General features: G+C 36.9%; 40 protein-coding genes, 3 long non-coding RNA genes and 2 other non-coding genes across 61 annotated transcripts; 29 read left to right on the top strand and 16 right to left on the bottom strand.

The window, feature by feature from the left end:
• Positions 3372–4647, top strand: LOC109947615. Its single transcript, XM_020558185.1, has 2 exons — positions 3372–4063; positions 4106–4647. Exons 1-2 carry the CDS (start codon positions 3649–3651, stop codon positions 4195–4197), a joined length of 507 nt encoding a protein of 168 aa, XP_020413774.1. The 5' UTR covers positions 3372–3648; the 3' UTR covers positions 4198–4647.
• On the top strand, positions 5930–13087 carry LOC18785382. Its single transcript, XM_020556509.1, has 10 exons — positions 5930–6945; positions 7074–7172; positions 7351–7553; positions 7870–8054; positions 8277–8385; positions 8537–8850; positions 9203–9628; positions 10534–10615; positions 10732–12363; positions 12736–13087. Exons 1-10 carry the CDS (start codon positions 6878–6880, stop codon positions 12894–12896), a joined length of 3279 nt encoding a protein of 1092 aa, XP_020412098.1. The 5' UTR covers positions 5930–6877; the 3' UTR covers positions 12897–13087.
• LOC18786838 lies at positions 14814–16792 on the top strand. 3 transcript variants are annotated; one of them, XM_020558273.1, is made up of 3 exons: positions 14814–16041; positions 16126–16318; positions 16556–16792. In XM_020558273.1, the coding sequence occupies exons 1-3, from the start codon at positions 14889–14891 to the stop codon at positions 16614–16616; spliced, it is 1407 nt and encodes a 468-aa protein (XP_020413862.1). In that variant the 5' UTR covers positions 14814–14888; the 3' UTR covers positions 16617–16792. The 3 variants fall into 3 exon arrangements, with proteins under 3 accessions (XP_020413862.1, XP_020413861.1, XP_007217949.1); XM_020558272.1 differs by having other exon boundaries at positions 14816–16318; XM_007217887.2 differs by having other exon boundaries at positions 14818–16318; positions 16561–16792.
• Positions 17265–18006, top strand: LOC109947634. The gene is made up of 2 exons (XR_002270409.1): positions 17265–17610; positions 17728–18006. It is a non-coding gene; the product is annotated as an uncharacterized LOC109947634 (long non-coding RNA).
• LOC18784574 (protein REVEILLE 3) lies at positions 18755–23398 on the bottom strand. Of its 2 annotated transcripts, none has more exons than XM_007218180.2 (9): positions 22931–23398; positions 21881–21938; positions 21410–21533; positions 21153–21320; positions 20911–21039; positions 20524–20633; positions 20297–20356; positions 19378–19494; positions 18755–19259 (listed from the first exon to the last, which is right to left on the bottom strand). In XM_007218180.2, the coding sequence occupies exons 1-8, from the start codon at positions 23212–23214 to the stop codon at positions 19387–19389; spliced, it is 1041 nt and encodes a 346-aa protein (XP_007218242.1). In that variant the 5' UTR covers positions 23215–23398; the 3' UTR covers positions 18755–19259; positions 19378–19386. The 2 variants fall into 2 exon arrangements, with proteins under 2 accessions (XP_007218242.1, XP_007218243.1); XM_007218181.2 differs by having other exon boundaries at positions 21153–21326.
• Positions 25449–30348, bottom strand: LOC18784848 (C-terminal binding protein AN). Its single transcript, XM_020556813.1, has 7 exons — positions 29421–30348; positions 28489–28657; positions 28264–28394; positions 26765–27559; positions 26580–26627; positions 26307–26420; positions 25449–25867 (listed from the first exon to the last, which is right to left on the bottom strand). Exons 1-7 carry the CDS (start codon positions 30081–30083, stop codon positions 25796–25798), a joined length of 1992 nt encoding a protein of 663 aa, XP_020412402.1. The 5' UTR covers positions 30084–30348; the 3' UTR covers positions 25449–25795.
• Positions 38074–41296, bottom strand: LOC18786751 (uncharacterized protein At1g01500). The gene is made up of 2 exons (XM_007218636.2): positions 39996–41296; positions 38074–38936 (listed from the first exon to the last, which is right to left on the bottom strand). Exons 1-2 carry the CDS (start codon positions 40722–40724, stop codon positions 38706–38708), a joined length of 960 nt encoding a protein of 319 aa, XP_007218698.1. The 5' UTR covers positions 40725–41296; the 3' UTR covers positions 38074–38705.
• LOC109947184 lies at positions 42564–44291 on the bottom strand. The gene is made up of 2 exons (XR_002270135.1): positions 43326–44291; positions 42564–43055 (listed from the first exon to the last, which is right to left on the bottom strand). It is a non-coding gene; the product is annotated as an uncharacterized LOC109947184 (long non-coding RNA).
• On the top strand, positions 53951–56246 carry LOC109947183 (heavy metal-associated isoprenylated plant protein 39). The gene is made up of 3 exons (XM_020556814.1): positions 53951–54324; positions 54663–54738; positions 55386–56246. Exons 1-3 carry the CDS (start codon positions 54319–54321, stop codon positions 55799–55801), a joined length of 498 nt encoding a protein of 165 aa, XP_020412403.1. The 5' UTR covers positions 53951–54318; the 3' UTR covers positions 55802–56246.
• Positions 63926–67167, bottom strand: LOC18787058 (1-aminocyclopropane-1-carboxylate synthase 1). The gene is made up of 4 exons (XM_007218994.2): positions 66699–67167; positions 66467–66598; positions 66210–66370; positions 63926–65386 (listed from the first exon to the last, which is right to left on the bottom strand). Exons 1-4 carry the CDS (start codon positions 66870–66872, stop codon positions 64375–64377), a joined length of 1479 nt encoding a protein of 492 aa, XP_007219056.1. The 5' UTR covers positions 66873–67167; the 3' UTR covers positions 63926–64374.
• On the bottom strand, positions 77181–82809 carry LOC18785605. 6 transcript variants are annotated; one of them, XR_002270024.1, is made up of 11 exons: positions 82473–82809; positions 82112–82370; positions 81589–81690; positions 81403–81485; positions 81120–81236; positions 80829–80931; positions 80639–80753; positions 80094–80306; positions 79797–79973; positions 79119–79193; positions 77181–77529 (listed from the first exon to the last, which is right to left on the bottom strand). XR_002270024.1 is itself a non-coding variant. In XM_020556284.1 (10 exons), the coding sequence occupies exons 1-9, from the start codon at positions 82589–82591 to the stop codon at positions 79849–79851; spliced, it is 1236 nt and encodes a 411-aa protein (XP_020411873.1). In that variant the 5' UTR covers positions 82592–82809; the 3' UTR covers positions 78544–79193; positions 79819–79848. The 6 variants fall into 6 exon arrangements, 1 of the variants encoding a protein (XP_020411873.1); XR_002270025.1 differs by lacking the exon at positions 77181–77529 and adding an exon at positions 77538–78283 and having other exon boundaries at positions 79819–79973; XR_002270023.1 differs by lacking the exon at positions 77181–77529 and adding an exon at positions 77538–78283.
• Positions 83298–87131, bottom strand: LOC18785721. Its single transcript, XM_007220497.2, has 10 exons — positions 86825–87131; positions 86429–86699; positions 85768–85869; positions 85592–85674; positions 85266–85382; positions 84976–85078; positions 84230–84893; positions 83935–84122; positions 83712–83842; positions 83298–83526 (listed from the first exon to the last, which is right to left on the bottom strand). Exons 1-9 carry the CDS (start codon positions 86947–86949, stop codon positions 83726–83728), a joined length of 1770 nt encoding a protein of 589 aa, XP_007220559.1. The 5' UTR covers positions 86950–87131; the 3' UTR covers positions 83298–83526; positions 83712–83725.
• LOC18787099 (exocyst complex component SEC10b) lies at positions 89365–98986 on the top strand. 2 transcript variants are annotated; one of them, XM_020557488.1, is made up of 25 exons: positions 89365–89593; positions 90588–90683; positions 90797–91054; positions 91143–91217; positions 91733–91834; positions 91974–92024; positions 92101–92206; positions 92861–92980; positions 93224–93315; positions 93487–93655; positions 93732–93808; positions 94174–94272; positions 94388–94478; positions 94999–95084; positions 95173–95346; positions 95956–96009; positions 96126–96230; positions 96383–96475; positions 96580–96726; positions 96968–97065; positions 97186–97270; positions 97769–97827; positions 97923–98021; positions 98109–98192; positions 98498–98986. In XM_020557488.1, the coding sequence occupies exons 2-25, from the start codon at positions 90588–90590 to the stop codon at positions 98574–98576; spliced, it is 2499 nt and encodes an 832-aa protein (XP_020413077.1). In that variant the 5' UTR covers positions 89365–89593; the 3' UTR covers positions 98577–98986. The 2 variants fall into 2 exon arrangements, with proteins under 2 accessions (XP_020413077.1, XP_007218915.1); XM_007218853.2 differs by having other exon boundaries at positions 89417–89593; positions 96126–96254.
• LOC18785470 (WRKY transcription factor 22) lies at positions 103391–105373 on the top strand. Its single transcript, XM_007218136.2, has 3 exons — positions 103391–104221; positions 104348–104458; positions 104600–105373. Exons 1-3 carry the CDS (start codon positions 103731–103733, stop codon positions 105069–105071), a joined length of 1074 nt encoding a protein of 357 aa, XP_007218198.1. The 5' UTR covers positions 103391–103730; the 3' UTR covers positions 105072–105373.
• LOC18784808 (pentatricopeptide repeat-containing protein At3g61520, mitochondrial) lies at positions 107021–109989 on the bottom strand. The gene has a single exon (XM_020557772.1). It carries the CDS (start codon positions 109766–109768, stop codon positions 107444–107446), a length of 2325 nt encoding a protein of 774 aa, XP_020413361.1. The 5' UTR covers positions 109769–109989; the 3' UTR covers positions 107021–107443.
• On the bottom strand, positions 110100–112875 carry LOC18786748 (3-methyl-2-oxobutanoate hydroxymethyltransferase 1, mitochondrial). The gene is made up of 5 exons (XM_007218170.2): positions 112300–112875; positions 111662–111868; positions 111405–111551; positions 110793–110846; positions 110100–110701 (listed from the first exon to the last, which is right to left on the bottom strand). The coding sequence occupies exons 1-5, from the start codon at positions 112708–112710 to the stop codon at positions 110468–110470; spliced, it is 1053 nt and encodes a 350-aa protein (XP_007218232.1). The 5' UTR covers positions 112711–112875; the 3' UTR covers positions 110100–110467.
• Positions 116248–120556, top strand: LOC18784838 (proline iminopeptidase). The gene is made up of 10 exons (XM_007218954.2): positions 116248–116704; positions 117599–117735; positions 117827–118000; positions 118310–118546; positions 118644–118744; positions 118833–118905; positions 119000–119068; positions 119185–119292; positions 119727–119852; positions 120027–120556. Exons 1-10 carry the CDS (start codon positions 116374–116376, stop codon positions 120219–120221), a joined length of 1551 nt encoding a protein of 516 aa, XP_007219016.1. The 5' UTR covers positions 116248–116373; the 3' UTR covers positions 120222–120556.
• On the top strand, positions 121051–123392 carry LOC18785566 (probable WRKY transcription factor 56). The gene is made up of 2 exons (XM_007219053.2): positions 121051–121916; positions 122967–123392. Exons 1-2 carry the CDS (start codon positions 121429–121431, stop codon positions 123142–123144), a joined length of 666 nt encoding a protein of 221 aa, XP_007219115.1. The 5' UTR covers positions 121051–121428; the 3' UTR covers positions 123145–123392.
• LOC18785664 (hevamine-A) lies at positions 123741–124640 on the bottom strand. Its single transcript, XM_007219524.1, has one exon. The coding sequence runs from the start codon at positions 124638–124640 to the stop codon at positions 123741–123743; it is 900 nt and encodes a 299-aa protein (XP_007219586.1).
• On the top strand, positions 126270–127514 carry LOC18786135 (desiccation protectant protein Lea14 homolog). Its single transcript, XM_007218441.2, has 2 exons — positions 126270–126626; positions 126971–127514. The coding sequence occupies exons 1-2, from the start codon at positions 126421–126423 to the stop codon at positions 127281–127283; spliced, it is 519 nt and encodes a 172-aa protein (XP_007218503.1). The 5' UTR covers positions 126270–126420; the 3' UTR covers positions 127284–127514.
• Positions 129846–131007, top strand: LOC18785083 (desiccation protectant protein Lea14 homolog). Its single transcript, XM_007218502.2, has 2 exons — positions 129846–130193; positions 130510–131007. The coding sequence occupies exons 1-2, from the start codon at positions 129988–129990 to the stop codon at positions 130748–130750; spliced, it is 447 nt and encodes a 148-aa protein (XP_007218564.1). The 5' UTR covers positions 129846–129987; the 3' UTR covers positions 130751–131007.
• LOC18785139 (desiccation protectant protein Lea14 homolog) lies at positions 133084–134335 on the top strand. The gene is made up of 2 exons (XM_007218504.2): positions 133084–133391; positions 133826–134335. Exons 1-2 carry the CDS (start codon positions 133186–133188, stop codon positions 134064–134066), a joined length of 447 nt encoding a protein of 148 aa, XP_007218566.1. The 5' UTR covers positions 133084–133185; the 3' UTR covers positions 134067–134335.
• LOC109947173 (desiccation protectant protein Lea14 homolog) lies at positions 134428–135764 on the top strand. The gene is made up of 2 exons (XM_020556742.1): positions 134428–135059; positions 135329–135764. The coding sequence occupies exons 1-2, from the start codon at positions 134650–134652 to the stop codon at positions 135597–135599; spliced, it is 681 nt and encodes a 226-aa protein (XP_020412331.1). The 5' UTR covers positions 134428–134649; the 3' UTR covers positions 135600–135764.
• Positions 136177–136249, top strand: TRNAA-AGC. The gene has a single exon. It is a non-coding gene; the product is annotated as a tRNA-Ala (tRNA).
• On the top strand, positions 136902–137549 carry LOC18785141. The gene has a single exon (XM_007219199.2). The coding sequence runs from the start codon at positions 136902–136904 to the stop codon at positions 137547–137549; it is 648 nt and encodes a 215-aa protein (XP_007219261.2).
• Positions 139644–140875, top strand: LOC18785810. Its single transcript, XM_020556743.1, has one exon. The coding sequence runs from the start codon at positions 139965–139967 to the stop codon at positions 140643–140645; it is 681 nt and encodes a 226-aa protein (XP_020412332.1). The 5' UTR covers positions 139644–139964; the 3' UTR covers positions 140646–140875.
• Positions 142737–143928, top strand: LOC109947174 (RING-H2 finger protein ATL67). Its single transcript, XM_020556744.1, has one exon. The coding sequence runs from the start codon at positions 143076–143078 to the stop codon at positions 143652–143654; it is 579 nt and encodes a 192-aa protein (XP_020412333.1). The 5' UTR covers positions 142737–143075; the 3' UTR covers positions 143655–143928.
• On the top strand, positions 144472–146225 carry LOC18786139. Its single transcript, XM_007220871.2, has one exon. It carries the CDS (start codon positions 144693–144695, stop codon positions 146124–146126), a length of 1434 nt encoding a protein of 477 aa, XP_007220933.1. The 5' UTR covers positions 144472–144692; the 3' UTR covers positions 146127–146225.
• Positions 147886–150186, top strand: LOC18787472 (reticulon-like protein B6). The gene is made up of 5 exons (XM_020557708.1): positions 147886–148294; positions 148843–149023; positions 149144–149285; positions 149506–149575; positions 149665–150186. Exons 1-5 carry the CDS (start codon positions 148078–148080, stop codon positions 149826–149828), a joined length of 774 nt encoding a protein of 257 aa, XP_020413297.1. The 5' UTR covers positions 147886–148077; the 3' UTR covers positions 149829–150186.
• On the bottom strand, positions 151136–159169 carry LOC18784867 (golgin candidate 4). The gene is made up of 15 exons (XM_007220189.2): positions 158645–159169; positions 157480–157578; positions 157177–157305; positions 156505–156660; positions 156036–156162; positions 155876–155940; positions 155352–155519; positions 155152–155262; positions 154748–154894; positions 153468–153764; positions 153282–153347; positions 152766–152968; positions 152455–152509; positions 152066–152248; positions 151136–151743 (listed from the first exon to the last, which is right to left on the bottom strand). The coding sequence occupies exons 1-15, from the start codon at positions 158864–158866 to the stop codon at positions 151411–151413; spliced, it is 2361 nt and encodes a 786-aa protein (XP_007220251.1). The 5' UTR covers positions 158867–159169; the 3' UTR covers positions 151136–151410.
• On the bottom strand, positions 161387–164025 carry LOC18786799 (U11/U12 small nuclear ribonucleoprotein 59 kDa protein). The gene is made up of 8 exons (XM_007218033.2): positions 163772–164025; positions 163347–163674; positions 163159–163242; positions 163003–163068; positions 162814–162886; positions 162166–162554; positions 161983–162023; positions 161387–161628 (listed from the first exon to the last, which is right to left on the bottom strand). Exons 1-8 carry the CDS (start codon positions 163924–163926, stop codon positions 161550–161552), a joined length of 1215 nt encoding a protein of 404 aa, XP_007218095.1. The 5' UTR covers positions 163927–164025; the 3' UTR covers positions 161387–161549.
• Positions 164109–164192, top strand: TRNAL-CAA. Its single transcript has one exon. It is a non-coding gene; the product is annotated as a tRNA-Leu (tRNA).
• Positions 165120–167486, bottom strand: LOC18784711 (delta(8)-fatty-acid desaturase 1). 2 transcript variants are annotated; one of them, XM_007217940.2, is made up of 2 exons: positions 167058–167486; positions 165120–166742 (listed from the first exon to the last, which is right to left on the bottom strand). In XM_007217940.2, the coding sequence occupies exon 2, from the start codon at positions 166728–166730 to the stop codon at positions 165387–165389; it is 1344 nt and encodes a 447-aa protein (XP_007218002.1). In that variant the 5' UTR covers positions 166731–166742; positions 167058–167486; the 3' UTR covers positions 165120–165386. The 2 variants fall into 2 exon arrangements, with proteins under 2 accessions (XP_007218002.1, XP_020412391.1); XM_020556802.1 differs by lacking the exon at positions 167058–167486 and adding an exon at positions 166953–167051.
• On the top strand, positions 169781–170826 carry LOC18784625 (hevamine-A). The gene has a single exon (XM_007219467.2). The coding sequence runs from the start codon at positions 169822–169824 to the stop codon at positions 170716–170718; it is 897 nt and encodes a 298-aa protein (XP_007219529.1). The 5' UTR covers positions 169781–169821; the 3' UTR covers positions 170719–170826.
• Positions 172352–174427, bottom strand: LOC18786078 (delta(8)-fatty-acid desaturase 1). Its single transcript, XM_007219715.2, has one exon. It carries the CDS (start codon positions 174067–174069, stop codon positions 172726–172728), a length of 1344 nt encoding a protein of 447 aa, XP_007219777.1. The 5' UTR covers positions 174070–174427; the 3' UTR covers positions 172352–172725.
• Positions 178423–180618, bottom strand: LOC18786326. The gene is made up of 2 exons (XM_007220942.2): positions 180083–180618; positions 178423–179220 (listed from the first exon to the last, which is right to left on the bottom strand). Exons 1-2 carry the CDS (start codon positions 180427–180429, stop codon positions 178818–178820), a joined length of 750 nt encoding a protein of 249 aa, XP_007221004.1. The 5' UTR covers positions 180430–180618; the 3' UTR covers positions 178423–178817.
• LOC18787540 (protein ABIL1) lies at positions 183689–187063 on the top strand. The gene is made up of 9 exons (XM_007218663.2): positions 183689–184203; positions 184963–185045; positions 185253–185403; positions 185491–185590; positions 185672–185764; positions 185896–185983; positions 186117–186169; positions 186282–186388; positions 186477–187063. Exons 1-9 carry the CDS (start codon positions 184111–184113, stop codon positions 186633–186635), a joined length of 927 nt encoding a protein of 308 aa, XP_007218725.1. The 5' UTR covers positions 183689–184110; the 3' UTR covers positions 186636–187063.
• LOC18785287 (UDP-D-xylose:L-fucose alpha-1,3-D-xylosyltransferase MGP4) lies at positions 187409–190364 on the top strand. Its single transcript, XM_007220344.2, has 4 exons — positions 187409–188307; positions 188885–189046; positions 189305–189520; positions 189669–190364. Exons 1-4 carry the CDS (start codon positions 187828–187830, stop codon positions 189876–189878), a joined length of 1068 nt encoding a protein of 355 aa, XP_007220406.1. The 5' UTR covers positions 187409–187827; the 3' UTR covers positions 189879–190364.
• Positions 191690–200148, top strand: LOC18786949. 3 transcript variants are annotated; one of them, XM_007220223.2, is made up of 14 exons: positions 191691–192416; positions 192622–192708; positions 192994–193103; positions 193630–193680; positions 194540–194711; positions 195046–195363; positions 195482–195685; positions 196428–196913; positions 197040–197249; positions 197508–197696; positions 198647–198810; positions 198971–199123; positions 199226–199304; positions 199394–200148. In XM_007220223.2, exons 1-14 carry the CDS (start codon positions 191979–191981, stop codon positions 199835–199837), a joined length of 3105 nt encoding a protein of 1034 aa, XP_007220285.1. In that variant the 5' UTR covers positions 191691–191978; the 3' UTR covers positions 199838–200148. The 3 variants fall into 3 exon arrangements, with proteins under 3 accessions (XP_020413105.1, XP_007220285.1, XP_020413106.1); XM_020557517.1 differs by having other exon boundaries at positions 192342–192416; positions 192632–192708; XM_020557516.1 differs by lacking the exon at positions 193630–193680 and having other exon boundaries at positions 191690–192416.
• LOC109947525 lies at positions 238140–239952 on the top strand. Its single transcript, XM_020557932.1, has 2 exons — positions 238140–239288; positions 239401–239952. Exons 1-2 carry the CDS (start codon positions 238398–238400, stop codon positions 239635–239637), a joined length of 1128 nt encoding a protein of 375 aa, XP_020413521.1. The 5' UTR covers positions 238140–238397; the 3' UTR covers positions 239638–239952.
• LOC109947540 lies at positions 244367–246049 on the top strand. Of its 3 annotated transcripts, XM_020557975.1 has the most exons (3): positions 244367–244831; positions 244904–245074; positions 245471–246049. In XM_020557975.1, the coding sequence occupies exons 1-3, from the start codon at positions 244481–244483 to the stop codon at positions 245543–245545; spliced, it is 597 nt and encodes a 198-aa protein (XP_020413564.1). In that variant the 5' UTR covers positions 244367–244480; the 3' UTR covers positions 245546–246049. The 3 variants fall into 3 exon arrangements, with proteins under 3 accessions (XP_020413564.1, XP_020413563.1, XP_020413565.1); XM_020557974.1 differs by having other exon boundaries at positions 244367–245074; XM_020557976.1 differs by having other exon boundaries at positions 244367–245030.
• On the bottom strand, positions 246011–247467 carry LOC109947541. The gene is made up of 3 exons (XR_002270310.1): positions 247359–247467; positions 247192–247276; positions 246011–246078 (listed from the first exon to the last, which is right to left on the bottom strand). It is a non-coding gene; the product is annotated as an uncharacterized LOC109947541 (long non-coding RNA).
• On the top strand, positions 256520–258007 carry LOC109947065. Its single transcript, XM_020556455.1, has 2 exons — positions 256520–257511; positions 257584–258007. The coding sequence occupies exons 1-2, from the start codon at positions 256630–256632 to the stop codon at positions 257815–257817; spliced, it is 1116 nt and encodes a 371-aa protein (XP_020412044.1). The 5' UTR covers positions 256520–256629; the 3' UTR covers positions 257818–258007.
• On the top strand, positions 258815–260259 carry LOC109947573. Of its 2 annotated transcripts, none has more exons than XM_020558040.1 (2): positions 258815–259418; positions 259874–260259. In XM_020558040.1, exons 1-2 carry the CDS (start codon positions 258863–258865, stop codon positions 259876–259878), a joined length of 561 nt encoding a protein of 186 aa, XP_020413629.1. In that variant the 5' UTR covers positions 258815–258862; the 3' UTR covers positions 259879–260259. The 2 variants fall into 2 exon arrangements, with proteins under 2 accessions (XP_020413629.1, XP_020413630.1); XM_020558041.1 differs by lacking the exon at positions 259874–260259 and having other exon boundaries at positions 258815–259216; positions 259289–259572.
• LOC109947571 lies at positions 268923–270515 on the top strand. 2 transcript variants are annotated; one of them, XM_020558037.1, is made up of 2 exons: positions 268923–269891; positions 270018–270515. In XM_020558037.1, exons 1-2 carry the CDS (start codon positions 268983–268985, stop codon positions 270231–270233), a joined length of 1125 nt encoding a protein of 374 aa, XP_020413626.1. In that variant the 5' UTR covers positions 268923–268982; the 3' UTR covers positions 270234–270515. The 2 variants fall into 2 exon arrangements, with proteins under 2 accessions (XP_020413626.1, XP_020413625.1); XM_020558036.1 differs by having other exon boundaries at positions 268924–269891; positions 269979–270515.

Below are 272015 nucleotides of genomic sequence, written 5' to 3' on the forward strand. Positions count from 1 at the left end.
GTGGGAGCAGACAATAAGCTCTCATATCTCCTAGTCTAGAAGGACTTCCGGAAATTAGAGCATAAGATCACCTTCACAGTTTCCTGATGTAGCGGAAACGTGATCAGGGATAGTCTCGCTTCCTGAATGGATGATCAGAGATAGTCTTGCTTCTCGGGCATATTAAGTGCTCACTGATAAGAAAAACAAGTAGATATCGCATCACTAGGTATGGAGAAAACTGGATGTCTTCTGCAAAGAAAATTTCGTTAGTAACACATTTATACACAAATACAATGAATAGGTAGAACCGGTGAATTTCAAATTAACCATAAGAAAATTGCGAGATTCTCGGGGTACTTTTGAAAAAGTAGCTCCGTGAAATCCGTAAAGCAAGATCGGCTTTTGATGAAAATAAAACTTTGAAAACGCCGAAAGTGCCGACAAACATTTAATGGAGGCCACGTGAAGTTTTGGAATCTGGGAAAGAAAAAGATAATATGGGGATCCGAAAAGATATTGGGATTCTGAAAAGACTGTAGCCATATTTCCTCCTATAGATATTGCCTTTGCAAAACTTGATTGGAGCAACTGCGTTTCATCTTAACTTCCTTCATTTTCTGAAACTTTAATTTTCTTAAGGCTTTCTTTGAAACCTTCTTAAAAATGGCTTCCTCTTCTTCCTGCCCAAATTATTTCAATTTAAATGATACTCCCACAACAACCAGTGACGCCCAAGTTTGGCGTCCATCCTTTGTATCCAAAAATCGTCATCTCACAGTTAATGATTCTGTGATGATGAATGATGCTACTGCTGTCATAGTAGCTAGGAATTGCATTACTCCAATGGATGAAATGTTGTTGACAGGGAGATCAGAGGAAGAGGCTATTGATGACTCAATGGCTTTTAGCATTCAGAGTGCTGTTTCTGTTTCTAACATGGCTGATCGTTTGCGTGCCAGAGCAAACGAGGTTGAGAATTTAACAACTGAAAATTCGTCTCTCCAAAGAATGCTTCATGAGTCTCAACAGGAGGTTGAGAAACTTAAAGGAGAGAATAATGCCTTGTTGAAACTGGTGAGTTCGTATTCTGTTGATACACTGAGAAGGCTAGACATGCTGCAGGTCTCCAATGAAAGAATTTTGGGAGACCATGAGAGGCTCATGACTAAGCTTAAGAGGCGTCGTCCTCTTCCTTCAGAGGCTTCCGGAACATAATGTATTTTTATAGATTTTACAGGGCCTGCACCTTCATTGCAGGAAAAAATCTATCTGTTGTATGTTCCTGTTATAATAATTGCGCATATTCTTAAACTTGCACCTGTGGTTTTTACGTCTTTTCAAAATGACGGTTTGGAACCTTGTGCCTTATAGGTTCAAATAACCACATCGACTCTCCCAAATTTCATATTTCAACGTATGGAACTTTTGGCCTGGGCTAAACACAAACTCAGAATTTATTTGCCCTTTTCAAATGGACATGAAATATGAATTGAGTAAAAGCCATGATAATATCACAATATAGTAGTGAAGAGCATTAACTACTATATACCCACAATCTCAAATTCGGGATTTCTCATATATTTGAATCCATGTGCTTCCGGCCCAGATATATCAAAATATGTGGGGAGCCTTAATTCATCATTTGAGATTTATATTGATATTATCCATTTCACGGTGTATTCTTAACAACCGGAATTCACAAAATATATTTCTTCCTTGAGGTGTCGATTATAACAGAATCGAACTTTATTAAATTCATCATTCTCTTATGTCAAAGAAATATGCGGCGTACCACAATTTGCAATAATACCTCAAGGGTTGTCCATTTAATTGTTGGAACTTCAGGTTCTCAACACTGTTAAATTTTGAACCTCAAGCCAAAATTACATATTTTCATGGTATGGACACTTTTATAATTTTCTGTACATATTTCTGGACTTCAAGCCCTTACATAATTGTCCATATTTTGAGGGACTTCTGGCATCTCATTTAATTGCTCATCCATGAGTTTAAGGAACTGCAGGTTCCCTTTTTGAATATAGTGACGGTTTACCCAAAATGGTTAATATTTATGTATACATCAATATTCATGTATACGGCACTATTCATGTGTACAGTACATTTGCCAGTACAGTTATCATCCATGTGTACGGCATTATGAACCAATACGGTACTGTTACATCATTAAGGAACCCCAGGTCCTTATTTACATGTCAAGGATCAAGGACCTTCAAGTCCAATCACATGTTTACAAATATAGTGCCGGAGAGAGTGCCAGCTCTCATATTAACATCATCATCAAGGATCTTCAAGTCCTGATGTAATTGTATGATGAGGATCAAGGAACTTCTGGTCCTGATCTGCATACTGTAAAAACTCATCATACAACACATTTAATCCATAAAATAAATTACTGGTAAATAAATTACTGGTATGGACGATAAACCCGCACCATACTTTAAATAAAAGGAAATATAAAGTATGAGGGTTAATTCCACATCATACTTTTAATAAAAGTAAATGTGCAGTAAAGTAAATTCATAAGGTATGAGGGTTAATTCCTCATCATACTTTAAGTAAAAGTAAATGATAAAATAAATTACTTGCTATATGGACGTTAATTCCGCACCATATATTAAATAAAATTAAATGTGCGGTAAAGTAAATTCATAAAGTATGAGGGTTAATTCCACATCATATTTTAAGTAAAAGTAAATTTACGATAAAGTAAACATGTTTGTATGGGCACTAATTCTGCTTCATACATTTAAATAAAAGTAAAGGCGTGGACGATAAACCCGCACCACCCTTTTAAATAAATAATGTTGTATGGGTAATAAACCTACACCATACAGTAAATAAAATAAATGTGTTGTAAAGTAAATTCATAAAGTATGAGGGTCAATTCCACATCATACTTTAAGTAAAAATAAATTTGCGATAAAGTAAAGGCAATTATTTGTGGGTTCATATCAACACCACAATCAAATAATATAATATTATATTAAATTATTTTATAAAGTGGAAGTCATAATTACCCCGACCGAAGTGCACGTTAAGATTCCAAAGGCAAGAGACCAAGTGGGTGGCTTTTATTTATTTATTTATTTTTTAATTGTTTATCCGACCCCAGCCAATTGTTGTTTACACTTACCATTTTGGAAAGCAAACCCACGGCCCACTTGCAATTCTTTATCATGTTTTGTGGGTGCTGCTGGGAATCTCATCATTTCGGTGGGTGCTCTGAACTTTTCTCTCTATGTCCACTGTCTCTGAGAGCATCTAATACATTCTCAATGACAAAAATTGGTTTTCTGGGATGCACTCATATTGCCAAACCCACGCATCCCTCAAAGTCACATGTACTCTGAGTCAGGGTATGTGTCGGGGAAGAAGCTTGAGACCAGGGTCATCGGACCCGGGCTGGCTCTAGATCTGCCGCTGAAAAGGGACTCAGCAACAAGCTCAACAACATCAATGGCGGCGAGATCGGAACGAAGAGCAGAGATGCCGAGATTGAGGCAGCGAGTGAGGAGTTGTTTGGCCTGTCCCTAACGCTCCAGAGCAACAAATTTTTTTTTCACAGCTGCCTTTCGAAGACCATCGTCTACTTCCTGAACTTCCAACTATCGCCACCACCACCAGCAGCTCAAAACGCAGCGTTTCATGGAAGCTCCAACTCCGCCTTCGCCTACAGAGCTCGACGCGGCGGAGAGGATTATTCTTCTGTGGGACTCGACGGCCTCTGAAGAAGCCAGGGAACGAATGATATTCGAAGGCCACCGCGACGAAGTCGATCGCTACTTGCAGGCCGTTGATGAAATCCAACGCTCCATGTCCTCCGCCTCCCTCGTCTCCGTCGACGACCAGACCAAGCTTAACTCTGCCATCCAGATCGCCATGGCGAGGCTCGAGGACGAGTTCCGCAACATCCTCCTCAACCACACCTCTCCCATCGAGCCTGACTCGCTCACCTGTCGCAGGGTCTGGGCAGCGCCTCCACGTTCTGCTTCACGAAGAGACGGCCGCGACCATCCCCGATGGAGAAGGCGGAGCCCACCAAGGCATCCATTCAACAGAGGTTGCTGTTCGTTTGTTCGAGAAGTGCAGGCGTGAAGAAGAGGTTGCAGAGGTTGGTCATGCTCAACACCACAACCGCCATGGCTTGCTCGGCATGTTCGAGGTCTCGAGGCTTGCTGCTCCAGAAACGGGTAGTCGCTGGTTTTTCTCTTTTTTTTTTTTTTTTTTTTTAGGAGATGAGAAAAACCAGAAGGATGGCTATTATTGTCGAGCACCATCAGCATCATCACAATCTATTGGAACCATATAAATTGGTAGAATCAGCACCAATCTACCAAAATCCTACAGGTGTTTGAATAAATGCGTGAGAGAGCTAGACTGGTACAGAAAAATTGGGTTTTCCTCGTAGGTCTCCATCTGGAACCAGAGAGACAAACTCGGTGAGTGAGGTGGCCAAGTAGTTGCAGGGTTGTGGGTGTGATTAGCAAAACAACAAGGGGGAAGAAGATGGAGATAAATTTGCTAAGAACACCCATTTGGTGTTTGTTTTCTGATTATGGAGTTGAGATTCCTGATAACAGAAGGTTGTGCCTCTGAGACACAAAACAAAGAAGAGACAGAGAGAAGAAACCAGAAGCAGAGAGAAAAATCAGAGAATTCAGCTGGTATTTTTAAAAACGAATTCGTGCTGATAACGTGTTATAAATCTATCTGAATTTGGAGAGGAAATTGAGAGAGAGAATGAAGAGAATGTTTTGTTCTCTTATTGAATGTTTCTGTCTATCTTTACAAGTAGGAAGGGGAAGTATTTATAGGCATATTTGGGGGGCATTTTGGGAACTCCACTATTACAACAGAAAAAAACTATTTAGTCAAATAGAGTACATAGATCATACATATTTTTTTAATTATATTTTAAAATGTGTTGTAGTCTTTACACACACACACAAAACATAACTATTTAATCAAATAGACATAACCAGCTAGGGGCCGCCCCTTGTCGGGCTTTTGGTTTAAAAGGGATTGAAATGAGCCCATCCATTGGGCCTGGCTTAAGTGGGCTTTTTGGGCAGGGCCACTCACGAGCCACCTATTGCCTTCTTCTTTTTTCTTCCTTATATTGCCTTGCCTTATTTCCATTCAAAACATTTAAGTAAATGTTTTGTCTATTTACTTGAATTTACTTTTATGTTACTCCATTTACTTAAGTTTATAATGTAAATAAGGAAGTACCATCCATTTGGATTCAATTAAAAATACCATAAAATCAAATTCACAACAAATCAAAATATGAAAATCTAGTTTTAGTATAAGATACATTTTATACCAATATTGATACCTCAATAAGTTAATGTATAATTTACACTAAAATCTCATAAAATTGTGTTTGCTTATTTAAGATGTAAGGAATACAAACTGACAAAAATATCATTAAAAACATTAGTATTTCAAAAGTCTATTTTTCATATTTTATCAAAAATCTGTATATCATACTTGAAAAACGTTTTTTTTTTCTCTAAATTTAACAAAATCCAGTTAAGTCCATTTTAAAATACTGGATTCGTTCATGATCACCTAATTGTTATGACACAAGTTGAATAATTTTCAATTCGATTGATTTAAGATCTATAAAACTATCACAACACATTGCATTGCATTGCGGGATGAAAAAGAAAGGAAAAAATGCAAAAGGAAAATGCGAGGGAAGGTAGAGGTAGAGCTAGCTAGACCAGACTATATCAACATAAAGAGGTGAAAGCAATATATCCATGTATCAATCTAAAATTCAGTATATTAAAAAACAAAAAGAGAGAGAGAGAGAGAGAGAGAGAGAGAGAGAGCGTGCGGTCACGAGTAAAAGAAGCGCGTCACATGTGTTTCATAATATTTAAAAATATTATTATTTTATTTCTCAGCGATGTGAAGGTGAAGGAGGTCTTTTCCGCAACAGGAGACCCTTTGCTTTGCCTCTCTCTCTCTCTCTCTCTCTCTAAACAACTCTCTCGCGCTCTGAATCTCCCACTAATACTCTCTCTCTCTCTCTCTCTCTCTCTCATCTCGATCGAAAGGAGAACAAGGCAGAAATCAAACCCTAATTTTTCAGTGAATCTGTCTCTCTCGCTCTCTCTCTCTGTCCCTTTCTTTTCATTTGGATCCCGGTAGTTCCTCCATAATAATACCTTAGGTTTGTAAGATCTTAAAAAAATATATTTTGAAGGCAAAGAAACCCTAGGCTTGTTGCTCATCTGATGCTTATACCAACCAAAATTTGAGGATTTTTTTGATAAAAATTTCTTGAATCTACGCAAGGTTCGAGTTTGGATTTGCAGAATAGGTTGATCATACTAGTATGTGTATATATTTGTGCTTCGGTGTTTTGAATTGGACAAAGATTGATTAGGGAGAGTTTTGGTAATTTTTGGAATATTGGATGTATTGGATATTGTTCTAGATTGAGCTGGATCAGAGAATGGATTTGCTCTATTTTAGGGTCTAGTGGCAGTGGCGTAGACTTTTTTTGGGCTGATTTGTATTGCTCGGGAGTTGAGAAATTGGATTTGGGATTTGGTAATGGGTGATGCCTGAGCTGGGCTTACTAATTTTTTTGCACTGAATTGTATAACTTTGTGTATCAAATTGACTTTCTGGGTTAGAATTGGTGTAGCAATTAGGCAATTAGTGGATGTATTAAATTGAAGCTTCCTCTGGAGGTAGGAAACCCTTGCGTTGATTTGGATGTTGATATGGTTTTTGGGCTTTGCCTTTTGAGCTTGGAGTCGTGACTGTTGATTGAAGAGTGGTTGTTTTTACGGTTGGGAGGACACTCTGATTAGCTTGTAGTTGGGATATACTGTTTGCATCGACTATTTGCAGAATGAGCTTAGAGAATGAAGACACACAGTCACCAGATCAGCCTACTGAAACGGATAACGAAATTCAAAAGTAATAAATTTGTCTTTGGCACTTCTGGTTTTACTAATTGATGTAGTTCTTCTTGTATATCTATTCATGAATTTTTCATTCCTTTGTCATTGGTGAACTATAACAATATTGTTCCTCTTATGGTCCAGGAAGTCGAAATTGTCATATACGAGAGAATTCCTACTGTCGTTTTGTGAATTAGATATCTGCAAGAAGTTGCCAAGTGGGTTCGACCAGTCCATTATAAGGTGATATGCCTCTTTTGATTGGTTCGGTTGTTAACTTGTATTTCTTAAGTTATTTTTGTATTATAGATGCCTGGTTATGCTGTTTGGTTGGTTACTAATACTGCTTTACTCGTATATCATATTAAGCCTTGTTCATTATGTATGACCGTAGTTTAAGTTATTTTCCTTTTTAAATCAGTGAGTTCGAGGATGCTTTCAAAGATCGGCAAAGGATATCTAGTGGTTTGTCATCACATAGTTTCAGGCGAAATGAGTATGGTTCGTCCCCACCCACGAGAGGGGATGTAGCTGGTTATTCGCGGGCAATCCCTGGAAGGTGGGAAAGTCGTTCAACCGGACGGAGTGATAAAGATAGTGACTCGCAATCTGATAGGGATTCAGGTAAAGTTTTAGATTACTCGTATTGGTATTTGATATAGGAATTTTGACATCCAGTTGTGGATTGATATGGATTTCTCTTCTCTGTAGAACTGCAGATGTATTTAAAATATGTTCATTTCCTGTCTTGAAACAATCAAGAAATTTATTTCTGATTGAAATATGTTTTGTCTTCATTCTGTGTCATGCTCATTTCAGTGGCAATATCATCATTTATTCCACCACTGTAGAGCTGATATCAGGCTAGACTATTTCTCTAGAAAAATCAATTCTGAACTGTTGTATTTCTGCCCTGCTGAATTACTGTATCGATATACAGATTCTGGAAGGCATTATGGGAAGCGGTCTTGGCAGGTTCCTGAGCATGATGGACTACTCGGAAGTGGTTCCTTTCCAAGACCTGCTGGGTTTACTGCAGGGATATCAGCACCAAAAGTTCGACCTAATGATACGTACCAGCTAAATAGAACCAACGAGCCATATCACCCTCCCCGCCCGTACAAGGTAAGCCTTTTACTTATTTGTGGCTCGAACATGTTTTTGTAAACAATTTTCAGAAGCATAATGCCTGCAGTAGTGGATTTAAGTATCCACCACTTTTAAAATGCTGCTGCATGGTTTTGTCTATGTTTTTCTTTTTGATAAGATAGTTTTTCTCTTTAAGAACAGTATAATGCGAATTAAAAGCCTCCTAGTTATTCTTTACTAACTTACTATAATTTGTAGGCAGCACCTCACTCACGGAGGGAGATGACTGACTCATTGAATGATGAAACATTTGGTTCGTCTGAGGTTACAAGTGAGGATAGAGCAGAAGAGGAAAGAAAGAGAAGAGGTATTTGCTCTTGTCATTGAGGTTGCTTGGTAGAAGTAGTGATTTTTACTTTTCTTCTGTTCTTGTTAGTCTTTCATATGTCTCTAGTATGGGTCAGTAGGTTTTTTATGTCAGTTAATGCAAGTTTGAAATTTGATGAATTTCCTCTCAGCTTCGTTTGAATTGATGAGAAAAGAACAGCAGAAAGCATTTCAAGAAAAGCAGAAGCTGAAGCCAGAGAAGAACAAAGGTGATTTTGACTTTGCCACACTGTTGGATGATTCCAAAGATGAGAAGAGACTTTTGCATAGAAGCAGTGAAATAGAGGAGCCTCTTATACCACCAGCTTCAAATAATGATGCTGAAAAGTCTACTTTTCTCTTGCAAACTCCTGCACCCAGACCTCTTGTACCCCCAGGTTTTGCAAGCACAGTCTTGGAAAGAAATCTTGGAGCAAAGTCCTTGAGCCATCCCCATGAAGTGGAGGTAACCATTGTGCATAACATTATTGGAGGTGGTAATTTCAAGGATTACATAGGTCATGTTATCTATTGAATTAAAATTATGACAATCTTGCTAGAAGGGCCAAGAGATATTAGGTTGAGGAATGCCGAAGCATTTTGTTGTCACTTGCATGTGATGTTGGGCTAATAGTTGAAAATTTGTCTGTTTTTTTTTTTATTTAGATTAATTTTGCTGATCAGTGCATCATGTAGTTTATAGTGCTGATAAATTACCATTTAGTAATGCCAACCCAAGATTGAATCTTCCTAATATTTGCATGTTCCTTCAGTTGGGTTCTGTTATGAATAGAATATCTGTTGCTTCCTTGTGATAGGTTGGGAGTTCTGAACTTGATGAAAATATTTTGCATGCCAAAAGTAAACTTGTTTTAAATGGGACTTCTGATAAACAAGTGGAGAAACAATCAGCTGAACAAATGGTGTTGGGCAAGCAGCAACATGGAAGTGCAAGTACTCATGTCTCGGTTGATAGCATGAGTGAGAAGAATCCAAATTTGTCACCACCCCAAGGTGCCTATAATAAGATCATTGGCATTGATAGTCAAATATACGATACATCGAATACATCGCAAGCTTTAGAAGCCTCCAAAAATAGTGAAGTGATTGATCTCAATGCTGAAAAGCTGGCCGGGAATAAGATTGTTGGTGAATCCAATGAAGGTCATTCTACATCAATACTGGAAAAGCTCTTTAGCAGTGCTGGAGCATTAAATGGTGTTGGTTCCTCTAAGATAAGTGAGGTAATTGTGGTGTCCAATGGTGTTTCTTTTTGTATTTATAGATTTTCTATAAATACTTGCAAAGATTACTACTCAGGACGAGTTTCAAGTTCACAAAGGTCTTGATTTGTTCTTATTTTTTAGGACCATAAAGTCATACCATGATGTGATCCCCCTGAACCCAATATCTATCTTGCATCTGTGCGAGCATTTAACATGCTATTACTGTACTGAGACCTGCTATTGATAAGGTCCATCAGAATTATGTTTAGCAAAGAAGTTTTCCATTTAGGCGTTCTTAGGGTCCAATTTAGGTCCAGGTGAGTTTTTTTGTTTTTTAGTTGCAAGCATCCATCTGCATGTTCTCTTTCACATCACTTTTCCTTGGTTAAGAGCATCCACAATGGGCTCCTTAAACCACCTCCTCAACTAAAATTTAGGGAGGAATTTAAAAAACCCACCTCCAACCATGCTCTCTATCCAGCTCCTAAAATAGGAGACCTCTAGGAGCTCCTAAATATGAGGAGAGAGAAAGTACTCCTAGTGATTCCCTATAATTAAATGCTTCTATATTTAATATTATTTTAAGCATTTATGCCAACTATTTTTAATTATTGCTTTTGTGTCTACATTTTATGACTCTTTAAACTAGAGAGTATGGTTGGAGTTGAAATTTTATAGAGAGCTCCTAAAATAGCTTTCTAGTGTTTTTAGCTAAATTTTAACTAAAAAATAGAGAGCATGATTGTGGATGCTCTAAGTGGAAGGGCCCTCACATCACTTTTAACTGTGCAATTCATGGCTTTACATCCATCTGATGCTTATTGGCATATGTGTCAGTGTGTGTGTTTTTTTCCTCATTTAAATGAAAACAAAATCGTTAGCTTGAATCACGAGTCTCATCTATATCTTTTGTGCTTCTTTAGCATCATGATAGTAAAGCAGATGAGACATGGAGCCCTGACACTGTCCAGTCTTCCAAGTTTGCTCATTGGTTTCGCGAAGAAGGTCTGCTTCCATTGATCTTTTGGACTTTAAAGTTCAAAATGCTTTCCAACATCAATTGTTTATACTTGGAATGGGAGATGTACATTTGAGCTCTAATTAGTTCAATCTTACTGCAGAAAAGAAATCTGGTGATGATCTCTCATCTGGAAGGCGAAATGACTTACTTTCATTGATCGTTGGTGGTGAAAAAGGTGGACCCCACATTTCTGATGGGGTACATGATCACAGTCTTCCTACTTTTTCTTCCCAAAACTCTGAACCGGCAGACAGGCTTTTGACATCAGATTTAGTATCTCCAACAGTTGGTAACACCAAGGAACCATTTAAAAAAAATAAACCAGAGGCAGTTTCGGCAGTCCTTACTTGTGAAGACCTTGAACAATCGATTCTGTCTGAAATTAGTGAAAGTGGTCCAAACTTGCAGCCCCCTGTTCAAAGGTGGGCTTTACCTGGTAAAAAACCCGAGCAGCTGAAAGCTAATGTCGATAATCATGCATCCCAGCACCTACTTTCACTGTTGCAGAAGGGAACAGGCTTGAAAGATATGGAACCATCCCCTAATCAAGAAACAACATTTTTTGAAAAATTACATGACATTGAAGGAACAACTATTGGCAGTGCAGTTCACAGTTCAAAAGAGGACAATGCTGAAAATGCTTCTGATTCAGGGAAGAGTCTTACTCTTGAAACACTCTTTGGAACTGCTTTTATGAAAGAGTTACAATCAGTTGGAGCTCCGGTTTCTGTTAAAAGGGGCCCAATTGGGTCTGCAAGGGTAGATGTTGTGGAGCCTCAGGGGTTACCTTTTCCCGTGATAGATAACAGTCTTCTTCCATCTGCAACTGAAATTGGACCGAACACAACTAGCCATAGTAGTAATGACTCGACAGCACATAGAAGGAAGCAAACAAAATCAGATAAGATTGAAGAGCGGTTGCTAGGCTTTGACAATCCTCAAATTGAACTAGGTTCATCACAGGTTGGAACGGACTTGGGGTCTAAGATTGGTGTCTTTGATGGGCCTGCTGATTTTCGACTTCCTGAAGAGGATAGCTTGATTACAGTCAGTGAACCATTGAACATCCAAAATTTTATGTCTTCTGGGAATCTAGTGAAAAACAAATTGTTCTCCTCCCCAAACACACAAGTTGACATTGCTGAAAAATTGGCAGCTATGAATTCGGCCTTTAAAGATGAAAGGAGTATCATGGTAAGCCAAGAAGGTCCGCCTTTTCTTCGTGGTCCTTATGATATGAGAGAGCCTGATCTCCCATATCAGAACCTTCATGTTCAGCCATCTTCTCAACAGCTCCATCATCCTCAGTTGAATCATGGGGGGTCCTTGTTCCATCAATTAGATTCTCATCCGGCTAATATCAATTCTCAGATGAATTTTATGGCGCCAGAGGGCATTATCCGAAGTGATCCTCCACCAAACCATCAATTTCATGCAAATATGGTTCGTCCACCTTTTCATCATGCAAACGCTGGGCAATCTGGGTTTGATGCTCATGCCCATCACCCTATGTTGCAACAGATGCACCTACCAGGCAACTTTCCTCCACCTCACCTGCTACAAGGATTATCCAATGCTCAACCCCTGCCTCCTCATCCCAACCGGGGTGCACCTCTTCCTGCTCATCCAAGCAGTCAGGTGAATAGTTTTATGCAAGAAATGAACCCAATGCCAGGTTTTCCTTATGGTCCCCGGCAGCCCAACTTTGGTGGTCATGGAATGCCGTCGCCCGGTAAAGCACTTCTCTTTGCATCTGTTGTTAGTACTTCTGGTTGATTTTATTGCGTCTGCATGATACTCTGAATTTTTATGCGAATGCATCCATTAAGTGGTTTGTGACAGATATTGTGCACATTTACTTGTATTTCTCCTCTCAAAGGCCAAAGTTTCTGACAATATATTTCTTGCCCTTTCATATTCAGCCTTCTTAAACCTCCAAAAATTGCATAAGTAAATTTTCTTGTTTTCTTCTATATAGTTCAACATCGATTGAAATCTTCTTTCCTTTGCTGGAATTTCAGTTTTATGCTTTATAAACATTGAACAGGCTATACTATATTTTGGAAATTGCATGTGGTATATACTGACGTTCTTTAAAATTCAGCTCCTGATGTTGCTGGTGGAAGCAACCATCCAGAGGTACTCCAAAGGCTCATGGAGATGGACTTAAGGTCAAATTCGAAACAGATTCGCCCATTTGCTGCTGGTGGACATACCCAAGGGATGTACGGACATGAACTTGATATGGGTTTCGGGTATAGGTAGTTGACTCAGATGTTTGAACTTGTGCATATCTCAATGTATTGAGAGTCTCGTGGCCAGATGTGCAATTCAAAGGACGGGCGATGTGTTTAATATTGCTTATTTCAAATGGGATCTTGAGGCTAGTGTAATTAATGGATTTTTCTTGCAATTAGTATTTCACCTGGCAATTAATTTGATTGCACGTATACTTACTTGAATGAGGAAAGTCATGAATCGTGAAGTGTGAGGATATGGGATCAACTACTTCCCTAATCAATCTAAACTCATTTCTCATATTGATAGCAAAACTTTCTCCATTTTCTTAATGACGTGTGTCACTTTACTTACACTTAAAACAATGTCATTAATACTTGAGACAAATTAGCTTTTGTTTTCCTAATTTACCCTTATTAAATGTATTGACTTTTATATTTCTTTCAATTTATCCATTTTTTTAAAAACTTTCTTGTCATCTTGGTAAAAATTAAATAAGAAAAAAAACCGTCAGTTTTAAAATAAATAAAAAAATTCAAAATTACAATCAATTCAATTGTCGTAGGATTAGTCTTTTAACAAAAAAAAATTTATTTTAAAAAAATCAGCAAGAAATAACCTAAAAATTAGTTCCAGGGGGCAGAAATAGATGAGATGGTAAAAACAATTCTTGGAACACCTACATCATTCCAATGAATTCAACATCAACATACATCCAAGACAAGGCATGTTCATACATATTTGTTTCCACGTGAATTTGAATTTTTCACCACACCCGTGGTTCTTCATCAATATATGAATTTTTTAACAAGGTAGTAAGAAAATTGTAAAAAAATTAAAGGATAAATTGGAGAAAACATGAAAGTTAATATATTTAATAAGGGTAAGTTTTTTGTGTTTAGAAGGAGAATTCATTCATAAAATCAGTACAAAGAGTGACATGATACAGTGACCTTGTTAAAACCTTCCTAGGACAACCTCATGGGACAAATTCTAGAGGAGGAAAAAATACCAAACACGTCATGGACTAACATGAGAGTCCAATTCAGGTCACTTTGGACTATTACAATAAAAGAACAAGTCAAAAACAAAACCTAACGCAAAGACTTCCGACGAGAACCTCAACTAGAGACCAATACAGTAGACCCACATGAGAGGACCATAAAAACCCTAAATAGTAAACCTATAGGAGAGGACCGCAGAACATCCCAATTGTCAAAAGAAGCCTTCTATGAGAAAAATCATAGTCCTTTGACACCCACACAAACTCTAAGTCATATCATAGCAGAAATCAGGAAAGAACACAGAGAACGAACATAGAAACAACAGTAAAAAGATCCATGAGAAGTACTCTACTTCAACTCAGAGCCTGACAAAGAAAACCTCCTATGACTAAGCATAGTTCTTCGATCGGCGCAGAGTAAAAAAGAGCACCACATCCCAACAACTACCACCAGTGTTGCTGCTGCCGTTGCCGTTAAAACAGAGACAAAACATCAGCCACAAGGAGAGACAATCCAACGTCACTACTGTCGCCGCCACCAAGACAAAGACAATACTAGTCACCTGGAACACTGTAAAAACAACCAAACAAAACAAACAGACAAACAAACCTAGATCCAAACATATCTAGACTATCTGGAGAGAGGAAGAGGAGGAGAAGAGGGGATAAGAGGAAAGAAAAATATGGGAGAAACAGAAGAGGAGATGAGGAGAGGAAGGGGAAGATGGGCGGATGGGAGGAGGGGTAGTGGCCACCTCCCCCCCTTAGCTTCCTCGCGGTTGGCTGTCAGCAAGGAGAAAAGAAATCAGAGTGTGGCTAGGGTTTCTCAGTATCCAGTACGGTTTTAATAAGGGTAAGTTCGAAAAATAAAAGTTAGATTGTCTCAATTATTAATGACATTGTTTTAAGTATAAAAAAAAATGACACATGTCAATGAAAAAAGGGAAAATCTTCTAAAGAGAAGGTTGCTAGCATTCGCTTGGGTGGATATCCGTTATCATAGCAGCAAGTGGTGTATGGAGGCAGGCGGCGGCGACATGGAAGATTTGACGGGACCATTAAGGTGGAATGATGAGAGGTCCTTATATATATGTTCCATGGTTTTGAAGGTTGAGACTGTTTCTTACGTTATTAATTCCATCAGATTGAGCGATTTGTTTTCCTCATCATGCTCCTGCCGCTTTGATCCTGATCTTCCTACTAATCCTAATCCTACTGCTATTGGTGATCCCGACCTTCCTACTAATCCTACTGCTATTGGTGGTGATGGTGATAGAACCAAATGCCTGTGGTGCTCCAAATGCCCGTGGTGCTCCAAATCCCTCAAAGCCCCCGACGAGGAGAAGGAGGATTGTAGTGAATTAAACCATCCGGATAATACGACAACCAGAACAGAATGCGCGGCTTGCTCTAAGGGCAATAGTGAATTACGCTATCGGGCTTCTCTCACCGGCGAGTATCTTCCCTTCTATATGGGTTGCGGTGTCTTTGGATCTCAAATTGTTTTCGGCGGAGGTGCGAAATCCCGCCTCTCAACCGTGGCCGAGCGCAGCGATAGGCGATTCGGACCAGATGCGAGTAGAGCTATATATGGATTTGAGACTCGGGATCCGAATCCCACGATCAAACTGAGGGGCCGAGAGCGTATGTTTGGGAAATTGCTTGGAGAAGTCCCTAAACCCCTGCTGATGGAGGTTTCGGGGAAACTCTATGCTCTCTCCGGTGAGACAATCTTATGTAAGAAAAAGCCTCCATATTTTCAGGTTTTCAACCCCAACTCTAAGAAATGGTCTCCCCTTCCCGCACCTTCAATTCTCGAGCCTGGTGGAAGCTATGGAGACTTCTCTTGTGCAATTGTGGATAGTTTTATCCTTCTGTCGACTCGGACCAGTATGGTATATGGCTTTGACACTAGTGAAGAGGAACATCCAAAATGGATAGAAGTTGGGACTCCTAGTTTTTTCTCCGATCGTCCTCTTCCTTTTAAAGGAAAAGCTTTGCTCCTGATGGATGACAATGAGTCTTTCATGTTCAGTTATAAGAAGAGGAAACAGCGTGGATATGCCATTGTTGTCTACTCTGTTGCTCCTGATCATGTGTCTGTTATTAAAAAATTGCCACTGGAGCAAGTTCTAGCGGAAGCGGATAAGTTGCCTGCTGATTTTCGTCGTACATATTCAACATATGACCACTGCTTTGTTCATATAGAAGGTCTGAAAGTCTGCCTAATTATGAGCTTATATATTTCTCCAGGCAACAGCGCACCTAGAAGGTCTGAGAAGTTGCGCATTATGTCGTTAACCTTTGAAATCTCACCACCGACCACAAAGGGAAGGGACGTCAAACATATTCATACTCGCTTCTTTGACTGCGATACCAGACTGTCTCACACATCTCACCCATGTGAAAACACTCGGCATGCAAATGTGCTTGGTGCTTTTGTTCTGTAAGTTGTTTTACGCCTAATTACTTCTCTTCATTATATATGCTTTTTTTTACAAGGTGAATAAATGAACACTACCACATCCACGTATCTGTTTTGTATGTTTTTGTTACATATGCAATGCTGGCTGGTATCCTGCCATTTCAAATGGCAGGTGTGGATTTATGATTACTTATTTTAATCTTACTGTTGTTCATTACGGAGGGTTTGCTCAAATTTTGTTATTTATGTATTTTTTGGGACAGGTAAATTGTCGAGTGAAGAATCATGCTATGAGGAGAAGACCATGCAAGCTAGTTAGTGTTGTCTTAGCTTATTTAAGAATAGATATTTGTGGTCTGGTTGACTCTGCTTTTGTAATGGCATGAAAACATAACTTATTTTGATCTGCTTTTTTATTGTAATCAAAACTCAAGAATGGGCTGTATCGTCCTACTTTTGCAATCTATTTGTTCGAGTATTGGTCTCTTTTGTTCATTCAAGTTTCTTCATTTGTTATGGTTAAACGGCTCAACTCTCCTCACATGGTCAAAGTTATAGTCTCAAGTTTCAGCTAAGCACAACTCTAGTCTGCTATACCCTGTTATCTTTCATGTTTGACCAAAAATAAAATATACCGTTGTGTTTCATGAAGTGCACTACGTCTGCACGTTTTGGACCTCCCCCTAAACCCTTCCAGAACAACAAATATGGAGGGTTGCCGGCCACATTTTCAGTCCAAGCTGTTAAAGCTTGTTGGAAATTTGAGCTGGCAAAACTTTACCATCAGGATCAAGAACTTTCGCATTAAGACGACGACAATCCCAGTCATCCTTGAATAATTTATTGCCTATTTTTGCCCCGAAAGATTTCAGTAAGCTCGAACACTCATCATGGCCACCGATGCACTTTTTTATCATTCTTCAGCTGATATTCAATCAAAAAAGATAAACAAGAAATAAATAAAAAGCTTAGAATTAGGATTATTTTTTTGTAGAAACCTTTTCAGTCTCATTCTCTATGGCCTGGCCACCACTGCAATATCAAATCATCCCCAAGGGCCTGCAAGGTATATGCTCTTGAGAATGATGTATATAGCTCTCTGCGGCAGACACATGCCTCAGAATAAATGTTTTTCTAGGTGTTTAATACAGAGTGTCAATGGGGAGCTTTCACTTCTTGATTTGGTTGATGAACGTTAGAGGGAGCTTACTGATTCTATTGAATTATTTTTGGGTTACATGTAGTCAATCAGAGAAGAAAACAAATCTTATTGAGGAAGTTGCATGTTAGATTATGGCCACCGAGGAATGCAGGTAATAAACTGCTATTACGGCTTTGATATCGTACTGTGTTTAGCTTATCATTTGTGAGGTCTATTCAAATTGATTTGTACTGTGAAATTTATTCTGGTTGGGAGTTTCTTTTTTCAGGTGTGGTATCCATCTCGGGGGGTTGACCCTTTTAAGCAGGAGGGTTTCTTGCAAGGACGTTTGTATTCAAGAAACAGTGTTCTCTGTGTTGTGGATTGTTGGCAGATAGTTATACTATCTATATGGAATTGATGCATAGTAAGTTTTCCCTTATTAGGAGGATTAGTTAGAATTTTCCTCAGTATAATTATGAATCTTGCACACTTGTGTTATGATGGGAGTGCAGTTTAAATGTGACAACCGATCAGTTCAACTGTATTTGCCTGTGTGTTGTTAAAAGAGTAGTAATATTTGGAATTTGCTGCTCTGTTATTGTTGGGTGATTTGAGAATTTTCTGGTCGCCGGAATTTTCTCAAGCCACTCACGCGCTGCCAGCGCGTGAGCTCTGTTTGGGTGACCCATTTGGTCCTAAAATGATCTCCATGTCGTTCCGAGCACGAGGGTATACTCAAATTTGAATTTAATTATCGTTTGAGAGTCGATTGAATTATGCATATTATGCGGGTGTATTCAATAAGATCTCAGAGGATTTTGAAAGACTTTTATTAAGCGACAGATTTCATGGATTTCTATAAACTCCTGTAGATTCCACATGGACTCTGGGAGAATCCTGTAGACTCCTACAGCCTGTAGACTCCTACAGTCTGGATTTGTAGATTTTTTATTACAAAGTACAAACTTTGATGAATTTTTTCAACGTATGAGGTGTTATGATTGTGGTGGTGGTGGTGGAAGGGGAAAGGCGTTTCGGTGGGTTGGATGGGTGGGTGCACCATGGAAATATTTGAAATCCACCGAAACATCACGGGGGTAAGGCTAGATTTTTCAATACAGCTAGATTTTGTAGGGAGTCATTAGAAGATTAAATACACTCAGATTTTTATACTCTTTTAAAATCTTGATTGAATACCGAATTTTTAAAGTCGTTTAAAATCCCTTCCAAATTGAATACACCCGTAGCACAATTTACAACCTGCCATGCACATTTGAAAGTGAACGTTGATCTGGTCAGAAAGCAAGATGATATAAACAAATTGCATACGCAAGAGATATTTATGCTCCATTTATTGAAGTGTTATAACCTCTAAACAAAATTTGATTTAAGCGCAGAAAGCTCAACGAGGTACACCCAAAATGCAAGAACTTTTGGTTAAGGAACCATTTTGCATGGTGTAAGAGGCACAGGAACCATACAGGTAGCAGATTTCTCTTATTGTTACCATTTTGAGCTCCTACTTTTATTCCACATTATGTAAAAACAAAAAACAAATATTACAACCATATACCCGAAACCCTATACAAGACAGCCTCCGGGACAAACATTGAAGTTGACTGTATCATCCCACATTCCTTGATGACAAGGTTCAAAGTATGGTATGCACACAAAACTGGGGTTGGTCCTTCGACAAGCTACATAGTAACAGATATATTCTCGAAAACTCGTCACTGCGCATTCTACATATATACAAAGCCTCTCCGCACTATAACTGTTAGTGAACTTGGTCGCTCAGCACTCCTGCCCTCGAATCCACTGTTAAGAGTTCAACAATGGGTAGATATTAGTTGCAAATATAGAGGAGTTGAAAAGTTCTATTTGCCTTCTCTATCTTTTCAGAAATAAAAACAAAAAGAGAGGAAATTCCATTTACCTTCATTTCCTAAGCAGATAGGATGGCATTCTCTGATTTACCAATGCAAGAAAAGTTGCAATTGCTATCAGATATAGCTTTCTCAGAGTCGGCATCATATGATGAAAGTAGTTTTCTCTGTGTAGACAAGGAGAGCCGTTAATATGCAAATCACAATATAAATTTAGTAAAATCTAATATGTTTGCTAGGAAAGACACTAAATCTAAAGTGAAGAGTGAAAAGCATTGACATGACTTGTTCCATAAGGCTCAAAGACAAGCAAAGCATAGAAAAGTTTGTCCCAAGCTAGAAATTAAAGCACTTTTTCAGATGAATCAATCTTCTTATGCAACAAAATGGATGTAACAGTCTCGTATAATCATTTTACAAATTCAACCAAGTAGATGATTGACTTGTGTGGTAACCAGCTTGCCAACTGTAAGTAGGGAATAATAGGCAATAGCTGAATTGTGAACAAAAGCATCATGTTTAATCTTTATAGTTGGATCAGCAATCAATAAATAAATTTCACATTTCAACTAGGAGACTTCTGTGTGATGCTAGATGCACAAAATATGGGCAGAAATTCTTCAACAACTACTTTGTTCTCATCAGAGACATGCATTCCTCGTACTCTGAAGCTCCATGATGAAATAATACCAATAAACTATTACCATGTACAGTCAGCACGAACCTAACCTATCTGTGAGCTAAATAGAATTTACCAGGTTATCTTAATGAAGTAGACTATTAGGTGTAATAGTGCAATATTGAAAGTTCAGTTTAGTAGCTACCAAACACAAAGGAAAATGTTATCATGAGATGCAAGGATTATGCTCCACTCACTCATGCCAAAGTTTTAAAACCATAGAAGACAAACAATTAGAATGTTGCGTCTGTCAAGAAAGAAATGCTTTAGCCGAGAAAGAGAATACTTACATGATCCTCAAATTCAGGACTTGTCAAATTAAGGGAGAGGTTCCGCATCAGCAAAAGTACCTGGGAAGGATCCAAATAACACTTGAGTAAATCAGCACCTTCCTTAGCAGTTAGAGCAAGACCAAACAACTGTTCTAAAACTAGAGTCTAAATGCGAACTCTTTCAATGACATGAATGGCCAAATAAATAAATAAAATTGGTTACAAAGATTTTAAAATCAACTTACGGTTTCCAAATTTATGGGGTCTAATTCTTTCAATCTCTCCAAATGACTAGTCGCATTGGGGTCAAACACACTGCCGATAAATTTGTACACCTGAGCAAAATCTGGCAAAACTGCACATACAGGAACTAAATTTAATACCAACATAATTGAAACAAATGTCATGGACAGCTGATGAACATTGCAATACCAGAGAAGAATCTACATCTGATTATGAGTTTCAAGCAAGCAACACCTTACTGTATGAAACTGGTTAAGGATAGAATGTAGATGTCAAAGGCTACACTCCAATATCACCTCCTTAAGCAGTTGATATAATTTTAACAAGAATAAAACTTCTTAATTCAAACATAACAAAGACATATTTAAAAAAAGAAAAAGAATTTAAACCTCTATGTGGCTGGCCAGGATCTGCTTGATCAACTTTCTCACTCATTTGCCAAGTTGTTGGGTTGCTTTCATTACTACTACTGTAGCAAGAGTTATGTGCAACAGTTGGACCTGCTAACCTTCCATCATCTAATAAATAACACGAAAAAAAATACATCATATTTTAACAAAATAGAGGAACAACTTATTATGGTTAAATTTCTCAAGAATAAGTCACAAAGACAGGCAGGAAAAGCTGAAACCTTTAGTTATTTGCGACACATTGACTGGAGGCACAGAATTATAACTCCACGAAGATAAAGTTGCACTGGTAACTGGAGTTCCAAGCGCAAATGAAGAATCTGGCTGGTAAACGTATCCATTGAGCAAAGCAGATGAAGATTGAAACTGCCCAGCAACTTGAGATACAACTGCAGCTACAAGAAATTAACTTATGAACGAGAATTCTTTTAAAACCATAAGAAAAATTTCCAATAAAACAATGGTTGACTATGTTTACCACTTTTTGGAGCCTTTTGTGGGTATGGATGAGTCGCTTTCCTCTTAGGCCGAGGTGGAGGTACATGTTCACTTGTCCCTTTCTTCTGAACCTTTAAAAAGTACTTCTGTGCATGACTACGTATCTGACAGGAATATCACTTACCTTTAATACAGTGAAGACATGTATATCATATATGAATTGAAATGGAGCCAAAAGAAATTTGATAAGACCAAGTCACCAAGCAGATACAGGGCCTACTAAAGGTAAGCGATATACATAATCACTTATAGATGCTACAACCATGAAATTTTAAGAGGCATTCTTCCAGAACCCTACAAAATGTTTTGATATTCTTCCAGTATTCATATGACTCTTCCCTATACACCCGAGAAAGACAATGAAAAAAAAAAAAGGTATTATATTTCTCCTACGTTTTTGTTTATTTTCTATCTGCAAATAGATGATAAGTTTGACTGCAAAAGTAGTCACCTGGATAACCGTTTTTGAGCCAACAAATGCTTCAATCTTCTTCCAGTCACGATCAAATCTAAGTTGAGCCAAGTAAACAAAAATAAGAATGAAACATAAACAAGGACGAATTTTTTTAAAAGAAAATATAAACAAGGAGGAATGACTTGCATGAAAATAATTAAACATACATTCAAGTTTTCTACTCTATCTTTTTATTTTTTTGGGCGACCTACTGAGGCAAGTCCTGCTATTCAACAAATCTAAATATATAAGGAATAAAAAAAAAAATTACGACTTGAGAAAACAGTAAACTCCACTTAGACGAGCTTAGTACTATTTTTGGTTTCTTTTCCCCCACCACTTTTGTATCTCAATTTTCTTGGATACCAAACTATGTAAAGCACCTAGTACTACCTAAAAATTGGTATCGATAATGAAATTCCAAAATCAAAGAAATGTTCAAGATTTGAAACTTGTATAAAATAAATTCATCACTTAAATGAACCTAATCCGATCAGTTGGATCAACTAAACCGATATATTAATTTCAAATACGGCCTAAGGTACAAAAGAACATTCACAATATACAAGGTCTTATTTCTCTTATACTTGAAAGCTGCTACCCCAATAGTCCAAAACCCAAAAAACTCACCCTTGGGACAAACTTTTAACTCCAACTTAGCCAAATTAATATATTTGGCGTAAATTGACTAGTAAAACCCACCAAATTATCTATAATTATAAGTACCAAATATCCAAAAACCGAATGACCCGCAATAAACTCCAATTCTCTACTTGGTTAGTAAGAAAGGCAAGGAAAAATAAATAATCCATTACCCCAAAAAAAAAAAACAAAAAAAAAAAAAAACCATTCCAAACCAATCGTTCAGTCATTGAAATTGAAAACAAAGCTTTTCCATTTAATTCTTATATTTTGTAAAAAAACCAAGCTTTTTCATCTATTTTCCATACCCTGTCCCCAATTTTCTTGAGCAACAAAACAGAGCCCAAATTCGCAAACATAAACCCAAAAAAACAACAGTAATAACATAAAATTGAGCTGGCTTACAGCTGAAGAGCTTCGAGAAACTTGTCGTGCTCTTGCTCGGTCCAGCTCTCCCTGGACTTGGTAATCGTATACGGTTTCCGGATCTTCTTGCTTTGATCCTCTGCCAGCAACGACGTGGCGTTGGTGGGCGTGGACGACGCAGTACAAGCCGTCGTACTGGTCGCGGCCGAAGCTGTAGTAGCAGTTGCTGTCGGCGGTGGCATAGAATTGAGACCCGGAAGGCCCATATTCATGGGATCGAACAAGTAAAAACCTTGAGCTGGGTTTGGGTTCACAGACACCATAAGCTACAAGAAGCTGCCTATGATCTCAGAGCTTCAACCTTCAAAGCTGTTAACTTTGTAAACAAACCACACAAAGTGAAAGCGTTTTCTCTGTTTTCTGAAATGTGGGTTTTTTGTTGCTTGACAATTTGGTTTGTGTTGGTGTTTTTGTTTTGGTAGGAAAATGTGGTGTAGAAATGAAACCGCCTTTGGCAGTTCCACCTATTTAAGTATTTATTTATAAATTATAGGAAAGAAAGTCATTTTTAGTCTTTATAGTTTGATAATTTCTCCATTTTGGTCGACGTAATTTTAATTTTGACTATTTAAAAATACAATTTAATTTCAATCTAATCCTAAACAAGTAACAGACTCATTCTTATTTCATCGTGAAATTTAACAGGAATTTGAACGTGTCCTTCAATTACAATAGATATCAAATTACAAGAGTTAAATTGTCATAATTAAAATCTTAAAAATCAAAGTGGAAAATTCAATAAACTATAGAAACCAAAAATAAAATTTTGCCTTAGGTGACAAAATTTAATTACCATATCAAAATTATCAGTATATTTGTTAACTTAGATATATTTTTACATATATTCTATTTTAGCTGTAATATGAATACATTTTTGTTAATTTAGGTAGGGACACTAAAAACATTACGTACGTCTTGGGTATGACCGCACACGTGGCGACATTTCGATGTGGTATCAGACTGTGTGCTGGGCAATGGGCATACGGGAAGGGGCATGTGGCAAGTGCAACGCCGTATAATATTAAATTCCACAAGTTTTTAGCTACGTGGGATAATCCAATTGGTTAGAGTGTAAGGGCATGCCCAAAGTTCCTTCATTTTTTTCTCTGGTCAGTGACGTGAGCAGAAGTCTCTCTCCCCCAAAGTGGCCCAACACTGTCCAACTTTGTCATTGTTCTTCATGGTTGTCAAGTATGAGGAAAAGTCTTGTCTTGATCTTCTTTCTTTTCTTTTTTTTCATTATTTTGTTTAAGTTTTGGCATACAATTCCATTTGAAAATGGATAGATCTCTAACTTCACAGAAAGGTCTCCTTTTGCAACCCATACCAAAACTCTAACCCCCAATTTAGGAGCATACCCTTATTTTGAGACAAGAGAATGACAACACATCGGATGCCAAATTTTAGGTATGTTTTAAGGGACTTTGAGATTGGAAGCTCTACCATGTATGACATTTAATTCCAACTACGTTTCGACCGTCAGATTTATAAATGTTGATGATCTAATAATCGTAAAAGTATCATACGTCATATTTGATCTTTTCTAATTTAATTATCAAAAAGTGATTATATGTCATATTTAGTACCATAAAGCTTGTCAATTCAAAATAATTTTTATACACATTGAGATATTGAAATACCATAGCAGCGAGATTGAATACTGCATAAATTGTGGTTGGATCTATCTTAAACTCGGGAACAATTCAGCGGCTAAAACGTGAATTGAACAGTATAAAGACAATTAAAAATTTAAAACGGCTAAGAAATGACATCAAGTGTATCTGTAATCTATAATAATATTATTATAATATTCTACCAACAAAATCTGAAAGGTGCAGGGAAGGATCTAGAGTTTCTAGAGTTTGTCGACAGCAGCGCTGTTACGCTCCTTTTGGTAAACAGAGTCAAAGAAGACGTACTAAACAAGCAAAACCTAATTAGTTAATTTAATATGAGTTAATTAAAAGTGAATCATGTAATCACGTCTTAATTGGAATTATCAGTGTCCCAAGCAATCTACAGGATTAATTAAAAGGAAAAGCTAGGTGGTCATTGTTGGCCATGCATTATAACAATTTGCAAGGGAAATTCAATTTAATTATGAGGCTCATTATTTACTTCTTTGGTGGTCCTCGGACAATGGAGTTGCCAAAAGCGTTGTACAGCATTCCAAGGTCCCGCCCCAAAAAGAATTTCCATACAAAGGTATTTCAAACCAATCACTGCACTATCACGTGACAAAATTAAAATATATAACAATACGTGATTAAATTGAGATACCCGTAAAATGCCATTCCATCAGAACACCTGGTACATACAATGGGATCACAATCGTAAACGAAACCCTACACTTGCAAGGTTGGGGACTTGATCTCGTCCGTAAACGGTACACATCTCCACTCTTCAATATGAGTTTTGTTCAAGTCTTGAACATATTCAAAGAAATTCTAACAGGAAGGTAGAAATGATTTGTGCACATCCCATATCTGCAAATTGGTGCACTTAAGCATATTTAGGTCATAAAATAACACTAAACTGAAACTGAAACTTCCTTGAGGAATGAGTTATACAACCGCCATCCCTTGGAGGAAACCAAAGGATATTATACCTTGTACATTATAAAATACATGCATGTCATATCCGGAGGCTCAAAACCCACGACACAAATCTCCCTACTAGCTGATAATATTATAACAGAAAAACCGAAAATGGAAGTGGAGGGAACCAAAAATAATAACAAAAAAGAACTTTACAACTTTCAGGATGTTTAAAAATGATACAAACCTCAGAAGAGGGAAAAAAAGTCAGAATAATGTTCGGCTTCTTATACTCTCATGTTCGAGTCTAATCAAGCCAGCGTGTAACCCCATCTTCCCCTATGGTGGCCAGAATCTCGATGCTTACTTCCAAAACAGCCTACATTTTTTTTGCATCAATGAAGAATTCTAAAGGTGAGAGGAAGGAAATTGCCAACAATAATAACTATTTTATGAACTTCACATGAAATGAATATATGCACTAAAATTAACCGAGGCAATTGATAACAGTAAAATGTTCAATCGAGGCATTCGAAGCAATTCATCAGAAAATCATTCTTCATTGAATGATAAGCTCAATTTAGCAAGCCAAACAAAGCCCTCACAATTTAGCACATCTAGGATGGGATACAATTATAGCATAGAGTCAGAAATGAGAGGCAAATTCTTACAGTATCAAATCTAATCACCTATGGCTACAAAAATACCATGAGCAAATTTTTTCTTCTTTTGTGGGGGAACATGTTTGGTCAAGCTTAAGGAGACAACTTTATCATGAAAGCATATATAATATAACTACATAAAGTAAAGGACCTTACCAACGGATTTCTACAGTTAACCAGCCTACATTCCTCCAGAGAACCTTCCAACATCCAACTCTCCCAGACATCAAAACTGTGACTGGCAAATACAAATTCCATTCTTCTATTTATCTGCAATGTTAAAATGGCACCTGATTTTAATCCCAAACAGAAGCTGTGGCATTTTAGGATCAATTTGTAATCTCTTTCAAAGTTAAGGACTTCCTGGAATGACAGTTGATAAAAGCAATGTTAGGGAGTTCGAATGCAACCACAGTAAACTAACATTACCTGCAGTAACTTTCCACCAGCAGCAAAAGATCGCAAACCAATTGTGTCCTACAATAAGAAATCAATGCTCTCATATCAGCTAATGAGATCGCAATTAAAAAATTCAGTCACACTAGCCACCATAGATTGCATAATAGGCGACAATTTAGGTCCAAAAGAAAATAAATAAGTTCTTGCATACTAACCTTGCTTCTTGAAACAATGAGGAACTGAGCTGCTGGATCTCTTTTCGATACATTTGACATAGTATCTAGGAACCAACCACCACCTTTAACTCTTTGCCTTGCAACATGGAGAGCAGGACGATCTCTTGCATACAAAGATACAACATACCCATCCTTCAACAGCTCACCAGGCTTTCCACTGAGCCTCCGGCTAGATTTTAGAAGCTGGTCGGAAGGAGATTCTTGCATTGATTCTATGGGAGTTTTCCTACTTCTTAAGTCTTCTGGGGAGGCAAACCGAGAGCTGGAGCTTAATGCTTGATCAGTGCCACTCATAGCCGTGTCTTCTTCCCGCTGCGAGGTACTTTCTTTTTCTTGTGAAGGGTCATCGGATTTTTGCCTGGATTTTTGATGTGCGTGCCTCTTTTTGGCTTTCTTACCTGCTCTGCCTCGTCTTCCATCAGATCGAGTGGCAGTACTTTGAGACAAACCTGAACCTTGGTGCTGGCTAGGAGACTCCTTGGATTGATTAGCTTCTTTCTTCTGAGAGCTTTCTGGACTTGCATGAATGACTTCAGTTGGTTGCTCAACAACGGATAGCTGCAAGCTACTTTCTCTGTCCAGTTTATCTGACCCTTCATTTTCATCACCTATTTCACTTTCATCCTCTTCATCCGATACAGCATTTTTTGGAACAATCCCATCAAAGAAGAATGACTGCAATATGGAGATAGCTTTCTCCCTTATTTCCAACCATACTTCTTCACTATAATCTGCACTGTGTGGAAGTATCAAAACATTGGGCATCTCCTTTACCTGAAGTAAACCCATGACAAGATATCTTAGCATCACCCTGATATATCAAATTTTGATGTTCCAGGAGTGCATCACTCATATATGGGTAGCCATAATATACAACGAGGAAGAAAGAAGAAAAATACTATCAGAATATACGATCATCCAGAAGCAAGTAAAATTTCCATCCCTTTCCCCCTTTCACAGAGGGCACATGTCAACCAAACACCATGTGGTTTCATAGCAAGGGCTACAAAGCCATGTGTCAGTTCAAAGGCAGTTTTGGCTAACAATGCAAATGCAATTTTTCTACTATGATAAGCACAATCCACATCCAATAATTCAGAAACCAAGCACCCAAGACTGATAGGAGATGAGAAACAATTTTTTTTTCCCTACAATTAGGCAAGGTGGCAATCAATGAGAAGATATAGTACAAGGCTAGAACAAAAACATCCACAGACATACACATACTTTGCATGTCAGCATGGACAGTTTGCAACAAAATTTGATCTACAGATTAGAGCTCCAAGGCTATTTGATGAGAAAGTCTGGACCTTTTAACAAGACAAGAAAGCAGGAGACCACTCTGGAAATGGAACAAAAAAGGAACTAAACTAAATGGATAAATGAAAAGCATGCTGAAGCAATCAAGTACAAGTATTTGCTCAGAAATTGACACAGCCTATGTTAGCAAGTCCACAACCCATAACCAGTTAGCATACCCATGCTTCCATCCATTGTGGGCCTTCAGCACCATCCAAAGCACACCCAGCTAAGGTTCCATCAATCAAAAGCTGTTTCACAAAACAATCATCCAATAGCTGACTGCTCCCCGTGTTTACAAGAAATGCTCCTGCACAAGAAAACTACATATCATTCCACGCTAATATAAAATATAAGGGACCAAAAAGTTCCTTAAACACAGACCAAAATGAGGATAAATGTACCAGGCTTTACGTGCTGTAAACATTCAGCATTGAGAATCTGAACTGTTTCATTTGTCAGAGAACAGTGAAGTGAAACAAGGTCACTTGCAGCCAGTAAATCATTAAGAGTATCCATTCTTCGGGCAGCAGAAGGAAAGCTTATGGAAGACCTGCTCACTTTTCCGTTCACCTGAGATATCATGTTTCAGGCAAAAAGTTTAAAGAAAAAATAATAAATTCAACCTTAAGAATCAAATGTGAGACGCAAAAGGTAGTTTGAAACTAGAAAATACACAATGTCAATCTCATTCAATTACCACCAATGAAAGTGGAAAAACAAGTTTATTTTCACATAAAGTTTCATAAAGTTCACAGGTCACTTCAATTTTGACGAATATATAGTGAAAAATATTTAAAGATACTACAAAAAATTACTTTTCAGAATTCATATGAATTTGAGGCTAGTAGCAAGTACCACACAACAGCCAAAATACCCAATAAGTAAATAAGTAAAAGTACACAATTTCATAAGTTTCCACAAGTAATGCATTCTACTTTGATAAGACCTACCCAAATCCGTCCCAAAATAAATATTAAAGAAGCGCACTTTAAGCTTGAAACATCACAATGAATATATCTAAACTTTTTTTTCCCATCTGAATACATTTTAAGCTCAGAACATAGATTAGGACAGCACAAACATAAATTCCACCACATTTCCATCATACTATGCTTCAGTAAGCATAAGAAGAACATTGTCTCTCGACAAAATTAATATGAACTATGAAAGCACATTCAAATGTTACATATTTCACATTTTAGATACTCCGTGTTAAACCACTCAACCTTATTCGATTCACAAACTTCAAAATGAAGCACATTTTGTGCTACTAAACATCAACTGCAACAGCCAATTATGAAAGACAGAGAGGTAGATATGATCGAAATGGTACCTCTACATCTTGAACATCGAAATAGAGCACACTCATTTTGAAAGCCAAGCTCCTAGTAGCCAGAGACCTCGCCGACGCAGATCTACCGATAATCCCCAAAACCAAACCACGACACCTTCTCATCCCACGGCACAGCGGCTGGATCGAACCAAGCCACCCTGAAGCCGAGAGTGCGTGGCGGGAGAGCATGTGCGTACGGCGCAGCAAGCCGAGGAAGAGCGCCATGACCGTGTCGGCGATCTCCTCGGCGCGCGATGTATCTACGTGGACGAGCCGGAGACCGAGGTCGGCGGCCAAGGCCGAATCGACGGCGCGGTCGGCTGAGCCGAGGCAGAGGATGAGCTGGTAGGGCCGGAGGCGGCGCTGGGCGGCGCGTGGGAGGTAGGCAAGGGACTGTAGGAGCACGGCGGATGCCGACTCGATCCTTCCGTCGGCAAGACGACTGAGCGGCACGTGCTCGACGGCGGCGACGCCGGACAAGGAGTCTTGCTCCATGGCGAAGTCATCGATGCAGTTGAGAGTGACGACCAGGGGGAGCGATGAGGGTGAGGTCGTAGGGCTGCTACGGTGGGGCATTGTCGCAGGGGATCTGAGACCGGTGCTGGCGCTCATCGTTTGGGTTGGTGGTGGCGGGTTAGGGTTTATGATTGTAAGTTTGGGCATTTCTGGTGGTGGTTAAGATTGGGGAGAGCTTCCATTGCTTTGCTGGAGAGAGTTGAGAGCTTCAATTCAAGTGTCCAGTGCTGAGATCCAGTGCCCCCTAGTCGTCTTCGGCTTTGCCGCTCTGTTTACTCATCACATACCCTTGTCATTTTACATAATTCTGCCCATATCCCCACCTTTTTTTTTGCTCTTGTTTTTTGGGGGTGTTTATTCTGCTTCTAAAGCATCTAGTATCTCTACGTACCACGGGCCAGCAGCACTTTAAGGGGTCGTTTGGCACGGCGGATTGTCATGGATTGGACTAAATTCTGGGACTGTCTTGGATTAGTTCGGATTGGCCTAAGCTGGATTAAGTACTGACCTACGTTTGGTGCTGCGTCGGACTAAGAAGCTGGATTGTAAAAATAGTGAAGACCTATGTTTGGTGGTATGTCGGACTAAAAAATAATTTTTTTAATATTTAAAAATAATTTTTTAAATAATTAAATGTAAGTTCTTTTTTGTTATTAGAATTCACATGTACATTTCTTTTCCTCCAAACCAAAGACTTTTTGTTTGTTATTAAAGTTATAAGCATTGTTTGTGCAAAATTGAGTATTGTTTGTTATTTCTTTTCCTCCAAACCAAAGACCTTTTTTTTGTTATTAAAATTGAATATTGTTTGTTATTAAGGTTAGTGTTGTCTTATGAGTATTGTTGTTATTTTAAATTTTAAATTTTAAATTTTATTTGTTTGTGCAAAATTAAGGTTGTTATGAACAATATCATGTAGTATTGCCCATTGCATATTAAAAACCATATATAAATTTAAATACATCCATACATCAAATATATATCCAACACTTCCATAAATCACAAATTTTCCAACCCCACATATGATCCATACTTGTGTTTAAGCAACATACTAGCAACAAAGTACATTTAAAATGAAGGGAGAATGCTTATTTTTTTTTAAAAAAAAAAAGCCACTCTAATATATGACTTGCTCATTCCTCTCGAACTTTGTCCAATTGCGTTTTGGTGTAGGTGTCATTCCGTTTCATAAGTCTCACATACTGAAATAAACATGAAAAGAGCATATAAAATGGAAACATAAATAACAGGAATATGAACATAAGATTAAAAAGTATAAGGTACTAAATTTGCATAAGATATCACTTCAAATCGCCTCATATACAGATTTGCAAAATCATATTGGTGAGCAGTTTATACTCAAGATAAAATTGAGATTTCATCGTATAACTCAACCAACACAAGAATTTTCCAAAATCCATATATGAAAAATCATATTCTTGAGCAGTTCATTAAAAAAAATCAGATTTCATATTATAACACAACCATCCAGACACTAATTGCCCAATAATCTTTTCAGTCATACTCAAAATCACTTGTAGATTAGAGATTAATAATTCAGTTTAATATTATAACACAATTTGCATAACCATACCTTCAATCTCTCAACTGACAAGCAAGTTCTCAACAAGGTATTGCAATAATATCCGCATTCCATAATCAGATTACAAACAAGAAAGGAATACAACTCCAAAAACAAAATTATTATAGGGTCAATGAGGTAAATTTTCAACCCTAAGAATAACAAAACAAAATCTTTGAATCTAAACAGAACAATGTTAGTAACAGAACAAGATTCTTAGCCCATGTGTAATCAAACAATAGTGATAGCGACCACTCACCATCCACAATATGCCTATGATGATATCCTTACAGTAGGTGTGCCTCCAACAGGTCCTGTTTGAATACCATGATCCAACTTCATTTTATTTTAAATAAAAAAAAAAGAATTTATACCAGGAAAAGCAAAAAACACAGAAGAACAAAAACAAGAGTGGCCAAGAAGTTCACAGGAACACCAGAAAAACAAAACACCATGATCTGCAGACTAGTGTTAGGCATGACTAGTAATTAGTGAGCCAAATATAGAGCTAGGTAGGTTTTTGAGTAAGTGATTTTACTATGCCAAATAGAGCAATGGAGAAACTAAAATTTCACTAACCAACTTGGCCTTCAAGCCCATTCAATGATTCAAGCAGTGACAACAAAACATCTCTACAACCAAGCATAAATAGCTTCACTGTAATAATCCAATATGATCCAAAAACTACAATATAACAGAGGAAACAAGTACTTGGCTCACTGATCCAAACAATGGAAACAACTGAAACATTTAAACCCACATAGATCCAAACAAGCTAATATGCCCTGCTAAACAAAAGTTTAACTTAAAAAAACCAGGATACGACTCTAATTTTTGAAATAGATGTCCATTTTTAGAAATAGTATAGTTTTTGAATTGCAATCCAAAACAAAGAAATTTCTCACAAAAATACTACAGCAAAAGTGAAGCAAAATAAGAGAAGAGATGGAAGGGCTCTTTGAATCATCATCCACCGTAACTAAGCAAGAAAATCTTTCCCCCAATTATAAATGCAATTAAATTCAAAGATTCTTGGGAAATTTTGAAGAGAAAAAGAAATAGTTGGGCCACAGTTTTCCTTTAAATTTGTTAATTTTCTTTGTTTCTTTAATTGAAAAAAATTAGTTGGATTTACTTATGAAATAATTAAGTTCAAATAAAAATAAGAACATAAAATAGTAGAGGACAAATAAGGAAATTAAGAGACGAACTTTAATACCTCTCTCTTTTGGTTACGAATGATATCAGTTCCCTTCAAAATGCTTATAGAACACGGCAGCACAATCGGCCTAATGATGAGACAAAGCTGAACTGCTACTACTTTTTTTTTCTTTTTCTTTTTCCTTTGAAAGTAAAAGCAAAACAGAGGTGATATTAACAGAACGAAACCAAGGGGGTGAAACGAAAACCAGAAATTCTGCTTCTTCACTAACAAAGTATGCCATTTTCTGTAGAACATCATTCTTGCTGAATTGTTTAGTGAATTGTTCAATTCATCACATCAAATCCCAAAATCAGCTTAAAACTAACTTATCATGGGCCATCATGCAAAATAAACAGGCAGTTGCCAAATATATGCCTTCAAGTTTCTAACAAGTAAAGCTTGAATAATATCAGTTTTTTTAACCAAAAGATGCAATTTTTGTAAACAAAGAGGAAACAGGAAGTGCTTAATCCACATTCAAACCCTAATGCACTATTTGGTTGCTCAGAAATTGAATCTAAAATAACACATGCAGCTAAATTTTTTAATTCTCTTTCCATTATCCGCTTAACTTAAGTGAAGCCACTAATTATTATATAATCTATAACAGCATAAAACACAAAAATGGAAGATTTATCCTTTTTCTTGCCTAAAATTCCCAGCAACCAAACAGAGGATAGATAGAAAATAACAACCCAACAAACAACCTAACAATGAAATTTCTCAATAACTCCCAAAGAAAAAGCAATACCCATGAAAAATTACCTTTGAAAAATGTTGGAGAGAGAGAGAGAGAGCATTTGAGAAAAGTGGAAGAAGGAATAAGAGAGGTATCAAAAGGGAGAGATCAGAAAAACTTGCCTGGGAGCAGTCGATGTTGAACAAGGAGAGGTGAAGTCGCGAGCGAGAGAGAGAGCTGGAGTCGCGAGCGAGAGAGAGAGAGAGAGAGGCAGAGTCGCGTGTTCTCAATTCAGCGAAGGGCTTATTTTGCGAACCGAATTTTAGGCTCTCTGTATAAGGAGAGCGAGTGAGGAGATTATTTTACTGTTGGACTCCACAATCCCATTTAACTTAGTACCCCATCTTACCAAACATGGGCTTCAAGCTCTATTTAGCACAGTCCAAGGGAGTGAGGCTTACCAAACATACCCTAAGGGGTCGTTTGGCACGGCGGACTGTCATGGACTGGACTAAATCCTGGGACTGTCTTGGATTAGTTCGGATTGGCCTAAGCTGGATTAAGTACTGACCTACGTTTGGTGCTGCGTCGGACTAAGAAGCTGGATTGTAAAAATAGTGAAGACCTATGTTTGGTGGTATGTCGGACTAAAAAATAATTTTTTTAATATTTAAAAATAATTTTTTAAATAATTAAATGTAAGTTCTTTTTTGTTATTAGAATTCACATGTACATTTCTTTTCCTCCAAACCAAAGACTTTTTGTTTGTTATTAAAGTTATAAGCATTGTTTGTGCAAAATTGAGTATTGTTTGTTATTTCTTTTCCTCCAAACCAAAGACCTTTTTTTTGTTATTAAAATTGAATATTGTTTGTTATTAAGGTTAGTGTTGTCTTATGAGTATTGTTGTTATTTTAAATTTTAAATTTTAAATTTTATTTGTTTGTGCAAAATTAAGGTTGTTATGAACAATATCATGTAGTATTGCCCATTGCATATTAAAAACCATATATAAATTTAAATACATCCATACATCAAATATATATCCAACACTTCCATAAATCACAAATTTTCCAACCCCACATATGATCCATACTTGTGTTTAAGCAACATACTAGCAACAAAGTACATTTAAAATGAAGGGAGAATGCTTATTTTTTTTTAAAAAAAAAAAGCCACTCTAATATATGACTTGCTCATTCCTCTCGAACTTTGTCCAATTGCGTTTTGGTGTAGGTGTCATTCCGTTTCATAAGTCTCACATACTGAAATAAACATGAAAAGAGCATATAAAATGGAAACATAAATAACAGGAATATGAACATAAGATTAAAAAGTATAAGGTACTAAATTTGCATAAGATATCACTTCAAATCGCCTCATATACAGATTTGCAAAATCATATTGGTGAGCAGTTTATACTCAAGATAAAATTGAGATTTCATCGTATAACTCAACCAACACAAGAATTTTCCAAAATCCATATATGAAAAATCATATTCTTGAGCAGTTCATTAAAAAAAATCAGATTTCATATTATAACACAACCATCCAGACACTAATTGCCCAATAATCTTTTCAGTCATACTCAAAATCACTTGTAGATTAGAGATTAATAATTCAGTTTAATATTATAACACAATTTGCATAACCATACCTTCAATCTCTCAACTGACAAGCAAGTTCTCAACAAGGTATTGCAATAATATCCGCATTCCATAATCAGATTACAAACAAGAAAGGAATACAACTCCAAAAACAAAATTATTATAGGGTCAATGAGGTAAATTTTCAACCCTAAGAATAACAAAACAAAATCTTTGAATCTAAACAGAACAATGTTAGTAACAGAACAAGATTCTTAGCCCATGTGTAATCAAACAATAGTGATAGCGACCACTCACCATCCACAATATGCCTATGATGATATCCTTACAGTAGGTGTGCCTCCAACAGGTCCTGTTTGAATACCATGATCCAACTTCATTTTATTTTAAATAAAAAAAAAAGAATTTATACCAGGAAAAGCAAAAAACACAGAAGAACAAAAACAAGAGTGGCCAAGAAGTTCACAGGAACACCAGAAAAACAAAACACCATGATCTGCAGACTAGTGTTAGGCATGACTAGTAATTAGTGAGCCAAATATAGAGCTAGGTAGGTTTTTGAGTAAGTGATTTTACTATGCCAAATAGAGCAATGGAGAAACTAAAATTTCACTAACCAACTTGGCCTTCAAGCCCATTCAATGATTCAAGCAGTGACAACAAAACATCTCTACAACCAAGCATAAATAGCTTCACTGTAATAATCCAATATGATCCAAAAACTACAATATAACAGAGGAAACAAGTACTTGGCTCACTGATCCAAACAATGGAAACAACTGAAACATTTAAACCCACATAGATCCAAACAAGCTAATATGCCCTGCTAAACAAAAGTTTAACTTAAAAAAACCAGGATACGACTCTAATTTTTGAAATAGATGTCCATTTTTAGAAATAGTATAGTTTTTGAATTGCAATCCAAAACAAAGAAATTTCTCACAAAAATACTACAGCAAAAGTGAAGCAAAATAAGAGAAGAGATGGAAGGGCTCTTTGAATCATCATCCACCGTAACTAAGCAAGAAAATCTTTCCCCCAATTATAAATGCAATTAAATTCAAAGATTCTTGGGAAATTTTGAAGAGAAAAAGAAATAGTTGGGCCACAGTTTTCCTTTAAATTTGTTAATTTTCTTTGTTTCTTTAATTGAAAAAAATTAGTTGGATTTACTTATGAAATAATTAAGTTCAAATAAAAATAAGAACATAAAATAGTAGAGGACAAATAAGGAAATTAAGAGACGAACTTTAATACCTCTCTCTTTTGGTTACGAATGATATCAGTTCCCTTCAAAATGCTTATAGAACACGGCAGCACAATCGGCCTAATGATGAGACAAAGCTGAACTGCTACTACTTTTTTTTTCTTTTTCTTTTTCCTTTGAAAGTAAAAGCAAAACAGAGGTGATATTAACAGAACGAAACCAAGGGGGTGAAACGAAAACCAGAAATTCTGCTTCTTCACTAACAAAGTATGCCATTTTCTGTAGAACATCATTCTTGCTGAATTGTTTAGTGAATTGTTCAATTCATCACATCAAATCCCAAAATCAGCTTAAAACTAACTTATCATGGGCCATCATGCAAAATAAACAGGCAGTTGCCAAATATATGCCTTCAAGTTTCTAACAAGTAAAGCTTGAATAATATCAGTTTTTTTAACCAAAAGATGCAATTTTTGTAAACAAAGAGGAAACAGGAAGTGCTTAATCCACATTCAAACCCTAATGCACTATTTGGTTGCTCAGAAATTGAATCTAAAATAACACATGCAGCTAAATTTTTTAATTCTCTTTCCATTATCCGCTTAACTTAAGTGAAGCCACTAATTATTATATAATCTATAACAGCATAAAACACAAAAATGGAAGATTTATCCTTTTTCTTGCCTAAAATTCCCAGCAACCAAACAGAGGATAGATAGAAAATAACAACCCAACAAACAACCTAACAATGAAATTTCTCAATAACTCCCAAAGAAAAAGCAATACCCATGAAAAATTACCTTTGAAAAATGTTGGAGAGAGAGAGAGAGAGCATTTGAGAAAAGTGGAAGAAGGAATAAGAGAGGTATCAAAAGGGAGAGATCAGAAAAACTTGCCTGGGAGCAGTCGATGTTGAACAAGGAGAGGTGAAGTCGCGAGCGAGAGAGAGAGCTGGAGTCGCGAGCGAGAGAGAGAGAGAGAGAGGCAGAGTCGCGTGTTCTCAATTCAGCGAAGGGCTTATTTTGCGAACCGAATTTTAGGCTCTCTGTATAAGGAGAGCGAGTGAGGAGATTATTTTACTGTTGGACTCCACAATCCCATTTAACTTAGTACCCCATCTTACCAAACATGGGCTTCAAGCTCTATTTAGCACAGTCCAAGGGAGTGAGGCTTACCAAACATACCCTAAATGTCATGGTCACGGAGGCTTATGGATATTGAATATATGCGGATATGCCCTTATATATTATATTTTTGCTTTCCCTTTGATGTTTTTATTATTTTATACAAGTTGCATATTTAGCTTACGGAGGATTATGATTTGGCTGCTGCTACACATTGGGCAGTTGGCAGGTCCAATCTGAATGAAAATGAATATGATGGTTGTCATTGCAAGTTCCAACAGTTTCCTATATGGGGGGAATAGATCATTTTAGCACTTGACATATAAATGTTCTTCAATTTTTACGCTACATGGACGTGTATACAAAAATGGATTACTTACCCGCAACGGTTTCATATTTGTTCCGGTCTCTCTCATATGATAAGAGAGATAGAAACTGAGGATATGAAATGAAATCAAGAAATGCAAGTTTTTATCATGTTGATGATGGGGCTAATAGTGTTATAACAAAACCTTGGTTTGTGGGATAGGTGATACAAGAACGCATTCACCTGCTAACTACAAATGCATGATCTTGTTTTCAATAAAATGCAATTGATTTTCTGTATACAACTCCTCCCCATATTTACCTGTTTAGGTGTTGATCATGCGAATGTGCATACAAGAACTTCTCTTTAATGACATATGAGATCAAAATACGTGCATCTATCTACAGGACAATAGGAAATTATATCATTACTTCATCAACAGCATGCCCACTGCTTGCTCGCACTGAATTTTATTCAAAAGAATGGAGGAGTGAGAAAAAGAAAAAACATTACAATTCAAAACAAGTGAAGAAACAGTGCACTATCTACAAAAACATCCATATTATGAACTTCCCAACGAACTCCAAAGACAGCAAAACTTTCTACAACATATGAAAAAATAGACAAATACATACATCTTCATCAAAGTAGAATCGAACCTCATACGACAAGTCATGTTATTTTACCTACAGCTCCATCAGATCTTCAAAGTTTATTGCATTTTCCTGTCTCTGAAGGCTGAACTGTTTCAAAAGGACCGAGGCAAATCCGCACTGTGACGGTGTCTATGTTTCATTCAAACAACATTTCAGTGGTCCAGTAACCAGCCTTGGGAGTGAAATGAAGAACTTTGGCATCCTTTGAAAAAGCTTTATGTAAACATAAAACTATTAAACAGAAACAACTGTACAAAACTTCCAATCCAACTACAAAATCTCGTGCTCAACAGATTTATGTTACCGATTTTATGCCGTTCTCACTTCCTCTTCCACAATCTTTAAATATTTCATTATTCCTGTTTCCCCTTGATTTCACCAAAGGCATTCCCAATTATCCACTTCAGAGAAACCTCCTCCTGAAATTACTGGTAGTCGCTTGATAGGAACGCATGAGCAGTCCAACACCAATCCCTATCCCAAGGCACATCCCGAGGCCAATTCCAACACCAACTCTAACACCAGCATTAAACCATGTGAGTTGGCCATCTTCACCAGTGTACATGTCATCAGAGTAGAAATGATGTCCAATTTTCCCTTCTGACTCATACTCATCGATTTCAGGTTCTGTGATCTGCACAGGCCCACCCAATCAAGGACTCTAAGTCAGTGAAAAGTTAAAACAACAGAAGATAATTCTGCTTCTTTCCTCCAGTTCAACGGCTGGGTTACCAAAGTGATAATGAAGGCAGGAAAATTAAGTATGAAAACAAGCTTCAAATACCAACATTTTTAGGAAAGCCCCCCTAAACGAGCATATCTTTTGATCAATGCATTGCACAAATGAAGCTAACTAGTTAATAAGCAAGCCACCAATGCACTATAAGTTTTATATGTATATGTCCACCAAAAAATAAAAAGAAGAATGAAAAAGCAAAGGGCCCTAGGCTTGTCAATGAACTTAGAAAGCCCTGAATTGATCTAGTTTGCGGAACTTTTCCATTGCAGCAGTGGTTATTGCATTTGTTGAAGAAGCAAATCCCAACATTGAACGGAATCCAAAAAACAACAAACATTTCCTTCCCAACAGAGACCTCAACAACTAAAATAAATAATAAATAAACAAAATTAGGCAATCCCTTCTCCTTTCCCTATAAAACCACAGAATGGATGGTTTTCTATGTATTATAAATCATTTCTTAGATATAAACCTACAGGTTTTGAAAGAGTAGTGGATCAAATATTGGAGCAATAAATTAAACTTATGATCCACAGCATCAGTCCCTCGTTGAAAGAGTGGGTTGCACTATCATTGCACTTAATAGAAAATTAATAAGTAATTTTTTTACAAAAACAAGGATTCATGGAGTATCTTATAGAACTGCAAAATATTATAATTTCAACCAAAGGCATAGTTGAACACAGGGTCTTAGGCTACAAAGTGACTCTTACACATAATTCCATACTGGCAAACACATATACCCATATAAAACAACCAAATGCAGGAAAGCCCCAAATAATTGTGCGTCCATAGCCACAAAAATTTACATGAATTTCATCAGAGATACAAACTCTTTACTACTACAAGGCCAAATCCTCACAAAATTGCAATGTGACTATGAACAATTATCAAAACCATGTTCAATTAAAAAATAGCCAACACTAAGCAAAATCAATGACAACGTTTCAATACCTGAACTTTCCGATGGCGAACCAACCCATTACAGCTCTTGCCGTGCTCCTTCCCAACCTCCTCATCCTCTGGAATCGCATCCAGCATGGCGTGACGGGTGCCCTTCCGCCTCGGGCTAATCTGTATCGTCTTTGTCAAGATGACCGGCACGCCGGAGCAACATCCGGCGATATAAACCTCGATGGACGGCGACGATAGTCCGAGTTTTGGCCGAAAAAACGCGGAAGAACCCGAATTGATCGACGCAGCCATATAACAATCCATACTCCAACCCGTTTTCGAATCATTCTTCAATCCCCCGGCATTTCCATTGAGCCAAACACCCTCCATTCGCTCCAGAGACCCACACAGAACCATGTCATTGTTCTCATACACCTCGAATTCGACAGGGCCGGTGACCCGAACGCTGTCGGTGCTCACATACGTGACCTCCGACGATTCCTTGTCAACCCGATCGCGCCGGAGCGTGAGCGAGGCCGAGTCCGAAGCCGGAACTTTGGCCCCGTTGATTTCAAGCGATACGCCAATTTCTCGGCGGAGGTGCCGGAGAGTGAGGTGATCGGGCACACTATCGATCACGCACGGCGCGACCCGGACGTAGAACAATCGGATTTCGAACCAGGCGGAGTGGGCCAAGGACGGCCCGTTTAGAACCTGAATCGAATTCTGGATCGAATTGGGGGTTTTGGATATGGCCACCGCAGACGAGTCCTTGTCATGCTGCTCCATTCAAACCCTAATTCACAATCGAAATCGGAGAATCGGATGTCGGAAATTAGGGTTTTGAAATAAGAAAAACAAAAGTGAAGCAATTTCTCCTCGTTAATTTAATTTTTCAGTATTTTGTCTTGTGGGAGATTAAAGTTTCGGAGGCATGGAAGACATGTATAAGCTCTGGTGATCCCACGTTTTGGGAAAGCTGCGAAAACGAAGAGGTTCGTTGCGGAAAACAGGGTTTTTGGTAGCAGATTTACAAAGAGGAAAGGAGAAACAGAGAGAGAGAGAGAGAGTTTTTTTTTTTTTTTTTTTGGGGGGGGGGGGGGGGGTTATTTTGGATGTGTGGGAAAAAATAACGTAACATGGTGGATTTGGATTTTTTCATGCGGAGTGTTGTGGAGCGGGTGATTGTGTTGGTTGGAGATATTTTTTCTCGTCGGTTTACGACAGTGCAGACGGGGTCAACCATTTGGGACACGCGTCATCGTTCTGGGCTCTACGAAAAACAAGTGAAACAGCTTTTGTCCTTTTTCTTCTTTCAACAGTAAACAACAAAAGCTAGACAACTAAGGGCCGGTCTTGTAACGTTTTTAGAGAGTATTTTTAGATGATGTTTTCATAATGAAAACGCAGTTTCAGAAAATGAAAATTGCGTCTGTTAGATTAATTTGAGAACATCTTCAAAAAATAAAAACAATGAAAACATGTTTGGTAGTACAATTTGAAATAATATATGAATTATTTTTATGAAAACGTTTTTCATGAAAATGAAAACAACTTTTTTCTGTTTTCTACAAATACACGTGAACTTGTTTTCATTTTACGAAAACATTCTCAGTGTTTTCTGTTTTTGGGCTACTGAATGTGTTTTTGCATCATTTTTGTTCTCTGAAAATGAAAACAACCTCTTAAAACGTTACCGAACATGCCCTAAATCTTTTCTTTTTTGGTAGCGACAACAATCTATTCATGTAAATATTTTCATGGAATTATTTCTTTAAAATTTATTCTTCTTATTTGGATGTCCAAACTAATCTAATTTTTCAGAGAAAAAAAAAACTAATCTAATTTATAAGGGCAAAGATTCGAATTTGGATGAAAGAAAGTAGACTCATTGTCCTGATCAATCCATATTTGCGAGAAGAATGATTTTTGTAATGACAAAAGATGATGTAATCAAGGAAAAAAATGTCATGTTTAGTGTGGAAGCAAAATATCTACAGATCCTATGTCAAATAATTAAGCCAATCAATTTGGGAATTATTTGATTCTTACCCTATTTGGAGATTTGATGTTAATCAAATCCTTAATTAAATCAATCTCTCCAAATTGGGGAAGAATAATTTCTTTTCATATGTGAAATTATTCTTCCGAAACCCTAACCTCCAAAGCTCCTACAAATATATGGCTACACCAAGGCTTGAGGTAATTCTAAAGTTTTGTCTGAAACTCTGCAAAAATCCTCTCCCATAAACCCTAATTGCCACACTATTTCTCTCACACACACAAGGCTCCGGCCACCCAATTCTCATCCTAGAGAAATATTCGTACCCTTTGTTAGCTATTGTTTTTCCTACAAACACCCAACCTAACTTAAGCATCGGAGGGCCTTTGGCCAATACCCCTCAAGTGTTGTCTTTTCATTCCATATTGTTTTGCAAATAGAAAGATAAGCGAAGAGGAAGAAGGAATCTTCAAATGAATATTCTTAGGGATAAAAATCGCTCCCACAAATTGGTGCTTTCATTGAGAGCACCAATTTGTGGGAGCTATTTTCGTCTCTAAGAATATTCAATCAATAGATTCCCCTTTCTCTTTCCTCAAATTCAAAGTAAGAATGCCCAAATCAAATAATCTCCAAATAATAGAAAATATTTGACCTTGTTGTAAATGTTGAGTGGAGCCCAAATGCCTATAAATAAGGCTTCTCCCCATTTGTAATACACACACACATATGAGAAGAAGAAAACTCTAAATGAGAAATCAGTTTCTCCAATTTCTCTCTATCTCAATTCCCTCTCCAATTTCTATTTAGTTTATAACACGTTATCAGCACGAATTCGCTTTAACAATACCAGCTGAATTCTCTGATGAAACCCAGCCAAACAAACACTTCTCTCTTTGTTTCTTCTTTGTTTTGTGACCCTCCTTGCATATCCGAACAAACTCCGGATACAATACCCAGAAACCAAATGGCCACCGCAGTTGAATTGCTCCCCAGAGAGTACGGCTATGTAGTCCTTGTTCTTCTTCATGCATCTCCATGTGTTCTCCTCTGCTCCTTTTCTGGAGTAGCATTATCACTTCACCTTTTTTCACTGTTTCTAGCACTTCTGGGAACTCCTACAATGATAAAGCCAATCAATCATCAAAACCAGACAAATTGCTCCACTTGTGAAGTGGAGCACTTCAACAAGTGGAGCACTTCAACGTCCCACCAGAAAATAAACAAAGCATACAAGATAAGTAGTGGATGGCACATGATTTACTTACTAGTCGGGTTTAGACCACCGACTAATAATATTTTAAAGGCAATTTCAACATTAATTATTGTGTTAAGGACATGTGTCTATTTGTTTGGCCCCATCATGTCCATGCACCTAGGTAACATACCCGCCATAGTGGTCTCCTCCCCCACAGCACTAGAACTTCTCCTCTGCCTGCCTTCGGTTTCTGGGTCATCGTGAAATAAACAACGCATGAAGACCATTTTGAAGACCATGAACACCCAGAAAGCCCAGAACCAGAACCAGAAGAAGAGCAGAGCCTCGATGAGATTTACAGTCAGCTGAAGCCTCTACAGGACCATCATGTGAGCAGGACAAAGTCAGACACCAACACCTGGACGTTTATTACTCACCTTCCTCAAACCGAAGTTCGACTTTTCAAAGCTGGCTCAAACACTGTGGTGTCTCCGGCTTTGTCCATTCATAGCTCAGGAAGTTCAGATCATCAAGTCCCCTGCATAAAGCAACAGAGCAAGCTTTCTGGAACTGCTGTTGGAGTGGCGAAGCAGGCCCCATCACCGGATCCTTGCTAAGCTGCAAGCAGAGCCAGGGAAGTAAGCCTGTGATGTGCATCAAGAGTCTTGTGAGGCAGAAACGGCTCGAGCCCAAGAGGCAGATCACCCAAGGCTAGTTCTAATTCTAGGGCGACTTCGAGGTTTGGAGTCCATGGTTCGGTGACCAAGGATCAGGGCCAGAAGGCTGAGGAGGCTGACGAAATGGCGCCGAAAGAGAAAAAGGGTCAAGAAAAGATTCTTTATTCTCAGTGCTCAACAAAAGGAAGGACGGAGCTGTTATCACTTTCTTTATTCTCAGTGCTCAACAAAATTACTTTATTATTTCTCTACAGTATTTAATAAACCAATTGGTGCAGGTACAGTGATAGCAGTGGAAAAAGGAGGGGCATGAATTCGCCTGGAGCATGCGTGATATTCCACTAATATATCAGTATAATAATATTATACTATTTAATCGTGGTGTTGATAAGAACCCACTAATAATTGCCTTTACTTTACCGTAAATTTACTTTTACTTAAAGTATGATGTGGAATTAACCCTCATACTTTATGAAATTACTTTACTGCACATTATTTACCGTATGGTAGGTTTATTACCCATACACAATATTTATTTAAAAGGATGGTGCGGGTTTATCGTCCACCATTTACTTTTATTTAAATGTATGGAGCAGAATTAGTGCTCATACAAGCACGTTTACTTTATCGCAAATTTACTTTTACTTAAAGTATGATGTGGAATTAACCCTCATACTTTATGAATTTACTTTATCGCACATTTAATTTTATTTAAGATATGGTGCGGAATTAACGTCCATATAGCAAGCAATTTATTTTATCGCACATTTACTTTTACTTAAAGTATGATGAGGAATTAACCCTCATACTTTATGAATTTAATTTACCGCACATTTACATTTATTTAAAGTGTGGTGCGGGTTTATCGTCCATACCAGTAATTTATTTACCAGCAATTTATTTTATGGAGTAATTGTGCTGTATGATGAGTTTTTATAGTATGCAGATCAGGACCAGAAGTTCCTTGATCCTCATCATACAATTACATCAGGACTTGAAGATCCTTGATGATGATGTTAATATGAGAGCTGGCAGTCTCTCCGGTACTATATTTGTAAACATGTGATTGGACTTGAGGGTCCTTGATCCCTGACATGTAAATAAGGACCTGGGGTTCCTTAATAATGTAACAGTACCGTATTGTTTCATAATGCCGTACACATGGATGATAACTGTACTGGCAAATGTACTGTCCACATGAATAGATACGTATTCATGACTTGATGAATAATACCGGATATATGAATAGTGACGTATACATAAATATTAACCATTTTGGGTAAACCGTCACTATATTCAAAAAGGGAACCTGCAGTTCCTTAAACTCATGAATGAGCAATTAAATGAGATGCCAGAAGTTCCTCAATATATGGACAATTATGTAAGGACTTGAAGTCCAGAAAAATGTACAGAAAATTGTAAAAATGTCCATACCATGAGAATATGTGATTTTGGCCCGAAGTTCAAAATCTAACAGTGTTGAGAACCTAAAGTTCCAACAGTTAAATGGACAATCCTTGAGGTATTATTGCAAATTGTGGTACACCACATATTTCTTTGGCATAAGAAAACGATGAATTGAGGCTTCCCACATATTTTGTTATATCTGGGCCGGAAGCACATGGATTCAAATATATGAGATATTAGCGTGACTTTTACTCAATTCATATTTCATGTCCACTTGAAAAGGGCGAATAAATTCTGAGTTTGTGTTTAGCCCAGGCAAAAGTTCCATACGTTGAAATATGAAATTTGGGAGAGTCGATGTGGTTATTTGAACCTATAAGGCACAAGGTTCCAAACCGTCATTTTGAAAAGACGTAAAAACCACAGGTGCAAGTTTAAGAATGTGCGCAATTATTATTACGGGAACATACAACAGATAGATTTTTTCCACCTGCAATGAAAGTGCAGGCCCTGTAAAATCTATAAAATTACATTATGTTCTGGAAGCCTCTGAAGGAAGAGGACGGCGCCTCTTAAGCTTAGTCATGAGCCTCTCGTGGTCTCCCAAAATTCTTTCATTGGAGACCTGCAGCATGTCTAGCCTTCTCAGTGTATCAACAGAGTACGAACTCACCAGTTTCAACAAGGCATTATTCTCTCCTTTAAGTTTCTCAACCTCCTGTTGAGACTCATGAAGCATTCTTTGGAGAGACGAATTTTCAGTTGTTAAAATCTGAACCTCGTTTGCTCTAGCACGCAAACGATCAGCCATGTTAGAAACAGAAGCAGCACTCTGAATGCTAAAAGCCATTGAGTCATCAATAGCCTCTTCCTCTGATCTCCCTGTTAACAGCATTTCATCCATTGGAGTAATGAAATTCCTAGCTACTATGACAGTAGTAGCATCATTCATCATCACAGAATCATTAACTATGAGATGACGATTTTTGGATACAAAGGATGAACGCCAAACTTGGGCGTCACTGGTTGTTGTGGGAGTATCATTTAAATTGAAATAATCTGGGCAGGAAGAAGAGGAAGCCATTTTTACGAAGGTTTCGAAGAAAGTCTTAAGAAAACTAAAGTTTCAGAAAATGAAGGAAGTTAAGTTGAAACGCAGTTGCTCCAAGTTTTGCAAAGGCAATATCTATAAGAGGAAATATGGCTACAGTTTTTCAGGATCCCAATATCTTTTCGGATCCCTATATTCTCTTTTTCTTTAACAGATTCCAAAACTTCACGCGGCCTCCATTAATGTTTGTCGGCACTTTCGGCGTTTTCAAAGTATTATTTTTCGTCAAAAGCCGATCTTGCTTTGCGGATTTCACGGAGCTACTTTTTCAAAAGTACCCCGAGAATCTCGCAATTTTTCTTATGGTTAATTTAAAATTCACCGGTTCTACCTATTCCTCTTATTTGTGTATAAATGTGTTACTAACGAAATTTTCTTTGCAGAAGACATCCAGTTTTCTCCAAAACTAGTGATGCGATATCTACTTGTTTATCAGTAAACACTCAATATGCCTGAGAAGCAAGACTATCTCTGATCATCCATTCAGGAAGCGAGACTATCCCTGATCACGTTTCCGCCACATCAGGGAACTGTGAAGGCAACCTTATGCTCTAATCTCCGGAAGTTCTTCTAAACTAGAAGAAATGAGATATTGTTGTTTGCTCCCACCAGCTTCCTTCCTTAATTGCTGAGCTTGTTGTCTGCTCCCACCAGCTTCCTTCCCTGATTGCTTACCTTCTCTTGCAATCAATATCACATTATTTTTGGATTTTTTCTCTTTTTATAACTCTCTGTTCATAAGAGATTTTATTTATTTAGAATGAACATCTGAAGAAAGAATCCATGAAGTGATCCTAACTCTGAGGGTTATTTGTTTTTGACAGAGAAAAGAGTTGTGATTTTGCTCTTGCAGGATATAACTAAATCATCAAGCGCTACATTATATTTACTGGGCCGATACAAGCTTGAATGATACTTGAGAAAAGTTTCTCCCACCTAAGGATGTAAGCAATATTTGTGTTATTATATGCTTATATACTTATTTGATATTTTCTCTTGAAAGGTAACCAAATGGGGAGATAAGTCTGTTCCAAAAGAATGGCTTGTATGTATCCATGAATTATTAATTCAAATTTTACAGATTGTAAGTTGGATACATTGATAATACACTGCACAGATTAAAGTCCCATAAGAACAGAATATGGGTATAGCAGTGATCAATATGATGCACGCCTGTTGTGTAGCAAATGATGTGGATTGAAGTCCCGAAAAGACAATCCTTTGACATGTCAATATTGATATTGTGCACGCCTAATGCGTAGCAAATTAAATGGGTTAAAGTCCCATAATATGGGTTAAGGTCCCAGCAATTAATTGACATGAATGTATTAATCTGTGGCATGCCTTCAGCATGACAGATATATGGGTTCTAAATGTTCCAACTCCCTAAATGGAGATTATCCACGCCCTACTGCTAAATAACGCTTCAATGGAGGTTATAATCCACATTCTCACATAATAAAAACCCCATGAAGTGGCTTGGGTGCCCAAAGGCAAATAAATGCTTATAATTGATGCATGCGCATGCACATGAGAATGGTGGGATCATGAATTGATGAATGACAATTTTTGATTTTGGAGTAGCTACTCAAATCATCAATGGGCTGTGTTAATTGGAACCACGTTCAATTATTAAATGTCGACAATATCATTGGCCAAAATGGAATGAGGTAATTCCATTATAGATGAGAATGAACGTGAAAGAACAAACCCACAGTACGAACCCCAAAAGATGTTAATACTGAAATTTTATACTTGGGTGTTCAGAATAAAAGGGAATATACCTACTTTGTATGACACACTGCTTCTGGCAGAAACAAGGAATGTTGGGTTTTTCTCCATATTTACAGATTCAATTGTGCCCCCCTTATTACACAATTACGGAGACCAACATATTATCTTTAAGGATTATTAAATGCACGGAGCATATCGCCAGAAGCGATTTCCTAAAGATGTATAAATAGCTGGGTAAAAGCTATATAATGTGTCATAAAGTTTAATCCCTTTTAAACAAAATCCGTTGAGAGGATTGACATTGCATAAAGCAAGTCCCTAAAGGACATGTGCTTGAAGCACAAAATTTATACTCAATATTAATATGCATAAATTACCTCAGTGAGTACATTGATTATAATGTGTTTGCAACACATTAAAGCTTCTGAAGAGTTCAAGAAATATTTGTCTCGACTTAAGGATCGAGCATTATGCCAACGAGATTCCAACGAGATTCTTGCTTATACTAAGAAAGTATTGAAGCATTTTTATGAGGATTATCCGTTGGACACTTTAATGATTTTCCGGAAGTATATTGGACCGGACATCATATTTTTCGGTGTGAGGTATATTTGATGATATCTCCGCATAACACCATGTACGGGCATATTCTTTCAAATGAACTTGCAAATAGCCCAAGTTTTGTTGAAAACGCGGACTCTGAAAATTTCTATGATTTACATAGAGATAGCTCACTGGAAATATATTTACTTACTCAACTACGAGAATTGTTAATGGCTATATCCTCCACTCACTCCGAAAGATTCTCACTCCAAAAGATAGTCATGAAGACATCAGGAGGAGATATTAATCAGGGGGAGCATCCAGAAGCATGCTATACAAATTGTTGTACTCTTCCTTCCATCGGTATAAATTTTTCAGGGGGAGATATTTACAAAAGGGAGCGTGGTTTTAATAAAGACCTCCATACACTGTACTCTTTTTCCTTCATCCAGGTTTTTATCCCACTAGGTTTTTCCTGGTAAGGTTTTAACGAGGCAGTGTCGCTCAAGATTGACTCACAGAAGCAGTATCAACTACGATATTCAGAAAGGTGAACAACAGTATGACTTAAAGATATTTTACCAAGCATCAGGGGGAGCGTGCTATTAATAAAGATCTTCAAACACTGTACTCTTTTTCCTTCGTCCAGGTTTTTATCCCACTGAGTTTTTCCTGGCAAGGTTTTAACGAGGCAGTGTCGCACGCGCGTCAATATACATAGAATTTTATGTTACACATGATTATGTACTCTTTTTCCCTTTGACCAGTTTTTTTTGTCCCACTGAGTTTTTACTGGCAAGGTTTTTAACGAGACATATTCTATATCATTTGTGGTCTCCAAAGGGGAGTGTTGTAAATGTTGAGTGGAGCCCAAATGCCTATAAATAAGGTTTCTCCCCATTTGTAATACACACACACATATGAGAAGAAGAAAACTCTAAATGAGAAATCAGTTTCTCCAATTTCTCTCTATATCAATTCCCTCTCCAATTTCTATTTAGTTTATAACTGACCTAAGATTTTGTTAAAATTCCGTTCCCACATTTAGCATAACTAATCTTCACATTTTCTTTCAATAAAAGTGGCAAGAATTTCTTAAATTCCAATTGAGCAAGATCTCAGAGAGAGGGGCCCCGACTGTCTATATATATATATATATTTAAAATTTCATGAATTTTTGTGTGTGTGCAAATATAGGTAATTTATTTAAGGAAATAAGTCATTTTATGATGTTTTGAATTAAAAATAAAATACAAAAGCAAATGTGGGTTAGACCAGTTAGCTAGGACAGTGGATTGCCTCTCTTGCACCCATGTTCGAATCTCCTTTCCTATATACTAGATTAATGTAGAGTAATTTATCGCTTTGATAATAAAACTTAATAATAAATAAACAAATAGGAAGTGCCTTGGTGAAGGGAAGGCTTGCATGGCAGGCCCCAATGGACCAGGTTTCTATTGGGAAACCCTGAAGTGGAAAGCTCATTTCGATCAAAGCCCAAGAAAAATGAGCCAAAATATGAATAGCCCAAGAATGAACTACCAGAGAGGAGTCCAATTACTTTTTTCATTCTTTTATTTCTCTTCTTCCTAAACCAAAACAATATATGTCCTGATCAAATATTGTGTTTGAAATGCACATAGGGCCCATCATATTTACCCTAGCCCTAGCTTGTGCCCAACTTATGGGTTATTTTGGGATCCCAATCCGTCCAACTCCACAAAACTTACGGAGAACGAAACTGCAGTGCATACTGAGAGTTAGTTTTTTATTTTATTTTTTATGCAAAATAGTCTAAATTACTTTAAAGTAATATAATTTATGATGAGAGGGAATCGAATTTGAGTGCATGAAAATGAGCTCATTGTCCTTGTCAATCGGCCTAATTCACATCACGTCCCCCCAATAACATATTCAATGTAACTAAACCACCAAACAACGCAAGGATATTAAGATTATTAGAGGTAGTAGTGAAAATAATTTGGAGCCTTACTTCTATCTGGCCGTGGACCTCACCTCATCGTGTCAAACTTTTATGGCGGATTTGAAAGCAAAAAGATTCGTACATATCAATGTCACCCAAGCAAACCAAACACAGAGAAAATTATAAAAGCTACAAAAGTGGAGGCAACCTTAAGAGAGTAATTAACAAAAGAATAATGCCGAAATGATAGTTAACTAATAGTGGAACAGGAATGAGATTCTAATTAAGTCGTCCTAAGACAATCCTTAAAAAAAGTTTGTGCTCTCATAAAAAAGAAAAGAAAAAACACTATTTGTGCTCTCATAAAAAAGAAGCGTTACTCGCATTCGAGTGTAAAGCATAATGTACGCATGCCATGTTATTAAATTATTTAAACAATCCAAGCCACAAATTAATACACGTATATGCATATATCTTTATATATAAAAATTAAAAGTAAATTTTAATATTTTAATCAAGTAAACGCATGCATAAACATTACGGAATTGACAAATATAATAGGGTTCGGATGGCCAGTATCTATCCTCCGGCCCTTCTTCTTTTTACCTGCCGAAAGTAGTCATCCGATTAATCATGAGATTATTTGGTCCAACCCCTAACTCTAAGCACCTTGTTTGTTGTGCGTGGCCCCTCAATTTTTGTTATTATTTAATTGTCATATATAATTATATTTTTCTCTTCAACGTATGTCTTGATTAAGTGGCTTAATTCACATTTATTATAATTAATTATATATATAGAAATTTAATTGAGTGATTTTTCAAATAAGCTTATTAAAGGGACACTATTACAAAGCCCATTTCGTATTGTATTTTACTAATTCAAACAATTTAGTTTGTAGATATTCATTCAATCAAATATCATCTCTATAAAAATAACGAAAATATACAAAAATGCGAAATAAACTCTATAAATATGTCTATCAAATAAATTTATTTGAGAAATCCTTCTCTATATATGTATTTGTTTCTGTGCGGATCCCTAAAAAGATGCAACATCATCGGTTCTATCCTGCAACTGATGATGGGCTCTATTTTATTCAACGATGGCCTCTGTGTTTGATTTGAAGAAATGACGAAAAATAGAGCCATTATTTCTTTCTCTATTATTGTTATTATAACTTTTTTCAAGCGATAGGTTGTTATATTATATTATTCTGTTCGTTCTGGAAAATTCGGGTTGATGTTATCGTCATGCAATAGGGTATGACCATAGACCACTAGTGCCTTTCTTTGTGGTCCGGTAACCAGTTGGATCACTTTAATTGTTGCATCCGCAGAAGCATCTAGAGTTTGGAAGTGAACAGTAGATGCAAAATTGTCAATCCTCATCTTTTATTTTTTTTATGAATAATGTAATTCTGAGAATTTTCTTTTAATTTAGAAAAAAAAAAGTTTAATAGCATTTTCAACTGATGTATCAAATTGTCACATTAGTTATTAAATTTAAATTTGATATTTGGTATTTGATATCTTCAAAGAAGATACTTTAATAATTTAACCTGTGTCGAAAATGTCGAACAACAAGTATTCTGTCACTAAAATTATATATATAACTACATAAATTCAGTCTCAGCCCATGTTCATTGACAAAGAAAATATTTTAACATAAAAAATACTATTGAAAAATAAATAATTCAAAAAGAAAAAAAAGAAGAATATGCACATATAAAACTCTTTAAATAAAAAACCCGTACAAATTAAAACATTTTATTATATGATTTTTTATCCAAAGTATGACGATTTGATTATGAGTTTGACATGGTGGCATTCGAATTTTGAATCCCGAGATCTGAGACCTATGAAATATCGGCGGCATTTTAGATCAACGGCCACGATGAGTCGCCGCCCATGTTGTGAAAACCCGCAGATGTACTTTGACATTGGACTGGTTGGTAGAGGGGCCCACAAACCCTCCTAGGCCCAAATTGACGACCGAGTTAGTAACAACCTCCAGATTTTACCACGCGCCATCCAACTGCAAGTGTCCGAGGTCGAAGTGAAAATGAAATTTGATTCTCAAACGAGAGAGAGGGACCCAAAACGCTGCGATTTGACATCATGTGGCAGCTTTTTACAGCATGAGTAAATTTTCATCGTTGTCGTTTCAAGTACTTTCACCTCAGTTGGTAAATAGGAATTGTTTCCTTTTCTTTTCTTTTCCTCACATGGTGTGTTGGGACCCTTGATGGTAAATTGAGTTTCAAACTTGATTCCTAATTATATGTAAAATGAATTTGAAGACTCGTAAATGATATGGATGCAAATAGAATCGATCTACAAAAGAAAGTTATTTCTCATGTGCGTATTACGTAACGTCAATCAATGATTACATCATAAGACTAGAAGTATTTGATCGTCTAAATAAGAGAAAGGCTAAAATAATTTAAGAAATAAATAAAAAATTAGGTCAATTAGTTCCCATAACTAATTACATAAATATTTTGGAAAAGAACTATGTGCACAATCATACAAACATACATAGTTAGGTACTTGTCAAATGTAGTTTTTATTTTATTCATTATTATCCCATACTTATCCTTTCAAAACTCCAACACAAATCACTTTTCTATGATAACTTTTGAAAAAAAGGATATAAAAAAAGCATTTGAGACGCTATTAATAGTGGCGTGGAAAGTCTGACAGTATGTTGATATTCATAAAACGCCAGGTAACAGTCATTTTCATGACGTTTCACAAATTCAAGTAGATAGATGTAGTTCTCCCGACATCAGTTAAAGGGTTAAGATGACGCGTATTAAAAATTTGACGTTACAATATGAATGACATAATATTGAATGCCACGAAAGTATTCAAATTTTAAAGTTACTAAATTCAACGCCATCTTTATATATTAACTTTAAGGGGCACTTTTTATGAAAAGCACAAGGAGCATGAATAACACTCAACTCAATGGATTAGAAGAAGAAAAAAGAGATAACCATTTTGAATATTTGGAAGCCTTAATGAATTTGAAGAAGAGTTAAAAATGAAATTGAGAGTTTTAAATGGATTAGGTGGGCATGGAAAATACAAGAGTCATACAGAAGAAAGTTCCAATATTTCAACAGCAAATCAAAACTCACATGCATAATGACATTGAAGAACAACAAGAAATAGTAATGATATCACCATCGTTTTTTTCATTTTCTTTTTGTGGGTTTTCTCCCAAGATTCACAAAAGGGTATTTTGATACAAAAATAATAAATTAAACCAAAAGTGAGCTCGACGCACCAAAACTTCGCGTGGGCAGAATCTAGATAGATAGGCAATGCATGAATATATACAGTTTCAAATTAGCATGCTCGAAAAAGGGCCATGGATATTTGACTGTGGTGGCTTCATAAGCTGCTTAGCTTAATAGCTTCACTGCTTGCTTACACCTACACATTAACCCACCCAATTCTTCAACACGTTCGTGCGCAAAAGCTTTCTCTCTCTAGCTTTTTTCAATTTTTTCCTGCCCTCTTAATTTTCTCTTTCCTATTCTGCATTGCTTGTTTTGATTCGGATTTTCTGGTACCTAGTGTGTCCAAACCTCCCTCCCTCCCCTCTCTCTCTCTCTATCCTTTCCTTTTCAAAGCATTATTCGATTTCGTCCTGACCTTTCTTTTCAACATCCCATTTATGCAAATTGCTATTATCTCTATTTTCCCTTTTATTTTTGGTTTTGAGCTCTGAGTTCTGGTTTTTGCTCTGCATCTCTCTGAAACAGGAAGCATTAGAAATGAAGGTCTGGAATCTGAATTTCCCAGCTTTGAATTTCTGAATATTCATTGTTCTGCTGTCAAGTTTTCCCTTTTGGGTTATCTTTTCTTTTTGATCTTTTCCCTTTTCTTGTTTGCTTTTTAGGGAACTTAAGGCATGTTTGTTGATGGGTTCTGCTCAAAATCGTATCAGTTTTCTTAGTTTAATTCACTGATATGAATATTTAATCAGATGGGTCCTCATAAGTCTCTATCTGGAAAGAATTGTTCAGATTTAGTATACTTCTAGTGAATATGTCTTTGTTCCTTCACTGTTTATAGATTCTGAATCAGATCTCTTGGTGTTGGTGATTTGTTCTTGCAGAAGTTTGTACTGAAGTTGGATTTGCATGATGACAGAGCCAAGCAGAAGGCCCTGAAAACAGTCTCTACTCTTTCAGGTACAAAGATCATTATTTTACTAGATTTAAGTTTCTTTTTCTAGAGTAAATTAATGATGTTTTTTATATAATTTTTTTTTTTAATAAAAAAACACATAAAAGCCTTCAGATTTAGTTTGGTTTCTTTTTCTAGAGTAACCCTTTAAGATTTCTCTACTTTCTTTTTAGTTTGCAAAAGAAAAGAAACAAGGGTTTCTTTTTGTTCTTATTAATTGGTTATAAAAAAAACATTTTTTTCACCAAGGCTGCTCTTTTTGTGTGTGAATGGATTGCAAGGAAGACGACAGTTAGCTGGCTAGTATGTTTTGCAGAGGTCAGCAGACTCTGCACCAGAAATCTGTATTGAATTCTCATCAGGGCTTGAAATGTGTACTAAAGGGCAACAAGTAAATAAACGTCATGAATGAGGTCATTTTTGACACAATATGTCCTCTGGTTTCTGCAGGTTTAGATTTTAATGCAGGTGCTAGTTTGCTCTATGCAAGTTGGTTGTATGTCTAGTATTACTCAAAACTCAAATACCAAAAAGATATGGTCCATATGGACTAATTGTTCTTTACAAGTTTTTATATTAAAAGATAGTAGATATGAACAGAGTTGAGATAATTCTCAGTTTATTGTTTTGATCGTGCAATTTGTAATTGTAGGTATTGATTCCATCTCCATGGACATGAAGGAGAAGAAATTAACGGTGATCGGAAGTGTCGACCCGGTGACTGTGGTGAGCAAATTGCGCAAGTATTGGCAAACAGATATACTCTCAGTAGGACCAGCAGTAGAGCCTAAGAAAGAGGAACCAAAGAAGGAAGAACCCAAGAAAGAAGAAGAAGCAAAGAAGGAGGAACCCAAGAAAGAAGAAGCAAAGAAGGAGGAACCCAAGAAAGAAGAAGCAAAGAAGGAAGAGGAACCAAAGAAGGAGGAGCCAAAGAAGGAGGAGCCAAAGAAAGAGCCAGATCCTGTCTTAGAGCTTGTTAAGGCTTACAAAGCATACAACCCCCATCTGACCACATATTACTATGTGCAAAGCATGGAAGAGAATCCAAATGCTTGTGTTATTTGCTAAACAACAAGCCAAGCTTTCCCAAATCCCAGATTAGGGACTCGAAATCTTCCGAATGCCGCTAGGAGGCCAAACCCAAGAAAATAGGAGCTGCACTTTGTATATAGATGGTCATGCCTCATTGAAATGTTCAAAACACTAGTAATGTGTGTAGATCAAATAAATTTTCTTTATAGTTCTTCTGGTCTGTCTGTACCACAAGTGCTTTTCTTTGGAGCTTGATATGAGCTAACCAATTGGTAAAGTTTTTTACTGTGGTAAAGAAAATGGTAAATATCATTTTCTTTTGTGTTGTGGTTTAATCTTTGTAAGCAAGGGTAGCTCTCATTTTCTCAGTGGGTCATGTGGCTTTGTACTGGTTTCAGGTGTATCTTTTGTCTTTGTGTGTGAGCTTATGTTATAAATGAACTGAAGCCTCATGGCCCTCCTCCTACCTTTGTGGCTGTCATTGAGTTGTCTTTCTATTTTTTTTTATATATGAGGTAGATGCAGGGCTTTTGGTCCCAGATTAACTGGTCAGATTAGCCATCATTTTTCTTTGCCCTTTGTATTGTTCTCTATGAGTGTAGTGCCAGTTAATTGGACAGTAGAAGTTAGCTGATGGAGTTTTGTGCTTCAAGAATCATGGTTGGTTTGATTGTTTGGAGATCATTTTCAAGCTCTTCCAGCCACTAGTTTTTACTTTTTTTTTTTAATTTTATGAAATAAAATAAGCTCCTCAAGTTCCATTTCTGGTTTAGGTGAAGCAGATTCACTGGTTGGTTTGGTTGCTTCAAGTTTATGCCAAGGTAAGTCAACAAGCTTCCAAGGGTAAATAATTAACATTTGGAATTGTTCCTATTATTATTTGGGGAATATATAAAGATACATTTGGAATTGTTATTTGGGTTAATTACAGTTTAGTACTCTGTGGTTACACCATTAAGACATGTTAGTACCTATCTTTTCAATTTTAACAATCACATACCACGGTTAAGATTTCCGTCAGATCTCTCTATTAGTTGCCTACGTGGCACTGTGGGTCCCATATCTGTCACATTTTTTAATTTTAAATTGATTAAAATATTAATAAAATATTAAAAACAAAAACAAATCTCTCTCTCTCTCTCTCTCTCTCTCTCTCTCTCTCTCTCTCTCTCTCTCTCTCTCTCTCTCTCTCTCTCTCTCCCCCACACCCAACTTTCAAACCCATACTGCAACCACCCAGCGCCCCTTTTCTCCATGACCACCGCCTTCCAACCCCCAATCCAGCAACCACCCCTTCCCCCTCCTTGATTTCCCTTTGTTGTTGAGACACCACCCCAGCCTGCAACGAACCCACCAGCTCGCCAACCATTCTCTCTCCATCCTACAGACCTTGTTGCCGTCATCAATCTGCGCTTTCCGGTGAGATATGCCAGAATTCATCTCTCTGCTCTCTACCCTTTTCTCTTTCTCTGCAAACTCAAAAACCAACAAATTGGGTGGAAAAAAAATGTTGTAAATGCATGAGTTGGTGGATGACCACCATACCTCTCAGCATTCACCCTTTCTAATTCTATGTAACCTATACACTAAATACCATTGTTATGGGCTTGTAATTTATGAGTTGTTAATGTCTTCTTATCATTGTAAGCCTATAAATAAGAGGTTTTGCTAGAATGAGATGTACAAGTTGATTGACACAATTTCTATTATCTTTCTCTACTTTCCAATTCTCTCTACAATTCCCCCTAGTTTTATAACAAATAGAACATTGTTTGCATTTGTGGGTGGGTTTGAGGGTTTGTGGGTGAAAAACATAATGTGGGAGGAGGGGGGAGGGCTTTGTGGGGTGGTCTCTCAACAACAACAAAGGAAATGGGTAGCTAAATACTCTCATCTCTCTGCCCAAAAATTGACCACGACACCCACCTTGTCCTAGTCTCCCCAGCCAAACACCCCGATCTACCCTATTGCAACCCACCCAAATGCCCTCATCTACCTTATTGCAACCCACTATCTCTTCCACGACCCAACGCACTCCTGCAACCAGCCTCTATAGCCCTAACCACCCTTATCGATCCAAATCGACCAAGCACTACCCATCAATAACCCAAAAAAAAAAATTTCACATCAATAAAAAATACCCAGATCTGATCAAGCAACAAGACATTGAAGCGATCATGTAGATGTAGGAAGAGGTTGTTTTTGTAATAGGAGCCCATCCAAATACATGGCAGAGACGAGAGAGAGGTTTGCTGGGGGTAAGGTTGAGGGAGATTGGTGTTTGTGGTTGTCGACAAACAGTTGGGAAGATAGAGGCTCAATCGGGAGAACGCACAGAGAGAGAGAGAGAGAGAGAGAGAGAGAGAGAGTTTTATTTTTTGTTTTAAATATTTTATTCATATTTTAATCAATTTAAAATTAAAATATGTGAAAAATGTGGGACCCACAGTGCCACGTAGGTAACTAACATAGAGATTTGACAAAAACCCTAATGGCGGAACCACATTGTAACAAATTTAAAAGACCAGGGTATGTGATAGTTAAAATTGAAAAGATAAGGACTAAACTGTAATTAACCATTGTTATTATTAATACCCTTCCTTTATACAAATCACGATTTCACACATATAAAAAAATAATTAATAATATACACACATCATGCTTTTATTGGCATAAATGTAAGAATTCATAAGCATCTGCAATGGTTAGGATCAGTGCAATTTTATTGCATGAAATTGAAGTACAACAATAAAATCTCACTTGTAATTGTGTGATTTAGTTCATTGCAATAGATGCAATTGCAACAGAGGGTGCTATGTGATGAATTCTCTATTGCAATTACAACTAACCATGTGACCTAAATGCTAATTAAAAATAGAAAAATTACAGCAATTAATTCATTATGCCATTAAGAGTATCTGCAATGATTGTTCAATAGTTCAATACAATAGAAAGAAAAACAAAATTACAATATATATATATTTTAAATATATTTAAAATTGGTCTTTTTTTCAAGATCTTTTTTTTTTTTTATAAAAAGCGATAGTAATTTTATTGATAACACATAAAAAAGTACAGAGTAGTCGCAATGCCAAATATGAGTACAACATCTCCAGTGACCAAACAAAAGATAAATTGGTTTGATCTGGAGAGAATTACATATGCTAGAAAAACTTAAAAACTCCAATTTGGCAGACAAGAACTATCTGTACTTAGACCTACAATACAAATCCACCACGCAACGGCAGTAACGACGAATTTGCATCGAAAAGTCGAACACGAAATACATACAATAGCAAACTCCTATTGAGTTTCTGAGAATTATTAGACTAAAATAAACACAGAAACAAGGACACCGCACCACTTCCTCTCTAGCAAACCAAAGAGACTCGTAGCACCAACATGGCTAAACCTCTTATTTTGCACAGGCTAAACCCGATCCCACACAAACCAGCAACAATCACTTTTCCAACTCCAAACACTAAATTGGAGCGAATTCCATATGCGTGGACCAAAAGCTGCAACAAAATCATGGCGTCTACGGTGGATTGCAATACTTGCGTAAAAAACACAACGAAAACCAATTTAAGAATATTTCAATGATACAATTTTTAGTGTTGTTAAATTTCTATATTTTATTTTATTTTATTTAAGTATGTTAAAAAAAATATATGAAACAATATATAACTATTAATATAAAGCTATTGAACTGTATCATTGCAAGTAAAACTGTAATTCAATTTAATAAATACTAAAATTATTGAACTATTGAACAACCATCGTGAATGCTCTTACAAGAGAATGAAGGAAGTATTTTCTCACCGTCTTTGAAACCCACATGATGAGCTTAATTAATAATTTGTAATAACTCATATACTAAACGAGAGGCACGTGACATTAAGCATAATTTTATTCTTTCTACCTTGTTCTCATCCTATAAAGTGGCAACATACATATGCACAGGACTGTATGGCCGTACAAATATTCCTCCAACAAAAAATTATTAAATTATGAAAGATATATAAAATAGAAAATGTCCATTTGATATGATATATATATATATATACTGAATTCTGAACATTCCAGGAAGTGTGTTTTGAAGGCAACCAAAGATGGAAGACCATATTTCAAAGCAAAATATTTGTTGCAATGGATCTGGTCTTTTCAACTCTCGTGCCAACCATTTTCTGTGGGTGGTTTTCATTTTCAAGAGGAATTGAGGATGGCTGAAGGCTTCAACCCCAAGAAAGTAAAGAAATAAATAAAGAGGATCTCTAGGTTCAATGGAAATGGCTGCTTTCCTAAGTTTCTACCTCATTGAGTAATTAACATACTTGAAAATCAAAGTAATAATTTTTAAACATGTGATTAACGTTTCACTTACTCCACCAACGCAAGGGTAAGTTTTTTCTCACCTATTGTCCAATGTCTACCACACTAACAAACAACTCATAGAATTAAAATCCATTTGAAAATGACTTATACGACTTAACTTTCATTGAGCCACTGAATTACTTTCATCGTTATAAACGAATCAAATGACACTTAATTATGACGATTACACAGGTTGATGTCTTTTTCCCGTGAAGAATTAAGTTGTCAAGTGTTGTATACATTAAGAGTTCGATTTCCCCCAAAAAAATTGTTGTCCTAATCTTTGTGAAATTGACAACCATCATCCTCATATCCATACTTATATATATATATATATATATATATATATATATATATATTGGATGTAAAGGACCAAGACTAGCCAGCCTTATCGTCAGTGACTCAGAATGTACAGTAAAATTGTTGTGGCTGGAAACAATATTGTGTCCATCGTACGTCAATGATTCTTACAAATAGTGTACTTACAATTATTCCCATTATATTTCTACATATAAGTTGGTTTTTGCGTAATATATATATTTTGTGCAATAACTATTTTCCGAACAAAAGAAAATATACAATATATGTGCAATAACTCATTTCCCCACCCACCATTCTTTGTTTCTTTTGACATACATTATATCCGGGCCTTATAATGAAGTTTTTTTAGTAGTGTTTGTATTATGGAATTTTAAATGCGCATATATTAAAACTCATGAAAGATAAGCACACTCACAAAGTCACGTGAGGAATCTGGACATCTTGTGGGGTGGTGATCTTCTATACGATTTGAAATTCGTATGAAAAATTAGTTGGTCAATTCAATCTATTAAAATTTTAAATTAATTTTGGATAAATTCATCATAACTCGTTTAATAAACGAGTAAATTTTAGGTCAATCCGCCGTCAACATGTTAAAATACCTATATAATCCGTTTATTAAATAAGTCGTGTCAAAGGAGATATCAATGCTAAAATAAGCAGAGAATCCATTTGGGTATAATTTCACCATCACAAAGAAAACAACAACACTCAGTTGGACGGCTAGAAAAGGTTAACACACAATTAATAAGGTTGGATTTTGTGGAGGTGGAGCAATGAGAGCATGTGGCAAAATTAGACGTGATTGCATGGTCCCTTTTAGTCTAAATAATGGATCTTGAAGCCATCAATGGATAGGTGTACTGAAACATAAAGGAAAAACACTTTCGGTTCAGAAACAAAATCAAAAACAAATAAATACATGTCCCTACCTTGGCTCACCTATGAAAATGACCTCAGAATTACGTTCCACTTTGGTTAACATCAACCCAAATCAAACCAAACAAATATTTATACCATATGCCAAATGTCGTTCACCTTCCACCACTTTAATTAATTAGGTGAAAATTTCTGACCTTTGTAACAATAAAAGTGAAACATATTTATACACGTATGTATAGTGACAATTTTATTTATTTATAGGGAAAAATTGACTACTTTCACTATTAATGTCAAAATATATCCATAATTTCGAGCCAAAACGATTTATACATGGCATCCAATTGGACAGTTTTATTTATTTGGAATATAAAACAAGTTACAATAATATTATATATTAAAAAAATGTAATATGGTGCGGGAGCTGTCACATACCCATTATGTATATGGACTAATTAAAACAAATTAATTTGTTTGTATGTATGTATCATAATATATAATTAAGCTTTTTGATTAATGTGATATAATCTGTTTTAACAATATGCAATGAGTCATTGTGACTTGGAGTTTTCTCAAATTGAGTCAGCAATTAAACATGCAGCACTATCATAATATATTATATAAAAATATTTTTTTATTAATGTGTGACGATGATGGTGTATGGCCATGATTAATCGGTTTGGATTGTAATGCTTAACATCCAACATATGGCTATGATGTCACGTACTGGCCTTTATCCATCACTAATTCATCTAATCTAACTTAATCTAATTTAGTTAGCTAATTAAAGAATAACACATGTACTGATACGTGATCATACTAACGTAATATTCTATAATTTATCGAATAGTAGAGATATGTAATTAAATTGCTTTGCATCATGTATAGTTCAGCTTCCAAAGTCACACAGCATGCATGCGCATGATAGTGGTTGACAAAGTGCCAAATTAATCCTAATCACTCTCTAATTAAGCAGTTCATCACTTGAATTAATTACACATATATCCAAGTCATTACACTGATTCAAAATATAAATATTCTAGCTATAGGGTTAAGTTGTCCAATTTAATTGGACAACCTACAAATATAAAGCATTGTTCTTAATCCCAAAAAACTTTTCAGGGCTGCATTAATCAGCACCCAATTAGTCATTATAATGAGCAAAAACTACCATGGTATACGTTGAAAAGGAAATTAAAAACACAATCAAACCTTAATTATTTTTCTAAACCATCAACTAGATGCACACACTAGAGCTAGCACATAGGCTGAGGTCACGTCCCAACTCACATATTTACGTAACCTTGGGTTAAGATGTGATTCACACCTTAATTATAGAATTTAATAAAAACTATAACTAAAATGTGAAGAAACATTTAAATAAATAAAATATATATTTCACATAGAATATTTAGCGGAAACGATAACATTTGAAATCTTAAAAATTTTACATTATTTTACAAGTTAGAACTACTCAAGAGTTCACTAAAAGAGTAGCTCATTATTCATCCACAAGCTTTGTATACAAATATGCCAAAATCATCACAAGCTCTAGATTTCAAGTTCATTACCTGCAAAATTGGTTAGGGGGTGAACGAAACCACAACTCAGTACAGGAAATTGATATAACTAAATTAAGTGACATACAATCACACATCCAAATATCATATTATTAATATTAATGCATGAATGCTCTTCATCTAATGCCGTTAATTCATATAACTGGACAAACAGACCTACATGTCTCATACCATGCTTATACCACATGGTCCCGAATGCCCATTTATATGAACTAACACACATCTCAATCATCCCATAATTTTTCATTTTGTTAGTCATTTTGTCTAACTCCTTGTCGCAAGTCCCGTATCACCCAATAGAAATCATGTGCACTGTGGGATCCATGAGATCTGGTACCTACCAAGAGTTAGACTTAACTACACAAAAGATCATATCCATTACCCTCTTTTCCATCATTATTTTCTCAATCCAACAATTCCAGCCAATTTTCATGACATGATATAATTATGCCTTTCACATATCCTATATATCTTACAATAATGTAACCATTTAAAATATCTCCAATGTATATATAATTATACCAACATTGTTCAAATAGTCAAGAATATGTAAACACCCAATAAAAAGGAATGTCAACCAAACTGTAATACCATGCATAATATAATGCCCACGAAATTTAATTAAATCAATATCTGTAAAAGGCCCCCAAAAAACCTCCTACCTTGACACCAAAGCTTTTGTTAGAAATGTAAGTTGTTTTCCAATTTTCCACCGCATCCATAAATTCTGTCTCCCACTCTTTTTTCTTGATAATTCTACTTCTTTCTACCTTTATTTCTCTCTCACTTTCTATTTTATTCTTCGTTCCATTGCCTCTACACTTTTCTGAATAGGGAAATGGGACTTGAAGAAACAAATGTTGTATTTATAGGACTCCAATGGCGGTAACTATGAGATAACTTCAATGTTTAAAGATCAACTCCTTATTTCTTAAAGCCCAAGTAGCTTTTCTTTCACTCTAAGTCAAAGAAGGATAAGAAGAAATATCATGAGGACACTTATTGATGACTCAACATTTATTTCATTGATATCTCATTAGTTTGCAAGTAAATAAAACTAGTAAACCAATTTGGCTACCATGTAAGTAATTTGCATAATTGATCGACACATACTAACTACATGGAGCATATAAATAACTCAATTACATAGCCATGCATGAAATATTCTAAGTAGATAGCCATGCACCAAATCCTACTGCCATTAACTAATTTTAATATTCAAAGAAAATTTTAAGAAAATCATCAAAACTATAAAATAAAACAATTAAATAAAACATAGACTTCCATAAAATTATTATAATACTATAATTTATTATAAAAGTACAACAATTATAATTATCATAATTTGATACTTTCCAAAGTAATTGCTTTTAAAAAAATAAAATGTTTTGACCTTTCTAAATAAACTTTTAAGAATACGTATTCTCTCATTTAAACTGACCACCCTTATACTTTTTAAGTCTTGGCTCGAACGAGAGGAGAGTGAGGAGACATCATGTGTGGTGACAAAACATTAACACTGTCTTGATCAAATCTTCTGGTTGATGATGATGAAAAGCTAAGCCTCAGATTGCTTTTCCAACGCTTAGGGCTTTTAACTTGTACTGCTTGATCTTGAGCTTTCTTCCCTTGGCGTACAAATGTTCTGATCCTTTTGAGTGCAACTTCCACAGTCTCGTCATCCATGTTTGCAAAACAAACCCTAAACCAACCAGGCTCCACGCACTTAAAAGAAGACCCTGGGGAGACATTGAGCCCCACTTCATTCACAATCACACGCCAAAGCACCATCTCACCATCAAATGTTTGATCTTTCAACAGCCTCCTTAAGTCCATCCAGCAAAAAAGGCCGGCATTGCTCTTCAAGCAGTTGATTCCCACTTCCTCTAGCCCCTTTGTGAAAACCCCATGCCGCTTCGCGAGCCTCTTGGAGCTTGTCTCCAGGAACCTTGCCACAAACTCTTCATCCAAGAGCATCGACGCGAGCATGTGTTGAGTTTGGGACGAAACCAGCCCGAAACTTGACATCTTGCGGCCGATGTTCACCACATCATCATTGTATGAGTAAACTATGCCGACCCTCAAGCCCGGGAGCCCCATGTCCTTGGACAAACTATAGACAATGTGGATTAAATTGGGGTTGCAATTCATGTTTTGTATGACCTCGGAGATGCATGTGAAAGTCGGGGAGCTGAACACTGTAGCTGCATAGATTTCGTCACACACCAAGTGGATGTTCTTTTGGTTGATGAATTCCACAAGGCTTTCGAGTGTGTCTCTGTCCAAGGTGGTGCCCAATGGGTTTGATGGGTTTGTTATGATCAAGCCCTTCACGTTGATGTTGTTCTTTTGGGCTTTTTCATAGGCGGCTGCAAGTGCTTCCTTGGTTATTTGGAAATTGTTGGAGCTATCGCAATCAACCGGGACGATTTGGACACCAGTTCTCCATCCCAAGTCTCGGTAAAATCTGCAATTAGATGTATAAATCTTAATTATGACCGGAAATGATTGAAAGATTAATGACTTGTAATTAACATTTCATTAATGCATAGTGGTTAAGTAATTAACGTCCTTTGTGGTCCGTCCATGAGTTTGGTGAGCAATTTATTTCCATACATACGAGAATGGAAATTGAAGAGAATTGTAGGGTTTGACATTCAAGTATAAAGACTGACTTTTCAGAAAGATGAGAAAGAAACGAATTTGGAATTTTGCCCAAACATCCAGCTGTAAACTACTCAGACTAATCTTATTGATGCGTATTGCTTGGAGTCTTGAATGTCAACTATGGAGTCAAAAGCAACTAATAACAATATTATTATACTCTTATTACTTATTAATCAACATTAAAATGACTGCAAGTTTGATAAATATCATTATTAGCCGACTAATTAAAGTCTATGCGAGGTCGACCTAATTGTCTCCTGATATGGCAATTCTCTGACCAAAATACTTATTAAAATATAATAATTTATTATTGTTTCTTAGATATTTAAAGTCTCTGTATCTTGGAGTCCAGTTGACGGCCGATATAAAATCCCAAATAAGATTTCAACCTGAACAAGTTGTTTTCTACCAAATTCTTCAGCCTACAACTACTAGCCACTGCATTGTGTCCACATATTAAGAACACGTGGTCCACCAAACATGAGGTAACGCAAGGCTTTGCCTGAATTCTCAAATATTTGGCAGAGGGGGTACGTGGTATAATTAGCAAAGTACGTAAACAACTAAAACACAAGATGATATAGACAAATTAATGTAGAAAATAGAAAGGATTTAATTCTTACGCTGGATAGTAAGGAGAGGGGACGAGGAAGGCGTCGCCGGGGTCGGCCAGACAGAACATGACCAGCTCGTTCGCTCCGGTGGCTCCACCGCTCATCACAACCCGGTTCGGATCAAATGTGACTCTACCACCTCTCGCTTTCGACATGAACATAGCCACAGCCTGAAAAATATATTAATTAAGACCATGTAATTAATTCATGTAATAGAAGGTATACTAATCGTAATCCATGCAATATATATATATATATACACATACCTTTCTGAACTCGGGAAAGCCATGATAGTCTTGAAAGATGGCCACGTTCTTGAACTCCTCAACTCCCTCGGGAGTGCAGATGGAGGCTTTGGGGTTTTTCTTAATCCAGTCTTCGATCAAGTCGAAGGAAAGCTGAAAACCAAAACCAAAACAAAAGTAAAAACCCATGCATTTTGTTATTTATACATATAAATATAGGGTTGCTCCATCTCCAAATTTCTCTAGAGCGAACCTGGTTTTCTGCAAGACCCATCTGAATAACCCCCTCGGGGTTTTTCGTTGGGTGGAATGGGTTTCTATCGTACGCCTTCCACCCATCGAAGTAGGGTGAGTTCTCACCATGGCCCTCGCTGGTTGCAATCTTGGAGAGTAACAACCGATTCGAAGTTGCTGATGAGGAGCCCATTTTCTTGGTTCCAAAGAATACTCACACACAAGAATAATATTAGTGGAATTTTAAGTGAGGTTTGCAAGCAAGCTATCAATTGTGGGGGCAATGGTTGAGATGGTGTTGGGAATTTATAGGCAGATGATGGCAGATTGGCAAGCAGGAGGGGAAGCAAACGTTTTCAAAGGTTTTTTTTTTTTTTTTTTCCTTTTCAAAGTTCAACTTTGGAAAAACCGACCCCCCAGAATAGAAATAACAGAATTTAATTGTGTTGTTATTGGTCAATGGGCGTAATTGCTTGCGTGTTGTACGTTGATATCCATCCATATCCACGTGTACACCAGTAGTGTACTTGTTGGTGGTCCTCACTATTTTTTCCATGAACTTCTTTCATGAACTTCGTTTCAATTTACATATCACTTGGTGTTATCGTTTCACACAATAAATTTAACGATATATCTATTTTCAAATCACAATCCGACCCACTCTAAACCTTATTTTTTAACGCCTTAAACACACACATATGATGAACGTATTTAGAGAATCTTAGTACTAATTTTTTCTTTTTCTTTCAAGTGATGTGTGGTTGGTTGTGTTCTTCCTAGCGATGAAGCTTCCCTGAAAGCACCATGAGAGAGAAGAAAGCTTTCGGTGTTGACTAGCTTGAAGTATACATGAGACCATTTTTAATTTGGCCGGTATTTGGACTTATGCACCAATAGTAGTAAATGCACAAGACACACACATGTAGGAAAGTCTCAAAATCTAAAGGGCACTGCTATTTTCCTCTAGGTTTCCTTTTCCTCCACGGTTTCTTGTCAGAGTCCAAGTTTTAGTTTCAAAGTATCCCACAAATTTTGCCTATTTTGGTTTCCGCGTTAATGAGCTCAGTTTGCATCACATTTACTCCATTTCCAAAAGTTATGAGGGAATGCATTTACTTCCCGTATAGTTGGGAAGACTTTTAATTAAGCCACATCTCAAAATCGCTTCTTCACACGGTCACAAAAAACTACTGAAATTAAACGCAGTCTGTTTGGGGGTTTGCCTCTTGTTACTCTATAGGGATGTACAAATTTCAAAATTTAGATCCGAAAGATAAACATGTACACCTAAAAGTAGTATAGCGCCAACTAAAAGTGATGATTGTTTATTTGACTTTAGGGGAAATTGTCACTCTTATTGGTCCTTGATTTTAACCATCCCTTTCACATTTCGTTAATACGGGTATCTAGGTACTTGATATACTAATTTCTGATTGCCATGTGTATGTATGTATTGGTTTGGCCCATATTAGTATAGTTTGAATTTAACATGTCACCGATTACTTCCCGACTCAAAACTTTTACGTGTTATAATCTTACAATGATAGGAGTGGCCCTCGAAAAGTACAAGTGGTTCTACCGCACAGGGCTCCCAAAAATATTTTACTTGTAAATTATATATATTCTAGCATGTAACACATTGACACAAACGTGTGTTTGGCTGGTTTGGTTTCAAGCACATTTATCTTCATTTAAGGCCTTTTTTAGTAGAAATAAAGTCCTTAGGTGTGCATTTTTATTCTTTACAAACTTTTTTTTTCTTTGTAAAAACATTTTTATATATATAAAAAAAGCCATCAGTATATATATCCTCACACTTTCACCTCCAATCAACACCAAAAGGAAAAAAAAAAAAGTTATTCATCATCATCATTCCTCAATCTCTCTTTGGCTCTTTTGTTCAATTCTTTGAGAATTTTTGTTTTTATTTCAAATTCAGGAATTTCAACACGAAAACATGAATATCCTAATTCCTAAATTCATAAAGACCACTCAAAATTTGTGCCATTGTTGATGCTGAATTTTAGTTATATAAAAATAATTGTTTTATGACATTAAGGTATGGAAAATTATTATTTTTACTATTTTCTTATTAAATTATGTGAGGGTCTCCGTTTAAGTTCCATACAGGGTCCTCAAAATCTCAGAACCGGCAATGAGTGATGTGACTTTGTGGAACATCATGGCACATAATTAAAACTTTATATCCAGGTATGATTTTATGTACAAAGTTTTTTTTTTGTCTTGACAATCCGATATTTAAACTATTGTAATGTATATGGAAGGAGATCGAACCATAGTGCCAAGGAACGGACATACTGCATTGACCAACTAATATAACCTGACGCCTGGGGCGAATCACGATAAAGTTGATAACCCTAGCTAGGTGCATGCATAAACAATTTGTGATATAGATATATGGGGAGATTCTCTAATAAGTATTTTATGTTAATGGCTTGTTACATATTTCTAATCTTGGTCCTTGGATTGCATTCATTAAATGTGTAGGTAGTCTCTTAGATGTATTCCAACAACCAATATTAGAAGTATGTAACCAATCCTTAACTTAATACTTATTGAAGAATGCCCTTATATATATATATATATATATAGAAATTCTCCTGTAAGGACATTTGGATGTTATTATCGTGCGAAGACGCTATGTATTTTGTATTACCCCTTTATTCTTTCTTGTCTATTTACAATAGCATCTGCACGATCCATATAAGAAAATAATTGTATATATATTACTTTTCTTTTAAAAATCTCCAACTGCTAAGTCAAACTTGAGAGATTAATTAAACACAAAAGCTTAGTAATGGAGTGTCCAACTTTGCATTTGCTTTGTGAAAAAGTTCGAAGTAAAAGTTGAAAAGGAAATATCAGGAAACACTATTATTAGTGTCTGGACACAAAGTTCTCATTTGACATTCTTCGCTTTTCTTCTCTGTTTGGAGCACAAGTTTTGCAGCTTGATGGGTTGGTGAGAAGCTTTTACATATTTAATATACTCAATTCAAACGTCTCTCTCAGCAAAATTATATGGACTTTTTTTTAATAGGTAGCACGGGTAAAAAGCCTAGCAAGTCTATTGGGTATAAATAAAAGTGACCTGGATCAGATTAATTAGGTATTATAAATTACTGACCATCCAGAATGAGGCAATTCCTAACTAATCTCACCCTCTTGTTAGAAATTAATCATCTCCAATACTGATATCGGTGGGCTGAACCATAGATTGATTGAAGGGGTTTTGAGAATTATCAAAATGCGTGTTCTGCAATATTGAACTAACTCTACTAACTCCAGAAAGACTAGTTTCTTTATTCTTTAATGGAGTTTGATTGCCAAGACAACTGTAAATTCAAACATCATTATGTTGACTTCTGCTTATTTTGCAAGCTTTAATTTAATCGTTGCACGAGTTGTATAGCCGATTCATAAAAATGGGGTTTAATTTGCCAATATGTATATATTTTTTCTGTATTCTTAATTTCATGGGAGATTGGTATATATCAAGATCGACAATATAACTAGTATCACCATGATGTAAAAAAAACAACTGAGGTGGTAAAAAAAATCAACATAGGTGAGCATTCCATGCGGTCCTATGTAGAATTGGATGGATAGACACAAAAGTGGGACCCAACTTGTCTTTTAATATATATTTATGTCAAAATTGAATTAGAATTTGGACCCAACTTGAATTTGGATAGCTTAACAAATCAGTTTCCTTAGTTTTACAGGAGAAGGCAAATAGTCAACTTGAACCTGGGTGTTTGACTTCTTGGTCAGCCTCAGCTAAATTCTACTAGGCCGTCCACGTGGGTCTGCTGGTCCTCTCTTTTTTTGGCCAAAGTCTGCCCCTCACCTTCTACTCTATTATTATTTCTTTTCTCTTCTCTGCTGTACGCTAATGTTGTCACGCTGTTATCACTGTTGAGATACAACTGCAAGATGACGTAGACACACCGACTTTTTTAAAAGAGTATCTCTACACTTAACTGTATTTTTATCTTACATTTCTATATCGTATAATGTAGCATATTCATATTATATACCACATCAATTAATCAATGAAGTGTAATAAAGAAATTTTAATTAACAGTATTTTTTAAAGTGTTAATTAATTATAAAAGAAAAGAAAATGTTAAATAAATTTAAGGAAATATTTTTGCTTATCACTTTAACCTAACATGTATGTTCACCACCATTCTTAATACTTGACACGCGTCCATAAACATAATCATGGTTAACTTTTTACTTTGATTTATATAACTATGATTATACTTATGGACACATGTCAAGTGTTGAGAAGGGTGGTGAGCATATACTTGAGGTTAAAGTGGTGAGTATGAGAATGTAGTATACAAATATGATAAAAATAACATTATTCTTTTTAAAATCCCCAACTGTTATAAATGTATTTCATTTATTTTTTGTCTTGAAATTACTTTAAACATTAGTTATTCAAGATGAATTAAATATTACCATGTCAATTTGTAACTAATAATTAGTGAAATAAATTGAGGGCCGATTACAATGTGTGAGGCATTTGCATTGCAATTGATTTGAGCACGTGAATTTTGGAGGCTAGAGTATCCAATCGAGAAAAAAATTGATACTCAATAATGGGTAAAGAAGTCAAGGATATTAGGGTTTAGACCTAACACGTTCTAAGTCTAACCGCAACATGTATGTGTCACACAATTCATCATTACATAACTTTACGAATATTTTCAATGTATCTATCTTTCACACCCTTATCTTTGCGGAGATGAATTTGATCCTAAAAATACAAACAACCATTGTGATTTAAGAACTTTAACCTCGGGGAACAAGCTAGAGACAGCCATGCAACAAGTTACATTGATAAGATACTCAGAGCAACAAAAATGGAAGTTGTCATGTTGTGGCCCCAGACATCAAAACGACTTTCAACAGACAACCCTCATTCATGCTCTAATAAAATCCAAGGAGCCATCAAAATCAACATGGTAAAACTTAATCAGACATGTTCGAATTACATCCTTAATTGGGGAAACACTTTTCCCAGGAACATGTTAAAACCGTCCATTTGAATTGTCTTCATGTTCTTGCAAATGTTGGACAGCAATTGGAGCTTCGCTTACGTATTCGCAACTCCTTGTGGTTCACATGATAATTAATTGACACACACATATATACATGCATGGGTCTCATTGTCCAATTAGGTTGAATACACGGGTTTCACAATGTTATATATAGACACACACCATGAATCACTGTACATGTCCATGATCCTCATTGCACATGCATAACAAGTATGTTACATATGTACATGTAGACATTGACGTAAACAAAATGTACTGTGTGACACGAACATGTCGCAGTTAGCCCTAACACAGTCATTGCATGCTCTAATAAACTTATAATTCAAAACCAATTGAAAGTAGGTAAACAGATCCAAGAATTTCTACAATCTATATCTCAACATATATAAATCGTGATAAGATGTACTTCTCTTACACTCTCTTCCATGAATTTCTACAATCTAGATACATAGATATAGCCATGATATTTAACGCGTATAATACATATATAGGTAGACACACTGACGGATTCAGGAATTTTTTGGCGGAAGTGCAATTTTGAAAGGCTAAAAGCTTTTTAAAAAAATGACAACAAAATATCCTTATAATTTAAACAATACCAATGTCATATCATGAAAACGTCGCATTATATTTTCAAGAGTGGATAAAATAAAGAGAGAGCCAAATCAGCCTCTTCCTCCCAAAGTATGATAATGATCATACGAATATAGAGATAGTCAAATAAATAAAATAAAATTAAAACATATTATTAAAAGAAAAACGAAATTGGTTTGACTATTCCTGAAGAAAAAAAAGCAGCATGTTTCATAATTATTTTTTATAGATTAACTATGAATTACATTCAAAGTTACTTTGAAAGTTTCATCGATACAATTATTTTTTTCTTTGCACAAGATTTGATCAATGAATCAGTTTTTATAAAAGACTGAATTCTCTCAAAACAAAAAGAGGAGGAACCAAAAAAAACTAACTACATGTAAAAAAATTCCGAATTTGATGATCGTTTTACAAGGACTTCGATTGGTGTGATGGAGACGGAAAGACTATCTCAAAAAGGAACTTTAAAAATAAAAATAAAAAGCGAACTCTCCTTATTGAAGGAGTTTCCTCCTCCTTTTCCATCTACAATACGGATATTTTTTCTTTCTTTCTTTTATTTTTATTTTTTATAATTCACATCGTTTTGACTAAAAATTTTATTTTAAAAAAAATTGACACGTTCGCTGCACGCAGTAGCGCAGCACAACAAAGAAAAGTTTTCTTATTTGATGTGTAAGGAATAAAAGCCGCCAAAAATGATTTTGAGAAAATTATTATTCCGAAAAACCATTTTTCATACTTAGTCAATGTTGCACCTCTGCTAAAAAATTTCTAAGTCTGCCAATGACTGCATACATACGTAAACAAGATATTTATTTAATATTTTATTGAGTAAAATTCAAGCACGTGTGACAATTAGACTTGTATGCTCCGAAAATCTTATCTTTAAATATACGTGGTAAGTCACTATAATGTGGTCCACACCCCCCATAAAAGCGCACACATAATGTACATCTTTACTCCGACCAGTGGCAAGAGACCTGCAAGAAACCAAGAAACTTCGAGCTGGCTAGCTAGCATGCCTGAGCCATCACATGTCCTATGAAATTCCAGTCTTCTCGTGCCTTTTCCAAATTTTTCTTCTTAGACACAAAAACCATTCTTCCATTTTTCCCGTGTGGTTCAGCTTTTTTGTGTGACTTATTTGCACATATAGTAATAAAAAATAATAATGCAGTTTGAAATTTCGAGGTCACGAGAAAACAACGAAATTCAATTCCCTCATGCTCTCTGATCTCATGCATGCATATGTTTGAACTTCAGCAAGAAAATATATGCAGATAGTCAAATCAATTTATATTCAACAACACGCGAACCTCTTACTATTATGACCAGTACCAAACAAAATGAAATAGCGTTTCAGATCTTCCTCCAAGTCTTCTCTTCTTCTTTTTTTCGTGTATCACATTGATCAGAAAAGTAATTCTAAATTATGACTAATTAATCAACGACTAATTCATATTAACAGTCTAACTTGTTATAGCAAATACAAATTAAATAATGATCCGACAACAATGTATATTAAACTTACATGTTTCCTCATGTACAAAGGCTTAGATTTGAAGTCATTGACCCCAAGTGTGTTTTTTTTCTTTCCATTTCAAATAGACTTTCAATTTACTATGAATAAATATCATGCAGTACATTGGTAAGTCATGAAAATCACATTCTAAATATGTGATTCTAGAAAACAATCTCATATAGTAGATTTGGAGTCATTGACCCCAAGTTGTCTAGCAGTAGTGAAGCTAGCTTTTTTTTCCTTTTCTTTTTTTGTTCTTTTTTTATTTTTCAAGGGGAGGGGACATTCTCAAAATTCTGTAAACAATTACATTTAGTTTTGTAAGTCTTTTAAAACTCCTAAAACTTGGTAATTATATTTATGTTTATACATTTATCTCATCCAGTTATATTTTTCTGTTATACATCTTATTGCTTTTAAACAAGCTTTAATTTGGGCAACAAGATTAAAAATTTTGCTAGTGGAAATTGAGGGGGCACTCGAAGATGCTTATACAAATCATCACTAGACAAACCAATATACCATGCATTTTACAATCACTTGTAAAAGATATCGGACGACTTTTTGGGAATTTTAGCTTCGTAACTATCAAGCATGTTTATAGAGAGACTAATATGATTGTTGATGAGTTAGCTAAAAGAGGGCATCTTATGTGGATATAATTACTAGAATTTACTTTGATATGTATAGTATTATGATCAAGGGCGTCTCATTTGTAATGTATTTATGTTTTTTTAAATAATAAAAAGGTCTTTTAAAACTCTAAAACATATCTGTCATTAAATAAACAAAAAATATAGGTAACTTTCCAACATATTTGTCATAATAAGAAAATAATTATCATTAATTATTACAGAATGGGTTTTTCCTTGCATGAAAAGCGTATTTAGATTCCTTTCTTCATTGTTTTGTTCTTGGAGAGGCGGCGGTGTATGATAAATGTGGTGTCAGAAAATCTTTTTTTGGTCAGAAGTGCTGTCAGAATCTAAGTCAAACGTTCATACTAATCTTCTACATAGAACAAAGAACGAACTTTGAACCCAAAAAAAAACAAAAGGGTCGTGGCCAAATATGAAGTTGCACATTTTCATAAGCAAACCCAGAAACTAAAACCTCGAAAGTATATATATGTGGGCGGATTCATGAATTTTTTAGTGAAAGTGTAATTTTGAAAAGCTAATATATATATATATATTTATTTATTTATTTATTTTGGAAGTTTAATCAATACAATATTTTTTTTTTTGGTACAAGACTTGATCGATGAATCAGTTTTTATAAAGAGTGCTGCTATTTTCATCCAATGGTGGAGCCAGGAATTCTATTAAGGAGAGTCAACATTAAATAGCTTTATAGATACAATGAACTTAATTTTTATAGGAAAATATATATAAGAATTCATTATAATGATTAAATTTCAATATCACAAATTTAATATCTTAGTAAGTATAACCCAAATTCTAGCAACCTAAAAATAATGAAAGAGTATCAAAAGTTGATTTTAGATAGAATGAGAAAATCAAATAAAATGTATGACACGCACATATAAATGACATATGAAGACATGAAAACAAATATAGATTATATTCATGTTCATTGTAGACAATTTACATTTGTGAGAAGGGTCAATAGTAAGAGCATCCACAATAGGAGGGTGTATGTTAAATATACATCTTTTGTCGCCAAAATCATCTCCAATGGGAAGATGTAAATGGTTGTAAAAATACACCCTCACCATAGAGATGTAAAATTAGATGCACATTTGCATCTTTTTTTACATCCATTGTAGGCGGGACCCACAAGAGAAAAAGGGAAAGAGAAGGATTGAAATTCAAAATGGAAGGCCTAGATTTCATGCAATTTGCATTGCACTTCCAATGGCCCGGATTTCTACATATATATTTTTATGTTAGTTTGTAGGTAAAATCATATGTTCTCCAAATTTAAATTTTTTTAAGTCCATTTATTTGGAAAAATAAAATAAATCTAACACACACAAAATTAATTTTAAAAAGTTAAAACATACCCAAAAAAAACACACAAAAAAGATTTATCACAAACAAATCGAATATGCATATTTGGATTTACATCGTTTCTCATTTAAGCAAAAAACGTATTTACACCCCCTGGAGGTGTAAATGGGATGTAAAAGTGACTTTACACCCCCGAAAATACACCCCCCTGTGTATGCTCTAAGTATAGCTATAAAAACAATTTGGATAACATAGATAATAAACCAAGAAAATAATAATAATAAAAAACCAAGAAAATAAACAGACTTGATAGTGTAGACATAACTTTTTTATTTATGAATTTGATGATTTTATAGACTTGGATTGGTGGGGATCTCTCAAAAATGGACATTTAAAAAAAAAAAAATCTCGTTAATAGGAGTTTCCTCAAGTTCCATTTACAGTGCGAACTTCTTTCTATTTTTATTTTTCCTGGATCAAAACGACGTGCAACAAAGGAAAGCGCTATGAGGCCTTTTGTCGAACAAGTGGTGTGCACAATCGGAGGTGCAACTTTCTGATACCTACAACGCTTTTTTCAGCGAAGGGAGGTACAGTTGCACTTCCTTACACCTTTGTAGGTCCGCCACTCATGACTTATGCAATGCATGACATACTTCATGCAAATCACTTACTTTAATCATATGTGTACCTTTGTTTAATCTACACACTAAAAATCATCACTAGACTAATTCCACATGCACAATTGTATAAACTAAACTCAATCAATATCCAAAATAATTAAGATGGATGGTATACATTATTGACACCAATGTGAATTTGACTAAACTACTAGAATCTAAAAATCTCGTATGACAAAAACTCTCTGCTTTTCACTAAACTAGCTTTTTGGCATGTGCGCTCACAAATAATTGGCTACTTAGCATATTAGTACAAGTATGGCCTTATTGATTTGAAGAATGCAATTCCAATTATAACCATATACGATTATAATTTATAACCAAGCTAATCTCAAATACATTTTTTGCTTTCAAATTAAGTCTACAAATACTTGGTTTATATAGGAAACAAATCTTGTTCATTCCCTATCATCATCTCTCTCATCTCCTTCTCTATCTTTATAGTTCAAAATGAAACCAAAAACTAAATTCGGACTTTTAATTTACTAGTTGGAATTTTTATACTAAATAAAAAAGATTTCGTGTCAATTTGTCTAGAGACATAAGCAGATAGAAATATACGACTTTTGCTTGCTGTCTTTGACAGCATGCACAGACTGAGACATATACGTATCCACAAGCTCACACGAAATCAAGATCATCTTTGTGTATAGATATAGAATACAGTTACTTTTAGGGTTTGTAATACCCAAAAACAACTATTTAAAGGTCTGAACATGAAGTGGGTCAAAGAGACAACAATCAATTCTCACGGTGGCTTTAGGACTTGCTTTAAAAAAAAACATTTACAATCTGGCCTCTGGGTGGGTGTTTACTTGGACCCGATTCTCTGGCTGTCTTCCATTACCTGGATATTGTTTTCTATCTTTCCTATTCAAAAGTCTTGAGCTTTCCTTCTTGACACCTGTATGCATTTGAAAGGGAAACCCCTTTTAATTTCTTGAGCGCCAAGGATCTTTGTGTTTGTGGTGATAACCACTGACTGGGGGGAGAGAAGGAGAGAGAGAGAGAAAGAGAGAGAGAGCTCTTATCAATTGGCAATGGCAAAAAGTCAAAGAGGCCAGAATATAATTTGTCATTTGATAAATAAATAAAAAGATATTTAAAGGATAACTAATGAACTGATAACCAATTTTTTTAAAACTCTGATTCTATTTCTAATTGTAACCTACTATTTATTTTTTGGTTGTTTAATTGGAGAGAATGAACCCTAGACATAACCTGATTATGATCCATTTTTTACCTATTCTCACCACTTGGGCTAACCCCAAGAACTTCTGATTCTAATTTATTTTTTTCCAACTAAAAAAGTGAATTATTACATTTTATTTCTATTTTCATTCCATCCACATTCCACCAACCAACGACTAGAACTATAAATTTAAGTGATGATTGTAGTCTTGCTCATTGACACATTAACTAATTTTTTTAGTACACGCAACAATTTAAATTAGAAGATGAATTTCTCACACACACGCAACTGTGATGTCGGAGACCTCTTATCTGAAAGTCCAAACTCTTTTTCCATTAGAATTGACCCCTTGACAGCCCATTAACTTGTTTGATAAATAATTTATGGGTAAAAAGTTCTCATCAAACGCAAAAGTAAGTCTTACAGAACAAAACAATAATATGATTGGTCAGCAAAGCATTTCGCAGGCTTTTACAGACGGAAATTATGGAGAGAACTATTTTTTTCACCCTCGGTATATATTTGCAAGCCGCCCACGAATAGCCTGGGCTGTAAAAAAATTCCAGAATCAGCGGGCGGTATTTTGAATTGAGCAATCCAAATTCCAAACTGGGGGCCTGGGCCCAAAAATAAAATTTTGAATTTATCCAATTTCAGTATTGCTTTCCTTCCCCAAACAATAAATAATTGAAGGTTGTAAGAAATTCATGCAGGACCTGCCTAAACCAAAGAATTATCGTGTGTGGAGAACGTTCAAAACTGTTGTGCTGTTTGTGCCTAATGGTAGCGTTATAAAATTAAATGTGGGAAATACCAGTGGGGTATAGCTCAATTGATTGAACTCTTCCACCTTTTTTTTTCTTTTCCAGTATGAGAGCTCTTCCACCTCTATCCATATGAGAAGAGGTTCAAAACCCCAAGCACCTACCGGCCTAATCGCTTGAACTAAAAAAAATTTACATGTGGGAAATTGTCATAAAAAAAAGGACAAAGGGTTGATGCCATAAGCCTCTCCCATTCCTAATTTGTATATGCAATCACAACACATATTGGAAACTTAATCATCACTCATGCATGAAGCTAGATTTTACAGCATTTCCCTGTATGGACTTTGAGACCTCGGTTTGAAAAATGGCAAGGGGGTTTTCAAAGAGCAGAGTGCGGGGATGAAGTGTTTTAAGGGGTTATAACAAAGTGGTAGAAGAAAAAACTAGTCTAAGACCACCAAAGAGAGCAAGGAAAAGAAGAAAAAAATCACCATCGAAAATGCCAAATTGAAGCAGCAACTGGCCCATAACGCACACGCTGGGTGAACCTTTGTGCAAGACACTACATTTTCAACTGAAGAAACAAATTCCAAGTGTTCTATTTGCACGTACCCTTGGGACTGCAAGCTATTTGTCTTAGCTTAATACTTTCACCTCTTTGTCCCTGGTGAATTCTCCTTTTTCATCCTGCAAAAGTAAAAACCTATGATTTTAATGCAAATGGGCAAAAACGATCAAATAACTCACTCGCTTAGGAAGGGAATCTGATTAACTCTAGCAAAAATAAAAAATAAAAAAAGGAAATCCAAATAAGAAATAGGAATAGCCAATATCAGTCTTAGAAGGCATCATAGTGCGGGGGCGTGTGAGAATGTGAAGGTAAAGAGTCCCACATTGGAAAGTTGAGAAACCTAGCAATGGCTTATAAGGAGTTAGGTTACTCCCCCCATTGCCAATTCGTTTTAGGGTGGAACCTCAACTTCCTTCATGGTATCAGAGCGGGTTGCCCACGTGTGAAAGCCCAACGGCCACACGTGCTCCACGTCACCCAAAATGTGTTGTCCACGTGTTAGGCTTGAAAATTCGCCACACGTGCGAGAGCGTGTGAGAATGTGAAGGTAAAGAGTCCCACATTGGAAAGTTAAGAAACCTAGCAAGGGCTTATAAGAAGTTGGGCCACTCCCCCCATTGCCAATTGGTTTTGGGGTGAAACCTCAACTTCCTTCACATAGTTGTGTGTGTGCGTGTGTGACAAAAGTAAATTGAGTGAAAACTAGCAAATAAACCCACCACTGTAAATTGGTTCAGAGACCTCAGAACTTTAATTAAACCACCTCTTCCGTCAGCTTGTACAGCTTGGATCTTGTGCTATTGCCGTTCTGTTCTTATGCTTCCGCTTGCACCATTTACCTAAATACCTGTTTGTTCCATCAGGACCAAGCAAGCCACCAGAGAAGCATGCATCCCCTGCATTTTAATGAGGAACACAAAAATAAAGTTACATTTCATATTGTAATGTTGTTCAAGTAAATGTAACTTATTTCATGCTGTACTGCCCAGCCAAACTCAAAATGAATTCAAGTAAACCTGGTCTGGGAAGTTGTTGTGGGATAGGAGATTCGTTTCTGATGTTCATCATGGGTTGAACTTGTTCATCGTCATCAATAATCACAACATCAGCAATATCAGCAGCAGGAGTCTTGGCAGTATCGGCACAAGTACCAGTTATTGAACCCAACGCCTCAACCAGATTGCTCAGTCCAAGAACTGAAGTTTCTTTCTTTCTATCAGAAGCTGCCTCTGACATTAACCAAGTACACTTATGGTTAGCAGCATCCAAGCAGGTTTCTTTTTTTGAATTTGGATTTGAAATTCCATGCACAGTTGTGGAAAACTTTGAAGCATGTCATCTACTCAAGAGTAGGCATCTCTTACTTTATCATGAGCACTGATATTTGTAACATCTTTAGCACAATTTGGATTTATATGGTTAGTGAAATTGAAGTTTTATGTTGCCCTATGATACAGTAGATCATTCTGCAAGCTTCCATCCTATCCAAATTACATGCGAGATCATACAGATGTTTTCTTTGATCTTTAAATGAAATGCTGAGAGACACAGTTAGACTTACGATTTACACCGTGCTGAATAAATCCTCCACCTCGAGTTTTCTTTGAAGCTTTTAAAGCCCTCAAAACTTCAGTATTCTTAACTTCAACAGCAGTCTCCAATTCTTGTACCTTTGTCTGATAATGACCAAAAAGCCACTAAATCAGGAACCGCTCCAAGATTCACATAGGATCATCTCATCACAAACTTACCTTCAATTTATTTATCTTTCCTCTAGCCTTCTCTAGCTTTTTACTGTGACGAGCTTCTTTCTGTTCAAGTAGATTGTATTTGGCCATCAATTCCTTGTAATTCCTATGAGAAGTAGGTATCGCAAAGAAAACAAATTAAAACATGAGAAAGAAACAAGGTATACATAAGTGAAATGAAGAGGTGGCTACCACTTCAACTTTATTTAGATAAAAACACAAAAGTAAATGTCAAACAGTTTGCTCCATCCATTGAAATCAACTAAATTTCAAAGTAAGATATATATGGCTGACCTATTAGACATCACCAAGGACGTTCTTAGAACATCTATTGTGTCTTTGTTGTCGGCTCCATTACCAAGAGCTGCAATCTTTAAAACGTCCTTTTCATCCAGATCTAGATCAGATACCCTGGATTGCAACTCACATAACCATGTTAGGAGCAGAAAACAAAACAGGTCATTGAGAGATTAAGTAGCCTATACTAGCCTTCGGGCTTTGGCTCACGCAAATTTCTGAAACAAAATAGTAATAACCCATTAAAAAAAACTACTTGCCGTAGTGCAAAACCACTCACAGTTCAACAGCTGCAAGCTCTTTGTCCAATGCTCTATTTCTTTCTTGCAACCTCAAGCACTCCAAAGTCAATTTATCAAATTCCTACAAAAAATTTGACCAAAACTTCATCAGCTTCTTTTTTTCTTCTCATAATAAATTTACATAATTCAAAAATATATTTAAAGAAGTACAGCTAATAGCTTACCTTAGATTTCATATGAAGCAGCTGTTGCATGGAAGTTTGTTGTTTCAAGGCTTCATTCTTTAATTCAACTTCTTTTTTTACCTGCTCCTTGGATAGATAAAGCTGAAAAACCACATGAACACAAAGCAAGCTGTTATAATCTTGCACAAAATAAACCACTGAAGATCCAGAGTTCTGATATTTCTATCTTGCACAAAATCTTGAACAAAACGGGCTTTGGTTTTCAAGTTTCCTTTCAATGTAGGAAAATGGAAACAAACTTTGAGCATTTTGTTTCCAATGTTTTAAATTCCTCAATTAAGCCAAACTACCTTATCAATTCGAGTATAGTACAAAATTACGAATCGTCGAACAATCAAATTCAGTACTCTAAGTTGCAATTATATTGCTTTATTTAAGTGGAATAGCAAAACTGAAACCCCAATTTACCAAACTTCCTAATCCTACTTTCCTTTCATTGTTTTTCCCAAGATTTCTCAGTAACCAAACAGAAAATAATGAGAATCCAGTACATTGCAAATACCTCCTGGTTGAGCCCTTTGACCTCCTTCTCCTTACGCTCCAAAGCAGAACCAAGCCCTAGCGCCATGGCCTCCAACCTTCTCACCTCTCGACGCAACGCCTCGGAATCTTCCTCGCGTTCGATAACCGGACTCTGAGTGAGACTCGAATCACCCCATTGAAAATAAAGCCGAGCGACGTCGTTTGGCTTGCAACTTTGTTTGCACACCGGGCAACTGTACTTCTTCTTGCTCGAAAAGTACCCGAACCGCTCTTGCAGACTAGGGTTTTACAGACAAAACGCAGCGTTTGAAGCCTTAATTTTCAAGAAATGCATACATAGAAATTATAAATAAATAGATAAATGAGAGAGAGAGAGAGACCAGAGCTCATGGAAGACATGGCCGCAGATGGAGATGACTTGGAGATCCTCAACAATGGGATCGAAATCTTTGTAGCAGAGTGAGCAAATGGTTTTGCTAAAGGCGTTGCAATTCACCATCTCTGTTGTCTCTACCTCTTCCTGGGGTTTCGGCGTTTCGCTTTATTTCTCTCATGATTTTTGTCGGGAAAATGGAGCGAAATTTTGAAAAAAAAAAAAAAAAAAACGGAACTGAGCGGGAAGATTCCTTTTTTTCCTGTTTTTCAGAGAACCGAGCGGGAAGAAGATGTAAGAGGGTAAAAACAACGATGAGCGTTACACGTTGAAAAATTATAGAAATGCCCCTCAATTATATAATTTCTATGTGTATAAAAAAACCAATAAGTATCGCAATGGGCTTTATATCTCACAAGTTAAGAGCATTTAATCATGTATTCGAAATCCTAGATTCGATTCTCCATATTTATGATGAATTCAATGTTTATTGTGAGTCGTGACTAACCCATTGTAGTTGTGGCTAAATTATAGTATTATTTTTTTGATAGTATTATGAAAATAGATTTGTAAAAGAAAGAAAGAACCTAGGGATATATCATATACTAGAGGACTTCACTGGGAAGAAAAAAAAGAGGATACGAATTTTTTTTCCTTTGCTTGGAATAAGAGAACAATTTGGAAGTAACGGAAATTTGAGTAATATACAAGTATCATATTATTAATTATCTTTAGTTTTTAGTTGCATTATTAAAGTATGTTGGGATGCTTTTGTGTTACTCTTGCGTCATGGCATTCATGCAAGGCATAGGGTCATTTGAGTGATTTTGTATTGAGATTTGTCCAAGGGGCATAAGAGAAAACTGCACCCGGGGTTCATTTTGAACTGGCGAACAAGTTATGCTATAGACAACAAAATGGGAGAAACTTTTTACAAGAAGACACATCATTTTGAACGGAAGAAACAAATCCCATCGGCAATCGTTCAAGACATTTCTTTTCTCTTAACTTAAATAGTAACCACTGATATTTCTGGACATCTGTATAAGGTTTGTCTTCGGCTGCATAGGACAACAAAGGGACGGATTAGATTATACGAACTGAAAAAAAGAAGAATCAAATTAATAATTTAAGATGGAATATCAATAAAAACCAATTCAGAAATAGGAACTAACAAATCCATTTGCTTCTACCATTCGTTACTCTTTCATGTAACTCAACATTGCAAAGCCATAAATATGCGCACCTTCAAACACTTGATTAGTTGCCAACCCTTCCAAAGAAGTGTTCTATTTGCAAGCACCCTTGGGACTGCGAACTGTTTGTCTTAGCTCCAGTCTTGCACCTCTTTGTCCCTGATGAATTCTCCTTATTATCCTGCAAACGTTAAAATATCGACATGCTTAACATTTGTAACATTGTCAAATTAGAGAAAACTAATTTAAATGTAAACAAGCACATAAACCCACCACTGTCAATTGATTCAAAGATCTCAGAACTTTGATTCTACCACCTCTTCCATCAGCTCCTACAGCAATCAAACGACCAGTATCTGCACTTGATTCTGATCCCTTGTTCAGACCCCGCTTGCACCATTTACCTAAATATCTGTTTGTTCCATCAGGCCCAAGCAAGCCACCAGAAAAACATATATCCCCTGTATTTGGAAGAGAAATAACAAAACCAAAGTTAAGTTTTTCTAATCTTCAGAATCATTTCATGATGCATTTCCCAGTCAAACTCAAAAATGCATCAATAATATACCTGGACTGGGAAGTGGTTGTGGGCTAGGAGACTCCTTTCTGATGTTAAAAATGGGTTGAACTTGTTCAACATCCTCAAGAATCACAACATCAGCCATATCAGCAGCAGGGGTCTTGGCGGTATTCTTAGAGGTACCAGTTATTGAACCAAAAGGCTCAACCAGATTGCTTAGTCCAATGACTGAAGTTTCTTTCTTAGTATCAGAAGCTGCCTCTGATCTCAACCGAGTACACTTCTGGATAGCAACACCATCATAGGTTTGTTCTTTCAAATTGAGATTTGAAAGTCCATGCTTAGTTGTGGAAACTTTTGAAGCATCTTCATCTATTAAAGAGTAGGCATCTCTTACTTTATCATGAGCAGGGGTCCTTGTACCATCTTTGGTACAATTTGCATCCATGTGATCAGTGAAATTGAAGTTTTCTGTTCTCCTATGGCACAGTAGATCATTTTCCAAGTTTTCAGTCTTATTCAACTTACGCTTGGGAGCATACAGATGTTCTCGTTGATCTTCGGATGAGTTGTTGACAGGCATTGATTTAAAGTTACACTGTACACCATTCTGCATAACTCCTTCACCCCGAGTTTTCTTTGAAGCTTTTAAATCCCTCAAATCTTCATTATCTTTTACTTCAACAGCCATCTCCAGTTCTTGTACCCTATTCTGATAATGGCCACAAAATCACTTAGATCAGGTTCCACTCATCGATTGATATTCACTTCAGATCATCTCATCACAAACTTACCTTCAATTTTTTAATCTTTTCTTTAGCCTCCTTCTCAAGTTTTTTGCTCTCACGGGCTTCTCGTGCAATACCATTGTATTTGTTTATCAATTCTTTGTAGTTCCTATGAGAAATATGCATGGCAAATAATGTAAATTAAAACATGAGAAAGAAACAAAGTATAGAAGGATGAAATGAGAAGTGACCACTGCTTAAAATCACTTGAGAGAGAAGCATTTGAGCAAATGTCAAACAGTTTGCTCCATCCATAAAGGTTGAGTAAATTTCAGGATAAGATTTATATGGCTGACCTTTTACTCATCTCCAAGGACTTTCTTAGAATATCTATCGTGTCTTTGGTGTTGGCCCCATTACCAAGAGTGGAAAGCTTTAGAACCTCATCTTCATTCAGATCTAAATCAGATACCCTAGATTGCAACCCACATAACCATGTTAGGAGCAGAAAAGAAAACAAGTATTTGAGAGATTAGATTGCCTATAACATAATAGCCCTTGGCTTGGGCTAAAGAGGCAAAGCATGTGTGGGGTTGACGTAAAGCTTATGTTTAACTCTTTCTGATTAACAAAATGATAAAGAACCATTAGAAAAACTAATGCTCATAGTGAAACCACTCACAATTTGAATGCTGCAAGCTCTTTGGCCAATGCCATGTTTCTGTCTTGCAACCTCAAGCGTTCCATAGTCGATTTATCAAGGGCCTACCAAAAAAATTACCACTTTATCTGATTTATAAAATCAATCAAAGACTATTTAAAAATGCATTTAATGAAGAACCAAAGTTCATGGTTTACCTCAGATTTCATATGAAGCTGCTGCTGCATGGATGCTTGTTGTTTCAAGGCTTCATTCTTCAACACTGCTTCTTTCTTTGCCTCATCCTTGCATAGACAAAGCTGAAATAAAACTTTCCTCATAAGAACCACATAAAGCTGCTACAATCTTGCGGAAAATAAATCACTGAATATCCAGAGTTTTATTATTTGTATCATCTCTCCCCCCCACCTTTACTGAGTTTCCGTGAAAAGAAATTAAATCATAAACCTCATAACCTTCTATAATATAAAATTTCGGAAACTTTCCTCTAACTTTTGCAACATTTGTTTCTATTTTTCCTTCTGATGAAGCAAAAGGAAACAAACTTTTCAGTATTATGTTTCCATTGTTTTAAATTCCCAGTTAAGCCAAACTATACTATCAAATCACAGAATAGTACCAAATTACAAATCATCTAACATTCAAAGTCAATTCTCTGGCTGAAATTATAACTATTGTGCTTTATTTTTTTTCTCCAATTTCCGAAGGTACCGTAAAACGAAAAACAAACTAATCCAAATGTGTAATCAAACTCAAATAGTAGAACACCAATTTACCAAAGTTCAAATTCTAACTCATTTTCTTTGTTCTTCCCCTTATTTCTCAGAAGCCAAACAATGCATAATGAGAATCCAATACCTCCTCTTTGAGCTCTTTAAGCTCCTTCCCCTGAAGATCAAAAGCCGAACGAAGCCCTAGCGCCGTGACTTCCAACCTTTTCACCTCTCGACGCAACACCACGGGATCTTCCTCACATTGGTTAATCGGCCTCTGAGTGAGACTGGGATCCGCTGAGTCCCCCACCGACTGAAAATAAAGTCGACCGGCATCCTTTTCTTTGCAATTTTGCTTGCACACCGGGCAAGTGTATCTCTTCGTCCTCGCAGAGTACTCGAACCACTGTTGCAGACTAGGGTTTCACACAGCAACGTCACCGTTTTGACATTAATTTCCAATCAATGCATACATTGAGATTAGAGAAAACAATAACACATTATATCCATATATATGTGGAGAGGGGAGAGAGATAAATACCAGAGCTCGTGGAAGACATGACCGCAGATGGTGATGACTTGGAGATCCTCGACAATGGGCTTGAGATCTTCGTAACAGATTGAACAAATGGTTTTGGCGCAGCTATCGCAATCTGCATCGCCCATCTCTCTAGTCTCTGCTATGAGGTTTCAAGCTTTCGCTTTATTTCTCTCATGATTTTCTCGGGAAAATGGAGCGAAATTTGAAAAACATAGCGAACTGAGCGGGAGAAGATGGAAGAGGAGCGATGGGAAAACCAAAGCACCCAAAATGCATATGTTCATAATTGGTGCACGCACTGCTCACGTGCAGGCCATGTTAACTTTTTGTGTTCCCAACTATTGTTGGAGTTTCATTTTGTTCCACAAAATAAATTTTTCATTTCAACCGTCCTCAAACTCTCTCTTTAGTATTAAAACAAGGGTAATGCTAGGCTTACCACATTTTTATACCACATTATGTACAATCTCTCTAATAGAGGTAGAGCACACCAATACAATAGTGCTCACCTCTATTAGAGAGGTGGTACACAATCTGGTATGAAAAATGTGGTAAGCCTAGCATTTTCCTTAAAACAATCATATCATTAAAGTCTGTTAATTGTTCAGTGAAATCGAGGGGCCAAACGATCTTTTTTAGACAGTACCCTCATCTAAAACATGCAAAGTCATCTCTCCTCCCCTTCCCCTTCGTCTCTAAATTAAAAAAACAAAAGGGAGTGTAAGTAGACAAAAAATGAGTGAGAAAATCAGCAAAAAAAAAAAAATCATCCTAACTAAAACACAGTCATTGAAAAATGTCATAAACTCTTTGTAATATGCACTTTCATTATATGATCTCAAATTCACAATTTGACCCCCAAAATCTCATTTCCAAGTTCCACATAAAATTGAAAAACTAAAATCAATTATCAAAAAGCTTTTAAACAGTTTTTAGTTTTTAGTTTATTTGAAAACTGAAATTGGTTACCAAACAAGTTTTATGCTTTCAATTTCTTAAAAATGATGACTAAAAAATAAAAATTGAAAAATAAAATGATTATCAAATGAGCCCTAAATTTTATCATTTTGAACCTTTCGCGACAGTGATAGCATACCCTAGCATCTCATGCTAGGATTCAAGATGTTGCTTACAGCCATAATTTGGGATGCAAACAAATTTTTGGGAGGTAAGCTTTATGTTTGACTAAAAATTGGGCCGTATAAATGCCAAAAAGTTCTTAACTATATGATGGGGTGTGGTCTTGTTGTTTTTGGAATTGAGTATCATTACGTGCCGCGTTGGTAGTTAATAAAGAGTTAACAAGGTCTAACTCAGTGAAAAAAGTTATTTACTTGTAGATCAGTGGTTTCAGGTTTGAATCTTTATAACATCTTGTTAGTGTGTGTGAGAATCCCATTCCCCTTAGTTTAAATTATCGCTTGTATTTATCCCAAAAAAAAAAAAAAGAAAAAAAAAGGTATAGATGATCATACACACATAATACTTAAAATGATAACATCTTACAAGTTTGGATAGTAAAGTGAACAAATTGAAATGTAGTGTTCATTTTAAAAGTCACAATGAACCTCATGCTTTGGCTCGAGTTCGAGCCCGGGTTTTAGTTAGGTTGAGAATTATTTAATTCAACTCTAACATATAACTGCTTGAATTGAACTCAAATTAAATTTAGATGAGATCTACCAAGTAACTAGTTCAATACGACAAATAAAAGGAAATGAAATCAAAAGAGACTCCAACCCTCCATGGTTTATCAACTAAAAATACTAAAACAATGATGATGATGATGATGATGATGATGATGATGATGATATAAGTTGTTAGTAAGTATAATTTCCTTAAATGTTTCATTGCATAAGAATTATTATTATGTAGTCCTGATCTCTTGGACCACAGGAGTCTTAGAGATTGTGGTCACTCACCGTTGGATATTAATCTAATGGTTCAAAAAGTTTCTTAAAAGGAGTTCAAGATTGAGTGAACCGTTGAATTTACATCCAATGGTGAGTGACCACAAATCTCTTGGACTCCTGTGGTCCAAGAGATCGGGACTGTATTATTATGAGATAACATTACATATAAACACAACCATGACACACCATAATCCATCAACAACTACATATTAAGAAACTTAAAAATAAGATATGTAATTAACCTTGACAATAGGAAAGACAGGTAACTAATAAATTTAGGATATCACATGAAGGAAGAACAAAATATTTTAATTATAAAATTTCAACCCAAACTCAAATTTCTTAGGGTTGAAATTTAGTTCGGGCATTTTCTTGCACAACTCGGACTCAAAAGTCGGGTTGGCGTTCGGACGGGTATAGGTTGGCCCAACTACAACAAAGTTAAAAAAGGAAGAAAAAGGGAATGTTTTTCTTAATCAGAAAAAGAAAAGGAATGTTGTGAGGGCAGAGGCAAGCGAATCAAATTGAAACAGCAGACCAAATAAAAGGCGTACGAAAACAATAAAAATAAAAATCAAAGCTACAATGCTTATGCTTCCAGCTTGTTTTTTAGATGCACTCTAACTCTCAAAATTACCCTTAATCATTACACCGTTTGTATCACAATGGAAGGGTAAAATGGTCACTAAAGTTATTGAATATTCATTGTAGTCTTCGTCCACGAACTTCCTCTCTCTCTCTCTCTCTCTCTCTCTCGCCCTCGATCTAACCCAAACCAGACCAAGCAAAGAGGAAAGAGGCAAACTCTCTGCTACTCTCTCTCTCTCTCTCGCTCGCTCAGTGGATTCGCATAGAGGTGGAATTTCCCTTCTCCCATTTGCTTTTAATTATTTTGGATTTTCCTTTTCTAATTTTTACGGCGTCCAAATTAGGAACAGTAGTTGTTGATTTTTGCTTAGAGTGTGAGGAAATGGTAGAAATTATTCAGTAATTTCTGTCATGTTTTGGGGGTTCAAATTATAGAGAGTCTGTTGCGACAATTGGAGCTCTGAATATAGGGATATTGGAGCTTTGAATCCAATGGTAACTTTTGTAATTTCTTGATCAATTTGTTTGGCTGGTGAGATTACAAAGCTAAATGATGAAAAATTGGAAACGGAGTCACCAGCTCCAGTAATCTAGCAGCTGAAAACGCCATCAAAACTAGAGCATCTGTTTTTCATTTGAATAAACATAAATTTTAACATGCATTTCTTTTGTATCGTAATTTTAGACAACATTCATTATCTTCACCTTGTTTTAATTTTTGAGTCCTATAATATGTTTCGAGTAATGAATCGCTGTTTTCTTTTCTTGGACTGCTCCTACTTTAATTTGTTCTGTAATGTATTCAATTTTTATCTGAATCTGAATCATGGTTTCAAAGTTGAACTTTTAAGCTGTTAAATTGAAAAATGATAATTGTTGAACGGGAAATAATGTGCTCCAGGATATCCATTTCTAGGATTTTGAAAATTCATTTTGTAACAATGATGGCACCAAAATTTTCATTAGTGTGCTCCATTGACATGAAAGATATCCCTTGATGAGATATTGTGTATGGAAGGCCCGTTTCTTGTTTCATGGGACTAGCAAACATGCACATTCATGTTTTGCTCAAGAGTTGGGTTTATTAGAAGTCTTAAAGTTATTTTTGTGATTTGAGCAACAAAATTTTGGTTCTCGATTGAAGAGTGCTGTTAATATGTCTGTAATGGATGGAACTGTTGGCTGGATGTTGGCTGTATCATTTGTGAGCTCCAATGGCGACTTTATTGATTGTGCTTCACTGCTGATTTTTCTTGAACTAGATGAAAGAGAGTAGAGATGGAATCAGAAGCGGTAGACATTCAAAATCTTCATCTGTTAGCTCACTTCCACTCATCTTGGACATAGACGACTTTAAGGTGAAAAACTGCAAAATATATCATTACCTTATGTAACTATTGTAGTATACCAATGATGCACTTGGGCATTAATGTAAAGTAAAGATTGAAATTCCTTGGGATTTAAAATGCAGGGGGAGTTTTCATTTGATGCATTGTTTGGGAACCTGGTAAATGATCTTCTCCCATCTTTTCAAGAAGAAGAAACAGACATATCTGAAGGTCATAGCAACATCAGTGGGCACGATGGTTTGTCAAATGGACATATGCGAGCACCATCGGATGCAGCAAAGTTTGCGCAAGGACTGTCAGACCCTCTATTTCCAGAAGTAGATAAGATCTTATCTCTGTTCAAGGATTCTTGCAAAGAGTTGGTTGATCTCCAGAAACAGGTATGCCTTGTGACAGCGTAGGTATTGGACTTACAAAGTCATTTCAATTTTTTCTGAAGTTGTTGATTTCCCCCTCTTACCCTTGAAGATTGATGGAAGACTCAACAATCTTAAGAAGGAGGTTTCTGTACAAGACTCTAAGCACCGCAAGACACTTGCTGAGGTTAGTTAGCAGAGGGCATACATTTTACTGTTTATCCTATTCAGAAAATGTTTCGCACACTGTACTCGAAGAAGGAGCAGCAGTCCTTTTCAACTGGGAAATGTTATTGTCAGAGCTCAGACTATCATCGTTAGAGCTCCATGGATATTGGGGTTGGACTTGATGCATTTCTCAAAGCTAGAAATGACATTTCCCTGTTGAAAATATATGGAAATTACTGCATCTGGCCTTTTGTGATTTTCACCATTCGTTTGGTAACCAGTATCATATGTGAAGAATTCCATGGAAGTAACATATATGCTTCTCTTTATTGTTTGATAAAACCAATTGTTTACTATTTTAACTTGCTTTTTTAACATGGTTTTCCACCAATGTTAAAGTGAAAACATGTAAATTTTTCACAAAGTGAGGAATCTGAAGTCCAAAAGTGCTTTGAATCTCAAAGCATTAGATGAATCTGAATTGAATAGTGAATCACAAATTTGACTGTATTCGTGATGCATGTTATTTCTCAGCTTGAAAAAGGAGTAGACGGCTTGTTTGGTAGCTTTGCCAGGTTGGATTCTCGTATATCAAGTGTTGGACAGACTGCTGCAAAAATAGGAGATCATCTGCAGGTGAAGTTTGTCCTATGCTTGGTTGCTAGTGCATATGCTTTAACGTCCAAAGTTGTACTTGTTAATGATTTCTACTGTGCAATTATTTCTTTAACTCTTTGTTAATTTGTGTTTGTAATTTGTGGGTTTTCCTTGTCAGAGTGCAGATGCTCAGCGGGATACTGCTAGTCAAACGATAGAGCTCATAAAGGTAGTCAGGGTCCATTTATTATATGCTACCCTTTATTTTTAATAAGTTAACACCTTGTTATCATAAATCCTTGCAGTACTTGATGGAGTTTAATAGCAGCCCAGGCGATCTGATGGAACTTTCACCCCTATTTTCCGATGATAGTCGTGTTGCAGAGGCTGCTAAAATTGCACAGAAACTGCGTAAGATGGCATTATCATCTTAAAAAATCTGTAGTTATTTTTTAAGGCACACTATTTATGAGCATCTCTCTCTCTCTCTCTCTCTCTCTCTAGAAATGGGTATCAAAGACACTGTGGGTTAGCCAGTAGCTGTGATTTGTTTGCAAGATATGGTCATGAAATATTCTTAGGTGAATGAAACTAGATTAAATTTGCATCCGACTTGTGTAGATATGACTTCATGAGTGTATGCAAATAATTACCATCCTCTGTCAAGAGTGTTTAGCACCCTATAGAGTTGTAGAAGAAACTGATTATGTCAGTGTGATATCTTTTAAGAACAGACTTGTAATTTTCGATAATACCATCCAATATCCGACTGTGTAGATATGACTTCATGAGTGTATGCAAATAATTACCATCCTCTGTCAAGAGTGTTTAGCACCCTATAGAGTTGTAGAAGAAACTGATAATGTCCGTGTGCTGATAATGTCAATGTGATATCTTTTAAGAACAGACTTGTAATTTATGATAATACCATCCAATATCCTGGCAACGGGAAGAAAAATGTGATTATTGCTTTTGGTAAATAAGTTTCGTTTACAAATGGATTTTAGGAGTGGTAAAAGTTCTCTTCATTGCAATAATAACCTTCCATGCTTCTATCAATATTAGGGGCATTTGCTGAGGAAGATATTGGAAGACAAGGTATAGCTGTACCATCAGTTATGGGCAATGCAACAGCTAGCAGAGGATTAGAAGTTGCAGTTGCTAATCTTCAGGACTACTGCAATGGTATGTATGTAGTCACAAAAATATCATGTCTAGTTGGGAAATTGACTATAGTCTCCATGCTATCGTTTGATGTCACTGTGCCAAAAACTTTATTCAAAACTAATGGAGCACCTTCTTAATGATTCTATATGAAAATGTGGAATCCTAGAAATTAAAAGCTTGGGTGGGAAAGAGTTTGGAGTCCCTTACAAATTATGTTGATTTATTTTAATCAAGTTCTTTTTCTTCTTACCTTCTTAATAGAATTGGAGAACAGATTGCTAGCTCGTTTTGATGCTGCATCACAGAGAAGAGAATTGTCAACCATGGCAGAATGTGCTAAAATTTTATCTCAGGTAATAATTGTTTTTAGACCTAATAGATCATGATATTCTTAGATTTTAACACCAAAACTCCAGGCCTCTCTCTCTCAAGCTCTAATTTCATACCGTATCAGATATTTTTACAGCTTTTATTCACTAGAAAAATCCCTTTGCCTTATTTTGTTTATTTAAATTGCAATGCAGTTTAACAGGGGCACTAGTGCCATGCAACATTATGTGGCAACACGTCCAATGTTTATTGACGTGGAAGTCATGAATGCAGATACCAGATTGGTTCTTGGTGATGAGGGTTCACAGGCTAGTCCTAGCAATGTTGCTCGTGGACTTTCTTCTTTATATAAAGAAATCACAGGTTTAAAAAATACCGTTGATCCAGATTAGAGGTTATATTCCTCAATATATTTGTTATATCTTTGTTTCTATTGCAGATACTGTGCGCAAGGAAGCTGCAACAATTATGGCTGTATTCCCTTCTCCTAATGAAGTTATGTCAATCTTAGTTCAGGTACCAACCAGGATTTTACTTTATTTTATTCTTTTTATCTTTTTTGCATGAGTGTATCTTTGCTCCCCACACTTCACCCAGTTGTAGCCTAACCATCCCCTTCTAAGCCTGCCATGCATCATATAAACCATTGGGCAAACCCTTTGCAATCAAGACATCCCATCTGGATGCATTGACTGCAATGTTAACCCAGGGTTAGTTTATATAACACATAGGCTTGGAAGGGATTGGTAAGCCTACATGTTGGTTAAGGGTGACGACGAAAAATGACTCCTTTTGGGTTCATTTTGGTTCCATGTTAATGAAGTACTTGATTTTTTATTTATTTTTCACCTTTATAACTAGTTTTCTTACGTTGGGTGCAGCGAGTTTTAGAGCAGAGAGTTACTGCTCTACTTGACAAATTATTAGTTAAGCCATCTCTGGTGAATATACCTCCTATAGAAGAAGGCGGACTTCTACTAGTGAGTAAATTTACTATGGCTGTTTCCTCCCTCCCTCCTCTCTTTCTTGCACACTAAATGCTTTTGAACTAACAATCAGTTCTTTCTTTAACTTGTATTTGACCTGAGGCTGCAGTATCTTAGAATGCTAGCAGTGGCGTATGAGAAGACACAAGAACTTGCTAGAGACCTACGAGCTGTGGGATGTGGTGACTTGGATGTCGAGGGTAATGAATTAACTTGAAAACTAGCTCCTTATTTATTTGTTTTCTCAATGCAGAGTACTTGTGTGACTATTATGGTACTAATGGTTAATATAAGGTAACCATGAGGCTTTTGGCCAAAAATAAAAGGCTTGTGGATTGTGTTTTGGAGCAATTGACACTGGAAAGATTAATTGGGAAACAAAGATAGGCAGCACTCGAGATGCCTGATATGGTTTAAGAAACTTCGATTTCTATATTGTTGAGTTAATCTACTGCGGGGTTCTAACTAGATGGTTCCAGTTGCCTCCAATGTACTTGGACTTTGCCCTTGTTTTTAAAAAAGATGTTTTTATTTATTAAAATAGCAGAAATTGCTATTCTTTAACAAATCCTAGGCTCACAGCCAACAAATATTTACCTGTACCATCTTACTTGGTGAGAATGTTTGCATTCAGTCAGTCCTCATTTTGCTTTGGTTGGAATTGCTTCATTCTACTTATCTACTCGGGGATTTTCATAGAAAGTTCCTCTGATGGTGCAGGCCTCACGGAGTCTCTATTTTCTTCTCACAAGGATGGATATCCTGAACATGAGCAGGGCTCTCTTAGACAACTATATCAAGCTAAGGTTTGCATCAAATGCATCATCTCTTGACCAAGCTAACTCTCATTCTGTGTTGGTGGTAACAATCCATAACATGCATTACTCTTTGCAGATGGCAGAACTACGTGCTGAAAGCCAGCAAATATCTGAATCAAGTGGAACAATTGGGCGTTCAAAAGGGGCTGCAGTAGCATCTTCCCACCAGCAAATATCTGTCACTGTTGTGACAGAGTTTGTCCGTTGGAATGAAGAAGCAATTACCAGATGCACATTGTTTTCATCTCAAGTAATGTTTGTTGTTTCAAGGGATTCTACATATGATTACTCGGGAGTTTTCAACTTTTATCTAATGACTTAGGATTCGGGAAAAATGTTTGCCTAGTATGTTTTAAAGTCTGGAAGAAACATATTTATAATTATGCCCCTAAGTTTTGCTTTGACAGTGTTCCAGTGTAGTGTTACTTCTGTTCTCCCCAACATTGGGGTCTACCTTTTCTTTTTCTCATTTGGCTTTATCAGGTTAACGTGCATTAACAGAGTTCCTTTGTTTAATGTTGAAATTGGAGATTGGTTATGAGGTGTTTTAAAATCTATCTGCACACGGAGATTATGAATTTGAAGACATAGTTGTATGAAATTCATGCTAAAAGGAGCTTTTTCCCCTGTGGATAAGTAGGAAATTCACCTTCATTGGTGCATTAGTCAGGTGCATGTTATGCTGATGATATAAAACTGATAATTGGGAGATGGGCAAACTCATTAAGGGTAGGAAAATAGGGGGAAAAACAATGTCCTTGTAGATGGTAAAATTGGGGTTTGAATTGTACTGGTTTTTTATAAAGTATCAGATATTATACCAGTTTAACAAATTGATTTTTTACATGTTGTTGTACAGCCTGCAACCCTTGCAGCAAATGTGAAAGCAGTCTTCACTTCCCTGCTAGACCAAGTAAGTTGGTTCTTAGATAGAGGGTTTGATCAAATTTTGGTTCATACAGGTTCAGTTTTTATTTTTATTTTTAAATTATCAAAGAACGAAATTCAGGAATGTTTTTAACATTTCAGGTCAGTCAATATATAACAGAAGGTCTTGAACGAGCAAGAGACAGCCTGACTGAAGCCGCAGCTTTGAGAGAAAGATTTGTGCTGGGCACTAGCGTTAGTAGAAGGGTAGCTGCTGCTGCTGCTTCTGCTGTACTTACCTTATCGTATACTTTTTGTTGCATTCTAAATTGTGAACTATAGAATGTAGTTATATTTTAAATAAATGTATAGTCTACCCAACACGGTGGAGTTAAGGGATATGAATGGCTGATGTGTAGGCAGAAGCTGCTGCCGCCGCTGGTGAAAGCAGTTTCAGATCTTTCATGGTTGCTGTACAACGCTGCGGTAGTAGTGTGGCTATAGTTCAGCAAGTATGTTTCTGGATTGCCATTATCTAAATGCTTTGAATGTTGCTTTGAATGGAATGACCTGGTATGTTATGAGAGCTTAAATTGATTGCCATTTTTCTCTCCAGTATTTTTCAAATTCTATATCTCGGCTTCTACTCCCCGTCGATGGTGCACATGCTGCTTCATGTGAAGAAATGGCAACGGCTATGTCCAGTGCAGAGAGTGCTGCATATAAGGGGCTTCAACAGTGTATTGAAACTGTGATGGCGGAGGTTAGTTATTGAATTGTAGATCTGCTATTTAGATTCTAGGGTTAGGCATGTATACTTCATAATTCCACCCCTTTAGTATCAATTAAGTATAGTATTGGTTTGTCTTTCATGCTAGGTGCTGCTCTACATGTGTGTACACTAGTTCTTGCTGATTCTTGTGTTTCTTGAATATGTATTTTGCTCTCTATGTCAATTCCTCCATCTCTCATCTTTTTCCTATTGTGAAATTCCTACTATCCAGGTGGAGCGGTTACTTTCTGCTGAACAGAAGGCAACAGATTATAGATCACCTGAAGATGGATTTGCTCCTGATCACCGGCCAACAAATGCCTGTACAAGGTACAACCGATGAATAATTAAAGCCTATCTTAAGGGCTCCTGAAAACTTGTCATTTAATTTGTTCTCTTACAGACGTGTTGTTTCTTGATGTTGAATAACATATCTCTCCTCTTGTCTAGAGTTGTAGCGTATCTTTCTCGTGTATTAGAATCAGCATTCACAGCACTTGAAGGTCTTAACAAACAAGCCTTTCTGACTGAATTAGTAAGTAGTTCGTTTGTGGTTTGATTTATGTGATTCCATTCCTATTGTAGCTCTTTTGCAGTCATAGATTTAGAATTAGATTGAATACTGTAGAACATTGAGTAATTGAAAGGTGAACTGCATATTGCATGGCCATGAACACAGCAAGAATGCTTTCAACTAATATATGATACAGTGAGAAATGGTTGTATCAAAATTCATTGAACACAAAAAAGGAAAAGAAAAAAGCAGAACAATTGCATTATACAAGACCTTTCACATTATCTCTTTGTGGCATGTGTTAGATCAATTATGATATAATGCACAAAGATTGCCAAACAAAATTATGCAGTTTATGATATTTCTCATTGTCATTCTCTTATTGTAATATGCCTGGGTATTAACTCAATATTTTTGGGTTTGGCTGCCATGGTTAGGGAATTTGTAGTGATAATATAGTGATGATGAATCTTTGCACCTTCACATTTGAATTTATATTATGGTGAAAACTTTTACTAGGGAAACCGCTTGCACAAAGGGCTGCTAAATCATTGGCAGAAGTTCACTTTTAATCCCAGGTAGGTGGACTTTCTCATAATATGTTTTGTGGCCTGCTAATTAGTTGAAAGTTTCACATCACGTAACTCGTACTAATTGTTTCTTCGTTTCTCAGTGGAGGACTGCGGCTGAAGCGTGACATAACTGAATATGGAGAATTTGTGCGTAGTTTCAATGCTCCTTCCGTTGATGAAAAATTTGAATTGCTGGGCATGTAAGTTTCCAAGAAATTGCTAGATTTCCAGCTTCTATTCATGTTGATATTTTGAATCTGAATGTAATGATGATCTTTTTTCTGCAGAATGGCCAATGTGTTTATTGTTGCTCCTGAAAGCCTCTCAACTCTGTTTGAGGGTACCCCCAGCATACGGAAAGATGCACAGAGGTATCAGTTCAAACATGTTGTGAACTGTGGACTGTAAAAACACTCTTAGAACACACATGCAGACACATGAAACTCATTTTTTCCCTTCCAAGGAAAGAAGAGAGATGCTTTCCAATTGATGGAAAGTTTCCAAATTTCTCGACTTATTTTTTAAAACATCCAGAAAGAAATACACTAGTATCAATTCAGCATGAAGTTGTTTTGTCAGAGTGACATTTATTTATTTTTCACTATCTCATTGCTTTCACTGCTTATCAAGGTTTTCTGTTGGTTGTGATAAAGTTTTGATTTGGATCGGAAATCAGGTTTATTGAGCTTAGAGAGGACTACAAGAGCGCAAAGATTGCTGCCAGACTTAGTTCCTTGTGGACAAGTTCTAGTTAATACCGAATCAGTCTGCTGATTAGATATGACCTCCCAAATTTTAATTCTCATCCAGCTGCTCCTGAGCTTAGAAAAATGGCACATCAAGTTGAATTCATCTGGAGGCACAGACGCCAAGCAAAGGAACCAATTGAAATTAAATTAACTGTCTGGTTAAGGAGCTGATCTTTGGACAGATAATTGAATACAGAAATTGTTTTTCTTTCCAATTCAGTTGAGTGTATATTTTTGAAGGTATAAATAGGAGGACCTGAAAGATTTGTAGTATTTTAGAGCTTGAATTTATTTGCTAGGGTTGCGAATTAAATTGACAATATGAGGATATGAATCATAAGATGTACCCGTGTTTGCCTTTTGTAAATGATACTTTCAGGAAATAATTTAAGACAACCGAAGTTTGAATTTGTGAATGCTTTGCTTGTTTCTTTATTTCAGCTCGAACAATATTTCATTTTAACATAATTGGGGCTTGTAGCTCAAGTAGTTAAGAGTATTTACTCTTGTACCTATAGTCCTGGGTTTTAAGTTTGTTTCCCCTCTCCTCCAATATCGCTTGGATCCAAAAAAACTAAAAAAAACACACGTAATAGAGCTCTACTGTTGTCTGTAATTAGTCAAAGGGCGCAAAAAGGAAGGTACAAAGTTCAAGTTGATGTTTTCACTCCCAGGTCCATGAATCACATGTAGGAATGAAGGAAAAAGAAAAAGTTATGGCTAGTGATGGAGATATATTCATCCATGGCCCCGCCCTTTGTGGTGGGCTTCCTCCTATATCTTTGCTGGCTAGGCACCCTCCTTCTCCCCCTTTCCTTATTAAGTGCTCTCTCTCTCTCTCAAGAGAAACGGTGATTGATGTAGAAAGTTTAGTGGGGGTGGCTAGTAATGGATTACCCATCTCCTCTGATAGCAAAGGTATCTATCACTTAAATGTCCTTGTGCCAAACCCATTATAAAACCATCTGCCTATCTTACGATAGGCCAAGACACACACCCAAAAAAACAAAAACAAAAAAAGATGAAATGAAACAACAGGTGCCAAAAGATACTGAATATCCCAACAATCATCATAGTTTTTGTGGTTGTGCGGTTGCTTGCTATGGCTTCTCATACTTGTCAAGCCCTACCTTTTTCAAGTCTCTATTATTTTGACCCATAAGCCAAGTCATAGCAAGCAAGCAACTCAAAAATCTCAAAATCCCTTTCAACATATCCACAACCCCAAATGGATAGAAACAAACAAGCAGAAGAGTTAATAGCGTGTTACGTGTATCCTTGACCATTGACCACCCAAAATGGAGATTGAACTAAAAAAATTATATATTACCCAAAACCACCAGAAAGATTTTTCATTCAAAGTGCTTCACAGCTTTGTATGAATGTTAATACGTTACCAAGTGTTGTGTTGTGGATGGAGAGGGAGAGAGGAGAGAGGAGAGAGAGAGATATAGAGAAGTGTGTGACGGCAGGTTTGTGTCATAATTATGTTGTGGATGGATAGTGGTGGGTGGTCCAAAGTCTAGAAATGCCTCCCCTCCCCTGCCTTCAACATGAACCATCATTATCAACAGCTCCGGTTTCACTTTATTTTCTCGGCCCAAAAAGATGGTGTGATTAACTGGATTTAATCTTATGAGCTTCTACAAGTATCCATCTCTCAAAAGAAAGAGATGATGGAGGGAAACTTGTTTGGTATGAAAACTACAAGAATTGGAAAGGATTTCATGCACCTACACCAATCAGTCAAGTTTCAACAGAAACAATCGAGAATGCTAGCTACTTTCAATTTTTTTGTATTTTTAATTCACATTCTCATTCTGCAATGTTGTATTACGTTAAAAAAACGTTCACTTTTTTTTTTTTATTTCTGCCAAAAAATAAAACTTACTAAAAATCATTTAGTTATTTGATTAATAATATGGTAAGTGTATATATATATTTTTAATACAAGCGATTAAGGGAGGAAAGTGTTTGGTTAAAATCAAACCTAAAAGATTAGACAGTTTCGATTATTAAACCAAATTTCATGATGAAAATTAGATAGTAGAATATAGAGGGCAATGTACAAAGATAAGGGTATCTAGTATTCCTCATCAAGTAAATACGTAGAAAAATAATCCTCTATGTAAGGGAAATAAACTTTACATCTGTCTTGTAGATGTTGTTAATAGTGCATGTGTGCTTATCTGACTATACGTCTAGACCAAAGATCAAAATAAGATAACCTATTTTATACCAATTTGGGTCTTCCCCAATTGTCAAAGTCAACACAATCAAATTGTTTTAAATTAATTAAAAACAAATGCAAATGGAATGGGATGATGGGCACCCAAAATCTAGTTCAACTTGAGTAATTTGACGAGGTCAGCTGACCAAATTGCTAACTCTGCTTGCCATGACCCTCAAAGTTGGGGGGCTTGTAGCTTTGTATACACTCCCCTCATTTTTCCTATTTTTGTTTTTTCTCGGATTTAGTTTGTCTTTTCTTTTCTTTTTTTTTTTCCCACCGTAATTTCTTTAAATTTTAACATTGGATGGAGACATTGACCCCACACGCTTACTATTCAATGCCTCGTGCACCCACGTCTTGGCACCAACCTCACATGCAATTCGTTCAACTCACTAACACCATCTTAGTGAGTCGCACTCTATCACCGCATTTTTTCAGTATATTCTCCACACAATTCTTCAACCTCCACCGTTGGATTGATTCGACAAAGAGAGATACTAAACCCACATTGAATTACAAGATTATGACTTGTCAAGAGTGAAAATTTACTTTTTAAAATAATAACAACTCGTGACAGGTTGGTGTTTTGTATTCAGTTAAATTATAACATGTGGTGAATTTAATTAGGGATAATGATTTCTTCTTAGTACGTCTCTCGAGATCGAAGTCATGCCCTATATAGCTAATCATATGTTCTGTTGCATGTCGAAGCTTCTTGGAAAGTTGAGTATTAACGATTGTACAGATATGTTATAATTTGAGTGATTTGTAACGCTATATTGACAGCTTATGTGATGATACTGTGCTGTCACATGATTTATTTAGAGAAAATTACTGCTGGCTGGCATGCCACGTCAGCTTTCGTGCGCCGTAGATCCACAGTTGCAATGTTGTCTCAGTGTGAATCCCCTCCCGTAGCCGTCGGATCGTCTTACTTTGCCTTTGGTCGTCGAGCCGTTAGATCAGCGCTTGGACTTTGACTCTTTGATGGCGGCATTATTGGGCACACCGTACTCGCTCGAAGGAGATAGAAATACAAACTCGCTGTGGGCTGGCGAGACGTGGAGGGTATAACTTGAGAGCACCGCTACCTGGAACCCATGTGCCGGTCACGAGCGTTAAGGAGTGGGGAGGTGCTCCTTTGATGAAGAAAGTGGGGACAGGGAGAGTACAGAAGAAACAAAGGCATCAAAACCCAAAAAGAAGGGAACAGATGCTGCTTCTGCTGCTGCTCCTTTTTGATATAGAAATGGAATTCTACAACCCCAATGCACAAGCACAACAAACACATTTCCTTATTGAATTAAAATCAAATAATTGGGTAAAACACCTTTAAAAGTGGGGGAATGAATTGATTATGAAAAGTTTAAACCTACTATTTTACTTAATTAAATCATGCAATCCTTTTATATTTGGGTAGATGTGTTCCCGACTTTATTCAGAATGTTGTGTTAATTGATTATATAAGTCAGGTTTCATGACTCTTAGTTGTATTTTTCGATTTTCAATAAATTAGTTCTCTTACTTTCAAGACTTCACTATCATACGTTCTCTAAAAATGAATCATTGTTTAAGTAGTTCTCAAATTTTTTTATGTCAACATTGACCTTGAAAAATCAATGGTGGTTTGGAGGGATTTGAAATAAATTTGAATGTCAATCATTCAAATGATTCAAGGGTTGGTCACACCATAAATTTTTACGGTCAATAGTAACCTAGTGATAAAAACTTTTCAAATTAGATTGTTGAACAATTTAAAGTCTTTTGGGATCCTTTATGAGTCAATATTGATATTTAGGATTGGCCATGATCATATTATATTTAAGGGGGGGTGTTCATTGATTTATATTCGAATTCCTATTAGGATTCAATCTAATTTCAATTGAATTAAATGGTGTTTGATGACTGATTTGTTGTCAAAACAGAAAATTATTCAAACAAAACAAAGTTGTCATGAAATCAAACCACAAATTTTGGTAAAATTAGATGCCATGCAGCAATGAATTGGAGACCTAATTGAATGCCAAAGCAGCATCAAAGCATTGGTTTCTTAAATTAGAAGGGTCTTAATAAAATGCCACAATCATGGGAATTTATCAAACTAAATCAAAGCTTGATTGAACTGATTGATTCAGAATTAATCTAATTAGATGTTAAAACATCCCTAATAAAAACACTAATCTGTCATTTTCCCAAGATTACGGATAGGCACGTAAGCAGGAGGAGGAGGACGCAAATTAGGCTTTTGTAATTCTTTACCTACCCACTAAAAAATCTTTGCAATACCACCAAGCAAGCATTTTTGACAGGAGCGCCCAAATTAACTGGCTTCCACTTTTCCATTATTTTTTATTTAATTTTATTATAATAAAGTTGAATTAAAAAATAATTTATTTATTATCTATTTCTCCTTTTGTCGGTATAACTCACGAGCTCCACTCGCTATACACCGTGTGGAACTTTTCCTTAATCAAAACCCGCTTTGACATTTGAGCAAGTCAACCCCAAAACCGAAAACCAGTTTCCCCATTTGAATTTCTTTTTTCATTTCCTTCTCTCTCTCTCTCTCTCTCTCTCTCTCTCTCTGCAAAAGCAAAACAATGCATAGAGATGCCTTCTTCCTCTCGCCCTTTCTCTCACTAGGAAAACCACTTGTTTTCAGGCACCCTTTAGACTTTTGTGCATAAAATCCCACTGTCCCTCTCTCTCTCTCTCTCTCTCTCTCTCTCTCTCTCTCTCTCTCTATATACATTGTTTATATAATTCCTCTCCTACTCATCACACCCTTATCATCTCTCTCCCCTCTCTCTCTTACCAATAAAAAGTCAGCGCCTTCTTTTGTCTGCCTCTTCCTTTCTTTGTCCTCAAACAGTGATAGCTAGCAGACACAAGGTACAGATTCAGAAACCTTGTCTCTCTCTCTCTAAATGGAAGACGATTGGGATCTTCAGGCGGTGGTCAGAGGCTGCTCCACCGGCACAACCACCAGCAACAGAAGCACAGCCACCACCAACAGCAACAACAGCACATGCTTCAAAATCTCGAACTTCCATTCAAGCCCTGCTTTTTCTTCTTCATTTGGAACCGCTACTCTGCAGCCTGGCCTACAGCAACCACAATTCCAAGTGCTTTTCTCTCTTCCAGATCCCATTAAACCCAGAAATGCCATAGAGGACTTGCATGAGCTTTACAAGCCCTTCTTCCCCAAATCTCAGCCTCCCCTCTCCTCGCAAATCACACCACCACCCAATCTCTCTCCTTTGACTTCTCTCACTCCTCTGACTGCACCCAAAGATCAAACACATCCCATTCAACAACATCAACACCAAAACCACTACCAGCAACAACAACAACAACAACAGTCCAAGCCATCATCTCATTCTGTTTCCTCCACCACCACCCCACGATCCAAAAAAAGGTACAATTTTTCTCTTTGATTTTCTTTGTAACTTCAAAAAAACTCAATTTTGGGAGATACCCTTCTCGTAAATTGCGCTATTTAATCCATAATTTAAGTTATTTATACGTCTCTTTCCCATTTCAGAAAGAACCAGCTTAAGAAAGTGTGCCAAGTACCAGCTGAGAGCCTCTCTGCAGACATATGGGCATGGCGTAAATATGGCCAAAAACCCATCAAGGGCTCCCCATATCCAAGGTGGGTGGGTTTCATTTCATTTCATTTCTCCCAAAACTTAAATAAAAATGGCAAATTTTTTATTTATATAAAATTGCTTTTACCCATTTTAATTGTCCATGAAGGAAAATGGCTAATTTTATGTTGTTTCAACCAAAACAGGGGATATTACAGATGCAGCAGCTCAAAGGGTTGTATGGCCCGAAAACAAGTGGAGCGGAACAGATCCGACCCGAATATGTTCATAGTTACCTACACAGCCGAGCACAACCACCCGGCCCCAACTCATCGCAACTCGCTCGCCGGCTCCACCCGCCAGAAGCCCTTCTCGCCGCAAACCGTCACGGGCAGTGACTCTACCAAACCCACTTCTCCGGCAACCTCGGCGTCCGTCGACGAAGACCCTGTTGTACCTCAGAGTACAACCATGGAAAGCTTCAAAGAAGAAAAGGGCAGTCCTATGGTCGACGACGACGACGACGAGCTCTTTGGGATGTGTGATTCGGTCGTGAGCGACGATTTCTTTGTGGGTTTGGAGGGTCTCGCCGGAGATTACTTTTCCGATCACTCTCCGACGAGCTTTGGCGTCCCCTGGGTTTCTAGTAATGCTGCGACCGCCGCTGGCAGTATCTGATTCGTCGATAAAAGTCATCTCTTTTGTCAACACTTCTCTTTTTTTCTTTTGGGGGTATTTTTGACTTTTTGTTTAGAGAGAGAGAGGGAGAAAGAAAGGGTTAGGGGTGTAACTATGGGTGGAATCTTAATTATGAAATTAGTAGGGGGGAAAAAGGCTTGTAGTTTTAGATTAGTGAATTAGTTTTCTTTTTTATTTGTTGATTTATTTTTGGTTTGAGCAAAGTTAGTGGTAGTGATTCTACTACTAGTATATTACAATGAATATTGGTGATTTTAATTTGTTGATCATTTTTGTGATTAGCAAAATTTGTGTTGGTTTACCATTCCTACAATGTTGGTTTGTGCCCATTCTAAATCTATTTTCTTTTTACTAAATGCAAAAATGGATTATTGATGTATGCCATGGCTTGATTGGTCCAAAAGCCAAATTGGTACCCAAGTCCAAGAGCCAGTTTGGCACCAACTCTCTCTCTCTCTCTCTCTCTCTCTCTCTCTCTCTCTCTCTCTCTCTGTGTTATTTGTGCCTGGTTTTAATGCCTTATTTAGTCCAATTAATGAGAAAACAAATAATCTTATTTGAGCATGTATAAATGAACTATCAACATCATTCACACCTTGAGCCAAAACAAAACCTCAATAGCTGTTACTTGTCCATGGCAAGTTGGGGTCACAAGAGATCAAGGTTGGCCTTGAGGACCCTAAGTCATTAATATGCATAAATAACTTAAATCATATTTTAAAAAATAAAAAATTTCCCATAATATTTGCCAACAGAGTCGAGCTCAGTGGAAAAGTAGCTTGAGTTGCAGACCATAGGTTTCACCTTTGAATCCCCACGATATCATAGTTGTGTGTGTGTGTGAAAAATCCTTCTCCCATGCAATATAGATTATCGCTTATACTCAAAAGAATTCCTCTGATATTTAAACTCAAAATCTTCTTTAACAAAGTAAAAACTAAATGTCAATAAATCAAATGATGACCCAGAATTTTTTAATATTAAAGATTTCAACATAAACATATCGAGTTGCTATTGATTATTACTTGAAATGAATCCCATACCACACTTCTTCTTTTTTTTTAATTTTTTTGGTAACATGTGGGAAAACATTTTTGTGAGGCTTATCATCTTCTCCACCAAAGATCACAAAATTTCTTCTCCACCGAAGATCACAAAATTGAGAAATTTCGGTGCCATTCCCATTCGAAACTCAACTCATTTATTAAAAGAAGAAAAGGGTCAAAAGTATTGATTGAGGTCGAAATAAACAAGTTCAATGTTATTGACGTTAAAGTTTGTCAGCGTAATGATTGTCGGTGGTTGAGATAGCCTCGACGGTTGACGACGATATTCCGCATGAAAACTTTTTCTGTATTTTAACAGATTAAAAAGACGAAAAAGGGTTTATGAATAAAAATAGTTTTATTTCATTTTCTTTCACATGCTTGTAGAATTATGAGATTCTTTTTTTTTCTTTATTGGCATAAAAAGTGATGGGTTCTCAATATGATGAGTAGGGTTCAATTTACCACCCTTGAAAGAGTTGAATGATTTTGATTGGCTTAAAGACGAGCTCCAATTTTAAAGTAGAATTTTGCAATGAGGCAAAAATGTTGTTGCAACTTGCAAGCTTGCAACACCTCTCTCTGAAAATGGTTTTCTCTAGTCAATTGGGTTTCGAGCTAAAGAAGGAGTCTAAGAGATTTGTATTGTAATCAGTGTTCAAATCAAACCATCAAACATGAACTTGGATTCACCCAACCAAATCACTTGTTCATCAAGTGTCAACGCTGCCTTTTCAATAATTACCCATGTTACACAAAAAAATATGTCATAATTTGCAGAGAAGGAATCTCTGCCTGCCTCCTTTGCCATGCTGCTACAGTTCATAAAAAAGGCAAAACATTTGTTAGGACATGATTATGTGAGACTTGAGAAAATAGAGGTTACAAAAAATCAAGAAATTTCTTAAGATTGCTAGCAATGAAAACAACCAAAAGTGCATTCATACAAGAAAATGGTGTCACCAGACTTATTCACTGCAATGTTATTTTCATAGAAAAGCCAGAAAATGTAGCTTTCAATTCAAATATAACTTAGAAGACTGTTGCCTGATTCTCACTACAAACACATCCTTGTTTGCCTGATCTCAACATGGAAGAGGGGAATCCACCCAAGGACATGAAAAATGCTGCAGCAACAGAGACTCAGATAAGCAGTCTTTGAACTGAGGGGTGTCCAATATTGAACTGAAAAATACAACTACATGGCTAGAAGTTGGAACCCATTACGCTTTCTCCTAAGCATGGCCGACTCTGAAATCGACAATCTATAACCAATACTGACATTCTTTTGTCCGTGCAGTTACTCTATGCAGTAGAAGCAGCAACCTCATATCCTTGAACAAACCTTCTCAACTTTTCCGTTTCACCAACTGCGGAAAGCCATTCCGTGAGAATCTCCATGGTTATGTAATCAGGATTACAGGCATGTTTAATCATTTGATCCATAAATTCAAATGCTTTCTCCAATAAATTATTCTCCTTAAGACCTTTGAACAAGGCATTGAATGTCGCAGTATTAGGTCTCACCCCCTTATCTTTCATACTGTCTATCAAAGAAATAGCAAGTTCCACTTCATTCTTCTTGCACAAAGTATCAATTAAAATATTGTAAATTACAGTGTTGGGAGGAACCTTCGATTTAGAACCCATCTCTCTGAAGATTTTCATGGCTTTGTCAGTATTGCCATTCAAGCAATATGCATGAATCAATGCTCCAAAAGTGATAGCAGTAGGAACAAGACCCTCATCTATCATCTTGCTCAATATTCTATGACCGGTTGTAAGTTCCCCAGCTTTGCAGAAATAGGAAATCAAGGTGTTGTATGTTACACCATCAGGCTTTACTCCAGCTGCCTCCATTTCCTGAACCATCTCATGGACCTTATCAAGTTTATTCTTCTTGCAGAACCCATTAATCAAAACATTATAGGAAACGAGATCCAGGGAGAAACAGGCCTCCTTCAACTTTGATACAACAGAGATGGCATCATCCATCCTTCCAGCTTGGCTTAAACCAGAGATCAAGCTGTAGTAAACTATTGCATCTGTGGAGCCTCCATCTCTCAACATTTGCTCAAACAATTCCATTGCCATGCTAATATTGTTCACATTGCAAAAGGAAGTGATTAAGGTTGCGTAAGTAACAGCATTGCCTTTCACACCATCCCTTTGCATTTCATTTAAGAACTCAATTGCACTGTTGAGTCTCCCATGCTTGCATAGACAATCAACCATGGTATTCAGAGTTATCACACTTGGCGATATGCCTTCCTCCTTCATTTGGTGAAAGAGCTCACAACCCCTCTCAATGTCCCCGACCTTGTTGAAACCGTCAATCAAACAATTGTAGGTAACAGTATTAGGTGCACAGCCATTCTGCAATCTCATTTTTTCCATCAAACGCAAACCTTCTTCTTGCCTTCCCACTTTACAAAGTCCATCAATCAGAGTGTTATAAATGACCACATCGGGTTCAGTCGAAACCCCATCACTCTTCTCTCTTCCTTCACTGATCTTTTCAAACAACTCCAAGGCCTCATCTATCCTCCTAGACTTGCACAAAGAATTAATAACAATACCAAAAGTCACAACATCAGGATGAATGTCCATCTCTTTCATCTTTACCATTAGCTCATTCATTCTCTTAAAATCATTACATCTTGTCAAACATGTCAAAAGCGCATTGCAAGAAGCAGCTTTTACATCACCACCCAACTTCATGACATCATGTAAAACATCCCAAGCCTTATTAGTCTTCCTGTTCCTACACAAGGCAGTGATCAATTTCGTAAGCTTCACGCTATCAGGAAACACACCACGCTCACCAAATTTCAACACCAAACCCACAATGTCCTCCTCACTGAAGCTCCTCCCCGGCCACTCTCTCTTCAATAAATAGGAAAGCACAATATCACCCGTAACCTGGTCGACCCGGCCCTCAGCTTTTGGAGCAAACATTTCGTCGAGCACCTTTAGTGCATCATCGACACATCCCGATTTCAACATCACATCAATCGCCGCATTGCGGAGATGGGTGTTTTTCAAACCCGGGTCTAGATCATTAAACACAATGAGCGCCTCATCCACCATGCCAACCATGCCTAAAGATCGAACGAGCAGAGCAGCGGCGCTGATATTAAGCGGGATGTTCCGCTCTTTCGCCATCTTATACAAGTCATAAAGCTTGTTTTGCGAGGTGGGTTCTCGCTTAGCGAGCTCAAGAATGGCCTGGAATGATGACGAGAGCGAATCCGTCGAGTCTGGTGGGCTTGCCACATTTTCCGAAACGTACTCGAAGAACTTAAGGGCCTTGGAGGAAGCGCCAAGGCGGCGAGTGATGTGGAAAAGTGAGCGAGGTGAAGGAGCGGCGGAGTTGGAGAAGAGGAGGTGGTGGAGTTGGTCAAAGTTCCAGTCTTTTTCATTGGGTTGGAGGAGCTCGACCGCTTGGGTTATCAGCAAGTCGTCGTCTTTGGGTGATTGGTTGGGCTTAGGGTTGGGTTCGGTTTCGGGATCGGTGGAAAGGTGGTGGCTGAGGAGGAAGATGGAGGATTGGGTTTTGGACGTTTGGGGTTTAAGGAGGTTGAGGAAGGATTTTGAGTGCTTTGAAGCTGAGAGTGATAGAGTGTTCATTTTGTTCGGTAGAGATTTGAATGAAGGGGTTTAGGGTTTAAGATCATGGACAAGTAGATTTGGACGAAGTAGCTTTGTTTCTGGTTTTTCTTTTTATTATTATTATTTTGAGTTTTAAATGATTCGAATGTCCATTGCTCCAAAATTAAAATTCTAGGTTCTATTCGATTTTTACAAAATTCATCCAACTAGCAAAAGATCCACAAGATGACTTTTTATACAGTCCTCTTGTTTGTCACATCAAAAAGAATATAAATCACTCAATTGCTACAAATCCTACCGCATAGGTTAATATTCCCAACTTCCCACCCTTTATTTGTCCAAAGAAATGTGGAAAATGAAAGGCAAACACCTGTATTCTGTACTCAAAAAATAGCAACAAAAAACAAGTTTTGGTACAAAAATTACAGTAGGGTCTACTTTTATGCTCGGATCATGAATAAATATGGAAATGGCTTCAAATATCTTATTTTTGAAGTTGCTTCCAAATTCTGAACACAACTTTCTGCAATAGCAACTTTTCTTTTACAACTCAAAATGGAACCCAACTGCATACTTTTGATACCTCACTGTTACAAAGAGAAAATTGTCCTGCTCTTTCAAAATTCTTCTGTGGCCATTTACTTCGTAATGAAACTTTCAACCAAATATGCTGGGTTTTGCCCATTATCAGTCACTTGCAGGGCTGCCTTCAGTAGGTTATTTGCTTGTACTAATCTTCTCAGCTGCTTCAGCTGCTGCAGATGCTGCCTTGTCCAAACCCAACTTTGTTAACTCACTTAAAAAGCCATAAACTTCAGCAGCACTGATTTTATATGGGCTGTGGGCAGCGCCAGGAAACGAGCCGCTGGCCACTTCTTCCTTGTACTCTACTAGAGCTTTATTGATGACTTCTCCAACATGTGCAAACTGCTTACAGAATTTTGGGGTAACCTGCAAAAGATGAGGTGCTTCTTTGTTTAAATAAAATTCACATAAGTGGAGAGAAAGAGCTTTATTAAGGAGATGCAACTGTTCAGTTCACCTTGGCATGATGTGGATGTTGCATCATTCCAAGAAGATCATGGTAAACTAGCACCTGCGTGATATAGGGTAAAAGAAAATAAGTGTGCCAGAAATAACCACACCATGTCTCGTCTCTGAAGAAAAGGATGCAAAAACCCTGAGAAAATTAATTAACTTTATGTGCAAGGTACAACTTCAAAGAAGTAAATTAACAGAATGCAATCTCATGAGTCAGCTCAAGCTTTGGTTCTAGGCTCGTTTCAAGCTTCAGCTGAGCTCAAATTTGGTAGTTTTGAGCTAACCTATCCAGCTACCTCATCCCTACTAATCTGTTACATCATATGTCAACATACACCCCCAATGACAGTGTTCAAAAGAGAAAAAAAAATTTAGGATCCAAAACAAGGATTTTTTTATTCCCCCACCTGCAAATGCCTAAACCTTCTGAAACAAGCAAAGTTTCAAGTTACAGAAAGATATATACATCAAAAAAATTAAAATGATATGCTATTAAACAAACTTTCTCAAGGATGCTAATATCTATTTAACACCAAAAGGAACTACACATGCAAGCATTAAGGCAGACACATATAATACAACCAAGAGGAACAGGACTACATAATTAACTAACCTGTCCACTGCAAAAAGGCCCTGCTCCAATGCCAATGGTAGGAATCTGAAGAGCAGATGTTGCAGCAGCTGCCACTGGTGGAGGTACACATTCTAAAACAACAGAAAAGCACCCAACTTCTTGCAAAGCCAGTGCTGTCTCCACAACCTGCAGACAAAAATCCAATACAACATCGTTACAACAAATAGAAATTTCAGCACATGCAAACCCATAATAGAAAACAAATTACCGACACACGCATTCGTGCACACACAGACCTTGACAGCACTAGCAACATTCCTTCCCTGAGGCCTAAATCCCCCAAGAACACTAATGGCCTGAGGAGTAAGTCCCACATGCCCCATTACAGCAATTCCAGCTTCCACGACAGATTTTGCTGCAGTAATTCTAGAAGGTGACCCTCCTTCTAATTTGATTGCATCCATTCCTCCTTCCTTTAAAACCCTCACCGCAGAATCGACAGCCTGCTCATAATGGAAACTGCAACATCACCCACCCATGGCCTACTTATAAAAAATAAAAAAAAAAACCAATCAACAAAATAGAACACACTCTCATTTCTGAAATTCAATACAGCTCTGTTTCTACTTGGTTGCAATGAAATTTGAAAAAATGCAAGAAAGTTCGTAGCTTCAATAATTTCATCAATTAGGTCATAAATTTCATCATTAAAAACAACAAAAAGGAAAAAAATTAGTTAAATTTCCTTTCTTTTACACCCTCTGTCATGCTCATGCACAAAAGTCAAACAATGTTCCAATGTCCTTTTCCTTCACATTCTCATAAACAAAACAGATCTTTCTCAAAATTAGAAAGAAAACAAAAAGCCCATAGACAATGAACCTCCCAAATCAACAGAATTACGGAGGAATTTTCCATTTTATTCGCTACCTACCTGATTGGAGCTAGACTCGTAGGAGCCAAAGGGCAAGTCCCCAACCAAAAGCGGTCGCTTGGCGCCACGAGCCACGGCTCGGCAGTGAACAAGCATTTCATCAAGCGTGATAGGAAGGGTGGTGTCATACCCATGAACCACCATGGCGGCCGAGTCGCCGACCAAGCAAATGTCGATGCCGGCGGAGTCCAGGTGGACCGCAGAAGGGTAGTCGTAGGCGGTGACCATGGTGATGGGCTCGCCCTTCTTGTGCTTTTGCTTCAAGTGGGTCACCGTCACTCTCTGGTCTGGGCTCTGCGTCTTTGGGCCGCCGTAGACGGTGTTTTCCGGCACGTTGCTCATGCAACGGAGGATCGGAGAGAAGGCTCGCGACATCGCTTTGGCTCGTGAAACGGCGGCGTAAAATGCCATCTTTAAAGTTATAGAGAGAGATTGAAGGAGAGAAATTGGGGTTTGTTTTGGCTGCGCCACCTAAAACTGAGCAAGTGGAAACGAATGAGTGAGAGAAGGTTTTGTTGAACAACTTTGAATACTTTGGGATTTGACCGACTGAACTAGTCTTCATTTTTGGGACAAATGTTAACTACGCGCCAAAGTGGTGCCACCTACTGTTGCATTGGCAATGCCATTGAGGATCAAATGGGGCCGAGCGCTGAGGGCCAAGTACACTGAACACAGAATAATCTGGGTCGGGACATTTCAACCCAATATTCGTTCACAGCCTACCAGAAGGTTCCGAATAAGGACGAAACCAAGCCCAAACTTTTACTTAGGTAATAGAAACTAGGCTTATTTATTGTTGTGCCCTCTGAAACTATGATCAAATCTCACTTTATTCTGTGAAAGTTGGAGTGGCCAACTTTGCCCCTTAATCAAAGTTTTGCATTTTAATTTATTCCCCACCATCAAGTTAGTCAAAAACTCTGTTAAAGTTACCGACGTTGCACAAATGGGACCCATAATTTTGTTGAACTAGATGTCATGTAGGTGCCATGTGTAAAAAAAATAAAAAGAAAGATTTTCTTTTAAAAAAACTTACCTCAACTATTAATAATAAAATACATATTTTTTTTTTAAAAAAAAAAAAACCAAGGAATTAAACAAAGCATTGTCTTCTTCACACCCCTCCACCATCTCCAACAGATCTCCTCCCTCACCCTTCTTACCTAGCCAACCTTTTATTTATATTTATTTTTAGTTGTCTCCCCACACCAACACAACCTCTCTCTCTCTCTCTCTCTCTCTCTCTCTCTCTCTCTCTCTAAATCTGACGAGCCCGAAACTCCAGGTTCGTCGAGAACTCAACCGAATCGCCATCCCAGATCCATCGCGGACTCAACCAAACCACAATACCAAATCTAACCCCTAAAGACTAAGGCCACATCACAGTCTTCATCACCAAGCTTTTTGCCCCTCGCAAACCACAAACCCATCCCTGCCACAAATGTATGCGTTGTTCTTGTTTTCCCTTCCTTTTATTTTTGTTTTGGTGGTGGGTATGGCTTGTGGTGGGTTTGGGTGGTTATGGATGAGTCGCCCACATGCCACATGCCACATAGCCGCGTGGCTATATAATTTCATAAAAAAATAGTTGTATAGCCGCACAGCTGCACTATTTAAATAAATTATATTTAAAAGGTATAGTCGAGCGGTTATACTATTTAATTTAAAAAAAATTAAAGAAAAAAGGGACCCTCCTAATTGCTTTCGTTTATACTTTATAGATATTAATTTGCTAGTTTCAACATATCCAAATCCGATATTAATCGGCAACTATATAATATTTTAATATAAAAATTTTAATTATTAAAAAATATGTGAGAATTATTTGTAATTTATATGTTAATTGTGTATGTCTTATTGAAAATTTTGTTAAAAATACGTGTATTAAACATAAGAAATACATATGTACATGTACAATACAAGTATTGTATGTTTGCTTTTTTTTTTTTTTAAACGTGAATTTTATCAAGTCTTTAAGACATGTGCATAACAAGGATGTATTATTGAAAAAACATACGTACATGTATAATATAGTATTAAACGTGAAAGTGCTAAATTCTTTATATAGGTAAAAACTCTTGAAAATTAAAAAATTAAAAGGGGACAATAGAGACTCAGGTAATTACCTAATAGTAATAGATAATGCTATACACTACTCTTATCGATAAACGAAATTAGAAAAAAAAATTTAAAAGAAAAAAAGGATCCCAATATATATATAGTGGCCATACTATTTATTAATTTTTTATTTTATAAAAAAAGTAAAGCCGCCCTACTATACGATTTATTAAAAACAAAAAAAATCTAGTACAGTCACGCGGCTATACTATTTATGAAAAAACTTGAGTAGCCGCATTGCCCATGTGCCAAACAACGTATAGCCGCTCGGCTAGACTATTTATTTTAAAAATATATATATAAAGTAGTCTAGCGGTTAGGCCCCAGGGGTAATCTAAAAACCGAGTATAGCCAGGCGGCTATACAAGAAAAAGCGTTGTACGATTCATATACATTATATTTAAAAGGTATAGTCGAGCGGCTATACTATTTATTATTATTATTTTTTAAAAAGGACTCGTCTGGCGATTAGGTTCCGCGTGTCGAAATAAATATAGCTGCTCGATTTTTTGAGAAAATTACGAGATAAGTATAGCCGTTCGGCTATATGAATTTTTGAAAAAATTACAAAATAAGTATAGCCGACCGGCTATACGATTTTCCTCTTAATAATTCTTGACTTGCTCCTGATCTGCTTAGGATGAAGATTAGTAGGAGGAATAGGTGGGTCTATTTGCAAATCCAGGGTTTGTAAAGAAGGCAAGGTACTGGGAAGAATATGCTGATGAATCATTGGTTAAGGTTGTTGAAGAAGTAGCCATAGAGAAGGAATTATTGAGTGCGGCAGTAGCAGACAATTCAGTGGGATCAAAATCAACCAATGGACTGGAAGAATATACAACAGCTATGGAAGAAACCAATGAAGAACACATGGCGAGCATAGATGCTTAGACTTGCATGAGGGAAACACGGTTTCATCAAACAAAACATGTCTAGAAAAAATCAATTTTCTGGTGATTGAATCAAAGCAAATGTAGCCCTGGTATTGAGAAGCAAATCCAAGTAAAATACATTGTGTTGTTTTTACAAGGTGTCGATTCTTTCTTTCGGCCCAGCCATTTTGTTCAGGTGTATGAGGGCAAGATTTATGATGAATAATACCTTTGGATGACAAGAATTGCTGTAAAGATGCAGAGATATATTCCCCTTCCCATCACTTTTGCAAAACCTTAATGGAAGCACCGAACTGACTCAAAACAATAGCATAAAAGTGCACAAAAGTGGAACAAACTTCTGATTTATTTCGTAGAGGAAATATCCATGTGTAACGAGTACATTCATCAATGAAGGTGATGTAATATCTAAATCCTTCAAGAGAAATGCAAGGAGCTGGTCCCCAAAGATCACTATGAACAATCTCAAATGCTGTTGCTGACTTTGAAGACACCAAAGAAAAAGGAAGCTTACTAAATTTGCCTTTTAAACAGGACTGACAAACAACAGAATCAAGTAGAACTAGTTGAGGATAAACCAGACTTCTCCAAGGCAAGTTGAACCATGGAATTGGTGTAGCGCCCCAAGCGACAGCGCCACAAAGCGGAAGTTACTTTTTGTCCAAGAAATGCAGTAGCTGAAGAAACAGAGGAAGATGAGGAAGGAGAAAGAGAGAATGGCAGTGGATACAAGCCATTGTTGCTCAGGCCTCAGAAAAATACCATCCCTGTGATTTTGTCATGTATACATAAAGATAGAAGCCCCAATGTGAGAAATTACAAGTTCACCATTGGCTGGATTGGCTTGCATAGTATAATTCTTTTATCACTTGCGTTTACATTACGTAATCGAATCGGCTTCCGAATCCGAAACGACATCAACCTTCCAATCAATCGAAATTCTCCCCACCGAAAAGTCTACACATCCAACCGCTGAAGACCATTCAAACCCAAAATCACAAACAGATCGCGCCACGTGTTAATACTCAGAAGCCCATCCCCTCACACTCTCTCTCCGGAAATGCCGGCACTTCACGCGCCACCTTCATTGATAAGGTCACTCCTCTACGTTCCCTCTCCCTCCCTCTCTCTCAGTCTTCGCACACTTCCACTATTCCTCGTCACCAAGCTTCACTGCTTCAACTGCAGCCAGAGGTCAGTCCGTACAGTCACAGCCATGTCCTTGCCTAATGCCACCTCCGGCGAATCGTCGCCGGACCACGTTGCCGGGAAGTGGTTTTCGGTGCCGGAGCTCCGACTTCGTGACCATCGATTCACTGTGCCTCTCGACCACTCCGTCGGTCTTAAGGCTTCGTCTAAGATCTCAATCTTCGCTCGCGAAGTTGTTTCAGGTAACTAAATTATGCAATATAGTGTGTATCAGTTAAAGTGATTAATTTGTTCTTGGATTTAAGCGGCTCAGTGTTTTGATTTTCCTGTTATTATCTGTTAATTACTGTTTGATTGGTCTTGGAAGTGAATTATGCAATATAATGTGTATCAGTTGAAGTGATTAATTTGTTCTTGGATTTAAGCGGCTCAGTGTTTTGATTTTCATTGAAGTGTGTTGACCTTTTTGTGCTTTGCCTCTGTACGGTTGCTTAGAAAATGGTGGAAAGGGAAAGAATGAGGCATTGTCTACTGTTTTCAGCTGAGAGAAAGACATCGATTAGTGGTTTGAATTGGTAGAGTTGTTTGAATCCTCTCAACTAACTCTGATGATAGTTTTATGTTGTTGTGGTCCTCAGTATTGAAAAGATCAAAGATTAATCTGCTACATTTGCTTTTCCCACTAACTACAATAAATAATTTTTGAAGGAGGCTTGAGTGAGATATCTGCCTGTGAATGTTCATATGATCGAATGTCAAGTGTTCTATGAATTTCAACTGACTTAGGTGCATACATAAGACTTATATCCATTCCAGGATAGTTCATAAGATAAGAGAAGTTACAGCAGAAGTTGCTTACCTATGCCACCAGACGGAGACATACTTAAAACAAACGCGCAAGCATGTGCATATACCTGTAAATTGGGGCTTCATAAAATACTGTACTTAAAAAGAGTATCTGCTTTAGTCATGAAATCTCATTGCTAGTTACGAGTAGATAAAAATGTAACTGGCAAGCAAGCTGTTTCCCTATTTTTTCAATATCTGGATTGCTCATATCCTTCTCAGACAATTTCCTTTTTTATACATGTTTGTGGTTCTGTTAGTCCCTTAATAAAGTATGATTTGTATTGCAGTTGGTAAAGAAGAACAACCACTGCCATACCTATTATATCTACAAGGTGGACCTGGATTTGAGGCCCCTCGACCAACCGAACCCAGTGGATGGATACGTAAAGCATGTGAAGAATTTCGTGTTATATTGATGGATCAGGCATGGTTATATAGGCATATATTCTTACAAGCTTTTGTGAATATGTACTTTCTTATTTGTTATTCTCCTGCTTATCGACTTTTACTTGCAGCGAGGAACAGGTTTATCAACTCCTTTGACAGCTTCATCTATGTCGCAACTGAAGTCTGAAGTGGATCTGGCTGATTACTTAAAACATTTCCGAGCTGATAATATAGTAAATGATGCAGAGTTTATTCGAGTACGTCTTGTGCCTGATGCTGGGCCTTGGACAATTTTGGGTCAGGTATTAATTGCTATTTGCTTTTTGTATTTATGTGTACAATGTAATGTTTCGACTGTAGTGTGATGATCCTGCCTGTAGTTTCTTTATTTTACTAAGAAATACCTACTATGTTATCAGAGGACATTGTTAAGATCGAGAGCTCCTTCATAGTGCCAACTTCATTCTCCCTATGTCTGAAGTTGTTGTGTGTTGCGTTTTTTGTATCATAAGAATGTCTCTGTGTTAAGTCATTTCTTATGTTTTGCTTGTGGTGCACTATTGCCTGTGCAACTGAACTAAAATTGCAGCTTGTTCTTTTCCCTTGTGCAGAGCTTTGGTGGTTTTTGTGCAGTAACGTATTTGAGTTTTGCACCACAAGGACTAAAACAAGTCCTTTTAACTGGAGGAATCCCTCCTATAGGAAATGGATGCACTGCAGATGCTGTGTATAAAGCGTGCTTTGAACAGATTATACATCAGAATGAGAAGTACTACCAAAGGTATCCTCAAGATATTGAGGTTGTTCGTGAAGTTGTTAACTATTTGTCAAAATCCGAGGGAGGAGGGGTGAGGGTCTAGAACATATTCTCTTGGTGCTTTTCATAACTCTGAGATTTAAGTTTACTCTTTAAAATCAATCCCACCTACCCTTGTTTTTGTACAGGTCCAGCTTCCATCTGGAGGCTTCCTAACCCCAAAAGGATTGCAGATTCTTGGTCTTACTGGCTTGGGATCCAGTGCTGGTTTTGAGCGCTTACACTACATGTAAGGCTTCATGAATGTGAACCTAGATTTCAATATGCTACAATTTACTCATGCTTCAACTGAGTTATATTTTCACTTCGACCCATAGGTTTGAGAGGGCCTGGGATCCTATAATAGTTCCAGGAGCATCAAAGGAAATCAGTTATTACTTCTTGGATGCTGTAAGAAAATAACTGCTTTTTATTGATGTTGAATCCAAGGCTTTGAACATACCTGGTATAAAGTTATAAACCTTAAACCATTCCATGTTTGCAGTTTGACAAGTGGTCATCTTTTGACACAAATCCACTTTATGCTCTTCTTCATGAACCCATATACTGTCAGGTAATTGCTTTAGTCTCTTTCATCTGCAGAAGTATATGTTCTTTTTTTTCTTTTTTCTTTTTTCTTTTCATTTGGTTATTAGTTTGTCTAGTTGTTTATTTGTTTACTTATTGAAGGGTGGTTCATCACGGTGGGCTGCTCAAAGAATAAGGGCGGAAAATGAGGGCAAATTTGATGCAGTCCGGGCTGCAAAAGAAGGTCGTCCCATATTTTTCACAGGAGAGGTAGGCATAGGTTCCTTCCTCTTTTCAATGCCAAAAATCCGTAATGTTCACATCCAATTATATGAATTTATCAGACAGATAATTGATGATTTATTTATATGTTACATAAAGTATATATCTCATGGATAAAATAATCGTCAGCATGTGACGTATATAATATTTTGGGGAGTCATGAACTCAAGTGTATATACCCTGATGGAGAGGATATCTAGCCGTGCATACAATTTATGATTTATTTGCATGATGGTATAAAAGCTCATGCAGCTATAGACACTTGGATCAATCTTAGGGGTCGAATGAGGTGTATTGGGTAAGCAGAGTAGTCCCACAGCTATGTGTCATACAGAGCAAAATTGGAGTTGGCCCCTAGTATGTTGTTGCTTGCAGCTTTGACTACTACCTCACAAACACAACTGGGTTTTTTGCTGCTGCAGATGATCTTTCCATGGATGTTTGATGAGATTCATGCCTTAAGGAAATTCAAAGGTGCTGCTCATATATTGGCTGAGAAGAAGGATTGGCCTCCACTATATGACATCACTGCACTAAATAATAACAAGGTGTGCTGCCTTTATATGAAGTTAATCATCTTGAGTATCAACTGGCCATAAAATTTGCACAAGGAGATCTAAACCTTGCAGCCTATGATGTTTTCCATTTTGACCGTACACATATGTGAATTATCAGCAGTTTCGTCCGTTAATGTCTGAATTTACTTCTGTCAACATTGACAGGTACCTGTTGCAGCTGCTGTTTACTATGAAGACATGTTTGTAAACTTCAAGCTGGTCATGGAAACAGCATCTCAGATAGCCGGGATTCGGTTGTGGATAACTAACGAATTCATGCATTCTGGTCTGCGCGATGCAGGGAGCCAGGTTTTTGATCATTTGATGGGAATGTTAGACGGAAAGAAGCCTTTGTTCTAATTACCTTTCCAGTTCCTGCACTAGATCTGTATTGTCTTGATTTAATTTACCTTCATGTTCTTGATAATTCAGATTGGGGGCTTACAAAGTCTCTGCGGCAATTTCTCCATGTCTTGGAGATCAAATTGAGGCTTGTATATTGGTTTAGAAACTTTCTTTACCATAATATTTGATTTTTACCATAGAACTATAGTCAGTATCAGTATCATGTACTAATGTTAAGATATAGAACTATATATAATGATATAAAACTATGAACTATTATCATAGAATATCAAATTAAACATTGAGTTAGCAAAATTGTATATATCAATATAGTTAATGTGCATTTGGAGTAATTTTTTGGTGTGATGGCATTAACACTGATTCTCCCTTCGGACATATATGCACGGGCCTTGTAGCTCAAGTAGTTAAGAACAGTTATCCATATACTCGATGTCCAATTTCTGATATTATTTGTATATATATAAAACTATTACTTTAGATATTGATAAATAAATAAAAAATTTAAAAACTATTTGCTTTAGAAAAAATAAAAATAGAAAGATGAAACAAGAGGGCCCTGCTGACCGAGTCACTCACAAAATGCTTGGTATATACAAGAATGGTGTTAGCAACAACGCATGAGATGCTATTGGTCCAGGCATTTTCTCTTGGTTCTCTTTTGGTTGGTAAACTAAACAGTATATATCTCTAGTCATACTAAAACCAAAATTTTGTAGCAATTTGAACACGTGACGTATGTATATTTCCCAATATTACAGAAATACCTCATCCCATGAATCTTGTGGGTGAAGAGAAGAGAGAGAGAGAGAGAGAGAGAGAGAGAGAGAGAGAGCCATGCAAACGCATGCATTGATGATAACGATATGTACATTGAGGCACGTCACCTTTTCTCACTTGAAATTGCAGGTGAACAGAAGTAGTTGAGATGTAGTTGGCCCTCGCCTTTACCCTAGGATAAAAGATATGGAAGAGTACCAAAAACAGAAAAAAAGGGCCTCCCAATTTCAACCCTAAACAACAATTAATCTCTCTCTCTCTCTCTCTCTCTCTCCTTTTGGTTTCTTGTGTGTCTGCACGGACCAACTTCTTCTCACCTTCCACCACCTTAACTCTTTGAAAGCTTTATATACTTCTCCTATCAAACATTAATTCTCTCTTCCTTTCTCTTCATTCTCTAATTAATTAACACCTCAGATTAATTATGGAAGGTCATCAAGAGCCTAATTACCCACCCCCATTAACCCCATCATCCTTAATCTCATTGCCATTCTTGTTGCCACCCCAAAACCCTCTCTTCACACCCTCATCAGCATCAACAGCCCCATCCTCCTCCTCACAGCTGATCAGCCCTCCTCTTCTAGAACCTCAGCAGCATCAAGTCCTCCCAGACATTGATTGGGTCAGCCTTCTCTCTGGTTCTCCTGCAGCTGTGTTTGATGGGCAGGAGATTAATAATTATAAGCCACTGGTAGAAAATAATAATGTTGGTGCCTCTGCTGAGAATATTAATGAAGCTGATCGGGAAGGAAAGGGTGCAAATAGTAAAAGGAAAGGTGGGGGTAGGATGAGAAAACCAGCGAGCCGGCCTAGATTTGCTTTTCAGACCCGGAGTGCCGATGATATTCTTGATGATGGTTATCGCTGGAGAAAGTACGGACAGAAGGCCGTCAAGAACAACTTATATCCCAGGTTTGTTAATTCACTTTCTAACACTATTATATATATATATATATATATATATATATATATTTGTTACAATTTAGCACATCACCGAACAAAAGGAAGAGGAAAAAAAAATTTTAAAAAAAGATAGAGAGACACCAAAATGTGATGCTGTAAAACAAAATCATAAAGCAAACGTTAATTAGCTAGCTACTGACATCAAATTTGAGATAGAAACAAAACATTTATATATTCATATAATTTTTTTATTTATATACAAGCCATTTTAAGGGAGAATCGAAACTAGGACTTCGGGTGCAAGGTAAATGTTATTAACCACCTGAGCTATAAGCCCCTTGCTTATACATTCATATTTTCAGGAGATATTTAGTGATATACCCATTTCTAGCACTAATATTATAAATAAACTCTACACAATTGAATTTCTATAAACAAACCCAAAAAAAACCCAAAAGATGATAGCTGGCCTTATTGAATTTAATATTGATTATTAAATTACTTTGATGCCCTATTGAGTGTTTTGGGTATTTTTATGAGATTTTGGGGTTGGGCTTGTTTTAAGAAATTGATGGTAGTTTTGTAATTTATAAGAAGTTAAAAGCTTTTTTGTTATGTTGTAAATAGGCTTTGGGTGTGTTTCTAAAGTCTATTTCATATAGGGTATTTTTATAATTTGGGCCCCCATATTGGGTATAATAGTGAATTTCCCTATTTTCAGTTGCTCACTAATTTGTTATTTCCTCAGCCAGCTAATTTATACATTTCTCCATTCATATTTTTAGTTGCTCAACGAAGCAGTTCTACTTTTTCCTTAGCCAACAAGGAAACTAAATACATAAATACTGAGACTCGGATATTTAGTCCTAGAAATTTTGATCCAAAACTTCAAAAAATAAAAATTCGGATATATTTGGTCCTAATATTAATTATATATATACATTTACAAGTTTGCTATATGATCTATCTATCTCCAGCTTAATTAGTATTAGGGCATTGGGTTCAAAAAATTCTATGCTTTTCTCACTTTCAAACTTTCAAACATGGTCATATATGTAGGAGCTATTATCGGTGCACACATCACACATGCAATGTGAAAAAGCAGGTCCAGAGGCTATCTAAGGACACGAGCATTGTGGTGACAACATATGAAGGAACTCACAATCATCCCTGTGAGAAGTTGATGGAAACCCTAACCCCTCTTCTTAAGCAAATGCAGTTCCTCTCTAGGTTCTGATTCAAAATTAATTAGCTCGCTAGTACCAAAGGTTTAATTGCTATATGAACATACAGAATGCACAGTGCATGATCTTCTATCGGAAATTAATTTGTACTTATATATGTATTAACCTTATTAACTGTGGACTATCTGAGAAGGAAAAAGAAAAGAAATGTAAAGGTCAATATACCGAAATCAATATGTCAATTAAGCTCTTGTATGTTATTTGGTACCACTAATAAACTCCTCATTTGATTCTTGTATTCTAAATGACATGCTAATTTATCATCTGCCCACAGCCCAAAACGAAGTGGGCCAGTCTAGGCTTACCTGTGAATTTTGGTTCATCCTGAAGAATTAACTTATGGAGTCATTTTATATAGTGAGAGTTTTATCTAAGGCGCTTATATATGAGGTCATATTTCTTAACTATTGAATTAGATTAACTAATTTGATCCAATAGTTAAAATAATGTAGTTGGAAAAGAAAGAAGAAGGAAAATAAGTTCAAGAACACACAATGTTTCTATATGTATTTATGCATAATACTGATATATATGTAGAAGTACACAAACATCGCAGACGACTACAGTTGTCTCTGATTCAAAATTTAATTTAGACATGGCTCTTGATGGAAGAGCTATAGTTAGTTTGATCATCATAATACTTGGACCACAGCATGACCCCTCCATACTTGGGAGAACCTTTAATTGCTGGAAGCACTTTAGAAGTGAGATCAGCCACAGGAATGAAGCCACTTCCAGCAGCTGCAGGGGCAGCTGGTAGTCCTAGGAATATCTTGGTAGCTGGAGTATCTGAAATCCATTGCTTCCATGCATTTTCAAGGTTGCTAAGATCCCCAGAGGAGTATTGGCAAGGTGGGTTGTTGTAGAATTGGACCCAAACATTGTCAAAAAGGCCTGTCTTGAGGGCATCCCCAACCCAAGCATCTGGGAAAGGGCACTGGGGAGCTGCAGTTAAATAAACTTTCTTGCCTTGTTTACTATATGCAGAGAGGTATCTTGCAAGGTCATCCCAATGTAGGTTTGTTCCTCCTTCGATGTCGAAATCAATTCCATCCAAAACAGCGTCACCGAGTGGGCGAGATGTAGAACTACTTCCCCCCAAGAAATTGTTCCATAAGTAAGTAGCAACTTGCCTAGCATCCTCTTTAGAAGTGAGGTAGTAGCTCCCTGCTCCTCCTCCAATTGAAAGAATGACCTTGACCCCTTTTGCTTGGCATGATTTAATGTCAGAGCTCAAGCCAGTGCAGCCATTAGTGTAGGGATCACAGTGTCCAGCTAGGTTGATCATGGGGGTCTGGCCATTGCCAAAGGTTGGAAGAAAAGCTAAGTTCACAAACTCATAGTTGCCTGTGGCGCAAGTTTCCTCCAAGGTACCCTCGTTCCCATTTTGACCCCAGTAGATGGCAATGCCTGCAGCATCAGCTCCAAATTGTAGTGCTAGGCTTAAAGAAATGAGAAATGCCAGTGAAATTGCTAAATTTGGTGCCATTCTGCACTTGATTTTGCTTAGCTAGTAGCTGTAGTATTTTTTCTTGTTACTGCTTCCGTGTATTAGTGTTTAGAAAAACATGTACTTTTATAGGAGAAAATGAACCCCATTCTGATGGCAACATCCTGTGTTTTTGTGGAAGAAGTGCGTGCCTGAGAAGTCACTTCATTTCCCACCTGATTTCCTTTGTATCATATTACCAATTGTTGTGGATTAACGCACACGTTAGACCACATAAAACTCCTCGCACATTTGAGGCATCCTACATGTAGCATTTGTGGGTGTGTATGTCCTATTTATCACGAGTAATATTCGTTTGTCAGATTTGTTTTGCCAAACAAATACTTATGTTGCTAGATTGTGAATCTAAACCACATATTCTGACAAGAATTAACATGATCAATTATCCAAATTCATAGTCTAACTAAATACTTATGTTGCCAGATTGTGAATCTGAACCACACATTCTGACAAGAATTAACATGATCAATTATCCAAATTCACAATCTAACTAAATACTTATGTTGCCAGATTGTGAATCTGAACCACACATTCTAACAAGTATTAACACGATCAATGATCCAAATTCACAATCTGACTAGGTTGGCGAACATTCTTACAAGAGATCATTTCTCATTTTTTGTTCTCTTCTATATGTCTCATTGTGAATGGTGTAAGAGAGCATTTCCAATTTTTCGTTCTCTTCTATATGTCTCTTTGTGAATGGTGTAAGTATGTTGGGGATTAAACGCAGACGGGTACTTTGAAAACTAAAACGGATTTCCAGATCCTCAAATGTTGCCTTCCCTTCCCATACCTGTGACTCTATAGTTTAGTCTTTGGTAATGTTTTTCCTATTTTATGTCATTGGTGTTGTTTTTTTTCCTTTATTTTTTTGGTGATAATTTGGTGAGCTGGTTGATAAAATGAAGCAAGTAAATTTTAATTAAAAGTTGAAAATAGTGAAGATTGGTTAGCTAGCAAAGAAAACGAAATACCACTTTCACAAACGTGGAGATTATATGATAACTAATTTTCTCTTGAATACGGAATAAAACACACGATAGTATGTCCAAATAGAAAATCTTTATATTAAGTCAAATGCGGCCTTACCATGCATGTATGCTCCAATCCACCAAACAAACCAAATAGAAGAAACTCTCATCCTCTACGATTCTTCTTAAGGGATTCGAATATTCTTAAACATATGTCAAGGATGCTTTGATTGGATGGTTCCTATTTTTTTTTTTTTTTAAAGGATGTGTTGCAAGCATGGGCTTAGCCAAGTTGCTTAGAGCGAATGTGCTCCCACTCTGCACTCGAGTTCGAATTCCCCTCTCCGTAGTTTAGATTAGTTTATAGTATATTAGTACTTGTATAAAAAATAAATAAAAAAGAGGATGTGTTCCTATATGTTTACAAGAAATTTTGCCAAATAAAAATGTAAGATAGAAAAGAGGGAGATCTGGTTGGTGGAGCTTACCATGCAATTAAGGGTGCATTTGACCTAATACATAGCCATGATCCAATCTTAACCCTCAATCAAGTGCGGAATATATAATCCCAACACGTATATATATGATAATTTTCTTCACGTCAATCTCATTACATTTGTCACAATCCCACAAATCAAGTGTTGCAGCTCCTCTATATATAACCCAAATGAAATTTTCGATCTGAATACAAGGCTGCAAGTAGGCTTAAATCAATCTCTTGGTTTGTTCATCTTTAGTTTTCTTTGGTTTGTTCTTTCTTTTTGTTGGTTCATACGTCTTTGAAAATGGCGGGGTTGGTGGACAAGGCCAAGAACTTTGTGGCAGATAAGATAGCAAATGTGCCAAAGCCAGATGCAAGTCTCACAGACGTTGATTTCAAGAAGGTGAGTTTTGACTCTGCGGATTACATCGCCAAGGTGTCTGTCAACAATCCCTATTCACATCCTCTCCCCGTCTGTGAGGTCAAATACACCCTCAAAAGCGCTGGCAGGTTTCAATTCAACTCTTGTTTTTACATCTTTTTTCTTTTGTCACTCGTGATCTATTTGTGGCCATTTTAATCCTGCTGTTGGTTTTGAAGAACCTATAATTTTTGTGACCATGCTCGTTCAATGAATAAAAAAATGCCACGGTCCGGCTACAGATGAAACCATTTAAAAGTGTTTCGTTTTTTGAAATCAAGGAATGAGATAAAAATCAAATTTTCATTTTGAAATCAACAAATGATGAGATCAAAATCGAAACCCTTTTGAGATGTTTGAATGAGCTTCGATATAACAATCGCTTGATATTGATCATTTTTCTGATTTGTATGTATATATACATGTGAATTAGGGTCATTGCATCTGGGAACATGCCAGATCCTGGCTCAATAAAGTCAAGTGGCACTACTATGTTGGAGGTGCCTGTGAAGGTGCCACATAGCATAATTGTGACATTGGTAAGGGACGTTGCTAAGGATTGGGACATTGACTATGAGTTGGATTTGGGTCTCATCATTGACCTCCCTCTAGTTGGGAACCTTACCATACCTCTATCTAGGAAGGGCGAAATCAAGCTTCCCACCTTATCTGAAGCTATTTGGGGTTCAAAGGATGAAGCTTCAAAAGAGACTAAAAAGGAGATTCCAAAAGAGGCAACAAAGTAGAGGTAAAATCTAAAGAAGGGGAAAGGGAAAGTCGAATTATTTCTCTGTCATAAAATGTAAGAGTAAGTAGTTTATTTTAAAAATTAGAAAAGTGAAAGTCGAATTCTTATCGTGAATGTACGAACAATTTGGTTATGTTATACTGTTTGTGATGTTGCACAGTGTTTTCCCTCCTAATGGGATTGAAACGAACTTTATCTTTTATGAAAGATTAAAAGGAATTTTTATTCATCTTGTATCCCATAAGAAATGGTATATGATTTTACCATGTGGAGAAGCATTATGTCAATTGATTTTTTCGCTGCTTTGAATTAGAATTGGGAAGACTGTACTTAGTAGCAATGTATTATTCAAGTGGGATCGGGGTGGGTTTTTTTTTATTTTTATAAATACCCTTTATAAGAGTGGGATTCGAACTTTATACCTATTTTAATATTGAGAATAATTTAGAATTTTTTATAGTTGACTAATTATACTTCATTATTATTTATTTCAGCACATTCCTTTTTTACTTTTCTAACAATTAAAACTTATCTAAATTGATCAACTGTACGAGTTTTGACAATGAAAAAACAGTTGTAGTTTGAGTTGAAATTTAATTTCCTTTGTTCATACTTTAGTATATTGGATTGGGAGTAAATGGTTTTCATGCAACAGTGGAGCCATTCTATAACTGTTAGATCAAACTAATTAATTTAATCCAACGATTAATTAATTTGATTAAATAGTTAAAAGATAGAGCCTCATATGAAGGCTTAGATAAAGCTCCCACTATAGAATTCTATTACGCTAGTATATTTTGGGCTTTAGACATTTAAATCAAATCAAGATATAGGCCTAGGTCAAGCCCACATCAAAGTCCAATCCCATTTACTAATATTGGAGATGCTCTATTATTTTGGTGCTAATCATATTCAATATCAATACCTACAAACAATAAGAGAAAAATACTCCCTTCCTCCCATAATCTGCATTACATATGAGACCCGTCTTAAATTTTTACATTATCCCTAATTGTGTTTTCCTATTGGCAAGCAAAAGAAATAGTGTGTAGAAGTTAAATTCGACTCTTATCATAAGAAAAAATAATATGTAAATTAATTGGCTGAAAATCTTGTTCTAATACGGATTTAGCCAATGGGGTTACTGTTTTACCAAAATTATACACTCATTACAATCATGAAAAGAAAATCTAGCCACCACATGCGCCATGTGCAGTGCAGCACATCTGAGGTTACTACTAGTTACTTTGTTACAGTTCCATGATCATTTGGTTTCTTGAGCATCACACTTGAGTATGATTCTTCGAAAACCAACTTTTGTAGCTGTCCTTATGATACTTTAGTCTCAGCGAATAGTTTCCACTGAATTTTACATACACACAACAAAAATGTTTTCTCCGTCTCTAATCACTATTTTTAGAATTGTAAATTAACTGGATACCGTTCGAGTTTGAATCGAAATTCGCTCGTATGAGCTGTGTTCACTTAAGAAACAAGTCGAGCATAATGAGCTTCAGTACGTTGAGTTCATAAAGCTTGTGAGCAGCTTTAGTTCAAAGCATTCAGTATGTTTTCTTCTTTTTGAAGTTTATATCGGTTATGTATTGTTTTTAAACTGTTACATGTGTCCTTTAGTTTTAAAGTTAATTGTGATAATACTTTTTTTTTTAGAATAATCGAAAGTTTTTATTGATAAACAAAAAAAAGTACAAAGTAAATATGGTAAATTTTCTTCAATGATCAAATGTAACAATATGTTGAATTGATTTAGAGAAAATCATGTATAATTTAAAAATGACTAAAATTCCCGATTCAGCAACTAGAAGCACATATACTCACACATGCAATATAGATCTACCATGTAATGACAGAAACGACAAATCAATATCGAAAGGTAAAACTAAATAGAAATATCAATGTCTTCGTTAGCTAGAATTACCCTAATCAGACATCTATCTATACTTTTTTTAAGTTGAATAATTTGAATATTCTCTGCACTAACTCATACCATAATAGCGTGTGAGGGTTTCTAGTGTATATCTGATAATATTCAAATGGAAAATGCTAGGGAGACCAACTTTAAATACCAACTTGTGTACCAACTCTCTAATAGAGTGTGGGACCCATTGTATTGGTGGGCTCCACCTCTATTAGAGAGTTGGTACACAAGTTGGTATCTAAAGTTGGTCTCCCTAGCATGACCCTATTCAAATTATTCAACTAGGCCCCTTGTGACTCGTCCACTGCGACGAATAAAGGCACCCAATTTGGCGATGAGAATTGGACCCACCATCCAGTCAAATAAATAGAACTACACTGTCTCCACCGTTGAGATTGTCCGAACTTTTAAAGAAGACCCATCTCATCATCTTATCTCAACCCTTACTTTTAGTACAAATTTCATGTCAAGCATCATCCATCCATCACAGATATCTAAACACGGACGAACACACGAGCGGACACGTAAGATTGTCACTAGTCCTCCTGCCGACCTCCTCCCTGCCACGTGTCGCAAACCAACCTCGTCTAATATTTTACTCAATAATCCACTGGAGATTCACCTTCTATAAATATCTCCACAAATATCAGTCTCAAAAGCAAGCCTTGCAAGCCCGAAACCTAATCTAGTGTGTTGATCTCTTCGTTCGTATTAATATTTTGTTTTGCTGTTAGTTTGTTGTCGGAGTGTGCTGCGATTGAAAATGTCTGAGTTGTTGGAGAAAGCCAAGAACTTTGCGGCAGAGAAAGTGGGTCATGCAAAGAAGCCAGAGGCAGAAGTCACAGATGTTGATTACAAGACGCTGAGCTTAGGATCTGTTGAGTACCTTGCTAAAATCTCTGTGACCAATCCCTATGGAGTTGACCTCCCCATCTGTGATATCACTTACACCCTCAAGAGTGTTGGCAGGTTCCAATTCTCACTTTTTATTTTAACACTTTTGAGTTCAATTTTTATTTGTTTATTTTTGTTATAGATACTCTTTTGATCCATGTGTTTTACTTGAATTTTCTAATTTGGTTTTTGTGTTTTCAATTTCATCAATCTTGTCATACGTTTTCATTCTCATAACGTGTACATTTGGTGTTAGTTTTACTTTGTCGAAAGAGATTTCGAGTTCGAACCAATACACAATATTTGGATAAAAAAACAAAAAAGATTAGTTCTATGCCATGCTCATGGATATAAAGTGACTTGATTTGTATGTGTACGTGTGAATTTGTAGGGAGATTACATCTGGAACTGTTCCAGATCCTGGTTCAATAGAAGGAAAGGACATTACTGTGCTTGAGGTACTATTAAAGGTGCCACATAACATATTGTTGACCTTGGCAAAAGATATTGGAGCAGATTGGGACATTGATTATGAGCTGGATATAGGCCTCACCATTGACCTTCCTGTCTTTGGCAACTTCACCATACCACTTAACAAGAAGGGAGCGATCAAGCTTCCCAGCGTCTTCTGATCCATATGACCTTTGGGATTCTATGGGTTTGGTTATGTTCTGTAACTTTTCTTTTGTTGTTAATTTAAGTACATTAAGATATGGACTCTGTCTTTGCTCAGCACAGAGTGTTTTAAGTTTTTTTGGTTTTTTGTTTTCAGTTGGTTGTTATCTTCCACCTCTATCTATATGGGCAGAGGTTCGAAGTTGAGTATTTGTGTTAATCTTCCTTCCTCAATATTTTATAATAAAAAAAATATTTAAGTTTTTTAAAAATATTTTATATACCAGTGATATTGGAAGGGCTCTTAATAATTTAATTAAAAATATAATAAAAATCCTAATAAGTTTGAACAAAGCCAAAGTTGGGGAATTACAAAGCAGGAACAATAGCAATGAGGGGAAGGGGGTGATTAGGAGTATAAGCCTTATCAAAGTACTATATGCGTACTTTGATATTTAAAGTTAATGTCGATTATACTTTTTTAATGCTGATAATAGCTTCCTAAATATCAGTGTCTTCATTAGCTAGAGTGGCCCTAATCAGACATTGTTATAAATCTAGAGAAATTGGAGAGAATTGAGATAGAGAGAAACTGATCTCTTATTGAATATTTGTTCTTCACATATCTGTCTTACAAAGAGAAGGGGAAGGGGCTTATTTATAGGTAAGTAGAAGTGGGCTCCACCATATATATTTACAACAGACATCTATATATTATTGTTTTTTAGGGACTATCTATGCTAGAAAGGAAAAAGTTCTAGCCTCCTCTCTCTCAAAAAAAAAATAAAAAACTCTCTGAGTCCTTTTTATTTTGAGGGGGAGGAAGTCATTGTTCTTCCCCCCTTTCCGTTCTTCTTTTCTTCGCTTATCTTCTTCTCCCATTCTAAAAAACAGAAGGCTTCCACTATTTGTCTTATTTTATTATGATTTTCCTTTAATCATTACAGACGGTTGAGTTACGGTGTTGGATCTCTACTTGCGTTTCGCCGTTGGATTTCCACCACCATCCTTTTTGTGATTTTTTTTATATATTTGGAATAAGTCGCAAAGACTCTTTGAGTTTTCTCTGTAGTTTTCACATCTCCTTTTGTGAGAACTTTTCACCTTTCTTTTATGAGAGCTTTTCATATCTTCTTTATGAGAGTTTTATTTGTATTGTTATGATTTGATTTTTTCAAGTTTTATATCTTTTTCATTATTCTGAGTTTGCAATCTTAGTTGGAATGCTTATGCTAAAGTTTCTTCGATCATGCGTGATCGTTAGTAGAGGCGCACAAAATTGTCTTAATTTTGATGTTAAATTGCTCTGTTATTGTAATGGCCCTTTGTGGCTAGTAGCTTTTTTGGTTATTTATGAATGCAACCACAGAATTTCTTAACTAAAAGAAAAAAGAAAAGGAAAAAGCTTGGCAGGGAGCCCATCCTCCAAACAAATAGAGTTTTGACACTTGGGAAATTCCTTTTATTTGTTTTGAATTCCTTTTAACTTTATTTCTTTCGAAATTTTTTAAGTGTCAAAATCTAATTTATTGTAATGATGTTTTCTTTCTCAATTTTAAGGAGCCAATCCATGCTCTAGAAAAGAGCTGTAGTAATTTATGCTTTGAGAAGACACTGTAGGGGCTTTCGAAGGTGGATAGATTGGATTTAGGGAAGCTGAGTTGCAGTGTGATTTGGCAGTGGAAGCTGAGTTGGGATTGGAATTTGGACAAGAAGAAAGAGAAAGTTGCTGGAAGGACAACTTCGCCCTCAATATTGACAGAAAAATGGATGATATGTTTCAAATTTGACAATAGGGAGTAGATTGACAAAAAAAATTAGTTTGTATCCTTAATTGACTAAAAAAAGTTCAAATTGGAAAATCGAAAATTACTTGATAGTCCGGGACACAATTCGGCAATTTACTAATGAAATGATTGCATTACTAGCGTGTGTGAGGGTTTTGTATATATGATGGATATTCAAATTATTCAATTAGGCCCCTTGTGACTTATCCACTGCGACTATAAAGGCACCCAATTTTATTTTTTTTGGTCGGATAAAGGCACCGAATTTGACGATGAGAATTGGACCCACCATCCAGCCAATTAAATAGAACATCACTCTCCACCGTCAGATTGTCCAAAGTTAAAAAAAAGACCCATCCCATCTTATCTCAACCCTTACTTTTAGTACAAACTTTCATGTCAAGCATCATCAATCCATCACAGATCTCTAAACACGGAGGAAACACGAGCGGACACGTAAGTGCCGACCTCCTGCCACGTGGCGCAAACCCAGTGCACCCGCTACCTCCTCTGTATTTTACCCAATAAATCCATTGAAGATCCACCTCCTATAAATAGCTGCGAAAATATAAATCTCAGCAACAAGGCTGCAAGTGCTAAATCTAATCTAGTGTTGATCTCTTTGTTCGTATTAATATTTTGTTGTTGGTGTGTGCGCTCTGAAAATGTCTGAGTTGTTGGAAAAAGCCAAGAACTATGTGGCTGAGAAAGTGGGTCATGTGAAGAAGCCAGAGGCAGAAGTCACAGATGTGGATTTCAAGACGGTGAGCTTTGGATCTGTTGAGTACCTTGCAAAAATCTCTGTGACCAATCCCTATGGAGTTGACCTCCCCATCTGTGATATCACTTACAACCTCAAAAGTGTTGGCAGGTTCCAATTCTCACTTTCTAACACTTAGGGTTCAATTTTTATTTGTTTATTTTTGTTATAGATGCTCATTTGATCCCTGTGTTTTGCTTGAAATTTCTAATTTGATTTTTGTGTTTTCAATTTCGTCAATTTGGTCCCCTATTTTCATTTTCATAATGTGTAAGAATCAAGATTGTCAAACATCGAAATAGATTACGGTCAAATTAGGCAAAGGGATCCTGATTGTCAAATTCAAAGCATAGAGAACAGAATAAAAATTTGAACAGAACATACGATTGGTGTTGTGGTGTTGGTTTTACTTTGTTGGAAGATATCTCGAGTTCAAATGCGATCAATACACAATTTTTTGATTTAAAAAAAAAATAGATTAGTTTCTATGCCATGATCATATATATAAAGTGACTTGATTTGTATGTGTACATGTGAATTTGTAGGGAGATTGTATCTGGAACTGTACCAGATCCTGGTTCCATAGAAGGAAAGGACATTACTGTGCTTGAGGTACTATTAAAGGTGCCACATAACATATTGTTGACCTTGGCAAAAGATATTGGAGCAGATTGGGACATTGATTATGAGCTGGATATAGGCCTCACCATTGACCTTCCTGTCTTTGGCAACTTCACCATACCACTTAACAAGAAGGGAGCGATCAAGCTTCCCAGCCTCTTCTGATCCATATGACCTTTGAGATTCTATGGCTTTGGTTATATTCTGTAACTTTTCTTTTGTTGTTAATACAAGTACATTAAGAAATGGACTGTCTTTGCTCAGCAACCCCCTGTTTTTTGGGTGGGTGTAATTCAGTTGGTTGAGCTCTTTCACCTCTATCTATGTATGTATGCAGAAGTTCAAAATTCCCACACACCCATGGGTATTTGTGTAAACCCTCTCTCCAATCACTTGTACTAAAAAAATATATTGAATTTTTTTTTTAATGTTTATTTTATATACAAATGATATTGGGAAGGATAATTGAATCCAGGAGTTTGGTCATAGTAAATATTCTTAGTTATTTAATTAAAAATATAATAAAACCGTAACAAGTTTGACCAAAGCCAAAGTTGGGGAATTACAAAAGCAGGAACAACAGGGGAAAGGGACGAGAAGGAATATAGTGGCCTTATTAAACAAGTAAAAGACCCAAAATATTGCTTCCACAACATGGTGAATCTACAGAACAAATTCTATTTTACCGGATGGAAATAAAAGGAACCCAGTTCTTTATTTATATTTTGGAGCTATATACAAGAAAGAGATGCAAGAAAAGGATCATGGTTGGCCATATATACATCAACCTAAGCTCTCCTTGTCCACGGGGAGCATAACAAATAAGCTCAAAGTTAATTACAAATTTACAAATATCTCTTCCTCTTCAATAGTGATGCAAAGAAGTGCAACTTTTGTTTCTTCTGCGTTTTCGAATACGTTTTGGAAAGTGTCACAGTTAGCGGGCAATGCCAAAAACTATGTAGTGAACCTGGCCAAGGGCTTTTTGGAACGGAGATTGTCTGAGATGAAGAAAAGATCTGCGTTTATTGTGGGCCTTCAATTTGAAAACCTAAACTTCGACTCCATAGAACTCGTTTTCAAGATCTCCGTGTACAACCCCTTCGAGTTTTATCTTCCCGTCAGTCGGGCCACTTTCAAATTAGAAAGCGGCGGCAGGTTTGATTCAAATTTCATACTATCGGTTGTTTAAAATAATGTGTTTATATCTCTCTCATCAAATGATTTTAGTCACGTAGTGATTGAAATAAGCATACCTATAACACTTTTGATCTCTTTCTGTGTTCGATAACATAACATGCTAAACTATTTGTCAAAAATTAACGTCTTTTCGTGAACATAAATGAATTTTGGATTGTATGATTATGCAAGCTCATTTGGAATATATTGATTGTTTTCTACCATATATGTGCATGTGAGTGGAGCAGCGAGGCTTTATCAGCGACGTTGAAAGAGCCTGCGTCACTGAAGCCGGGAGAAGAGTCCATTTTGTTGGTGTTGGCGAAGGTGCCATTCAGTATGCTCATGACCTTGGCAAAGGACATTTCTGAAGATGCAGATATTGACTATGAGATCGATTTCAACATCCAAATTAAGCTTCCTATCATTGGGGTCGTTTCCTTGCCAATACCTTGCCAACAACAGGGCCAGCTCAAGATTTCTGATCTGTTTACCAATTTGTTGGAGGAAATTAATTAATACTCTGTGATGCCTTGGAGAGGGAAAAAAATAAAATAAAGATCTCATTGGTTGGGATCCATAATAACCCAGAAGCTTAAGAAATACAAATTTACCATGACTATATTAATGATGAAATTAAACTTATCATATAAATCATGAGCCAAGAAGACCAAGGGATTCTTTTAGCTTGTGTAATGGATTTTGTGGATTCTTACCCAAATAAGACAGTTTATATGGGAAATGTGTATGGAGGGGAGAGTCAAAGACTCGTTTTAATGGTTCGGCTCTAAAATTACAAAGAGGGATCCTCTATAAATCCATAAGTACTGAATATTAAATAAATTTTTTAGAGCCCCATTATTTGGAAAAATATAAAAGCAAATGCAATGATTATTAAGCGGATCACTAAAAATTTGCGAACTCATCTCCTACCATATTTGCTTCACTAAACATCGAGTTAAGCCTACGTATATAGTCTGAAGATTGAAGAGCTCCTTACTTCAGCTTATATATGTTGAGTGTTGGCTAGTTATGCCACGTGTCCCAGTCACATTGGATTGGTACAAAATAAAAAAGTTTAAAATAATAGTCAGACGGGGATGTAGCTCAGATGGTAGAGCGCTCGCTTAGCATGCGAGAGGTACGGGGATCGATACCCCGCATCTCCACTTCCACTCCAATTCTTCCTTTATTTTTTGGTCCATTTGTATGAGTTTTTAGGAGACAAAGTCAAACAGTTCTTTGTTAAAACCAAAGGATTTATGACGTCAAATTTTATTGATTTTGCATAGTGGCTCTGTCACCTACCCGGAACATACAAAAATTTCTCATTTTCTTTCCTATAAATTAAAAAAACCATATATAAACTCCACCATCCAATTATTTATACTCTCAACGAACAAATCCATCTTATTTTATTAGTCCATGTGGGATTATACAATATTGTGCTCAACCCCATATGTCAACACTTACCGTTAATACATTTTCTTGTGGTGGCTGGCCAATTACAATTAGGACAATTTATTCAGTAATTACTAGACCAAAACCCTCTTTTTTTCTTATTAATAATATTTATTAATTAATTAAGCCCCTGTAAGACTTTCCTCCTCATGGCGGCTGTCAAAGTCTAAATAGAAAACCAACCAGAGATATTCCTCCTTCACACCTTCATGGCAGAACATTCAAAGTCACGGACACGTTAGTTCACAAAATTTTCCTCACTGCCTTTCACTTTTGGTTCTTTTGGTCACAACAAATAGAGAAAACATACAACATAAAAAAACTCATTTTTCATGTTCATAGTCTCTCAAGAACTCAAACATGGCTGATCACAAGGATCAACATCAGCAGCAGCAACCCCATGGCTCAAAGAGAGAAGAAGAAGAAGTCATAACAACATTTTCTCCCACGATATTTTCTCCCAAGTCATTTCCCAGGAGAAGAAGAATCAAATACTGTGGAATTGTCATTGCACTTGTTCTGCTCCAGATTGTAGTGCTTGGGGTGCTTTGCCTCACTGTCTTTCGCTTCAGGGATCCCAACGTCAAGCTGGCTGCAATTTCTGTCGAGAATTTCAGCCCGGCGCTTGGAACATCCACTGCCATCAACATGACACTGAGGGCAGAAATTAAGGTGAAGAATCAAAACTGGGGAAAGTTGAAATATGATGAGAGTGTTTTGGTTGTGTCACATGAGGGTTCTACAGTTGGAGAAGGAACAATTCCAAAAGGGTCTATTAAGATGAGGCACAGCAAGCAGGTGAGCGTTTCGGTGGAGGCAAAGCTTGATGGTATATCATCATCAAGCAGTGATATTAGTTCAGGGGTTTTGAATTTGAAGAGCTATGCCAAGCTGAGCGGGAAGGTGAGTATGGTGGGTCTGGTGAAGAAAAGAAGAAGTGGGGAAATGAATTGCAGTTTGACAATTAGTTTGGCCAGGCAGGCAATCCAGGACTTCCACTGCCAATGAAAATTCTGACTCGGAAGAGGAAGGAAACTTATTGCTTTCTTCTTCTTTTTAGTCTGGAATTTTTTTATTGACTTTACAGTTTTTATCTGGAGTCTCTCTGTTGTAGTTTTCTGTGATACTTGTGCTGATTATTGTATATGCCTTTATTTGTAAACATTTTTTGTACTTGAGTTTTAGCATGTTCAACCTAAACTAGCTGAATGAAATCTTCAATTTGTTTTTCCTTGCTTAATTTTCTTATGCAGAGGCAATGCAGAGATTAAACAACTGAATGAAATCTTTAGTAAGTTTTTAGTACAGTCTGACATACCAAACGAGCCCATTACTGCAATAATTTGGTGCTGCTTTTATTCATCTTTTAAAGATGGTTTGGTTTGCAGTGAGGAACCAAAATCCAAAACCACCATGGTTGAAACTTGAGAGAAAAAGTTAGAGACTTGCAGCAAGCAACAAAGACAACGAAATATCCTGATCTGACTTTTCAAAAATTGATGCAATTACTCCAGTGATGGATTCATTTTTCTTTCCCTAGACCCTTAAAAACTATGTTGCTTTCAAGGATTTAGTCAAGGGAAAGAACATGTATTGATATTCTTGAAAGTAGCTAGCTAGGTCCAGCAGAAGCTTCTTTGAATTTGATGGTAGATGTTTACGTGTTCTCATCTCTAGTCTCCACAACTAAGTCAACTACATTAGTTTGGAGCTTGATTTTTGTATATGCACTCAACACACGCAAACATGCATGCAAGTTTTTACACCCAACTTTAGTTATCTCTTTTTATTTCTATTGCTATGCTTTGTTTAAAATGGTTTTGGTGAAACTGATGGGAAAAGTCAGGCCCGCAAGATTCTAAAGGGCTTTGGCTAGGTTTGACATGCAACAACACTTGTGTTTTGTCCCATGGCTTTAAATTTGACAGGCCCAAAAGGTGGGAAGTTGGGAATTTGGACCGATCCTATATATGAAAGTTGGAATCCAATTCATAAATCACATAAAACAAGTGTGGAACGAGTGATTATTTGGTCGAAACATGCCATTCTTATATGGAATAACCAATATTCACCAATATTATAACACATAACATGTAATTTAATAACATTTCAATACGTATCATATAATAGTTTCTCACATATCACCGTCTCATAAAATCAAAATTAAATTAAATTAATTGTATTAGCTACACAGTGGGGATCACCATTTGTTTGCACTTGGTACCAGGCAAAGAGAAGAGGGTTAAAGAAACAATCGCCAAGCAATTAGTCACATAGTGGAAGTAGTAGGTAATGAGCAACATCTATCTTTTTTATACTTTACAAAGTAAAACCTAGTCAAAAAGAAGGTTAGGCCTTTTCCGTTATGAAGCCTCTTTATATTGTAGTAATGCTGGTAGATGAAATGTTATGATGCTAACTATAAATATAAATCTCGTCAAAACAAAAGGGTGCCGGGGAAAGAAAGGCTTCCTTCCTTCCATCCATTTATTTAATATAAATAAATGGAAGATGAGAAAGTAGTTAAAAGTTGGTGGCACACTAGGGAATAATTATACAAATTATAATAAAGGAGATTCATTATTATATCCAATACAAGAGTTCAAATTATAAAAAAATACTATATAAAATGGACTTTAGAAACACACCCAAATTTATTTACAATAATTTTCTGTTTTAGATGATAATGGTCAATTGCATGAAATAATTATATTTAGAATTTCATATGGTTTGTCTCACTCAAGTAGGCACCAGCACTACCATATTTGACAATCCTTAAAGAGACCTCCCGTCTGCATAAAATCAATCACTCTCAGAATTTATCATATTATTAGATCGGAATTTAATTAACTTACTCTAGTGCAGCAATTCAGTTCTTTCATATTTCATTCAATTATCCCTAAAACGATGCGTTTTGCATATCTACAATATCAATATAGAAAATATAAATAAAGACTCTTCATCACATCTAACAAGAGGGGGATTCAAACTTTGGTAAAAATGGGACGAGTTCAATACTTTAGCCAATTGGCCTAAATCCACATCTACCTTCGTAATTGTGTTGATGTACCTAAAAAAAGTCATTTGTTCAAATTTTATATGAATAATAAATCTGAAAAGAAAAAAAATTCATTGTTCAGAGTCTCAAATAGTAGCAGCTTCATACTACAATTATGTGTAAACTTTAGTGGAAGTCAATATTGAACAGCTTGAAATATTTTGGGTAGGCAAAAGGCACAACAATATGTGCCAACATTTTGTAGGAAACTCATACTTAGCCCATACATATACATACTCCCACTTCCCCCTAAACAAACACTATAAAAATACACTACATTCATTTACATATTAACACCAACTCTTCCAAAACCTCAGCTTTCCTTAACCCCTCTCTCCTCCCCATCTCTTCTCAACCCTCTAGCCATGGTGGAGAAGGAGCAGGTCAGACCACTAGCCCCCGCCGCCAACGGCCAGAGCAGCGACGCAGACGAGGCCGCCCTTCACTCAAAGAAATTTGGACTAAAAAAGTTCATCTACTGCTGTGGCGGCATAACAGCCTTGCTCTTAATCCTAGCCGTGGTGATCATAATTCTAGCGTTCACTGTGTTCCGCTTGAAGGAGCCAAAGATCAAAATGAACAAAGTCACAGTTACAAGGCTGGAGCTGATCAACGACAACACAACCCCAAAGCCAGGCTCCAACATATCGTTAACAGCCGATGTGTCGGTGAAAAATCCCAACGCGGCTTCGTTTAGGTACAACAACACCACCACCACTCTGTATTATCACGGCGTGGTGGTGGGGGAGGCTCATGGCTCGCCGGGCAAGGCTAAGGCCCGACGGACCATGAGAATGAATATAACTGTTGATGTCATAACTGATCGGCTCACATCAAATCCCAAGTGGGGGGCGGACGTGGGATCGGGGTTATTGACTATGAGTAGCTATTCTAGGATTCCAGGGAGGGTGAATATGTGGAATATTATCAAGAGACATGTGGTTGTGAAGATGAATTGTACCATGACCGTTAACATTTCCAGCCAGGCAATTCAAGAACAAAAATGCAAGAGGAAAGTTACCTCTAGGTTTGTAGTTTATTTATAAGGTTTTTATGTGGAGAAGAGTGAGTAGAATATACGGAGTATATGGATGTAAGCTTTTATAAATATGGTTATATGATACGTGTAGAATTGTACTTTAACTCAATGGTATATCATCACCAAAGAGTTTAAACGAACTCGATATAAAAGGCGAACACATTGACCTCACGGGAGAGTTGTTATTATATCGTTAGATTATTAAACATATAATATGATACATCATCCCTTTCATTAGTCTTTGTTTATTCTGATTTTCTTCAATATTGAATCACTCCACTCCAGCACTTTGCCGGTACTTATAGCCAATGCCCAGAAGTCAATAATGGATCATAAAATAAAATAGCGTATGTGTGATGACATGCTTATGTAAACAGCTCTCCTAAGGATATTTAAACAAATTAATAATTTTAGATTAGTTTGGATGCCAACGTTCCTTCAATGGCATTTGATTATTTCCAAGTGGTCTGGCTTTTGGGGGCCAAATCCAAATTCTTTGATCAAAGAAGATAGCGTTGATCAAAATATCACACGTATTGTATAAAAGAAAAACAATTCAAGTCGAAGCTCAGAGTATACAGAGCTCTTAGCTAGAAAGGAGAAAGATCTCGTCTACTTTCCCAACATAGCAAGTTCATGAACACTTCGTGATCTTTTAACATTCTAAATCTAGGGATTTTACTTCATTTTTGTTTTCAAAAATTAGTTTATAATTTAATGTATAATATTGAAAATTATCCACGTTATAACACATGTGGATTGATTATATGACATGACAATGTTTTTAAAATACACACAAGTCTCCTGCTTCATAATACTTAAACTTAGATGTATGAATGTCAATGAGGTTTAGTCCACTGAAAAATGACATTGAGTTGCAGACAAGTTTTGAACCTTGTTAGTGTAAACTCAGGCCATGTTTGGGATTGCTTTTTTTCGCCAAAAACCTGCTTTACTTTAAATTTAAGCAATTTAAGGTGTTTGGTAAAAATAAAATATCCCGATTATTTTAAAAGCAGTAGCCTTTTGACAGCAGCTTTTAAAAGCAGGCTTTGGGTTGCTTTTCAGAGCTGCTTTCAAAAAAAGTAGAGATGAACATTTAATGAATTTTTTTAATTCCCAAAATACCATAATTCATTTTTAAAAATGACACTACCTCCACTTCCACATCCAACTCCATCACTTGAACCACCACATTCACTACCTCCACAACCACCGCCACTGCCACTATTACCACCATCACCACCACCACATCCTTCTCCTCCTCATCCTTCACCACCACCACTACCACAACCACCACCTCCACCACCACCACCACCTCTTCCACCTCCACAACCACTGCCACCACTACCACCACCACCACCACCACCACCACCACCACATCCTTCTCCTCCTCATCCTCCGCCATCACCACCACAACCATCTCCTCCTCCAAAACCTCCACACATCCACCACCACCTCCTCCACCACCTCCACCACCACCACCACCACTACTAGCACTACCACCACAACCATCTCCTCCTCCAAAACCTCCACACATCCACCACCACCTCCACAACCAACACCACAACCACCACCATGCTGCCACTACCACCACCACCTCCACAACCTTCATCCCCACCTCCACCACTACCACAACCACCAACTCCACCTTCATCACCACCACCACCTCCACTCCATCAGTACCACTACCACCACATGATTAGTACATAATACTTTTAACATCATGTATGTTTTAGTCATTATTCACAGTTACAACAATTTTATATTAAAATTTAACAAATAATTTTGACACTGCTTTTTGTACTGACAGCACTTTAAAAATATTGTTTACCAAACATAGAGCTGCTTATTTTACAGCTAATTATTTTCAAAGCACATCAAAAGTAACTTTTTAAAAAAATGACAGCAATCCCAAACTAGGACTTAAATTTAGACATTTAAACTGAGAGATCTGAATACCAACCATACTGTACTAATAGCTTTATTTTTCATTTCTTAACTTAAAGAAAAATGAAAGCCCAAGCCCAACTCAAAACCCATAAACCATGCAAATACAAACAAAATCAAATCCTAATAGTCGTTCTACCCACCACCCAAAAAAAATGAAGGAAAAAAACAAGAGAAAATTTTAGTTGTAACATGGATAACGCGATTTTCTTATTCCGAACAATAATGTTATGTCACACAAAACTGTAATCACTGCATATGAATAGCAAAATTGTGATATTCCTTAAGTTTTCCTTGAAAATTAGGGTGATAATCACTACCACTCGCTCACCACTCACATTTTCCCACCAATTTAATGCTGTCTCTGGTGTGAGTATTAAATGCAGCAGCTGGAGCACCCACCCACCTTCTCTCCTCTCACCCCCCAAAAAAAAATCACCCAACTCCCAATGGCTAAAACCCCCCTTCCTCCTCCCCTCCTCTTCCAATGTCGTCCGCCCCAAACCCCACCCACCCCTCCACCCAAAATTACCTAACTACCCTCGGACTCGGCTACGGCATCGCCATTGCGCTCGGCTTCCTCGTCCTCTTCTCCACTCTCCTCCTGGCTTCCTACATCTGCTGCCGCGTCTCCCGCCACCACCACCACCCGCCTCCCAACCCGAACCGGAACCCGAACAACTCCGACGGCGTCATCCTCCCCCGAATCATCTTCGTCGCCGAGGACGACAACGACCAGCAGCAGCAAGACGATGAGAACGCCGTCGTCGGGATCCACCAGAGCGTCATCAACTCCTACCCCAAGTTCCCCTTCTCCAAGGAAGTGGCGGCCGCCGATTCGTCCACGTGCTCCATCTGCTTGTGCGACTACAAGGACGCCGAGATGCTCCGGATGATGCCCGAGTGCAGGCACTACTTTCACCTGATGTGCCTCGACGCGTGGCTCAAGCTCAACGGGTCGTGCCCGGTTTGCCGGAACTCTCCGTTGCCGACGCCCCTGTCGACTCCGTTGCAGGAGGTCGTGCCTTTGTCTCAGTACCCGGCCGATCGGAGATGGAGGAGGTGACTGATTGTCCTGATTGACTGATATCTTCTTTGGTTTTTATCCTTTTATTTTTTATTTTTAGTTTGTTTGTTTTGGGTTTAGGGTTTTCTGTTTTCTATTGGTGGTGTTGGTTTGGGAATTGGGAAATGTAAATTTGGTCTTTTCTTCTTCTTCTTCTTCGGGTACTGATTTTGTGATATTAGTGAAGTGGATTATGCACAAACAACTTGTGTCTCATGGAATTTGATTAATGTTAATTACTTTGATTTGGGTGATGATAAAGTTTTGGAATTCATTTTTAATCATCTACATACATGGTTGCCAACTTGCCATGGAGACCCTTGTGAATTTTGTTTGTCATTCACTTAAAGCTTCTTGTGTGTTTTTCTTTCTTGCTTGGTACCTAATCATGTTGAGTACTTGAAAAAACCAATCTAACAGTAAATCTGGTACCAATTCTTTCTTCAATCACAAGGGTCATAGGGTTAGGGTTGCTTGTGCTTCAATTCAGCTTTCCGTAAGATATTTGCTATTTTTTCTCGAAAGGGGGGGACTTGGAGCTTTGAAAAAAAGTCAAATTTAACTATGCAAGCATTGTGCAGCAACAGTGTAGCACGTGTTTGTTCAGTGTTGCGGCTGATCCTCTAGATGTCTCTTAATCACACTGCACAATAACATAATTACCACATTTCTAATGTTTGATTAATTCACCCTTCACTTTTTTTTTTCTTAAATTTGAAGGAAAAGGAATTAAAAAAGGTGAGGATAAAGAAGAACTGATCCCCATATTCTTAATAAAACAAGAAATCAATCCTTCTCAATGACTTTTGCATTCTGATAAAGTGCTCATGAAAATCTGCCCAATAAGCTCTTCGATCAAATAAAACAAATGCAACCTTTGGACTCTGATCTCAAAGCTTCCAATCTCTATGCACCCTTTAGATTTGAATTGTTGCTGAAAATCATTGGGGTTATGTTTGGTTAGCGCTTATTTCGAAAGCTGCTTTTCTTTTCTGTAGCAGCATACAAATTCCAGCTTTTCATCTCAGTGTGAAAGATATGGGGAAACCAAATGTTTTTAATAAGTTAGGAACATGGAGAGGAGGAGTTCGCAGCTCGATCTTTGTATTAAGTATCTTTGCTCTTCTCATCTCTCTTGGTACTTTGTCCAAATTCAACTCTCTCGGATCATTTCATGTCACTGATACTCTCTGCAATTATGTAAACCCTGAGAGCCAAAGCAGGCCAGACAGCCATGTGAGAAGAACTCTTGAAACTGTTATTCAGAAAATCCAACAAGAGCTCGACAAGTTCAGAGATTCAGAACCAGAGCCGTCTTCATCGAAACATGTACTGAAATACAATTCCTTTCTTGCTGATATTTTGGGGCATATTGAGTCAGTGCGGACATCTCTGTCACAGAATGAAGAGACTCATGAGCTGAACAGTGGTGCCAAAGACATCCATCCTCTCTTAAAACCGAAGCAGCAGTCCGATGAGCCTGCAGATTACTTTCTGATCGAGGAGATTCGAAAGTATGTCAAGATCAAGCCGAATAGATTAGGAAAGCAGAATTTCATGGGAGCCAATGGAACTTTCACCAGTATTGGCCATGCTTGCTTTGCTATGAAGAAAGAGCTTGAAGAATACATGGACTATGACATTGGTGAAATCTGCAATGATGATTGGAGGCTGGCTCAGAAGCTAATGGTTCATGGATGTGATCCACTTCCAAGGAGGAGGTGCTTTTCCAGGGCCCCAAAGCTATACAGCAAGCCATTTCCAATTCATGAGTCCATGTGGAAGCTCCCTGATAATCGAAATGTCCGGTGGAGCAACTACAGGTGCAAAAACTTTACTTGCTTGGCAAGCAACAAGACTCAAAAGGGGTTCTTCAAATGTGCAGATTGCTTCAATCTTCAAGACCATGAAAAGCCCAGATGGATCAAACCAGCATATCTAGACACCAATTCAAATGTGACTGCAGATTTCCTCATCCCTGAAGTGCTTAACATCAAGCCTGGAGAGATCAGAATTGGACTGGATTTTAGTGTAGGAACTGGGACTTTTGCAGCCAGGATGAGGGAATTCAATGTCACTATTGTCTCAGCAACTATCAATCTTGGGGCACCTTTCAATGAAATGATAGCTCTTCGTGGACTCGTCCCACTTTACTTGACGATCAATCAACGGGTGCCATTTTTCGATAACACTCTGGATTTGATCCACACAACAAGATTTCTAGATGGTTGGATTGATTTTGTGCTGCTGGACTTTGTTTTGTATGATTGGGACAGAGCTCTGAGGCCTGGGGGTTTCTTGTGGGTTGACAGCTTCTTCTGTTTGAAGGAGGATTTGAGTGATTATTTGGAAGCCCTTAGGATGCTGAGATATAAGAAGCACAAATGGGTTGTTGTTCCAAAGCTTGATAAAGATGATAAAGAGGTTTTCTTTTCTGCTCTATTAGAAAAGCCGGGTAGACCTTTCCGGTAATCTTAGATTTGATCTTAATTATGTCTGCTAATCACATAATTGATCTTATGTCTGATAATCTTTATTGTGTTTACATGAACTTAAAATTTTGAATATGATTTCATTTCCAGTTAGATGAGGTTCAATGTGAATGTGATGTGTATGCTTAGTTTTTTCTGCCACAAGGGAAAAGTTTCAGCAGAGTCCATTTTTTCTTGTCAAAAAAATAATAATGACCAGAAATTAGAGGAGTTCACACGGCCATTTTGCATTGTAAGAGCTGTTTGTCAATTTCAGTCATCAATTTTCCCATTTTTCCTTGCTGCAGATAAGGGTCCACAAATGTCAAGTCGAAGAAAAAGACACTAATATTAGGTATATTGTTTTGCGGACCAGTAGCATGAAACTTGTAGATGTAGCGGTTGCCCAACTTCAAATCTATTCAAAATGTTAGGATTAGTAGCTTATATTTTCTAGTCGTTGATAAACATGAGACTCGTAATGCATCAACGCATGGGTGACTCTCTAGTCAAATTCTTGCCAAAAACATGAAGCCAAAATAAAAAATAAGAGAGCCTGCATCTTGAAGGGTCCTGTGACATGAGGGCAGGAAGAGTCTTTGTGATCCACGGGCTTCAGGCCCCTCATTTGATAATTGTTTGCAAATCAAATAGCTGCAATTTTTTTTCTCTTGCCAAATAAATACTACTGCATGATAAAGAATGGACATCTATCATCATTTTCATTTCAAGGGTAAAATCTTGATTGATTGTGACTCAAATGTCGACAGTCGATGCACATTCTTTTTAACGGACTCGGATTGCTGTCCAGTGGGCCGACTGGCCCAGAGCTCTACCAGAAACTGGCGTATTCCGCCAACCAGAAAGATTCCAAGGTCCCATGCCCAAGAAAAGATAAAGAAGAAAGATTCAAAAGCTGCATTAACAGCTTAAAAGTGTAAAAACCCTCTTGTAAAGTTTAATAAATTACAAACAATTATCTTTCATCTGGAGAGTTAATTTGTACTCGAATCAAGGTAAAATAATAGCTAACAAAATACTTTAGAAAGTTGAAACTTTACAACTTTCCTATTTTAGTGCTTAAAAGTAAGCCTAAAAGCTCTGAGTTATGATGCCGACTCATGCCAATTTTATTTACCGTGCAAATTTGGCATCTTTTTTTTTTCCATCCTAGATCTTAGGTTTTGTCTGAAGCGGAAAATAATAGCTCTCAATTATTAAGGAAAATAAATACCACTTCAAGAAATAGTGGCGACTTTGACAAAAAATCAAAAGAAAAACGAAATAGTGGCAAGTCATGCTAAAACAAATTACTCAGACATATTTTCGGTGAGAATTCAATTCACGAGCTTTCAATGCCTAAATTATAGACTTTTTTGAAGTAGAAAAAACCTCTTGTTCATGTGTAAAACCTACCAACTGTTCATACAATTAATTTTTGTTCTACTTAATTTCGTTATAAACTTGACAAAGTTTTAAAATTTAAATTGATCCCTAAAACCATCCCCATCACAAAACAAAAAAAATGAAGGGAAGTAAACAACATCTGAATCTATCTCTAATTCTCTCCATCACACACACATTACGTGGAGCCCTCTAAGAAAAGTGGACCCCACAACCCACCCACGAAAAAAAGTCACCCGACCGTCCAAACCACTCATGTCTTGATTGCTCCGCGCCACGTGGTTCGCAACCTTTCAAACCCAAGTCGGTCACTTTACCATTTCAAATTTTACCGGACCAACTGGCTCAGGACCCGAACCGCAAGGCTCGAGCAAATCAACAAAATCAACGGCCCAGATCTAGTCTCGTGTCCCGCAACCTTATATAGCTCGCTCTTATCCCAACCCCAAAACCCTACTTTACTCTCTGTTATTAGTTCGGTCACTCATCTGAAAGTTTCGGGAGATTTCATTTTCATTTATATTTTTGTTTTTGGGGTTTCGGAGATCATGGCTGACCAGTCGGAGAGTGCCGGTTCGACGGTGGAGCACGAGAAGTCACTGATGGAGAAGATCAGCGAGAAGATCCACGATCATAACTCGTCGTCTTCGTCGTCATCTGACTCGGATAACGAGAAACCGGAGTCGCCCAAGTCTGAGAAGCCCAAGGTTTTCAGGATTTTCGGGAGGGAGAAACCAGTTCACCATGTTTTCGGTGGAGGAAAGCGTACGGACATCCATTCTCTCTCTATGAAGTTTTTTATTTATTTTATTTTATTTGAAACTAAGAATCATATCTTTTAGAAAAAAAAAAATTTGAACATTGTCTTTTGAAAGAAGTGAAACGAGTATACCAGTTTGATTTGTGTGTGGATTGTGTAGGTTGTAGGTTGATCTGAGATCGTGATTATTTTTCTTGGTTAGATGCTTTTATGCTTTGTTTGGGTGCTGATAAAATTTCTGAACTTGTGGGTTTGATTTCTTATTTCTTCTATTGTTGTGTTCGGATGCTAGGAAACTGTAGAAAAAAAAATATATGGGCAGGAAGATGCGAACGTTTGTGTTTTTCGAGTAGAAATATAGAGTAACTTAGTTCCTTTTTCTTCTTATATATCTTCTTTTGCAATGGTTCCGATCTTCTTAGTTGATCTGTTAAAACACCTCATTTACTTTGATATTTGGATCTTCAATGCCGTTTGGTAACTCGGATGCTCTGTCTTTAGTTATCACATTAGAGTTCAGACTTCAGATTTTGACATTTCTGAAATGTTGCAGCTGCTGATGTGTTCTTGTGGAGAAACAAGAAGGTTTCAGCTGGTGTTCTTGGTGGAGCCACTGCAGTCTGGGTCCTTTTTGAGTTGCTTGAGTACCACCTACTTACTCTTGTTGGCCACATTTTGATTGGTACCCTTGCGGTCTTGTTCCTCTGGTCCAATGCTCATTCTTTTATCCACAAGTAAGATACTTGGTTTTTCCATTCATGGTTTCATCTTCTGGGTGCTTGCATAGGATCTGAATATAATTTATGGTTCTGTTTCGATCTTTGCCTTTTAAGTTAATAAATTTGCTTTTGTAGGACTCCACCTCGCATCCCAGAAGTTCATCTTCCTGAGGAACCATTCCTGCAGGTTGCTTCTGAGCTGAGACTTCAAATCAACTGGGCTTTTGCGGTCCTTCATGATATTGCATCTGGCAGAGAATTGAAGAAATTCCTGATCGTATGTAGAATTGATCTCTATAACTCTTTTTGATAAGCTTTTCAATCAGTGTATGGTGACTAGATTGGTTATTTAATGGGTTTAAAGTTTAAACAGCTTAATGTGCCTAGTTTATTGTCTCATCAGGATTACTAGTTTTTAGAACTTGTTGCTATGCTATAATTCTTATACATAAACTTAATTTTTTAAGTTTGCTCTGATAATGTATTGTCGATTTCAGGTTATTGCTGGCTTGTGGGTTCTTTCAATTGTGGGGACTTGGTGCAATTTCTTGACCTTGTTTTACATATGTAAGGACTATGGAAAACTTGTGTTGTGTGCACAAATTTGTTTCATTTATTATTGTACTGATTTTAATAATCCTCATTTTGTAAAACAGCTTTTGTTTTGCTGCACACGGTGCCTGTCATTTATGAGAAGTATGAAGACAAGATAGACCCATTTGCAGAGAAGGCAACTATTGAATTCAAAAAGCACTATGCAGTGTTTGATGCCAAGGTTCTCAGTAAGATTCCGCAGGGGCTGAAAAACAAGAGGTCTTAGAAAGTCTGAAGTGTTTTGTTGTGCTTTAAAAGCTCTAGGTTTTGTAGTTGAGCTTCCCATGCTGTTCAAGTGTTTGGGTTTTGTTATTCAAATGACTTTATGTGGTCTTAGTTTCCAGATTTAGGTTTGTGATGTGCTTATACGTAATCATGGGAAGCCTTTAAACAGCACATTAGCCATACGTTTATTTTGACAACTTTATGCTATCCAATTCTGTCTTGTACATGGGTTGTCGCTTATATGAACAGTTATGGTGGATGTTATTTCATGCTGCTTCTCCTTTTGGTTGCGAGCATGATATTTTGGTGCTTAAGTTTTATGAAAGTTTAGCATTGTGTCCCAAACATACCTAAATTAAATCAGGTGGCTGTGGCGTGCTTTGATATATTGCTAGTGTTTCAACTTTATTCCTTATATGAATTGATTACCTAAATTAAATCAGGTGGCTGTGGCGTGCTTTGATATATTGCTAGTGTTTCAAGTTTATTCCTTATATGAATTGATTATCTATTTGCATTTGGTTTAGATTTTTGGGCATTTGGTTTAGATTTTTGGACATCTAGTTAGGCACTTTGAAATGTGGCATAAGCACGTGAGCTTGACATGTTTCTGGCAATGGAAATGTTATTCTTCGTTGAGTATCGTGTAACGTTTGCTCTAAACTCATCCTCTCATTCTGATTATAATTCAATGTTGATAGGATTTTAGATTTTGTAATGCGATTCTTCAACTCAAATTTGTTGAATTTGTTTGGTTTGACCTTAAAAATGACCCGAATGTTAGTGTATAGGTTCAATCCTATCAAACAGAATTATGGAATTGGTTAGGGTTAATTTGAGAGTGATTCCGGATATGACAAAAATCACTTTTCATGTACTTGTACATATGATCACTTTAAATGGGTGCGGGAGTTACATTCAACATGCCATCAAGGAACGTAACTCTGCTGCTGATATGCTTGCTTTTATTGGGATCTCAGAGAATTTTTTTATTTGGTCGAAATCTCTACTCGTCTCCATATTTGGGACTCTACCCCGGCTGCTGTGAGACAATTAATGTTTAATGATTTGTGTAGGGTTTTCTACCCTTAAATAAGTTGCTGTTTAGTGTTTGTGTTGGGCTTCAGCCCTCCTTGTTACCCAAAAAAAAAAAAAGGAACTTCGAATGGATTGTACATTGTGAGCCAATATTTTCTCAATATATGTATATGGTTTAACGTCCAAACAAAGATTTCAGCCGGTACCAAAGATTTCAGACGGTACCGAAATTCTCAATAGGCTCAGAGGGACATGAAGGAAGACAGGAGATTCAAGTTGGGTTGAAGAATACAGAGTTCTGAGCAAATCTTTCTCACTGTTGCATCGATTTCACAAATTTTCCCACTGTTGCAATTATGCTGGGCATCCACGCCTCACATTCGTTTTACAACTTTCCACTTGTTTAACTGGCTTGTAAATTAAATTATCAGACAACCATGCACGAAGTCATTTGAGTGAAAGAATTAATTGAACAAGATTGCTGGGCTACAAAATCAAACAATGATCTATACCTTTGATTAATTACAACATACAACGAATCTTCTTCAGTATCTTGGAAGGAGTCTTGAGGCATAAGGATTGCTTTCCGCCGATGTGAGAGGGACTGTTGAGAATTCCGAATCAGAATGCTCCGACCGAAAGTTACTGCGGAAAGGTAAGGGGCTTGTATTTTGGATTGGCGATAAGTTGAGTCTTGAGAAACCCGACTCAGTACCACTGGTGGAAGTCCTATGGTCAGGTTCCATCGGAACGGCTTGTGCAGAGGTTGGAGTCTTGTGTGAATCTTCTTGAGATCTGCCGGAATCGTCTGCAGACTCCCTTCTCTCCCTTTCTTCAGTTTCTTTGAGCAGAAAATCAACCCACAGATCTGCAAAGGACTGAACATAGCAGAGAACAAAGTTAATGGATGCAACTCCATTAAGTAAATGCGGACCTAACACATTGATAAAGAAAAGGCACTCGGAACACTTTTCAGGGCAGCTTATTGGTTGGAAATTAAGAGGAAAAACAAATCATGTTTTAACAAATAGAAGCACGCAGGAGCTAAATGTAGAACGACACATCGGAAAAAACCACCAAATTAAAGTACAGCAAATACGGAACAAATTAAAATACCCAATGCGATTTGAAAAAACACTAGTTGGAAATCAAAGTATACCACCAAATAATCTTTTAATTGAAAGGAGAAAAGAATGGTACATGGTTCTCAGATGCCGCATTTGCAGATGCTCCAGCTGAACCGCCGCCCAAAATGCCACCAACGAGGCGGCCAGGCAGACCAAAAACTCCACGAACAACACCTTTACCTGCACCTTGAGAGACGCCTATTCTCTGCTTGTCTTCATCGGAGAATCCCAGCATGCGAGCCATAAGATCCAGTACCTGGACAGCAGCAGCAGAAAAACTACATGAGCCTGGCCATATTAAAAACTAAACCAATTGTCATGGATCAGTACTGCACAAGGCTGGATAGGGGTGGGACTTGACAAGCCAGAACTAATAAGTTCTTGCATAAAGCAAACATGACAAATTCTTGCATCAGTAGCCCCATCATGAAGCTAGTCTAGTATCATGAAAAAATTTCATACCTCTTTACTGTAATTTCTCTGAAAGTAGGTCACCAGTAACTTGATCACAATGCGTCTGTGACAAAAACCAATCATCATTAACATTGCAATGCACTCTTTCAATAAAACAGCATTATTATTAATAAAATATTGTAAATAAATTCAACCAAGAATTCTCTCCAACAAGGTAGATACAGCACTTCTGTAAAACAAAAGAAGAGAGCTGCCAAACACTCCAGACACAAAGCCATAACCCATAACTGAATTTTGAAGGCAATGTCAATACTCCATATACCTAAAACCCGATAGAAGGCCAGGAAAAACAGACCAACCTGTCAACAAGATAATCTGAATCTATTGACATCCTATTAAGCCTGGTCATGCTCTGTTCAACAGCTCGCCGTAACTTTGCATTGTCTTCCTCCAGTTTGTTTACTCGGTTTTTCCAGTCTACTACTATCTTCTCAGCTTGAGAAAGCTTGGACAAGATTTCTTCCTTTTCCCTCTTTGATGCTTCTGCCTGATGATCAGCATCCTGGTAAAATCATAGAACATTTTGACTCCGATTATTTTGTGTGTTAGTACTAGAGAAGACCATCAGAACATACAGATCTTAAATTCATTAAGTGATGCAACTTTATATAAAATAAGTAATTATCTTCTTGTTCTTCCTATCTCTCCCCTCAACTAACAAAGGAAGGAACATGATTTGCATGATCACAATTATGGGGCACCAGTGTAATAAATGCATTGCAGGTAATATTATATAGCACCACAAGCAGATTAAAAATTGCATAATATAACAGAATCGTATTCTGACAATGCAAAGGAAAAGGAAGAGAACATACTTGCAAGAGCTGATAAAGTTTAGCCAACTCTTCCCTTGCCCGTGCCAAATCTCCTTCCAAATGTTCCTATACAGAAAATGAAACTTGCATAAGAAACAAATAAAAATTCTGAGGACTCATAATTCAACACAAAACATTTCATGTGCCTTCCCATATAGACAGACAACAAAATTTGAATTTCATTACCTTAGCTTCAATTTCAGCATAGTATTGACCAAGAGCAGTTTGAAGATTCAAAAGTTCAACATTTTTGGCATCTATTGTGTTCATACAGCTTTCAAGTCTTTTATTCAGATCATCAATAAGTTCCTTTGATTTCTGAAATTCGTTATTGTTGATCATCTTCACTTCATCCTGTTTTGCAATCGCCTGCTTCAGAGCTTTCTCCAAATGTAATATTTGAGCTCTTCGATATTCGTTACTTTCTCGAAGTTCCTCAATGACTTTGCTGTCTTCATCCATTTTTTCAGACTCTTCAGATTCCTGCACGAAGTATAAGCCAAAAGAAAAAATCCTCGTCAATAATTTTCCATGACATTTTCACTTGGTATATACAGGATGACAAATCCACCAAGAATGTTTCCCGTGCAATATAAAACGGTACTCATAAATAATACGAACAAAATAAAGAGTTCCATATCCAAACTACCAAAATTATCTGTACACAGTAAATAAAACCAAACTTACACACAGAAGTATACTCACAAAATAATGAAAATGAAAGAAAACATTTATGAAGAATAAAATAATAAAATAAGTACAGAGACTCTATGAACAAGAGTTACAACTTTAAACCTCGAACAAAGATCATCAATACAAAATCAAACAACTATGTTATCTAATTGTGAAATTATGTACCTCACAGCAGCTCCCCAATTTAGTAAAATTACACTTAACAAACAGGCACTAGTTGCTGGGGACACTAAATCCCCAAGGATGCCCAAAGCCTATCCAAAGAGTTCTCTCATTCCCACTATAATTCTGAAAATTCTATTATTCCTCCACAACCAAATCACCCAAAAAACAGCTAACAGAGTAGACAAGATCAAAACAGTGGACATATAATATTTCCAGGAGAAACCTTTGGAAGTAAGATATGGAGTGTCAAAATTCATGTCTAGCAGAACAAATCAAACTTCACTTGAAAAAGAGAAAAGGTCCATGCATCACAAAAGTCAACAAATATCATATAACTTATTACTGCACCATGCAGTAATTCAATTTTCTGCTAAGGCAGTTCACAGCTACTATCATGTGGACTAGGAAAAATACATTGTCCTCTACAATTTAAACAATGAGTGTGCAATAGAAAGGATAATCCACTGAACAATATCCTCAGTCTAATAACATCAACAACAGATTCAAATGGAAAGTTTAAAACGTGAAAAGTTTGATGCCACTCAAATTTTGAATGCAAAATGTCATGCACGACAATGCAAATAATGGATATTTTCAAGACATATAACCTTTTCTAACAAATGCTGTTTAAGGCGGGACAACTCTTGCAAGGCTTTGTCCCTTTCAAGGCGCATTTCCTTCAAATCTTTATCAAACTTTTGTAACGATTTCTCCATTTCTTCCTTTCCAGGAAAACTTTCTGAAGAATCTACCGGCTGCACAGAATGTTAAAAAAATACTAATTTAAGTTAAAGAACTGGGTATCATAATATCAACCACCGAGTTATGTCCAGCACGCAAAAACATGACTAGTACAGTAAAGACAGACACACACGCACTTCCCCCACCCACACCTCCCAAGCCACTCGAAACAATCAAAGGGAGAGGGATTAGCTAGGAAGGATTCCATCCAAATTGCACAAAAAAGCAAGTATTGTGTTCCCCAAAAATTCTCACACTGCACACGTATTACCTCATTCAAATGAGTTGGGTGCTTATTCAAAGATTCAGAAGCATCTAAGGAATTTCTTTCAGTTGCAGTCCTGCTCGCTTTCAATGCAACTTCAAGTTCATCCTTCTCTATCTATATACAATGAATAAATGTTAGAGTGGATTTTATAAGGGGACAATAACTAGAAACACAAATTTTCATCAAAACATGAAATTATCAACCTTAAGACTACTATTTTCCTTCTCCAGGGTTGCGATTAATCTTTTCAAACTACCAGCAACATCATCTGCATTTTCATCCTCCCGTCTATTCAACTCCATTTGCAATCGATTTATCTCAGACATTTTCTCCTTCAACACATTGCTTATTTTGCTTATCTCGATGGAGGTCTGCCAAAAGAAACATGAGCATGCCGTACCAAAAGGCAGAGGTCAGAGAACCAAAACAAGAAACATATGTGTACATACATAGCTGCCTCCATATCCAGCTGCTTATGTCTAATCATAAGTAAAGATAATAATAAAAATTTGTACATTTCCAAATTAATATGGTAGTGATGCCAGGAAAGAGAGCCACATTAACATATATAGGCACATACAAAATTGACACAGTTAAATATGCAAAACATCTGAGCACTCAAGAACTAATGGTAATCATACAATAAACGGAAAGAAAGGCAATCATTCAACTAAATATGCATCTATATCAATAATTCTCAACGTCTGTATCAAAATTTGAAACTCACTTTCTCTCTATCCAACTTCAGAAATTTAAGCTCTTCCTGGATAGCTTCATTCAATTTCTGTTGTTCTGTGACCGAATACAGATTGAATAAAGAAATTAGATAAATATCCAATATGATAATTGTAGGCCCACTTCTGAATTTTCGCAGCCCAGCAGTGTACCTTGTAATTTTCGATGTACATTTCCTGACTGATTGCGTTCTTTTTCAAGTTCCATCCGCAATTGTTTCATCTCAGCTAGCACTGCTGTCTGGGACCTATTTTTCTCTTCTAGTAAATCTGCAAGCTCCTAGAAGGCATTTATACATCTGTTGTCAAATTCTTTCATCATTTAAGAATAAAAAAAAGCATACAGAAAACCAGAAAGAAAAAAAAATTTTGAATTACAACTGTAGCCAAAACCTGATTTGGATAACTATTATAGCCAAAATCAATTTTGTTTCTGAAAATAGATTATAGCGAAAACACTATTGGAAAAAGGAGATATCTAGATCAAACCTAAAATACAACGTAGGCAAGGAAAACATAAATATCAATATAGTTCATAAAAAATCATTCTTAACCTTCCCAAAAGAAAAGTCAATCCAAACATTCAGCTATTCAAAATAGAACAGAATACAAGGTGCATTACCCTTTCATTCCCCTGCATATCTGAAAGCTGTGCAACCCCATTGCTTATCCCATCCTGCGTAAAGAAACCACCGTTCTGTTTCTGGTGTCCAGAATAGCCAGTTTTTGTTTGACTTGTCAATTTCTGCTGTCGGTTGGGTGACTGACTACCACTACCCTGAATATAATTACAAGTTAACTTAGCCAATTACCATAGCCCAAGCCTTATACTTCAGTGATAACAAGAAAGATAAGAGAAAACGATTCTGGTAACTCAGTATTGTAAAATCGACATATACTAAAAGAACAAATGATATGAAAGCAATTCAATGCAAATTTATGCATGTCCCACTCCTTTAAGGAAGCTAAGGATCTGAATCTCCACGCTTTGCAGTTAAAAATATACACCTCTCAAGTCCACTACGGTACTACCTTATTAATACCCCTTCTTATAGGGTGTCCAGACAACTAACATCCTGGACCAAATTATAAAAAAAATAATAAAATAAAATAAAATAAAAAACTAGTAGCGAGATGGTAGAGATATACTTTTCTTATAGAATGGCTCTTCTTTGTATATATGATAATAGATATGTCATCAAGAAGTTTACGATTTAATTGAAGAAAACCATTAAGTACTACATCGAAATATATGTTAATTATCATGCTCAAATACACTAAGATGAACAACTACCTTGAGCACGTTGATGCCATTTGCCGCTGCTTTGTGATTTTCATTTCTAGACGCATTCAGAGATGCAGTAGTTGAGTCCAGATTCTGTTTTAATGAGCCATTTTCTTTACTCAATCTGGAAATATGATCCTGTCAAATGTGAAGGTTCCAATTTGTCAAAGGACATGTTGTGATATATACTGTCAAGATGCCACTCCATACAGGATGTAAGGCACACAAATCCAATTACAGATACCTCCATCAAACAAGATAAACAAAAAAGATGAAATCCATAATATAATTTCCATTGAGATTCATAGGTACCTCCTTTTCCTTTAACAATGCGGCATAGTTTACTGATAATGCTTTAATTTCTGCCTCAGATTCCTGCAGCCTCTTAATATCCGCTTTGTATTGTTCGATCTAAAATAATAGAAAATAAAATGCAGAGCACAGTATCATAAAATACTCCCTCTTATAAAAACAAATCAAATAGCAGCAGGAAAAGACAAGGGAGGGGGGCAGGGAAGACGATATGGCCAGAGACCAATGAAGATGATAATCAAATAAAGGGAATGACTCCTCTAACAACTCAACGTTCTCTTTACACATAGATTTTTCAACATGAAGTCAGACTCCAGTAGAGATACATTTAGTGATGTACTTGTGTTAAAATGTTGCAAAAATTAACAAGAGAATCCAAACAAGTGAATGCCTCAGAATTAAAAATCATCCATCTTCCTAGACAGCGTCTTAAATAGAATACTAAAATCATGTTCATCTTACTTGTCACAAAGTATCTGGCCTAACTTGGGAAAATGATGTTTTAGATCTTATACTTGATGCATAGAAGCCACGCCAAATCAATAAATATCATAGACCTCCTAGAAGTAATGTCACCACAAAAGTTACATAAAATGTTGGCAACCACACTTTGTATCCACAATTCTGCTTCAAAGCCTGGATCAAGGCTTATTAGACTCAAACTAGTTGTCATACTATGGGTGCAAACAGACAGGAACCTAATCTGTACATTTACACACAATGCACTACGGCTGTCAGTTTAGAAAATGAATAGATAATTTTCTTAATTAACAACACTTGCTACCGGGAACTAACCAGCTTACTAATTACCATACATGCTCCCATGAAAGTTCTACTGCTCTCAACCTAAATTAATTGGAAACTCGGGCTTCAAAACGAAAATAAACCACAATTTGCAAATCTACCTCCATTTCGAAGTTTGAATTTGCATGCCACACGCAGATGCCGAATGATTGTGGCATGCCGAATGATTCAATACTTCATTAAGATAATAACCAAACTCTCAGCAAAACACACAATTCAAAATCCAAACTCAACAAAATCGAAGCATTTAGAGCTACACAATCCAAAATGCCTAAACAACACAGTCCCAACTCTCCAATCCAAACAAAAATCAAAACCCAATTACCGAAACAGCCAAGTCCAGATAAAAACAATGCCAAACCTCGGGATTAATAAAGGAATCGATGCCATTAGGGATCGGAGAGCGCGAGGGGGACTTGGAATGCGCGAAGCTGTGGGAGTTCCTCCGATCAGAGATGGAAGAAGCTTGGGCTCCATTGAGGGAGGCGTAGATCTCGAACTCCTCGTCTTCGTCGTCTTCGTCGTGCACATCCTGCGCCATCTTATTGAGGTTCTCCTTCAGGTTGGCAATCGTGCTCCACATCCTTCAAAAACCCTCGCAGCAAATATTTAAGCGTATGAATGCGCGTGCGCTTGAACTGGAGAAATTGGGCGCTAAAATTAGGGAAAATCGGAGGTGCTTTTTCTCGGATTGAGAAGAGAACTTAGATTGGACAGGGAATTGAAAATGAAATTCGGTAGATCTAGGAGAGGAGGGGGACCGAAGAGGTGGAAATAAAATCAATTGGAATTAAATTTGTTTTTATGGTTAGAGGACACGTTAATGTAACTTATGAAATGTTGATATTGGCAAGTCACCGCACCAATCAGGCACTACAATTTTCCCACCATTCCACAGGGATAGTGGTTTATAAGATTATCTCGCTTGCGTACGAAAGTGAAAGGACATGAAATGAAACTTAAGGAGGTTATCCACGGTCTTGTTTCTTTTGGGCCTTGCTATCTGGGGCTAAGAAGCACACATTTGAAGCCCAATGATGATATTTTTTACTATGAAGGGAAGCTTTGGTGAGCTTGTGTGGCATAATCCCAAATGCATGAGTAACCAGCTAGCTCTGCGTTCGAGTGGCATTTCACTCCTACCGACATCTTATCCGCTGATTCTTCAACATTAGTCGGTTTGGACCTCCGCTTAGTTTCACTCATACTTCATCCAGTACTCTAGCTAACAATAATAATTTCAATGGAATATGTAAATTGATGTGCATCACTTGAGTTAATCCAACCTAAAACTTTGGATGCAAAGATAAATACTCTTAATCACTTGAGTTACAAGTGATTAAGAGTATTTGTAGAGAGGCGGGGCTAGATAAAGATGCTTGGTTAATTTAGATCCTAAAGGACAAATGATGAAAATACAAATTGGAGTATAGTTTAAACATTATATTATAAATACAAGCTATAATTGAAATTACTCTAATCTACGTCAGCTGGAGATGAGAGGGTTCAAACTCAAATGCAAGTCGGCGGGTTCACTGTCCTGACTAACTAGTCTAACCCAACCACGTATGCCCTATAATTTGTTTTTTTTTTTAAATAATCGAAAGGAAGAGTGAGTATGGGTTATTTTCCAAAAATGTATTATAAGAAAATAAAATTTCGAAAGAGGCATAATCATTGGACGGCTCCTATAAAATTAAACAAATAATAATCATTGGACGGCCCGGATGCATTAGAAGTCCAATCCTTCCCCTATATGAAGAGCCGGTACTCCCAGGAAACCCAAAGTTCGCCGCGCTCTAGGGTTTGCAGTTCTCTCATCTAATGCCGCCTCCTCACCCTCTCGTTTATTTGTCGTTTCATTCGATTAGTGTTGTGTATCTTATCTGAAAACAATGGCGATGCGATGAAGAAAATAATTCAGATGAGAAAAACTCATCGATTGCTGTTGCAAAATGAATAGCCTATATGGTTCGTATTCACTGAGCATCATCATCTCACTATTTTCTTTCTTTATTTTTTTATTTTCTGCTGTTAAATCTTCTCTAACCAACCGAGGGACCTATGGAGGGAGCGCTTAAAAACGGTGCGCTTTCGGCCAAGTTTGCCTTCGAATATTGTTCTGAAATCCGATCGCCGAATCGCATGCTTGTATTTTGGGGTTCGGTTTGATTCTCCGATCGATTTTTTCATACATTGATTATATATAAATTTGAGTTGAAATTGAAAACTGATGCGAAGGTCCCAGCGGAGGGGCAAGCTACTCAGAAATGAGGCCTCTCTAACATTATCAATTAAACCTTCGCAAACTCACGCCAAATCGTACGACGCCCAGATTTCTCTTTCACTTCTGTGCGTCTTGAACCCTTGGCTACATTTCTTTTTTCAAAATCTAAAAATAGATGAATGCGCATTTTTTTCTGGGATGTTATTTTTGACGAGTTTGGTATTTTTAAGGAGCCACTTAAATACTTTGATATGCTTATTATTAAACGAAGAAAGAAAATAACCATCGATGCCCATAATTAAAAAAGAAAAAGAATACATCCCAAGAAACGCTAATAGTATAGCCGCGCGGCTATACTATTTAAATTTCTAACCGCACGGCTCTACTATTTAAATATTCGAAAATATTAAATAGTATAGCCGAGCGGCTATACCACTTAAATATTCGAATATATTAAATAATACAGCCGAGCGGTATTACTTAAATATTCTAATATATTAAATAGTATAGCCGCGCGGCTATACAATTTAAATCTCTAAAGTATAGCCGTTCGGCTATACCACTTAAATATTCGAATATATTAAATAGGACGGCTATACTATTTAAATCTCTGAAGTACAGCCGGTCGGCTATACTACTTAAATATTCGAATATATTAAATATGATAGCCGAGTATTTAAATCTCTACAGTATAGCCGCCCGGCTATACGGGTATAATATATTAATAATTTAAAACTATAGCCGCTCGGCTATACTGCACTATCGGCAGGTTGTCCTTCTATGAGCGAAAGAAAGAGTTTCCTAATTGACAAGATGGACAAATTAGGCTCAACGAAGAAAAATAAGAGACAACTGCTCATAAATTACTCTGACTCGTAAAGAAAATTGACATGTTTTTATCATTAAGCTATATCATCACCATCTGTATTACAAAGTTTTAAAAAATCATTTCTACAAGAAAAATAACCTAAATCCCAAGTCCAACTTTTTCTGCAAAATCTGCCATCGGCACTGACTGATTCAAGCTACAGCAGCAGAGTCATTTAGACTGCACCAGGTAGGATGCCCATATATCATCTGCAGGAGGTGGAGGTTGAACCCAGTGTCCCGGTATGCGGCTGCACCAAATTTAACAGAATTACAAGCTTACAAATCATTTATTTAGAATCAAAGCGTATTGGGGATAAACAATGATTAAGACACTAATAGTGGCGCTGGTGATGTATGCTGCAGTAGTAGATTCACAACTTAAGTGTGAAGCCAGGCACTATTTGTAAGCGAACATCTCAACAACTCTCAGAAGTGCACTTGAGTTCATTATCACAATTATCCTTTCCTCCCCTATTTTTTCTTATTTTCTTATTGTCTTTTCCATTTGCAAATTAAGAGGAAAAAGAAAAAGATAAAAAAGTTGCCAAAGGCTAATTAAATGGCGCGTCCTGATAAAGTAGCAGGAAATAATTCACGCTCACCTTCCTCCCGGTCTTAAATAGGCATCCCATGTTCTTCTCACCTGCATCCAGTACAGTCCTCATTATAATCAAAGAACAGAATAAAAGAGATGATAGTGTGCAAATGTGATCTGTTAATTAGACTTTTCTCATGTTGATAAAAATAATCAAAGGCCCTTGAATAGGCAATCTACAGAACGCTACCTCAATAAGGGTGCCCATATCAGTGTTGCTACCATGATAGTAGTGATAAAATTCAATAGGTAAGTTTGCCACAGCATCATAAGCTCCGCTATAACCCTCTCCCTGTGAAACTTGTTTCCCAGGTTCCTTGTTAGTGACTGCACTAGAGGGCACTGCATCAGTGATTGAAATTGTCTGGTCTTTACTTTCCCTACTCTCGCCTCTATCGCTGCTTTGATCTTTGGAGTCAGGTCTGAAATTCTCGGTTGTTTTCCTAGATTGCTCAACAGTTGCTATGGCATCCTTAGCAGCATCCATGTCAGCTGCCATGATTACTTGTTGCTCCTCTTCCTCCACTGCAGCCCGTACTCTTTCAAGAAATTTATCATCCTCCTCAGGGAGAAAATGACCTGCATAAATACGCAAACAGCCATAAGTTAGACAAACACGGTAGGAAGATGATGACAATAATGCATGCTTGTGTGTAATATATTTGGTTGTATTTGGATATATGTACACAAAATTTCACTCTAAATGTAGTGTCAAACAGGCACCCTAAGATGAGGGTGCATGATAAAAGAACTTGATTGCTAATCTATCTACTTACACATCACAAGACATACAAGTTAGCCATCCAAAAGAAAAGAAAAAACCAAAAAGACAGCAAACCTTGTTTCTTCAATTTTTCAATCCTGATGGAACGCAACTCTTGCAATTTCTCTACAATCAATACCGTCTCAAGCTGAAATATGGAATCAATTGTCAGCGCAACACATTTTCTAAATTTTTTTAAGAGCAGCTGAGCAACATTACTAATTTATTACAAAACAAGAGCATTTAGTTGCTTATGATTCTCACCTCAGATTCTAGTCTCTTTCTCTCTTCTTTTGCTTTAAGCTTCGCAATTTTTCCCATGTCCTCCATCTGAAAACCCACATGCCATACCTCCATTACTAATAAACAGAAGCCAAGAATGACTGAAACATATGCAGCTTAAGAGAAACATCTCAATACCTTGCGTTTAGCAATATCTTTGGCAATTTCCCTGGCTCTCCACTCATCAGCTTCTCGATCAGCTTCTTCGAATCTTTCGCGCTCCTGTGCATCACCAAAGCAATAAAAAATGTAAGCAAATTAAACCAATTAAGAATTTTCTGCATCCCAATTGGAAATGAGGAGGGAAAGGGAACAAACCAATCCACCTTTGCACTCATTTCTGCAATGCGCTTCCTCTTTGCTTTTCTCCATCGTTTATTTCTCTTGCACTTACGTATTTTATTCGATAATCGAAGTGCCGCAGATTTTTCCTCCCATGGACACATTTCATGAGTGATCGCTCTAAATGGAGCAAGCTCAACTCCTAGTTTAGCCATTAAAGCATTTGCAGCTTCCACTGAAAGGGACACTTGGGACTCCAAATTGATCCTCCTCTCTTTCAAAAATTCAGAAAACTCACTGACTGAAGCTCCATCATCATCCTCAGCTCGTTTACCATCTTTGATCAACCTCACCATCTCAAGCTCTTTCTGCCTACGAATTCATAAAATCGCAATTCAAAAGTTAAAATAAGTTCCAGAAAGCTCCTAATCAATTTGAATTTAGAATGATAAAACGCTCAAACTCGTACATTGCTTTTGCTAGACGAAGAGTGTCTTGCAAGTTCTTGAGCCGCTCACGAACATTTGAGCTTTCCCAGAAAGTGCTCGTCATTGGAGGGTTGGGCGCCACCATTGGAGGCCACGGAGGTGGTGGTGCCGCAGGTTGGTATGGAATTGGATTCATGGCTGCCAAAATTTGCTGAGAAAGAAACCCTAAGAGAGAGAAAAAAGGGACCGATTACGAAAAAAATCCCCAACGAACGAGAGAGAAGGTTTTACCTGTTCGCGCCGCAGGCTAGTAGAATCTAAAATTAAGTCCTTTGTTTTATGTTTATATATTATATACAGTGATGATTTAACAGCAAGGTCAGGATGGCCGAGTGGTCTAAGGCGCCAGACTCAAGTTCTGGTCCTCGAAAGAGGGCGTGGGTTCAAATCCCACTTCTGACATTACTATTTCTTTTATCCTTCTTTTTTTTTTTTTTTCGTTGTTGTTGGAAGTCCTATTGTCCCTTTAGAAGTCAATTTGAGATGCAAATATGAATTTATGTAAACTGTTCATGAATCATATCCCCCACAGATCTACATTGGGAATGAATTATAACTTTAAAGCACGAGCCTTCCCCTCCTCAAAAAAGAAGAGAAGGCATAGAACATAACTGGAATGATACGATACGTAGATGATCCGAGTGTGAAAAGATTTGTGAGTCATGATATACAGTTGATCTATTTAAAAGGATTTGTTGATAATAGCTATCTGGTGTTGTTTTGTTCACTGCTTAGATAATGTGTTGGAAGGTTACGCATTACTGCAGCTCCTCCCTTTAACATCATGCAAGGATTGCCTCCTTTCCAATTGTTAGTTAATGGCAATTTGGAACCCTGAATTAAAAACAGAAATGTAACAGGATCCCCAAATCGTTAGTTGATAGATGGTTGTGTTGATCATGAAGATTAAATTGAACACTGGAAATGTCAAAGAAAGGTCCTCTGAGGAGAGCAAAGCTATGATGGGGGTGAAGGAAATTGGCATGTCCAAGTAGCCCCAGCATAAGCAGGAAACTAGATGTAACATAAACTGTTTTTTCTTCAGTCAGAAAGACCAGTTCTCCAAAACAACACCGTAGAGCATGAAAGCAAAGATGGCTTCTTTAAATTGTAGCCAATAAAATGAACAAAATCAGGCAACGTCAAAATTTTATTTCTTAATCAATCAGGACATTTGGGAGAAGGTGAATTCGAACTTAAGATTTATTCCTTGGAGGAAACTGACTGAGAGTAGGCTTCGTATCATATACACTAGTGGATGAAAAGGAATGCTCATGAAATTACTGAAATTAAAAGGTTACTGAATTGGTTTAGAATTGACAAAAGAACTACAAAACCAATAGACAGAGATCCATCTCCAAAATTTGTATTGGTATCCAACTTGACAATGCACATTAACAAAAATTAAATCAGTACGTTATTGAGGTCTAAACAGAGAAACATATATAAATCAAATACTGTCGAAGGGAGTGCCAAAAAAAATATCAAATAGCAATTGAAAAACCTGCTGAAAAATTTATCTCCATCCTAGATGCCCCAACTTATAAACAGATAAAGGTAATGTGGGGGCAATATCTTGATGAGCGTCAACAAATCTCAGCCATGGGTATTAACAGCTTCCCAGGCCAAGTTCTTCGGGATTGGAATATCCATGTCCCAAGCCTTCTGGGCAGCAGACCTTAGAAGCCTAATAGTGGTTACATTGGCATCCCAGAAGGACAAACTCTTGTAAGGCAAATTGTGCTTCTTGCATAGGTCCTTCACAGTAGGAGAAATCTTCCTAAGCTGGGAACGGGGTAGTCGGGGGAACAAATGGTGCTCAAGCTGAAACTGTAGCCCACCATAGAACCAGTCCATCCAACTTGAGCAAGAAATATCCACAGTACCAGCTGTCTGCTTCTCAAACCAATCATTCCCAGTTGGTGGTCCAAGATAAGTATCTCCGGTGAAATGGTTCAAAGTGAACTGAATGTGCTGAAGTGCTGTCACTGCAAAGCTCGCAAGCACAAACATCACCCTCTCGCTCCAATTGGGCAGACATGAAACAAGGAGAGGAAACCAAGTCCAGAAAACAAGGATTCCCAATATGTTCAAACCTCTATCTGGGATGCTTCTCTTCGAGAACAATAACAAGAAGGTCTGTATAAACAAGTTAACCCTTCCAACAATCATGATCGGATAATATGTAAAATGCTGGTGGCTGACTAAAAATCTAGCCACAGGATCAAAGGTTAGCTCTCTTCCATAAAAGACCGATGTTATTGAATGAAAGAATTTTGTGGACACTGCAAAGACTGGCATGTGTTGAAGATCAGGATCATAATCAAGGCTGTTGCAGGCAATATGGTGGGCATTGTGAGTCCATTTCCACCAAGCAATACTGATCCCAGTAAGGCAATTTCCAGCCACAAACTGAGCCATTTTGTTGTAGGTCCGGCTGGACATGACCTGGTAATGGCCAGAGTCATGACCCATATAGGCAGCCTGAACCCAGAGGACCCCCAACAACAAACCACAACCCAAATGGACCAACACACTCTCAGACTTCAATACACCATAGACAACAAGGGAAAGCATTACCACAAGACTTATCACAGAGTAAAGAGCCCCATGCCCTTTGTTTTCAAACAAACCCAATTGGTTAAACTCTGAAGCAAGTTTCCTATAGTCCTTGGACACCTCTGAGATCTGGAAATCTTTTAGATAATACCCAGTAAAGAATTTTCCCAGGTACTGCCATGCGGAGGCAGGATGGTATGCTATGAATCCATCAGTGACATCTTGGCCAGCCATATTGAAGAGAACGGCTTCCCCACCTGGGTGATCTTTGGCCCAATCAGAGACATTGTAAACCTTACCCTTGATGGAGATCCACAAGTCCCCTGGTTGCTTGTGCAGCTTCAGCTGCTCAACAGTAATGTACTTCCTCTCACCCTCCATTGTGGCTCAACCCTATAAAATGGCAATTCAACAATAAGATTGCTAACAAAAAGATCCACAGATAGATCGGCCAACATAAACAAATCAAACCAAGACAACCCTTTTGGATCTCGGTTTGATATGCACTCGTAAACAAACAATTAGAGCAAAATAGAGCAAAACTTTGCAGTTTAAGGCCAAATAAAGAAGAAAATACAGACAAATGAAGGTGAAAGATTGAACCTTTCTTCTAGATTCAAACGCAAACAAATAAGTTAGAACAAAATACTGCAGTTACAAGGCAAATGAAGAAGAAATATAGACAAAAAATAAGGTGAAAGATTGAACCTTTCTTCAATAGTCAGTCAACTCACACGCTCCCAGCAAAATATCTTCCTGACTTCCAATCAATAAGACTAAACTTTGAACGGGTTTAGACCATTTTCCAAATTTCCTCAACTGCCCCAGCTTTGGTTTTCAGACTTTTCAAAACCGCCCCCAGGATATTTTTGAGCTTCTGCTTCTGCGTTAGAGCGGTAATGTGTGTATATCCAAAGAAACCCACCGAGAGAGAGAGCAACGGATTAGAATCGGCCTCGTATACAACGACGCGCTGCTGTTATCATTTAGTCTGCAAGTTATATTTTCGCCACAGCTGGTATCGTTGACCGGTCAACGGAGGTAAAATATCGGGGCAAGTTGAGCGCGTTATACGACCGTCGGGCCGGCTCAGGAGCTGAAGAGGTATGTGCGACTTCTTGAGTTGAGAATAATATGTGAAGTGGAAGTAATATGCTTTTGCATTTCTCGACCATGCTAAGTTACATCAAAGAATTGTACATTAAGACTTGAGGACTTGTGCAAGAGGCCCCTAAGATGAAAATGACATGGATGTGATGACAGATGTGTTAGGTTTTAATTTTAATTTTTCAAAAAAAACTTAATGGCGAAGCTTCTTAATTCTAAAAAATTGATTTAAAATTTCGTAAATTTAGTAGTAAGTAGTATTTAATTCTATGTCAAATACTAAGATAACGTGCTTGACTCTAGTGGGTCGAGCCTGGTCCCATGATTAGGCTCATATTCGACTTGCATGACTTGCATGAGTTGTCAATTTGTGAAATAAAAACTTGTATTACATATTGTGAATTTGAACCACAAATTTCAAAAGAATATTTCCCTTAATTACACTTTTTTTATTTCAAATCAAATCATTAATATGGTGCAAGAAGTTAGAGGAAAGGCCAATAGAGGCCTGTTAAACTATTTTAAATTCTAATGTTTGTTTAATTCTTACATTACACTTGTCTCCCTTGCATGGGGTTGGGTACTAATATGAAGAGCAATATCTCATTTGAAGACATGGAGAACAAGTATCTTAACATAGGATTTCTTTGTTAAATGTTAGGCTAGAGTGTCTTTTTCTTTGGGAAGAGGTTCGTCGAGCAATATTTGGTGATTTTATTATTCGAGAGTGGGACGGAATTTTTATTTTCTTTTTAAATTTAGACTTCTTTAAAATAAAAAATTATAAATAGAACTTAGAGAAATGCCAACCACAGAAAAGCTAATTACATATCTATTTGAAATAAAGCCATGGAGATTCAAGAATCATTGGTAATTTGATATTAGGGGTTGGCATTTTATTGGATATTCAGATTTTAGAAATTTGCTTATCTTTTTATTTTCTTCTGTCAAAGAGAAATTTGCTTATCTGGCCTTGGATGGAATCACATGCCCCTGTGCTGTTGTTTGTGGACCATCATTGCTATTTTATTACCAAACTGAGTGCTTGGGTAGTGGGGAAGCATCAGTATGTAGAAATTCAATTGTTTTTTTTTTTTTGGTTAAGATTAAATGATTATTCATGATTATTAAAAGTGTTACAAGGGCCAGTAATGGACAACAGCACATGGCAAATCTCAATTATGGGGCCTGAACTTTTCATGCTTTTCTTTTTTTAATGATCTTTTTTATTGAGATAAGCGATAATGTATTAAATTTACATACTATATGAATAATGACTTGAACTTAGAACTTTACCTAAATGAATAATTACTCGAAACCACTACACTACGAATTATTTGCACTCTATATGCCATTTGTGTCAAGCCAACACCATCATATAAAATAAATAAATAAAAGAGGGGGTTTAAATAAAATATGACAACATAAGACGAATGAACTGTTAAGGCACAACACAACCTCAATGCATGTCGTGAGCTGTTTGCACATAGCCAAAAAATATGCTTTCAAAGCATGTAGAAATCAGAACCCATTCCTGTGTAAAACAAACACTGGAAAGAAAATAAGAGGAGAGATTCATATAACATTGGACTTGTTTTGTAGAAACTGTGGATTGTTACATGGCTGAGAGTTAAAATACATGCCCCAATTAATCATGTAAAGTCAATTTCCTTTCTATTTTCTTGTCGTAATTTGTGATAATTTGCAGATTGTGATCTGCAACTCAGTTTGGTATGGTAATTTTCACTATAATTTACATAATCGCGGTGCACAAAAAAGTGGAGATAAAAAAATATTGGTGAAAATTACATGGGACCTAAATGTGCGCTCAATATTTTATAGGATGTGGAAATCCCATTTTAATTTTGCCTAATTAAGTAGTTCTCTGCGTTAATCCTCCATCATTTTACACTATCCACAATTAGACATATAAAAGAGAACGAAAAAAAAATATGATAGTGATTTTCATGCTCTTATTTTGTCCGTTTGCACTCTTTTTCGTTTTTATGTCTTAATAATCTTTTTGTTTACATAATTTTCAAAGCATAAAAATAAAAAGGAGGAGTTCAAATGGATAAAATGGAAGTGTGAAAAGGCTACACAAGATGTCTCAAATATGTGAGGATGTGGTCTAGTATGCCGTGTGCGTTAATCCACAGCCATTGATAATTTGATACAAAGGAATTCAGGTGAGAAACAAAGTGACTTCGCAGCCACGCACTCATCCACAAAAGCACAGGGTGTTGCCATCAGAATGGGGATAATTTTCTCCTATAAAAAGATCTGTTTATCAAAATACTACAAGCAAGCAGTAACAAGAAAAATATTACAGCTACTAGCTAAGCATACATTATTCTAGTGTATAATGGCACCAAAGTTAGCAATTTCCGTAGCATTTCTCATTTCAGTAAGCCTAGCAGTACAATTTGGAGCTGATGCTGCAGGCATTGCCATCTACTGGGGTCAAAATGGGAATGAAGGTACCTTGGAGGAAACTTGTGCCACAGGCAACTATGAATTTGTAAACCTAGCTTTTCTTCCAACCTTTGGCAATGGCCAGACCCCCATGATCAACCTAGCTGGACACTGTGATCCCTACACTAATGGCTGCACTGGCTTGAGCTCTGACATTAAATCATGCCAAGCAAAAGGGGTCAAGGTCATTCTTTCAATTGGAGGAGGAGCAGGGAGCTACTACCTCACATCTAAAGAGGATGCTAGGCAAGTTGCTACTTACTTATGGAACAATTTCTTGGGGGGAAGCTCTTCATCTCGCCCGCTCGGTGACGCTGTTTTGGATGGAATTGATTTCGACATTGAAGGAGGAACAAACCTACATTGGGATGACCTTGCAAGGTACCTCTCTGCATATAGTAAACAAGGTAAGAAAGTTTATTTAACTGCAGCTCCTCAGTGCCCTTTTCCAGATGCTTGGGTTGGGGGTGCCCTCAAGACAGGCCTTTTTGACAATGTTTGGGTCCAATTCTACAACAACCCACCTTGCCAATACTCCTCTGGGGATCTTAGCAACCTTGAAAATGCATGGAAGCAGTGGATTTCAGATATTCCAGCTACCAAGATATTCCTAGGACTACCAGCTGCCCCTGCAGCTGCTGGAAGTGGCTTCATTCCTGTGGCTGATCTCACTTCTAAAGTGCTTCCAGCAATTAAAGGTTCTCCCAAGTATGGAGGGGTCATGCTGTGGTCCAAGTATTATGATGATCAAACTAAATATAGCTCTTCCATCAAGAGCAGTGTCTAAATTAAATTCTGAATCAGAGACAATTTTAGTTGTCTATGATGTTTGTGTAATTCTTACATATATCAGTATTATGCATAAATACATATAGAAACATTGTGTGTTCTTGATACTTATTTTCTTCTTTTTCTTAACTAAACTTTGCAAGAGGCTTATAGCTCGAGTGGTTGAGAGCATTTACTTCTACACCCAAGACCCGGACTTCAATTCCGTCTACCCATTATATTTTGTATAAAAAAAACACTAGACTCCATATATAGAAGTCCAAATTACAGCCATTGATATAAATTGGAAAAGCTTTCCAAAGTCCAGGAATGTTGAAATCTTACATATGATACCATGCCACAATAATTATTATTGACTTTTGAAAAGGTTGATGGTTGCCAATACAAAGAGATTCAAATGTTTACTAAATCTTGCACACACAACCAAGAAATAATCAAATTGTTATCCCTATTTGTAATTTCTTGGTATTGAGCATAATTCAAAAGGGGAGTAAATTTGGCATCCGAGCCATTCGAAGCTGTTTTTGTTACAAGTTTTTTTTATTAGGACGAACCAAAATTTACATAGCTGTGTCGAAGCTTTGATTCAAAATAGAGCACTGGAAAGCGACATTTTGTCAGACATTTGAGCACAATCACGAAACCAACCAACATTGTTGGTTTGTCCTTCAGTCAGATCAGATGGAAATTTCTCCGCTAAGGCCATTGCCAACCATGAGAGGTAAAACGAAAGAGCATGAAAGCGAAAGATGGCCTGCATAAATTGTGGCCTACAATGAATAAATTCTAGTACAATACGACCAACTTTTCCCTTTTTCTTTTTTTAAATTAAGGAGATTTACTATTATATCTAATATAGGAGTCTAAACATTTACAACATAACAAATAGACTTTTAACTTTTTATAAATTACAAAACTGCCATCGATTTCTTAAAACAAACTCAATCTCAAAACCTCATAAAAAAACTCAAAAAACTCAATAGGACATCAAAATAATTTAATAATCAAAATTAAATTTTATTGGGTCAGTTGTAATTTTTTAGATTTTTTTAAATTTGTTTATAAAAATTAAATGATTTAGAATTTATCTTTATCATTAATACTAAAAATTGATATATAACTAAATATCTTTTTAAATTAATGTAAAGCATTAAGAAAAGGAAATTGAACTTGGAATCTTTCCTGGAAGAGAGGTTTTAGTTCTAATTACTAATTAGCCCCTGGGAAATAGGCAACCTTGCTGTCTGCTGAGGCAATGCCTGCACCAAAATTCATGGTACATTTGTCCTTGTCTACATTATTTTGGAGGGACCCGAGGTGTCGCATCTGGGGTGGGGAGATGCACTCTGAGAGAGCTTGAGGGGGCCGTAAAACTTATATCAAATGGAATGTTATACCATCTGAAAAAATTATAACGCGTAACATGGAGTGATTGGCTGAGAATAACATGGAGTGTTATCTCATCGCACATTGACTAATTCACTTATCCCAAATTTCATTTTGTTGTCCTTTTGCCTCTGTTCATACAGTTTATGGTTGACTGGGGACTAGAGACTGGAGATATGAATATTCAGTAGCCATATATACTAGTGAAAGGAAAAGAATTGGACAAGAAAACACATAAATATAAATTGGGAATGAATTTGCCTTTCATCAAACTAGTATCTGTAATATTAGAAAAGGCCTACCAAATCAACAAACACAGAGTCGCATGGAGACACACATCTCTATATAATCTGTATTAAAATGAAAAACATAAAACTGCAAATCAACCAAAAGTTAATACCTTTGTTATACTGCAAGTTTAGACACAGAAAACATACAGAAATAATATATTCCAGAAGAGAAATGCCAAAGGAAAAAATATATGAAATCTCAATTGACAAAACCCAGCTGATAGATTAATTATCTTCATCCTAGATCCCCCAAAGTTGTATTGTATAATAAGAGAAAGGCAATGACTGTGGGTGGGGCAGTTAATATATTTGACAAGCCTCAGAAAATCTCAGCCATGGGTATTCAGAGCTTCCCAGACTAAGTTCTTTGGGACAGGATTGGACAGGTCCCTGGCCTGCAGGGCAGCAGTCCTTAGAGTCCTAATGGTGGACATATTGGCCTCCCAGAAGGACAAGCTCCTGTAAGGCAAATTGTGCTTCTTGCATAGGTCCTTAACAGTAGGAGCAATCGTCCTCAGCTGGCAACGAGGCAACCTGGGAAACAAATGGTGCTCAAGCTGAAATTGCAGGCCACCAAAGAACCAATCCATCCTAGTTGAGCAAGAAATATCCAAAGTCCCTGCTGCTTGCTTCTCAAACCAATCACTTGATGTGGGTGGTCCAAGATATGTATCTCCTGAGAAATGGTTCAAGGTGAATTGGATGTGCTGAAGTGCTGTCACTGTAAAGCTGGCCAGCACAAACATCACCCTCTCACTCCAAGTGGGCAGGCATGAAACAAGAAGAGGAAACCAAGTCCAGAAAACAAGGATCCCCATTATGTTCAAAGCTCTGTGCGGGACATTACCCCTTGAGAACAATAACAAGAATGTTTGTATGAACAAGTTAACCCTTCCAACCACCATGACTGGGTAATATGTAAAATGCTGGTAGCTGATTAAAAATCTAGCCACAGGATCAAACTTCAACTCCCTACCGTAAAAGATTGATGTGATTGAATTAAAGAATTTTGTGGACACTGCAAAGACTGGAATGTGCTGGAGATCAGGATCATAATCAAGGCTGTTGCAGGCAATGTGGTGAGCATTGTGAGTCCATTTCCACCAAGCAATGCTGATCCCAGTAAGGCAATTCCCAGCCAGAATCTGAGCAATGTCGTTGCACTTTCTGCTTGACATGATCTGGTAATGGCCAGCATCATGACCAATATAAGCACCCTCAATCCAGAGCGCTCCCAACATCATACCACAAACCAAATGGACCAAAACACTCTCAGATTTCAACACACCATACACAACAAGGTGAAGCAGGGTTGTAATGATCAGAATAGAGTACATAGCACCATGCCCTTTCTTTTCGAACAAACCCAGTCTGGAAAACTCAGAGGCCATCCTCCTATAGTCCTTGGACACCTCAGAGACCTTGAAATCTTTTAGATAATACCCAGTGAATAATTTGTTCAGGTACTGCCATGCAGTGCTAGGATGGTATGCTATGAATGCATCAGTGACCTCTTGACCAGCCAAATTGAAGAGAATTGTATCCCCACCAGGGTGTTCCTTGGCCCAATCAGAGACATTGTAAACCTTACCCTGGATAGAGATCCACAAGTCCCCTGGCTTGTTGTGCTCCTTCAGCTCCTCACACGTAATGTACTTCCTCTCTCCCTCCATTGCAGACCAAACCCAATAACAACAACAACAACAACAATGAGAATAACAAGAACAAAAGATTCACAAGAGAGAATGATCAATGACAAAAAAACAAAAACTCTCACAAATCAAACTGAGATATCCCTTTGCTCATGGGGTTTGTTTTCTTTTAAAGAAAAAAAACAACCCTGTTAAACATGGGATATCCTCAGATTTGATTTGGCTTTTTGGATCTGTTTCAAACTCTAGCTCTATCTCAATCTCTCTCTCTTTATCTCTATTTTCTGATTTTTTTTTTCCCCCAGTGTTATTCTTTCTCTACCATGATTGTTCATATGAGATTTTATATGGAACTAGGAGAGGTTGAGAGGTTTGAGAGGTGGAGTTTTGTTCTGTCCAGCGAGGCATGCGGTCCAACGTCCATACCATATCAGAAAGTTTAATAAGATACAGACACGTCAGCACAAGACCCCACATTTATAACCAAATCCTCTAAATTTACAAAAACCCCAATGCACGTGATGGACACGTGATTTCAGCGGTGCAGCAGAGCCTCTCCTTCCTTAATCAATTCTGAGCCTTGGGTTTATTTACGTTTGCGCCTTTTTTTTTTGGTTGCTTTAATTTTAGAGTTTTGGGGGTGTGGATGGTTTGGTTTGGAATGCGCGCCGAGGCTCGCGGCTCTCATGTTTACGCGTAGCGGGAGAAGACAACGAGACGTTGTTTTGAGCTCAGCCGAGGACTTTGGTAACGGCACAGAGCGCACCACGTCTTTCTTGCACACAGCACCTGTAAAGCAACTTGCAAATAAAAGCTTTTTTTTTTTGTTGTTGGAAAAATTTTAGGATTTTTTTTATAAAAATTTCTATAGAGTTTTGGTTTCTTTACAGTTTGAGAGGATTTTGGAGATGCGAATAATACTTTAGGATTATATTCCTACGGAAATATAATTTGTTAGAGAATAGTACACTTTTGGTGGTTCAAGTTCAAGATATTTTGTGTCGGCACCACCTAATGCAGGCATAGGCATAATGATGTGCCACCAAAGTGAAAAATAATTCAGACCCAAAAGATATTTTTCCCAAAGTCTTCAGTGTTCAACAATTAAAAACAATTCAAATTATGACATTTTTTATTCAGGACATTGAAAAATGTACGTTCAATGTTAAAATATTCAGGATATTTATTAGGACGACTTTATCTGTTTTTTTTCTGTCGACACAAGCGATAATGAGATAGAGGGGAATTGAACTTTGAGTTTGAAATACAAAAATAAATACTCTTAATTATTTGACAAATTTTTGCAAGATATCTTTATTTTTTGACCATCGGTTCCAATTTAATTACAATTAAATTTGTATATTGAAGTATAATATGATCGAATTAAGTTTAACCCAATCTATATTTAAGGCCAGTTTGGCATTGATGTGCTATAAAAATAATTATTGTCAAATTTACTATGAGAGAACGCAGTTTAGAGTTTGGTAAACTTTTTGTTAAAAGTGCTGTTGGTACTGATTTATGCATAATCAGAAAATAATTCCCGCATAATCATTAAACCTAGACTTTCTTCAAAACTGATTCTTGCATAATCAAAAAATAAAAGCACCTTATTAGCTGTTTTTCCTTATAGCTGTCTCTCACACCAATTGTTAACAATAATTAATTTTCTCATAGTTTATCTAAAAGGCTGGGCTTCTCAATTTTTTTAAAAAATCACTTATCACCCCAAATAAGCAATGTCAAACGGGCACTTAGATTAAATCGGTTCATTTCAACTCAAAAAAAAAAATTCTGTAAAAAAAATTAAAAAATGTACAAATAAAAACTATACAATGAAGTTCACACTTCTTCTTTGGAAGCAATATTACAATTTTATTTCCATCGAGTTCAAGTAATGTAAGCTTTATATAAAATTCTAGCAACGTAGCTAACACTTAAATCGAATCAAACATATCCATTCATCAACCATTACAACACAAATGTAGAGATTGAGATGAAAAACAACGTTATTGTAACTTAGCGTAAGAAACATGACAAGCTAGCGTAGATTGAATTGGTTCGGTTTTAATCGATTTTCAACACTCTAAAAATCAACATCCAATCTAATTAAGTTGGATTTTTAAAATCATAATTTGAATTGGTTTGATTTGGTTTGGTTTTATGTGTTGTTTTTTCTTCAATTTTTGTTAATCATTAATTCGCAATAGATTCCCTCTTTTTTAATATCGCTTAAAAAATAAAATAAAACACTCTCATTTCTAGATACAAACAAATTTATGAAGAAATCTCCTTATACATACTTTTATAAAGTTATTGTACAAAACGTGACAGCTTGCATGTGTTACCTTCGTATTTGGAAACTTCATGGCAATTTCTTGCCGAATATAGTAACATATATATATATATAGTAATCTGAAAGCAAATGCACAATATTCCAAACTATACGTTTTTTTAATATAAAACTATACTTTAAATATGGGGAAACCATGTTTGGCAAGTCACCTTAACAACAAAGTAAACCAATGCCATGTTTGGCAAATGGGCAGCTAATAAGATTATAAGTGGACAGAGTCCATGAAAGCTACATATTTGTTTTTATTTTATTTTAAGTGAAAGCTACATATTGTTAATCTAAAAGACATATGGTCAATCCATCCGATCCGAAGTGACAAGGATGACAAGATGGACAAGGAAATAAGTTAATGTGAGGTTCGCATTTTATTTCGTAAAAACGATTTTACAATTAAAAAAAAGTTAATCACTCATGCATGTAGATCTTTCATGAGATATTTAGTTATATATCAATTCTTAATACTAGTGATATAAATAAACTCTATATTATTTAATGTTTACAAACAAACTTAAAAAATAACAGCTGGCCTTATTGAAATTTATTTTAATTATTAAATTACTTTAATGCCCTATTAAGTATTTTAGGTATTTTTAATGAGGTTTTAGAGTTGGACTTATTTTAAGAAATTAATGACAATTTTGTAATTTATAAAAAATTAAAAACCTATTTATTATATTACAAATGAACTTTAATTATGTTTCTAAAATCTATTTATATTTGGTATAATAATGAATCTCCAATCATTCATCTCCAATACATTTCATTAAAAAATCCATACCAACTAGCTTTTTTGTCGCATCAGACCTACCTTAACAACCGTGCACTTTAGGTACCTGCATCATGCTTTTAGCGTCTTGCATTGTTTTGAGGAGTTTTTTACTCTTCATTTATTAGATTATTTTTGTTTTCCATTTCTCCGCACATCTCTCAATTCTTATTTTTTTGATAATACACTCAAGGATGAAAATTAAGAATTTTATAATGAGAGAGTTAGCTAAAGTTATCAGCTTAAAATATAATTATTATTATTATTTTGGTACTTACAGTTTCCATACCCTTTTTAAAAATAAAAGTAAACATTAAATTATATAAACTGCGCTAGCTCATAATTCCATTAACTACCAAAATGAAAATATGTTCAACAATATAATTGACAGTGAACCTATTTTAATGTGTATTTTTATTGCTGTCCTTCAACTAAATTTATAAAGAATTAAATTTTTTTGGACTTTAATAAGTTAATATATTGGACTATTATTGAAAATAAATTAAATATATATGTTTTATATTTTTTCCCTTAAAAAAACCTCACTACACTGGGCTGGGCTGTAGCCCCTAGTGTGATCCCGCCCTCGAATACACTTGAAAGCAACTTGAAACTACTATTTTTGTGTGCTTAGCCCTTAGTGTAGTTCCGCCTTTGTCTGAATGCTAATTTTTCCCTGCAATCCATGGTAGGATTAGGATATTTGTTGCCAGGCCCATCACAGACGTGTTGATAACCACGTCTATGAGTTTTGATACTCACCAGATAATCTGGAGGGTCCAACATGTTCCAATGTCAACAATTTTATTTTGTTTTTGGTGAAAAGGTTCTATCTTTCATGTAAATTTGTTGGCTCAACAAGTTCAAGTTATCAGTTTTCGGCATATCTTTCGTGAAGCAAATTTGGTGCCAGATGCTTAGGCAAATGTTCGACATAAGTACGCTCAGCCGCATATTTGGTTCATTAAGCTTCCAATTAATGTTGAAAGAAAATTTAAAAAAACAAAAATCACGTGAATTCATTTTCACAAACCATAGCCAACTTTATCAACATTGATGACACATCTAATTTTCATGTGGATTGGAGAAAGAAAGAACCCATCCCGGTTCCAAACCAGAGCATTTCGACAAAACTGACAAAACCATAGCACCCCCAAAGAGGATCTGGCACCCTCTAAGTATGCCTGGTCCTGGGATGGGGTAGCCCCCTCCCCCTAAACTTTTCTTCATTTGAAAAAAAAAACTAAAAGTACTAAATAATCCTTTCTTCAAACAGCAGCTTCTATAGTCAAAATATCCAAAAAAGTGTCATGGGCTCATGGCAGTTGCCACCGGTGCTCAGTTTTCTATAATACGATATTACAATAAGATACATTATTGGGGAACATGTAGTCATCTCACACTATACAAAGTATACAAGGGTTGTACAATAGTCCAGTTGAACTCAGAATCTTCGTAGCTTTTACTGATTAGTACAACCTATAGTTGCTAGAGCTAGTTACTGACCTGAAGTCTGGTAGTACCTTTGTCAATTTGGGCAACATGTTGCGATCCAAACCAACTTTTTCGTCATTGAAGAAGAAGATGCCAAGCTCTTGCTCAATATGTACTCTCAACTATAGCACAGCATACACCAAAATTTTGACATCACCATGTTCTCTTTGAGGATGAAGTTTCAAAATAGGTTGGCCTTGGGGTTGAGGGGCAGCCAAGAGATTGTATTATATCCGCTACAGCCAGAACTTGAAACTTAGGAGGAGAATTGAGAGCAATGTTATCAACGCGATGCTCAAAGATCTTCCCTTTCTTGTCAAGTTTGTATTCAGAGGTTCCATCAAATCGACCACGACTATCCCAAGGGCCTCGTGGAATGCCATGGACAGTCCAGCGAACCATTATTACATTGTCCATGGGCTGCCATACACTAATGACATCAACCCACAAGGCCTTGAAAAACATCTTTCCATGGAAACGCAGTGCCCAAAATATAGACTTGTAATTCTCAATGCCCATAAACGTATTGATTGGATCTTTAAATGTGATATCGTCCCTATACAGAATACAGAGCAAATATTAGCATACTCTACAGCAAAATCTCATGTGATATACAGAAGCTTTTATGGGGAACAACATTACGAACATCTCTCACGTTTACAAACGAGCTAAAAGAAATGGGAAGGCAATACATGCAACCGAATAACACGTTCATGCTGCATATTTATGCACATAGATTACTCTACAGCCATCAAAAAGTACTGGCAATCTAAAGCATATGCACAACACATAACTTAGATTCCAACATCTTGTTTCAATTTACATATACATCACTATGGAGGCATCCTCTGACAGATATAAAAAATTAAATAAACATCATTGAAGCCAACCCCTAATATACTGACAATATTGTAGCCAAACCAACTAAGGCATACATGAGCTCCTTCCGGAGACCAAGTTTCTTCAGACATACAGGGTCAAAATTCCTAAGTTAACAACATATATAGGGGTAACCAATGATATAATGGGTAAATGAAATCAACTATCAATATACACAGTCGATCTAAGCAATAGAATTGAACTATAACCGTGAACACATACCATCATGTTGAAATCTTCAAAAAGATTTGAGCCTCACTTGGAGTAACATTTCGATTGCAACTTAAATTTTCTTACTCTCATGTCACAAACTACAGAAAGCACTCAAAGTTTTTGATTTTTCTCAACTTTTCCTAGGCAAACAAACAGAAGGTACTGCAAAAGCATTGAAATTGAAACTCATAGATTGCTTAATTGAGAAATTTCTCAATTAAAACATAAAACAAAACAACAAACAACATGAAATTCAACAGCTTTCTTTCTTACCCTACATTTCTCAGCAACCAAACAAAGAGTAAATGCAATAACAAAGAGCAAACCTGTAAATATCGAAGCTAGGCTCTCTGTAAAAGAGCTCAGGAAACTCCTCTCTCACAGTCCGAATCGCATAGCCCATATTCACATAGTAATTCTGCTTCTCTTCCTCTTCTTTGCTCGGCTTCGAACCTCGCTTCACTGGAGCTGAGAACTGGCCATACAACCTCACATTCTGATCCAATTCCGTCATCTTCACCGTACAATCTTTAACCCTGGAGCAAACCCTGACCGTCGCCTTAGACTTAACCCCAAATTTCTCATTGTTCGTCAAGATTTTAAACCTTTTAAGGCTAGGGTTAGGGTGACAAAGGACTCTGGATATTTCTGGTGAAGGAATGAGAATCACCATTGGAAAATTTCAGCACAAAGTGAATTCAAGGCTTAAAGAAGGCAAGAAAATGCCATTTTTCTCGAGAAAGTGGACGAGAGAGTTTGTAACATTAGGGATTTTATTGGCTGAAGAGAAAACGGAAAATCTGTTTGGATAATATTAAGTTTTGTTTTGGATAAATTGGAATTATCGGTTAATTAAAATGACTAAAATATGTGAGTGGTCGTTGGTACACACGTGTTATGCAGCTATGCTAATTTTTTTTTTTTCAGTATCTTTCTTATTGAAGGGCGATAATATATTAAACTCACACATACTCGAACTCATGATCTTGTCTGATATAGCAATCATGGGTAAAAATTTCTCAGTGTGGCATGAGCACAATCTGGAGAGAATCACATTCGAAAATATTTTTTCTAAAATCCCTTTTAACCGCCATTATTTCCCAGAATCTAGTCCAATGACATCAAAACAAAAACTAGCCTCTAACGCGCATGACTCTCTTAAAGAGACTAGAACACCCAACAAACTCCACTAAGTTTTGGAATCATGAGAGAGAAAAAACAGAAAACTCGGAGAGTTTTTGGACTTTATTGAACAAACTAAACCAAAATAATAATAACTAATAACAAGTGGATCTACCATGACCAAGCCGCAACACCTCAAAGAGCCGTGTCACAAGATGAGGCACAACCAAAGGCAACACATATATGAGACAATAGATCCGCCCAAAGAAGAGTAGATCAATATAGGTCCACCAAAAATCGAAGAACAATGAAGATTAGATGGGATATGGGGGAAAACCCCCTATATCTGAAACGTTCTCTTTTCTTTTCTTTTTTCCTTAGCTCTCTCTTAGCGACTAGGGTTTTCTTGTTATGCTACATCTTATTTTGAAGACAACTTTACTTTTCATTTTGGGTTTTTCACAAATAGACTCATTCTAACATAACATATTATACATACCCTTTATATAGCCTATTTGAAGAGAAAAACCAAAAACTAGCCACTTGTCATTTTCTAATTAGTTCTTAGTGTGTTAAAATTTTTTAAGAACCGATTAGAAAATGACAAGTGGCTAGTTTTGAATTTTCCTCTCCAAATAAGTTTTATATGAATTTTTGTATAATATGCCATGCTAATATGAGTTTATTTGTAAAAACCTATTTTATTTTTGGGAAATGTCTAAATGTCTAGTGACTTGTTTTAATGTGTAATAAAATTTTCCGACTCAAATTCACAAATTTTATTCTAATTTTATTTTTTGAGTGTAAAAAAAAACTAACATATTCTATAAGAGTGGGCATGCCTACCAAAAAAAGCCAAAAATGATTGAACCAAGGCGACCGATCATATTTAATCCATATTACATTTTGCTTAAAATAAAGAGCATAATTAAAATGTTGGTAAAGACGACCCAATGGGATTTGACTTAATATTTGTTTATTTCTTTAAATATAAGTGATATTAGAGGAAGGAGAAATGAACTAGAATCTAAACCACTTTAATTAAAAATCCCTTGCATATTTGTTTATATCTTAACCATGAGTCCATGCTGAAATTCATATGTTATACAAACTTCTAGAAGAGACATACATTCCATGTATAAGTTTATAACATGTTCATATCACATGGCAGTGGGTGTGAAAGTGTGATATGAGAAAATTAGGTAAATTTTCTGAGGGTTGACCCCCAAAATTTTGCATGCTCTAAAGCTTAAGAGAGACATCCCCATGAGCTGGATTATGGCTTTTTCTAACATGCAACCCCATGACTTTAATTTATTCTCAAAGTAATATTGGCTCTCTAGAAGAAGAGCCAGCTGCCTTTTACCATTTGTTTAGGTGAGGCTGGCCTTGTTTTGTTTTATGACGGAATATATTATGTAATAGGATTGTGTTAAGATTAGTCGCTTATAAGAGTTTTTGTTTTTTATTTTTTATATACTGTTCAGGGATGCAATCATGCAAACCTTGCATGCATTGCCGTTTGATGCTGGAGGGGACATTCAGGGCATCATTAAGCAAAAATTTTGGACGGAAAGTTCTCTTTAGTTGTGCCTAGGATCTCAATTATTTCGATCATTGCTATATGATGATGGCCGAGTGAGTGCAAACCATGATTGCTACCACGTTGACATTTTATGTTGGCTAGATCCTCCATCAAGTGTTATCTTTTGCACACGTTGGGAAATCCGCACAACATGAGATCATGAACCAAAATTGCATTTGCATTTGTGTCCCCTAAAAATAAAAATAGGACTTCACTTCATTTTCATATTTTGGTTTTTATTTTAAATTTTAATATGAAAACATGTTAATTTACTATATTATCCTTATTAAATGAAAAGTTTCAATATGAAATAATGAACCAAAAGTAATTTTTGGTATTTTGAATGTTTTATCATTCCATGCTTTTTATACTATATATAAATGAATTACACCGTTAATAGACACTATTGATGCATGTGATCACACGAGCAGGGGGACGTTCCTCTTATCCCTAATTAGTAATAAAGTATAATGAATTATTTAACTTTTTCATATATATTGTTTTTACTCAAAATCTATATATTTAAAGCAAAAGACATAGAATGGTGAAACATTCAAAATACCAGAAAATACCTTTGGTTAATTCAAATATTAAGAATTGAAACTATTAATTAAATGAGGATAATATGATAAATTCAATTTTTTTCATATTTAAAAAAAATTAAAATTAAAAACAAAATCAAATAATATGTCCTACTTTTATAGAAGATAACTACCCATATTATCTTTTCTTAATTCTAAAAATAAAATAAAAATAAAAAATAAAACCAATTGGAAGATAACTACCCAAGGGGTTAGTTTACTACTAAAAATCAACTACCCTCTCCGCACGCGCTTTTACACCTGCGAAAGGCTTCTTTTTTTTAAAAAAAAAATTTAAAATTTATTTTAGAATTAAAAAAAGAAAAAAGTGTGAATTTATCATATTATCTTCATTTAATTAATAATTTTAATTCTTAATATTTGCATTAATCAATGATATTTTTTGGTATTTTAAATGTTTTACTATTCTCTGCCTTTTGATTTATATATAGCAGTCTCGATCTCTTGGACCACAGGAGTCCAAGAAATTTGTGGTCACTCACCGTTGAATGTAAATTCAACGGTTCACTCAATCTTGAACTCCTTTTAAGAAACTTTTTTGAACCATTAGATTAATATCCAACGGTGGGTGACCACAATCTCTTGGACTCCTGTGGTTTAAGCGATTAGATATAATAGATGATATATAGATGAATTGCTCAAATACCTTTTGATTTCGTTGATATTTATTAGCCAAGAAAAAAAGAAAGAAAGAAAGAAAGAATATCAAGCTCATAAACCCACCTCTGAAAGCGACAAAATCCTTGCCGTTATTTAAATTTTCCGAACCACCATCCATCCATGATCCATCAACTACCCCCGTACATGTGCGCCACCGGTCGCGCCTCGCACTAAATACACTGTCATTTTCACTTGCATTTAACTCAAAAAAATAAAATCAATAAAATTAAAAAACCCACCTCTCGGTGTTGCTTCCACCACACTCTCTTCCCACTCTCACCAAAACCTAACCCCCAAATCTAACCGCAGCTGTAATTACATATTTAATTGTATTGTCTTTGTACAAATTTGTGGTAATTGATCGTTGGAATTGGTCTGGTTAGAAATGGAGTTGGAGCAGTCCGGGTCGTTCAACCCGGCGATGACCTTCGACGAGGTCTCCATGGAGCGTAGCAAGAGCTTCGTCAAGGCCTTACAGGTTTTTCTTCTCACACTTGTAGATCTGAAATCATTTCATTTTTGGTTGATTGGTTTGTTTGTGGTGCGCGGTGCATTTATGGATTGCTTGATTGAATTTCGCTACTCAGTGTTTTTGTTCTTAATTGAGCTCTGCTAGGATCCTTCAATTTGTGGGGCTATTGGTGTCTTGCTTAATGAGAGTTTGAGATCCAAAAACTTCTTACTCTGTCTGCGTAATTTACACCGAGCTTTGGTTTAAACAGATTTAGCTTGAATCTATTGATGTTTTTGTGTTGCCTAGAATAATTATTGGCAATGAATGATTGTTCAGTTTGTCAATGCATTGTGCTTGTTAAGACAGTTGAGGTTCTTTATGGTATCTACTGTTCTATTGGCAATTATTTTTCCTTTTATTTTTATTTTATAATTTTATATATTAGTAATGATTGAAATCATATGCATTAATTTGGCATTAGGTTTTGTTATGTTAGAAATTGAATGAAGGTTGCTGGATGACTGAAATCATAATGTTTCTTTCTTAAAATATATCGTGTATTTTCTTGAATTTTCTGAATTGCCACTACTAGCTGTATTGGGTTATTTGGTGCAATAGGTGTAGCTTGAAGCCTTTTGTTGTTCCTAGTGTCTCTCTTAATAACATCCATTGAATTGATGTGGTTATGCTGTTTGAAGAGGAAAATGTTTCATTTTTATAATGGTTGGATCCTCAATGCTATGTTTTTTTTGGGTATATATCCTCATAGTATGTTTATTTCAGGAACTCAAGAACTTAAGGCCTCAGCTTTATTCTGCTGCAGAATATTGTGAAAAGTCTTATCTTCATAGTGAGCAGAAGCAAATGTAAGGATCTTTGTTTTCACAAGATATGGTTCTTTTTTTATGCATATAAAGAGATTTAGTTTCATTGATCAAGTTGTGAGAAGAAACATGATGCTGTAACATGTCCCACATATCTGGATGCTTTAACCATGGCTTGTCTGATTCAGTTATACCATGATGTTCTATGCTCCTTCGCTTGCTGAAATTGATTTTAAAATTATGTATTAGGGTACTGGATAACCTGAAAGATTATGCTGTGCGGGCCCTTGTTAATGCTGTCGATCACCTTGGCACTGTGGCTTACAAATTAACTGACCTTCTTGACCAGCAAACCTTAGATGTCTCAACCATGGATCTGACAGTTACTTGCCTAAATCAGGTGAGTTTTCACATTTATCTAATGTTAGAATAGAAAGGGTATCAAATAGATAGAGCTTAGCTTAACGAACTTTATTTCTTAATCTAGAAACTTCTTACATGCAAAACATACATGGATAAAGAAGGGTCGAGGCAACAGCAGCTGTTGTCATTTATTCCGAGACATCACAAGCACTACATTTTACCAAGTAAGACCAAATATTATCAACTTATTATTGCCATTTTTGAGATGAGTTTTTTACATTTATTTCCTTTTCTGTCCTGGCTAGATTCTGTCAATAAGAAGGTACATTTTAGTCCACATGTACAGACTGATACTAGACAACATCCTTATCAAGCAAGAGCGCATCTTCAATCTTCAAGTATGTCACTTTCCGTTGGATGTTTTGCTTTCTAAGTCCAGTTTTAGCTGGGCCAGCTTAACATTGGATTTTACATTTTCTTTTTGTGCACGAATAATGAGTCCGGTGTTTCCACAATGTGTTACATTTAGGTGCTGCTGCATCATCAAAAACTCTTTCCTGGCATTTAGCTTCAGAAACGAAGTCAACCTTGAAGGGGACTCCACAGGCTATGACTAGGTAATTCCTCATTGAAACAAGAATCTTGCATTTGGTTTCTGTGGGACTAGGAATAATTTGTTTTCTCTTGATATATCTCTTGCTCCTGATATTTCTAAAAAAGTGCAAATATTTTTGCATTTCCCTTGTGCAGCGCTGGAGACACAAAAATTTCTGTAAACACTTCTGGAATTTTCCATCTTTTAGGTATGTAGAAGTGGAAAGTTACATAATCAGATCACCTTGTCATGTTTCAATGAGCTGTAAATAGATAGTTTTACTAGAGAAGTTCCTTATACTTCAGCTAATATGAATGTAGAAAATGAAGGGAGTAATCCTACAAAATCCTCGGCAACTCACCTTCAGCTGCCAAGTGGAGTTCCTGCTTCTGGTGGGGCCATGCAAACATTGGGAGCTGGACACAGGGTACACTACGCTGTCCTCCAAGTTCTCATCCCAGTATTAAAAGATGAGGAAAATTTGAAAGCTGATTTGAAGTTCTTTTTCCTTGCAGGAAGCGGTGGATGGTCAGAGACCAATGACGGCGTTCAGGTCATTTGATAACCCAAACCGGCGTCAGATTGTGCGTGTCCCTGTTCGCAGCAAAAGTGTGCTATCAGCTTTCTTTGCCAAACAGAAAACCATGAAGCTGAAGACTGGGTCTGTCTCGTGAGACCTCATTCAAGTTAAAGATGCCACTACCTGAACATCTCACGTCTTGTGGGTCAATTTGCCTGTAAATCCTTCCTTTGCATTTTGATTTCGAGCTTTTCCCTTGGCCATTAGTTTATCAATTGCTTGAAATCAAAATTATTTTTCCCACTCGAAGCCTCTCACTTTGGCTGCTTAATAATGAGCAAATTGTGTCGTAAGTCCTGTTAATGAAGTAGTCTGGGAATGTCTATTTGTAGAATGTTGCACCTGATGAATGATCATTGGTTACATTAGTTTCTAGTACATTACCGAATTTCGATGTTGATCCGTCTTCATCCGTCCGTTACCAGTTTTCGGGCGTACCTATGTGTAAAAATGTGTTGCAGTATTGTTCACTTCTTTTATTCGAATTTTTTAAAGATGTGTATATGATTATTGACAGTGTCACCTTCTTGTGTTTCTTTACTTACTCCCCAAAGCACTCGAAAACTATATGGCTGTAAATTTTATTTGCTTTTGGTGATGATGAAAATTTATCACCAAAATTCAAATGACATGTTCCTCGTTAATGTAAATACGTGTATTTATCTGCATAACACAAATCACACATGCGAGAAAAAAAAACGTGGAAAATGTAAACTGGGTTAGTAGTTCTGCTTCTGCTGCTGCTTCGCATTTATCGACATGACGTATGAGCTTCTTCCTCTACCTGGCTAACTTGGTGACGTTAACATAAGACGACTTGTCGTTTGATGAAAAAACACCGACAGATCCAAAATGTTATACTTGTAAATCCAAAACGACTTCAAAAAGCAAAATCCTTCCTCTAGTCTAGCCTGTGAACCGTGTTCTGCTAAGCCGCCCCACACTGACTGTGAAACACTCTCAGCACCCTTGTTAATTTTGACCTCCCGACATCTTCAGTTTTTCAACAATAATCTCATATTACGAGTTACCTTCCTCTTCAAACTCGCACCCAAAGATACTATTTTCAATTCCAAATTGCAAAATCTATTGAAAGTTTTCATCTTTATATGTATAAAACAGAGCTTCTGCATTAATGATCCCATTTTGATATTGTTTCCCTTTGAATTTCAACAATTTCCAAGAAACCCTTCAGAGATTTTTAGCCATATATTAGATTGAACCATTTGATCTCAACTTATACTGCTCTTCTTTGTTTCAATTTTGCTCCTTTAATCTCTGAAACAATGTCGTCGTTCTTGTACCAAAGACCAATTCACAATCCACTTTCAGATCCATACCCAATATCCCCGCGCTCGTCGTCAAATTCTCAAAAATCGTATTCGATCTTCAGCCCTACAGCGCTTCTAGTCCTTCTCTCACTCATGGTGGTCATGGGGGTCTTCTTTCCCTGGGTGGGCATGCGAGAGAGCCTATTCTCAGTCACCAAGCCCTCAATCTCAAAGTGGCGGGACTACACATTGGCTCAAGCTGTTTCCTTCGTGGCCCAAAATGGGACTGTGATTGTTTGTGCTGTGAGCCAGCCTTACCTGCCTTTTCTGAACAATTGGTTGATAAGCATTACCAGGCAAAAGCACCAGGACAAGGTGCTTGTGATTGCTGAAGATTATGCTACGCTTTATAAGGTGAATGAGCGGTGGCCGGGCCACGCAGTGCTTGTCCCGCCTGCACTTGATTCTCAAACTGCACATAAGTTTGGTTCTCAGGTATAATTGCTGATTCTAACTTCTGGGTTTGGCTTAATTTGTAGTTGTATTTTGAAGTTTGAGATTATTATGGTGTTGATAAAGTTGGTTCCTTGAATTACTTGATAAGTAGACTTTGTATTTTCCACTTGTAAATTGGTTGGTTGATTTTAAGCACAACAATAATCGTACTTGTGGAAGACCTCATACAAGTAACACTAATGCACTTATGCACCATTGCCATTTCCTGCATATAAGGTGTGAAACGCCAATGAATTCTTCCTGTCACAGCATTGGCACAGTGAGGATGGAATTTGATGTGCAAATTTCAATGATCTTCTTTTTGCTTCCCACACTTACCTAACAACTTCTGCTTAAGTTCTTGCAACTAAAATGAAAAATAATTTAATTCTCAGGTTTTGCCTCCAGCATATTGTTCCCCCCCTTCCATTTTTTATTTTTAATTTTAATTCCAGTGCTTCTCTTGGCGTTTATCTTTGTCTCCTGTGGACCTGTATATGATTATTGGAACTGTTTGACCTTATGAATTGTTGATTTTTTCCTTTCAAAAGTGATCTTGATTGGTTTCCTAGTGTAGGGATTCTTCAACTTTACTTCCCGAAGGCCACGCCACCTGTTGCACATTTTGGAGCTTGGATACAACGTTATGTACAATGATGTTGATATGGTCTGGTTGGCTGATCCTTTTCCCTATTTGAAAGGGAAACATGATGTGTACTTCACAGATGATATGACTGCAGTAAGTACACTTGTATTGGTTTTAGCTGTGGACATGTGTTAAATTTTAAACAGATGCTAAACATGTGTTGTCTAAAATTTCATGTTCATCAGTCATCAGATATGTTCAGCAATCTTGATTGTTTGTGCATTCTTTGATGGATGTAATGTTTTAGGTATTGAGTGGATAGCTGGATATGTGGTGATATCTATTACTGCAGAGATACTTGCACTTTGTTATATTTTGCAAGTAATATCTTTCTTCTATTTTGGTGACCAGGTCAAACCTCTGTACCACTCTCATGATCTGCCGCCTCCAGGGAAGAAAGGGCGCACTTATATATGCAGCTGTATGATTTTTCTACGTCCAACCAGTGGAGCAAAATTAGTTATGAAGAAGTGGATTGAGGAAATGAAAGATCAACCGTGGTCCAGAGCAAAGAAGGCCAATGATCAGCCTGCTTTTAACTGGGCACTAGACAAACTTGCTAACAAGGTATGTTCACTTTAAAAGTTTTTCTCGATAGTCCCCAACAACTGGTACAATAATTTTAGGCCCCATATGTGCGACAAACAGTTGATTATTTCACATTTTCACAAATTCTTTAGATCCTTTGAGTGATTATGTTTTTAATTTTCTGCAGGTGGATCTCTACCTACTGCCGCAGGCAGCATTCCCAACTGGAGGGTTATACTTCAAGAACAAGACTTGGGTGCAGGAAACTAAAGGGATGCATGTTATAATCCACAACAATTATATCTTGGGTTTTGAGAAGAAGATAAAGCGCTTCCATGATTATGGTCTCTGGTTGGTCGATGATCATGCCCTCGAGTCCCCTCTTGGGAGAATATGAGATTGAAAGATGTCATTCATATTTATTAACATAGAAGCTCAGCTCTATCGAAGCCTGCAGGAAATGCTTCCTACCAATTTGTCTGGCGTTCCTGCATGATGGTTTTTGTAACTGACTATGAAAGGGAATCTGGTGTTATCGGCCGACTATTGTTCTGTACTGATGGTTTGTTCAAAGCAATGAATATGGATCCAGAATGAGGCAGGATGTTTCATTCACATGTTGATGTTTGGCAGGGGACTTCAGATAGCCTATACAACGAGGTCTACTGGTTATACAACATAAATTGATGCCTTGTGCCCCTTTGCGCATATTTTTGACTTAGTTTTTTTTTTGTTGAAATTCATTTTTTGTTCACAATCCTTTTCTGTGGTGTAACTTCCCATTAGTTTAATATTTTTCAAATATTCCAGATATTTATTACATTCTTTTTTAAGGGCTATATATAAAAGCATTTTGGATAAACATAAAGATGAGAATTTATTCATCTGGGATGTTATTATTGCTGTGAATTTTTGGATAATGATATAAACTAAACACTTTCATACTGGTATAAATTCTCTAAGCCGCACGGCATATAGCCAAAGAGAATAAGGAACAAAAAGGAAGCAGCAAAGAGGGGGACATCTTTTGATTCCTTTCCAAACGAAGGAAAAAGAGGAGTTGCGTTTTGTTTTGCTGATAGTCAAAGCTGAGTCAAATTAGTCAATTAAGCATTGAACTAGAGACGTGACAAGGGAGATGCACACGTAAAGCACTTAATAAACACTAGAATAATTTACATGAATTATGTTAGCGGCAGTCTCCGTGGGCATGGGTGACTCCCATCTGTTTTGCTTTCAAGCCATTAATGCAAGCGTGGGTTCATTACGTTGATGTATGAGAGCCGATTGCATAGGCGCTTGAGTAACTGTCTCAAATATAATGAGGCACTCGCTCGGAGACTGAAAAAACTGAATATTATAGAATTTCACGTGAAACAATAGAATCAGGATTCATAAACATAGTTATGAAACTTCCTAAGAAATCAAAGCAGATCACTTGTAAAATGCCTCCAATTGCTTGCGTTACTGTATGTATCTTCAGTTCACCTCCTATTCAATTGGTAAATCAATTTTAAAGAGAAACTACACAAACTGTCCATCAAAATCTGCCAAAGTGCAAAAGCTTTATTCAAATAAAAAAAAAAATGCAAAAGCTTAAAGCTACCCTTTTAAGTATTAGGAAATTAAGCTCTGAATGATCTTAATTTCAGCCACTAGTATAAACTATTAGTTTATAAAACACAATTATTGAGAAAATCCAAGCCAAAAACAATACTTGAGATTGTGTGAAGTGGTAACGTAAAATGCTCATAAAATAAACTCGATTTCAAAGGGGAAAATTCCTAATTGCCGCTCTCATGTATGATGCATTCATGTAATGTAAGACAGCTTGTCAAGATATTTTCTCCTGGAAAAGAAAATATACAATAACCTTTGGTGCAATTGCCACGCCAAAATGGTTCAATAATAAATTGGGACCATTATAAAGAAAAAAGGGTAAAGTTCTGAGGACATCTTTTTATTTATTTATATATAAAAAAAAATTTTGATGAGAAATTCTTAGGACATAGACTTAGGGGGTGAAGTATTTCGTAATTTTGGACATATGAAAAAAAAGGAACGTACAGACAGACAATTAATGAGTTTGGATTTTGGCCCGAGTTTATAGCTCACAGGCAAAGCAAGCAATCATCTTGTCGTCTCCTGTTATTATTCTTTTTTCTTAGATCACAAAAAATCCAATTTTTTCTTCTCCAAATATTTCGTTAAACCTTAAAAAATCGCTTTCAAAGTCCACGTCAATATCAAACACCAACTTCTCACCTTCACTGCTACAGCCCAATCAATCTCTGACCTCTCTTTTACTAACTTCACAAGCATCCTTTGCAAAACGCTATCTCCAAAACCCACACCCTTTAAGAAGTGTGTCTGTGAGACTGTAACTTTGTGGGTTTTTGATCTTTGATCTGATTCTTTTAGAAATAAGCTTTGATTTTTATGTGATCGTGTGAAGTTTGAAACTTTTTCATTGTAAATTGATGGGAAGCTAGCTAAAATGGGTTCTTTGGAAAGTGGGGTTCCATTGAAGAGAGACCCTCTTCTTCGGTCTTCATCAACTGGTAGAACTGAAAGGCACCCATTTTTACAGAGACCCAGATCGAAGTTTTCAAGGTTTCTGCTCATCAAGAAGCTAGATTACCTCCAATGGATTTGCACTGTGGCTGTGTTTCTATTCTTTGTGGTTCTTTTCCAAATGTTCTTGCCTGGTTCGGTGGTTGAAAAGTCAAGGGTTTTAATGAAAAATGTGGAATTGAATTCAGAAGATTTGAGGTTTTTGAAGGAGTTGGGTTTGCTGGATTTTGGGGAGGACATAAGATTTGAGCCTTCAAAGCTTTTGGAGAAATTTCAGAAGGAAGCTAGAGAGGCTAGTTTGACTTCTGCTATGAATAGGACACGGCAGCATTTTGGGTACAGAAAACCTCAGCTTGCACTGGTGAGTTTTCAATTTTTGCCAAACTTTTTTCCCTCGTTTATTGCTTTTCAGATATTGCGTTTTGGTTTGGCTACTTGCACTTGTAATGCATTACATTTGAAGCTTTGTTGACTTATTGGTTTCTATATGACCGAGTGCTTACTCTGTATCTTCACTGATTTGTTTTTCTGTGTTGCCCTTCTGCTTTCGTTCTTTTACTTGGAAGGTTTTTGCAGATCTGTCGGTTGCTTCACAACAGTTATTGATGGTGACTGTTGCAGCTGCTTTGCAGGAGATTGGATATGCATTTTCGGTAATTTGACTTCCATACTTTTGAAAAATGTAACTTCAAATTTAGCGATAGCTTCATACGGTTATATGTTTTCATATGCTAATGGTTGCAGTACTGCTTTTATTCCTTCCTTTATTAGTTTGTCAACAGGGACATGCAGGTCTTATGGATTACAAGTAGTCTTTTTAGCTATAAGTATTTACATTCAATTCTGTGTTAAGCATAGATTTACTGGCAGGATTTTTTATGCATCATTGCATGAGATATATATGATGGTGTTTTGTGTCATGTGGTTTATAATTGCAGGTTTATTCACTTGAAGATGGTCCTGTGCATGATGTTTGGAGAAGTTTAGGAGTTCCAGTCACCATTATCCAAACCTATGACCAGTCAGAGCTCAATATAGACTGGCTAAAGTATGCCTTTCATGCTAATTTTGTTTTCAATGCAACAATATTGAATGTCCTCTTGTTTCTGCTCACACAAATGTTTTGTTTGGTTGACCTCATTTGGAGAATCAATGAAATAATGCTACAATTGAGCTTCGTTTCTTTTCATGAGCCCTTTTTCATCTTCTAAATATTATCAAGTTTAATTGTTTGTATGCAGGATCCTTAATGCTATTTACTTTTGAAGTTTAGTAAGCCTTATTATTTCATTTGCTGTATTGGGACCAAATCCAGTCACACCATGATTCAAATGTTTCGAATGAATTACCAATTTGCCATGGTTATTTGAATTGTTGAGAGAAATGTAATATCACTTTAATTTCCTGGGAAATTATGTGACTTGTGACAGTGGATGTTATAGGGATTGGTTTTTTTTATTATTATTATTTTTTTTCAACTTGTTGCTCAACAAGTCAATATTAATTAGCATGGTTCAGTATTTTGGATCCATTAAATGGTGGTTGAATCTGATCTACATATATGTATCTTGTAGTTATGATGGCATACTTGTGAACTCTCTTGAAGCAAAGGGCATCTTTTCTTGGTACGATATATCATTTAATTACATAAAAAATTATGATACTTCCTAATTATTGCTGTCACTTGAACTTGTTGCTTTACTTTCCTCTACTTTCTCTCTCTCTCTCTCTCTCTCTCTCTCCCTCTCTCTCTCTCTCTCTCTCCCCATATATATATATGTCTGAATTTTGAAGATACGCTTTAGTGCAAGAACATAAGAGATGTATTTAGTGGCATGAGGATCTCCTCTAAACTGCACTAGTGAGGCTGCCATAGAAAGGTCTTTCTTAATAGCTATTTACTTAAAAAAGGATCTCAAAATGCACTAGGTTTAGGCCCATGGGTGTGAAACCTCCCAGGTTCAGGAAAATTATATTTGGCCTTTGTTAGGAGTGCAATTGCATGTCGAGATTGCAAGAGAAGGTTGTAGAGATACATTACTCCTTGATATCAGAAAAGCTTTTGGAAAATATGTATACGATTGAGAAATTTCACAGGGCAAGAATATAATTTATAGAGAAGCTGTTAGATTTCTTCTCGTGATACTGTTGTGGTTTTCTATGAACATCCTGTGATCATCAACAATATTGTGCAAACTTGTGTATCTGTATATTGTCATTATGAAAACTCTTTATTCCTTTTGTCAGTGGATGGGATTTCCTAACTATGCAACAGCTGTTCATTTCTATCTTCTTCTTTTTCCTTTTATGGGTAAATTTCTGTAATGATTTGTTGAATTTTCTTAATATAAAAAAGCTGCAATACACTTTCTGTGGTCTGCAGTTTGCTTTTCATGTATATTTCTCAAATGTAGGTGATGCTTTGGTGTTTTTCCCATCAGCAACTTCTCTATCAGCCAAGGTGAATGATTTTACTTGTTACAGTTTTGTGCAGGAACCTTTCAAGTCTTTACCTATACTATGGACCATCCATGAACAAGCGCTTGCTACTCGATCAAGAAAATACTCTTCAAATAGGCAGATTGAACTCTTTAATGATTGGAAAAGACTCTTCAGCCGATCTACTGTTGTTGTCTTCCCAAATTATTTCCTGCCGGTAAGATTCAGACAAAGTTTGATTTTATAGCACTTTGAACATATTTATCATTCTATCAGGAGTTAAAAGGGTGATTTACTATGCCTATACTAATCCATGGTTCATCTGGACATCTGAGTGGCCATTGCTGGCCCTTATTTAGAGCATTTGGGCTCAGTCCCCTGGGACACCTGAATGTTGAGTGGTGATCATCATCCAATAAAACCAACAATATCAATAGAAAAATCATATTTTTAGTAGTGTCAGACAATTGTGTTTCTGACTTAGTAGTCATACTATCATTGGTGTTAAATTGTACTAACTAGAAGTTTGAATGGTTTCTTTACTTGCACAGATGGCTTACTCAGTATTTGATGCTGGAAACTTTTTTGTTATTCCGGGTTCTCCTGCTGAAGCCTGCAAGGCAGATTCCATTATGGTGTTAGACAAAAATCATCTGCTTGCTAAGATGGGTTATGGGTCTGAAGATGTTGTAATTACAATTGTGGGAAGCCAATTTTTGTACAGGGGCTTGTGGTTGGAGCATTCCATTGTTCTACGGGCTGTATTACCGCTTCTTGAGGACTTCCCGTTGGATAATAATTCTTATTCTCATCTCAAAATTATTGTTTTGAGTGGAGACTCAACAAGTAACTATAGTTCCGTTGTTGAGGTGTGTATCTGCAGACTGGTTCAATTTGTTTGGGAAAGATTTATGCATTTATTATTTTTTTGATAGGAAGTTTGAGGATACATGATTTTATGGTTCTTATTGGTTGATCTATTCTTAGGCCATTGCTTACAACTTGAAGTACCCAAGTGGCATTGTGAAGCATGTAGCTGTTGATATGGCTGCAGACAGCGTCCTAAGCATATCTGATGTTGTGATATATGGATCCTTCCTTGAAGAGCAATCATTTCCAGACATTTTAATCAAGGCCATGTGCCTTGGGAAACCAATTGTTGCCCCAGATCTCTCCATGATCAGGAAATATGTATGGTTTTTTATGTTGCTTACTTGACCACACGCCTATATGTCTGATAAAAGTCATAATCCTTGAGTTCTAAGTTTAAGGTTTTTATATCAACGAAAATTTTATGACTAAGCATTCATATCCTTGAGTTCTAAGTTTAACTGAAAGTCATAATCAGCAAGAAGTGCTTGGGATGGTCAGCAACAATCCTTTTTCACTGGTTATCTTTGTGCTCCTCATAAATTCCTCTATATATCTTTTTCCACTTAACTATTTTAACCTCCTCATGATTATTTCTTATTTCTTGGACACATTGATACAATTGCTCATGCCAGTATTAAAACCTCAGAAAATTTTGTCCCCTATCTGGCATACAAAACTAAAAAAGGGGCTAAGTTCCTGTTATGTGAAAAGATTGGTACAATTTGATTTCTCCATTGAGTGAGCATTCTCCCCATCAATGGACTTTCAGACCCTTAAGAAAAGGTCCTGTTAGAATGGATGCTAATTTTAATGGTCATACATCTTGGTGTTAAGTGGCTAATATTATCTGGAAACTGTTGAATCTAGGTCATAGAATCTAATGGATTGAAATATGGGGTATGAAATATGTTGCTATGTAACAATGATTGCTTTCTATGCATCTCAAACACTAAGATTGTGAATCTACATGAATTCCTTTTTGTTTAGTTTTGGATTGTTAAATTGTTGTATATCTTTGCTTCATTGGAGGACTACTAACTGTATTTGCAATAACAAATAGGTTGATGATAGAGTCAACGGCTACCTTTTCCCTAAGGAAAATATCAGGGTTCTTTCACAAATCATTTTGCAAGTTATTTCGAAAGGAAAGTTATCACCTCTAGCTCGCAACATTGCCTCAATAGGGAGAGGTACTGCAAAAAGCATGATGGTGTCGGAAACTATTGAAGGATATGCTTCGCTTCTTGAAAATGTTCTCATGCTCCCATCGGAAGTTGCACCGCCCAGGGCTGTTGCAGAAATCCCTCCAAAATTGAAAGAACAATGGCAATGGCACTTATTTGAAGCAGTATCAAATTTAACATATCTTGATAGAAATTTGAGAAGTCACACATTTTTAGATGACTTCGAGGAGCAGTATAATCGTACTCAACAGCAGACATTTAATGCTATCACTGCAACCAATTATTCATTTCTATACAGTATATGGGCCGAAGAAAAATACAGTCAGATGGTGAATTCCAAAAAAAGAAGAGAGGAAGAAATGGTAAGGACTATAGTGTGCAGTAATTTTTTTGTTTCTAGATATGGATTCAACTAGTTTGCCGCCACTTTTTTTTGCTGTTGGTGCTATGTCTATTTATATATACACACACTTTAAAATCTTGTGCAGTTAAAGGATAGAAGTGATCAATCCCATGGAACATGGGAGGAAGTGTATCGAAATGCCAAAAGAATTGATCGGTCCAAGAATGATTTGCATGAAAGGGATGAAAGGGAGCTTGAGAGGATAGGCCAACCATTGTGTATATATGAACCTTACTTTGGTGAGGGGACCTGGCCTTTTTTACACCTAAAATCTCTTTATCGGGGAATTGGGTTGGTGAGTTCTGTAATATCTCATATATTGTATTCATTTTATAGAGTTATTTGAACATTATATGATATAAATGCACAAACGTGCAATACAATTGTTGTGCCCAAAACATTGATGTTAGTAAAGTGTATGCTGCGCAAACTATGTTGCCATTTTCTTGTTAGCTGAGGCTTTAAATCTCCTATTTGTCTCGTCTTTGTTGTCAATATAATAGAGACGCCTTTGAATTTCTTTCTGACTATTGCATAAAATAAATTCTTGTAGTCCACTAAAGGTCGAAGACCTAGGACCGATGATGTTGATGCACCTTCTCGTCTTCCACTTCTTAATAACCCTTATTATCGAGATCTACTTGGTGAATATGGAGCCTTCTTTGCTATTGCAAACCGGATTGATCGTGTACATAAAAATGCTTGGATAGGGTTTCAGTCATGGAGAATAACAGCAAGGAAGGTATTGGATCTCTCTGTCTCTCTGTCTCTGTCTCTGTCTCTCTATCTCTGTTTCTCTGTCTTCTCTGTCTCTGTCTCTCTGTCTCTGTCTCTACATCTCCCTGAAGTTTATTAATTTTGCCTTACATTTGTACACATGATTTCAACAAACTTTTGAGCGCCTACCAGTGCTTATTCTGCATCTTTGTTTTGTCCTCTTGGGTCTTGTTGGAAGTTGGGATATTGGGCATTATCAGTTTTATATTCTTGGCATGTTGGAAGGCAGATTTTGGTCTATTTCAGCTGGCCTGGGAACCAGTAAGACTCTAGGTTTCATAGTGCCGTAATCATGGATCAAGTAATAATACCTAATAGAACGTGATTCCATTGTAGTTTTTTTTAAATTTTTTCTGGGAACAATTAATAACAAGAAGTATCAATATGATAATAGTCTTAGCCATATAGCGAGATTCAAAACAAATTTTTTAAGCAATAATAGTCTTGCAACATTTGTAGAGTACATTAATAACAAGAAGCATTGACTTGATGGCATAAACTATACTAGCCAGTGCACGAACAGATGATTGCATATGCATGTAATCAGTCACATATGTATGACGGCTAGGAATCCTAGGATACTTCATGTCATCATGTCAATGCCTAATGTTGTTGCACTCTACAAATGATGTATGACTACTGTTGCTTTAAAATAAAATACCTAAGAAAAAAAGTGAACAAATAAATTGTATAATAAACCTTCTCAAAGTTTGGATAAAAGAGAACTTTGTACCAAGTGGACTGAATGGTTGTGTCTGGTATCTCCACTTTTGTGGGTATTCTTAGAGCTCAGTCCCCAAATTCGAAACAGAGTGGAAAAATGTTTAAACAAAGCAATGAGTTATTTTCCTCTTTCTACATTTTCTTTTATATAGGATCCTTTATATCTAATATGGGGGATTGTGATTGGAACAGGCATCTTTATCTGGAATAGCTGAAAATGCATTGTTAGATGCTATTCAAACACGAAGGCATGGGGATGCACTGTACTTTTGGGTGCGTATGGATGATGATCCACGGAATGATCTGAGACAAGATTTTTGGTCATTCTGTGATGGTATAAATGCGGGAAACTGCAAGTAAGACTGGTGATCCTTTAGTTGATTCTTGTTATGAATTTTGCTCATAACTCTGTCTCTCTCTCTCTCTCTCTCTCTCTCTCTCTCCCCCCCCCCCCCCCCCCCTCTTAATGTCTGTTGAAGAATCTTTCACCTAATCTCTCCACATGGTAAATTGAAGGTTTGCTTTTTCGGAGGCTTTTACAAGGATGTATGGCTTAAAGTACAATATAGAATCTTTACTGCCCATGCCTGTGGATGGGGACACGTGGTCTGTCATGCATAGCTGGGCTTTGCCAACGAAGTCCTTCCTAGAGTTTGTAATGTTTTCCAGGTAGGAGATTTTGCACTTGTGGGCATCTTTACAGAGATGCTCTTACTTATCTACTTAGAAAGTGAATTCTTTAACTGTTAATATGAACTGTTCGGTGTGCAGAATGTTTGTGGATGCTTTGGATGCAGAAATGTATGATGAACACCATTCAAGTGGACGCTGTTATCTGAGTTTGTCAAAAGTAATTTGCGTCGGCTTTTATGAGTTTTCTTCTACTGATAAATATTGCTTTACTTTGTTGTACTTACTGAGTGTATTTGCAAATTGTAGGACAAACATTGCTACTCACGGCTTCTTGAGTTACTTGTAAATGTTTGGGCATACCACAGCGCGAGGAGGATGGTATATGTGCACCCTGAGACTGGTGTGATGCAGGAACAACATAGGTTCAAGAGTCGGAGAGGTCATATGTGGATCAAATGGTTCTCATACTCCACCCTAAAGAGCATGGATGAGGACTTGGCAGAAGAATCAGATTTAGAGCACCCCAGGAGGCGGTGGTTGTGGCCGTCAACAGGTGAGGTCTTCTGGCAAGGTGTATACGAAAAAGAGAGAAATTTACGGCATAAGCAGAAAGAGAAGAGGAAGCAGAAGAGTAAGGAAAAAATAGAAAGGATAAGGAAGCGGACTCACCAGAAAGCAATTGGCAAGTATGTAAAGCCCCCACCAGAAGGCACAGATAATTCAAACGCAACAATGGTTACAAGGATTTAATAATCAAATTGATTTCACGGATTAATTAGGATGTTTTGGAAGTAGAAGTTCATTAATTTGATTATTCTTTTTTCTTTCCCTCTAATTTTTAATTCCTGCGAGGAAGGTGCACATAGTTGTAATCTGTATGTGAGGTCTTTTTGTATGTAAAAAAATGCACCCCTCTGGTCATTAGTGTCAATGAGTGGCGGTAAATGTATAATAGTTTTACTTGCTGTTCCTTATAATCCCATTTTTCCTTTCTCATTACATTCTTAACAGGAAAAGAAAATACAATATTGTGAAGTTGAACATTGTTACTTATGACGCAATCTTCAATGCCTCTGAATGTAACCTCAAATCCCTTTTCTTTTTACCTTCCCCTGGTTTTTCAGAGGTAATTTGTATGCATGTGATTTAATTGTTGATTATGGTCTCTAAATACGGATACTGCTTGCCTCCATATTCCTCTAAATATGGATAATCCTTATTCTTGCAAATTATGATTTGACACACGTTAAACATAATTCATCAAAACACAAAAAGAAGAACTACGCATGTCATAGTCATACTTGGCAGGAATGTAAGTTCCTACTTATAGGGGAATGAATGAAGTATTTTCCTCCAAATATTGCTGGAAGCACGTCAATAATGTGTGTATTTAACTTATAATAATCAAATATTGGGAGCTTCTCCAGTAAGGATTTTTATGTTAAGAGCGGTTTCACCGAGCAGCCTAAGCCCGAGGCTGGGGGCGGGCTGCGCGAAAAAACAAGTTCCAGGGGGCCATGCTTGCCCGGGGCAAGAGGTGGGGGCTACGAGCCTGGGCTGGTCTGAGGGGGAGTTCAGCCCGAGCACGAGCTCGAGTTTTGGGCTAATGTCATCGCTGACGCCAGGCTGGCGTCAGCCCACTCATTTGAATTTTTTTTCTTCTGTTGCCATGTGGCTTCGTCTGGGCTCTCCGATCGGATTTTTTCCTCCAATCCAACGGCAGCCAATTTTTTTGTAATAAAATACTGAAAAAAATTTGGAAATTTTTTTTAAAAAAACCCAAAAATTAATGAAATTTTTTCTATAAATACCAGCCAATTTTATTTGAAATTTGAAACTGAAAACTTTATCCGATTATGAGATATGAATAGTATTGACACGTAGGAACCCGAAAATATTATCCAAATTAATTATTGAGGTAAAAAAATTGTAAAAAAATAAAAAAAATAAATAGTAATTGCCCTTTGCCATGGGAACAGGTGGAAACAGAAATGGCTTTTTGCAAGGGCAACCACTATTCACATGAATAGTGGTTGTCCCAGCCCCCCCTTGCCATGGCAAATGGCAAATGGCAAATGGGTGGAGTTACTCTAAGGATTGGTTGAGGATTTCTAATAGGTTTTTTTTTTTTTAGTCATCTATTAGATGTGTTAGTGAGTAACATATTTTCTATACATGCATCCAATGGCTGAGATTAAAAATATCCTTAACATAAAATCCTTAATGGAGCATTATCCTTTAATCTTTATATATAAAAAATAAAATGTTTTATGTTGAAATCAATTGTTTTTCCATATTTGGTAAGTCTATGCATGGGAAGTGGTTGCTTGGCGCATGGGAAGTGGTTGCTTGGCGCATGGAAAAGTAGGGGGAGAAAGTGAAGCCCTTCTCTCAACTTGGGTTTTGTTTTCCCTCATCATGGGAAAGTTTGGGAAAATGAGTCAACATTCAATGCACATTTTTCATGACCATTTTGTCCCCTTTAACAATTTAGCATTGCAATGTATCATTAAATGCATTCTTTATTTTATTTTATTTAATATGGGTATAATTAAAAATTATACAAACTTTGTTTTCCATTGCTACTCAAAACAAACATGGGAAATAAAACAAAATGAAATCTCCCGGTTACTTTCATGACATTACCAAACGTGGGAAAAAAATCTTCAATTTTCCATCCTTTAAAAAATAACATGGGAAATAATTTATTCTCAAATCCGTTCCGTGAACTAAATAAGGTCTGATTACCTCGAATCTATTTCTATGGGGAGAAAGTAGAGCAAATTTTCAAATGTGACTTAGGAAGTGGTGGAAAATTTATAATGAGACAAATTGACAATGGGTCAACGAACATGGGGGCGTAAGGTCTAGACGACACTGATAGTGAAATGAGACATGTGCCTCGTCAGCTTGACTTGTGCATGCCAGACCAACGAATAATTTAACTTTGTATCCAACCCTACACAGATAATGTAATGATCGATTCATAAAGCGATCCATAATAACAACTGCTAAAGCTCTAAGCCATGATTAATTCTCTTTAATCTCTCCAAATTCCATGGATCCTGAGTGGGCTGACATCGATGTATGTTTTGTTCCTCGAAATGACAAAAATACAATTTGCAAGTCTTACCATGTTGTGGCCGCATGATACATTAGTTAACATAATAATACTAAATTATAACATGTTGGAAAATCTAAATTAACGTAATAATATGAACATGATATATAAGTTTGGTTAGGTTTGGTTTTTTTCTTCTTTCCTGTTGCTGTTGGCAATGTAAATGGCTTGTATTATTTTGGCATCAAATATGACTTTCTTGTCGACGTATGTATAGATTTTGCACAGCAATGAAAAAGTATAATTAAGAAGCGTCATCGCTTTTGGTCCACATTTTCTTGTAACTATTCAAAATTTTATAACTTTTTATATGCGCATCTGGAAAGCTTTACAGTTCATAAAAAAACCATTAATTAATACAACTTGAGGTTTTTACCAGAGGAAAAGTCTTTTAACCACGATGATATGGATAGGAACAGAACAGAAAGCAATTGACAAAGAAAAGATATTGTTGTGAAGAGTGTTTGCTTGAGTTGTGGATATTTACTTGCTTTTCTTATATTCTAAGAATTTTTATTATAATTGTAATTGATTTACTTTAATTTTTGATTTCTTACTGTAAATAGATTTAGGAATTTATTCATATTTTAGCATGGCATCAGAGCCAGTAGTAGAGGGATTGCGCCCCATCTGTTGGAGATGGTGGTGAGTAGTAGAGGGGTTGTAAAAAATTGGTTCGTTGATACCCTTTTGTTGATTTGGATCAGTAGGGCTCGACATGTATGAGAAAAACACTGTTTTGTTATTCCCAATCAATAATATTATGCTATGTGAAAGTATTAGAGCATCCACAATGTTTCTCTCTATTTCTTGTCTAAAATTTAGCTAAAAATACAAGAAAATAATTTTAGGAGCTCTCTAAAAAATTTCAACTCCAACCATACTCCCTAATTTGGAGAGTCATAAATGCTATAACTCTTTTTTGACTGACTCATCTCTATTAAAAAAAAAAAAATAGTTAGCATTAAATTATATAGAGCAATTATGAGTCATTTCTCTCTCCTCGGATTTAATAGGTCCTAGAGGACTCCTTATTTTAGGAGATGTATAGGGAGCATGGTTGGAGTTACATTTTTATGATTCCTTCCTAAAATTTGTCTAAGGATATGGTTTAGAGAGCCCATTGTGAATGCTCTTATCACGCTTGTCATGCGTTATGCTATTTCCGTTTTATGGAAGTTTTTTTCCTTTTATAAAAATGATCCTTAATGATAAGAAAATCTACAAAATGAATGATTCGGATCTTTAAGATGTTTAACTGAATATATAATATTCACATTTCAAAAATCTCCTTTATTAGAAAATTAGATAATCTATGTATCAGATCGTAAGTGAATCTAGAATAGTTAATAACTTAATTGATGTAGCGAGTCTCTTTCCCAAAACCACAAGCATTTTTATAAGCCTATTTGGTTATGCCTTGTTTTTTCCCAAAAGTAAGAAATTAAAAAACTTCGAATTCAAACGAAAAATTTGGTCCGTCACAGTCGACATCAACCTGCAATACAATATCTTTCGTTGATTGAATAGTGGGCTGCCATGTGCTGCGGGCCAGTGAAGATTTGAGGTAAATAAAAGGTCAAAAGTCACTTTTCCTTCCTATAGTTTAGTACTTTAATTATTTTTAACTTTATTTTTTTAATTCTGTTAATTTTGACCATGTAATTTCATATTTGCAACAATTTAAGGACAAATTAATATTCCTGTCAATTTCTTTGATGATGTAAGGGACAATTTCATCGACCCAAAATCATTGAGCATAAAAACTCGTTTGAAACTCCTCGAATTTCATATTAGGGCTTGAAATTAGTCATTTGGGTTTAGGGTTCTTCAAAAATTGGGATTAGTGGTTGAATTTCAAGCCCAAATATGAAATAGGAAGAATTTCAAACAAGCTTTTACGCTCAAAGGTTTTGGGTTGATGAAATTGCCCCTTGCATCGTTAAAGAAATTGACAAGAATACTAATATGTCTTTGAATTGCTACAAATACGAAACTACAATGACAAAATTGACAGAATTGAAATTACAGGGTCAAAAATGATTAAAGTGTCAAACTACAAGGACCAAAAGTGACTTTTGATCTAAATAAAAATAAAAATAAACCTATATAACCAGTATTTTAACAAATAAATAAATAAAAATATGCAATTTCATACCTTACTAACATCAATATGCAAAGGTCTTTTGCATTTGTATTTGGTGTCAAAGATTATCGTAACACCAATACTCATAATAAAGGTAAAGTCCTTAGCTCTAACTCTCAAATTTTAACCTTTGTCCTTAGCTCTAACTATAATTTTATTTTATTTTTGGTTTGTACTTACAACTAAAGTGGTTTATATAATTTAATGTATACTTTTACTTTAAAAAAAATATAGAAACTGTAAATACCAAAAAAATAAATAAAAATCATTTAGATTTTAAGCTAATAACTTTAGATAGCTCACCCGCTAAAAAATTCCTCATTCACCAGGTGTGGATCTATAAATATTAGAGACCTAGACTTTGGCTTCTATGATACAGCTAGTTTTATTACACCATGGCCGATCTTCACGATCAATGGCGCCAATCCATAATAATCTTGCATGAACACAATACCTTTAAAATCACGTTTAATATTCTCCTAATCAATCTTGCCAAACAAGTTGCTTCCACTTCCACTTCCACTCATGCTATTCTTGCTTTTGTCGTTCCCATTCTCCTCACCTTTGTTGAAATCAAATTCCCAGGATCAATAATGTCAGCTACTCCATTTGAAACCCATCCAACCCTAATCCTAGTTTCCATAGCCAGCTTAATTGCTTATTGCTTGGCTGTTGGGGCTAGGTTAAGATTCCCTACTTACGCTCGTACCTACTCTCGCTTCGCCATGAGGTTTTTTGGTCTGCTCTCAGTCGCCTCACTGCTCTCAGTTTTGCTTCCAGGCTATTGGCACCCTGTCCCGTTCTTGATTTTCATCTTATATTTCATGGGCGAGTACGCATGTTGTTTTGGTTTGCTGCGAATGCTATGTCAGGTGGCTTACCAACGACTGGAGAATGGATTTCTCTGTGTCTTTGGGGCGCGTCAACGTCGGTCGATGCGCACGCTGTTGCCGTTAACATTCAGGGATTTGCGTCACGTTCAAAACTAGCTTAATTAGTTCATGGATATATATACATGAAATCAATCTAATAGCAGCTTAGCTCATGTATATTATTTTTTATATGAAAGTCAGAAGGTAACCTTTTATGATTAAAAAAAGAGAGTCAAGGTAACCTTCTACACATCACAGTGCCTTGGTTGGTTCATAATCAACTTGGCTGTTTGTTCATGGCTAAATGTATATTTAACTTGTTTAGTTTTTGTTTCCCTAGCTAGTGCTCCATCGTGTCTGGTGAAACTGATCCAGTTTTGGAATGAAACTGGAGTATTAAAATTGATTGAAACGCTCACTATATTTGAATAAACTCTCGCATGTACTCCTAATTACCTTTGTTCACCTTCAATTCCGTCATGATAACAGTTCATTGTTTATCAAATTAAGGAATAATCAAGCTAAGCTCATTGATGCTCTTCTTTAATTAACATCAGGCCCAGGGCAGCAGAAAAACTTTAATATTCCCTCCATTATTCATCTTTTGGCTGTACTTTAATTAATGCTCTAGGATCTCGATTTGGTACGCGATCACTATCAAAATTTTGCTTAAATTTTCCAACCAATAATCCTCAGCTTCTGATCACCTTTTGTATTGGTGATAGGTATTTGTGCCTATCACTTTTTGTTGCGATTAAAGGGAAGTTTTACTACTTCTCCATGTACGGCACTTCCTAGGAGTTAATGGATTTGAGTATGAATTAGAGTTAATAGATTTACTAACAGTTTAGCTAATGAAGTGGATAAATTTTAGGTTTTTTGTGAGCTTGAATATGTTATTGTAAAAGTATCTTCAACAATCTCTTCAACAACTTTGGAATGCTAAAATAGATGAGCCACATCATCAAAACCCTCTCCAACAGCCTTGTTAAACTCAGTCATCAAAGCTGCAACATCTTTCTGTCTCTCTTCATGACTGATAAGTTGACCTTGGCTCTTCAAAACATTTGATTACTTTGGAAAAATAAAAACTTACCTTGAAAATGTTAAAAACATGCAATTTTGTTTTCTTTTCAAGCAATAAATATAGACATTTTTCACATGTTTTCATTCTTTTTCATGACATTGCATTAATTGAATTAAAGAGTCTACTAGGGCACAAAATATTAAAATAGCAAACAAAGCTTTTCAAATTGCCAATAACTCAACAAACTTCAATTTGAAGAGTTTGGTTTGCTACTACTGTTGGAGATGCTCTAAATGTCCCTTAAAATGAGTATGAACTTAAAAATGACACCATAATTTGGAGGATTTTTTGTAATTTGTCATAATATTTATTAATTGAGATTTTGACGAAAATGGAGAGAAGAAGGATCGGGATGTGTCCGTTTGCCTCGATTGACTGGCTTAGAGCAATTCCGGCTGGCAGCCTTGGCCCGGATAGGAGGGGGCCCAAGCCCCAGGTCGACGTTCCAGCTGGCTTCAGCAGCTCGGGCAGCTGGTGGGCTCCACAAACCTGGGTAGGCCTGAAGGCAAGAACATCCTGGGCTATTGCCTGAGTTTGTTGACGTCAGCAACGAAATTTTAAAAAAAAAAACTAAAAATGATAGATTTTTAAAAAATAAATACTTAGTCATATTCTTCACTTCTCACACCAAAACTTTATATAGATTCCTTTCTTCATATTTCATGTGAGTAATGGTTGTCCTTGGGTTGCCATGACAATGAGTGGAAACACTATAAGCCTTTTGCAATGGCTGTCACTATTCATGTGAATAGTGACAACCCTTACCTTGTCCTTACTCTTTGTCATGACAAATGGGTGGAAGTACTCTTATTACAAGACAAGCCCTGGCTGCAGGAGTTGCAACTTTTATCTTTATCCACAATATAGCTTTTTCCTGTAAATTTTGTTAAACTTCTTATACTTTTTGGAAGCTCTCTGTTCATTAAGAAATTATTAAATAATGAACATAGTGCTACACCAAGTTAGGTCATGTTTAAAAATAAAAAAGGTTTTTTATGCTAAAAAATGTCATTTGCTTGAAAGGGATGAAGAAATTGCTTGGTCATTCCTTTGGACTGATAAACTACTTCTCGTCCATTTATTGTGAAAAATTGTATAAAGAAAAATAACCAGAATGATAACCTTGTCCTTGAATGTCATGTTTGTAAAAAGATTGGGCACAAAAGTGCAAATTGTCACATCCTGGGATCGGCTCCGTTGTAACACGATATTATCCGCTTTGGGCCCCCCTCTCTGCCCTCACGGTTTTGTTTCTGGGAGCTCATGAGCAACTTCCAGTGGGTCACCCATCCTGGGATTGCTCTAGTCCCCAACTCACTTAACTTCGGAGTTCCCATGACTCCGAAGCCAGTGAGCTTCCAAAAGGCCTCGTGCTAGATGGAGGCGGGCATGTACATATAAGGTACATAACCCCCTCTCCGTTGGTCGATGTGAGATGTTACACAGATTGTTGGTATAGGTGTACCCGATGCAGAATACCCAACCATTCTCAAAGAGATTGCAGATATCAGAAAAACAATGAAGCCAATTTCACAGAAAATAATGACTCTCCATAGCAACTATTTTATGGGAGACTTTGGAAAAGGCCAAAGGAGAGAGAAATTTTTTAAAAGAAGCCAAAATGGACAAGATTGCCCTTATTTATTTTTGGATATCCTAAGGAACCCTTTACATTTGCATGTCTTTGGTTTGAAAGTTGAGAGGTTTTTCTGTCTTTTTTGAAAAAGTTTTGGTTTTTTCCAAGAATGAAAGTTTTTTTTGTGGCTAAAACCTAAATTTACTCTATTTTATATATGTCTCAGCGCTCGTCAAGAACCACAAGATATATGGTACGTGGATAGCAGATGCAGTAACCACATGATGGGAAACAAACAATGTTTTGTCAAATTTGAAGAAAATGTGAATTCACAAGTCATGCTCGGAGATGGAAAGCTTCACAACTTGGAAGGCAAGGGTATTATCTCTGTTCAAACTCGAAAAGGTACACCAAAACTAATCTATGATGTGCTATATATTCCTAACTTGGCACAAAATTTACTAAGTGTAGGACAACTCCTACAAAAAGGCTTCTCTGTTAAATTTGATGATGATCACTGTGTTATTTCTGATAAAAAAGTATAACACTGTAGTGGCTAAGATAAAAATGATGGCAAACAAAGTCTTTCCATTGATCATGACATCAAAAGAAAACTATGTTTTGGAAGTTGAAAATGTAGAAGAATCACTTTTGTGGCATATGAGATACGAACATCTAAATCAAAGAAGTCTACAGCTCTTACACCAGAAAGATTTAGTGGTTGGCCTTCCTTCCGTTCAGTCTGAGAAAGAAATATGTGAAGGTTGTATTTTTGGAAAATTCCACTGCTTACCATTTTCACAATCAACATGGAAAGCAAGAGCCCCTCTTGAGTTGGTACATGCAGATATATGCGGGCCGACTCGAACACCATCTTTTAATGGCAAGAAATACTTTCTTATCTTTGTTGATGACTACAGCAGGATGATGTGGGTTTATTTTCTAGAACAAAAGTCAGAAGCATTCTCTTTTTTCAAGCAATTTAAGGCCTATGGAGAGAAACAAAGTGGATACAATCTGAAGACGTTGAGAACTGATCGTGGTGGAGAGTTCACATCAAATGAATTTTCAGAATTTTGCAAAAGCAATGGAATAAAAAGAGAATTGACGGCAAGCTACACTCCACAGCAAAACGGTGTTGCGGAATGAAGAAATCGAACCATTGTGGAAATGGCAAGAAGCATGTTAAAAGCAAAAGGTCTACCAAATGTGTTTTGGGCTGAAGCAATTCATACCTCAGTGTTTATTCTCAACAAGTCACCTACCAATCTGTCAAGGATATGACTCCTTTCGAAGCATGGCATGGGTTTAAGCCAAAGGTTGATTTCTTTAAGGTCTTTGGTTGCATAGCCTATGCACATGTTCCTTCTCAAAAGAGAGAAAAGTTTGATGAAAAGGGTGAAAAATATATTTTTGTGGGCTATAGTGACAAGTCCAAGGCATACAGATTGATTGATCCAAGAACTAATAAGTTGGTTATTTCTAGAGATGTTGTTTTTAATGAATTCAAGGTATGGAGATGGGAAAACGAACAAGGTGAAATACTGAGACTTTTTGAGGAACCAGAAACATCAAATTCAGAATATGCTGCCCCAAAGTCCAATTCCAAGTGCAAGAACATCTGATCCTTGTTCACCAGATTCAACTCCTAGACTAAATGCAAGAACGTTTTCATTGGCAGACATATATGAGTCGTGTGATCTTGCTTTGAGTGCTTTGGAGCCTTAAAAATTTGAGGAAGCAGTGAAAGAAAAAATTTGGCAAGACGCAATGGAAGAAGAAATTAGAGTTATCAAGAAAAATACTCCTTGGGAACTTGTTGATCGGCCTAAATCAAAGGACATCATTGGACTTAAATGGATCTACAAGACAAAATACAAAGAAGATGGCTCAATCCAAAAGTATAAGGCTCGGTTGGTTGCCAAAGGCTACTATCAACAACTTGGAGTAGATTTCAATGAAACGTTTGCTCTGGTTGTACAAATGGAAACTATACGAACTGTGTTGGCTTTGGCAACACAATTGAAAAGTCAAGTTTTTCAATTGGATGTCAAGTCCCTTTTTTTTAATGGAGAACTTGAAGAAGAAGTTTACGTCGAGCAGCCGCAAGGATATATTGGAAAGGGAAATAAAGACAAAGTTTGTCAACTTCGGAAAGCACTATACGGCTTAAAGCAAGTGCCAAGAGCCTAGAATAGCAAAATTGATCAATATTTCTGTTAAAGTGGATTTGTAAGAAGTCCAAGTGAGCCATCACTCTATCTAAAGAAAGAAGGTACACATGATTTTCTTATTGTGTGTCTTTGTGTTGATGACTTGATTTATACAAGTACCAAACCAAGGATGGTAGAAGCATTCAAGAAGGACATGATGAAAGAATATGAGATGACTGATTTGGGTTCTATGAAGTATTTTCTAGGAATTCAAGTCCAACAATCGGAAAAAGGGATTTTTATGTATCAAGAAAAGTATGCAGAAAATCTCTTGAAAAGGTTCAATATGTTGAACTGCACCAATGGCAATTAATTTAAAGCTTTCAAGTAATGATGAAGTATCAAGAGCTGATGCTTCTATGTATAGAAGTATTGTTGGCTCACTTATTTATTTATCTAATACAAGGCCAGACATAGTTCATGCAATTAGTGTTGTATCTCGATTCATGAATGATCCAAGTAATCATCATTTTGCTGCTGTTAAAAGAATACTAAGATATGTGCAAGGAACCAAAGGATATGGCATCAAATATACACAAGAGAAAGAAAGCATTTTAGTTGGGTTCACAGACAGTGATTGGGTTGGTGCAATTGGTGATAGAAGAAGCACATCTGGGCATGTGTTTTTCTTGGGAAGTAGAGTTATATCATGGTCGTCGAAGAAGCAAAGTACAATGGCATTATCAATAGCCGTAGCAGAATATATTTCAGCCACAAGTACAGCATGTGAAGCAGTTTGGATTAGAAGAATATTAGCAGATCTTCGTCAAGAACAAAACACTCCAACAAATTTGTACTGTGATAACATGTCCACAATTGTCATGACAAAGAACCTAGTCTTTCATAGCAGGTCAAAGCACATAGAACTTCGTCACATTTTATCAAAAAATTGGTTGAAGATGGAGAGATTGAATTGAAATTCGGTGGTACTGATGAGCAGATTGCAGATGTTTTTACAAAAGCACTTCTAAGAGAGAAGTTCTACTATTTCAGAGAAAAGCTAAATGTCGCAGGACAAATGTATTAAGAGGGAGTGTTAAACGTAATGCATTTTCCTTGTAAGATGTATCAGTTGTTAAGTAGAGTTGTGTCTATTGAGAAGAGCTATGTTTAGGAAGAGTTGTATCTCATTAGAAGTCTAGAGTTGTGTCTGCAACTCTTGGAACTAATCCAAGAGTTATGTCTGTTATGAAAAGGTCTGAATGTTATTATAAATAGCCAATAAGATGGCCTAGTGTTGTAATGAATTTTGGGAAATAAATAAAGCTTCAGTTTTGTGTTTGAAAACCCTCTTCCATATTCTCTCATATCCATCTTTCTCCAACATCATGTATATTTTTTATATGAAAGTCAGAAGGCAACTTTTATTATTAAAAAAAAAAGAGTCAAGGTAACCTTCCACACATCACAGTGCCTTGGTTGGTTCATAATCAACTTGGCTGTTTGTTCATGGCTAAATGTATATTTAACTTGTTTAGTTTTTGTTTCCCTAGCTAGTGCTCCGTCGTGTCTGTTGAGCCGTTATAAAAGTATATTTATAAATATATCCTATTGTTTGTTAGAATGTATTGAAAAAAAAAATGATGTACTATAAAGCGCGTTGTTAATTTCGTCCAATCTCAGACTGAATTGTAATTAGCATTTAATTTCAAAGGACTATATCATAATTTAAGGATAAAAAATTTCTCACGTATGCCTTTGGATAATTAAATAGTACTAGCGTTGCTCAACACACAAATTATAACTTAAGAGAAGAGACTTTTGCTTTAATTAACTTTTTACTTAATAATTATCATTTATGAGATTTAAGTGTCACTTAAGACCAAATAATCATTGATGATCAATTGAACTCGAGTGAAAGGGGTGGACGCATTAGTTTTCTTTTCTAGTACTCCCACCGATCACATTAGGAATGGCTGGTTCATTCATGGGTATATGCTTTTGTGTTATTTTAAATTTATTTCTACATTTATCTTATATATAATTAACATGAATATAGCCTATAAACTAACACAAAGCATCAACACATCCTTTTTCACAAAATCCTCAGAATGGAGTAAGACAAACGAGTGCTCTATAGAGATTCTTACAGAATATGTTTTAAAGTCCAACCACTATTTGAATAAAGTTACATGATGAGAAAACAAATGGTTTAGAGTTTATAAATAAACTAACCAGAATACCCCCATGATCAAGAAACCTCTAATATTATAATTATGGGCAGTTTTGTCCTACCAAACAAGTTTTTAACCTCCAAAATCTCGCAAGTTAAGCTCATTGATTCTCTTCTTTAATTAACATCAGGGGCCAGGGCAGCAGAAAAAGTTTAATATTTGCGTATGATACAGAAATTCAAGTAGGCCACTAAAGATGATCCAATTCTTTTGGGCCACAAATGAACTTGTTTTGGGCAGCAACAGTGGCATGTCTCTACTTGGAGAATGATTTGCATGTCACGGAAAAGTTCTGTTTTGCCATCTTCATCCAATCACACTTTTTCTTCTCTACCTGACCTAATATCTATATGGAGTACTGGTGGCCCAAGTTTCTGAATATGGTAGAAATTTTCAGAAGGCATTCGAGGTTTTGACTGAGCTGCTCAACGTAGAAGGCATTCGACCCCATAAGCACCAGCTTCAATTAAATAATCAATCGTTAGCCAATATGGTGTTTTTTTCTTCTTCTTCTGGCATATCCCTTCACTTTGTTGGATATTATATATTCAAATCTCATAAACGAGGGTTGAGTAAAAGAAAAAAAAGTACTTTGGGCAAATTGTAGTAGTACTTCTCCTCTCTTAGTATTGAAAATTCTAAACACAACTTGCATGCCCTTTAGTGCCTACTTCTTTTCTCCATCTCTTTTGATTTTCTCAAGCCCAACTAGAGTGTGCATGTGATTCCATTGGCTGTTTGAGTCTCCAAATTTGAAGGAATGCACAACAGTAGCAACAGTTGTATGTCTCTATCGACTTACATGAGAAAAATATTGTTTTGCTATTATCATCCAATCAGGTTTTGTTATATGGAATTCTTATCATGTATGCGAAAAGTATGACTTGCACATTAAAGAAAAGTATTATTTTACTATTCTCATCTAATCATGCTTCTCCACATGAAAATTTTATCATGTATGGAGAAAAGTAACTGATTAGAGGTAGCAAAACATCTCGGTGGTATAAACTTTTTATCCTCCACCTGACCTAATATCTATATGGACGGAGTACTGGTGGCCCAAGTTTCTGAATATGGTGGAAAATTTCAGATTAATTAACTGAGAAAGTGGAGGAAGTATATATCGAATGCGACCCGTATCCAAAAAATAATAATAATAACGAATGCGACAAATTGACAATGACCATAGCGACTGCCACGATTGACTTGAGGTGGCCTACTGGGATTTATTATCAGGTGTACAAAAAGTATAATAAATATCGATTCAGTGATCTGGTACCCGATCACTATCAAAATTTTGCTTAAATTTTGCAACCAATAATCCTCAGCTTCTGATCACCTTACGTATTTGTGATAGGTATCTGTGCCTATCACTTTTTGTTGCGATTGAAGGGAAGTTTTTCTACTTCTCTATGTAGGGCACTTCCTGGGAGTTAATGGGCTCGAGTATTAATTAGAGTTAACATACTTACTAATAGTTTCGTTAATTAAATGAGTAAATTGTAGATTTTCCATGAGTTTGAATATGTTATTGTAAATGTCCCTTAAAATAAGTATGAAGTTAAAAATCACCTCATAATTTGCGGGATGATTTGTAGTTTGTCCTAATATTTATTAAGTGAGATTTGAGGAAAATGGAGAGAAAAGAAGAATCGGGATGCGTCCGTTTCCCTTGATTGACTGGCTTGGTACAAGACAAACCTCGGCCGCAGAAGTAAGACATACCTTTTTTCATTGTAAATTTTGTTAAACTTCTTGTTCTTTTTGGAAGCTCTCTGTTCATTAGGAAATTATTAAATAATGAGCATAGTGCAACACTAAGGTCATGTTTAAAAATAAAAAAGCTTTTTTTATGCTACAAAAATGTCATTTGCTTGAAAGGGATTGGGATTGAAGAAATTGTTTGGTCATTCCTTTGGACTGATAGACTACTTCTCGTCCATTTAGTGTGTAATGGAATGGTATAAAGAAGTGAGCCAAATGTGAATGTCGCAGTCATCACATAGATATATTATACAAAGTAATGTAATAACTAGTGAGGAGATGGAGAAGTGGGGAAAGGTGAAACTTAATACATATTTATACAATTGGGTTGGCCAAAAATAGATTTGGAAATAGGTCCCCATGAATTTAACTGATGATTAAAGAATGTTTTACAAATAGCATTGATTAAAATTGTTAACGAGTGACATGTTTTAATAATAATATAATTCCCTAATGCATCAACTTGGTGGTTGACACTTGATGTGGATGTGATGAAGAAAAAAAAAGTGATGTTATTTCTACATATTTATCGAAGACATTGCTGATCACCTCTCCCACAAGTATTTGATGAGACTTATTTCTATTAGAGAGGTGATTAGTAAATGTAATATAAATAAATCACTGAAAAGAAGTGATGGATTTCAAGAGGTAGCACATTTTTTTAGGTAACTTTTTGGGTCTATATAATTCATGGACTTACATTTCGGAAGGAGTCTCCCCTGGAAGATAAATTAATATTCCTTTAAACCACTCTAATGCCATGGCTGCAGAAATCCGCTATCAATGGCGATCCATAGTTTTACATGAGCATGATTCCTTTATTTATGTCACATTCAACATTCTACTAATCAATCTTGCCCAACAAGTGCCTGCTCCTGCTCCTGCTTCCACTTCCACTTCCGCTTCCACTCATGCCATTCTTGCTTTTATAGTTCCCATTCTCCTCACCTTTGTTCAGATTAAATTCCAAGGAGCGTCTTCACCTTTTGAAACGCACCATACCACCACCATGGTTGCCATAGCCAGCTTACTTGCATTCAGCTTGGCTGTTGGGGCCAAGCTAAGGTTCCCTACTCACTCTCCTACCTATTCTAGCTTCGCCGTAGGGTTCTCTGGTTTACTCTCAGTTGCTTCGCTGCTCTCCCTTCTGCTTCCCGATTCTTGGCACCATGTCCCCTACATGGTGTTCTTCATGTATCTGATGAGCGAGTGCTTTGCAGGGGTTAGAATGATAGGTCGATTGGCTTACCAGCAAGCTGTTCATGGATTTCTTTGTGTGTTATTCTACTTATTCGAGCATCACCGTTGGGTGACAAGGGCTCGCCAATTGCCCCTCACATTTGTATGATAATGGCCTGCTTGAAATCTGACTTTCACAATATTTTCAATTTGCTTAAAAACCCTGGAGCTCGTGGCTAAGGATGGGAAGGATGCCTGATGAGTTGATGCATGGATCATGTATATATGTATGTAAGTGTGTGTATGTATAATATTGTATTTTTGTATTCTAAGTTGTCTTCCCTCATACCATATGGGGTCATTTGGTACGAGAGACTGTTATGGACTGGACTAACTGTCTTGGATTAGCTCGGATTGGACTAAGCTGGATTAAGTACTAACCTACGTTTGATGTTGTGTTGGACTAAGAAGTTAAATTATAAAAATAGTGAAGACATATGTTTGGTGCTTTGTCAGACTAAAAAATAATTATTTTAATATTTAAATTTAATTAGAGATTTTAACCTAAAAATAATTAATTAATTATACAAGCCAACCCATGTGAATTTATAAAAAAAGAAAAAGAAAAAAAAAGCCCGGCCCTTGCCACCTTTCTCTCCTTTTTTTAGTTTTTTTTAGTTTTTTTTTTGCCATTACCCTTAGTTTAGATGAGGGAAAATAACTCGGAATTTAGCTAAAAATCGGGAATTTAAGAGAAGAAATTGACAATTTCTTTGTTTGGCAACTTAAGTGTGAAATTTATTAAATTACGCCTGGACAAAATCATGGAAATTGGGGCATCAATTCCCAAGTTTAATTTCCATCGAAATAAGCGTCATTTCACAATTTCCATAGTGTCATTTACAAAATTCGACATACATAAATTCAAACACTGAAATTTTCAATTGCTAGAGAATTGAAATGGTGGAAATCTAAATTTCGTTATTTTAGAATTCTATATAATTTTCAATTTCTTCATCTAAACGAAGGATTATGGAAGGACAATGCAATCACTGCCATGGGCCTCTAGAGAAAAAATTGGCAAGGTATATAAGAGGGCCAAGGCCCCAATAAGAAAGAAATTAAAGTAGAATTTTCTGTGGGCTTAACTAGACGCAAATTTTCAATTAATATACAAAGCATTGCAAATTAGTCACTCTTTTTTGAATGGTCTTCCTTCCTGCCACGCGAGGACCAATTGCTTGATTACTGAAACTATTTTTCATCCAGTTATTCAATTATTTTTATTATTTATTCAGAGAGAGTTACTTTGACGCACAATCAATTATTTTTGTTGTTATTTTTTAGAGTATTACTAATATTAGTGGGGCATGCAATTTCCAGAGTAAGATTAACTCAAATTTTGCCAAGGCTATGTAGATTTTGAGAGAGCAGCTTCTATAGCAGATTAGGATGTTTGGAAGTAGAACCTCAAACAAAACCAGGAGGAGAAAACGAGCTAGCCCATTTTGCTTGATGACCTGGCACGTCAGACAAAGCTTCTTGCTTCATGACCTGCTTTGTTTTTTACTTGATTAACTTGTTCATGACTAAAACAAGGCGCTTGATTGACTTGTCAAAATTAATGCTGATGCCCCGTAGCACCAACCCAACTGGTATATATACGAACCCTTCTTGTTTCTATAAATACACCTCATTTCAACAAAGGTCTCTCTCTGCGAGCATGGCCGATCTTCACTCTCAAAGGCGCCAAGCCATAACCTTACATGTACACAATTCCTTTGTTTTCTCATTCAATACTCGGCTTATCAATCTTGCAAGGCAACATTTGCCTACTCCTTCCCCCCATTCCATTCTTGTGTTTATAGTGTCAGTACTTGTTGCCCTAATTCCAATCAAGTTCCCGGGAATATCAATGTTGTCTTCTCCATTTGAAACCCATTGTACCACCACCATGGTTGCCATTGCAAGCTTACTTGCTTACAGCTCCGCTGTTGCGGCTAGGCTAAGATTCCCTACTTACTCTCCCACCAACTTTCGTTTGGCCATCATATTTTCTGCTTTACTTTCAGTTGCATCTCTGCTATCACTTCTCTTTCCTGACTCCTGGCACCACATCCCATACGTGATCTTCGTCTTCTACTATTTCATGGCCGAGGGTTTGGGCTTGCTCCAAAAGTTATGTCAGCGTCGCATGACGCGGACACCTACATTGCTACCTATGACAACTGCTGATATTCATGGATTTGCTGTCCGTGATACATATACATGGAGCTTCAATTGAGGGATTCAACCTCTCAACCATGAAAGCTGTTGTTGGATTCTGTTTATGTGTTTGAAAATGCTCAATGTTTTCTTTCAAGTAGTCTCATAATCATATTGGATGTTATTGGAAGGTTTCGTTAATATATATTACATATTTCATATTAGTTTCTTCAGTCTTATATATTCCTTTTTCTTTCTTATTTCTTTGTAACTTGTTTTTCTTTCAAGTACTTACTCCTTACCATTTGAGTAAGACTTGTATTCTTATCAAACTTGATACAAGTGCTCATAACTTGAAGCTCTGTTAGGTTACGGCGGTTTTTTAGTATTCTTTAAAAAGGCTAGAATAATAGTTTAGAAATCATTTTAAAAATAAAAAATAGAATGAAATGCGTCCCTATTTTCTCTCTACTCTTATCTATTTCTTGTTTTCCTTAGTTATAATATAAACCTGACGGAGTAAATACGAATGCATACCCACCCCGAGTGACCCCGATTGCCATCTTTATTTCTCTATAGGCAACATTTTTTGGGAATTACCTTAACTATTTTCGATCAATTTTACGCGTTATTTTATTATAGCACATATGAATATTCGTTCAAACTAATAAAATAAATAAATACATAAATTAGTTAATTAAAATCTTTGAAAATCCTTTATTTGTAAAATATCTTTTAATAATCTAAAATGAAGATAAAAGTATTTTCCTAGGTTAGATTGTGAGGGATGTACGACAGATTATAGTTTTGTCTTTGTCCCATGCTCCAAAAGTCTTAGGCCAACCTTGCCGGCCTTTAACAATTAACTCTTACTTAAGTCTGAAGAAATTATACATCAATGGATTTCCCGATGAAAACATGTAGGGGCGGAGGAGCCCAAGAATTTGACATAGTCATGTAATTAGCGACGGGAACGCCAAGAGTTAGACATAGTCACCATCGCGTTATGCCACAAAGAAGAATGGTAAAGACGGTAGTAACTTGGTGGCTTGCAAAATAATCGTCATTTTGTTACTTTTGTCTCGACCTACCAAATTTCAGGTGGAACAAAATTATATCTTAGCCAAAAAAACAACAAGAATATAAAAATAAAAAAATAAAAAAATAATCTGAAAATAAAATGGATTGATGAAACCCTTTTGATCATAGAAACAATCGAAATAAGCAAGTTCCTCTTTATTTATTTTGGAAAATTACACTTGATTCATTCATTGAAGATGCTAGGGAATAATTGTATGAAAAAACAAGCAACTTAAATCGCCACTGTAATTTTTCTGGCCTAGTAAAGTCCGTCTCAGTGTCTCGGTGCTCGGCATCTCCCCCAACTTCCTCTAGCCATCGTCCTAACCTGCTTCCAATGCGAGGAAGGCCACCCATGCGTGGCATGAAGAATAATGTCTCTCGTGCTTGGATATGCTTCAAGATTAAATGGACCGTCCAGATTTGAAGTCAGGCGATCAGATTGTTATATTGCACCTCCATTCCAATCCATGCTTGATATCTCCGTAAAGACCAGCACCTTCCAAATCCTCCCTGCCCATGCCTGTCAAAAACCACACAAATTTGGCGTTGTTGTGCTGTGAAAATAATCGCTGTCAGATTTGCTGTGAGAGAAATCAATTGTGAGAGAAAATATTTGTGATTAAAAAATAACATACGCAGCTTAGAAAACCATGGACCAACTTTGCTCCATACCCAAGCAGTGGCGTACAAGGGTGGAGGGAGCTAAGGCCCAGGGGCGTACGCCCCTCTTAATGTTCTTGAGACATTGGGTTTCTTAACACAATTACACATCTTTTATCAAACTTCAAAGTGCCTTTTATGTTTTTCTTCTCTCCCTTTTCCACTACTACCCATACTCTCTTTTTGTTTTATTTTGACTTTAATTGTAGTAATAAACTACCATTTGAATTTTGTTAGTGACATGTGTATATTTAACTTAGTACATGCAATATCTTTTGTTAGTATCGATGATGAGTAGATAGTTAATGTGATATGTAAAATAATTGAGTATAGTAATTCAATTTATTAATTTGTATCAAGTAAAAACTTCTGGTGAAAACCTAACACAGTTAACAACATGACTATTACGCTTATCATGTCCACCTCTCCTTCTCCAATCCACAGCCATCCCCACCACCAATTTGTTTTTCCCACCGCAACCCTCACTCCTCCTTCACTAGACAAAACCCAAAATGAATAGATATATATCATTCCAACACCACTGAGGTCAAAGTACAGAACATTCAAAAGAGGAATTTTCATATGGAGGTGCTATGCCCTAGTTAAGAGAAATTCCCCACAAAGCATTACAATTAAGGAGGTCCAGGAAGACCATCCGAAACCAACACCTGAATTAGTGACAGAGGTGGTTGTACAGCCCTAAATTTTTAAAGATAAGATGGGTGGGAAAATAGTATAGGTGGATGGAAATAATAGCACTCTATATATGTTCGTCTTCAAGGGATTTAAGGGGCGGAAGAAGAGGTACAAAATAGTAAATACACATACTTCAACAAATAAATAAATAAATAATTACCTCATTGTGTCTTGGTTCCATGGATGAAAGTTGTGAGCTCTTGTCTCTTTGATGAAAGTTGGACGGACCAACCGCTACCATGGATGGTGAGCTTGAATTGCAACAAGCTAAGAAAGCTAATTAAGAAACGGTTCGCTCTGCAGAAAAGCAAGAACCACGATATTAGGTTTTATAATGCATGTGTGGGTGGTTGAACTTTTTCTCTTGAATCTGGACGGGTTTGGTAAAATATTATTTTTTGGTGAAGATTACCAAGTGCTTCATAGTTTTGGCCTCCGTATTGGCTTTTAGTAGATCCAATTTTTGGCCTCCGAATTCTCCTAAGCAGAGAGAAATGACAATGAAGGGAAGGCTAAAAAGGAAAAATTTTATAATGAGGATGTCATATATGAACCCCTCATGTGGATCTTTATATTAGTTATATGATCATTTTATTAAATTAAGTGAAATTTATGGTCCATATATGGTATCCTCACCCCCACAACCCCCTCATTCTCCACCCTCACCATAGAACGACTCGGCTAATAAGAATTTTCTAGTTAAACGTTATAACAAGGCCCATTAACTACAACATAAAACCGAAACAAAGCCCCCGCATTTTCCAACCTCCTCCTTGTGGCTGGCACTTCTCTCCTCTGTGGTGGCCTCTCCAACCTGAAAAAAGAACAAAGATATGATAGATTAAGCAAAACAACAATTAATTAATTAAATTAAATTAACCACTTTATAAAACCAATTAATAAAATGGTTTTTTTTATTAATTATTTGCTTTAATTAATTTTTTTTCCCTTGCAAGTATTATCAATAACGGGGCTTTATAAAAGTCAAACAAAACTACAAGACGAGACTGGAATATCTAGAGAGGATCATTACAAGAACCCAACGGTCAAAACAAGGAGAAGGATTATCAAAACAAAAGCTACCTAAATTAAAGGACAGACTAAAACTGACGAAGCAAGGAGGAGGAGTATAATTCACTACTCGATAAACATGTTTGACCTCACATTGCTGAGTGTTAGCAAGAATATGCCTGCAAGCTAAAACCAGTAGTATATCGGTTATTTTGTTTTAAGTTCTTTGGTATCCAGTCTCCATTTTACTACAAGAAATCCTCTCATGAAACACAGTTGTTGAATCAAATATATACTTACATAACATAACATGGTTGCATACAAGCTTTTCTTTCAACCTTTAGTTTTATATGTTTGTTTATCAAGATTTCTTTTCTCTTTCTTCATTATTTTTGTATAAATCAAATCTTTTTATTTTGCCAAAGTTAAGAAGGGGGAGGGGGTATTCTCATACACCATTGTCAATGTGTCATGGAGGTTTGAATATAAGATTATGATCTACAAGTTAAGGTTCATTTTTCACTTGGTTAGAGCCCATTAATATTTTTGTATCTGTCAAATGAAGCAAGGAAAGAAGCGAAAAGGAGATTGACTTGTCAGAAATGCGGATGATGACCTTGTACCTACCCAACTGGTGTGGACCTTTCTTGTATTTTAGTTGCACGAGAATCAGTCCGCACATTAGATTGAAGTTCTTTCAGAATCCAAAGAAACACACAATATTAATATGCACCTTTTTTTTTCTTTCTATAAATATACCTAATTTCAACAAAGGTGTCTCTCTCCTAGCATGGCCGATATTCACTCTCAAAGGCGCCAAACCATAATCTTACATGTACACAATTTCTTTGTTTCCACATTCAATACTAGGCCTGCTGCTTCCACTCAAAATCAATTGACAATGAGGTAAGTAATCCAACTCCTTATAAGACATTTTCACACGCCCTTGCACGTATGACGAATTTTCAAGCCTAACACGTGGACACCACATATTGGGTGACGTGAAGCACGTGTGGCCGTTGGGCTTTTACACATGGGCTAATTAACCTGTTCTGATACCATGAAGGAAGTTGAACCAAAAACCAATTGACAATGGAAGGAGTAGGCCAACTCCTTATAAGCCCTTGCAAGGTTTTTTAACTTTCTAATGTGGGACTCTTTACCTTTACATTCTCACAATTACTTGTTGCCCTAATTCAAATCAAGTTCCTGGGAATATCAATGTTGTCTTCTCCATTTGAAACCCATCGTACCACCACACCATGGTGCAAGCCTACTTGCCTACAGCTCGGCTGTTGCGGGTAGGCTAAGATTCCCTACTTACTCTCCCACCAACTTTAGCTTGGCCATCATGTTTTCTGCTTTACTTTCAGTTGCATCTTTGCTATTGCTTCTCATTCCTAACTCCTGGCAGCATGTCCCATACGAGATCTTCATCTACTATTTGATGTCCCATACGTAACCTTTTATAATAATAAAAAGAGTCAAGGTAACCTTCCACACATCACAGTGCCTTGGTTGGTTCATAATCAATTTGGCTGTTTGTTCATGGCTAAATGTGTATTTAACTTGTTTAGTTTTTGTTTCCCTGGCTAGTGCTCCATCGTGTCTGGTGAAACTGATCCAGTTTTGGAATGAGACTGGAGTATTAAAATTGATTGAAACGTTCGAGTACAACTTAAATTTAAAAAAATGGTTTAGAAGGCCAACCACTGTTTGAATAAAGTTACATGGTGAGAAAACAAATGGTTTAGAGTTTATAAATAAACTAACCAGAATCCCCCTTGATCAAGAAACCTTTGAGATTATAATTATGGGCAGTTTTGTCCTTACAGACAAGTTTTTAACCTCCAAACTCTCGCATGTACTCCTAATTACCTTTGTTCACCTTCAATTCCGACATGATAAAAGTTCATTGTTTATCAAATTAAGGAAATATCAAGTTAAGCTCATTCATGCTCTTCTTTAATTAACATAGGGGCCGGGGCAGCAGAAAAAATTTAATGTTTGCGTATGATGCAGAAATTCAAGTAGGCCTCTAAAATTTTTGGGTATGATGCAGAAATGGCTCCGTCTGTATAAAATTTTGCGTATGAAAATGTTTGTGAATATGGTGGAAAATTTTCTCCTCTATCTGACCTAATATCTATACGGATGGAGTACTGGTGGCCCAAGTTTGTGAATATGGTGGAAATTTTCAAATTAATTAACTGAGAAAGTGGAGGAAAGTATATATCGAATGTGACAAATTGACAATAGCGAACTGAGGCGATCGCCTGCCTCGATTGACTTGATGTGGCCTACTGGGATTTATCAGGTGTACAAAAAGTATAATATATCGATTCAGATAGTGATGCGTAACTAATCTAAATTCTAATTCAGGTTCCGCGGAATAAACTTATCGGCAACAATTCATCCGTGGGGCCTGATATTGATGCATGTTTCTTTGCTCAACGGTGGAGATTGTGTCTAAAGTCAATTATAGATTTTTTTAGAAGTTAACCTTCCGTACATCACTGTCTCCCCAGATCTCTTTAACCATCTTGATCTTCTACATCAGATTAGTGGTTTTTTTCCTGGGCTCCAGTGCCATATTTGTTGTGGGTCAAAATTTGCGTGGGATGGGAGTTTGTTTGCTTCGGTTTGAATGGATGAAATGGATGACTGTAGGAGATTTTGGATTCACTTCTTTCAGCACAACAACTAAGTTTGATACTAAGATAAATGATATGTGAAGGGGTTGGACGTATTGCAGAGACAAGTTGAGGAGGAGAGAGAGATCGATGTTTCAGAAAATAAAAATACATACTGTATATTAATTCTCATAAAAAAAATTTGTGCTTTTGTTTATTTATTTTGTCTTCAATTGTCAAATCCCTTTCATTATTCATCCTTTGGCTGTATTTTATCTTCAATCCCTTTCATTAAGGAATGCTCTAGGATCTCGATCTGGTACGCGATCACCTTTTCAAGTAGCAAAATTTTGCTTAAATTTTCCTACCAATAATCCTCAGCTTCTGATCTCCTTTGTATTTGTGCCTATCACTTTTTGTTGCGATTACGGGGAAGTTTTTCCACTTCTCTGTCTCTGTCTCTGTCTCTCTGTCTCTGTCTCTGTCTCTCTCTCTCTCTCAATTGGGATTTGAGGAAAATGGAGATAAAAGAAGTATCGGCATGCGTCCGTTTGACTGGCTTAGTACATGACAAACCCCGGCTGCAGATGCTGCAACTTTTATCTTTTTTTTTTGTAAATTTTGTTAAACGTCTTCTACTTTTTGGAAGCTTTCTATTCATTAAAAAAAAAAATCATTAAATTATGAACATTGATTGTTTTAGTGATACTGCTAGTTAGGTCATGTAGAAAAGAAAAGGTTTTTTATTGCTTGAAAGGGAGATTGGGATTGAAGAAATTGCCTGGTTATTCCTTTGGTCTGATAGACTACTTCTCGTCCATTTATTGTGAAATAATGGTATCAAGCTGAGACCCAAATGTCGCAGCCGTCACATATATATATTACAAAGTAATCTTTTTATATATTCTACTAACTACTGAGGAGATGGGGAAGTGGAGAAAGGTGAAACTTAATACATATACAATTGGGTCGGCCAAAAAATAGATCTGGAAATGGGTCCCCATGAATTTTAACTTTCGATTAAAAAAATGTTTTAAGAATACTATTAATCAACATTGTTAATGGGTGACAGGTTTTAACAATAATATAATTCCCTAATGCATAAACTTTCACTATTATTAGTGGATTACCCAAAAAAAAAAAAGGCAACAGAAGTTAAGATCCAACGTCGAAAGAGGTTTGTAAGTTCAAATCTTATCTCCCTCCTTGATAAAACATCACATCATTATAGAGACTAATAAGAGCGTGGAAAGTGATAGCACTTTTTTAAAGTAACCTTTTGGTCTATATATTCCCTGGACTTTCGTTTTGGCAGGGATCTTCCCCTAGAAAACAAATTAATATTCCTTTAAACCACTCTAATCTAATGCCATGGCTGCAGATATCCGCTATCAATGGCAATCCATAGTTTTACATGAGCGTGATTCCTTTATTTATGTCACGTTCAACATTCTACTAATCAATCTTGCCCAACAAGTGCCTGCTCCTGCTTCCACTTCCACTCAAGCCATTCTTGCTTTTATAGTTCCCATTCTTCTCACCTTTATTCAGATTAAATTCCAACCTTTAACGTCTTCTCCTTTTGAAACTCATCATGCCGCCACCATGATTGCCATAGCCAGCTTACTTGCATACAGCTTGGCTGTTGGGGCTAGGCTAAGGTTCCCTACTCACTCTCCTACTTACTCTCGCTTCGCCGTAAGGTTCTCTGGTTTGCTCTCAGTCGCTTCGCTGCTCTCCCTTCTGTTTTCAGATTCCTGGCACCACGTCCCGTACATGGTGTTCTTCATGTATTTGATGAGTGAGTGTTTTGCCTGGGTTGGAATGATAGGTCGATTGGCTTACCAGCAAGTCGTTCATAGATTTCTTTGTGTGTTATTCTACTTATTCTCACATCACAGCCGGGTGATAAGGACTCGTCAGTTGCCCCTGACATTCGTATAATCACCGGGCCTGGTTGAAATCCCTGGAGCTCGTAGATAGGGATGGGAAGTATGAGGGTTCCAGATAGCCTGTACATGGATGTATATATCATATGTATAGTATTGTATTATCGACTTTCAAGTAGTAGACCAAGACCATGTAAATGTATATACATATATACATGTAGTATACTTTGGTCTAAAAGTATAGGTTTCTGTATTTTATTAGAGTATTTCTGAATTGTATGGACTCAGTAAATTCGAGACTAATACTTGCTGTGAGTTCGATTGTTTACTGTGACTATAGACTTTATGGTGGCGTGAGGGTGTGTTTTGGTTTTTCTAAATCTCGACTATGTAAATATATGTATCTTACTTATTGTTTGTCAACAAATAATACGTATATGTTGTTGTTGTTATTATTACTTTCTAATTATGTCGAATTAATTGTAATTAGATTTTAAGATCAGCTACATAAAACCAACCAAATTATTAGACCAATTTCAAGTAATAATGCCCCTAACTATTCTGATTCATCATTTCTTTTTCGGTTTCAGTATGCATATGGATGTATAAAGGTTGACATGTAAAGTTAAAAGTTTGAAGCAAGTGTGCGTGTGAAGAAGACAAAGACAAATCACGACTTTGATTTGACACTCTGGACAAATTCGGGTAGAGAGCGGAGGAGTGCAGAAATTCTTCTGTTGGGTGGGAGAGGGCATGCCATTGCCGCGTGCGTGTAATACATATATAAGAATGTGGGAGTAGGACCCAAACTATACAAGAAAGAAAGTGGTCTCCCTCTATTTATTCTGATAATGCGTTTATGATAAAAATTTTATAAATTTTGAAGCCAAAAAAAAATCTTTATTTTCTTTTTTCCCAAAGAAAAGGGAGATTGAATTCATATATCATGTACAAAGGTAGTACAAATACTACAATAACTCAGTGTCAATGTTAATATATAAGGTTTACAAAGAGAAGAACTTTGTACAAATCTATCAACAGTGACATTTGAGCTATTTATCCTATACAAGATAAGGACAATTATGGATGGGCATCTCATTCGAATTCTCTGTGTACCGATCATATTGTACCAACGATTTGGTTTAGTTTAGATTAAATAATTATTGTTTATTATTCTGATCTTATTTGTATCAAAGCGTTTGATTAAAAAGCCAAATAACAATATGTCTAACTTGACAGAAAACTGAACCATATCAACTTATTAGTGGTGGACATGAACACTACAAAATTACAATAATTAATTTATTAGTGGTGGACTTGAAAATACAGTAATTATTTTATTATTTAAACACTAACATACATTAATCAGATTTAGTTCAGATTTAGATTGGAGATTACTACGACTCTTTGTTGCATTTTTTTGGGGTAACATTATTTGCTATTTTATTGTGTATTTTTCATGCTGTTGCTTAGTTCTTTCAGATTAAGCCACAACAAATTAATTCTTCTTTATGGAGAAACTATCATGTGAATTTAGATATGATAATTTAATAAATATAGTTTAATATTCATTCTAGTATGCAAACAACGTAAACAAGACAAGGAACTGGGTGTTAAGATTGAACAAAAAGCCAGGGAATTTTGAGAGAAAATGAATATATTATTCTTTTTACACATGAAAAAAAAAAATGAAGATTACAAATGTTCAGAGCTAGTTAGAGCTCAATTAACAAGTCTAACAGACAAACTCTTTTAACAAGGCCGATTTGAGTCTGCAACTCTCTAACAAACATAACAGACATTCGAACAATATTGCTGACGTGTACAAGCTGAGGTGGCTGACTCTGTTATCCTATTAACACTAGGTTTGGTTGCTCATAGTAGTATTGAGGAAATATTTTTGTTTATCACTTTAATCTAAAGTGTATCCGCACCATCCTTCTTAATACTTAACACATGTCCATATACATAATTATGGTTAACTTTTTACTTTGTATTATGGAAATATGGTTATGTATATGGACATGTGTCAAATATTGAGAAGGATGGTGAGGATACGTCTTGAGTTAAAATGATGAGCAAAATGCTCTCGTAATATTGAAAGTGAATTCATTTTTCGCATGGCAGGAGTTACCCTCAGCTCCCCCTTGCTATCCATCCTGCAATGTGGCAACTTGTACACATGGATACAGGATCGATTATTGCTATCCATCCTGCAACAATGTGACAGCATCTACACATGGAGAAATGCATTGGCTGGTTAGTGGAGATGACGCGATACATATACTTTCTTTTGACTTCAAGAACGAGGAGTTCTATTGGACTCTTCATCCCCTCGCGTTAAAGAAAAGGCTTTTGATCACAAAACGTCCTTGACGTTTGCGAAACTATCAGATTGCATCATTCAAGTTGTTTTGTATCACTCATGGTCCCTAACGTTAATATAGGTGCTCTTAAATAGTCCATCTGTCTAAAAAACTGTTAAATCTATGAATATAATCGTCAAATCAATCCAAAATTAATATATATATATGTCTTTTCTTTTTCTTTTTTTAAAAACAAATATATATAAGTCTTCTCTCAACTTTGGGGCTGTGATCTGTGCAGGTTTTCAACTTTTCAATTTCTTTTGGGATTATGAATTTGCAGATAGGTGAGGATTTCATATATTTTTGGACTAGCTGCAGATTTGTGTATGATTTAGTTTAATTTGAGTTTACTGCAGCATTCAGTAGGTTAGCATTCATCAACCTTACCGGCCAATGCCTTATCCTGAGGGATGCTCCATGAAGACATCTTGTAGAATTCCATGTCTTCAAATCAGAGGGCTCATCGTCCTGCTCTTATCTTCGCACTTTTTGGGAGATGTGGAGGGGATGAGGGAGATGTGGTTTTGGGGTAACAAGGGGGAGTGGAAGTGGGTCTCTTGTGCATGCTTCTTTGGAAGTGGGTCTCTTGACAACAAATAAACAAAATAAACATACAAAACATAACCATCAAAGAAGCAAATACGAAGGCCATGGCCCTTCTAATTCGGAGGGCCATGGCCGTCGCCCTCGGCGCCCAGACTCAGGGCCGGCCCTGCATATGGATGTATAAAGGTTGAAATGTAAAGTTTAAAGTTTGAAGCAAGTGTGTGTGTGTGTGTAAAGAAGACAAACAAATCACGACTTCGATTTGACACTCTGAACAAAGTCGGCTAGAGAGCGGAGGAGTGCAGAAATTCTTCTGTTGGGTGGGTGAGGGCATGCCATTGCCGCCTGCGTGTAATACATATATAAGAATGTAGGAATGGGACCCAAACTATACAAGAAAGAAAGTGGTCTCCCGCTATTTATCCTGATAATGCGCTTATGATAAAATTTTTACAACTTTTGATGCCAAAAAAAACTCTTTATCTTTCTTTTTTTCCAAAAGAAAAGGAAGATTGAATTCATAAATTACGCCACAAAAGCAATACAAATATAATAACTTAGTGTCAATATTGATATACAAAGTTTACAAAGAGAATAACTTTATACAAATCTATCAACACTACATTGAGCTATTTATCCTAGCTCGACAGAAATCTGTACCAATCTGATATTTATAATTATTTTATTATTTAAATATTAATATACACATATCAACTTATTAGTGTTGGACATGAACACTACAAAATTACAATAATTAGTTTATTAGTGGTGGACTTGAAAATACAATAATTATTTTATTATTTAAATACTAATATACACTAATCAGATTTAGATTCAAGATTACTAAGCCTCTTTGCTGCATTTTTTTTGGGGTAACATTATTTGCTATTTTATTGTGTATTTTTCATGTTTGTATGCAACTTTAAAATTATGTTTTTTGATTTTGTACTTGGATGAATTAAGACTATTGGATTTTTATCTTTTACAAAGATAATTTGGAGTATTTGTTCAAGAAAATATATTATGTGAAATGATTATAAATTATATTTTTATTATATAATTAATTAATTTTTTAATAATACTATCAGCCTACCAAACCAACCCTGAATATTAGGTTAACCAATGTGAACAGTTGAAGGTCCTAATATTTAGTTAATGAAAGAGAAATTGGCATACCGAAAACTATGATTTGATTAATGAAAAATGCCTTTACTGTTCTGAACCAATCTGTACTCGGGCCTAAGGACAACTATATAACTATATCAAATACCAATAAGACTAATTAGCACCCGCTGCAGTCAGTAAAGAGTGAGAAACGGTTGCCTTTCAATACGAAAATTTGATATTGTCATTGGTGCCGTCCCACTTTATATATTGATGCGAAGTTTAATATCCTTAATTATAAAATATAGTATATAACATGTTCCAAAATATCTATCAATGTCATCTCATTCGCTATCTCATCGAGTTATGCTTAGTCATGGACTGCTCCTAATCATGGTGTTTAAGTAAGACGGCATAATTTTATTAATCAAGAAGAATTATACTCATCCTCAGATGATCATGTCAATAATAATCGTCTGGTTTCAGATTAAGCCACAACAAATTAATTCTTCTTTATGGAGAAACTATCATGTGAATTTAGATATGATAATTTAATAAATATAGTTTAATATTCATTCTAGTATGCAAACAACGTAAACAAGACAAGGGACTAGGTGTTAAGATTGAACAAAAAAGCAGAGAATTTTGAGAGAAAATGAATATATTATTCTTTTTACAGATGAAAAAAATGAAGATTATAAATGTTCAGAGCTAGTTATAGCTCAATTAACAAGTCTAACAGACAAACTCTTTTAACAAGGCCGATTTGAGTCTGCAACTCTCTAGCAAACATAACAAGCATTCGAACAATATTGCTGACGTGTACAAGCTGAGGTGGCTGACTCTGTTATACTATTAACACCAGGATTGGTCGCTAGTAGTAGTATATAGGGGAAATATTTTTGTTCACCACTTTAACGTAAGTTGTATCTTCACCATATTTCTTAATACTTGACTCGTGTCCATATACAAATGCATAACTATGGTTAACTTTTTGCCTGTGCCGTTCTAGCCACACCAAGTCAGGCAAAAATAGGAAAAAAAAAAAAAGGTCTGAGACACCATACTAAGCCAGCCAAAATGGAAATAAAATGAAGGTCTAACATGAGGATTCGGGAAAAAAAAAAGAAGGAAAAAAGGTGGTCTTTATTTCACCAAAATTCCTAAATTATAAGAAGGAAAAAGAAAGAATGAAAAAACACAGTCCCGATCTCTTGGACCACAGGAGTCCAAGAGATTGTGGTCACCCACCGTTGGATATTAATCCAATGGTTCAAAATGATATATATAAATGCAATATGACATAAATGATTATTACCCGATTCAAGTCAACCGTTGAATTTACATCCAACGGTGAGTGACCATAAATCTCTTGGACTACAGGGGTCCAAGAGATCAGGACTGTGAAAAAACAGTCGGAGAGAGGAAGAGAGAAGAAGGGAAAAGGAAGACCAACAAAAGAAAACCAAGTTTAAAAAAGAATAATGTCTTGCCCCAGCCACGTCAGCAAATGTCTTGCCCCAGCCACGTCAGCAAATTCTTGCCCCAGCCACATCAGCAAATGTCTTGCCCCTGCCACGTCAGCAAGACTGCAGCTTCAAAGTTCAGAAAGCGAAAACATTTGGAAGTTTCAGCGACATTTCTATTTTAAAGCTGAACTGAGAAAGCGAAAACTTGGTCTATAAATATGAGAATCATTCATCTCATTGGTCTGTAACATTTTTGTCTATAAATATACCTCATTTCAAAGACAGTCTCTCTCTCTCTCTCTCTCTCTCTCTCTCTCTCTCTCTCTCTCTCTCCAGTCATGGCGGATCTTCACTCTCAAAGGCGCCAAGCCATAATCTTACATGTACACAATTCCTTTGTTTTCACATCCAATATTCTGCTTATCAATCTTGCAAGCCAATATTTGCCTGCTGCTTCCACCCATTCCATTTTTGCGTTTATAGTGTCAGTACTTCTTGCCCTAATTCAAATCAAGTTCCCGGGAATATCAATGTTGCCTTCTCCATTTGAAACCCATCATACCACCACCATGGTTGCCATTGCAAGCTTACTTGCCTACAGCTCCGCTGTTGCAGCTAGGCTAAGATTCCCTACTTACTCTCCCACCAACTTTCGCTTGGCCATCATGTTTTCTGCTTTACTTTCAGTTGCATCTCTGCTATCGCTTCTCCTTCCTAACTCCTGGCACCACATCCCATATGTGGTCTTCATCTTCTACTATTTGGTGGCCGAGCAGGGTTTTGGCTTGCTCCGAATGCTATGTCAGCGTCGCGTGGCACCAACACGTACACTGCTGCCTGTGACAACTGCTGACATTCATATGGGTTTGCAGTCAATTGAGGGATTCAACCTCAACCATGAAAGCTGATCATGGATTTTTTCTTTATATGTTGTTTTCTTTCGAGTACTCTCATATAATCATATTGGATGTTATTGGAAGGTTTGTTCTTGAATATATACTTGGATATTTCATCCCTTTTTTTTTCCTTTTCTAAGTCTTAGATTGTCCTACAAAAGTCATGTGTATTCCTTTTTTTTTTTCTTCTTATTTCTGTGTATTTTGTTCTTCTTTAGTAGTTGTACTTGTTACTTCGTACCACTTGTCAAATCTATTTTCGATCAATTTCACGCGTTATTTTATTAGCACATATGAATAAAAGTCATTTAAACTCAACCATATATCTATATATATAAAGCAAAAGGCAGAGAATGGTGAAACATTCAAAATACCAAAAAATGCCCTTGGTTAATGCAAACATTAAGAATTCAAATTATTAATTAAATGAGGATAATATGGTAAATTCACACTTTTTCATATTTAAAAAAAATTAAAAGAAAAAAAAAGCAGATAATAGATCCTATTTTTATAAAACACAACTACCCATTATCTTTTTTAATTCTAAAATAAATTTACTTATTTTTAAAAAAAAACATCTCGCAAGCGCGGAAGCGCGTGCAGAGAGGCTAGTTTTAATAATTGAAACTGAGGCCGAAAAGATTTCTTAGGTTAGATTGCGAGGATGCACATATTCATACTTCTGTCGTTGACCAAACAAATATATAATATATATATATATATATATATCAGTACCCTTCTATTGAGGGATCTTTTAAATAATTATATTTGAGGGACGTCCTTTAGGGTACTTTATAATTTTTTTTTCAATGATCCAAACCATCTATTTTTTAGCTCTTCATTCATAGATTATCCTTACAAAAAATTAGACAAATCGGAAACCGTTTCGACATCCAATTGTGTCCTACAAAATCAATGAACACAATGCTTCAAGAAAGTACTAAATTTTCAATAACTCAATTGAATGGTCAAATGATATGGATTCAAGTGATTTTTTGTAGAGATGATCTTTGAATGAGTATCCACAAAATAGACTGTTTGGATTAGTGAAATAAAATCTGGAGTGGGCCCTATAAGTGATGTCCCTCAAATAAGCTTATTTGAGGTATCCCTTAATGAAAGCTCTCTGTATATATATATATATATACTTTTGTCTTCGTCCCATGTTGTTACCAAATGCCCTATGCCTATCCTGTTTTCCTGCTAGCTTCATGACATGTGGCAAGCCACTTAACACAACTTAACTCTGTTAATTCTATTTATGTTAATTAAAATAACAAAAAATAAAAAAAAAATTTACATAAATACCACTTGAACTAATAAGGGTGTGTGTATTTATCACCTAAAGAAAAAAATTTGATTGATTACCGCCTGGCCTTCAACTTTAGTGCAAATCTGCAATCTCGGTTAGATTTAATGAAAAATCTATGTTAAATGAAGTTACGTAAGGGCAATTTTGTCCATTACTATGCACTTAAAAAAATAAACGAAATTAAAAACAAAAACAACCCCATACTCAAGTCCCATGGTAGCCCGCCCCACCCACTGCTCAACAAACACCCTCTCTTCTCTCCATCTTCTTCCCTTCTATCAATTAATTTCTGTGAAATTAAAGAGGAGTAGAACATAAAAATAAAGATAAATTATTAAATTAATAAAATAATTTCGGGGCTGTGAATTTATAGGTGGGTAGGCTATGGCGGTTTGAGAAGATGAGTGGTGGGGAGGGGGAGGGGCTGGGTTAGGCAAGAGAGAGAGAGGTAAAAAGTGTGTGATTGGGGAGGGGTTACTTGCTAAGCAGTGGGTGAGGAAAGAGGAAGGAAGGGGGGTCTGGAAGTTTTTTGAATATGGAAGAGGAGATCGGGGCTGTTGTAGGTCGGGGAAGGGCTGCAATGGTAAGATGTTTTTTAATGTTTTTATTTTTGAATTCTAGGGATAAAATTGGAATATTTACCCAAAATTTTAATGAATGGGTAAATGGAGAAAATTTTCGGGTGTATTTGGAACTTTTGGAGGGAAAATTAGATAGAAGTTAACATAGGTGGCACATTAACACCAAAACTGATGTTTGGGTGGTAAATAGTTAAATTTTATTATTTGGGTGGTAAATACGCACACCCCTAATAGTTTATGTGACATTTATGCAAATTTTCCAAATTAAAATATGAGCAACCCACACCATCCTTACATCCCCGACCTCTACCCCAGCAACCTCCCCACCGCCAAAAGATCTTCTCTCTCTCTCTCTCTCTCTCTCTCTCTCTCTCTCTCTCTCTCTCTCTCTCTCTCAATTTGAGTTTAACCCATTGCCAACCACCAACACCTTTTTTTTCTTACTCCAATGGCAACCACACCCTGCACCATCTTTCAATTGAGGATATTTCTAAGGTTTGAGAATTGAGCCCCTCCTTGTTCCAAAAGCAGAAAGCTTTAAACTCTCAAATCCCTCTCAAGCCACAACAGCATCCCAGTCACAAAATCCAAAAGAACCCAAATTCAAAGAGAAAGAAAACCAAAAATTAATTCCTATTCAAAAACCATTCGTGCAGTCTAATGCTTCTATCTCTTGGATTGTGCCTCAATTCTCATTCCCGAAAACTGACTGAAACCCCAATACTCTCAACACCAACCAAGCCGACTAGCACCCATGGTTGATGAATCCAGTTTAACCGATTTGCACCCACGAAACATCAAAGAATGGGCAAAGGACCCACTAGTGTAGTTGTTTGGAGTATTTACTCCCTCAGGCAAGATCTTGGGTTCGAGTCCTAACATCCGTATTGTGTGTGTGTTTAATATGTTATCGCCTCCTTCAATAGAAAAGGTCCTCAGAAAAATAAAATAAAATAAAAATAAAAATTAAAGAATGGATTTTTAATTCTAAAATTTGGAATTTCAAGTTGGAATTTATTAAAGTTTATGTGAAAGATGGGTGGCGCGGTTCTCTGTCTCCGTCTCCAAATGAACAATACAGAATTGCTAAATCAAACCAATACCAGGCCTAGAATCAAACCAGGGCCCCAAGAAAAAGAAGGTAATACACTAGAAAAGATTGAAAACACGACCAGAATTGGTTTTTATATACTTCCAATTTTGTCCTCCGAACCGAATTGGTTTAATCACAACACTTTTTTTTCTTTTCTTTTTATATAAGACAATTTTTTAAGGAGAAGAGAGAATATAGGGCTTAAATTCAGCTGTCATAGTCCCGACAAAAGCCCATTGGGGGCAAGATAAAGCCCAAATCCTAGGTTGCTCGTGACAAAATCACATCAAAGGAGGAGGATACGTGTGTGAGTTCGGAATGGATGCAAACGAAACGACGCCTTCCTGCACCAATCACACACAGTTTATTTGAAATTCAATATTAAACGAAAATATCCTAAAATTCAAAGTGCATTGTGAACCTATCATTATCTCACTACAAGACAGGGTAGTAGCTTGACTATTTTTACTTGTATGCCTTACCTTCTTCAATCGATAGCACTCGTATTTTCTCCAACCTATGACAAAGTGCTTCAAATGATAATAATATGGTTACCTGATTTTTCTTTTTCTTTTTTTCCTTTGCCTCCTCCTAGACCTAAAAGTCTTCTTAAATCTTTGCACACGCATCAATAAAGTTTAGCCTAATAAAAATGACATTAACTTGCTGAACAATAATTACAATTTCAAATTCTCATGACATCCTCTTTCCTATAATTTAGACCATCACTCACTTATATATTTTTCTTTTAAAGAAAGAGAGAGAAGCAACAAGGCATAAGGGAACTTGAGAAAGCAATAAAAAGTATTGGGCCTTGGACTATTAGGTGCATAGATAGAGGACAGACTCAAAGTTAAAGAAAACATGTTCAATCTGTAAGTCGATGTTGCCCTATATGGCGGCACAAGTGGAAACCCAAACACGTAAGCATCCACATTGGACAGAAACCAAAAACACCTTTTACAAAAAAGACTTCGTCAATAATCTTCTATCAATTCAGTTGCGCCGCAATCTGCCTTCTGCAGCATGAGATTGCATGCATCATTTTCGACCTTTCTTTTTTTATTCAAAACCATGATGAAAGGTGTCACGGAAGATCTCAACCGTTCCTTGCAGCGCTAATCACTGTCTGACGGTCTTGATCTGCTCATTCCAACAAATAATATATGTGGCTACTCACACACTCAACTCAAGCACCGACCGACCTGTTTGCTCTCTCTATATATATGTCTGCGCGATATTTTAATACAAGCTTGTACGGATATTTATTTATGTTGCTTGGGCGACCAGTTGTTCTAGATGATTGTTCCTGCTCGACAATTCAACTCACTCTATAAATAGCTGTCTCATTTCTCAAACTAGAACAACAAAAACAACAAAACATGGAAATCAATCGTTTTTCTCTCAGAAACCCTTTGAACAATCTGCGGCTCTTCAACTTTACTCAAATATTAACGTTGACGGCTTCGACATCTGTCCACGACATACTGGCCTTTGTCATCCCTATTCTCTTGACCTTCGTTCAGATGAAATACCCTAATGAAAATCTTTTTAAGACGCGCCCTGTGGCCATGAACATCGTTCTCTACACCTTACTTGCTTATAGCCTGGCCTTTGGGGTTAGGCACCGATTTCTTAACCCGGATAGTCCTTATCCCTGGTTTCACATGGCAATGATACTGTTTGGCTTCGCCTCGCTCGCCTCAATCCTCTCACTCGTGTTTCCAAACTACTACTCAAGCTGGGCCTTTATGCTGTTCGTTTTGAGCATCTTGCTGTTATTTGGTTGGCTGCTGCTGGGCTTGGCTCGCAGGCTGTGGAGACAGATCCAAGCCCAAATTGGACATAGAATATTCCCTCGCCCCATACGTGCAATACGACGTCGTGTGAGGAGGCCACGTCCACTTTTGCCGCTGACCATGCCAGATCAACAAGTGGGACCCTTTGCCGTCACTCCCATGATTACACAATGATAGCTTATCAGATGCTTTACCGTCTTCTGAGAACCTATCAGTTCTTGATTTATCTAATGTTTGTTTTGGTCGGTAGTTTTATATTTAATATTTTTTGTTTTCTTATGCACTGTATTTATAATTCGTTGCCAGACAAATAATTCGTCGCATTTATATTTTCCATTTATGTACTGGTGATTGAATTCTTGATTGTCAACCAAAAATTTGCTTTTTATATATACAACACATGCGTGTTTGAGGACGACGATGCACTTTCATGATTTTGGTCACTAACAGAAATTGGCAACAGATGACAGCTAATTTGGTCAAAGTTGGACCAACTTGGTCGTTCAATTCTCTAGCTCAAAATGTAAACCTCTTTATTCGACCTTTAATAAAACTTCTATCATTCTGGCAACTATCGGACATTGAATAATTTTCAGACATTGGAATTAAGTGATATATTTATTCTTTTAAGTTACACTATAAACTTTGAAATTAACATCTCATAACTATGTATTATCACGGCTAGTTACAATATAATCAGTATAGCACATATATGACTGAGAGTTTGTTGAAGATTTTGAACAAACCTCGCTGAAAATTATCAATTAATTAATTAACTTAATGATAGTCACTCAAAACCTAAGTAATTTTCCTTCGTCTTTTTATTCATTTGGTTGAACTAGACCCCTTCAAATATACGGTTTGTGGGATAAGGCCGTTATAAGAGATGATGTGTCCATGTGTGGTCCCAGATGGTTCGGTGCAAATTTTTCTTTGCAGCTAGCTATATATAAACTACCATTTTCCATAATCTCTGTTAAATTATTTATAACCCAATATTGTATGTTATTTCAATATATATATATAGTTTAGAGTTGGGGTATCTAGCTACATTCCAAGACCCAACGTGATCTCTGTCTCTCTCCCTTACACCCATGACTAGGTAAATATACTTTGTGTTTGAAAAATAATGAAAATGTCATTGAACTCGAACATTATGATATTAATACACACTTACGCATTGGGATATCCTCGACGCCTTATCTAAAACTAATGAAAAAACATGACAAAGAAAACACGCCATACAAAACAATTAGTGCCCCACGGCCTTGTTTACCCTTGAAATGAAGATGAAATGAAGATGTGGCTGAATAGGAAATGAACACGACACCAACTATATCCAATCGTTAACATTACAGGCCCCAAAAAAAACTTCCCGCCCACTGGCTTGCACCACCTATCCCAACTCCCTAACGTTTCTCGAAAGTCAATAACGCAAAAGTGAAATACCGGAATAATTGTCAAAGGCATAAAAGGAAGGCCCGTGGACACCGGCGCCATGTGGGTTACCTTCTGGGGATTATTTATGTCATGCTTTAGAATTTTATGAATTTCCGTATTGTCTTCTTCTCAAGGTGAAGCCTGTATCTACTGTTAAAACGTAATTAAACAAGATGAAATGGAACCTTTGTTAAAAAATACAAATGAAATAAAATTCCTCCATAAATAACACACCTTCGGTCTACACTTCAACATCCAAAACACCCCTCACCTCTCTTTCTCTCTCTCTAGTCTCAGTCTCAGTTTCAACTCTCTCTCTCTCTCTCTCTCTCTCTCTCTCTCTCTCTCTCTCTCTCTCTCTCTCTCTCTCTCAAAAACCCCTCACCTAGGCTATGACTATCTCGTCTCTTCTTCAAAACCCCTTTGAAATGATCCCTTCTTCTTCTTCTTCTTCTTCTTCTTCTGCTGCTGTCAATTTAGTCCGTCTCCACCTAGGAGAAGTCCATTTCCATGCGATGAAAGCTGCAGAGGTTGAAGAAAGCTGTAACGAACCTCAAAGGGTCCATTCACGCCCAATCAATCGACCCTCTTCAGCTGATATCATGTCACCAAATGCCAGTCGACTGTACTCGGCCGCAGTAACCAACGGCACAAACAGTACCACAAGCTTGAGCCCAGAGAGGGTCTTTTTGTCTTCAATCCCCGTCAACGGCCTGAGCCGACAAGATGCAATCGCTGCAAGTGCGGGCTACCGCCTGAACATGGACTTACACAGCAGCAGCAGCAGCAGCCATCATGTCGTGGGTTTCTGTTTTCTGCCGCCACCTGAGCTTGCCGATCTGAACTACGCGGCGAGGCGCATCCCGGACCTCAACTTGCCACCATCAGATGTCTCAGCTTCGGAGCTGGTCCTAAGAATCAAGGACAGAAACATCCTCCTATTTATCGATGCTGTGCGTTCGTTGGTTGTCAAGCACGGAAGCCCCGAGGAGCTGGCGGAGTACATGAAGAACAAGAGCAGCTTGACCAAACCCCAGCTTTGGAATCTTGATTCTATTCGGATTTGGAATATGCTGTCCCTCTCCCGGGGAGGTGAAATTGAGAAGGAGCTGGTGGATGAAGGCCTGGTCGAAGCCCTAATTCGCGTCGAGGATCTTCCATCGCCGCTGGATCTGGTCCTCGCTCCGCCACATCACTATAAGGCCTCCGGCAACCAAGATGCTAGGATTGATTACAAGTACAAGCAAGCATCAACTTGGTTCGACAACAACAAAGAGACTTTGGTATTTATAAATTATTTATGCATCCAACTCTCAGACTGTCGTCTAATTACCTTACCTTTGATTATTATAGATTTGTATTATGCATCCCATATATGTTAAACCCAATTTTCAGTCCTCGGATGCTCGAAATTATGATGTTGTTGATGAGGAAGAGGTCCAGCGCAGCGGTAATTATGATGTTGTTGATGAGGAGGACGAGAGCAGCGGTGATGAGGCTGATCATCATCAGGACCAGAAGCGCAAAGCGGTGGCTGTTATGGACGACCAGGATCCGTATGATCAGCATCTCCAGAGGAAGAAGGCGAGTCACTGTGGAGCTCTTCGTATGGATCAGCCCGCCAATCCATGAGTCTGAAGCTGCAGAGGAGAGGACTCATCATCATCAGCCTCTACCCACCAGTTCAAATGCCCCATCCATCCATCCATCCACTTTTTTCTTTAATTTTTTTGTGCAATTATATACACACGAATGTATGACTTTAGTTATACATAAATAAGATGCTGGTCTGGATGCAGGCTGGAAGTTTTTTGGGTATTATTATATACGGATGTTCCGATGTTGTATTATCAGGGACATATATATTTATGTCTCCTTGATTGGTTGTTATTGCAATGTATCAGAATAATCAATTTGTACTGCTTACATATTCATCCTTTTGGGAAATATGGACCAATTTTCTTCTTTTTGCCAAGGAATTATAGACCAATTAATCATGTGAGGTAGCTGCACACAGTTGCATGAAATTAATTATTTTGAAGAAAAAGAGCTAAAATTGATAAAGGGTGGTCTTTTTATTTTATTTATTTATAATATAATAAACAAAGCTATAGTATTTATTGAAGAAATGAACATAGTACAAAGCCACAAAAGTGTCAAAATGGGTAGTGACCAAATGAATTGATCTGAAGAGAATTACGCCTCAACCAACAAATATATATTCAAACCCCTTATCAGCAGCCCGAAACACTTGTACTCAGACTAACAATATAAATCCACCGCGTAATGACAGAAACGACAGATTCGTATCGCTGCGGAAAGCAAATACAAACCAAAAAACTCCTAATGAATAATAGACTAAAGGGTGGTCTTTTGGTTGCAGTGATCATACAAATTCAAGCAAAAGGTTTAAAATATCAGTGACCAAAGTTTGTCCTTGCAATGTATAAATGACTAATTTTTTCCATAAATCTTCTTCTGTCACAACAACCTAATTATTAAAGATTGACTGAAAAATGTGAGTTTGGGTGAGGTAAGCTTAAAGCCCTTTGGCCCTGGAAGGAGTCACCCATCCCAACCACGTTTGTTATTTGTTCAATTAAAGCAGCGGATGAATTATATTCAACGTCCGAGAAAAGCACAGCTGAATTATATTCAACGTCCGAGAGAAGCACAGCTGAATTAAAAGCGACCTTCTCCTCAATCATTCTGTCAACATCGGCCAATTAAAAAGCAAGCACAAACCTAGCTAATTATCTAATTTCTCCAGCCTTCCATGTTTTAATCTATTTATATCATCCCATTACGTACCTGAAGAAATTGAATTGGACAGCAAGCGTATACCTATAATGAAAATGTTGTATATAAATGAAAGTTAGACGTTTGTTTTTGTTTCCCCGAATTGCACCAAGAGCAAAATAAATTGTGTCTAAATTTCGGACAGAAAATTAACTTAACGGTGTATTTAATTGTTGATTAATGACTTGAAAGTAGTTGAGTAAACAAAGTCAAAAGTGCAATGCTGCAACTGTACAAAGACATGAATGTGGTCCTTTTTTTTTCTTTTCTCTTTTTTTGGAATGTTAAAAATTATATGAATGTGATCGATGCCTACTATTCAAACGGGCATCAAAATTCAAAGATTATCTTCTTTTCTTCCACCATAAAAGAATAAAAACAAAACCAAATGAAGCTTTAATTAAACATGCTTTTCCTTGTGAAGAAAAGGAGACTCACAATTTGAAAATGACGTTTATTCCATTTTGATTTGCTACGAACCATACAAATTGCTAACCCTAAATAGTGTGAATGTGCAAATAAAAAACACAAAGATAATACTTGTGTTTTAATCTATTTTTTTATTTTTTTATTATCGAAACATCACATCACTCGTGGTGAAGAAATTTTCAGAATTACCCAGTTACATAATTAAATTAACAGCAGCAAAAAATTATACGATTAAATAGAAAATATAAGAGCATCACTTGATGTGTATCGAGTAATAAGGGGCCGACTTGGACAATTGGAGCTTCATAAAATGAAACACTACCACTACCTACCCTTCCACTGAAATTGCGGGTGAGATTGAAAATAACATGAAATTGCGGGTGATTTTCTACTTTTTCTTTCTTCACTTTTTTCCGTGCCCATAGAATCCAAACAAGTACTGGGCTCACCTGCTTCACTCCACTCGTGTTTGCACACTATAACTCCTGCAGACAGCCTCCCTCTGCTCTGCGATGCGTTTTGGTCCACAAACTGTGCCACACGCGCAGGACAAGAATTGTATGCGGTCGCGCCCAATTTTGGCGGGGTCTGGCCCCGGTTATCGTCACGCCAATGATTAGACACCGACCGACCATCAACGAGAATAACTGTTGTATTTAATAACTTTTTCTTTAAAAACAAATTCTTATATTTAACAACATTTTCCGTTTGGTTCTTTGTTTATTTATTTGTGCAATCCTGTTTAGAAAGTAAATAGATGTGTGTTCGGGTTACCATTTTCATGACTGATTAATAGCTTACAAGGCTAAGTGTAATCAATAGAAATCTTGAAAGCTGTTACAAATGTCTTGCTCTTATTTGTTTTCATTATTCATTATGAATGTGAATATTTATTTGTTTTATATAAACTATCCTCTCCGTTCGCGTGAGAGATGCTCTTTTAAGTAAGTCCTAGTAAATACAAACGTTTTAGTCTCTCCTGTCGCTTTTGTTGGTGTGAACAGGTTTGCTTTCATTCTACGTGGGAGCCGATTTGGTGAGTTGTGGACCCCGTTTGCTAAATGGTGAAAAATCTATAGATGGCGACACGTGTGTATTTTGATGCACAAGCTACACGAAATAAAAGAAGAAAAAAAATTCTAAAATTCTAAACCATCTATGCGCTGTATTCTCATTGGTGGCGTCACACTTTATTGAAGAAATTAAAGCTTTTAACCCCATCAAAGAAGGGCCAAAACGCATAGCAGGGCCAACAAGGCCCATGATAGTATCCCAAAATCTCCTAACATGTGAAGAAGAAATGAACGCTCACTTCAAAAGTCCAATCAGGTCAACGGAGGGCAACCTTTTTTAATTCCAATTTCAACACTACAATGGCGGTGACGGTAGGAAGGACCATTTGATGACTAGAAACACCTGTCCCACCATGCATTATGCATTTTGGTTGGTATCTATTCACAAGGTTTGATAATTATTTACGTTTTAGTTTTTGTTCTTTCCTTTTTTCGTTTTTTCACTAGAGTATAAATGAAAAGGAGTGAGAATAAGATATCGAGTTTCGTCATAAATACTAGAGTGACCTCTAGGATTTGTGGAGAGAGAATGACTTTCGTTGTCCTAATTTAATGAAGTGTGCGTCATATATATATCATGTGTCGCAAATTTGTCTTTGCCAATCAGACTGAAACCATACAGGACCAAATGGCCCCTTGTCCAGTTGTCATTGAATTTTTGTTTGCACGTTTTGATTGATTTGCATGAATTTCTATCTCCCACATTAATACTAAAGTTGGAATATGAATCTTATAATCATTTCATCATGATGACTTTGACAAACGGTTGCTGGCCGTGATGTTAACCTGCCTATATTTTATTATCCGATTCAGATACATTATATTTTATTGGCCTGTCATTGGTGGGTTCTTTTTCCCGGTGGGCCATCAATACGTTTCCTTATCCGTCGCCTAGTTGAACCAAAAGAGCAAGTCAGTATAGTCACCCACCCACACTCTACCTTGGCGACGTGGCGGTATCAGGACCGTTCAGCTTAGTCCTTTAGGCGCACGAGCCTTATTACAACACCACCATTACCATATGCGCTGGTCACGTGGCAGTATTTGGAATTTCTCATTTCCAAATTCCAAAACTCCTTCCTTCTTCCTTGCGTTCAAAGTTTTCATCTTTGAGCATCATTCGAAGAGATTTAAAATTATAAATTTTTTTTGTTAATGTATTAAAATAAACAGCTCATAATTTGTCTGGATTCAAATTGTAGAATTTTTTTTTATCAGATGGCCAAATATCTAACTAACTAAAATCCTGACCTCGAATTTCATTTTCGTTCGAGAGTATTTTTCTCGTCATTTTAACCTAATGTGTATTTTTTTTTCTCAACATTTTATAAATGTTCATATGCATAACTATGATTTTTTAAATACAAAGAAAAAAATTAACCATAATTATGCATATGAACACATGTCAAATATTAAGAAAGATAATAAAAATACACCCTAAATTAAAGTGGTGAGTAAAAAATATTTCCTTCTAATTTTCTCCCTTGACTAAAAGTCTCCTCAAAACCATGAACCATCCTAGAGAATCAGATGTCATATTTCTGCACAATCTTGAAATCATCAACGTATGATTTTTTATCCTCAACAGTTGCAAATTATAGCACAAAATACACTCTTGCATGCATTTGTTTAAGCTCCATTGTTTTTTCAATGGAATTACGTTTTTTATTTATTAATATCCATCTATTTTCTTTTATTGGTTGAGAAAAGGCAATAAGCAATGACCATGGTTAGTTACTTCTAAGCCACACCCAATAATACTCATGTCTTTAATTTTCTCAGATAACTAAAACACATGGAAATGAGAATCTAAACTTGCGTTGCATTTGAAAGCGAAGGAGATGACCATCTGTATTATTATTAATTATTAATTGAATTTTCTTTTTTCTCCGACAAAACAACAAATAACAATTTGATCGAACCATTCCTGGCTAGTGAAACAGTTGGTATTTACCAAAGAAACAGTTGGTAGGCCCACAACTGTTTCTTTCTTTTCTCTTTGATGATGACGACATGGATCATCTTCTTAATGTAAAAAAAAAATATATATATATATATATATATATATATATATATAATAAAAGCCTCAGCGTGTGCTTTCAAAGTTCACCACCGTCCACCATAGCCTTTCTTCTCCAAAAACCCAAAATCCTAAACCCAACAATTCAACAGTGATGTCGACCCCTCTCAATCCAGACGCCTCTGTTCTTGCAAGCCTAATGGAATCTCACTTCAAGGAACTAGATCTGATCCCAGAACAGTTTCTCCAGAAGAAAGAAGAAATGGTTCCCATACTGGAAAACTGCTTGTCACACTCTTGCCTTGAAGAGGGTCTTGCAGAACAAATTGCTGTCAATAAAAGCAATTCAGCCCATCGGATTAAACCCGGTCCGGTCGACTCTGCTTTCATCAAGGACTGCGTGGGGCAGGTTCTGGTGGCCAGCAACAAACGCTTCATCAAAATTGTGCATTGCTCCCTTGTCCAAGCTGGCAAGGAGAAAGAAGCTCAAGAGTACCTCGAAAAGGTGAGCCCTGCATCCCGGGTCAAGCACTTTGAGTCCATCAAGATGTGGAATTACCTTAGTCTGCCATTCCAGGTGCTCAAGGTAATGGAGGATATGGGATTAGGCACAAATCCGTCCAGTTTCTTCATGCCTCCAGCACCACTTGAGGTTTTTCCCACTCCGGCACCGGGCTGGAGGCCCGGCCAAGCTATGGCCGACGGTAACGTTCCGTCACCTTGCTTTAGAGGCTTAATTGACAGCTTGGTAAATAAATTTGGAGTTTAACTTTTACAGCAAGCCTTTTTATTTTATTTTATTTTATTTGTAAATACTTTTGCTGTAAGAAATTTGTTGACTTGGGTTACTTGGGTAATGATAAGAATGTTGTATGTGTACATAAACATGCTTAGTCAATAATTACGTTTATGTATATGTTTTAGTATCGAGTAACAGAGCATGACAGAGATAACAGAGCACTGAGTAACTGGGGCCAAAAGCATGATTTCTATCTTTGGAGTACTAGTTGGTGTTCAGTACCTGGTCTTTGTAATTCTCTATGTAAAGAGACTAAACGTAGTTAAGATTAATTGTATGAAATTCTTCTGTTGTGATCTGTTTTATTGTTGAAAGATGAATACCTATGTTCCAATCTTGTTTCAGGATGAGGCTGGCATTGTGCCTGAGACCGAGGACAGCCCTCCAACAGCCGTGGAGAGCATAACCCTGTTGGATTAGTTCTTCACGTTGGTGAGGTTACAGACCGGTCTATGATGGATGCTGCAGCTGAACACAAGCAGAAGAAGGGGGTGATGGAAGTGGAGGTCTCTGACACGGACCAAGCATCACCCAGTTATCCTGTTTTCTTTCTTTTTACTTTGAAGACTAAAATCATCCTGGTTTTGCTCTTGCGGTATTAGAATGATTCGATATATACTTGCAGTATGTATTAGGAGCCATGACTTTATGCAATCCTTTTGCATATGTAGTTGCTGCACGGGATATGCATCCTTGTTTATGTTTGGACATCTTTTTAACATTGGTTGATCCTGTTATGATATAAACTGACGACCCGCCACTTCCACAATTGCAATCTGTTTGATACTTGAGAATGTATTATAAATTTCAGAAGACCAAGATTCACTATAAATTCTAGGAAGCATGATAAGTCCAAACTACAGCATGCACCTTATGTCTAGTCATCGGCTGTTTTCTGTTGATGCATGAAGTCCTTGGGTCTGCATTTGAACATGAATGTATAATTCACACACCTGTATTACAATGATAACATGATACATGTTTAGTTCTGTTTTCTCAGCACGATAATCAATCTTCTATATACTGCCCTGTAACATTTGTGACCGTCACGTGTTACTATGATACATCCAATTCTTTAGGAATCTAGTGCTGATAATCTTTCCATGCTATAGTTGCATGTATGTATGGCATGCAAATCACTAATATGTATCTATATGTGAAAACAGATTAAGCTACAAGGTAACAATTTCCTTCCCTGATGGAATTTCTTACAACACCAAGCATATTTCCTTGGTTAGAAAGGTAGCAACCAGATTCATCCTCTTAGAACAACTTGCAAGATTCCCTATATTTGACTGCGCATATCTCAACCATGCATTGTTATTAACAGAAACGTTCCTTCAGCATATTCCCCTGCTCGTTTTTAAAACCCAAAAAACCCCCTTCTATAGCATATTGAGTCCATTTCAGAGAAGGGATGAAGTTGAAAGGTGCAAAAAGGCCATGGTATTGGTTTATCAGGTATAAAACCAGATTAAAGATACTGATTGGTATGAATCTTGCAGCTTAATCTGTACATACTAAATATAAAAAATGTTCTATCAGTTGCCTCGTTACTTTTGGAAAGTAGAATATCTACCATTCCAAAAGACGAATGCATGCCCCACCCACACCCAAATCCTCCTTAGTTTAGTTTAGTACAGACACTTTCGTTTACGTCTCAAACCCAAACACCCACGAACACAAGTACTTGCTTGTGGCCCCATATTTTATTACCCATAAAAGATAGAAAAGCTCTCAAGACAATTTGGGAAAACCCTTTTCCTGTCAGCTCACAAGGCAGTGACAGAAGCCAATGTTTGCAAATACTAAGGCATATATAGCCTATTTGGAAAGGGGGACAAAGCACATATTCTGTAATGAAAAAAAAGGTTCTTTGCCTCTCTGATATCATATAGCTTTTCATTGAATAAAGCAAAATTCATGCCCAAAAATAAGAAATCCAGACCCTACATCCATAATCTCATTGCGTACTAATTCATAAATGTAAGAATATCCATCATAAGATTAATCTTTTGAAAACAATACAACTTGTTCCATCTAGATTGAGTGATTGCAGAACTTACACTTTAATTGAATCTGCATTACTGTGAACTGTTATGAAGAACCCCTGAGCCTCTCAGAAGATATCTGCAAAACAAAAAGTTCGAGCTACATACAGAAGCAAGAGGGTTACGGCAAGTAAAATTCAACAGAATTGTCAGATTCAAAACTCCCATGTCAAAATTTTCACCTCATTGTCATCAGCCATAGGAGCACTAAGATCTTGCTTTGGGCTGGCTGCCTACAACTCCCAGAACGTGAAGCTGGTGTCGAAAACTAACAGCAAGCCAACCACATCCATAATTCCATATGGAGCAACATTTGTGTACGGTGCCGCGTTTGAATGATTTTTAAGATTTCTTACCGCAGTTTGAGGTAAGGTAAGTGTCTGTATTTTAATAAAAGAATTTAAAGCAACAAAAGTCTTAGATGAGTCTTCTTCCTCTCTTTTTACTTATTCGACAAATAAGGAGGTCTCATAATGTGTCTCTCACCCAAGTGGCCCAACCACAAAGCCTTCTCTAAAGGCCTCATGGTAGAATTGAATATGGTATGCTTGCTTTGTTAATGTTTTAAGAAATATTAATATTAGTTTCAGGAGCTTAATATTAATACACTCGTATTCCCAAAAAAAAAAAAAAAAAAACTCAAGCACTCCCTCTCAAAAAACACTCTAGAGTTGTTTTTACTTTGAAGGGAGAGGAAGCCACTATTCTTCCTCACATCTCCCCTCCTCTCTTCCTCCCCTCTCCCTTCGTTCGCTCTTCCCCCATTTTCAAAGACATAAGGTTTCCTCTATTTTTCTTCATTTTCTTATGATTTTCCTTCACTCATCACAAGCGGATGTGTTTTGGCGTCAGATATCCATATGCGTTTTTGTGTTGGATCTCTATCACCATCATTTTTGTGATTTCTTCATATTTAGAATAAGTCGCAGAGACTCTTTGAGTTTTCTATGTTGTTTTCACATCTCCTTTTGTGAGAGTTTTTTACCTCTCCTTTGTGAGAGTTTTTTACCTCTTTTTTGTGAGAGCTTTCTACCTCTCATTTGTCACAAAGACTCTTTGGCTTTTTTGGCTTATTTATAATTGCAATTCCATAATTTCTCAACAACAACAAAAATTAATATTTATGTTACTTCTAATTAGGGATGGGCACAATTTTTGGTCAACTCGAGCGAACTATTCAATCCGATTATAGTGGGTCGAGTTAGCTTAAAAATGAGCGGGTTTTGAGTTTAAAAAATCATAAATCGATATGTACAGGTTGGAACCAAAACTTAAAAATATGCTTAATTTTGAATTAACCTGACCAAACCGTTCAACTCGATCACAAAAAGTTAACTCAACTAAAACTACGCAACCCAATCCATATCCCCCCTACTTTTAATGACATTCCACTGTTTCTTTTTAAATAGGAACAGATGTTTTATTGTTCAGTTAGCCTCAAAATGTCTTTATCAGCAGCACAATATAACCCATCACTGGGTACACAACGATTTATGAAATTATAGCGAATAGATTAATGAATTAAACTTCTATTTATTGGTTGTACGTAGTTTATCTATGTAAATCTTGTCTCTGGAGAGTATATAAATGTAAATGATTTTTGGTGACTAAATTAATTTAATGATCTTACAAATAGTATCAACTAAATTCTTGTTATTTGATTATATATTGAATTTCATTTGAGCTACATAAAACAATTCTTGTTATTTGACTAAACTTTAGACCCAATTGCTGACGAGGTTCTAGTTAAATTAAGTTTGGTCAGCGGTGGGTCTTGGATTTGATGAGCCATTTTAGCACTTGGTCAGCCATGGGTCAGCCGACATATATACAACATTATTTTTATTTTTATGATTTAATTTATTGTTTGAATATGTAACTCTCTTTTTTTTTTTTTTTAAGTCAACAGCAATAGCGTTTTATTGATATATAGGTTGAAACAAGTATAAAAATCGGGCTCTAATTTAGGAAATTAGGCGAGTTACTTTATATTTAATGGGCATTTAATTGTCGGTCTATCTAAACAACCTTACCTTCTCAATCACAAATAAAAGGAAGAACCTTGCCTCCGTTAAAGCGCTCACCATCTCCCTAAGATTATGCCCATAAAAACCATATGTCCCAACCCTAAAATAATACTAAATATTGTTTAGAGAACGAGTAATAATGGAAAGTGGGGATCTTCCCAAACTAGGGAAAAAGAAGGAAAAAAAAAAAGAAGGGCATGTGCTATACACGTGGACGGCAGTGATGGAGACGGGATGATGATGCAATCATGCAGTCGGGAATGATGATGCAATCATGCAGTCGGTCAAGCAATTGGTGGAACTTCTAGATGTAATTTGACTTGACAGTTGTAACAATACTTTTTCTCCTTTTCTAGTTTTTTCTCTCTCTCCTCTTTTCTCCCCAGATTTGTTTGAATTTTGAGTCCTTTTGCTCAGATCTATATAGATCTTATCTTTTTTTTTTTTTTTTTGTTTGTGTGTTTTCTATTGTAGGTCCTTGGTAACTTTTATTGTTCTTGGATATGTCTTGCTATCATCAGGGACAGACCCAAGAATATTATCTCATAGGGTCGTAGTATAAAAGTTCAAATTTTTTTAAAAGATTAAAATAACATTGGAGTTCTGAAGTCGGGTTTTGGAATGGGGGTTTTGGAGTTCTAAAGTCGGAAGGGATGTGATAAATCTTTTTTTTTAATTTATAATTTTAATAAGACCTGGACCAAAACAGCCTCGTTTTGGCCAGCGTGTTTATAAAAATAAAACAATTTAAACGCTGGGCCGTTTTGGCCAGCATGTTTTTAAATAAATAAAAACAGAAGCGTTGTGCAGTTTCTTCTTCCTTAGATTTGCAACATTCTCCTTCGGCCATTCATGAGGTCACATAGCCATTAAAGGGGACCTTTTAGCTTGCTTTCATGGAGTCCATAGGGTCGTTTGATCCTGGCTATTACTGGAATGGCTGCAGTGTTGTGTTGTTGACCCAACTTTTTTCTTTGATTTTCTTTGTGTTTTTGAAGCAAGTACTGCAATCCACCATAGACGCCATGATTTTGTTGTAGCTTTTGGTCCACTCACTTGGATTTTGCTGGAAAGGATGTGGTGCAGTGTCCTTGTTTCTGTGTTTATTTTAGTCTAATAATTCTCAAAGGAGTTTGCTGATATTTGTATTTTGTGTTTGACTTTTCGATGCAGATTTATCGTTACTGCAGTTGCGCGACGAATCTATATTGTAAGTCTGAGTACAGATGCTTTTGTCTGTCGAATTGGAAGTTTTAAATTTTTCTAACATGCGAATCTATATAGTGGAATATGAGGTAAATATCTTTTATTTTTCTTTTACTTTGAGTTTGAGTGTATCTTCTTCTTTCCATTTGGTAAGTATCATTAGTTACCAAAAAACGAAACTAAATTTGTAAAAGAAAAAACGAAAGAAAAGGAGCCCTAATTTGAACACAACATACATACAATGGACTTGTTTTTTTATTTAGACAATCTGTTTTTCCGCATTTGGAACAAGTGAAAATAATTGTGTCCAAATTTCAGACAGAAAATGAACTTGAGGTTGGAATTTAATGATTTGAAAGTGGTTGAGCAAAATCAGTAATAAAGTAAACAAAGTAAAAAGTGCAAAAATGCAATACTGCAACTTTGAAGACATAAATGAAGGCCTCTACTCTACCCCAAAAACAGAGGCCTTATATTATGTTCTGGAATGTCAAAATTTTAATCAGTGTCGCTGTCGACGCCTTATATCATAAAATTATAAAAGAAAAAGAGAAAAAGGGCAAAAAATGAAGTAAACAAGCCGAAGAAAAGACAATCGTAACTATTGACTTTTCCGACCACCGTTGCTTAAGCCCAGCTAGGCATGGAGGAGGCTTGGAGCCGTAGCTAGGCTATGGAGCCAGGTACCACACCCCAACTGCAGTGTTGCCTATAAAAGAAGAGCAACTGAAAAATCAACTTCAATTTCAACTCCAATTCTCTCTCTCACTTCACCATCTTAAGCTTTACTCTCCACTTTTCTCAACCCAAAAAAAAAACCCTTAAAAATGAGCCCCAACTCTCGTGCCAATTTTGTCCATTTCCATCTTGAAGAAATCCGTTTGTTTGCGATCCAAGCCGTACAGAACATAGGCGGTCTCAGGCCACCGAGACTCTACTCGGCAACTGTCAACGGAACCTGGACAAGTAGTAATTTGTGCCCAGAAAGAGTCTTCCTGACTCGCATCCCTCTCCTCACTGGGCGCACTCCTGAAGACGCCGCCGCTGCAATTATCCAATTCCGCCTGAATTTGGCCTTAAACAGCAGCACCAGCCACCACCAATTCTGTTTTCTCGAAAACGGAGCCGCTGCCGGCGACGGTGGAGCACCCAATTACATCCCGGATCTCAATGTCTCGCCTCCTGATGAGACGGCGCCTGCGAAGGAGTTCGTCGGAGTAATCAAGAGCCAGAACATCTCCCGGCTGACTGATTATGTGGTTCGGTACCTGCGCGAGTACGGGAGTGAGGAGGAGGTGGAGGAGTACCGGAAGATTCTGAGTACCAAAAGTGAAGCCGAAATCGGAAACCTGGATTCGATTCGGATCTGGAATATTCTCACCCTGGAAGCCGAAATTCAGAACGCGCTCATAGCGAAAGGCCTCGTGGAGACCCCAATGCGCTTCGACGACCTTGAGTTCCCGCCGCCGCAGGAGCTGTTTCCAATTCCTGAAAAAGGCAGGAAGGGCGCCAAGAAGGCCCGGTACTGTGGAGTTTTTGGTATGGATGAGGCCAAATCACCAAATTCCTGAAGCAGGGGACTCTGTTCGCCAATACCGAGATCGCCCTTTTTGTACTTTTATGTTTTATTTATTTTAAACTAGAATGTTTTTGTGTGAATAACTTGCTCTGCTTTTGCTGCCAGTTTGGAATTCCATGTGGAATTTCTGTATTTATGATTTTAGGAATTTCATAAATTTGTTGCTGGCCTGAATCTGAATGGATGCAGGAGAAAATCTTAGGTGAGATGGATGATTATGTATACAATCGTTCTCCTGATTATAACTTGTTTGGTTGTTAGAGTTGCTTTGGGTTGATTTGGATGAAGTTTTAACCCAATCCCTTGCTTGGCTGGCAGTTACCATCACTGTTAGATTAGAGCTGGTGGTAGTAAAAAGAGTGAGAAACGGTTGCGTCCAATATGAATGGGAAACTTTCCTATTATTATTTTTATTGGTGCAAACAAACTTTAAGCCTCCTTAATTATAAATTTATAATATAATAGTAAAACACGGATAGAACGCGTTCAACCTTAACTCAAACGTACACAAATAGAACTATTTTGATTACTCAACAAAAACAATACAATTCAACGTTTGACTAATACCGACTAACCTCTTAAAATTGGTTAAATTACAAAAAAGACTAAAATACCCTTGGAATCCTATCAAACACATGTCCAAAAATATCTATCAATGTCGTCTTATACGCAATCTGCATTGAGTTATGCTTAGTCTCTCTCCTCATCTCAATATCTCCTAAATTAACCAACCATGGGGCTTAATTCTTTAAGATTCAAGCCCCAACAAATTAATTTCTTCAGCAGACAATTTTAGGTATATATTCGGTACAAGGTAATAAGACTAAAAAAAATCACACCTAAAATTGGGTCACGTTATAATTATTCAAATTGAATATATGTAGTAATAAGATTAGGGAAGTCCTATTCAGCCACTTCATAAGCACTGTTCATGAATATTATGGAGAAATCCTTTCCGAACGAGAAACTAAAGTCAAATCCGCCTTGTGATTTTCTATTTATAAATGCAATCCAGCTTGTGAATTAGGGATATGATCATCTATGATAATTTTATATAATATAGTTTAATTAGTAATACTAATTCTGGTATTTCAAAACGATGTAAACAACAAAATGGACTAAGGAAATCTGTAGTTGGATTGGATTGCAGAAATCCATTCCGAGTGCGAACTAATTATCAGCAGTGGTCGCCTGCGTTTGACAAATGGCCAAAAAGGGATTTGGGGACGACACGTGTAGAGATTTGATGCAAAGAAGACCCTCCCTCGCACATGCCAACAAATCCAACCCTTTACCAGTTGTCGAAGACTTTTCGGTAGCTTTTTCTTCCTTTTCTTTTGAAGGGGTTTCAACACTCACAAATTACAGTGGCAGTGATAACTGAAGTACTAGAAGAAGATTCTTTGCCTTTATCAACACCGCCATGCATTTTTGGTTGCTATAGTTTATTGACAACTAATCAATCGGCATTATATTGCTTATAAAATGAAATGAAAACTTTCCTTCGTGAAGAAAAGGACACTCATCACATCATTAAATTTTAGCAAAACTAACCTTAGCTTTCTTTATGCATTCATATCATACATGAAAAATTATTTTATATAAAAATATTGACTAAGTATGAAATTCATATCATACACGAAAGCTTAAAGAAGACGACAACATTTGTAGAGAATCTAGAGATTGCATATGGTGGTTGGTAGTATGCTTGCTTGCTTTGCTTGTTTGTTTGTTTCTTCAGTTTTTCTTGCCTAGAATAATAATAATAGCAGAAATTCTTGTTTATGAAGAGTACAAATATTAACTACTCTCAGCATAATTAATTATAGAAATAGAAAGCCCAATTGTTAATGGAGGAGGGAGTGGCCGAAGTGGGAATCATACGCTTTCTCTACCATTCATATATCAACTATTAACTTTTTCTTTTTCTGTTTATCTTTTTCCTAGTTCGTTGGTTTCAACTTTCAACTTCGTTTTGGTCGTTTTCGTTCGGCTCTCTCTCAGAGTCTCATCTCATTGGTTCAGGTACGGATTCCATAGGGATCCATCCATGGCCTTATGCTGAACCAGATCAACAGCCAACCCGCGACATAGCACTCTTTGGATTCGTTGGTTCGCTGACAATCATGTCTTAGTCGATCATCCTTTTTCATGTACTTGGATTTCATTGGATATATTATTACAAGTTCCATCCATTCTTTTGCCTGTACAGCTCATACCATTTAAATTGTTTTAAAAAAAATTGTTGAATTTTATTAATCGGTAGGTCCATGATGTGAATTGGGGATGATCATATCTGTTCATGTACAAAAATGATCAAGTATTTGTGAAAACGATTGATTGCAGGTGGGTGGGTGACTTTCATGTTTCCGCTTCGGGTTCGGCGTGTTCTAAAACTGATCGAACAAAATTGCCACGTCAAATGCTACTTGAGGTTTTGAGAGAGGGTGGGCGGAACATAATTTGTTTGTGCAGGCAACCAAGTTGAGGAAACTTGTACAAGTGCTGCAGTCGTAACACACACTAATAAAACTTAGGTTTTGGAATTGTTATTTATTTTACATCAACTAATTGCTGATGATTAGAGGGTTCCAAAACCAATTTCTCCAGTCCTCACGTGGTTACTTCTCAGGCAGCTATTTCTTGGTAACTATCATTTCAAAGTGTAGGGCAAGTCTAGGGCAAGTCTAAGGCAAATACTATTCATTGTACTTTATTTCCTATTTTTTTTATACTTTAAACCATTAATTTTGATAATTTTTTGTAATTAAATTTTCAGATAATATTTTTGGTTGTCATGTGTCCATTCAAAAAAGATTTTCGGATGAGAATCTCGATTGCCACGTGTCTTATTCCAGATAAAATTTTCGGATATTCATTAAAAAAAATTATAATCTCATATTTCAGATAACATTTTCACCCTCTAAAATTGTGTTACGTGTCCCATGTCAGATAAGATTTTCAGATATTTAAACAAAATTATAATCTCATATTTTCACCCTCTTTTTCTTGTGCATGCTGCTGTTGAATTGCAAATGTTTCCTCTCGTGCCTTGTCCACTTCATCTCTTTTCAAGTCTCTCTCAATTCTTAGTGAGGTGTTCTTAGCTATTTGCTCCAATAATTGTACACATTCATTGTTCGAAGTGCCCCCTCTCTTGGCCTTTGCCGCCTTTCTCCCAATCGGTCTCGGCGGACGTGGGAGTGGTGACTCCGTTTCTATTGGGGAGTCCAATGGCGAATCGGTTGATAGTGAATCGTGGAGCGGCATCTCATTCAACACAACCGGCGGACCGGTGGGAATAATTTTGAATCTCGAACAATCCTTCACAACTTCCCAATATTGGAAATGCACGAAACTTTTTTTGCCTTGCCTCATGGCACCGAACCACATTTGTGCTTGTATAATCTATTAAAAATAAATAATTGGAAGTGCAAGAAAATATAAACTATTTTGAAATGCAAGAATAAAATTGATTATGCAAGAAAATAAAGACAAATTGGAAATGCAAAAAGAAAAAAAAAATTATGCAAAAAAAAGAAATAGAATATGCCAAAAAAAAAAAGTTACATTAAATTGATGAAAATGACAATTATAAATATTATACCTCATCGGATAGATTTTGACCGCTTCGAATGTTCTCCCTTGCTTTTGTCAATGCATTTCTCCATTTGCCTAACTCTTTATTTAGAAGTTTTCATCTACTAGACAACGCCATTTCGGTCCGAATGGAACCCGATCTTTGACAAAATTCTCCATGAATTTTGCTCCACATATGATGGAACTTCATCTCATTGCCCGTGACAGGGTCATGACTAACGTTTACCCAAGACTGACACAACGCAATATCTTCCTGAGTTGACCACAAGCCTCCGGTTTAGACAGAAGATGCCATTTGTTTTTTGTTTTTTTTAATACAAATGGAAAGTAGTAGAAAAATGTGAGTGGAGAGTAAAAAATATTGGAATGAGAAGAGTTTGTATGGAGAATTGGTGAGGAAAGTGAAAATGTGAGTGGAGAGTAAAAAATATTGGGGATGGATAAGAATTGTATGAAGATTTTGTATGGAAAGTAAATAAAATGGTTACGTATTTATAGGGAAAAAATGCATAATTTTTTGGTATTTTTAAAAAAAAATTTTCAGAATTTTTTCGAATTTTTTTACAATTTTTTAAGCCAAAAACGGAGGACCGTCAGATTTCTGGAAAAAAACCATCGGAGCGTCTCTATCGCGACATGTGGCACTTGCCCGTTGGATACTGTCAGGGCTGACGTCATCGCTAACAAACAGCTGTCCGAACTGATTCTCCCGCACTGGAGCGCTCTGGAGCGCAGTTGCGCTCGCCTACGAGGCCTTTCTCCCGGGTTGGGTCTTCCAATGACGTGGCTCTTAGGTATTATGACAGATGTTCCACTAGAAACATTTTTATGGTGGGACTCACCTTCCGGTGCGACCCATCTTCCTTTATATGAAGGAAACAAACAAGTTCCATCTTCTTTTATATAAAGCAAACAAGTTAGTTCCACTAGAAACATTTCGCCCGAACCACATCTCTCTCCTTTCTCTCTCTCTCTCTCTCTCTCTCTCTCTCTCTCTCTCTCTCTCAACATCTGATTCAGAGCTAGCTAGCTATAGCAGCAATGGCCATGGCTTCTCTTCTCAGCCCTTCTTCTTCCAATTTACTTCTCCACCACCTAAGAGAAGTCCATCTGCCAACGATCCGACCTGCAGAGGTCGAAGAAAGCAGTAACATTGGAGAGGCTAGACACAGACCAGCCTCAGCTGCTATCGTGGCGCCAAACGCTGCTTTCAGCTTCAGGGGCCCACAAACGACGGTGTACGCTGCGGCCTACTGCATCGGCGGAGGTACTAGTTTGTGCCCGGATGAGGTCCTTCTGACTGCTCTCCCGGTCAATGGACCCACCCGACAAGACGCTATGGCTGCAATCATGGCGTTCCGGTTGAAGATGACCTTACGCCATAGCAGCAGCCGCCGGCAATTGGTGGATTTCTGTTTTCTGGTGCCGGCTGAGGGTGGTGACCAGAATTTTGTGGACCCTGCACCAAACAGGGGACCCAATTATATCCCGGATCTCAATGTCTCGCCGCCGGATGCGACGGCGCCGGCGATGGAGTTCGTCGGAGAAATAAAGAGCCAGAACATCTCCCGGTTCATTGATTACGTGGTGGGGTACCTGGGCGAGTACGGGAGTGATGATTCGGTGGCGGAGTACAGGAAGATTCTGAGCAGCAAAAGTGAAGACGAAATCGGAAACCTTGATTCGATTCGTGTCTGGAATATTCTCACCCTGAGAACCGAAATTCAGAAGGCGCTCGTTGCGAAAGGCCTTGTTGAAGCCCCAATCGGCTCCGATGATGTTCAATTCCCGGCGCAGCAGCAGCTGCTTCCCATTCCACAACAAGGCTGGACGGCCGCCCTTAACCATGCTCATATTCATTGTCATGTCACTGCTGCTGCCGCCGGCACCGGTGCCAATTTTAACGGCAACGACAAAACTATGGTACTATTCAGTAATTAGTATATGGGTAGCTTCAACTTGATTGCATTGAATATCTGTTTTCTTTGTTTTCAGTCGGATGGTCGCAATTATGGTGTTGGTTATGAGAAGCAGAGCAACGTGGCAAAGCGGAAGGCGGTGGCTGTTGGTGGTGTGGACGAGGACGACCCATGTTGTCCCTATGATCAGCCGATGAAGAAGCCCAGCCACGGCGTCGGCGGGGTTCTTTGGATCGATGAGGCTAAAGCCCTGGCTCGGGACAAGGCGCCTATTGATGAAGCAGAGGAGGAGGGCGTGTCCACTGACTGAATCAATCCTCCGAAAAGTCCCTTTTGATTGTTTTGTTTATTTATTTATTTGTTTTTTTTTATACTGGAAGGCTTGTGTGTGAAACTTGTGTGTTGTTTTGTTCCTTTTGCTTTTGCTGGGTTGGTTTGTGTAGAAGAGAGTGAGGGTTTGTTTCCACTTTATTGAATAAAGTAATTTGTAATTGCGCTTAGATATTGCGTGTGGCCACTTAATTGCGCTTTAGATACATTAAAGCTGTCGTGTGTTGGGAAGAATAAGACGGTTGTGTCCATTTTGGCGGGCATTTTGGCTGTTGCGCGCGTTTGATAAATCATCCATCGAAGTTGGATGTTTGGATGCAGACAAGGCTTGGCGGTCGCAAGCTCGAGTGACCAATTGCAATTTCCAATTAAATATTTAACATTAAAGAATTGAATATTAATAAATTTAGGCACACGTTCAATAAAAAATATTTATTCTTCTTGTGAAATTCTATTTATACTTGGGAAGTGTCCCCTTTTCCATTTTGAAAGCACTCGCATAAAACTGCCACAGAAGAGTACAAATGTATAATCATTCTTCCTTTTTCTTTCTCTCTCTTTACAATAAAAAATTCTGTTTGATATTTTCCTAATTTGTTTGGGGCAGTTTCTGACCATTCAAATTGTAGAATTTTTGATCCGATGCCCAACATCTATGTCTCTGTGTATTGGTTGTACCGGATAAAAGGACATGATTTTCTAAAAGTTATGACATGAAAGTGCTTCAACTAAAATCCTGACCTGGAATTCCTTTTTTGTTTTCTTTCTATATCATGCCGTTTTACTTAAATATATATATATATATATATATATATATAAAATGGAGGGAGGGAGAGCAGAGGTGGGCCCAGATTTCTTTTCTCTTTGATCAGGACAGAGACCAAGGTTGAACCTTCAAAAGCTCTAAATTTTTTAGAAAATATTATAATAATATGACGCTTTCTACAAATACATCTCCTCCAATCCCACCACCACCGCCTTCCTTCTCCAAAATCCCAAACTCCAAACCCAACAAAAATTCAACAATGATGTCGACCTCTCCGAATCCAGACGCCTCTGTTTTTGCAAGCATAATGGAACTTCACTTCAAAGAACTCGATCTGATCCTGGAACAGCTTCTCCTCAACAAAGAACAAATGCTTCCCATACTTCAAAAGTGCTTCTCACTCACTTTCCTGAAAGAGGGTCTTGCAGAACAAATTGCTGTCCATAAACGCGATTCAGCCGATCGGATTAACCCCGGTCCGCTGGACTCTGCTCTTCTCAAGGACTGCGTGGCGCAGGTTCTGGTGCCCAGCAACAAACGCTTCATCAAATTTGTGCATTGCTACCTGCTTGAAGCTGGCAAGGAGAAACAAGCTGAAGAGTACCTGCAAAAGGTGAGCCCTGCATCTCGGGTCCAACACTTGGACTCCATCAATATTTGGAATTACCTTACTCTGCCATGCCAGGTGTTCAATAAGGTAATGGAAGATATGGGGTTAGGCGAAAATCCTTCCAATTTCTTCATGCCTCCAGCAGCACCTGAGGTTTTTCCCACTCCGGCACCGGGCTGGAGGCCTGGCCAGGCTATGGCCGACGGTAACGTTCCGTGACCTTGCTTTAGAGGCCTAATTGACAGCTTGGTAAATAAATTTGGAGTTTTACTTTTACAGCAAACCTTTTTCTTTTTCTTTTTTCTTTTTTGGGTAAATATTTTTTCTGTAAGAAATTTGTTGATTTGGGTTTACTTGGGTAATGATAAGAATGTTGTATGCGTGTATACATGCTTAGTCAATAATTACGTTTATTAGCATCGAGTAACACAGCATGACAGAGATGTAACAGAGCATTGAGTAAACTGTGGCCAAAAGCATGATTTCTATCTTTGGAGAGTTATGATGTGGAGTGCCCGCTCTTTGTAATTCTCTATATATAGTAAACAGACTGTTTATTTTGTAAAATAGAGGTAGATTAATTGTGCTGAATGAAATTCTTACATTTGCGGTCTATTTTGTTGTTGAAAAATGAATACCTATGTTTCAATCTTGCTTCAGGATGAGGCTGGCATTGTTCCTGAGACCGAGGACAGCACTTCAACAGCCGTGGAGCCTAACCCTGTTGGACTAGTTCTTCACGTAGGTGAGGTTACAGACCGGTCTATGATGGATGCTGCAGCTGAAGACAAGAAGAAGAAGGGGGTGATTCTTCTGACACAGACTAAGCATCACCCAGTTATCCTGTTTTCTTTCTTTTTACTTTGAAGACTACAATCATCCTGGTTTTGCTATTGCAATGATTCCATATATACTTGCGGTATGTATTAGGAGCCATGACTTCCTGCAATCCATTTGCGTATGTACTTGCTGCAAGGGATATGCATCCTTGTTTATGTTTGGACATCTTTTTAACATTGGTTGATCCTGTTATGAATGCTGCTTTGATATAAACTGATTACCCGCCACTTGCACAATTGCACTCTGTTTGGTACCTAAGAATGCATTATAAATTTCAGTGAGATCCAAGATTCACTATAAATTCTAGGAAGCATGATAAGCCCCAAACTACTGCATGTACCTTATATATAGTCATCGGCTGCTTGATTCATGAAGTCCTTGGGTGTTATTGAATTCTGCATTCGAATATGGATGTATAATTCACACATACGTATTATAATGATAACATGATAACATGTTTAGTTCTGTTTTCTCAGCATGATAATCAATCCTCTATATATATGTTGCCCTGTAAGATTGTTTCCATTATCTCCCGAAATTGTCCTTACAAACTGGTTCTAAGCACAAATGTTACCGTCATGGGTTACTACGACTATAACATTAGATCCAATTCTATAGGAATCTAGTGCTGGTACTCTTGAATCTTTGCATCATCTTTTTATTCCACGCTATAGTTGCATGTATGCATTGCATGCAAATCACTAATGCGTATCTATTTCTGAAAACAGATTAATCTACGAGGTAACAATTTCCTTCCCTGATGGAATTTCTTACAACACCAAGCATATTTCCTAGGTTAGAAAGGTAGCAACCAGATTCATCCTCTTAGAACAACTTGCAAGATTTCCTGTATTTGACTGCTCATATTCCCCTACTCGTTTTTAAAACCCAGAAAACCCCCTTCCTATAGCATATCGAGTCTATTTTTGCAGAAGCTTAAAAAATGCCATGGTTTTACACTGGTATTGGTTTATCTGGTATGAAACCAGATTAAAGATACTGATTCGTATGAATCTTGCAGCTTAATATGTACATACTATACAACTGCTTATCAATATGCCACACAAATGTTGCAAATCGCCGTATTTTATCATTTGCCTCGTTAGTTTTGGAAAGTAGAATATCCACCATTCCAAAAGAGAAATGCATGCCCGACACCCAAATCCTCTTTTAGTTTAGTAGAGAGTACAGACACTTTTGTTTACGTCTCAAACCCAAACACCCACGAACACAAGTACTTGCTTGTGTGGCCCCAAATTCATGCGCAAAATAAGAAATCTAGACCCTGTTGAGATTTATCTTAATTATGTTTTCTGCAGAATAATTATTAGTTCCTATTTTATAGGAGTCAGTTGTTTTTCTTTCCTGGTCTTCAGAAATCCCTCTAGTTGATAGAGTTTGTTAGACGTGTTTTAGTTGTTCCTCTTTATTTGCTAATTAGTTGTTTGTACTCTCCTTTATAAGAAGAGCATGTTTCAGTCAATAAATAATAAGTTAAGTTCAGCAATTCTATTGTCTTCTTATTTTCAAAGCTATCTTTTAGTTCTCACAATCTGGTATCAGAGCCCCCACTGGGCCTGACTTAAAATTCTCCAAAAAGCAGCAGCTTTCTTAACTTGCAGCAGCAAGAATTGATGGCATCCGACAAGGTTCAAGAGAACTACGTGCAGCCGGCCATACCTCGCTTCGATGGTCATTATGACCATTGGGGCATGTTGATGGAGAATTTTCTGAGATCCAAAGAGTATTGGAGTCTCATTGAAAATGGAATTGCTGAACCAGCAGAGGGAGCGTTGTTGACAGAAGCGCAACAGAAAAGACTTGATGAACAGAAATTGAAGGACCTGAAAGTGAAAAACTACCTCTTCCAAGCAATTGATCGATCCATTTTGGAGACTATTCTCCAGAAGGACACTTCCAAGCAGATATGGGAGTCTATGAAGAAAAAGTATCAAGGTTCCACCAAGGTAAAGCGTGCACAGCTTCAAGCACTCCGGAGAGATTTTGAAACTCTTCACATGAAACCAGACGATTCTGTTGATGAATACTTCTCAAAAATGATGGCAATTGCAAGTAAGATGCGGCTTCATGGTGATAAGATGGATGATGTCACAATCATTGAAAAAATTCTTCGTTCAATGTCACCAAAGTTTAACTATGTTGTTTGTGCAATTGAGGAAGCAAACGACATTGAAACAATGTCATTAGATGAATTGCAAAGTTCACTGTTGGTACATGAGCAGAAATTCAAAAGTCATGACACTTCAAAAGAAGAGAAAGCTTTAAAAGTCTCAACCAGCAACGACTCATCATCATCATGGAGAGGTTCCGGACGTGGTCGAGGAAGAGGCCGTGGACGAGGTAGAGGCAGAGGTGCTCATGATTCCGGAGGCAGAACTCATGATTCCAGCAATAGAGGAAATCACGATTCCAGCAACAGAGGAAATCACGATTCCAGCAACAGAGGAAATTATGATTCCAGCAACAGAGGCAAAGATTTATACAGACACCAAAGTTATCATGAGTCACAGCTCGACAAATCAAATATTGAGTGCTATAGGTGCGGTAGATATGGTCACTACCGTTCTGAATGCCGCACTAACATGAATAGAGAAAGGGGAGAAAAATCCAATTTTACGGAGAAAGAAGAAGAAGCTACACTTTTGCTGGTATGTCAAGCCGTGGAGAACACTCAGGATGTATGGTACATTGACACAGGATGCAGTAACCATATGAGCGGTAACAAGTCATCATTCTCTTACTTAGATGAGTCTTTTCGATCTACTGTTCGTTTTGGTGATAATTCTGCAATTTATGTTATGGGAAAAGGCAATATTTCAATATGGACCAAGGATAACACTACACAAACCATCTCTAGTGTTTTCTATGTCCCAGATTTAAAAAGCAATTTATTAAGTGTGGGGCAGCTTCAGGAAAAAGGCTATGAGATCACAATTAAAGAAGGAATGTGTCAGATTCAAGATTCAAAGAAAGGACTCATTGCACAGGTCAAAATGACACCAAATCGTATGTTTCCTCTGCATATTCAAAGTGTGGGCCAGACTTGTTTTTCTGCCAAAGTGAAGGAGACAGCTTGGTTGTGGCATTATCGTTATGGCCACTTAAATTTCAAGGGATTGAAGACTCTACAGACCCTACATCCATAATTTCATTGCTTACTATATTCATGAATGTAAGAATATCCATCATAAGATTAATCATTTGAAACTTTAAATACAAATTTTTCCATCAAGATTGAGTGATTGCAGAACTTACACATTAATATTGAATCTGCATTACTGTGAACAGTTATGAAGAACCCCCGAGTCTCTCAGATGATATCTGCAAACCATGAAAAGCCCAAAAGCTTTACGCCATTGCTAAACACAGAATCAAGTAAAATTCAACAGCATTGTCAGATTCAAATTGCCATGAATTTAATTCCATGTCAAATTCTTCACCTCATTGTGGCAGCTGAACCACCATGATGCTGTGGTTGTTGTGTTCAATGTACCAGGCAATTATCATAAGCCATAGGAAAGCGCTAAAGATCTTGCTTTGGGCTGGCTGTCTATAAGTCCCAGAACGTGAAGCTGGTGTCGAAAACCAACAGCACGCCAGCCATATTTATAGTTCCATACGGAAACAGCATTTGTGGAGGGTGCGGCGTTTGAATGACTTTCAGAAAACAAAATTTATATCTAAAGGGGGCATTTCCGTGGTTTTCCAAAGTACAATGGGCAAAATTGAAATTTCAGAATCTTTGAGCTTCATTTTCGACTTTTTAGAAAAGTCATTATTTTCGAGAACAACCACCATGATCATTGAGTTATTATTGGTTCACTGGGTCTTTATTTGCATTTGGTTACCTTGGAATTATAAGTAATTCTTGGTGTTGTTCTTGTTAGATATGTAAATTTGGAACTTTTCAACCACTGTATGTAGGCAACTTAGGTGCAGTTGCAAAGTTAAACACTTTACGTCATGTTCTTTTACATCAAGAATAGTTGCTGTAATTTGATTATGTGGTATTTTGGATTGAGGGTCTGAGACCCACTTTGGATCGATTATTGCTTATGGTTGTGAAAAAAGGGCCTGAAGGCCATTAGAATTGTTGCTAGGGTGTAGTTGACTTATATGTCATGCTTGTTGAACGATTGGTGAGTAAATTGTGTTTTCTGTGCAAGTGGATTTTGGGTTTAGTAATTTAGACCAACACCTGCAAATTGTTGGACAGACATAAAATTCATCGTGGATTCCAAAAAAAAATTCGGAATGAATCCTGTCAATAATAATTTGAATTATTTTGTAAAATTTTCAACAAAGTCCCATCCCAAGTTATTAGGCGCATTTTCAAATTTTGGAGAGCTAGCTAGACTGGTTTTCCATAGACAATGCATGCATCACAGAGAGTGAGAGACCAACGTTTGTGCTATGTTATTGATGTTGAGCTTTGGTGTTTGCTTCTTTAGCCTTGGTGATGTGTCAAAATGCGCTTAGCAGGAAGGTTTGGGAGTTTATTTTTTTAGTTTGGACGAGCCGATATCCTTGACTTTTCAACCTAACAAACTCTCCCTCCTCTAGATATCTCATGTGAATGCTGAATCAAGTCCATTCGTGCCGAATCAAGTTGATTTGTGTAATAGGTGAAAAAAAGAAGATGATTCCGTTTGACATGGATGCAATGCATGTATAATTTGATCAACAAAACAAAATATTTCATTTTCTAGCGGATCGCCCTCTCTTCAACGAAAGTGAAGGTCCACGACAAAATAATTAGCCAATTTAACACCAATTTGTAGCAAAATATCAGAAGAAAATAAATATGTGAGGATGGTAATGGTTACTGGAAGAATTTCTTTAGACGCATTTGATGGTTGGGATTGCACTTTTTATTGTTAATTTTTAATTTTTATGAGCCGCTATCCTTGACCTTCCCTCGTAGCTACCTACCTCAACCCTCATTCTCTCCCCTCCATCTCAATTTGATGGATGCCCTCATGATCATTTCACATAGGAACAATTCAACAAAAAATAAAAAGAAAGAAGAAAGGATGAAGGACGTCCCGCGAATAATTAACACAAATTTGCAGCAAAATTTGGCATGTTGGAGATGGATATCTTACTATCTTATTGACAGAAAAGGATGTCATGCGACCGCCAGACGCGCGATCTTTTGGAATATATTTGATTTAAGATAAGAATATCTCCCTAAATCAAGGAACCAATTTTCACTAAATCTCTTAAAATAATTCATATAATTTTGTTGGGAAAGAATAATCCTAACCAAATAAGGATTATTCTTCCAAAATCCTAGCACACAAGGAGACCATAAAACACTCTAGAGTCGTTTTTATTTTGAATGGGGAGGAAGCCATTCTTCTTCCCTTCTCCCCTCCTCTCTTCCTTCCCGCTCCTTTCCTCGCTTCTATCTTCACCCAGAGACAAAAGATTTCTCATATTTTTCTTCGTTTTGTTATGATTTTTCTGTACTCATAACAAATAGATGCATCTCGGCGTCAGATCTCAATCTTGATTACTGTATTAATTTAATGATGTCAACTAAATTCTTGTTATTTGATTATATATTGAATTTCATTTGAGCTTCTTAAAACAATTCTTCGACTGAACTTTAGATCGAATTGCTGACGAGGTTCTAGTCAAATTAAGTTTGGTCAGCCGTGGGTCTTTGGATTTGACGAGCCATTTTAACACTCTTGGTCAGCCGACATATTATTATTATTATTATTATTATTATTATGATTTAATTTCTTGTTTGAATGTGTAATATTAAAATCCAAAGGTGAAATTTAGAGAAAGGGTAATAATGGAAAGTGGGGCTCTTCCCAAACTAGGAAAAAAGAAGGGTATGTGCGGTGTATACACGTGGACGGCAGCGACGGAGATGTGATGATGATGTAACCATGCAGTCAAGCAATTAGTGGAACTTCTAGAAGTAATTTGACTTGTGAGAGTTGTAAACATAAACGAAAACTAGCTTATTTATAGAAAAGAAAATCTTTGGGGCCTTAGGGGCAGCGACTTAAATTAATAATTTAATTTATCCTGATATAATAACAATAATAAAACACATAAAAAATGATAAAGGGGGCAAAGCTATAAAAGAGCTTGCTTAATTAGGAATGTTTAAAGATGATAAAGGGGGCAAAGCTATAAATTAAAAGTGCTTAATTATTTAGAGGGCTTGTCTTTAATTTGACCCAAGGATGAAAGAAAAAAGAGATCAAAGATCCAGTTCCAACACTTACAATGGCGGTGATGGTAGGACCCTGTGATAACTGAAGTCCTACGAGAAGAATCTTCGCATTTGGTTGCTAATTTTATAAATGGAGTTTATGCAATTTGATTTGTCGCCAACCCTACAAGTAGCTAATCCTATATTTTATGTGTTTTTCCTGAATAGTATTAGTGTGGGTCCAATTTTGGAAATATTAAAGAAAAAAATACAAAGATGATAACCCTTTTGTTTGTTTTAATCTATTTATTTATTATAAAGAATATTTGTCGTCTACTATTATAAAGCCAGGCGAAATTATAGAGAAATCAAGCGCATATTCAGGTTACTATTTATTTAATCAAAAGCTTGCATGCATAATGCATAGGTGGGGTTGGGATATATCATTTATATAATTTTAATTATATGCAATTTCTTTTCCTGATGTCTGTTAATGACATAAGCTACGGTTTTCCTCTTCTTTTGGTTTTATTAGAGGTCAAAAATCACTTTTGGCCTTTGTAGTTTGACACTTCAATTATTTTTGACCATATAGTTTTAATTTCATCAATTTTGTCATTTTAGTTTTGTATTTGTAGCAATTCAAGGACATGTTGTTATTCTTGTCAATTTCTTTGACAATGTAAGGGGCAATTTTATAAAACAAAAACCCTTTAGCGTAAAAGTTTGTTTGAAATTCTTCCCATTTCATATTAAGGCTCGAAATTCAACCACCAATCCTAATTTTTGAAGAATCCTAAACCCAAATGACCGATTTCAAGCTCTAATATGAAATTATGGAAGTTTTTGACGAGCTTTTATGCTCAAGGATTTTTGGTTGACGAAATTGCCCATTGCATCGTCAAAGAAATTAATAGGAATACTAACTTGTCTTTAAATTGCTACAAATATGAAACTACAGGGTCAACATTGACGGAATTGAAACTATAAGGTTAAAAGTGTTTGAAGTGCCAAACTACAAGGACCAAAAGTGATTTTTAGCCTTATACATATTATTCATGTCTTTTAGCATGATATTGTTCACTTTGGGCTCATGCCCTCACGGTTTTGTTTCTAGGAACTCACGAGCAACTTCCCAGTGAGTCACTCATCCTGGGATTGCTCTAGCCCCAACTCGCTTAACTTCGGAATTCTCATGACTTCGAAGCTAGTGAGCTCCCAAAAGGCCTCGTTCTAGATGAAGGTGGGCATGTACATATAAGACACATCACCCCTTCTCCGTTGGTCGATGTGAGATGTTATAAAGTGACAAAGGAGGAGAGAGAAGAGAGAAGAACAACAAAATTTCTGGAATTATGTGCCCACACTCACAAATTCAACTTCAGTCGCCCAACATAAGTTAGTTTGAGCCCCACTAGTAGCTTAATGCGCTTGATTTAATGGCATTTGAATTGGTGCTTCATTAGATAAAACATCCTACGGCTCTAATTTTTTACAAACTCCAAAATCATTAATCTAAAGGCTCAAACAATTTTTAAACAAACCCCAAAATCATCTAATTGTCTGAAATTGATGGGAAAAAATGCCTAATGTTTTTTCTTCTAATTTTCTATATACAAGCACAACCTTTGTTCACAAAAATCACCACTCTTCATAACTTATCTGAATTTAAATATTTTTAAGTTTATTTATTTAGAAAAATAAAATAAATTTAACACACACAAAATTAATTTTAAAATGTTAACACACATACAAAAAATAACCCAAAATCGAATTAACATAAATAAATAAAAAATCAAATATACATCTTTATCTTTACATATTTTATATTAGAATAAAAATCATATTTACATCCCTAAAGGTGTAAAGAAAATATAAAATTAACTTCACACGCTCGAACTTATACCTCTCCACTATAAATGCTCTTACAACTTACCATCGTATCAAACTATTTCTCTCTCTTTTTTTCTCCCCATTTAAAATTAAGCTTTTTGAACGATTTTGGACTTGATTGTGGGTGACGGACTTTTTGTTTCGGCTTCGGCTTCATCTTGTTCTAAAAGTGCTAGAACCAAATGGCCACGTCAAATGCTACTTGAGGTTTGGTATTGGGACTCCTCATCGTGTTCTAGAAAAATGATTAATAAGTTTGTCGTCAACTTTTGAGACAAGGGTGGCGGAACATAATTTGTTTGTCCAGCAGTCATCCAAGTTTTTTTATTTTATTTTAATATAAATAATAGTCTAAAATATAAAAGAAGATGATTTCTCACACATATACAATTATAATGTCGTAATTTATAGGTATATACAATTATAATGTCGTAGTTTATAGGTATTCTGATCTAAAACTTCAGTTTGTAAGTTACTACTCTCTTTCACTTAACCCCCATCAGCTGCAGTCATGTACAAATGCCGCAATCGTAATACACACTAATAAAAATTAGGTAATTACGTTAACTTAATGATGGAATTGTTATTTATTTTACATCATCTAATACCAATGGTTGCAGATTAGTGGGTTCCAAAACCAATTTCTCCAATCCTCACGTGGTTCCCAATCAGTGAGTTAACGATACTAAGGAAAGCTTTTGGTCGGCAACATCAAATCCTTGACTTTTCCTACGAATGAGACCCGCGCGACCCACTAGCTCTATATAAACAAACAAGCTCCATCTTCTTCACCCCAACCACATCTCGCCTCCCTCTCTGCGCTAGCTAGCTATAGCAGCAATGGCCAAGGCTTCTCTTCTCAGACTTTCTTCGGCCAATTTACTCCTCCACCACCTAAGAGAAGTCCGTCTGCCAACAATCCGAGCTGCAGAGGTTGAAGAAAGCAGTAGTAGCATTAGAGGGGCTGGAACCGAAACCCCAACCAGTCGAGCCTCACCTGCTATCGTGGCGCCAAATGCTGCTTTCAGCTTCTGGGGACCACAGACGACGGTGTACGCGGCTGTATACTGCGGCGGCGGAGGTAGTAGTTTGTGGCCGGAGGAGGTCCTTCTGACTGCTCTCCCAGTCAATGGACCCACCCGACAAGACGCTATGTCTGCAATCACGGCGTTCAGGTTGAAAACGGCCTTACGCCAAAGCAGCAGCAGCCGCCGTCAAGTGGTGGATTTCTGTTTTCTGGTGCCGGCTGAGGATGGTGACCAGAATTTTGTGGACCCAGCACTAAACAGGGGACCCAATTATATCCCGGATCTCAATGTCTCGCCGCCGGATGAGACCGCGTCGGCGACGGAGTTCATTGGAGAAATCAAGAGCCAAAACATCTCCCGGTTCACTGATTACGTGGTGTGGTACCTGGGCGAGTACGGGAGTGATGATGAGGTGGCGGAGTACAGGAAGATTCTGAGCAGCAAAAGTGAAGCCGAAATCGGAAACCTTGATTCGATTCGTATCTGGAATATTCTCACCCTGAGAGCTGAAATTCTGAAGGCGGTCGTTGCGAAAGGCCTCATTGAGGCCCCAATCGGCTCCGAATCCGATGATGTTCAATTCCCGCCTCCGCAGCAGCTGCTTCCCATTCCACAACAAGGGTGGACGGCCGCCCATAACCATGCTCATATTGGTTGTCATGTCACTGCTGCTGCTGCATACGGTGCCGGCGGCAAATATAACGGCAACAACGAAACTATGGTACACTCTCTAATTACTAGTTGGTAAACTTCAACTTGATTGCATTGGCTATCTTGTTTTCTTTCTTTTTATGCTCAAAATTTTCAGTCCGACGGTCGCAACTATGCTGTTGGTTATGAGAAGCAGAGCAACGTGGCGAAGCGCAAGGCAGTGGCTTTTGGTGGTGTGGACGAGGACGACCCCTGTCCCTATGTTCTGCCGATGAAGAAGCCCGGCGACGGCGGCGACGGCGGCGGCGGGGTTCTTAGTATGGATGAGGATAAAACGCGGGCTCGGGACAAGGCGCCTATTGACGAAGCAGAGGAGGAGGACATGTCCTGTGATTCTGACTCGTCACACTGAATCAATCCTCCGAACCCTTCAAGGCGTGAAAATCCCCGTGTGTGTTTATGAGATATGATAAATTAGCCTTGATTTGCTGCTTGCTTTGCTAATTCCTGGAAGGTTGTTTGTAATGTAGAGGTTTGGGTAGAAGAAGAGAGTGATGGAGTTGTCTTGTCTCCTGCACTTTCCATATATGTATTGTAATTTGTAATTTCCAATTGGGCTTGGATATTGTCGCCGCTTTTTTTATTTTTTTGTGTGTGTGAACAAGGGCAATTACATAGAATTGAACAACAAAAACACATGAGCCTACACAATTGAAACAGAAATAACTGCTCAACAGAATTCAAATTTAGACAAAACAAGTATAACCAGCAATATCAGTGTCAAATGGGCTCCGAGCAAAAATTGGTTGGAAAAGGCTCTGCACAACAATACGTATGCTCTTGATCATAGAGAAAATAATTATTTGAGAGAAGCATGTTTCACAAATTTTTCTTTGAAACTGAAATTTGGATAGGTGGTTGATAGTTTGATAAATCCAGCAGCCTGAATCCATAGAAGATCCTGTCCTCTTGTTGTTGAATTTGTTTATGTACTTTTTGATTGATTTTGCATTAATTATTTCTGCCACTCTAAAAGTGTACTGGATTATAAATCTTATCATCACTTTCACAAATAGTCATTTGTCTTGATGCTGACCTGAATTTTGTTGGGTATATTTTATTATCCGACGCAGATACATTATTATTATTTTAAAATGTCAAAAATACAAAGTGAATCATATCATCTATGATAATTTTGTTACTGCTTGCCTTATCGAATCTTTTTCTGGCTTTTGGTGTGAACGGGCGGCGCACTGGTACCAGCGGGACCCGCTCGCATTTTAACGGTTGCGCGCGCTTGAGAAATCATCCATCAAACGTTGGATGGAGGGCACGTGCATCGTGCAAGTTGTGATGCAGATAATGGTTGGCGGTCTGGAGCTCGCATTTGCAAGAATGAGTATAGTCACCCACTCTACCTGGGCGACGTGGCGGTATCGGGACGGTTCAGCTTGGTCCTTTAGACGCACGAGCCTTATTACATCACACCATCTGCCCTCGTCACGTGGCAGTAATTGGAATTCCTTTTTTGATTTCTTCGTACAATAAAAGTCTCCCGAAACCCATGAAGCATGCTAGATGCCATATTTCTGCACAATCTGGAAATCATCAGCAACATATGATTTTGTCTCCTCATTTATAGCACAAATTACATTGTCTATTGGAGCAATTTTATTATTATTTTAATTTGTGTAATTTACAAACGGATAAATTAATGCTAGGCTTACTATATTTTTATACCACATTGTGTACCATCTATCTAATAGAAGTGGAGCTCCACCAATATAATGGGGCCCACATCTATTAGAGAGGTGGTACACAATATGATATAAAAATGTGGTACGCTTAACATTTTCCTTTACGGACTTGTGTTGTATAATACAATTCATCATTATCCCAATAGTATATTTAACAACTTTGAAATACTAAAATAGGTCAGTTATATCATCAAAATGCTCTCCAACACCCTTGTCAAAATCAATCATCAAAGCTGCAACCTCTTTGTTTCTCTTCAAGACTGGTAAGTTGACATGGTCTCTTCAAAACATTTAATTTTGCTTTTGGAAAAAAAAAAAAAACCTACCTTGAAATTGTAGGCTTTCCGTGAGTTAGAGTATGTATTTATAAAGGAAAATGCTAGGGAGACCAACTTTAGATACCAACTTGGGTACCAACCTCTCTAATAGAGGTGGGA

The sequence above is a fragment of the Prunus persica genome, chromosome G2 (genome assembly GCF_000346465.2).
Source record: "Prunus persica cultivar Lovell chromosome G2, Prunus_persica_NCBIv2, whole genome shotgun sequence".
NCBI lineage: Eukaryota > Viridiplantae > Streptophyta > Magnoliopsida > Rosales > Rosaceae > Prunus > Prunus persica.

Bases quoted from the DNA above. Each gene is read 5' to 3' on its own strand.
- LOC18786326 (XM_007220942.2), bottom strand. From the start codon at position 180,429: ATGGTGATTCTCATTCCTTCACCAGAAATATCCAGAGTCCTTTGTCAC. The intron at 179,221-180,082 runs GTTTGCTCTTTG...TATTCTGTATAG, and splicing joins CCTAGCTTCGATATTTACAG to GGACGATATCACATTTAAAG.
- LOC18786949 (XM_007220223.2), top strand. From the start codon at position 191,979: ATGGGTTCTTTGGAAAGTGGGGTTCCATTGAAGAGAGACCCTCTTCTT. The intron at 192,709-192,993 runs GTAATTTGACTT...TTATAATTGCAG, and splicing joins AGATTGGATATGCATTTTCG to GTTTATTCACTTGAAGATGG. The intron at 196,914-197,039 runs GTAAGGACTATA...AATCTTGTGCAG, and splicing joins AAAGAAGAGAGGAAGAAATG to TTAAAGGATAGAAGTGATCA.
- LOC18784867 (XM_007220189.2), bottom strand. From the start codon at position 158,866: ATGTGGAGCACGATTGCCAACCTGAAGGAGAACCTCAATAAGATGGCG. The intron at 155,941-156,035 runs GTACACTGCTGG...ATTCGGTCACAG, and splicing joins TGTACATCGAAAATTACAAG to AACAACAGAAATTGAATGAA. The intron at 155,520-155,875 runs GTGAGTTTCAAA...TTCTTTTGGCAG, and splicing joins TGAAGTTGGATAGAGAGAAA to ACCTCCATCGAGATAAGCAA.
- LOC18784574 (XM_007218181.2), bottom strand. From the start codon at position 23,214: ATGGTGTCTGTGAACCCAAACCCAGCTCAAGGTTTTTACTTGTTCGAT. The intron at 21,327-21,409 runs GTAAACATAGTC...AATTTCTTGTAG, and splicing joins ACAAAAGGCTCCAAAAAGTG to CTGCAGTTGTATCTCAAGTT. The intron at 21,040-21,152 runs GTTTCAGCTTTT...GTTATTTATTAG, and splicing joins TGTGTCGCAAATAACTAAAG to ATGATGGAAGGTTAGCAGGT.
- LOC109947525 (XM_020557932.1), top strand. From the start codon at position 238,398: ATGACTATCTCGTCTCTTCTTCAAAACCCCTTTGAAATGATCCCTTCT. The intron at 239,289-239,400 runs GTATTTATAAAT...CCCAATTTTCAG, and splicing joins ACAACAACAAAGAGACTTTG to TCCTCGGATGCTCGAAATTA.
- LOC109947173 (XM_020556742.1), top strand. From the start codon at position 134,650: ATGCAAGAAAAGGATCATGGTTGGCCATATATACATCAACCTAAGCTC. The intron at 135,060-135,328 runs GTTTGATTCAAA...TGAGTGGAGCAG, and splicing joins AAATTAGAAAGCGGCGGCAG to CGAGGCTTTATCAGCGACGT.
- LOC18786135 (XM_007218441.2), top strand. From the start codon at position 126,421: ATGGCGGGGTTGGTGGACAAGGCCAAGAACTTTGTGGCAGATAAGATA. The intron at 126,627-126,970 runs GTTTCAATTCAA...CATGTGAATTAG, and splicing joins ACCCTCAAAAGCGCTGGCAG to GGTCATTGCATCTGGGAACA.
- LOC18787058 (XM_007218994.2), bottom strand. From the start codon at position 66,872: ATGGGCTCCTCATCAGCAACTTCGAATCGGTTGTTACTCTCCAAGATT. The intron at 66,599-66,698 runs GTTCGCTCTAGA...TTTGGTTTTCAG, and splicing joins TGGGTCTTGCAGAAAACCAG to CTTTCCTTCGACTTGATCGA. The intron at 65,387-66,209 runs GTAAGAATTAAA...ATCTAATTGCAG, and splicing joins CCCTCTCCTTACTATCCAGC to ATTTTACCGAGACTTGGGAT.
- LOC18786078 (XM_007219715.2), bottom strand. From the start codon at position 174,069: ATGGAGGGAGAGAGGAAGTACATTACGTGTGAGGAGCTGAAGGAGCAC.
- LOC109947615 (XM_020558185.1), top strand. From the start codon at position 3,649: ATGGAAGCTCCAACTCCGCCTTCGCCTACAGAGCTCGACGCGGCGGAG. The intron at 4,064-4,105 runs GTTGCTGTTCGT...CGTGAAGAAGAG, and splicing joins AAGGCATCCATTCAACAGAG to GTTGCAGAGGTTGGTCATGC.
- LOC18784625 (XM_007219467.2), top strand. From the start codon at position 169,822: ATGGCACCAAAGTTAGCAATTTCCGTAGCATTTCTCATTTCAGTAAGC.
- LOC18784838 (XM_007218954.2), top strand. From the start codon at position 116,374: ATGCCGGCACTTCACGCGCCACCTTCATTGATAAGGTCACTCCTCTAC. The intron at 119,069-119,184 runs GTAATTGCTTTA...TACTTATTGAAG, and splicing joins ATGAACCCATATACTGTCAG to GGTGGTTCATCACGGTGGGC. The intron at 119,293-119,726 runs GTAGGCATAGGT...TTGCTGCTGCAG, and splicing joins CCATATTTTTCACAGGAGAG to ATGATCTTTCCATGGATGTT.
- LOC18784711 (XM_007217940.2), bottom strand. From the start codon at position 166,730: ATGGAGGGTGAGAGGAAGTACATTACTGTTGAGCAGCTGAAGCTGCAC.
- LOC18786838 (XM_020558272.1), top strand. From the start codon at position 14,889: ATGGAGGCAGGCGGCGGCGACATGGAAGATTTGACGGGACCATTAAGG. The intron at 16,319-16,555 runs GTAAGTTGTTTT...TGTATTTTTTGG, and splicing joins GTGCTTGGTGCTTTTGTTCT to GACAGGTAAATTGTCGAGTG.
- LOC18787540 (XM_007218663.2), top strand. From the start codon at position 184,111: ATGGAGTTGGAGCAGTCCGGGTCGTTCAACCCGGCGATGACCTTCGAC. The intron at 185,046-185,252 runs GTAAGGATCTTT...ATTATGTATTAG, and splicing joins CATAGTGAGCAGAAGCAAAT to GGTACTGGATAACCTGAAAG. The intron at 186,170-186,281 runs GTATGTAGAAGT...ATATGAATGTAG, and splicing joins TGGAATTTTCCATCTTTTAG to AAAATGAAGGGAGTAATCCT.
- LOC18785141 (XM_007219199.2), top strand. From the start codon at position 136,902: ATGGCTGATCACAAGGATCAACATCAGCAGCAGCAACCCCATGGCTCA.
- LOC18785287 (XM_007220344.2), top strand. From the start codon at position 187,828: ATGTCGTCGTTCTTGTACCAAAGACCAATTCACAATCCACTTTCAGAT. The intron at 188,308-188,884 runs GTATAATTGCTG...TTCCTAGTGTAG, and splicing joins CACATAAGTTTGGTTCTCAG to GGATTCTTCAACTTTACTTC. The intron at 189,521-189,668 runs GTATGTTCACTT...AATTTTCTGCAG, and splicing joins TAGACAAACTTGCTAACAAG to GTGGATCTCTACCTACTGCC.
- LOC18785721 (XM_007220497.2), bottom strand. From the start codon at position 86,949: ATGGGCGATGCAGATTGCGATAGCTGCGCCAAAACCATTTGTTCAATC. The intron at 85,079-85,265 runs GTCAGCCATATA...TATTTCTCATAG, and splicing joins TCCTTGGAGATGAGTAAAAG to GAACTACAAAGAATTGATAA. The intron at 83,843-83,934 runs GTGGGTTTATGT...TAACGTTTGCAG, and splicing joins CTTTGAATCAATTGACAGTG to GATAATAAGGAGAATTCATC.
- LOC109947183 (XM_020556814.1), top strand. The intron at 54,739-55,385 runs GTACAAAGATCA...TTGTAATTGTAG, and splicing joins AACAGTCTCTACTCTTTCAG to GTATTGATTCCATCTCCATG.
- LOC18785083 (XM_007218502.2), top strand. From the start codon at position 129,988: ATGTCTGAGTTGTTGGAGAAAGCCAAGAACTTTGCGGCAGAGAAAGTG. The intron at 130,194-130,509 runs GTTCCAATTCTC...GTGAATTTGTAG, and splicing joins ACCCTCAAGAGTGTTGGCAG to GGAGATTACATCTGGAACTG.
- LOC109947065 (XM_020556455.1), top strand. From the start codon at position 256,630: ATGGCCATGGCTTCTCTTCTCAGCCCTTCTTCTTCCAATTTACTTCTC. The intron at 257,512-257,583 runs GTACTATTCAGT...CTTTGTTTTCAG, and splicing joins ACGGCAACGACAAAACTATG to TCGGATGGTCGCAATTATGG.
- LOC18785605 (XM_020556284.1), bottom strand. From the start codon at position 82,591: ATGGTGAATTGCAACGCCTTTAGCAAAACCATTTGCTCACTCTGCTAC. The intron at 81,691-82,111 runs GTATTTGCAATG...GTGGTTTTTCAG, and splicing joins TCAAAGGGCTCAACCAGGAG to CTTTATCTATCCAAGGAGCA. The intron at 80,754-80,828 runs GTAAGTTTGTGA...GGTCATTATCAG, and splicing joins GAAAGATAAATAAATTGAAG to ACAAAGGTACAAGAATTGGA.
- LOC109947174 (XM_020556744.1), top strand. From the start codon at position 143,076: ATGTCGTCCGCCCCAAACCCCACCCACCCCTCCACCCAAAATTACCTA.
- LOC18787099 (XM_007218853.2), top strand. From the start codon at position 90,588: ATGAAAGAGAGTAGAGATGGAATCAGAAGCGGTAGACATTCAAAATCT. The intron at 92,207-92,860 runs GTAAGATGGCAT...TATCAATATTAG, and splicing joins TAAAATTGCACAGAAACTGC to GGGCATTTGCTGAGGAAGAT. The intron at 94,273-94,387 runs GTGAGTAAATTT...CTGAGGCTGCAG, and splicing joins AAGAAGGCGGACTTCTACTA to TATCTTAGAATGCTAGCAGT.
- LOC18786748 (XM_007218170.2), bottom strand. From the start codon at position 112,710: ATGGCATTTTACGCCGCCGTTTCACGAGCCAAAGCGATGTCGCGAGCC. The intron at 111,869-112,299 runs GTAGGTAGCGAA...CATTATGAGCAG, and splicing joins ACGAGTCTAGCTCCAATCAG to GCTGTCGATTCTGCGGTGAG. The intron at 110,847-111,404 runs GTTAGTTAATTA...TATATCACGCAG, and splicing joins GGCCTTTTTGCAGTGGACAG to GTGCTAGTTTACCATGATCT.
- LOC18785810 (XM_020556743.1), top strand. From the start codon at position 139,965: ATGGTGGAGAAGGAGCAGGTCAGACCACTAGCCCCCGCCGCCAACGGC.
- LOC18785664 (XM_007219524.1), bottom strand. From the start codon at position 124,640: ATGGCACCAAATTTAGCAATTTCACTGGCATTTCTCATTTCTTTAAGC.
- LOC18784808 (XM_020557772.1), bottom strand. From the start codon at position 109,768: ATGAACACTCTATCACTCTCAGCTTCAAAGCACTCAAAATCCTTCCTC.
- LOC18786751 (XM_007218636.2), bottom strand. From the start codon at position 40,724: ATGGAGCAGCATGACAAGGACTCGTCTGCGGTGGCCATATCCAAAACC. The intron at 38,937-39,995 runs GTATTGAAACGT...GGGCCTGTGCAG, and splicing joins TTCGCCATCGGAAAGTTCAG to ATCACAGAACCTGAAATCGA.
- LOC18785382 (XM_020556509.1), top strand. From the start codon at position 6,878: ATGAGCTTAGAGAATGAAGACACACAGTCACCAGATCAGCCTACTGAA. The intron at 8,386-8,536 runs GTATTTGCTCTT...ATTTCCTCTCAG, and splicing joins AGAGGAAAGAAAGAGAAGAG to CTTCGTTTGAATTGATGAGA. The intron at 10,616-10,731 runs GTCTGCTTCCAT...ATCTTACTGCAG, and splicing joins TCATTGGTTTCGCGAAGAAG to AAAAGAAATCTGGTGATGAT.
- LOC18785566 (XM_007219053.2), top strand. From the start codon at position 121,429: ATGGAAGGTCATCAAGAGCCTAATTACCCACCCCCATTAACCCCATCA. The intron at 121,917-122,966 runs GTTTGTTAATTC...TCATATATGTAG, and splicing joins AAGAACAACTTATATCCCAG to GAGCTATTATCGGTGCACAC.
- LOC109947573 (XM_020558040.1), top strand. From the start codon at position 258,863: ATGATGTCGACCTCTCCGAATCCAGACGCCTCTGTTTTTGCAAGCATA.
- LOC18785139 (XM_007218504.2), top strand. From the start codon at position 133,186: ATGTCTGAGTTGTTGGAAAAAGCCAAGAACTATGTGGCTGAGAAAGTG. The intron at 133,392-133,825 runs GTTCCAATTCTC...GTGAATTTGTAG, and splicing joins AACCTCAAAAGTGTTGGCAG to GGAGATTGTATCTGGAACTG.
- LOC109947571 (XM_020558036.1), top strand. From the start codon at position 268,983: ATGGCCAAGGCTTCTCTTCTCAGACTTTCTTCGGCCAATTTACTCCTC. The intron at 269,892-269,978 runs GTACACTCTCTA...CAAAATTTTCAG, and splicing joins ACGGCAACAACGAAACTATG to TCCGACGGTCGCAACTATGC.
- LOC18784848 (XM_020556813.1), bottom strand. From the start codon at position 30,083: ATGCCCAAACTTACAATCATAAACCCTAACCCGCCACCACCAACCCAA. The intron at 28,658-29,420 runs GTACCATTTCGA...ATGATATCTCAG, and splicing joins TCGATGTTCAAGATGTAGAG to GTGAACGGAAAAGTGAGCAG. The intron at 27,560-28,263 runs GTATGCTAACTG...GGTTTACTTCAG, and splicing joins CACAATGGATGGAAGCATGG to GTAAAGGAGATGCCCAATGT.
- LOC18785470 (XM_007218136.2), top strand. From the start codon at position 103,731: ATGGAAGACGATTGGGATCTTCAGGCGGTGGTCAGAGGCTGCTCCACC. The intron at 104,222-104,347 runs GTACAATTTTTC...TTCCCATTTCAG, and splicing joins ACCCCACGATCCAAAAAAAG to AAAGAACCAGCTTAAGAAAG. The intron at 104,459-104,599 runs GTGGGTGGGTTT...CAACCAAAACAG, and splicing joins AAGGGCTCCCCATATCCAAG to GGGATATTACAGATGCAGCA.
- LOC18787472 (XM_020557708.1), top strand. From the start codon at position 148,078: ATGGCTGACCAGTCGGAGAGTGCCGGTTCGACGGTGGAGCACGAGAAG. The intron at 149,024-149,143 runs GTAAGATACTTG...TTGCTTTTGTAG, and splicing joins GCTCATTCTTTTATCCACAA to GACTCCACCTCGCATCCCAG. The intron at 149,576-149,664 runs GTAAGGACTATG...TTTGTAAAACAG, and splicing joins CTTGACCTTGTTTTACATAT to CTTTTGTTTTGCTGCACACG.
- LOC18786799 (XM_007218033.2), bottom strand. From the start codon at position 163,926: ATGAATCCAATTCCATACCAACCTGCGGCACCACCACCTCCGTGGCCT. The intron at 163,069-163,158 runs GTATTGAGATGT...GTGGGTTTTCAG, and splicing joins AAGATATTGCTAAACGCAAG to ATGGAGGACATGGGAAAAAT. The intron at 162,555-162,813 runs GTTTGCTGTCTT...GTATTTATGCAG, and splicing joins TGAAAAATTGAAGAAACAAG to GTCATTTTCTCCCTGAGGAG.
- LOC18786139 (XM_007220871.2), top strand. From the start codon at position 144,693: ATGGGGAAACCAAATGTTTTTAATAAGTTAGGAACATGGAGAGGAGGA.
- LOC109947540 (XM_020557974.1), top strand. From the start codon at position 244,481: ATGTCGACCCCTCTCAATCCAGACGCCTCTGTTCTTGCAAGCCTAATG. The intron at 245,075-245,470 runs GTAAATAAATTT...ATCTTGTTTCAG, and splicing joins GAGGCTTAATTGACAGCTTG to GATGAGGCTGGCATTGTGCC.